Below are 277,166 nucleotides of genomic sequence, written 5' to 3'. Positions count from 1 at the left end.
CCTGCCAACCCCCCCAGCCAAGATCGCAGTTAGGGACAAAGAAAATATGAGGGTTATAATTAACAATTTTTATCAGTCCTTGGCCGAAGAACGAGCATGGGTTAAGGCATGATGAATAAATTCTGGCTAGGAAGGGGCCCCTTGCTGCCTTGCTGGTCCCTGGGGATGCCCCAGCCCCTCTGCGGGGTGCAGCATCCATCAGGGGAGGGTGATGGGAATGCACCCCATGGGAATGCACTGCACCCCTTCTCCCACAAAATAAACCCCACAGGAGCTCCCCATGGAGCAGGACAGGCTTCTGCTCGGCAGCTGCTGCAGAGACCCACAGGGGCAGCGGGTGGGGTGGGTGGCACATCGCCCACGCACATCCATTACACTGTCCCCGCGGTGTGGGGTCCCCACAGCTCCCCAGCTGCCACCTCTGCCCCCACAGGGCTTTATCTTGCTCCGTGTTGCTCCAATCCCCCAGTGTGTAACCCTGAACCCCACTAACCCATCACTTTCACAGTGCACTTCTCCTCTAATGCACCCCCCTGCAGCCCCCAATGCCTCATTCTGCACCCCTCAGTGCGGCACCCCAAATCCACCACTGCAGCACCCCCACCCCCAGAGCGCATCCCATATCCTGTGCCTGCAGCACTTCCCAGATCCCCTGACCTATCACCCCAGCCCCATTCCTTGCATGCACCTGCATGCTGCACCACCCTCAGAGCCCCTAAAGCCCTTCTGTACCCCACACTGTGTTACCCGGTACCCCTCAGGCAGTGTTCCCCAGCTGCAAACATCTGGCCTAGGACACCCTGGGGCTGGATCCAGCGAGCTCCCTCCAGGCTCAGCCCCCAGACTGCCCCAGGTTTCCATCCCCCCTCCCCGCGGTGAAGCTGATGCTGAACCCCGAGAAGCTGCACTGAGCTCCAACCCAGCCCTTCCTGGTGTAAACCTCCCGGGCTCCATCGATGGTTTTGGGGAGCAGAGGGGGTGGGGGTGCCGCACACATTCCATTTGCTGCATTCCGTTGGCCGGCACCATCCCAAGGTCTGGTGGGATGCAAATCCCAGGCTGGAGCCGGCGATCCCATCCCCATCCATCCCCAGGGCATCCCCAGTGTACAGAAAAGCAATTTAGACACTGAAAAATCCCCTTCCTGAGGCCTTCATCCCTCCTCCTCCATCAAAGATCCCAGAGATCACCCCCCTGCTGCTGCAGCACCTGGCACTAAAAAGGGGATTTGGGGTTTCTGCAGAGCTGATTATCAGGGCTATCCCCTGCCCCAGCAGCAGCTCCCTGTCTGGGTGGGATGGAAGGATGGAGGGGGGAGTCACTGGTTGGGGGGCTTTGAGGATCTCTCATCAGCCAGGATGTTCTGGCAAGGACCAGACCCGGGGTGAGAATCTGGGGATGCACAGAACGACCAGGATGTCCCTGGACAGCTCAGTCCCCATCAGGGTGAGGCTTTGAGGGAATCCAGCTGCTCCTCTGCAGGGGCAGCAGGAAGCTCCCCTCCAGCAGCAGGAACCTCTCCCCATCAGGAAGGTGAAGGCCGCGGGGATGATGGAGAGCAGGAACGGTAACAAATGAGGATTAATGAGGCTGAGGCAGCAATTAGCAGCAGCGGTGCTGACCCAGCATGGGCTGGGTGTGGGCAGGCACGGGGGTGTCCCAGCTCTGGTCCCCCCAGCCCAGAGGGATGAAGTGTCCCAGGGAGACCCCGACCTGCGGGGGGCTCGTTAGCCAAGGAAGGGCAGCCATGGGCCCAGTGGGATGAGTTATTGCTCCTTTAGGGGATGGCAAAGCCAGGTCTGAGCTGTCCGGCTGGGACAGGGATGTGGGAACCCCTCAGACCTCCACGAACGAGGAGCTGACCCTTAAACTGTGCTGCAATGTGCCAGGGCTTGGGCTTGGGTGGTCATGAATGAAAATCCCGAGCCAGTTTCAAGGTAAGACCTCTCCCACCCCAAAGCCAGCGGGAAGCCTGGGCCCTACAGAGCCTGCACAACCCTGCAGTGCAGCCCGGGGGCAAGCAGCGATCCCAGAGTACAGCTGGGATACCTGGCAGTGCCCCATCTGGATTTCCATGCCAGCAGGTGCTCTGTTTCGGGGTCAGGAGCTGGAGGGGGAGATCCCATCCCTGCTGGAGCTGTGGCACAGTGCCCAGGCATCCCTGGGCAGGCACAGCCGGGCACCCCTGGGCGGGCACAGCTGCTCCCCACAGTGCCCGGGCATCCCTGGACAGGCACAGCCACTCCCCACAGTGCCCAGGCATCCCCCACAGTGCCCGGGCATCCCTGGGCGGGCACAGCCGCTCCCCACAGTGCCCGGGCATCCCTGGGCGGGCACAGCCACTCCCCACAGTGCCCAGGCATCCCCCACAGTGCCCGGGCATCCCTGGGCAGGCACAGCCGCTCCCCAGCGCTCCCCCAGCCTCAGTGGGACACAGAGGGGACACGCTGGGCCCGAGGTTCAGCTCACAGCAGTGAGACAGGAGACTCTAATTAAGGCAAAAACATGACTTGGCTTCTAATGGTCATTTAATTAACAGAGCAATCCCGGGCAAGGGATGTGTGAAGGCACCAGACCAAAGGATCAGGGGGGAGGGAGGGGAGGGGGTGCTGGTGGGGAGATGCTGCAGGACCCTGCTGCAAAGGGACTCTGCAACAGCCCAGCGAGCTGTGGAATCCCATCCCTGCTCCCCTTCCCCAGCACAGCACCACAGCAGCTGCATCAGCAGCGCCACATCAGACCCTCAGCTCCCAGCATGGTGGAGCAGCTCCCAGGGCTTGGGGAGCACTTTCCCCCAGGATCCCCCCATGTTCCCACCCTGATCCACTGTGCTTAGGGCAGGGGCAGTCTCTGCTCCCCCAGCTCCACATTTTTCAGGGGAGGATATTCCTGCAGCTCAGGGGTGTGATGGGGTGAGGATACTCTGGTAGCAAGTGGCACCAGAGGACCTGAGCTGCTGAGACATCACCCTCTCAGGGACACGTGTTCCTGTCCCCAAACCCATGTAGGAGCTGCTGGCCAGACACCCCCACTCTCCAAGGGAAACTGAGGCACAGCATGAGAAGCAGCATCCTGGGAGAGGAAATCCATGAGCAGGGTTGAAGCTCAGCATTCCCCCAGCTCTGAGTGGGCCAGTGACAGCCACCAGACCTCACTGGGACCCCCCAGCACTGCTCCCCATCCTGCAGGTTCCAGCAGCATCTCTGGATGGGACCAGAGCTGGCAGCACCCTCCTCCCAGCAGGGCACACTCCACTCCTGGCCTCATCAGCTCTCTAATTAAAACTAACAACTTGCTGGGCTTCAGCAGCCCCAGGCTCTTCCCCAGGGATGAGGAATCCGAGGAGGGCACCCCACTGCCCAGCTCAGGATCAGCTCCTGCCTCACTGACCACAGCTGGAATCTGGGCTCCTCATCATGGAGCCCCTGGCCTCAAGGAAGAATTAACTCAGCCCCTGCCTCACGAGGGGGAGCTTGTAAAATTAAAAAAATAAAACGGATGGTGGTTTTGTAGCCAGAGCTTGCCTGTGAGAGAGGATCTGTGTTACTCACAGCAAACCCAAGTGAGGTCTGGCAGTAAATGCAGCCTTAAGGCAGCCTGTGTCCATCATCTGGGCTCCAGATTGATGGCTGCTGGTGTTCCCAAGCCAAACCATCAGCTCCTGCTGCCAGGACTCTCCCACTGGATGGACACCTGAAGGTCAGTGTGGGGAAGGGATGATCCCACCCTGCCCTGCTCGCTCCTGTGCATCTCCTCCTGCAAAGCACCCCCAGCCAACACCCAGCAGGTATTGGGGAGCTTCTCAGCAATGGCAGGGCCACCCAGAGCATTGTGACTCAGGAGATGGCAGGTTTGTCCCTACCCAGGGACACCTCCCTGCATGGGGACCACTGCTGGCACCCACCAGCACCAGGGTGCCCAGTGAGGCAGTTCAGGGATTTTCTGTGCCTTTGCCTCTAAAATCAGAACAGAACGAGGAGAAATGGGGGATGAGGGCAGTGACAGCCCACAATGCCAACACCCACATCAGAGGAGAGAAGGACCCACTGCTGGGCACTCAGAGCCCTGCCTGGCACCCAGAGGTGCTGATCCCCCAAAGCTCACTTTTTCTAGAGGGATCAGGCCCTGGCTCTGCTTTGCAGCTGCCCCAGGAAGGAAGGGCAGGAGGGAGCTGAGCTGGGGACTGGTGCCACAGCCACTGCCACCTGAAATTTGGGTACCAACAGCAAAGGGACTGATGAGCACCTTGTCCCCCTCTCCACTGTGGCTCTCTCCTTCCCACTGTCTCCCATCACTGCTGCACTGCTCTCTCATCCCACAGGAATGCTGCAGAGGCTCAGGCACCATTCACCACCAGCACTTCCTCCAGAGGGTTTTGGCTCATGCCATGTGCCACAGGCAGAAAAGGCAGCTGGGGATGCTGGACACCCCATCCTGAGCTGTGGGGACACAGCTGTGGCCAAGGCCAGCAGGGCATGTGGAACATCTCACATGGCACTGACCACTGCCACAGCCAGCCACCAGGCTCACCCCAACCCCAGCAGCTCACTCAGTCCACCCTTGGCACACAGAGCCATGAAGGGCTAAAGAAGCCTCCCAGAAACAGGTTCTAGGTGGTGGCACAGCCCAGCTCACTCCCCAGCTCTGTGATGCCACAGCAGCAGTGCCTTGCTCCGAAGGCAACACGAGAGCAGCTAAATAGGGCACCAGATGGTGATGGGCTGAGCTGCCCTGGCACTCTGGAGCCACCACAGAGCCAAGAGCTCCAAGTTCTGCCCTCCCGGGTGGGCACCATGCTGTTGACACCACGGCCACGCTGCCAGCACTCCCGGCCATGGCTCGGTGCCACGCTGATGGCTCCAGATCAGCAGGGAGGAGAGCAAAGGAGCCAGGTCAGCTGCTGGGGAAGAGCCAGGAGCGGCTCCAGGAGCAGGGCGAGACGCGGGGATCGATCCCAGACGGAGCAGGGAGGGCACGCCCCGTGTGCTCCCGGCTCAGAGCACGGCTGAACCAGCAGGCACAAGCCACCAGGGGCCATTTCCAGCGGGAGGCTCCAGGGAGATCTCCACAGCTCCCAGCCAAGCACGAGGTTGTGATGGGCTGGTGTTAGAATCCAGGAAAGCATCTCCCATCCCTGGGGAGCTCCCAGCGATGCTCATCCCCCTCCCCCTGTCAGCCTGGGCTCGGTCCCCCAGGACTGGATCCTGTGGGAGCAATGCTGGTGCTGCTTGCCCAGCCCAGGTGCAGGGCAGAGCTCTGTGTCCCCAGTGCCTCCCAGCCTTGTGGCATTTGGGGTGGCAGGGGAATGGAGGAAACACAATGATGGGATCAGCAAGGACACGGCACCACAGCAGCCCAGGGGATTTTGTTGAGGCACAAAGCCCCACCAAGGCCAGGACACAGGGCTGAGTTCCATGAAAAAACCTTGTGCAGATGGAGAAATGTCACTGGGAGAGCTGGGGCACGGCTGGGGTGGTGAGCACAGCCCCTGAACGCCACAGAGGGATCATCTGTCCCTGCCCAGCCCCTCTGGACTGCATCCCTGTGTGACTCCAAGTGTTTTGTCAGCACAGCAGCACACACTTTCAGGGCTGCACAGAAGAGCTGCTCCACCAGTGCATCCTGGAAAAGGTTTTCCAGGTCTTCCTCCCCTGGAAAAACCAAATGCAAAGCACCCTGGTTCCTGAACTGGTGTTGGTGGTCACCATCCCTTCCAAGGGTCCCCCATGGCCAGGCCCACACCACTCCACCAGGAGGTCTCTGCTGGGCCCTCCCGTGGCACAGAGCAGAGGCTGAGCTGGCACAGCCCCACACAGCACCAGGCAGGGGCTCTGCCAGGCTGCTGGCACTGGTGCCACCATGCTGCATGGGCAGAGTGGGCATCCAGGCACTAACCCAGCTCTGCCAGGCCTCAGCTCCTGGAGGAAACTCTGGGACTCCCCTGGGAACAGAGCATGACAGCAACAGAGCCCACAGGGAGCTTGTAAATCCATGCATGGCTCTGAAATTTGGGGTTATTTTCTTCCCTGAATCCTCTGCTTGAGGCTGCTGGGAGCTGTGATGCCACTTGGGGTTCCCCAGAACCAGCAGCCCTCAGTCCCAGCATGTCCCCAGAAACACCCTGTGTCCTCCAGGAGAAGGTAGGAGGCATCTCCCTGGGACAATGCTGAGCAGTTAGGGGGCTGTTTTGGTGGAATTGCTGTGGTGTGAGGCACCACATGAGGCTCACAGGAGTCAGGGATGCCTCATCCCATGCCAGCACTGCCAGAATGAATAGCAGCTGCCAGATCATCTCTGCTGAGCCCAAAGCAGCCTGGCAGACAGGCTGCCACAGACACCCCAATGCCCATGGCCTGGCCCCAGAGCAGCTCCCCAGGTCCCTGGCAGCAGGACAGACCCCCCAGGCCACCTCCAGCTCAGACAAGACTCGGGGCTTGGACTACCCCATCACATCCCACAGCCCCCACCTACACCTCATGCCACAAGCACCCACTTTGCTCCTGGTCTCCCCACATCCCCAGGGATGCACAAGCCCAGAGTCCACATCTGCTGCACCCTGCAGGGCTGGGAAAAGCTGGGGAGCATGAAACACCCCGGATTAACTAAAACACACCAGCTTTCCTTAAGATGCACAAGTAGAAGGACACCCTGTCAGTGCCACAAGTACCTTCCAGGCCAGTGGGGATGGGTTTGGTGCAACAGTCAGACAAATTCCTGTGTGGGTGAGTGGGATGTGGCTCCAGACAGCAGGAATTTGGCACAGCCCAGCACTGCCAGAGCTGGCTGCAGTCACCCCTCCCAAAGCACCAGCAGCAGTAGAACCACCCTGGGGGAACAGGGAGCTCTGCCAGACTCTGCTGACCAGCAGCGAAATTCAGGGACAACACAATTCCTACTCCAAACACCAGATCTGATGAAACATCACAACTTCCAGCAGGCAGGAAGCAATGGAGCAGGTGGTCCCACTGGAATGGGGCAGCCCCCAAACTCAGCAGGAGACACCAGGATCCCACAGCCCAGGGCTGACAGGAATGGGCCAGCACCATCCCCAGCAGCAGCAGGATTACACCAGAGTGGGGCATTCAGGTTCCAGACGCACGCTGCCTAATTTACGCTTTAATTAATAAATGGGGAATTATGCCAAGTTTATCCAATACTTTTGGACGCGTGATGTTATCAAAATCCCATTACTGATGAAGGAAGGCTTGAAGAGCAAAATTAGCTTTGGCATCTGAAACAGTTCAGTCAATGCGATAACACAATTATTAGGGCTAATAATCAAAGAGCGCTTTGGGGAGCACAGGCTCAGGCAGCAGCTGAGCTGAGGGCAGGAGCTGGGTGCTCACCCAGGAGGGAAAGGCCGAGCACAGCCAAGGGCAAAAGCTTTTTGCTGATTGCACTTCCCAGCAGCTCCAGATAACTGGCACAGGGAAGGTGCTGGTGGCCACCAGGCTGAGGAGGAGCACGGCCGGGCACAGTGCCGAGCTGCACTGCCGGGAGTAGGGAATTAAAAAATCCAGGATTTTAAACCAGTGGGCACTGGGTCCCATCTGTACACTGGGCATTGATCCTGCTGGAGGACATCACGGCTGCCAGCTCGCAGCTCTCTGCGCAGCCCGGGGAAGGAGAAATTCCAGTCGTAATGAGGAGCCGCAGTCATCCGGCTCCCAGAGCTGGGACTTTGCCAAAACCATGGTGAACTGGAGGAAGGGCCTGTGGGGGAGTGGGAGTCCCAGCTCACTTCAGTGGCCTCAGTAACCATCCCTGGGGCTTATGGAGCAGGAGGCAGCTCCCACGGGAGCAGTCAGCAGCAATTCCACAGTGGCTGTGTTTGGAAATCCCCCTGCCATGGATATATAATATATATCTATGTACATGTACATACAGGGTCTGTATGACTGGATTTGTGTGTCCTCCCTCCTCGGGCCCTGGGTGCAGAGGCAGCACACAGTGCCGCGGGTGCTGCTCAGCGCCGCTGCCACCCGGGCTCAGGCAGCCAGGGACGCGTCCTCGCCCTGCAGAATCCGGGGCATCAGGGCTCCAGGCTGGCTCCCGGCAAGCAGGGCAGGGGTGCTCACCAGGGGAGGCTGGGCAAGGTGCCAGGGGATCGGGCAAGGTCAGACCCATTCCTGCACTACACCCATAAGCAAGGAGGAGACATGGCATCACCCCGAGAGGCGCTCGGGTTTGGGGGCACGGGATGCTGTGCTGGGCTGTGCTGGGCTGTGCAGCACAGGTGACTCCCGCTGCCACTGCTGGCCTCAATGACCTTGGGTGTATCACCTCCCCCTTGATGTCTCACTCCACCTGCACACAGACCACCGCAAACCGCACTTTCTCCCACGCAAACCCTGCGGCCAAAAGCACCGCACGCAGCGCAGCGAGGCCGAAGAGCGCCGGGAATGCCCCAGGGGTGCCCCGGGGATCCGACAGCCCCGGCAGCGTGAGGCCGAGGCTCTGTGCTAGCGAGCAATAATGCAGCAGGCTGGAGACTCCTGCCGGTGGCTGCGCTGCCGCTCGGTGCGTGCAGGAGTAACCCCGCTGCAGCAGCAGCAGCTCCCGTACCAGCCAGCCTGCGCTCAGGACTGAAGTTTTGCTGCAGCAGAGGAGCAGGCGGGGAGTCCAGCAGCGCCCTGCAGCTCCACAGCGCAGGAGGCTGTGCTGTCGGACACTCTGCAGTGGGTGACACCCGCAGCACCCCGGCCGCTCTCTCTCGAGTACAGAAGAGCGCTGCGCCAAGGAGCGCCCGTGCGGAGAGAAACACAGAGGCGCTGATTCAGTTGGAGACCACAAAGCAATGGGTGACACAGACTTGTGTCCCCCCCTCTCTGTGCCACAGTCACCTTGCAACGCTGCCTGTCCCCTGCGCAATTTGCAGAGCTCCTTTGGGATCACTCTTTAAAACTAGGCTGAGGGGAGCAGCGATGTGCTGGGCACAGCAAGGGCTGCGGCACCCCAGTGTGACATCCCGAACCCCTCCTGTGCAGGGCTGCACCCTGAGGGCACCCAGCCAGCCTGGGAGTGCTGGAGGATCCCGGAGATGGTGCAGCCACGGCGGGGGAACCCAGACGGAGGGTCTGCCTGGAGCTGGCTCCGGGCCAGGCCGCTACAAAGAAGCCGTCAGTGCAGCGGGGCTTGTGCTGCCCACGCTGGGGCCACGCCGCTCCCAGCACCAGGGTGAGTTCCCCGCAATGCTGCGGGAACAGCCCCGCGCCCCCGCCACTCCAGCACCCCAAGGGCACCCACTGTGGGGCACCGCAGGGATGAGGAGCTGGAGCTTCCCGCGCGCCCAGAGGGCACCTCTGACCCGGCGGCACCGCGCGGCATCCTCGGGGCAGCCCCGCATTCCCAGGGGGTCTCACGCTTTCGGGAGGGTCCCCGCCCCTGGGCGCTCCCCGCCAGCTCCGCAGCCTCCTGCACCACTCGCCGCCCCCTCCCCATCCCTCCACGCTCCGTCCCCAGCCGCCTTCTGGGCGCAGCCCCGCACGGGCAGCTCTGGGACCCGTGTCCCGGGATGGGTTCCCGGGAAAAGCGCGGGTCCCTGCCCTGCTCCCGGCACCGGGACAATCGAGCTGCACTACCCGGTGCCCACGGCGAGTACTCCATCCCACCCCACGGGGGACGATCGCGCCTCGGGTGGCGGCGCCGGGACGGGCTCGGCGAGAGCTCGGGCAGCCCCGTCCCGCATGGTCCGCGCCGCTGCGGCACCGGGGAAACTTCGGCGGGAGTGCGGGCGGGCACTTACCGGCCGGGGCGGGAGCGGAGCGGTGCGGTCGGTGCTGTGCGGTCGGTCCGGTCCGGTCCGGGTTAGCCCGCTCGGCGTGGGCGGGCGGGAGGGGAGCGGTCGGCACGGTCGGTGCCGGGCGGGCGGCGGGACCTGCGCGGCGCTGCGGCAGCCCCGGCCCCTCCGGGCTCGCGTGCGGCGGCTCCGCGAGGCTCCTCCCGCCACCGGGAGGCCCCGCCCGCGGCCCCGCCCGCACCTCGGCCCGCCCGGCCCCCCCGGCGCGCACCGGGGCTCGAGCGGGAGCGGCACCGTCACCGGGCACCGCATGGGGCCGCCTCATACCGGGCACCGGGAAACCCCCACCGGCACCGGCACCGGGCACCGCATGGGGCCGCCTCATACCGGGCACCGGGAAACCCCCACCGGCACCGGCACCGGCACCGGGCACCGCATGGGGCCGCCTCATACCGGGCACCGGGCACCGGGAAACCCCCACCGGCACCGGCACCGGCACCGGGCACCGCATGGGGCCGCCTCATACCGGGCACCGGGCACCGGGAAACCCCCACCGGCACCGGCACCGGCACCGGGCACCGCATGGGGCCGCCTCATACCTGGCACCAGGTACCCCATTGGGTCACCTCACACTGGGCACCGGGCACCGGGACACCCCCGCCGGCATCGGCACCGGGCACCACATGGGGTCACCTCATTCCTGTCACCGGGCACCCCGTGGGGTCACCTCACACGGGGCACCGGGCACTGGGAAACCCCCACTGGGGTCACCTCACACCGGGCTCTTCACATCAGCACCGAGCACGGGCACGGGGCACAGTCACCTCGCCTCGGGGTCACCGCGCACACAGTGCTGGCACCTGGCACTGACACCAGGGACTGCCAGCAGGCACCTCACACCGGGCACTGATACCGGGCACCAGCACCAAACACTTCACGTCCATCACCTCGCACTGGTCACGCACGCTGGTCCCTCCTCACCAGTGACCTCGCCCAGATCGCCACCCGCCAGTCACCCACCACTGCCACCACTGCCACCACACGGACCTGCCAGGTCCTGCTGCGGCCACAGGACAGAGGCAGCTGTGGTGGTGGCACCTCCATCGTGCCTCTCCCCACATCCAGAGGGCTCCTGAGAACCCAGGTTTTGTTTTAGAGTCAAAACATCAGGAAAAAGTTGATGGGATACAAACGAGGATCCCGGGTGGGGAGGAGAGAGCAGTGTGGGGACAGTTTTGCCCCTGCTGTGCTGTGGGATCCCCTTCCCATCAATGGAGTCTCCAATGGGAAAAGGGAGCCCTTGGACACTCCTTACTCCCCATACATGAGCCAGGGACAGGGGCCCTGTGGGTTCACCCCAAACCACCCCAGCTGAGGGTCTGCCACCTCCATTCCAGCAGCCCCAGGTGCCAGTGTCGCAGCCAGAGCATCTGAACTACACAGGGAGGGTCTGGCTGCTCCAGGAGAGGTGGTGCCTGGAGCAGGGAGAGCATCCCGGGGTCCCTGCCCAGCTGGGAGCTGCATCGCCCAAAACCTCTGCACACCCCAGTTTTGCTGCAGCAAAACCCCCTCCCAGCCTTGCACCAGCCCCCGACAACACCACAGAGCCAGGCAGGAGCTCCCAGCGGATGCCGGGGCAGGGGAAGGGCCCTGCATGGGCCATATCCCCACTGCAGCACCCAGGGGTGCTGGTTGCTGGAACCGAACCCTGCCTGTCACTCTTGGAAAGGGAGGCTGAGTGTTCCCAAACGCTGGATCCGTCTGAAATTGAAATGTCAGCATCAGCTTCGTGTTGTCCCTCCGCATTCCCCCCACCCTCCATGGCTCGGACCGATTGCTCTGGCTCTGCGCCGTGGCAATTCCCGCAGTCACGATGTGCGGGACCCTTCTGCCGCTCCCCTGCCTCCTGTCCCGCCCGCTCTGCTGCCTGCACAGGGCTCGGAGCCAGCACAGGTCGGGGGGCACGCACTGGGCACATCTCTGCGGACGAGGGGCCGGGTGTCACCCAAACCGGTCCCACTCCGTGTCCGGGACCGCACCCAACGTAAGGAACTCGTGTGAACTCGCCCTGCGGGAGGAGCGGGAGCCGATAGGAAGAGCCCTCTCCTGGCCCTGGATCCGCCACTGCAGCCTCTTACAGCTCATCGCCATCCCGTCATTAATTAGCGGCTCCTGAAGCATCTGTCCCTGCTGCAGCATCGCTCTCCGGAGGGGAGAAAACAGATTTGGAGGCGCCGCGGGAAGAGCGGGCTCTCCCTGCCTGCTCCAGCCTCCAGCCGTGCTCTGCTGCAGGCAGAGAAACCGGATTTGCACAAGGGACACCGTCCCAGCTCTGTCCCCCTGCGCTGATGTGGCATCTGCCACCATCGTGTCCTTTCAAATGGGAGATCAGATCAGACCTGGGGAGGCAAAAGGGGCCCTGGGAATGCCCACCTACCCCGAGCCCTCCTCCCCCTGCTCACCTCAGGCAGGACTGTCTCTCCCGCCCCAGGAAAGGGACCTCTTGCTTTCCATGTCCTGAACTGCCAAGATTCCAAATCAGGAGTTTCTGCCCACCCCAGACTACAGGAGTGTGACCTCGGGAGAGAGGTCCTCAATCCCTAAAACTGCTCCCAGCATCCTGAAAACAGCCAAAACTCCAACCCAGGAGTGTTTCTACTCAGGCTCCCTTCACATTTTGCAGGCAGGAAACTACCAAGGACAGGGGAAGATGCTTTGAGGGCTTGAGCCCCTCTGCTCTGGAGACAGGCTAGGAGAGGTGGGGGACACTCAGCCTGGAGAGAAGGCCCTGGGGAGAACTTAGAGCCCCTTCCAGTCCCTCTCCCTTCCAAGAGAGCTGGAGAGGGACTTTGGACAAGGGTCTGGAGGGACAGGACAAGGGGGAACGGCTTCAAACTGCCAAAGGGCAGGGTTAGATGGGATATTGGGAAGGAATTCTTGGCTGTGAGGGAGGTGAGGCCCTGGCTCAGGCTGCCCAGAGAAGCTGTGGCCACCCCATCCCTGAAAATGCTCAAGGCCAGGGACTTGGAGCAACCTGGGATAGTGCAAGGTGTCCCTTCCACTGAGATGAGGTTTAAGGTCCCTTCCCAAACCATCACAATTCTGTGACGTGTACAACTGCCCTCCCCTCTGCCACACAGGGCCAGAGCCAAGACACAGGACCAGGAGCCGAGAGTACAGGAGATCACTTTATTGAATCCAATGGTGTTAGACAGACGACTGAGAAGAGACATGCCAGTTGGTGCGGGCAGTGTGGGCAGCAGGAGCTGACTTGGTGCAGGGCTGGATTTGTTTCTGTCTTTTCAGAATATCCTCAAGCCTTTTCCTGGCTTCCTTTTATGTTTCCTTTAAAATTTCTTTGAAGTAAAAACAACTAATCGTGGAAAGAGTCCAGATGGTGTTTGTTTGTTCCCTATGATTGTTCCCGCAGCTATATACAACGTGGGGCTGGGTCTCAACATCAGGTATAAAATGGAGCGAGTTTACAAACGTGGAGGGTGCAAGGAAAAAGCAAAAACAGACAGGCGTGAGTAGAAATCTGGACCAAAATCTTAAAGAGAAATTTAAAAAGTGCTATAAAACCCCTCGGCAGGAATACCATGCAGTTAAGAAACACAAAACCCAGTCAATTACACAGATAATCTAGAACAGGAATTTGTCCATTTCATCTTTTATTTAATTAAAAAAAGGTTGTTTGTGTTTATTAGAAAAAAGCTAAAATTGTAAGGTTCAGGCCACCAGGCAGCAGCAGCTCAAGGGGGCAGGAGGGTGAGGCAGTGGCATCACCCACCTCCAGCCCCTCAGGGGGACTCCCAGGGACCATGGGCACCTTTAGGGGCAACTTGCCCTCTGGAGGTGGCAGATATCACCTTGTGGGGTGATGGGCACCTTTGGGGACAGCAGGCACCTTTGGGGACAGCAGGCACCTTTGGGAGTGGTGGGCAGGCACCCTTGGAGGTGGCAGGAGGATGAGTTAAAGCAATCCTTGGAGCCTTTCCCTGGGGACGGAGGGGCTCAGCCCACAGCCAGCGGTTGGCCCAGACAGCTGCCAGCCTTGGGGACAGGAGGTGCTTGGTGTAAGCCAGGAGGAATGCACCAGGACCTGGCCCCTCCAGCCAGGTAACCCCAGCCAAGCCCCCCACCAGCTGATCCCGGGGGCTGCTGGCACAGCCCTTCCCCTTCCCCTGGAGATTCCTCCTGGATCACACCCCACAGGCTGCTCACCTCCAGCTGCTGGGGCTGAGGGGATGGCACAAGGGGCAGCCCCAGCCTGGGGAGGGATGGGGCAAACCTGCAGGACACAGGCCAGGGCAGGCTCAGCAGTGGGGGACGGCTACAGGTTTGGTCCAGGTTTGGGTGGCTCCTGGAGGAGTCACAAAAGAAAGCTCAGGCAAGGCTGCCCCTCCTCCCACAGGACTCCTCAGGGCACCTGGGCGCAGGGCAGCCCCCAAAGGTGCATCAGTCCCTTCCCTGCCTGGGCACCTGAGTCCCAAGGAGGGTGTGAGGGGCTGGAGGGAACGGCTGCATCCCCATTGCAGACCTCGAGCGGCTGCTGGGCCGGAGTCTCATACAATCAGAAAAGAAGTCAGCACAGCACAGTCATCACAGAGTACAAAAAAAACCCAAAACCAGGGACAAGGCGCAGGGCCGGGCCCCCCCAACCCACACAGGGCCTTCCACGACGGATCTATGTACAGCGAGTCCTCGACAGAAGAGACGGCGAACAGAAAGCCCTAACGCCCAAGCCAGCGTGGGGAGGAGATCCCGGAGATCCCCGCGGGGAGGGGCCGGGCTGGCGGGCCCGGAGGCAGCAGGAGGCTGTCGGACAGACGGACAGTGGGAGGAGTGAGCACCATGGGGCGGCGAGGCGGGACACACCGGCCGGGAGCACCGAGGGCAGAGGGGCCGGCAGCCTCCGGGGGCACTGCGGGAATGCCCGTTCCAGAGGGGTCTGAGGGGTCCCTGAAGGCCACACCAGCTGCAGCACAGGGGGCTGAGGCAGCCCAGTCCCCAGCCTGGCAGAGCTTGGGGACAGGGTGGGCTCAGGTGATCTGGCCCTGGGGTCAGCTCTCCTCATGTGTCTCTCCAGGGCCCCAGAAGGATGTGGGGGCTGAGCTGGAGGGCAGCAGGGAGGAGAGGGCCCCCAGAGCCCAAGTGGGCACAGGATGGGAGTGCAGACCTGCAGGGCATCCCACAGCCATGGCTGGGGACAGGCCAGTGAGGGTGCTGCAGGCAGCAGTCCCAGCACCTTCATTCCATCCAGCCAAGCTGGCTTTGGAGACAGAGATGCTGGAGCAGGCTGTGACAGCACTGTCCCAAGCCCCCTTTCCCCCTTCCTGCATGGCCAGAGATTAAGGCACCATGGCAGCACCGGGGCCGACCCTCTCCATGGAGTCTGGCCTTTTGACAATGCAGGATAAGGCCAGGAGGACACATGGCAGCCCCAGGTGCCCCCAGAGCACCAACACAGACCCTGGCAGGCTACAGGAAGGCACAGGGCCAGGGGGAGCAGGCAGCATGGGGAGCAACCCCAGGCTCATTGACCCACAGCCCCAGGCCTGGCAGCACCAAGGGGATGAGAGGCTGGTTGGGCCCCCCTCCACCAAGGGGATAGGGATGGCATCCAGCTGCCCAGGGATGGGGCAGCAGTAGCAGCCTCCCCATGCCCCAGTAGCTCAGGAAGGGGATGCTCTGTGGCATCCCAGCCTGGTGGGAGACACTATCCCAGTGCCCTGTGCCTTGGGGGAGGAGGGAGTTGCCGTGCGAGGGGCTGCTCTGGGAGCCTCCTGCTGCCACCTGCCTCCACACTGCCTCCAAGTCCCACCTCAGCCAACCTGTGCAGCCCCAGGAGGTGGGTTCAGGGACTGGAGATCATCCAGTAAGCACCAGTTTTGTGACAGAGGTGGTTTGAGTGGTGAAACCAACAGCTGCAAAAGAAACCAAAGGGGAAGGACACTGCTGCCAGGGAAGTAGTAGGCACCAGGCCACAGGCTCCAGGCCAGGAGAGCAAAGTACCAGAACAAAAAAAGGGATCAAAGCAAAGTCTGGACTCGGCCAAAGGAAAAGGGGAAGGGGGAAACAAAATAAAATAAGAAAAGCAGGGTTTTTGGGCTGTCCTGGTCACAGCAGCTGCAGGTGGAACAGGGAATGCACAGAGAGCAGCCAGGGCCATGCTCCCCTTGGCTGGCACGGGGTGGGAGCTCCACAGTGGAGGTTCCCGTGGCTTGGCCCAGCGGGCACAGAGGGAGCCAGAGCCCCTCGTGCCCACGTGCTCATCCTGCAGCCCCAGCTCCTCCCCAGCTGTGGCCCAGGTGGCTCCTGCAGGGTCCCTGCCCCTCGCAGGGGCCTTCCTGCAGCTCCCGGGAGCAGGGCTCAGCCTCAGGGTCACCTTGGTCCCAAAGCCCAAGAGTTTGCAATAGAGACAGAAAAAAACAAGAAGAGAAACCAGGATTCTCCTACCCCCAGGGCTGGGAGGGGAGATGGTAGCTCGTGCTCTTTCACGGATGAGCTGAGTTTCCCCAGGCTCCACCAGGACACGCCAGAGCCCTGCTCTTCTCCTCTCCACTTGCTCGCCAGCCCCACGCTCCTGGATGCCAAAGGAAAAGGAGAGCAGCCCAGCAGCAGCTCCCCTCCACCTGGGCTGGCACATCTGGGCCTCACAGAGTCGACTGCAGGTCAGGGTCCACCATGGTCTCACGGTCTGGAGACTCAATGTAGTTGGCAGCTTCCTGGAGCTTCAGCAGCATGGCCATCTGTGGGGACAGGAGCATGGCAGGAGCCCGAGGGGGACACGAGGCCCACAGGTGACTGGGGAGGCAACTTGGCCCTCTTGCCCTCCCAAACCAGCCTTGCTGGAAAGCTCCTTAGAGGGTAAAGCAAGTCCCAGAGATGCTGCAAAATCCCTCCTTTGTGCCAGGATCCAGCCTCAGGCACAGCTGGAATGCTCAAGACTCAGTGTGCCAAAGCAGCATCAGCTGGCATCACCTGTGGAGCCAGCAGCCTCTCCAGGTGACAGCTGGCATCATCTGGAGCCAGCAGCTCTCCAGGTGACACATCAGGACGTGTAGGAGCACGTGTGCCTGTCTGTGGCTCTGCATGTGGACATGATGCCTCATGGAGTGTCATGTCGTGCCCTTTCACTGGCATGTCACCATGTGTCCTGGTGTGCAGCCCACCTGCCAGTGCCACCCCCCCTCACCCACTGCTCCTCCAGGGAGCACGCAGTGTTTCTGCACCCCAGATCAGGCGTTTTACACTGAGAATTAACTGGGAAAGCAAAGCTCCGCCCTGCTCTGCCACCAGCTCCTCCCAGCCCCTCCTGCTGGCCAGCCTACCAGCGGGTCCGAGTCCAGGGAGCTGGGCGTGGTGTCCTTCACGGTGCGCTCCTCGGGCGGGGACACGGCGCTCTGGGGCCCCATGGTGGGCGGGGGCAGGTGGTACAGCTTGGACTGGTCCTGCTGCGCTGACGGCCAGGGCAGGGTGTCCCGCACCCACTCCACGGGGTCCTCCCAGGCTGCCTTCTGCCCATGCACCTGCGGCAGGGATCAAGTGGCAGCCACGCCCTCAGTACATGCCAGAGCCAGCAGGGTGGCACCCTGAGCCCCCCAGGACAGCGCCATGTGCCACAGCAGCCACAAGGTACAGGGACTGACAGAGATTTACACCCACCATCCCAGTGCCTCCCCTCTGCCCCCACCCAGGATGGCTGTATCAGTGTGTCCCTGCCCTGGTTTGTGTTCTCATGTGCCAGCAACACTGGCTACCTTGAGCCCATCTTTTGCCCCCTCCTGCAGGTAAGGGATGATGGAATTGTTCCACAGGTCGATGAACCAGGTCCGGAAATCCTCAATTCCAATAGGGCAGGACAGAAAGAAGCAGGGACCTGTGGGGGAAAGGCAGACAGTGGAAATGGGAGCTGGGTGCCCCTCCTCCAGTCACAGCACTGAGGTGGGCACACCTGGCTGGAACGGGGCCCTTGGGAACAGTGACTAGGCACCATCCACCTGTACAGCAGACAGGCAGCATCTCCCAGACAAGGAAGGGGGCTGCCAAGTTCAATCTATCCCCCAAAAGCCTGGTGAGGCATAAGGGGTTCACCTGGGAGAAGACAGCTTCTCCATGCCCAGGGAAGGGTACTGGGAGCCTTGGCTGACACCCCTAGTGACAGCTCCCAAAGGAACAAAGAGCACCCAGGGAAGAGCAATGCTTGTATGCATCACCCAGCAGCTGTAATTTGTAGGACTGGGAGACACAGGGAACACATCAACCCCCCCAGGCTCCTCTGGGAGGGTTTGGTCCCAGTCCCCAGGGATGGTTTGGTCCCAGTCCCCAGGGAGGTTTGGGTCCCAATCCCCAGAGAGGATTTGGTCCCAGAACCCAGGGAGGGTTTGGTCCAAGACCCCAGAGAGGGTTTGGTCCCAGTCCCCAGGGAGGTTTTGGTCCCAATCCCCAGAGAGGATTTGGTCCCAGTCCCCAGGGAGGGTTTGGTCCCAATCCCCAGAGAGGATTTGGTCCCAGTCCCCAGGGAGGGTTTGGTCCCAGTCCCCAGGGCTCCTCACAGCCTGGGGCAGAGGAGGAAGGTGAGGCAGGGCCGTACCGATGAGGAAGTCAGATGTGCTGTGTTTTTCCAGGAAGGTGTGCAAATGGTACCAGAGCTTGGGTACCCAGTCCAGCACCCGCAGCAGCTCCTCCTTGTTGGCGTTGATGTCCGTGTCCGACTCCAGCAGCTTCCGCCGCAGGTAGCGCACCAGGAAGCCGTTGGCCGGCTCCACATTGTTGGAGAAGGTCAGCATCCTGGGGGAGGACTCCAGTGGTCAGGGCTGGGTCTCCACACAAGCTGCCCTGCTCCCCAGCACTCCTGAGGCCCTCCTTGCATCCCCACCCTGCATTTGCCTCAGGCTGGGGAATTTCAGGTCCTTCTGGGATGGCAGGGACAGGCCTGGGGGCTCAATCTTAATCAGGGTCCTCAGCCATAGGATGTGACCACAGAAACACCCAGGTGGAAGTGATGGCTTCTGTCCCCCACAACCCCACAAGGATGATCCCCAGGGATGTACAATTCCTACCTGAAGCTGAGATGGAGGCCGTGGTTTGGGGTCATCTTCACAGGCTGGTTGGTAGTGCCAATGATATACGGACTGAGTGAGTGACAGAGAGACAAGATGAATGAGAAAAACCTCTGAGTCACCCCTGCCCAAGGCAGAGCTGATCTGGGCACAGCAGACATGTGCAGCCTCATTCCCACAGCCCAGTGACCACGGTGAGAGCAGCGGGGAGCATGTGTGTGCCATGGGGCTGCACTGGAGGGATGCAGGGGGGCTCTCACCATTTGTGGTACTTGCAGGTGAGCGCCCCGTTGACGAGCTCGCTGATGGAGCCCGCCTCGCTGAGGTCATCCAGCAGGATCACCAGCGGCACGTCCGCTGTGCCCGTCTCCCGGTCGATCTGGTTGGCCAGGTTGGACAGGTACAGCTGAAGATCCTGGAACAAACAGGTTGGGTGTCACGTGTGGGGCCATGGCATGACTGCCATGAGGACCATGGCACCAGTGCCCACAGGGACACTGCTGTGTGCCCTCACCTTGCAGGACTGCTGGTGCATGTTGAAGGTGCTGACGATGCCCTCGGTGACGTCCCGACCCGAGCGCTCCACCAGGTACTCGGCCAGGCGGTTGGTCAGGTAGGTCTTGCCGGTGCCACTGGGCCCCGAGAGGATGAGGCGGCGGTGCTTCAGCAGGAGGCTGATGTAGTGCTGCATCATGGGCTTGGGGATGAGTGTTTCGAACACCAGGCTGTCCACGCACTTCTCTTTCAAGCCTGTGGGCAGGAGAGGGCTGAGGGTCCACTCCCACCCTCTAACAGCCCCAAACAGCAGGGACATGGCACAGCCACGGAGCCCCTCTGCCACACTGACCTTTGAGCGTGACGACAACGCTGGTCAGGCCCCGGCGGCACAGTGGCAGCTCCGGCGGCTCCGTGTCCAGCACCCGCTTGATGTGGCTGATGCTGTAGCCATAGATGGACTCGGTGCTGAGCCCCAGCGTGGATGCAGGATCCATCTTAGTGATGTAATCCTACATGGAGAAGGACAGAGCTGTCAGAGAGCAGCTCCAAGAGAGCTTGGAGAGGACCTGGGCCAGGAATAGCAGGCCTGGTGGAGCAGTGTCAAAGGATGGCGCTCTAAAGAGTGCTCTTTTTGCTCCTACCTTGAAGACCTGGCAGACAGCCTCATCCAGCATCTTCCAGTCTACCTTCCCGCTCACCTTGGTCCAGCCCAAGAAGAACTCCTGCTGCTTGAGGTCCTAGGAGCCAAGGCAGAAGTGTGCAGTGCTGCAGCACCATATCTAGCCCTGGGAGGCATCTTTTCCCCTTTGTCAGGGCCATGACACGGTGACAGGTCAGGCTCCCCACAGAGCCCACACTCACCCCCTTGATGATGTGCTGGGGCGGCATGCGCACCACAATCCGCAGTGTCAGCTCATCCTTCTGGGTGCCAGCACTGACAGCATCCATGGGGGACATGTCTGGGGATGGAGCAGTGGCCAGAACTGAGCCACCAGGCCTGGCTGTGCCCAGCCAGAGGCAAATCCTGCTGTGGCCAACAGCAGAACCAGCAGCACGACAGATGCCCTGTTCACTCCAGGTGAGCAGCAGCACGTTGCCACCACACACACTCCCTATCCCAGCCCTTCCCCATCTGCCAGCAGCTCTATCACCCCTACCTGCATCCCCCGGGCTGGGGCTGAAGGCGTGACCAATGGTGAGACCCAAGGAGCGCCGTGGTGAAGAGGAGGCCGATGTGCTTGTGATGTGGCTGGGAACAGCACCTAGCACTGCTGAAGGCCCAGGGGCCACCTTGAGACGGTCATTCTCAGCCTTCAGGAGATCCACCTCCAGCTGGGGCACAACAAGGCAGGGCACAGGGTAAGGAGCTGTACAGCAGCAGCACTCTGGGGTGCAGCACAGTGGTGAGAATGCAGGGACTGAGGGCACCTTGGTACTGAGAGCAGCCAGGCTGCGGGCAGGGGTCCTCACCTGCATGTTGTGCATGGTCTCCCGCAGCTGCTCCAGCTGGTGGGCTGAGTTAAGGGCCTCCAGGCGGATGTCTGTCAGCTTCATCTCCTTCTCCCACAGCTCTGACCGCAGCTCTGACACCTCCTTCTTCTCGGGCTCGCCCTCACTGTGGGCCTGGAAGAGCCTAGGCCAAGGGAGAGACCAGGTCTCACACGTGTCTCTGGCAGGAGCCTGCTGCCCCTGCCACTGGCCCTCCCTGGCCCCACGTACTCAGCCGTGTCAATGCCCACGGAGGAGGATGTGGAGGACTTGATGGAGGGCGAGGCAGTCTCTGTGGGGCCATGCTGCAGCTTGGGGGAGGAGGGGGCTGACGAGTCTGGTGTGGCGATCTCCTCTATGTCAGAGTAGGACGAAGCCGACTTGGGGCCCTTCTTGATGCTGAAGGCCTTATTGAAGGAGCTGCGTAGCTACAGGAGAAGGAAAACTTGTTAGAGGCAGTCCAAAGTGCAGCCTCACAAGCAGAGACCTGGCCTGGTCCTGCTGTGTCTGTCCAGGACCCACAGACAGTCTGAGCTGGGACCAGTACAACCACACCCACCAGAGGCAGCACCTCCACCATGCTGGGGAAGGCTGCAGCCTGACCCCCTCTGCTGGCACTGCCAATGGATGGGGTGCACAGCCCTTTGGGCAACACTCACCCCAGCCTGGATGGCACCAGAGCCCCACAGAGTGGGACCCATGTCCTGGTCAGGATGTCTCCCAGCCCTGCTCCCCACCAGCACCTACACCAGGCTGTTCAGGCATGGCACCAACACCCTGGTCCATCCACCCCCACATTCACCCCACCACAGCCATTTCAGCAAGAGGCATTTATTTCAGGGATGTCCCTTGTTCCAGCCACTGCAGAGCCAGAGTCCTGCCCCACACCTCCCTCTGCCCCGTGGATCCTGCTGGAAGCACAGAGGGGCAGCCAGCCCTCCACAGAGCATGCAGGTGTCTCACCTGAGCATGCAGCATGCACACAGCACACACAGAGCAGTGGTGGGTGAGCAGCGGGCTGGGGCCAGGGAGGGGGATGGACACTGCACAAACTAGACCCAAACTGGGTCCCACCAGCTGGTAGGAGAGCAGCAGGACGAGCACCCTGGGCTCACAACATGTGCCCTGGACTGACAGGGCCTGCTCCAAGGGAAGGTGGGAGAAGGAAGGGATGGAGAGCACACTGGATCTGTCCCAATCCCCACAGGCACTAGCAGACTGCTCTAGGGTGTTCTCAAAACAAAAAGCATTGCATTTCAGTGTAAACAAAGTAGGTATCCAGCTCTGCTGATGGTGGGAGCAGGGAAACACTGAGACCTACATGGGTGCTGGCAGAGACAGAGCCACTTGAGACCACATCAGACAGCCCTGGAGAGGCAGAGATGGGCCCTCTAGTGCCCTCAGTGACACTGGCAGGGCTGCACCAAGGCCTCCACCCCAAAAGATGCAGTTACAGGAAGTCAGGAGAGTGCCTGCCTTCCCTAGGCAAGAAGGGGACTGTTCCCATCCATGGGGCAGGCCTTTCCTGCTGTCTATCTGTGGCAGTTCAAGCCCCTCCTTGTGGGTGCATATTTGTCCTTAACATCAAAGGAAGCAGCCAAGGTGGGCACAGCCTGGCTGGGGACCCAGGATGGCCTGTGCTGGGGTTAGTGCCAGTGGGATGGATGGGATGGGGAGTGTATGAGCACCATCCATGAAATGGAGCAAAGGCCCTGGCTGGGCATGGGTGGATTGGACAGCGTGGGACTTACCTCATACACCTGGAAAAAAAGGGTTGAGGTCAGCATAGGGGAAGAGAAACAAAACAAAGCAAGACTTAATTGCACATCCAGCTCAGAGCTGCCTGGTGCAGGGAAGGAGCTGCCCAGCCGAGGTGCCAGCCCTCCACACTGTCAGAGCCTGCGTGCGCAGGAGGGAGACATGGGGGAATACACAAGGAAGCAGGCATGCAGGGCCAGGGCTGGGAAACTCCTGAAGGGGCTGGAGAAGTCCCAGCCAACAATTCAAGACACAAATCCATGGCAGTTACACTCTCCTCACTACTGCTGTCCCCAGAGGACAAAGAACACCAACACCCCAAAGCCAAGGCAGACTGAGAGCAGCTGGTTTGCGGGGTTGACCTTGAGCAGACCCTGCCAGTGGCTCCCCAAGCCCCAGCTCTCCTGCCAGTGCCCCATCCAACCCACCCAGCTCTTCTTCTTCTTCTTCTTGGCGTCAGCGTCCTTGCTGCTGCCGATGCTGGAGTGGCTGGTGATGCTGTTGAGGCTGGAGATGCTGTCAGAGGAGTTCTGCCGCTTGATGCGCAGCTCTGGGGTCCACCAGAGAAGCAGGAGAGATTGGGAAAGGAGGGATCAGTTACCTGCAACTGTCCCAAAACCAGAGCACCCTATGGTCCCTCCTCCCTACACCCAATTCCTCCTCCCACCCAACACCTTCTGAGCTCTTGAAGCCACCTTGTAACAATGACATGGGACTACTCAGACACCACCTGGTGAGAGATGCCCAGGGCACATATCACCCTGCTGCTGTCCCAGGCCATCTCCCTGACAGCTTCTTGCACTCACACTGGGGTTTTGGGGCTACAAACAGTACTTATGGGAACAAAGTCAATAGCAGCAGGCAAAACTTGCTGTTGGCAAAGGGCCTGGCAAGGAAGTCTCCCAAGACTGACAAACAACCATTTCTCTACATGCCAGCACTGTGACCTCCCATGGTGACAGCTCTGGCTGTCCATTCCTGGTTTCAGATGGTCAAGGATGCCAGGTGGGGAAAAACTGCTGCTTGGGGCATCCTGTCTCCAGATGAACTTCCCTCAAGAGAAAGTGTGCCCTGGGGCCTGTGCCAGTCTCAGCAGGAGCATCCCAGCTCAGGAAGGGCAGCAGCATCATGCCTTACCTTTGGGGGTGACATCAGTGCCATTTAGAGCACCCTGGATCACAGCCTGGGCCTCTGAGTTCTTCTTCTTCAGGAAGTCAATGGTCTCTCGCAGGTCCAGCAGCTCTGTGTCCTGGGGCAGCAGAGTTGGGAGCCATGGAGTGCATCCCGATGGTGGAGAGCCCACCCAAGAGCATCCTTGGGGCAACCTCCCAAGTCCAGCACACACCAGCCCCAGGACACACCCACCTTCTCCTCGGCAGTCTCAGCCAGGTGCCGCAGGCGGGACGTCATGCTCACCAGGCTCTGCTCAAAGGCTGCCACCAGGTTGGCCTGGGAGAAGTGGAGAAGCAGGTGAGCCACAACATCTGGGCAAAAACCCACAGACAGGTGAGCACCCACCGCCAGGTGTGGGATGCAAAAGGCTGAAGGGAAATCAGGCCTTCCATGGGCACATCCAGCACCAGCCCTACGCCCTGCAGGGATGGAGTGGGGTGCCCCACAGGGGCTCCATGGGGACTCACGTTAGCAGACAGCTGGGACGTCAGCGTGGCCACCTTCTCCTGCGAGGACTCCAGCTCGCGGCGCAGCTTGCGGATTTGCTGTGGGGAGAGAGCGGAGATGAGAGGGGCCAGGCACTGCCCTCACTGGGGGCAGGGGCAGGCGTGAGCAAAGGGTGTGGGCTCACCTCAGACTGCATCTTCTCCTCAGCCTGGCAGCGTGAGAGCAGAGAGGGACAGACAGACAGAGGCAGGCAGTCAGGGGGGCAGCGAGGCACAGACAGGCTCAGCAGCAGGCAGAGGCATGCACAGAGCCCCCCCCAGCCCCACCCGGATCCCCCAGCCATGCACAAAGCAGCACAGCAGCACGGAGGCGGCTCTTACGGAGGAGTAGGTGGAGGACGCGCTGGAGGCCAGGGACAGCACCGATCCGTGAACTGCAACACAGGAAAACCCGAGCTTTTTTGTCAGGGTGCCCTGGAGAGCAGCACCCAGGGCTACAGGACAGGGCACACCTACTGACTGGGCTCTCAGGGGTGCCTGGGGGAGGTACAGGGTGGGATGGCAGCTGCTCAGCACTGCCCGTTTCTCTGTATGTGCTCTCCATCTGCACCCTCCTCTCTGGGGAACCCGGGGGCTCTGCTGCCCTCCCTGTCTGCTTGGATCCCCTCCTCCCCAGTGTCACAGCACCCTGGGGGCAACTGAGTACCCATGGGGGTCAGGGCAGACCCAGGGCTGATGCCAGCACAGAGTCTAACAGAGCCCTCAGCGTTGCTGTCCCTCCTCTGATGCCAAGAATGGGACACAGCCACCCATCCAACAATGCCATGGCAGCACCAGTAGGAAGGGACAAGGGTGCAGGGAGCCCCACCAACCCTGTGCAGCCTCCTCTGCCTGGGCAGGAGCACAGCACACTCTCACCATCGTCCACAGGGTCCCGGAAAGAGCCCGAGCGGATCATGCCCTTGGACTTGTCGGCCAGGGAGAGGGTGCTGCCCATCTGGGAGGTGCTGTACAGCTCGAAGGTGGAGTCGTGGGTGGGGATGCTGTTGGAGCGCGTGATCCGCGGGGCTGTGGTGGCAGTGGGGCTCACTGCAAGGAGAAAGCAGGGAGGAGGCAGTGTCAGAGCCACGCTGGGGACCTGCCATCAGGATGGGGAAGCAGGACTGGGAGCGATCCACGAGAGCTGTGATGCAGTGAGGAAGCAGGGATTGTGGTCCCAAAGCAGGGAGGGGCTGGGGAAAGCTAAAAGGCAGGTTGATGATGGGAAGACCTGGACACCAGCACCAAGGTAATCACAGGGCTGAAAAACAAATCCATTGTCCCAGCCCAACACCTGCAGGTGCAGGAGTGGAGCCTGCTGCCCCAACTTGTCTGCCTGGACCCCCCCAAACCCTCCAGGAACATTCAGGTCCTGGTCAGATAAGGGCAAGGCTTACCAGGAACATTCAGGTCCTGGTCAGATCAGGACAAGGCTTACCCCTTGCCCTGCCAGGCACCCCCAGAGGAGCAGTTATGGCCTGAGGCCCAAAGGTGGATGAGATGCCCTGAAGCAGAGATGATGGACACCCCTGGTCCCAGTCCAGCACCCGAAGCACCAGGTGCTGGTGTTGGTGGTGTCAGGGAGACAAGCAGCGCCCAGGGGAGCAGGGAGCAGGGGCAGCAGGAGGGAAGGGGCTGGCAGCGAGGGCACTGACCAATGCTGGTGAGCGGGCCCTTCCCCACCAGCGCCATGGGGAGGGCGGGGGGCGAGGGCAGCTCCTGCTGCTCGTCCGGCTCAGGCAGGCTGCTGACCGCGTGGGAGTGGCGCCGCTCCTTGGCCTCCTCCTGGGAGTGGAGCTGGTACCTGGGGAGCCGCAGACAGGCATGGTAAGATCGACCAGCACCGTCCAGATCCTGCCCACTGCACTGCAGCCCAGCTTCCCTGGCTCAGGGGCACTGGCCTGGAAAGCCTCCCCTTCCCACCCCAGCACCACACAAAAATCATTTGGGCTCTTTTACCTCAACCCCTTCTTGGGCAGTGTGTTCCTGTCGCGGTTGGCACTGGAAGGGAAGGAAATATCAGTGACATCCCTGCACAGACTAGGGAAGGAACCATGGGGATTGAATTGTAGGAACAGGGAGCTTTTCCCTAGAAATGTAGCAGGAAGAGACTCTGAAGCAGGCAAAGGACATGGCAGAACAGCAGGGAGCAATGTGTGCCCATGAAGGTGCTGCAGCAACCCACCCACCTCCTTCCAGCCATACCTGTCCAGATGTGTGAGCCGGGGGCTCCCACTCCAGCCCAGCTCTCCTGCCTCTTCTTCTTCCTCTTCTTCCTCTGTGCTGGCAGGGGGTGCAGCAGCAGGGGCGGGGGTGGTGGTGCTGCCCCCTGAAAAGGCACTGGGCAGGCTCATGGGCATCTGCAGGGATTCCATGCTGCGGTGAAGGCCGGAGAGCTTGGGGTACATCCTGCCCTCCTTGGGGACACTGAAGCCACCCATGAGCTCCAGGCCCTGGGAGAAGCTCGCTGAGTTGATGTTGAGGATGGGGGCAGGGCTGGGGCTGAAGCAGGGCGCAAGGTGCCCACCAGCCGGGTGCAGGTCCTGGAGCTTGGCAGTGTGTGGGGTGTGCAGCTCGCTGGAGGAGGGCAAGTCCAAGCTGTTGGAGTTGACCTTGTCCAAGTTGGCCAGCGAGGGAGGCTTCACGTAGGTCTTGGCAGCTGCTCTGGAGGGGGGAAATGGGTAAGGAAACAGGTGAGACTCAGGTACTGGTGCCGGGCACAGCCGTGCCAGGCACCTGCTGCCCTCAGAGGTGGAAGGACCATACCTGAGAGGTGTAGGGGGCAGCTCAGCCACCTTGGCTGCTGGCGGGAGGCTGGCCTGGGCTTTTGGGGTGCTCTCAGGTGAGCTGGCACTCTTCAGGGTGCTGCACTCAGAGTCAAGTGCCACTGCCTTGGCCTTGGCCTTCTCCTTCTCACGGTCTGTCTGGTTCACAGGGGCCGGTGTGCCACGGCCAGTGCCAACCTTGGATGGCTCCTTGAGCCGCGACACCGAGATGCCGCCCGGCTTGGTGCTCAGCAGGCTGGGGTCAATGCTGCTGCTGACCGGCCGGGCTGCGCTGCGGCCCCCGGTCACACTCATGGAGCTGGACTTGGCCGGCCGGGGCAGGCTGCGGTACTGGATGTTGGAGCGAGCCCCTGGTGCCAGGAACCCGGGCTCAGGTGCGTTGGAGACATCGAGGCTTGTCTTCCTCCCACTGACTGGCTTAACAGGGATGCCAGAGCTCTTCTGGATCTTGCCAAGAGTGGCTGAGCCCCCAGCCTGCATGACAGTGGCCGTGCCAGTGGCAGGAGCTGGTTTCTTGTAGCCAAAGGAGCTGGAGGATGAGGGACGTGTGAGCCCTGACGGCGGCTTCTTGGCGTCAGCGGTGCGGTCACGGCCGGCATCGGACGAGGAGCGCTGCAGGCCCGTGTTCTTCACCGACAGCTTGCTCTTGTCGGTGGCTTTGGTCTCTGGCTTGCCTGGTGGCAAGAAAGGACAGGTTAGTGTCCCTGGAGGCTTTGAGAACATTTGGAAGTGAACAAGCCCACACAGGATATAGGCACCAGAGATGCAGGGATGTGACAGAGAAGGGACATGCCAGACCCTTGGTGCACTCAATGGTTCCCCAGCCTGGTGTGTGGACATGAGACCATGGGGCAGGCACAGAACCCCAGATTGCCTGCAGCCCACAACACAGCCCTGCCTCCCCTTCCAGCCCACACCCAGCCCCTGGGTCTGAGCACAGCCATAGGCCATCCCATGGCCCACATGCCTGGGGAAAGCACACAAAGACAGCAACCAACCTTCTCTCCATCAAAGGAGCTGGACCCTGCCCAAACTGTTTTTTACCTGCCACTTTGAGGGTGCTCTGGGCCATGTGGGTGATGGGGGAGGTCACAGCCACTGGAGGAGTCTTGCCCTTCTTGAGGGAGCCCGGGGTGCCCAGGCTGACAGGCTTCTTCAGATCACCACCCTTGGGCCCCTCCTCTCCACCCTCTGAGGGCTCCCGCCGCCACTTGGAGGAGCCATGCTCCATCTTGAGGCTGCTGCTGTCGTAGTCCAGCTTCTTGGGTGCCTTCTCGTCGCCCTCCCCGTACCAGCTCAGGCCGCTCTCTGCCAGCGAGCGCTTCTCCGAGTCCGTGCGCAGCTGGGGGCAGAGCAAAATCAGGGGCACTCCTGGCACCCACCCCAAACCCATCCCCAGAGAACGTCAGCCAGCTGGGAGAAGGATGCAGCAGACACCCTGTGCCATCCTTGTTTCCTCTCACTGGCACCCTCCAAGCCCTGTGTCCCTTTGAGGCGTGCCAGGAAGGCTGGGACAGGTGCTGGAAAGGGTCCGGGTGCCCCTGGCACCTACCGCTATGGCTGAGTTCCTGCGCGAAGCCGTGGGGGTGGAGGGCAGGGAGTTGAGCGAGGAGCTGGCATTGAACTCCTCTGAGCTGAGGTTGTCTGAGGCATCGCTGAGGCCGCTGCTGATGGAGCTGCTCTCATCCCAGCTGTGAGGGAGAGACAGCATCAGACCCCTGCCCAGCCCAATGGGTCCCACCACCCACAGGATCTCCCTGTTCCAGGGGCTGCCGGGGCAAAATCCAGCTCCTAGTGCCCGTGACAAGGACATGGCATGCAGGCCCCATGGCTGGCTCCAGCCCAGCCTGGCATTGGCTTGTGTTCCTGTGGCACACAAGCCTCAGTGACCCTGCTTCTCCCCATTAAGGCTCTGTGGAGCTTTGGGGGGATGGAGGGACATCCACAGCTGTCAACAAGCCCCCAGCAACCTGCTCTGACCCTGGAGGCAGGTTGGGATTGCCAGAAAGGACAGGACTGCTGGAATAAACAAACCAACCACCCCGTAGCATCCATCATTCCCGGGTGATCCCCACCCACTGCACCCTACTGCCCCTCTCCAGCCCCCAGCAGCCAGAGGCAGCAAGTCTGGGATCTGCTGCTGTGCCAAGGTGGCTGCTCCATGCTGGGGCTCAGCCAAGTGTGCAGAAGCCCATCTGCAAGGCCATCAGTCAGCATCACACTGGGGCAGCAGCTGCCTGGGTGCCCCAAGGGCACAGCGGGTTCCACGGCACTGGGCTGTGCCCATGTTGATCTGGCACAGGCAGGCACAGAGCACCTTCCAGCAGGATGAGCACAGCACCTTTCAGGTCAGCAGCTGAGTAGGTCAGTGAAGCCTCGCTGCCCCCCAGGGCCTGTGAGGGGCTGGGGGAGGCAACACTGAAACAGGCTGCACAGAGAAGCTGTGACTGCCCCAACAATGAAATGTTCAAGGTCAGGTTGGATGGGGCTTGGAGCAACCTGACCTACTGAAAGGTGCCCTTGGCCATGGCAGGGAGTGGCACAAGATGAATTTTAAGGTCCCTTCCAACACACACCATGCCATGATTCTGTGACAAGCTGTAGCACAGGAGTGCAGAGCAGAGCTGGGAGCTGTAGCCAGCCCCAGTCCCTGCAAGAGAGATGCCTGTTTATCTGCACTGGGGCCACAGAGGTGCAAGTGAAGCCCAGCAAACAGCAGAGCCCCAAGAGCAGTGGCAGAGCAAAAGCAACAGCCACCAGCATCCCCATCAGATGCTCAAGGCTCAAGAAGGAGCAACAGAGGCAGCTCCAGCACCGTAAGACCTGCACTGTGTGTCCTGCTCTTTCCATAGGGGAGGAGTTCATCAGAGACTGGCCAAAGCCAGGATGGACACAGCCCCCTGTGCCCCCACAGCAGCTTCTGGGACAGAGGCAGCAGGTGCTGCTGCCCATCAAGGGATTTCAATAGGATGTGCTGTTGAGCTCCTCAGCTCCAAGCCATCATGTCTCACCACCAGCCCTATGCCTAGGGTGAGTTCCCACTGGGATGGAAATCCTGACCCCAGGGTCTCCCAGCCTGGCATCACCTGGCAGTGGGCAGTGCCAGGAGTGAGGCCAGGCTTCATAGGACTGTGTCCTATGGCAACACAGCTGAGGCCACATGTGGTGCTGGGCGTCTCAGTCTGGCTTTTGGGGCCAGACAGGGAAACCCCAAACACTCGCCCAGCCATGCATGCAACACCCCCACTGCCCTGGGCATCCAGAGAGCCACTGAGAAAGGGACAGAGGGTCAGAGGTTTGGCCAAGGCAAGAAAAGACAACCCTGTGCCAAGAAAAGACAACAAGCAAGGTCACATCCCAAAATCACTAAAACCATGGCATGAGGCTCGGGAGCCAGCTGCACACTGTGAGGGTGTCCCTGACTCTCTTATGGGCACACAGCTGGTGCACAGAGGGATCCCCCTAGCTGGTATGTGTATGTCGTAGGCAGCACAGCAAGGAAAGCCTCAACCGCAGCCCCACTGGCCCTGCAGCAAGTACAAACTCCCGGAGCATGGCTGAGCCCTGGCACCTCGACTGCCCCTCAGAACCCTCAAACGAGGGGCAGCCATATCTGACTGTCACTCCGGGGCAAAACTGACCCCCTGCTTTGTGCTCCATCCCCTCCATCTTATCCAGAGCCATTCCCAGCTCCTGCAGACGATCCCGCACCGAACCTACCCGCCAGCAGCCCCGCGGCAGCTCCCAGGAGCGGGGATGCTCAAGGGCAGCGCGTCCGTCCTGCCGCGCTCCGCGGCGCCGGCGGGCGGACGGGACCCGCTGAGGGCGGGATGGTCCCGCTGAGGGCGGGATGGTCCCGCTGAGGGCGGGATGGTCCCGCACGGCCTCGGGCATGAGCAGCCGGCCCCAGCCCGGCGCGGGGAGGCGGCTGCACCGGCAGGGAGCGGAGGATGGAGCGGGAGCGCGGCGCGGTGCGCGGGGATGCTCCGCCCCGCCCCGGCCGCACCCCGATTCGGAGCCCCGCGCTCGGCAGTCCCGGGGTCAGACCCGGCGTGCGGAGGCACCAGAGCCCCGGGAGCCCCGCGGAGGACAGGCCCGGCCGTAGTGCAGGTGCGGGGCGCGGGCCGGGGCGGAGGATGGGGGTGCCGGGGCGGAGGATGGGAAGGCAGCGGGAGCCGCCCCGATGCCCCGGTGCCGCGGTGCGGGCGCGGCCGCGCTGCCCCGAGCCCCCTTTCACACCCCCAGCGCGGCCGAGACAAAGCACCGCCCGCGGAGCGGCCCCGGGGCGCGGGGCTTTGTCTGCCGGGGCCGAGCTCGGGCCGCGCCCCCGCCCGCCGCGGTGCCCGCTCCGTGCCCGCTCCGTACCTGCTGGCGAGGCGCGGGGCGCGGCGCGGCCTCCCCGCCCGCAGCATCGTGCTGCCCGCGGCGCGGCGCGGCCCCGCCGGCCGAGAGAGAGGGGCGGGGGGCGGCGGGACCGCCCCGCTGCCCGCGCCTTAAAGCGACAGCGGCACAGGACCCCCTCCGCCGTCCATCGTGCCCCCCCCGCCCCCGCCGGGACGGCACCGGGCTCCCGGCTCCATGCCTCGCTCGCCTCAGCTCCACGACCGTGTCTCCGAATTCTGCCCCGCAGCCCACCCCCCCGAACCTGTCCCTGGTGTTCCCCAGCGTCCCCACAAATGCCCGCAGAGCCCCCAAACCACGATTCATATCCCCAAACACAGCACCAGTGATCCCCAGTCCAGCCCACAAAGTGATAACAGAGGGCATTCCTCAGCACTGGGCCTGGACTCAGTGCCCCCCAAACCACCCTGTTCTCTGTCCCAAAGGAACCTCCTCGATGTGGGTCACACTGTGGGGTGCTGGGACAGCTGATCCCAGAAACCTCAGCACTCATCCCCAGAAAGGACATCCATGCCTTCCCCGCTTTGCCTTTCATTGACCAAAACCCCAACTTTTGTCCCTTTTTTCTCTCTCTCTTCCATCACATCAAGAGCCATGCTGCAGGGTAGGGTCCTCACCGGGATGGTAGCACCAGGGACAATTTCACCAGCCCAGCCACGTAGGGCAGAGAGAGTTAACTGCAGCCTTGGCAAAACACCAGTCCCTGCAGGCTGGGAAATAAGTAATTCCTTCCTTGAAGCAACGGCAACGCCTCTTGGCTCCTTCCCCACTGTCCCATCACTCACCACACAGGGCTTGTCCCAGCCTGACATGGCAGGACAGGGGTGCCTGACCATCCCTGTCCCCAGTGACCAGCTCGTGCCCACACCCAGCAAGCCCTGGCAGGAGCTCATGGCGGGGCTGGTGGTGCAGCCAGCCCGAGGTGCGGGTACGGCGCCACGGCCGCGTGTGCCAGCGGGTGCAGCGGCACAGCCCGGCCAGCACCGCATCCCCCGGGTCCCTCCGGCCTGGCACCGTGCCCGATGCTGTCCCTTCCCTCCTCCTGCCTGCCTGCCTCAGCCCCGCCACAGCCGGCTCAGGCAGTGCTCAGAGCAGCTTCTACTGGGCACAAATCCGGGCATCCCAGGTGGCAGGGGAGCCAGCCTGGCACAGCCCAGCTCTGCAGCCCCTCAGAAAGGCAGCTACTACCGTGCCAGAGCCACGGGCCTGCTGTGAGATAATGGCAGAGAATTGCTGCTGGTCACAGCAGACCCTTAGGCACCAGCACAGGCACTGAGCCCCATACAGAGGAGTACCCCCAGCACATTTCTCAGCAGAGGATCTGGATGGTTTTGAACTCTCCTTGCTTCACGTGTCTCACACCAGCACAGACACCTGCCCATGTAGCACCCAGACCCACTGGCACCAGCCAGGGCTCCGGACACTCATGTCCCTGCCAGGCTGGTCCAGCCAGATCCCCACTGCCATCCTGAAGCCCACCCTGCATGGAAGCAAGTCCTGGTCTGCCCGGGCCCCTTCCTCCTGTGGCAGGGGAGGAAATGCAGGGTGTGCACTGAGGGGGTCCCACACATCACCAGACCACTGGCATTGAGGGGGCTCTGTGGCACTGGTGCTCCCAGGCCCAGCTCATGCTGTGACTTGAGATAGGAGCAGTGAGGAAGGCACAGGCACAGCCGGGCTTTTCACACCCTCCCCCTCTCCTCCACTTAATGGGGCAGAAAAAACAATTAGCTTCATAAATCCCGTTGAGGGGGTTGGGAGCTCCCCATGGATGTGGGCAGGGTGGGGCTCTGCATCTCCCTCACATCCACATCAGAAATCAGAGTGTAACAACACTCCCTGACTACCCTGATCTCCACAGCCCTGTAAACCCCTCTGTACCCTCCAGGATGCCCCCCACCTCCCCAGGTACCCCCTCAGAGAATTCCAGCCCTACAGAGAGTCAGGCTACCTTGACCCCAGCTGTCTCCTGCTTGCATTTTGGGTACTGTGATCTGGCACCTTTCTCTGAAGCTGCACTCAGAGGAACATGGGTCTGCAGAGTTTCGGCAGATGGGGAAACTGAGGTAGGGAAGGGGGATCTGACTTGCCTGAGCTTCCGCAGCAGAAGAGAATCAACATTACATTCTGCATTTGATTCAGGACTCCATTCTCGAGGCACTGCCTCTGGTCTCTGGCCCCCCAGAACCCTGAGGGGTGCAAAGGACTCTGCCACAGGAGCCTTGAGCGTGGTCCCTGCAAGGGGGACCAGGCTGTGCCTCCATCCCAGCTCTGCACCACCAACCTCAGTAACAGTGGGGTCTGATTTACCCGCAGCAGTGAGGCCAAGGCCACGGGGGGGTCAGCCAGCACTCACTGCCTGCTGCAGTGACATCAGCCATGGACCCCAACCACACTCCAGGCTGAGAGCTCACCTCTGGTCACCCCTCTGCTCCCCCCCAGGTGGTGGAAACCCTGGAGGAACTGTGTCCTGGTGTGGGGATCTCCGCTGGCAGTTTTGGTGACATGTGGAGCCTCACCCGGGCCACGGCGGCACCCGGGGCTGCAGAGGCCACGTGCAATGCTCAGAGAGTCCCAGGGCAGTGCCGGGGTGGGGAGCAGCGTGACTCAGCTCGGTTGTGAAATTCCTATTTTTCCTGTTGTCTGGACGAGCTGGTGACCTCGGACACCTCAGTCCAGAGTGGCCAGCTCCTCCACAGGCAGCGGGGTGGCACATGGTAAAGCCAGGTCTCGAGGTCCCCAGGTGGCATGCAGAGAGGCAGGTGGGTTTGGGTCAGATTCTCCCCAGCAGCTTTCCCCAGGGCACATGGGTGTGTGAGGTCCAACCCTGCACTTGGCTCTGCCCTGTGTCGGTATCCAGCCTCATCAGCAAGTTGCAGGGGCCAGCAGCTTCCTGCACCTTGGGCATCACTGACCCCCAGGTGCCCTGTATCCCCAAGCCTCACAACCCCAGGATTCCCTTCCCAAAACATGCCTCATGCAGACACTGTCACATCCCCAGGAACCAGGGATCAGCACTGGGTGCCTCAGCCCAAATCCCAAAGGATGGAATTGCTAGAAAGCAGCGCACAGGAAGGTGCTGATGCCCAGGGGGGCCTGGGGCCCCTTTCTGGGAGCGTCCCCTGTACCCAGCTGGCGGGAGGAACTCGCCAAGCCCAGCACACAGCACAGCCCAGCAAATATTTATACAACATTGCTCCCTGGCCAGCCAGGGTCCCACACACACGCCAGGCCACGTGCAGGGCCACAGCCATGCCCCAGGGATGTCCCTGATGAGGAATGACTTCATGGGCTCACTGGGACAGGACATGGGGTCATGCTGGACTAGCCAAAGCGGAGCAAGGGGCGTTTGAGGGAAGGGAGCAGGCTCCAGCGCCAGTCCTGCTCGGAGCAGGGGGAGGCTGCTCCCCTGCTGTTCCTGGGGAGCTGAGCCAAACATCTGCTCCCGCCTACGGGCTGTGCTGAGCCCGAGGAGATGCGAGGAAGCCGGAGCCAGGCCAGGCAGAGCACAGCGGGTGTCAGCTCCAGAGCATCCCTCCCAGGAGGATGCTGCTGGCAGCCCCCAGACCTGCTGGAGGGGACCACAGGTTCTGCAGTGCTTGGCTGTCAGCAGCACCCCCACAGTGACCTGGGACGGTGCCTGGGGTGTGCTGTGGGCCAGCAGCGTGCCCTGCACTCCCAATTCCAAAAGCTGCTGCCTCAGCTCCATTTCATGGCCACAAGAAGAGTCAGGGCAGTACCCAGCTCATGAGGGTGCAGATGCTGCCACTGCTGCGGTGGGATGCAATGCTGCCTCCCTTTCTGCCTCCGACAAACGAGATGCAAAAGGACATCCTGAAATCACAGCAGTCCCAGGGTCACACAAACATTCCCCCAGTGCTCTGTAAGCCCAAAGGAACATGCAGAGCCCTGGGGACTGGCTCCAGAGCTACACCTCCACAGCACAGCACTGCAGCACACACAGACCATCATCACTGCTCCTGCAGCCATCACAGCAGAAGATGCTGACTCAGCAGCCAGCCCCTCTAGCTCCTTCTGTACCCCATGAGCTCCTGACTGCAGCAAAGCCTTGCAGCATCCCACTCACTCCCACCGTGACACAACTGGCCCTAGGAAACACCCAGGGATGGTGCTGAGCCACTACTCAGGACACACCACATCAGGTAAGGCTCTGGGCACACACGGCACAGGGGCAGGCACACCAACACGTGGCCACACTGTGGTGGCACTGCTCAGACATGCAGGACATGGCCAGAACAAAACTAGGCCAAACCTGGCTTGCACATCCTGCTCCTCACCACTGCCTGGTTCACATGCAGGTCTGCACACAAAGGCACCCACGTTATGCAGAGATGTCCCTGGGGAAGCTCCCAGTGGAGTGACCTTGGTGGGGTGACCTCCAGAGTTCAGCAAACAACCCCAGCCTGGATGAGTGGGAAAGCATCACAGGTACGCTGTGCACTGCACCCTTCCTGGAACTGGCCACAGGGTAGGGAACAGCAAGTGGCCACTGAATACTGGCAGATGGGAACCAGAGTTGACCAAGGAAGGGAGTAAATATGTTTTAGTGTTGGAGAAACACCCCAAGACTGGGTGCACATGCCCTGCCTAGGGCCCCAAGGACAGGCAGGTCAGGGCAGGAGAGCAGCACCATCCCTTCCATCCCTTCAGTCATCCCAGACATCCTGGTGGGTGCTCCCTGTGCCAGGTCCCTGCCCTGATGCAGTGCACAAGGAGGATATAGTGACATTGGGAACAAAAGGTATGTGCTGCCAAACAGGAGGCAAAAACAAGAGCTTTCCAGACCCTGAAACCAGCAGCAGGTAGAGAGGAGTGGCAAATGTTATGCCGATGGATGCAGGCACAGCTGGGTGAGGAGCCAGGATGCCGGGGCATTTGGCTAACACAGAAATGCTGCTGGGTCTCGGGTGTCCCCAGCCAATCCCTGCTCAGACCTAACCATCCCACTCCCTCTCTGAGCTGGGCCTCAAGTCCCTCACAGCCTCCTTGGCTGGGTTCACCCCAACCTCCACCCAGCTGAATCCACCTCCATACCTTGCGGGCAGTCCCCTTGCCCCAGCCGTGTCTCACCTACCTCAGCCCTCGCTCCTTCCAGCCTGCTCCCCCGCCGAGCCACGGGCATGCCTGGGCACGTCCCACAGCCCCACACGTCTGTGTGTCCCACAGGGACGGGGATAGGGACGGGGACAGGGACAGGGACGTGTCACCGCGTCCTCCGAGCCGTCTCTGACCTACTGCCCTACAAGCGGGGCCGTGCGCCGGCGCGGAGCGGGGGACGCTGCCCCGCGGCCCGGGCTGGGGCTGCCGGCCCCATCTGCAGCAGCCGCTCCTGCCCGGTGCATTAGCTGCACCGCGAGATGGGGCCTGCGGCGGTGCCGCTTTCTAGGTCAGAGCCAGCGAGGAGGCTGGGTGAGGGGCTGCAATGGGTGAGGGGGCAGTGCTGTGTGAGGGGCTGTGTGGGTGAGGGGGGCTGTGCTGGGTGAGGGGCTGGGTGAGGGGCTTTGCATGAGGGGCTGTGATGAGTGAGGGGCTGTGCTGCGGGGCTGTGCTGCGTGAGGGGCTGTGCTGGGTGAGGGGATGTGCAGGGTGAGGGGGGCTGTGCTGGGTGAGGGGCAGTGCTGGGTGAGGGGCTTTGCATGAGGGGCTGTGTGGGTGAGGGGGGCTGTGCTGGGTGAGGGGCTGTGCTGGGTGAGGGGGGCTGTGCTGGGTGACGGGAGGCTGCATGAGGGGCTGCACTGGATGAGGGACTGCACGGGGTGAGGGGTTGTGCTGAATAAGAGGCTGTGCTGGATGACAGGAGGCTGGATGAGGGGCTGCACTGGATGAGGGGCTGCACTGGGTGAGGGGCTGTGCTGAGTGAGGGGCTGTGCTGGATACAAGGCTGTGCTGGATGATGGAGGCTGGATGAGGGGCTGCACTGGGTGAAGGGATGTGCTGGCTGAGTGGGGTCTGCATGAGGGGCTGTGCTGGACGGGTGGTCCTGGCCAGCTCCTTGTCCTATCTGGCTCTCTGGATGGAATGCTCCTCCTCTGCTTCCCGGGCTCTGAACCCAGACTGTGCAGGCTCCTGGACAGGGCACCTCAGTGTACCCCAGCACCCAGCCAAAGGCATGCTCTGGGACAGAGACCCTGCCATGCTGCCCGCTCTGGGAGATGCCCCCAGGTCCTGCTGTGGGGCCGTGGGGGATGAAGCTGTGAAGCTGTGTAGGTCACTCATTACATGTTCCCGCAACGACCCCGGTGAAATGGCTGATCCCCAGGAGATGCCCCTGAGGATAAGGGAGTCCTGTGCTGCCCTGGCTCACTTCTGCACCATTCCTTGGGGAGGGTACCCAGTGCAGAGCACCCAGTCTGTCTCTGGCATGGCAGAGAACTCCAGGCACATCCAAGAGTCTCCATGCTGGGGACTCTGCACAGGAACAGGACTGTGGCACCTGCCCATGGCCCAGCTCACCACAGCACTGACAGCCTCACCCACACCAGGGATTGTGCACTGCCAGGGCCTCACAGAGGCTCAGCCATGCAGGGATCCATCCCCAAAGCTTGCACCTTCCTGAAGGAGAAGTAAATCCTGCTCATAGCAGTGCAGGGCTGAGCTGTCCTGGGTCTCTGACCCTGCCCACACTCCCTCTGCTCTGTGACTGATGAATACAAAGTGTTGCTCCACTGCCTCTGAAGCCAAGGGCACCCCAAGGTTATCTGCCTGCATGAGCAGCACCAAGGTGAGACAAGGAGGGAGATGGGGAGCAGTGCACCCTTCATCCCCACAGCCAGCCCTGATGCAGCCTCAGCCATCCAGGGCAGCCCAAATCCACCCCGCTGCCAGTCACATCTCACAGTCCAGTGGCCAGTGGCAGAACGTGGTGACATGGGACCTCTGGCTGCCAAGCAATAGGTTAAGATCTACAGGAGGGTCCGTGTGGAACCAGCACAAGGCTCCCTCATTCACAAGCACAGAGCAGCCCCCAAGGTCAGTGCCCATGGGGAGGATGGGTCTGACACCCACGGTGCCACACACTCTCAGCCCACAGCTGGAGCAAGGCAGGGGCAGAAGCCAGCAGATAGCCAAAGGTGTGTTCCCTGCAACTGCAACAAGCACCTACAGGCCATATCTACAGAGCACTGGCCCCAGGATGGGTGTGAAACCACAGACTGTGCTCTATCCTGCACCAAACTGATGTGACTACAGCCACCCTAGGAAGGCCAAAGCAGCACTGTCAGGAGGCCAAATACCTCATCGGGCTCTGGGACGGCTCAAACGCCCAAGTTATTTATTTTCTGCTGTGCTGAAACAGGAAACCTCCAACATGTTCAAACCCTGGACCCTTGCCAAAGTCAGGGGCACCTCAACAGTGCAGCAGGAGCTGGACACATCTGGCAAGAAAACGTGAGCCCTGGGAGTGCTGGGTTGTGCCCATCTGGCAGGAGATGCCCCTGGCCCCATGGGTGGAGGGACAGGGGCTGATGGGAGTCCCAGAAGGAGGGACTCTGCTCAGCAGCACACCCTGCTCCATGTGGAGTCATCCATCAGCAATGACACCTCAGTGCCCAGTTCTCACTGGGGTGCTGAGATCTGACCCAGCCTGTCCCACCATGGACCACCAGGAGTCTCACAGGGTGTCCCCACAGTGCCTGGGTCACAGGAAGCCGCTCAGACTGACTGGTGTAAACTGAAGAGCACTTCTGAAAGCAGCAGGACTGTGGCTCAGGGCCTCTGCAGTTACAGACCATGCACTTTTCTCAGCTCCCTGCTCCAGGAACACCCAGATCAAGCTGGACACTTCCCACATGCTGGGAGAGCAGCTCATTCTCTCAGAATGCCCAAAGAAAACCCATCTGGCCCAGCACCACCAGCACTGCTAGCAGGGAAGCATCTCCTGGGATGTGGGGACATGATCCAATGCTAACCAGACTGGCTGTAACCCATGTTCCACTCCATCCGCCCCCACTGTGCCAGGTGAACAGGAGCAGGTGAAACTCCTGCAGAGCCCCAGTTTGGGCAGGACTCCCCTCACAGGCACGTACCCCGTGGTGATGTCATCGTCCTCCGTCAGCGTCTTGCCCATCAGGTCACTGTCACTCATGTACCCCGATTTCAGCTCCACGTCGTCGCTGTCCAGCGCCTCGACCAGCTCCAGGCGGGAGATGTGGCTGAGCTTGCTGGGGCTGCGCATGGGCATGGTGTGCGAGTAGTGCGCGCGCTCGCCGTGCGCGTACCAGCTGGGGGTGCCCTCGGAGCGGCACGTGCCCCCCACCGAGGGCGCGTCCCCGGCCTGCAGCCGCGGGCTGGACTGCCCGTAGCGCCACGACAGAGGGGACGAGCGGTTGGACAGGCTGGAGACGCTCCGTGCGTTGGCTTCGTCGCTGTCATAGCACGTCATCTCCAGGGAGCTGCAAGGACAGGCAGGCAGGGAGTCAGGGCAGGGCACAGGGGGCAGGGGAGATCTGTGCCCTGCCTCACCCCCCAGAACTGGGTCTGCCAGTGCTCACATACCAAAACTGCCCATTTTGAGGCAGCCAGGCAAGGCCAGAGGCTCCCAGGATTGTGGTTGCAGGGACACTGTCTGTCCTGGACCATCTCCATCCCAGACAGCAAGGGACAGTCCCCTCCTTCCCTGCCCAGTGCCACCCCAGTGTCCCACAGTCCAGGACACCATGCACACCACGGTGTTCAGTGATGCCCATGTCTCCCCAAGGACGGTGGAATAGGACATGGGATATGATGGGGGCTCTGTGCTCAAGTCAATCTACAAAAGCAACACTCTACCACAGCCCTGTCCACCCACCTCAGAGCAGGGACTGGTGACAAACACACCTGGGAAAGGGATCAGCACCATTCTGGAGACTGGCTCCAGCCCCAAAATCTGGCTGTGCTGAGCTCATCAAATAGGGAACCTTTAGTGGAAAGCCTGAACATGCTCCCCTGTGTCTGAGCTGCTTCTGCTCAGCCACTTTCCCCCCAGCACTTCAACATCTGCACCACAAGATCACACCAGACCCAGGACAGGACAAGCTGGGGTGGTGGCACCAATCCCAGAGAATGTGACAGTGGGCCATGCCAGGGAGTGGAGGCTGTGAGTGAAAGGATGCTGAGGGACAGACCTGGGACCAGTCCCTGCAGCAGCACCTCACACTGAACCCCTGCAGACTGAACCCCCAGCATCTGGGCAGGAAAGATGACCCCAAGAGAGGGCTGCTCACAAGCACAGTGCTCTGCAGCCAGCCCAGAGCCCACAAGCACTTCAGAAATGGGGAGTTCCATCACTCCCTGTGCCTCTCAGGGTGTATTTTGGGCAAACAGTGATTCTAAAACTAAATTTAGCCACGAGAAACTATTATTTCTTGGAGCAGCTCCTTGGGAACCCACAGCCCTCAAATTGGCTCCAAACACTACTATCACTAAATTATTCCCTAGCTTGGATTAAAGGTTCCTGCAGGAGCACCCAAAGCCAAACCCGGGCTGCAGCATTGAATCTAAAACAGGGAACTACATTTAAAAAAACGAGGAAGTTTGTTAAAGCAGAACTAAAAGGGTTTTTTTGTCAGCAGCACAAAGGCTGTTTGAGGATGTGCTCCCAGCAGCTCAGAGCAGATGCCAACCATGTCTCTGAGCAGGAGGAACAGGAGCTTCACCTCGAATCCTGGGTTCAGTTCTGAGCCCCTCATGACAAGAAAGACATTGAGGGGCTGGAGCATGTCCAGCAAAGGGCAACAGGGCTGGGAAAGTGTCTGGAGCACCAGGAGCAGCTGAGGGAGCTGGGGGGCTCAGCCTGGAGAAAAGAAGGCTCAGGAGGGACTTTCTGGCTCTCCACAACTCTGACAGGAGGGGGGAGCTGGGGAGGAGTTGGGCTCTGCTCCCTGGGAACAGGGACAGGAAAAGAGGAAACAGCCTCAAGTTGTGCCAGGGGAGATTTAGGTTGGATATTGGAGAAAATTTCTTTCCTGAAAGGGTGGTGAGGCACTGGCACAGGCTGCCCAGGGCAGTGGTGGAGTTACCATCCTTGGCATCCTTGGAAGTGTTTAAAAAACGTGGGGATGTGGCTCCTGGGAACATGGTGTAATGGTGAACATGGCATGCTGGGGAAATGGTTGGACTTGATGATCTTAGAAACTTTCTCCAGGTGTCCTCCAAGTGTCCTCTGAGTATCTTCAGTGACTCTGTGATTTCATGATTCTCTAAGCCCCAAGGACATTCATGCAGCCCTGCTGCCAGGAGTATTGTGACATCTTTCAGGAATAACACTGTGCTCTAACAAGGGAACAGCAAAGACTGAGCCCTCAGCCACTGGATGGAAGAACACAGTGAGGGTAACAAGAGAAATTTGAGGAATAGTTTGTGGAACGAATAAAGAGAGAGCTCAAAGCAGCTACAGGACACCAGCAATGCAGGCACATCCAGAGGACTTGCAGATGACATCTGCATTGGGCAGACTTGTAGGAAGTGTTCCCAAGAGCAGAATGAGTGGGTACGTGTGTAATTACAACGTAGCAGGGAAGAGCTGACACAGCTTTGGGAAAGGAAAATCTGGCTCACAGCCGCAGAGGAGCTCCTGGAGGGATGCAGGGAGCTGCCGAGGCTGCTCTGGGCTACTGAATAAAAAAAGCTTCCAAATAAATTCAGCTGTCGTGGGATAAGAGGGAAGAGCTTCACATGTTTAAGTCCTGCTGAAAGGGACAGAGAGGAGGGGTAGGGATCCCTGGGCTATCCATAGCCATTTTTCTCCACGGCAGGAATGCAGCTGAGGCATCCACCATGTGATATACTCACAGCTCATCAAGGAAAGGAAGTGATAGTGAACAGTCAAATCCCACCAGCAATGCTAATTTAATCACCCTTAATGTCCTCGCCCTATTTTCCTAAGACCTGAGCTGAGAAGGATTTCTGAAGGAGCTGAGTGCTGGGGTGAGGAGGGGGGTGGAGTTTGACACTTCTCATTTGATGAAAGCAAAATTAACACAACTGCAGCCCTGGCTTGGCATGAGCAGTGCTGGGCTCTGACCCAGCTCCTGCACCGAGCAAAGGGATGGCAGAGCTGTAATGGATCATTTCAGGAAATGGCCAGCTCAGAAAATATTGCCATGGCCCCATGCAAATCCCACTGCCACAGCTCTCTGCTGCTCCTGGCTTGGAAAACATCCAGGAACAGCAGCAAGGGTGAGCTGGGTCTCCAAGGTCTAGAAATTTCAGGTGATGAAGAGGGAGATCAAAGGGCTGCTTCATCATGGACAAGGCTGCTTGAGGGCTGACATGGGAAGGTCTGTAATAGTGAATGGTGGGTGAAAGGTGGGAGGAAGCTGCTGCTTTTTGTCCCTTCCAAGACAAAAAGCAGGATCGAGAGAGACCACGAGGTGGCAACACACTCCAGGAGAAGGATGTTCCCGGCAAACCCCCACACAGCCTTGCAAATCCAGAGTGAAGCAGAAACCATGCAAGATCTCAAGTGAGTGACCCAGAGGGACACAGGCAGTCCCAGACGTGTGGCAGAGCCCCCTAAACACAGACACTGTACCCTGGTTGTCCATGCAGTGCTCACCCTGTCCCCATCCCCACCATTCCCTCACTCCAGCCTGGGCAGGGCACCCCAGGGCATCCCCACCTCTGCTCCTGGGCTCTGGCTGAGAGTTCCTCCATCATCACCCTACACAGAGCAGAAAAACTAAGTCACAGATAGGGATGGAGCCTCTGGTGCAAACTGGGGTGGGTACAGGTGACATACTGACCTCTGGTGGTCCATTCAGGGTCACCTGACCACTGGGAACAGACCTCACCCCCTCTCTCTGCTCTGTCAGCTCCCCTCACTGCCAGCACTCCCCAGCCTTTACTGTCCCAGAGCACTTTAGGGGACAGGACTCTGCTGCAGCCCCACACGACACCCCACAGGTTTGGGGGCTTCTCTCCAAGCCTCCATGCACAGGGTCCCCAGGTCACAAAGCACTGGTGATTCCCTCCCACCCACATGGCCCTCACCAGGAGCAGAGCTGCTTCCCATCTGCCCCAGGAAGGACACTGACTGAAGGGGCTGGGGGGGGTCTGGTGCTGGGCCCTCACCTGTGAGACACCTGAGAGCCCCTTAGGCTGGACATGGTCTCCTCCAGGTTCTGACGCAGGTCCAGCACATTCTGCACTGTCCTCTTCCTCTGGGACTCGGGGTCTGTGGAGAGACAAAGTGAAGGCTTTAAAGGGATGGATGGATGGATGGATGGATGGATGGATGGATGGATGGATGGATGGATGGATGGATGGATGGATGGATGGATGGAGCACCCCCCTGCCCGTGGCCATGACCAACAGCCCTGGCTCTGCCCATCAGGAAGGAACAGGGCAAGTCTGGCACTAGGCTGGAGCTGCACCACCCTGAAATGCCACTCCCAAGCATGCAGCTGGAATGGTGATGTCCAGTCCAGAAAGGATGAGCTGGCAGAGACCAAGTGGGGCCACAGGACCCACATAGGTGACAGAATCAGCAGTCCTAGAATAATGTCCCCAAACCTGCCCTGCATCCCTCAGGCCCCAGGGGTGCTCCAGCTTGGGAACATGAGTGCTGGAGCAGCATCACTTGGTGTGCAGGCAATGGGGATGTCGGGGGGTGAAGGACACTGAGCCTCACTCATGAAGGAGTGGCTGCTTCTGTGCAGGGCTGGAGCAGCTGGAGCCCCCACAGGCACAGCGCAGAGCTGAGGATCCCCAAGCTCTGTCTGCCCTGGGACCTCTCCAGGTGTACACACACACCCATGCCATGGGTGTGTACACACACACACACAGAGCCATGCACACGAGCACATGCATCTGCCCACATCACAACCACTTGTGCACATGGGCAGGTATACACAGGCACCTCCACAAACACGTACATCCACCTGCACACACAAAGGTGTGCACCCTGCCCAGAGACACCCGCACAGATGAGTGAGAACACAGACACCTGCACAGAGCAGGGGTCACTCCTGGCACAGCCCCAGCAGTGCTGTGGGCTCAAGGCCATGGCTCCAGCCCCAGGTCCCTGTCCTGTGCACGTGCACCTGGGCACCAACAGCCGTGCCACTGTGGCTTTGATCCCTGATTTCAGCATTTCAGCTGCAGCCTGCCACGGATCTGCAGTGACAGCAGGCGTCAGGGACATGGGATGTGGCTCCTCCTAACGTAACGTGGCAACCAGCGCTTCAGGATTTGCAACAGCACCGGCACCATGTGAACTGCAGGGACAGGGGGATGGGGGACACTGCCAGCACACAGCCCAGGGATGGGAGATGGGGGACACTGCCAGCACACAGCCCAGTGCAGGCACAGTGGGATGGGGGACACTGCCAGCACACAGCCCAGGGATGGGAGATGGGGGACACTGCCAGCACACAGCCCAGTGCAGGGATGGGAGATGGGGGACACTGCCAGCACACAGCACAGGGATGGGAGATGGGGGACACTGCCAGCACACAGCCCAGTGCAGGGATGGGAGATGGGGGACACTGCCAGCACACAGCCCAGTGTAGGGACATGAGGATGGGAGACACCACCAGCACCCATCTCAGCAGCTCCCCACCAAGGCACAGCCACATGCCAGTGCTCGAGCAGGGCTCCTTGTGTGTTCCTTGTCCCCATCACACTCTGGCCACACCTCAGGCAGCACCCACAGGTTCTGCCCCGTCCCCAGGCTCCCCTTGCCCCCCTGCCTGGGCAGGAGCACCTCAGACCAGTGAAGCAGCCCTGATTCGTGCATGAAGGGGGTGACAGGCAGGAACAGCCCGATGAGACGGGTTCAATGAAGCAGGTTAAAGTCAGTTGTAGATGAGGTAAAAGGGCTGGTGTGCCCACAGGGCACCCAGTGTGGCCAGCCACATCAGAGCACAGGACACCCATCCCTGCATGCGTCCAATCACCCCAGTCCAGCTCCCAGAACCTGGCTCAGCAGGATACCAGTCATTATTAACTCATTATTAAATCTCCATTGAGGAGATTGGAGGAGTTAATCAAAGGCACAGAAGCTCCAAGTGCATGTTCCAATGGCACTGACCCACATCCTCAGCTTCATCCATTGCCCCCGTGGAGGAATTAATCAAAGGCACAGAAACTCCAAGTGGTCCCCAGAGCCACAGGATGGGGATGCACAGGCTGTACAGGAGAGGAATGTAGCTGAGGTGGCTGCACACAGGGAACCAGGGTGCAGGAGAGGCTTGAGAGGCCCTAAGTGCTGAAGGGTGGCACCCACCTTGCTCTGCAGCCAGGGACAAGGGGACACCATGCCTGTCTGGTGGGGAAAGAAAGGATTGTGTTGGCACCTCAAAGCTGCAAGGTCTTGCCCTCAAGTTGCCTGCAAAGATGGATTTTCAGGCTTGACACGGCAGGGCAGGAACCCGTGGCCAGGTCCCTGGCTGTCACACTGCAGTGTGTAGGGCAATGGGAGATTCGGGCCCTTGAACCTCAGGGAACAGCAATACAAAACCCACCAGTGTCCCCAGGTGGGTCTCCATGCACGAAAGGACTTGGCACCTTCAGCTCCTTCACCCTGGTCCCATTCAGTGGGTGCTGTCACCCACACCCAGCCCCTGCAGCCAGAGAAGGTGGCACACACACCCTGGCAGTGCCACATCCCTGCGTGCTGGGCCAGGACAGAGTGGGACAGGATGGAGAGTCACTGTTGTCCCCTGGCGCCGGCAGGGCTCCCACCCTGCCAGCCGGGCAGCGTGCTCCTCCCGGGCATGGCTCCCTCCCAGAGCCCCATCTGCCTCCCCCAGGACCACCCGCAGCCATTGCCCGGGCACAGAGCCAGCGCGGGCCTGGCGCTGCCTCCTCCCCGGGCGCCGCTGCCAGCGGGGCTGCTCTGGCCATGCCAGCCCCAGGAGCAGCGGGGCGAGCCTGCCTGTGTCCCCAGCTGCCCTGGCTGAGGGGCCAGCACAGGGACACCACCTCCCTGCACTGCTCTGCTGCTGGGCCACCAGTGACAATAAGCAGCATCAGGGACAGGAGTTCCAGGGCAATGACACCGACCCACATTCCCAGCTTCAACCATTGCCCCATTCGTCATCCATGCCTGGATGAGATCACCCCAGTTCTTGGGTGACAGTCCAGGTCACTCTAGACTCCAGGAAAAGCAGCAGCTCTCACCCTGGAAAGGGCCAAATTGAGACTGGAAGAGCTGCTCACCCACCTCTGGCACACACCCTGCTGCTAGCACTGAAGTGCCACCATCTGCCCCCACGGTGCTGTCCTGGTGGTGACACAGGGACTCCTGCAGCTCCCTCCTCCCCAGGGGCAGCGAGGGCCCAGGGGCTGGCTCGGAGCTCACCGAATCACCGCGTGCCAGAGTTGAGTCGAAACCGGAGCCACTGGGAGAGGCTGAAGTGTGGGAACAGCAGGAGAGCGCTGGATTCCTCCCCACATCGATTTAGCAAGCTTGTGCAGCCAGATGTTTCCAGCTGCTGGAGCATGGAGCAGCAGAGAGGGCTCAGCCCATGCCGTGGCAGGGTCAGTCAGACACTCAGCCTAGGCCAGGCTCAGTTTCCCGGCAGCCATGGCTGGGATGTGTTCTGCAGCACTCCCCACTCCTCTGGAGCTGCAGGCTCAGGGACTGATGTCTCCCTGCCTCAGCCCCAGGCTGGCCTGCACCCCCTCAGCAGATCCCACTGCTCTCACAGGCTCTGACCATCCTGCTGTTACAGAGGGAAGGCAGTGCTGCCTCTGGCCCTTTGCCTCCCGTTCTGACCATGCACAGGGCAGCCATGAGATGCAGCCACTGTCCCAGGCCCTGCACTGGGAGGTCACCAGAGCCCTTTGCCCAAATCACTTGTCCCTGTGCCAGGCTGGCTCTCATTTGCCTATACTCTCTGCTGTGCTTGAGCAACTCTCGCTCAGCTGAGAGCTCCCACTCAACACTCCTTTCTCAACTGAGCCCTTCAACATCAGCAAACATGACACAGCTCCACTTGGCACTTGAGGAAACTGAGGGAGGAAGCCTCAGCCCAGCCCCAACCACCCCCTGACCTGCAGCACTCCCTGGCATGGCTTCCAGCACTGACCACCACATTACACACACTCAGCAACCTGGCACTGTGGGCACCTGGCCCCGACCCACACAGTGCCCATCGCCCCATCTCCTGCCTGCCAAGGTGGGACAGCAGCAGATACCACCACCACAAGAAGGAGCATCTGCAGGGTGGGATACAGAGACAGCCAAGGAGGAAGAAGAGGAGGAGGAGGAAGAAGGAGAGAGCTGTGCTGGAATGGCTGGCTCAGGGCACAGCACTGTTTGCTGTGAGTCTGACTGATGGGCAGCACAGCACCACGGCTGGACAAGGCTGGGAGCTCCAGGCTGTGCTCATGTCCAGCTCTCCCTGCACCTCCCAGAGCAAGCAGCAGTAGTTCCTTTGTCCGTGTGTCGGGGTGCAGCCCCAGCCCTGCAGCCGGGTGCTGCCGACGTGGCCAAGTACATCAAGGAATGAGGAAATAATCAACTCCAAATGGCTCTGACAGCTCATTTCAAAGAAGCATGTGGCCACCAGCTCCCGCTGGGGCGAGGCAGGGCTGCATGCGTGGGACACGTGTGCCCCATGTGCCTTAGCACAGAAACTCTCGTGTGTGTGTGCGTGTGTGCGTGTGTGTGTGTGTGTGTGTGTGTGTGTGTGTGTGTGTTTGCATCATTCATGTGGGGGCCACACGGCAGCAATAGCCTGCAGAAAGATGCATTTGTGCAGGAGTATCACCTATGCCTATGACCTTGCACATGTGCCCACGTGTCCATATGCAGGCAGTGGGACAGCCGGACACGACACCAACCCTGGCACAAGGGTGCCAGGCTTGCATGGGTGCACCGTCTGCATTCAGCATGAGCATGGCACTCACATCTGTGTTTTCTTGTGCCCTGTGACCCAACTGGTCTCATTTCAGAGGATCCAACTGGGAAAGGACTCCAGTTGGCCCAGTAAAGATTTCAACAGCAAGCAGGAATTCACCAGGAAAGGCTGCGTGGTGTTCCTGAGTCATTCCGGTGGGCCCCTATTACACAGTAGCTGTAACGAATTTCCCCAGGCTGGAAAACATTTCTAACTGCTTGCTCAATTCCTTCCAGTGCATTGAAAAATCCACTAATAAACTCTGCAATAAAACCCATTCTCACGGGGCTGTGAGCCTCCTCTGGCCCTGCTGCACTCCCTGGCTCCACGAACCCTCAAGCAGACTCACACTGCTCCCTCCATCTGCCCCAGCCCCTGCTCCCAGTCCTGTTTATGAATGAATCAGCACAGGCACTGTTTTGTTGGTATTTTTCTTGAAAACCTTCCACCCTAGCACTTGGAGACCACCCGAGGGAAACCCAACAACCCAAGCCCAGTGTGACCCTCACTGAGCCCTGTGGGTTCCTCACTCACACCTTGCAGCCTGTGACTCTCACCAGCATCCAGGTGTGCCACCTGCAGTCTTCCTGAATGTAGTAAATGGCTTTATCTTGCATTATTACATCCAGCTCTGATTCCCTCTCCTGATGGCTGGGCAGGAGGATGGTCACAACCTGCAATCCTTCTCTTTGGGGCTTAACTGTCTTTTCCCCCCAACAGCTCCCAAACAGGCAGAATGAGCAGTGGAGATGGCTAACAGGGCTCTGTGGGGTGACTGCCATTCTGCAGTGTTGGCCTTGTTCTCCAGCTCAAGCCCCATCCCTGCAACTCCTACATGCTTTCACCAAGGATGTACCAAAATCAGCCCTCTCTCTCTGGAGATGTCCCAGGGCACCCAAGCTGGGCACAGCGTCTTCCACACTTGCTCAGTGCCCTGGGAAAGCACCACACTCTCCGGCAAACCTGCTGCCCCACCCAGAAGGCAGCAGGTACATTAGTACTCCTGGTTTTATTACTTTCATTGGTGTGAGCAGAGCTGGCTGCCAGCCCTGCATCCTCTGCAGCAGTGTCAGGAGAGGGTCCTGCTCCCTGATGGGCAGGGACAGGGCCAGCCAGCACCCTGGTAATGGGGGACTGGGGTACCTGGACAGCTGGCTGGTGTTCTGCTGCCCCCAGGCAGATGGATGGGGAAAGCCTGGCCACCATTCCCTGAAAGACAGCAGCAGCCCCTCAGCTGGTGGAGCTGGAGGTGCTGTTCCCCATGGACATGGAGCACAGCCTCCTGCCATCGGTGATGGTGAGGTGCAGGGGAAGCTGCAGATACCTGAGGGCCCACCTGTGACTCCAGCAAAGCAGGCTGGCCTCTGCACACGGTGCTGCTCTGCACGTGGCCCTGCAAGGCTGTGGGAGGAGGTTGGACACGGCCCAGCACGTTCTGCACTTGCCCTTGGCTGAGGGAAGAGAGGCCAGCAGCAAGTCTTGGGGGAGACAATGGGGTTCCAGCAGGCAGCACTGCGGGGGTAGCATGTGTCCTGCAGAGCCCAAGTCCTGCAGTCCCCCAAGAAACACCAGCCCCTGAGGAGCCAGAGCCAGAGAGGTGACAGGGCTCTGGTTTGGCACAGCCACCCCACGTCTCACCTGTTGGTTGACCCTTCTTCAAAATGACATGGCTCTGCAGGAGGCACCAACAGTGGCTGCAGAGGGGAGGAAACCAATTCCCTACCTGCACTCACTGACTCTATCATTGCACCCCACCACTGTAGTCATCATCTCAGCCATCATCTCCACCACCATCCCCATCACTGCCAACATCCCCACCACTGCTGGCATCATCACCACCACCATCCCCATCACCACCACCATCCCCACCACTGCCAACATCCCCATCACTGCAGGCATCGTCACCACCACCATGCCCACCACTGCAGTCATCACTGCTGCCACCATCCCCATCACCACCACCATCCCCACCACTGCCACCAGTGCAGGCAGGGGCAGCCCCACGCTGTGGGAGGGGGCCACCACCTCCCTGCTGGCAGGTGAGAGCAGACAATAAGCAGCTGTGCAGCAATGACAGGCTGGGACTGGAGCCGAATCAGCACTTTAGGGGCAATCGTGGCTGCTAAGCCTTGCAAATCACTGCTCATAACAAGGGCAGGGCTGAGAGACCTGGAGCCTGGACCCCGTCTGGCTCCAGTGAGCCAAGCTTTTAAAAGGGATTCAGACTTTCTCAGGCTAGAGCAGCCATAAATCTACTTAATTGGGTCTCTCCCATACACAAGTTTCCAAGTGAATCCACTGGAGAGATCCAGACTGGGCCTCCAGCCCATTTGTGGGTTATTCTTTCAATGGATGCTGTGCTTGGCCCCAAACCACCCCACCTGCACATCCAAACCACAGTTCCTTTTCCAGATCCAGAGCCTCTAGCTGCTCCATGTCCAGGCATTTCACCTCTGTGCTCCTCTGTGCTGATGAGCTGGGGGAGCCCAAAGTCCCATGTTTTGGGACAGACTCTGCTTCTGCACAAGGCACTACTCACCCCAGAGCCACACCTGCCTCCAGAGCTGCTCCTGAGGGCATCAGAGGAGCTGGGAGCATCCCAACACCCCTGTCCCCAGCACCACGGGTCTCCAAAATAACCCATGCAAACACTTGTGCAGCTTGGGAAGGAGGGAGATGGTAGGTTAACAGGCCAAATCCATGCTCCAAGGGATGCCCCGAGCCTCTGGCCACTGGCACTCACAGCAGCAGTCACACACAGTGACACTAACTCCCTGCTGACAGCCCCAGGGCTTTGGGAACACGGAGACAGTGTCACCAGTGGTCACTGCACCTGGGATCTGTGCTAAGCTGACAGAGGAGGGTCAGACTGGTCACGCAGCACTCCATGCCTCAGTTTGCCCTGGAGCCTGCTGCCATTCCCCTCACAGTTCTGCATTACCAAGGTGTGCTAGTGCCCTGCTGGCTCCCAACACAGCACAGCTGTGTCCAGCCTGGTTTCAGCACCCCAAACACAACACCTTTCCCACAGCCACCAGCAGATGGCCAGGGCAATGCTGCAGACCCTGAGCAAAAAAAAGCCAAAAAGTGGGGAAGAAATGGAAAAAGCCCTAATTCCCCAGGGTGAGGCAGAGCAGCACAGGCAGGCCCCAGCACAGAGGCCCCGGAGCAGCCGGCAGCAGCGGGTTCACACTCCCCACGCATCACCAGACGCAGGTTGGACATTGTGGAAATTCAAAATTCCAGATGGCTCTTTTTGGGTGGGTTTTTTTTTTTTTGCCTTGCCTCATTTCCAAGGCAACAAGACTCCCTGTCATCTGCCAGTTGCCATAGAGATTTCACCTGATTCTGCTTCAGCGGAAGAGAAAGCCGGGCTGCTCGCTGCTGCCGAGGAGCCACGAGCTGAGACCGCCTTCAAACTTACTGGGAAGAGCAGAGATAAATGGGGCTTTATATGAGGAAGGCAATGGGCTGATTCAGAGGATCAAAGGAAGGAACTGCGGGTTTCTATAGCACAAATCAGCCCTTCACTTAACTGCTTTGGTGCCCTCCAGATGTGCCCTGCATCTGGGGACGTCGCCAGCTCTCGCTCCAGGCTTTGCCTGGTGGAGGAGGGGGGATGTGGGTGCATGGGGAACCCTGCACCCCCTGCTTACACAGTATCCAGGACCAATGTGGGCACCCTGCACAGCCTGTGCAGGTGACAGCCATGTCCTAACCCCATAAGGACCCTCCCTCACCCTGTACAGCCCTTCTCCAAAGGCCCTGTGACCCAAAGAGCCAAGGGGAGGATGGGGAAATGCAGGAGCAGCTAAGGAGGAGGAGATGCCATGGGCTGTGCTCAGAATGGCTTGGCTGTCATGGACATGGGGGTCAAGCACCCCCAGGGCAGCCCCATGCAGGCAGACACAGGGTATGCTCCTCATCAGCACCAAAGCCATCCCAACAGCCCCATCACTGCTGGGATCATCCATGGAGATGGTGTGGATGTGTCCACACCCCAAGCCCAGGTGCAGCATGTGATGCAGTCATTCCTCCCAGACCCACCCTCACCCCAGGCCCCTGTGACAGCAGCCCTTGGACTCTCAGTCTTCTGCCCCAAATGAGTTGATGTGATGTCCCCCTGCCTGGGGCTCCCTGCTGTCGATGATAATGAATCCCTTGGGCACAGGAGAAGGTTCTAGGCACTGGCAGGGTGCTCATGGGTGGCAGTCACCCCTGTGTACAAGAGGCCAAGGTCCTCACACTCATCCCTCCGCTCTGGGTGCCCGGGTCTGGCTGAAAGGGCATTTATCAGGCCCCAGAGGCTCTGCCCTCCCCAGCCTGCATCCCTGCACCAGGGCCAGCAGAGAAGGGCCAGACTGGGCAGCTCTTAGCTCGAGTTGGCTCTGTTTTGTAGAACAGTCATTAGCAGAGCCAAATTTCCCATTCCCAGCCAGAATACAGGCATGCTTGGGGAAGCTTTATATTCACAGAGACAAACAACTCACATTTGCTTTTTAACTGTTGGAATTGCACCCACTGGGACAGAGTGAACAGGGAGCCTTTTGTCCCCCTTGCCTTGTGACTGAGAGCTTTGTGCAGAGCAATGCATTGCAAACATAATTCTCCCCGGCCTCAGCTGGGCTCTGGTAGACACTTGGTCTGTCTGTCCATCACCAGATCAGCCCAAGAGTCCTCATGTGTCTCCAGCAGGAATGCAAAATGTCCTCCCCAGCTTCCCTGGCAGCCTGTGGAGCTGCTCCACACTGAAAGATCAGAGACATTCAAATGGACCCAAAATCCAGCTGGTGATGGGGGTTCTTCATCTCCCAAGTACCTGGGGTGAGCAACCAGAGTGGCAGACAGCCACAGGCAGCAGAGCTGCTCTCTGGGGCTACAGCTCGCCTGGATACAAGCAAGAGCAGCTCCAAGCATGGAAAATCCCAGCATGGCACAGGCACAAAGAGCAGCTCATTGTGAGCCTCCAGAGAAGGTGCCCAGCCACTCCCCAGAGAGGGCATCTCTGGAAGCCTCCAGCTCACTGCCAAGCTCCTGAATATCGGAGCTGGCACTCACTAAGCTGTGAGCACCAGCAGTCCTCAGAGCTCTCACTCTGGAGAGGGACAAGGGAGTGCTCTCCTAGTGTGGGACATGTCCTTGAGGCACCAGCTGAATCCCCATCTCAGCTCAGCAGCACCACTCAGGGATGAGCATCCTCCACTCCAGAAGAGGGAGATCCTGGAACAGCTGCTCCCCTCCAAACATTCAGCTTCAGGAAGGGGCTCAGCATTGCAAGCACATCCTGGGCTCTCTGCAAAGCCTGGCGGATGTGCACATGAGGGTCCAGCTGACAGCAGGGTCAGACCCCAGGGTAGGTCGTCAGCCCTTGCACCAGAGGGCCCCTCAATAGCCCCGTCGAGAGAAGAGACCGGGCAGCAGGCAGAGCACCTCGGGGGGCAAACCCAGCTTAACGAGTTCCAGGCTCGTTAGTAGATCTATTGTTACCACATCCCGCGGGAGGAGGGAGATAACACAGGCTATTTTTGCTTCCATCTGGGGAATCGTTTTCCTCCAACATATACTGCCACGATGCTAATTTTTAAGGCTGATGATTAATTGATGTCAGGCTCATTATGGGGCCAGCGGATCTCTCTTCCCTGGGAGCGCCAAGGACAGAGGGAGACGTGTTTTGACAGATGTCGTTGGAGCTGCGTGTGAGTGACGTCCTAACAACAGAGGAGAACAGGAGCCATTACCATGGAAAGCCCTGGAAATGGGAAGGGAAGTGCCTGCACGCGACCCCAGCACCCCTCCTCAGCAGCCCCTAATCAGCCCTTCACGCTCTGCCCGTGGTTACCAGGGCTTTGCTCCGCAGATAAACGCTCTTTGTGCACACCCAGGGAGAACTGAATCTCCTGCCTGCGGCGAGGAGGGCTTGGCCTTTCTTCTCCCCCTCCCCAGCCTCGCAGGAGGGCCAGGTGCCAAATTCACTCTGGCACCAGAAGCAGCAGCCTGCAGGGAGCCGGAAACAAGCCTGCTACACATATGATCCCCAGGATCCCACACGGCTCAGGCTGTCCCCGCACCTGCGCCCCGGCAGCGGGGTGGGTGAGCACTGCTGGGGTGCCCAGGGATGCTGGTCATCGTACCAGGCACTGGGCAAGGCTCACCCTGAAAATCATGGCAGCATCTGCAAGAGCAGCCCAGGCAGGGCTGAAGACCAACATGCGTATCATGGATTTTGGGGTCCCTTCAGTCTGCAGCATCAGGTGATGCTCACCCCAAATCAAACCCCCCATACCCTCCCAAAGATGGAGCTGTGCATGGTGAGTGGCAGAAGGATTGCTTGAAGAGAGTGCCATGGCTCTTACAGCAACACAGTGACCTCCTGCACTCCCCAGGTCTCCCATGCCCCCTGCCCAGAAGCAGGATGAGGCACCCTGCTAACTGAGTTGGGAGCATGGGGTGATCCTGATCAGTGCAGATGGTCTCCCCTGCCTGCTGTGCCAGCTCCCCAGGGCCACCCTCACTGCAGTCAGTGGGTACAGAGCATCATGCCCTGCCACAGCCCTCAGCTTGCTCCCCTCCCCACCAACACTGCCATTACCTCTGCTGGCCTTGTTACCTGCTCCTCCAAACTTCCCTGGGAAAGGTACCTGACCCACTGCAGCCAGGAGCAGCACCAGCCCCGCATCTCTCCCCATCCTGGGGCTCCACACCCAGCACCCAGGACTGCATCCTGCTGCCCCACAACAGTGCCTCCCATCCCTGTGCCAGGGACATGCTGGGTGTGTGCTGGGGAGCTCAGCAGCAGCAGTCTCTGCATCCACACTCAGCCAAATTCGACACCAGCTCCAAAGGCTGCACAGCCAATCTGCCAGCAGTGTTATTACAAACTTGTGTTAATTGCTGCACAGTGCCTCGAGCATCCTTCACAGGGGGAGGGATGCAGATAAACTCTCTATTCTTAGCACTGATGGTTGCCCACTCCTGGTGCCGGCCCACACCATCCTCCAACTGCTTCCAGACCTGCTCCCTCTCCCAAAGCACACTCCTGGTGGGAGAGTCCCTACCACCAGGGAAAGGTTTTCTTGAGCAGCACTTGTGCTTTTCCCACTAAAGGTGATTTGCAGAGAAGGAAGGTCCTGTCTCCTTCAGGAAATCTATTTGTGCCACAGGAGGGAAGGGCATGCTTGGGGCCAGAAAGCTTTGTGGGAGCCACCACTTGGTCCTTGCCCAGGGGCTAGGGGCTGGCATGGAGGCAGCGTGCTGTACCTCCCCCACCTGCGTTAGTGAGTGAAGGGATGCTGACACACCCTACTGTTCTATGCAAAGAGCTGCTGTTCCACCTACAACTCCAGATTTTACTGGGGGCCTGGCAGTATGTGGGATGGACAGGGTGGAAAATGCTCCCAGTCAGACACCAGTGCCAATCAAAGGGATTTCAGTGTAGCCTCTGGACTTTCCCCTGTGCAGCTCCTGTGGCTGCCCTCACAATGCACCTGCCAACACCAGGGGCTGAGTGACATGTGATGACAGCAGCCATGAGCCTCCAGGCACAATGGGAGAGCAGCCACTCACCTCTGGACCCCACACACACACAGGCCCCATCCCCTGCAGGCTGCAGGATCCCTTTAAGCATGCTGAGAGCACAGGGAGTTACAGCCCCAACTTGGGCAGCTGGGATCCCCAGCCAAGCTCGAGACAATGCCATTCCCTGAGCTGTCACAGAGCCAGCGCACACCGTCCCACAGGCAGGCCCTCCTGGGAGTGCCACGCTTCAGGGATGGCGCAGAGGGGTCCCTGGCAGCACTGCAGCTGGGATTTATCTTCTCTAAGAATATCTCAGCTCCATGCAATGGCTGCCTGCACAGCACAAGCCCTCTTCGCCGTGGGAAGCAGCTCTGCAATGTGCTTTGAGCTCTTCCCCCCAAATTTGCTCTGGGGGCCTGTCCAAGCACTGACGATGCACAGCCCAGAGCCACAACTGCTGCAAGAGAACCGAGCCAACACTACAGCTTGGGGGGAAAGCATCAGCCAAAAGTCACTCAAACAAGGAAGCAATTTGTCTTATTCTGGCTGCACTCCCTTGAAAAAGCATCTCAGAGCAGGGAAATCAGGATCACGTGTGGCGCGCTGACCGAGCACCCACCGCAGCAGCAATGGGGAGCGTTCACACCAGGAGCCTGACAGATAGAACAGAATAGGGGAAAAAGGATAGAAAAAGAAATGCCATGTGACCCCTAGCTCGATCCAAGGCAGACACCACATCCAACAGTTCAGAATATGAAATACGCACAATGAGCTCCAGTGAGTAATTAATCCCTTCAGGAACACTGTAAGTGATTGCAGACAGCTTACCAAGAAAAAAAAATTGGAAAGTCATTGAAAAAATTACCACAAAGTGTTTCTTTTTCTTTTCCAGCCTGAAATACAATGAGATCTGCAAGGAGCCCTCTCTGCTCTGCACAGTGTGACAGCAGTGGATTTCCAGCAACCAGCTGGTTTTCCAACAACACTCAATCTACCTGCCAAGGTGAAAGCTGTGAGAAACCAGCCTGGCCTGACTGGTGGCTGGTCCCAGTGCTGGGCCCTGGCCTTGGTGTCAGTGGGACATGTTGGAGGGACAAGGCATGGCACAAAAAGGTGTCCATGATACCTCACAACTTCATTGGTGATTCAAACTTTCGCAGGTCAGAGCTTGGCTTATGGAGCAGGACAAGCTCTCCTGGTGATGGGATTGGGCTCCCTGGTGTGCCAACCTCCCCTCCTATCTCCACCTCTTCCCTCCATCCTTGTGCTCCCTCCTGCCTTCTTCCACTTTCTCCAGCGCTAACCAGGCAGTTCTTCAGCTGGAAGAATTTGGATTTGGACCAAATTCTGACCCATTGCACCCAAAGTCCTGCATCTGCTCAGTGCCCTGCACCACCAGGCAAGGAACCACACCTGTCCACATTCTGCCCTGTGCAAAGTGACCATGTGTGGGTGATCAACCCTGCAATCCCTGTGCACAGGCAGACAAGCATCCAGAGGCATCTGCAGGGGGGTCTGTCTCACCCACTCCTCAGTGCCCCACCTCCAGGGAGCACTGACCCCCAGCACAGCCAGGGGGAATTACAGAGCACAGCAGCTGCCTTTTACTTCCATAATTTCATGGCATTTTTCAACCAACTACTATTATTTCTACTTGTAAAACAGGAGTTTGTTAAAAAGAGTATTAGGAAAGGTATTTTCTCCTGTCAATAAAGTGACTTAAAATTTGTTGGAACTTTCAAATTAAAAACACAACCTAAACTTCCACTTGCAATCACTCTGATTTGGAAACCAGAATTTTTTCCTCATATCCTCTCCTGGGTTTTCTCCCCTCTCTCCTGTTCTCTCCTCACCATGTTTTTGTTTAAAAATTCATCAGGTCAGGGAAAAATGCCTGGGCAGGAAAAGAGGGTGGGGAAAAAAAAAAAGGCAGAAGAAACTGTAGCTTTTACAAACCTATCTCAGCACAGGGGAGAAGAAGAGCTTCCAGACTCACCTCCCTGCTCTTGGAAAGCGAGAGGCACTTGGAAGGACAAGGGAATACTGAATATTAACCAACCTCCTGCACACTCCAGCAGCAGACACAGCCTCACTGACCCTCCTCAGAGTTCTGTGATCCTCCATGGCCTAACAGCTCCTCTAGCATGGCAACCAGGGGAAGGAGGGATGGATGAGGCAGGAAAAGAACCCTGGGTGTCGGTGTGGGATGCAGCCTGCACTGACCACAAACCCCAGCTGCTGCTCCCAGCTCCTGACAGGGCTCTCACTCCACAAAGACAAGTGCCAGCTCGTGTCTGGCCACGGCACAGCTCAGAGCTGGACTCTGGCTGATGTGAGGCACACCCCACAGGGGATGCTGAGTTGGGGAAGGACTAAGATGGTGTTTGCACAGCAGCAAGGGTGCTCCCCTGGCCAGTGGTGCAGGGACACAGAATCACCACAGAACAGTTCAGGTTGGAAGGGACCTTAAAGTCCATCTCGATCTAACACCTCCTACCCAACCAGGCTCCTCCAAGCCCCATCCACCCTGACCCTGAACACTTCCAGGGCTGGCACAGCCACAGCTTCTCTGGGCAACCTGTGCCAGGGCCTGACCACACTTACAGTAATGCATTTCTTCCTAATATCCTTCCTGCATCCCTGCAGTCACTCTCACCCCAGGCAGATCCCTCTCTGCTGTTCCAGAGCTTCCCTCTTACAACATGATTTTTGAGGACAGCTGCTGCACTCTCCACACAGGATGTGTGCAGCAGCATCGGCTTACGAGTGAGCACACTGTGCCAGAGGATGAAAAGCTATATGGAAATGGAAGATCATTACCATGATCTCTGTGGAAACATCCCATCAGAGCAAGTTTTTTGTCCTCCTCCTTCTCTCTCCCCATGTGCACAAATTCTGGCACCCCATGCACCACTTGGCGTTGCCTCAGCACTGTGGGCCCAAAATGCAGGCGTCTGATTTCTAAAGCCATTGTCTGGGATGTGCTATTGAGCTGCAAAACATGGAAGGTTTGGGATGGAAAACAGGCATCTCCTGAAACACAAAAAGAAGCTGGCAACCCAGATTTTATTTGACTTTGAAGTTACAGAGAATGTCAACCAAACACAATTTGCTTTATTCCCACAAAGGGAATGAGAATCTCAGCCACAAAATAAACCCACACCTCTGCCCCTGGAAGGCAGCAATGGACAAATGGGGAATAGAGCAAAGAGAGCTCTGCTGGTCACTGCTGCAGCACAGAGCAGCTGGGCTTGGAAACACATTACCCTGTTCCACCTGGGAATGTGAGGCAGGAAAAGCTGCTTTGTAAATTTACTTTTGATTTGGAGCTCAGGGTTCATGTGCCATTACATTTAGCCAGTGCTCCTTTCTCAGTTCCAGGCAGGGAGGTTTGCAGGAACCCCCAGAGTTTCACCCATTTTGATTTTAGCACAGGGACTGTTTGCACCAGTTACCTGCTGTTCATTTTTGAGAGTGAGCAGGGTGGGAAGTGCCCAGTGGTGCAAACAGCAGCTGAGCTGAGATCAAATCCTGCCTCCAGGTTACTGTATTTTCCCCACCATAATATCTGATGAGTGACCTCTCACTGCAGATTCTGCTTTCAGAGGAGCAGCTTTAAAAGCCCAACCTCCAGGCCCGACTCTGCACAGTCCTGAAAGCATCTCACGGGCTCCAGGATGAGATTCCCTCACTCATCCCCCATGCTGCTTTATGAGTGGGGCCATTCCCCTCCCCTTGCAGAAATCAGCCACATGTTCTACATCTGGGAGCAGATGCCCATGAGCCAATAAGCTCAGCTTGGAAACCTTCACTGAAAATATCACCAGATTTCTGAGTGCTCTACAGACTGCGGCCAGATGATGGATATTAGTGCTTCAGCAGTCCTGGGACACTGTTTGGCACAGCACAGCAAAAACACAGCTAAAAGGGCTCAGGGAAATGGAAATGAGATGGCTGGAGGTGCTGCTGCTGGACAGTCTGCCCTCCTCCAGATGATCCAGCCTGTAAGGAGGGAGGGTCTTGGTCTGCTGGTGAATGAGCCCCCAAACAGCTGCTGTACTCAGCCTGGAGTGTTGAAGGACACCAGCTTTGGCCTCACAGCAATCCTTGCCACTGCTGGGGCACAGGGCAGAGCCCTGGGGAGAAAGGTGAGGGACCACGTAGGGCAGGCCCCTCACTGCCCCATCCCAGCCATGCCCATGGCACTGCTGGCACAGAGCTGAAGAGCAAGAGGCCTGGGATAGGTCCTGGACACTGCTCCTCCCCACAGGGTCAGGATACAGTCAGCTTTTGATGCATCCAACCACCACAGTAGGAGACAGGAGTCCAGACAGTGATAAATCCAGCCTCACACAACCCAGGATGAGACACCAAAATGGAATTTACCAAAGGACCTTAAACTGATGAGCTGTGAGCTCCAGGCAATGTACAGCCTGAGGCAGAGAAGATTCAGGCCTGCTCAGAGTCAGGCAAATGCTGGTACTTCCCCTTGGCCAGCAATCACACTTCTCCAGGCCAGGATGGATTTTAACCCCACTGAGCCTATGTACACATTGTCTGGGAGAGAAACCACCAGGAGCCAACAGGTGACAACTGGCACCTCTGCCCCCAGGTCCTCTCCTCATTGCCCACCCATATGTGCAATGCACAGCCTGTACCGGGTGACTCCGATTCCCTGGAAGGGTTTTGTTACATTTTTTAATGAATCTGGGGTCTGGGAGAGGCGGGATGCAGGGCAGCCACCTTTCAGCATACCCAGGGAATGGGGCAGGCCCAGAGAAAAGCCCTGGGCTGTCCCCATTGACTCTCCACAGCTGTTTCCCTCCAGCAGCCCTGCCCTGATCCAGCAGGACAGAAAGCACCAAGCCAAACAGAGCCAGACTCAATTTCCTCCCATCCTTTAGTCTGCACAAACCTCAAGCCCTGCACAGTTCAGCTGCAGTGCAAGTCCAGCTCCTCAGGATTCAGCACACGCTCCTCTGGGCTCACGGCAGCAGAAGTTTGCAGGACATCATCTGTCTGTCCTCCCTGCTGAGATGAGGAAGCTGAACTTCATTATTTCCCTTGCTTCTGCACTGCCTGTTGGGGATGTGGAGCCATCTCCTCGTCACTCCCTTGGTGCAGTGAAGGGCAATGCAAGGTGGCTGTGAAAGGCCACAGCTGGGTGCCCAGGGGTCCTGTGCCAATGGTGGCCTCATCATGCTTGGCTCCATGTTGGCCCTGCCCTGGCAGGGCTGGACTGTCCCAGTTTCCAGCCAGAATCTGTCAAATGCCTTTCCTCCTGCTTTTAAGATGAGGGGAACTTTGTTGTCTCCCCTCCCACAAAGCAGTGCTCCCACCTTGGAGCCTGCCAAAACAACCCTGCCTTAGCTGATTTCACCACTGCCAGGCTAGCCTGTGACTCTGTACCCACCCTGGCACTGCTGCCTCAGGCCTCTGAACCACCAAAGCTGGGAGAAACCTCGGGATGTGGGAGCAAGCATCCACGAGGCTGAACACGTGTGCCCTGCGGCAGCACACCGGGAAAGAGCCGGGGAGGGACGTGCTGGCCCCATGGAATGGCCCACAGCACATTTCCTGCCAGCCCCAGCTCACCTCGGGAGCTCCAGCATCCAGGGATCAATGTGAATTAGCCGCTATCTGCTCTTCCACTTGTTTGCATCAGCTTGGAAATTTAACACCAGGCCAGAGATAAAGTGAACTGGAAATACCCCTGCAGGCCTAATACTTCCAGCCCGAGGGGTTCATTCAGCTGATGGGTTTCATCATCACAGGTTCCAGCCCGAAGAGCAGGTTCCTGCATTCCCCATGCACATCCCTCCCTGCCAGTGCCTGCATCTCACATGCTGGGCTGTGAAAGGGCTGCTCTCTGTCAGATGGGTTTTACAGAGCCCAAACTGCCCCTCACCACACTCCCTGCAAGAGCTGATGATGTCCTGACGAGAAAACCCTGCCACAATTAACTAGCTGAATCTCCAGGCCAGAAAAACACCAGGGTAAACCCCTTTTAGTATCAAACTGGGCTGGCACAGCACCAAGACAAGCCCCAAGCTGCCATGTGGGAAGCTGAGACGATGACGCTGCGCATGGGCGACGGACATGTGATTTTGAGAAGTGTCTCCTCAGTGAGTTATTCTCAGTGCACAGCAGTGCTAAAGCTCACACACTATAAATAGCCAGCAACAGAGTTGTACCTGCACCACAGCTCAGAACGTGCCTCAAGCCAGCTCGTGGAACTGGGAGTGCCAGGCTGGGGCAGAGCCAGTGCCAGGGACGCTTGAGGCCCATGACAAAGCAGAGGTGTGAGCTTCAGGCAGTCTGGGCTCCCAACAGAACCAGTAAGGGCCAGGTTTGGCCATGACTGGGTGCTCTTGAAAAAGCTTCTCTGGTTACAGGGTCTCACTGCCAGCTTTGTCACTCTTGATGACACAACTTTGCATAAGATGAACAGAGGTGGGACATGCAGCTTCTCCAGACACCAAGCATGTAGGGTGGGAGCCAGCAGGGCTGACATGAGAAATAAAGGTGGTTCTACATTTCTCCAATGCTAAAGATATGGTACTACCCATCTGCCATGCTGCAGTTAGGGGGAACAGTTTTATATTGAATGGAGACTAGAGATGGACTAGAGATTAGGAAGAAATTCTTCCCTGTGAGGGTGGTGAGGTCCTGCCACAGGTTGCCCAGAGAAGCGGTGGCTGCCCCATCCCTGGAAATGTTCAAGGTCACATTCAATGGGACTTAGAGCAACTGGGCTAGTCAAAGTGTGTCCTGGCCAGTGGCAGGGATTGGAACAAGATGATCTCTAATGGTTTAACCCAGACCATCCTATGGTTCTGTAATTTCCCCTCCAGTTCCCACAGCACAGGCTGCAGCACCCACAGCACAGGCTGCAGCACCCACAGCACAGCTCTGCCCTTTTTTCTGGCTTACATGAAAACAACCAGAACCTCCAGCAGCTTCAGCAAGGATCTGATCTGATGCCATCCTTCCAGCTCACCAAGCACGAGAGGTTGTGATCCCAGAGCCGAAGCCAGCCGAGGGCGGGTGAGCCAGGGAGCTGGCGCAGTGCCCGGCGCTCCCGCTGCGTCACCTGTGGCTGCGAGTCAGGCTCCCAACCTGCCGGGGAACCACGGCTCCGAGAGCGCAGCTCAAACCCTCAATTTCAGTTCCCCACTGAAAGGCGCCTCCTGGGTCCCTCCTAGCCAGCTCACCATCCCCTCCCTGCCCACTAGGCAAGATCCAGCCTGAAGGGAAGGCAGAGCAGCCCTACCTTACATCTTCAGACACTAATTTCTGGATTTGCCAAAATCTTTCTGTAATTTCACAGGGATGCTTGAGGCCAGACCCTCACAGGTTCAGAGGAGGACTGCAAAGTGCCCTCCTCTGGATAAGCCGGACTGCTAAGAACAGAGACAACAAGGCTGACACAACACCAGAGCAATGTGGAGTGATTAAGAATCACTGATACCTATGCCAGGTGGAAAATCCTGTGCTCCCAATGTGCTGGCATGCTCACATGTTCACAGTGGTGGAGGCACATGTCCAGCTGCAGGACACATCTGCATTTCACTGGGCAGCATGGGAGCATGTGTGTGCCCAAGGTCTGCCCAGGTCCCCCCTCCAGGGAGCTCACATGCCATGCTGTGCTAGGGCCACAAGGCTCTGGAGCCACCTCCCCGATCCATGGCTGCTCCCAGGAGCGGGGAAGATGTCCTGACCAAACATGCTGAGCTTCTGCTCAGCTTCCCTGTGTGGATTCCAGCAGGTCCTTCAGTGGGAGATGAATCTCAGTCCTCCTCCTGAAGTAATAAAAAATACATTATGCCCTCAATTGAACAAGACAAATACCAGCACAAGGAATGAGAGAAATGCTGGCGTGAAACAAAATGTGGAAGAACTGGATTAGAGGAAGGACCAGCAAATCAGTGGGCACTGGGCACCTCAGTGTTACACCCACCCTGACACAAGCACATCTCCATTTGCACAGCTTCTAATCTCAGCTCTGCAATGCAGCATCCCCTGACTTCCCAGCTTCACGGCTGCAGCATCCCTGCCTTCCCAGCTCCCCTCCTGCTCAGCTCCGTGCTCCGAGCTGCAATGCAGCAGCCTGGGCAAGCCCTGCTCTCCCTTTTGCCCCTCCACCCCACCACGAGGCAACACTGAGCCTCGCAGCCGAGCTGTGAGCCTCACACATCCTCTACCCTCCCAAGCTCACTGCTTTCCAGGCAGGGAACTGGCAACCCCTTCCCTGGCTCCCCCGGGAGAGCTGCTCGGTGTGTCTGGAGGAGGACGTGACTCTGCAGGGTGGGGGATATGGCAGAACAGCACCATTATCTGCTCCCCTGTGTCCCCACAGCTCTGCAGGAGACACAGCCAAGGTGTGAAGCCTGGAGAGGACAAGGACTAAGATACCACAGAGGGATGCAGCCATCCTCACTCCACCCAGGGTGTTGATCCAGGCTCAGCAGCTTCACCATTGCCACCAGTACCAGGAACACTGCACACACAGAGCCCAGGACACCACTGTCACAGGTACCAGGAACAGCACACACATGGCCATGGGACACTGCTATCACAGGTACCAGGAACAGCACACACCCAGAGCTCACTGCACAGCTGTCACTGAAACAGCCCAGGACACCACTGTCACTGATACCAGGAACACTGCACACACAGAGCCCAGGACACCACTGTCACTGATACCAGGAACACTGCACACATGGCCATGGGACACCACTGTCACCAGTACCAGGAACAGCACACACCCAGAGCTCAGGACACCACTGTCACTGGTACCAGGAACACCACACACACACAGCCCAGGACACTGCAGTCACCAGGACTAGGAACACCACACATGCACATTGTGTGCAGGACACTGACTGTATGTTCAGGACACCAAAAGCCACAAGCACAGTGCCACAAAACACACTCTAGACCAGACAAGTGACTGATTCAGAGGATGTGCCAGTGGGTCCACCTGACAGCACACAGCCAGGCAATCCTGATCCCAAGACTGCAGCCCTACAGCAAACTGCCCTGTCACAGCCACAGCTGAGCCAGGGAGGCCAGGAGGCACATGCTGGCCATGGCAAACAGGCTGGCACTGGCATCACTCACAGCTTACACACCTCAGAGGGTGTGCAGGCTCTGATTCTGTGCTGAGCTGGAACAAATCCTCCCCCATGCAATGGGCACAAGCATCAGCCAAGGGCTGCCCTCAGATGCTCAAGTGAGAGTGGGCAGGGGGGTCTGCAGGTAGAAGGGACCAGGGACATTGTTTGCTGGCACCATGAGAAGCTGCACAGGAAGATGAAGAGCTGGGAAGCAAAATGGACATTGATGGTGGGGGGGAATTGTGACAAGGGAGTGCTGTGGGCACAGAGATACATGCCACAGCATGAGCAGCCAAATACACAAAATAGGGAACAGAGGCATGTGGAGGATGGTCTCCAGAAGGACCCAGAACTGCCCACGATTCTCCAAGTGCCCCTCACACAGAAGCAAGCTGCTCATGAGGCACCAGGACCAGGCAGGAGCCATGGGTGAACTGGGTCCATCCCAGCAGCACTCAGCAGTCACACCCATGGGATTGTAAAGCCTTGAGGAGGCATCACCCAGGTCCCACTGTGGTCATATCCCATCAGCAGATCCCAAATAGCACTTCCAGAATTTCCACAATTTTCTATTTATTTGCATATTTTCTTTTTAGCCATGTTGGATTTGGGGGCGAGATATAGGCAGTCACTGTGAAAGCCCCATTTGATCAGGGATTTTCAGGCTCTTTGGGGAGAACTTTCTTTCAGTAGTGCATCCACAAATATGTTTGTTTTCAAGTGTTTGCTCTGCTACCTTTCCGTAGGAAATTTTGAAAGACAAATCTGGATTTATTTTTTTCTCAGCCCCTTTTCCACACTGCCATAATCACTGGGAACAGAGCACATCCCAAACAGCTTCAGCAGAAGCTCTGGGGCGGCCCTTGGATCCCATTTCCAGATCTTCTCCCCAGTCACTGCAGCCATCTCAGCTGGAGAAAGCAGACATCTACTACTTGCTGTCAGCTCCTGAGAGCAGGCTGGAAGTAGCAATACAACTGTGTAGCACTCCCCTTCCTCCTCACTATTACCCTAAAGGCAGGAGTCCAGCTCTGTGGGCAAAGGGAAATCAATCCCCATCCCAATGACCTCGTCACTCAGATGTTGTCACACAGGGACCTTAAGAGAGGAATATCATTAGTGGTATCAGGACAGCCGCACTTTACGAGGCAATAACCCGCTCTCATTGCTGTGAAGAGCTACTTGGTCTCTGACCTCCTCATGGTCTCCTGCCAGGGAGCCTGGCTACTGCTGCCCAGTGCTGCCAGGGGCACATTAGTGCTTAATTAAACCAGCAGGAACAACGTGGGGCAGAGGGAGGAATGCCATGGGGCGGAAGTGCTTCCTTGATCCCACCTTGTGTGTTTCCCAGCAAGGATAGCAATCAAAAAGGAGTAACTTGGCTCCCATCTCCACCAGGGTCAGGAATGTCCTTGCATGGGACATGTCAGATGCCAGTCCTTTCTGCACTGTGGTTCACTTTTTAAACCAGAGTCAGATGCAACACACAGCTCCCGCCTGTCACAGAGCCCATCTGCCCATTCCAGCCCTTGGCTCTCCTCCCCACCACTGAGGGGCTGCTGGCACCCAGTGCCCACCCAGCACCAGCCTGAGCACAGCGGGCTCTGTCCTGCCTGGGTGTTGGCACCACAAAGCTACAACTCCCCATGGCTATGTACTGCCCAGCAAGGACACCCCTGCTGGGGAAGGGCAGCATGGCCCACTTGGGGGCTGCAGGACTGAGATGGTTATAGCTGCAACTGAAGAGTTTGGCAGGGCTTCAGACTCCTGCAGAGAGCATTTCGGGGAACACCATCTCCACTGGGACCTCACGTGTGTCCACCTGGGTTCTGGTCCACACAACACTGACCACTTATTTGTTGATGCGAATTAGCAGCCACTTAAGAGGCACCACATCCAGCAAGAGATGGACAAGGAAATGGCTGCAGAAAGCAGCTGCAGCATCTCAGAGGTGCCCTGGGGAGCTCTAGGTAAGTGTAACCATCACACCGGGCACCACAGGCACAGCCTGTACAAAAAAGCCCCTGCACCTGATGAGCCCAGTCCATCACACGTGGACACGAGCAGGGTGAGCTCTGCACAGCCAGCTCTTCCACCACGCTGGCCATGTGCCCTCTGTCCCCTTCATCCTGTGGCTGGGCACTGGTGTAATTAGCAGCCCCAGCTGCCAGGCAGTTTTGATGAGAAGCCTCAGCCTTTGGTTGATGCAAAACGTGTAATTTGGATGATGGAAATAGCCTCTACAAAGCACATGTGATTGCTGTGCACCCGTGACCTCTCCTGGCTTGCGCAGGCTGCTCTTTAAACGTGGTTCAGCTACAAAGGCTTCCGTGGCATCAAACACATGAGGCAGAGGCAGTGACTGAATGAGAGGTAACATTTGGCCATGACTCAATAAACTGTATTTTTGGCCAAGAGGCTGGGGAATGCTTCTGGCAGGAGAAGCGTGAGGCAGAGATGAGAATTCAGGTGTGGAGACTGAACACACAAGGTCCCTGGAAGCCACTGTGGCTGGCAGGGCCAGGAGCTCATGGGCTTCTCAACACAGGTCAGCAGTTCAAGGACAACCATGTATATCTGCAGAGGCTGGAAGTCCCCGCAATTTCCTCTCTCTTCCCAGCACAAACCAAGCTTGTGGCTCTTCCCATGCCACTCTGGATAGGGTGTCCTTCAGCAGACATTGCCAAACAGCTCAGGCTGATGTTTTGCTTGCCAAAGGGACTGATGAAAACAGCAAAGACCCTCCTTTCCTCCCTCCAAAGCATCTCCTGTAGCAACCAGGAGAAAGCCCCTCTCCTGGTGCTCCTCACCAACCCTGGCAGGGTGTGAAGCCCACTCTCCTGAATCCAGCTCTCCTGGGATCCCATTCCCTCTGGGTCCATCTCCACCACAGGAACCACCTTTTCCTGGGGAAGTCAGGTTGTGGAAGGCACCATCACCATTGGGGAAGACTTCATCTGCCTGGATTGAAAGCAAAGGGGTCTGGAGGCTCAGCGTGTGTCTACACAACCTCGAGTTGTGGTTGTGCCAGCACCACTGTCACACAGCTCCCTCCTCTCATCATCCCAGGCTCCTGGTGGCATCCCCACCACACAGGCTGGCATGGGTGTGCCAGGTCATGGCTGGCTTGGCTAAGTAGGTGTGATTCAACATCACAACTCCCACAAATGTGGCAAGTACAACCCCATAGAAGGGGAGTTTCAGCAGGGTGAAGCTCCTGCTCTGTCCACCCCAGATGCTCTCCCCATCCAACTCTGGACACAGCCCTCAATCCCCCCTGCAGGAAGCCTGCCAGTCCAAATGTCTTGGAAAATTATTGGCAATACACAAAGGACAGATCTGGCAGAGTTTGGGCCTCACAGACCAGCTGACCAAGCCTTCAGATGGTAAGTGCAGTCCAAAAGGATGTTCAACACCTCCCAAGGTCAAAGTCAGCCCTGACTGATGCAGGTGGAGGTTTGGCAACACCCCAGAAACCAAATCAGTTGCTGGGGGCACTTCCACAACCATGATCTTCCTCAGCGTGTGCACAAGATCCTTCTTGGATCTCTGGTACTCCAGAGTACCACAAACTGGGAGTCACTCCCACGTGGGCCAGTCCCACAAGGATTTCTCTTGGGAATGCTGAGGAAACTCCCACCTAAGAGCAGAGCATCATGGGGGGACACTGAGATTCCCCTAGGCATCCCAAATCAGTGAGTGGCAGTCTGTTAGTCCCCTAAGTGACAAATCCCCCTGCAATCCTGCCCGGCTCCCATGGCATCTGGTGCTACCACAGCATTAGGCCTGAGGATGGATGGCTGTACACCCAGCTGTGGGACCACTGGGGCAGCCTGAGCCTCCACAACCAGCCTGACCTCCTGCATCCCCCCTGCTTATCCCCACAGCCTGCCTGCCCAGGCCCAGAGCTCACCCTGTGGCTTCCATTTGTGAGCCCTGGGATGCCCCAGCATGAGGGCAGACCCTGCCAAGGACAGCACTGCTGCTGGCCCTGTGGCTGGGGGCCAAGGGCAATGCTCTGGGAGGCTCCATGCCTCTGTGCCAGCACACACTGGTGCACACTGTGCCAGAGCCCTGCTGGAGCTGGGGCTGTGACACCCGAAAGGCTCCTGAAGCAGCCAGGGGTATGCAGGGAAGTGGAATCTGCAAATGTGGCTTTCCAGGTGCCTGGCTCCAGCACACACTCCAGCTCCACATCTCCAAACCACCTCCCTCAGGCCCCAGCCACAGCAAATCTCTCCCCTTTCTCTTCATCACACAGCAAGGACAAGGCATCTCAAGCCAGCTCAAGCACCAGAGAAACTCCCGACCCCCTAAAAAGAGGTCCAGGCAGGGAACTTGAAGGGACTGGACACACCAGTCCTGCCTGTACTGCTGCTCCCCCACCACCACCAAGCACCAGGGCTTTCCAGCCAGCCAGCTTGAGCACCATGAGCACCATGATGGCCGTGCACAGCTCCCTTGCCACCCTCTCATGCCAGTTTGCACGGCTCCCTTGCCACCTTCTCATGCCAGTTTGCCAAACCAAGCACAGCTCTTCAGAGCCACAAGCCCCCACAGTCATTGCCCAGCCAAGACCCCAGGCACTGCTGGGGGATGCAGGGGAGATGAGGTGTCAGTGGGAAACAGAGGGCTGCCGAGGCAGCCACAATTCCTAGAGACCAGCATGCAGCACCAGAGAATGGCAAGGGCTGGGCTCACCTGCACCGAGACCCAGCACTGCAGCCCATGATGGGGCACTGGGTCCCCAGGTCAGGGGCACAGCCAGCTCTGGGCCAGTGCTCGTTGTTCTCATGGAAACCCACTGTGCACACAATGCACACAGCAAGCCAGGGATCAAACCCACAGGGATAGCAAAGCAGGTTTCAGGCAGCCACAGCCCAAAATCAGCTCACACAAACCCTGCAGGAGCATCCTTGGAGACCCTCCTCTGCCGGAGACCCAGACCTCAGTGGAGCTCTGGATCTGCCCAAAATGGAGCAGCGGCATGAACCCCTCGCACAGCACCTCCAGCAGCAGCTTCCCAAGGTCACCCCCAGGGCGAGCCACGCTGATGGTGGGGAGCAGCTGTGGCACCCGGCTGTGCAGCCTCCATCGTGTTTGGTGGGTGTTGAGACAAGGGATGGCCGACAAGACACGTGGGGGAGGACAAGCTCCACCACCACCTGCCACTGCTCCTTGTGAGGAGGAACTGCCTTTCCTCCAAGCAAGAGGCAGCTGACAGCACCTTCCCTCAAGCATGCCTTGGACATGCACTGAGGGCTGGAGCCCCTCTGCTCTCAAGACAGGCTGGGAGACCTGGGGATGTTCAGCCTGGAGAAAGCTCTGGGGGGACCTTAAAGCCCTTTCAGTGCCCAAAGGGGCTCCAGGAGAGCTGGAGCGGAACTTCAGGACAAGGGGGAATGGCTTTCCACTGGCAGAGGGCAGGCGTAAATGGGATATTGGGAAGAAATTCTCCCTGTGAGGGTGGGAAGGCTCTGGCACAGGGTCCCCAGAGAAGCAGTGGTTGTGCCATCCCCAGCAGTGGCCAGGGCCAGGTTGGACAGGGCTGGGAACAACCAGGGCTAGTGGAAGGTGTCCTTGCCCATGGCAGGGAGTGGAACAGGATGAGCTTTGATGTCTCTTCCAACCCAAACCATTCTGTGATTCTAAGTGACTGGGGACACCGAGGCTGATAACTCCTTTCCCCTCAGCCTCCCTTCACTTCAAGACCCTGAGGTCGCCCTCAGCGGGTCCTCACGGAGTGCCAGGAGCCCAAATGCCTCCAGCTGCCACCTCTGGCCATTCCCATCTCGACGTCGAGCCCGGCGGTCGCGCCGGCCGCACTCACCCAGCATTTGGCTGAAGAGCAGCTGCTCCAGGTCGCCCAGCACCGTCACCACCAGCTCTGGGTCCACCTTCAGGTACGGCTTCTCCTCGGTGCCCGCCGCCACCGCCGGCGCCTTGCCGCCCAGCAACTCGTCATCGCACTTGCCGCCGCCGCCGCCCGCCTCGGGGGCCTTGCTGAGGGGCTTCACCTCGGCGTAGGGCCCGCGGGGGATGCGGCTCGGCTTCCCGGCGGGCGGCGGCTTGGCCGGGCCGGCGGGGCGCGGCGACAGCAGCGAGTGCTCGGAGCGGGACAGGCTCCGCGACATGGCGGGCGCGTCCCGCCCGCGGGGGCCGCCGCGCCCGCCGCCCCCCGCCGCCGCCGCCCCCGGCGCTGCCGCCTTGGCCATGTCGTCGCTCCAGCGAGGCTCATAGAGCTGCCGCTTCTTCTCGGCGTCGGTGAGGAAGGCGAGGTTGGTGAGCGACTTCTGCTTGCGCAGGTTGGAGCCGGCCGGCAGCCGCCCCTCGGCGCTGCTCGCCTTGAAGACGCGCAGCTCCGCGCCCCGCGGCCCCGCGGGCGCCGCCGCCGCCGCCTTCGCCCGCTTCGGCATCACGGTGCTGCCGTCGGGGCCCCGCCGAAAGCCGCGCTCCTCCTCGCCCAGCTCCACGTCGGGAAGGCTCTTGAGGTTGCTCCCCAGCATCCCCGCGCTGCAACCATTTAACCCGCCAGGCGCTGCTGCTGTTGCTGCGGCACCGAGGACACACCGAGCGAGACAGAGGGAGAGGCGCCGTCAGCGCCCGTCCCACCGGCCGGGGCGGAGCGGGGAGGGGATGGCGCGGGCGCGGGCGGGGAGCTGGGTTGCGGGGAGAGGGGGGCGAGCGGCACGGCCCCACCTCGCCGCTCCACCGCCGGCAGGACACTGCGAACCAGCGGAATGTCAGGGGCGAACAAAAAGGGCCCGCCCTCCTCTGGCGCGGCCAGGGGGCGGGGCGCGGCGCGCGCGCCCGAGGGGGGCAGGGAGGGAAGGGGGCGCGCGCGGCGGGGCGGGGCCGGGCGGGGGCGCGTGCGGCGGGCTCGGGGCGGAGGGAGCGCGCGGGACCCCGGGAGCGCGCTCGGGGCGGCGTGAGGGGCGAGCGCGGGACCGGCCATGGCCCCGCGACCACGGCCCCTCACAGGCAGGGACGTGCTGGGGGCTCGGTGGGAGGCGGATGAAGCCAGCGCGGGGGCCCCACGCCCCAGCACCCTGCGCTGAAGGGACCCCCACACTCCTGTCCCGCCCGCCACGGACCCCACACCCACCTAGACACTGCGCACCCATTCCCAGGGGGGCCAAAACATCCCCGTTTCTCCCCAGATTGTGCAGCAAGAGCCCAGGGTGGCATCAGGAATCCCGGGAGGGACACTATGGCTCCCAAACCCAGCAGGGCCTCTCCACTGATCCTAGGGAATTAAAGGCGGGGGGCAGGAGGGGAGTGGGATCTGGTTATCATCATTTTTCATTAATTACCCGTCCCTTGGGAGGGGTGAATTAAGTCTATTTGGTGACCTCACGCGGGCTGCCATGGCAACCGCCGGGAAATATTGCATTAGACCCCATCACTGCTGCCGAGATAAGGCCGGGAGCAGCGGGGGTGGTGCGAGCCCCCAGCCCACCCCGGCCTGGCGATCCCGGGCTCGGTCAATGGTAGTGCTGAAGAGTCCCAAAATAACTCCACCCGGTTGGGACAGTAAAGGGTGCCCCAAAATAGGGTGATTTGCACTAAGAGGTGCTGCTGGGGCAGGATGGGTGCACAGGCTGCACCCCAAAGACACTCGGGGTTCGGGCAGGGCTGTTGGCTGCAGGGCCTGTTGTTGGGGGCAGATCTGCGGGTGTTGTGTCGTTTTGGGGCTGCTGAGGTGATTCTTGGGCTCTCCCAATGTCCCCTGTTCCCTCTGGGCCCATCCGAGCCGTGGGAGGTGCCGCGGGCAGGGGAAGCTGGAGCAGGCACGGAGGGAGGGAAAGGATCCGGCCCCTTCCCCGGGGCCGAACCCGCTCGGCTTTGTCCCAAAAGCTCCCCAAGGAGCAGGGCAGCTGCGCTGAGCGCATGCCAGCCCTGCTCGCTCCCTCCTGCTTCCTCCTGGAACACCCTCCCGCTTCCCGCTGCCTTCAGCACTTTCCAAATCGGGGCTCAACGCTGTTATTCTCTGATTGAAGTACTGGGACCCCAGGTCAGAGTCGGGCTCTGCCAGGAGCTACCGTGGATCTGACCGACTTCTGTCCCTACAAATCACCCGCTGAAGCTCCCGGCTCTTTTTCCCCTTCTCTGCACATCTCTGGAGCATCCCGCCATCCTTCGCTGCCGCTGCCCTGGCAACCGCCGCCCCAGCATCCTCCCTGGACCCGCCTCCCCAAAATCTCCCCCAAAGCAAGCGCCAGAGGGGACCGGGGTGGCCTCGGCATTGCAGCGAGGAGTTGGGATTCAGCCCTCGAGAAAGGGGTGACCCGGTGGTGGGTGTGGGCAGCCCCCGGTCCCTCCGCGCCGCTCCTTGGAAATGGGTCATTCCTGGAGCTCGCCGGGAAACTGCGGAGGGAAAGGAGCCAGCAGGGGTGATGTCCTGGCACCGTCCCCAGAGGGGTCAGTCCCCTGTGCTCCTCACAGTGTAGGGATTTGGCCACGGAGGTCACCTGATGCAGGAACTGCAGACGAGCCTTTCCCAGGGGAGTTGGGGCACCTCCAGTGTGAGGATTCCCCCACACCCCACTGCCCTCCAGCCCTGGCTCCTCCCGTTCAGCACAAGCCTCTGTCCCCTGGCACTGTCACGGGAGCCCCCCAGCAGGACACCCCCACTGCTGACCAACCCCTCTGGACTCACTCAGGCCTCTGGGCTTGGGGTCAGATCCCTTCTCAGGACTGGAGCACTCATCACCCGGGGACGTGGCCCTCTCATGCTCCCGGTCCTCTTGCAGCCTGTGGGCAGAGGGGGTAAGGGTGGGTGATCAGGGACACTGGCCCCAGGAGATGAGAACCTGGAGCTATAGGCTCTGCCGTGGTCTGGGAACACTGGTCTCATGGCAAGGGGTCCCAGGGCACCCTATTCCCCAATGAGTCCATCCCCTGCCCCACATCAATCTCCCATGGGGTGCCCCAGCACCCCAAATCCAGTGGGAACCTCCTTTTGGCACAGAGCCCCCTGACCCAACCCCACCATTTCCCATGGCCACCCCTGCTGGGCTTGCCTGCCTCCCCCTGTCCCCATGTCCCTCCCAGCCCCATGTCCCAAGGCACCCCCAGCCCCCTGTCCCCATGTCCCCCACAGCCCCCTGTCCCCATGTCCCCCACAGCCCCCTGTCCCCATGCCCCCCACAGCCCCACGTCCCAAGGCACCCCCATCCCGTGCCCCCCATCCCCAGGGACTCACCGGTACTGGAAGGGTGCCACAGTGGCAGTGATGGGGTGGCTGTGTGGGGGCCCTGAGGAGAAAGTGATGGCCCCTGACCCAAACACAGGGCCCCTCCCCTGTGAGCCACCATGAGACTCATCCTCTGTCCCTGCTGGGGCTGCTCCCCTGCCCTTCCCAGGGGACCCTCCCAGCCGCCCCCCACCCCTGCCCTGTGCCAGGGGGGCTTTGCACAGCTCAGTGAGCTCCCCCACCCTGCCTGCCCCTCTCCTCCCACTGCCCACTGCCTCTGGCCATTTCCCAGGGGACACCAGGGATCTTGACAGGGCTTTCTGCCCTCCCTGAGCAGGGACACCGGGGCTTCCCTCCCTGCCCTCGGCCAGCTCATGGCCAGCAGCTTTGCCAGTGGCTTTGGGCTTGTGAGTCTTGGGACTGGGGGCTGGCAGCTTCCCTGGCCGAGGGGACGGAGCCCTGTGGAGGACAGGGGACCCTGGGGTGCTCAGAGGGGCTGTGGGGTGCAGTTTGCCATGGGCTATGGCACGGGGCACTGGGATGGCAGACTGGAAGTGGCTGCGGCCGGTGGAGTTGACATTGGCTGTCCCCTTCATCCTGGTGAGGCAGCTGCTGGCAAGGCTGTGGAGGAAGAGGAGGATTTGTTACAGTCCAGCACAGAGGGGGCACCCACAGCCCCTCAGCTGCACCAGATCTCGGTCTTTGTTCCCGCTGGCCATGGGTGCTCATTGTCCCCATCCTGGGAGAAGGCCACTGCACCCCACACCCCACAGTGAGGACACACACGATGTCCCCTGACAGGGATCACAGGACCAGGGCCTATGTGATGTCCTCCCCCTAGGGAGGCTGTGCAGCTCCACCCCTGTGTCCCCAGGTCCCTGCAGCAAGGACATTTGGGCACAGACCCTCACCAGTTAGGGCTGCACCACAGGCACTCAAAACTCTTTCCTGGTCCCTAAAACCACCTCCCAATCAACCAAGACCACCTCCCAGACACCTGAGGCCATCTCCTGCCCACCTAAAACCATCTTCTGGTCATCTAAGACCAACTCCTTGTCACCTGAAACAATCTCCTGTCACCCAAGAGCACCTCCTGCTCTTCTAGGCAGGAGGACCAGCTCTGTGACCCCATCTATTGGTGTCTGAGTCCCATCCCCACACTGGAGTGTCCTCCTCAGCCCTGATGTCCCCCCACATGGTGCCACCTGCCACATCTCTCCATGCTCCTGCTCTCATCTTGCTTGCCCCATGGTGACTTTCATGTCACCCCTCAGAAAATGCCCTATGTCCCCCCTCCCCTTGTTTTTCTCCATGTGATAAGGGTGTGGTCTCATGCCACCCAAAACACCCACAAGCAGGGCCATCCTTGCCACCACCACTGACAGGGATGTCACAGCACAGTCCCAGTGAGGGGAGAAGCTCATCACTCCTCATGCCCACAGGATTTGCCCAGGCAGGCAGAGCAGAGCTCAGCAAGGAAACCAGCCAGAAACAATTTCCCAGGTGAGCTCCATCTCACCTGCAGCTCTTCAGGAAAAAATATCAAAACTCAAAGAAAAAGGTTCTCTCCAGAGGAAGAAATGATCTCTAGAAAGATGTGGAGCTGTGGTACCTCAGACACCAGGTGCCACAAATCTCCCAGGACACACATTCCCACAGGTTGCTCCAGCATGGTTGCACTCAGCCTCCTTGAAGGAAAACCTCTGAGGAGGAGAAGCTTTTTGGGGTCCCAGAGCATTCTGTGGGGACCATCAGCTCCAGGCTGGCCACCCATGGTAAGGGTTCCTCTACCTGTGTGGGTGCAGTGAGTGCATTGGAGGATGTGCTGGAGCCCACTGAGGCTGTTCCTGGTGGGCTGGGGAATGCACCTTCCAGGTACCCCCCCCCTTCCCCCACACACACACCTCCTCTTTCAAACCACCCAGCCAGGACAGAGCTTCTCCAGAGCTGCAGAGCAGCTGGGGGTGCAGGGAGAGGGCTCCTTCAACCTGCTGGGAACAGCAGCTCAGCCTCAGCCCTGCATCCACTGCATTCCCCAGCAGAGGGTATTACATGAACAAAGTCCAAAAATGTCCCAAACTGTCCTGTTCTGCCTCTTCCCCATCCTGAGCTGCCCTGCACCCTGCTCCCCGCAGGCTTCTGGGGCTCTGCAAGGACCAAACCATGCCCCACATTCTCCCCACCCTGGGATGACCATGTCCCTGCCACAGGCAGCACTGAAATTCCCTTTTCCCAGACCCACATGAGCTGGATCATTTGATCATGGAGCTGTGGGTCACGGGGAGAAGGGCTGATGCAGCAGATGAGATCAAAGAATTACAGCGCCAATTCCAGCGCCAGCTGGGAGCTGCAGAGCTCCTTCCAAGGCAATTTTGATTAAGGGGCAGAGGAACCTGACACACACAGCCCTGGGCTTGCTCTCCCTGAAGCCTCTGAAACACTGGCATGTTGCAGAGGATGTCTCCCCACATCCTGGCTGAGCTGTCTCTGGCCCTGAGCCGCAGCAGAGCTGGGGGAGGCAGTGCTGGGACAGGCACGGGGGGCTCTGGAACCCCCAGATCCATCCTCGAGTCACTGTGGGAGGTGTGATGGAGCACAGGGCTCTGCACTCCTGTGGGCACACAGACCCAGCTCAGGGGACAGCCACAGCCCCAGGGTGTGCTGGCCCCATTCTGCACCCAGGGGTGCTGCAACGTGGGCAACAGGAGCCAGGCAGGGCTGTCCCTGTGCCAGCAGGATTTCCCAAACCTACAAAGGTCACTCCTGGGAGTGTGGAGAGGCCAGGGCTCAGCACCCAGCTGGACACCAGCTCAATTTTGGGGGCTTGATGTTCCCAAACCAGCTGTGAAATCAGCAGAGAGCAGCTCCCCTCTGTCCCCCCCCCCGTCTGTTCCCAGGCTGTGCCACACAACTCACACCTACCAACCCAAATTCTACACTTTTTCCCCCTCTCTTTCCCCTCTAAGGCAGCCTCTGCCTCAAGAGTGCTGTGTCTGGGGACAGCAGTTCACAGCCTTGAGCTGCAAAGCATCTTGTGCAAACACAAAATTGACCTTCACAGAACAGTTTGGGCTGGAAGGGACCTTACAGACATCATCTCATTCCAACCCCATGCCAAGGCAAGGACACCTTCCACTAGCCCAGGTTGCTCCAAGCCCTGTCCAACCTGTCCTTGGACACTTCCAAGGATAAGGGAACCTTCCTTCCCATAGGTGCAAGGATGATGAAACCAGCAGTTGCAATTACCCATTTCACCCTGAGGTCCCTCACACAAACACCTGCAGCCCAGTAGCTGGCTCTGGTGGGTTTTCTCCTAACACAGAGGAAGATCATTTGCCCCTCACTCTGTAAAATCTGTCCCAAGCTCATCCTCAACCAACTCAGAGGCAAAATTTTTATCTAAATTTATGCTGTGACTTTACCTTCTCCAGCACCCAGTGAGCACCACCAGCATGCAGCACTTCTCCAGCCCTGCCTGCTCCCTGGGCATGTGGCATCATGGCTGTAACCAGGTTTTGTAGATTTCTTTTCCACTCTGGATTTCTCTCTTGTGGACACAACTTCCATTTCTCCCCCTCTGAGCCCACCAGCGATGCCACAGCTGCAGCAGAAGCCAAAGCTGCCGCGCTGGCCACAAGAAAATCAATCCTTCTCTTGTGCTCACAGAGCTGAGGCTTCTCAGGAGATGCCAATGCCTGCTGGGAGCCGGGCTCAGAGCACTCCTTTTCCCACCACACACACCTCAGGTGCCTCCAAGGATTCCACTGTGCGTGGTTCAGCACTACTGACCCCTCCCCAGGCTTCCTGGGGGGTGGCGAGGGATGATGTGGATGTGGCCCCGCTCCCCCAGCCGGTGACACCACCTGGACCCTCATGCTGGCGTCCCACACCCGGGGATGCCATCAAAGGGATGAACCAAAGCAGCTCCTGCCAAGCCCCTGTTGCCCCCAGCAGCTCCAGGAGGAGCCACCCTTTGCCCAGAAGCCCCTTTCACATCCAGCACCAACCACCATGAACCAAAACCATTCCTGGGAAAGATTCAGTCTGTCCTTGTTCCCAAGGAATTCTTCCTTTGCCTCCAGACTGATTTTACCCTATCCAGGACTGGGTGTCCCTGGCACATGCCCCATGATGGTGGCAGGGGAGCAGACAGGCACCCATCATGCTGTGTCACCCTATGTCACGCTGTGTCATGCTGTGTCACGCTGTGTCACACTGGCATCCTGCTGCCTCTGCCTGGCTAAAGCAGGTCATGGCCTGACCCAGATAGACTCAGCAGCTCCTTTGCAATTAGCTCAAAAAGGAAACAACTTTCTCCTTCAGCCCAGGAACAGCTCTCAGGAACAGGCTGCTGCTCCCCCTCTGGGTAACGTGAGCCCTGAGAACTTGCACCTGATTTAATATGGGGACTTCCAGCTGCTGGGTGAGGTTTTGGCCCAATCACTTCCCTGGGTACCAGTTTGGGATCACTGGGTCCCGTGGTAGTGGAAAGCAGCAGGCACACACGAGGTGTTTCAGCACAAGGGGATATTCTGGAGCAGCCACAGCAGTGCTGTGGGCAGCAGAGCTGTGCCTGGGCATCAGGGCAGAGCCTCCTGGGCAGCCAGAGCTGTTTGTCTCCCAGCCAAGCAGAGGATACTCATTCCAGGTGTCCCCAGAACTCAGGTCTGGAGGTGAACTTGAGTTTTTAACCCCAGAGGTGAGGTGGATTTTATCCCTTTGGACAATGCCATATGCAGAGTTACGAGTGTTCACATTGAAGGAAAGCCTTGGCTGAGCTATGTCCTTCATCCCAGGAGAGACACAAGCCAGCACATCCCTGAAGGCATCTCCTTCAAAGAGGCATCTGTTGTGCCCGGAGCTTGAACTACTTCCTCAGCCTCGTGTCCAAATCCATCTCATACGTGTGATTTTAGCAGCCAGAAATGAACAGGGACCTGGAGCCTGATCTCCTTTCATGTCCCCATTTCCATGACCTAGAGGGGTCACTGAAGCATTCCCAGCACTGAAGCAGATCTGCTTTGGAGCCATCCATCACCTGAGCCGAGCTGGGAACAGCCTCCAGCCCTGCAGGGGCTACAATGAGTGGCTGAACCCCTGGCCCCACCTCTGTGCCTTGGAGGGGTCCAGCCACAGGGGTCCCATGTTTCCAAGAGAACAGTGAATGGCTCTGCAAGCATTTTGTTCTTTATTTTGTAGCATTTTGGGGTGACTTTTATAAATGAGGTAAAATTTGCTTGTCTCCTATCACAGCTTAGATCCCTGTCAGGGATGACATGCTGTCCCATATCCCAGGATAAATCTGGCAGGAGTCTGAGCATGGACACTGAGTGACAGAAAATGTGTTCACCCCTTCAGCCTCTGCTGGCACCTTGCTGCTGTTCTGTGCCTGTTTCCCCACCCTGACACAGCCTCTGGAAGGGGTAAGAGAGCTGAAACCAGGCTGGTGAATAGGAAAGAGGGAGGATGGATCCTTTCCTGTGTGTGCTGGGATGCAGAACAGCTCTGTAAATTGGGAATCATCCTTGAGACACCCTTGGGACTGGCAGCACAGGAACACCAGGGGCTGCAGCACTGTGCCAAGTGTCCCCACAGAGATGCTCAGGGGCTTCAAAGCATCCTTCCTTTTTATGGGTGAGGGTGGAGGGGGCAGCCCAGGGGTGAACCCCAGGGTGTGAGAGACAGGAGGAGCTGGGCCCCTGCCAAGGACAGGTCCTGGTGCTGTGAAACAGCTGCCCCCAAAGGCTGCTGCCTGCACCTTGCAGCCCTGTGCAGCATCCAGCCTCGAGCTGCCATCAGGGATGGCCATGCTCCAGCACAGCCTTCTCCCTGGCACGCTCGGCAAGGGCGACAAAGAAAAGGCTCCTTGTGACACAAGGAACATAAAACTTTCCAAAGAGAAACAGAGGGAGCCGGGGCAGAAAGGGCCCTTCAGAGGAGAACAAGCTGCCGATTCAGACACCAGGCCCAGCCCTCCAGCCCCCGTGCCCCGGGCAGGACCTGGCCTGCCCACCAGCCGGTGTCACTGCCTGGAACACTGCCACCACCCGTGTCACCGGGGCACCAGGCTGGGTCCTTCCCCAGGGAGGTGCCACTGCTCCCCTCTCCTGCCCCTCCGGAGGGCAATGTCGGGCTGGGTGCAGGCAGGTGCTTCTCCTGGGGGCAGGCAGGTAGAACTGGAGGGCAGCCAGAGCCAGCTCTGCCTGTCCTGGATGTCTGTTCCCCCTAGCACGATGCTGGGAGCTCTGGGAGATGGGGAGGGCAGGCACTGAAGGACAGAAATCAGCTGTTGTCCAAGCAGAGATCAGAGAGAAATCACAGAATTGTCATGTTGGAAAAGCCCTCCAAGATCATCAAGTCCAGCTGCTAACCCAGCACTGCCACACCCATCACTAAACCACGTCCCCAAGTGCCACATCCACACGTTCTTGGAACACTTTCAGAGATGCCCAGCCCGTAGCCACAACACTAATCCCTGCCTAAGCCCCTCAGCAGCAATCCCATTAGGCATTTAACCCATTTCAATAAAACCGGCTCTGAGCAAAGCCGAGCTCTAGGCTGGACCTGCTGAGGCAGCCGCTGTCACCGAGCCGCGGGTACCCAGGAGAGCGAGCCCTGCTCGGGCTGAGCCGTGCCCGGCACAAATCCTGGGTGGATGGGCTGGGACTGGGGCTGGGGCAGAGCCTGGGGGCTGTGCGGGGTCTGTGCAAGGGCTGTGGGAGGATCTGGGACGGTGGGGACGGTGTGAAAGGCTGGGCAAGGGTCGTCCATGCCCAAGGCTTCTCCCCGGGGCTATCCCGGCCACACAGTGCCCGGTTCGCCTCGGCCCCTGCGTGTTCCCCCAGCCCGTGCCCACCCCGGTCTGTCACAGCCCTGGCTCCTCCTGGGCCGGTGGGCGTGGGCAGTGCCCGGCGGGGGCAGCGGGGACATCCCGGGCCCGGCGCTGCGGCCGTTCAGGAGCCGCCGGTGCTGGACAGCTCCGCCCGGGGCACCGCCCCCCGGTACCGCCCCCGGGCCGGTGTCACCTCCACCCGCGATCGCATCCCGAGCCGGTGTCACCCTCCCCTCCGCCGGCTGCCACCCCCTGAGCAGATGTCACCCTTTCCCCCGAACCGGCCTCACTCTCCTCGGTCCGGTACCGCCTCCCCAGCCGGTGCAGCTCCCCCGGGACGAGCGTCTCGTCCTCGAGCCCGTGTCCCCTCCCCAACCCGGTGCCCACCGGGCCGGCAGTGCCCGCACCGCCTGTGGCCGGTGGTGCCACACGGGCCACTGTCGGTGGTGTCACTGTCCCCCTCGGGCCACACCACCAGCCGGGGGCCGGCAGAGGGGGGCCCCAGGGAGCAGCCCAGCGCCGGAGGCCCCCGGCCCGGCCCCTCGGCTGCCTGTCTGGGACGGAGCCATCTGTCCGGTGCCTGGTGCCATCTGTCCCCAGCAGCGCTGCCTGTTATGTCCTGGTGTCCCCAACACCCACAGGGAAAAGGGTTGGGCTGTCTCTCCATGGGCTGTCCGTCCATGAGGTCACACCTCACTGAACCCTCTCCAGATGCCCCTGCAGTGTCACCTGGGAAGGTCTGGGTTGTGCCCAAGGCTCTCCCACTCTCCTCGGCCCCCCGCTCTTCCCGCGCTGTGTGGCAAGCAGAGCCATAAGCCCTCGGTAGCCCTGCAGGTGCCTCCTCCAGCACAGGAGCCACCATGGACACCACAGAGCCTGGGGTCCCTCTGGCATCCAGCACCGCAGCCAAAATACAACATCTCCTATTGCACATCCTGAGGGCTTCAAAACCTTCCCAACACCACCCCAAAACCTTCCAGAGCCTCAGTGCTGCCATGGGGCCAAGGGGCTCCCAGTGCTGGATCAAGACCCGGGCCAGGAGCCGTCCCACAGCTCTGGTGACATTCAGCTAAACTTGTCTGGGCCAAAACTCCACGGAACCAGTTGCATCCTTTATTCAGCCCTGGGTTCCTGCAGCATCCCACACCTGGCCCTTTGCTCCTGAGAATTTTGAGCAAGACCAGATGTCACAGTGTCTGTGTTTGCCACCGCTATATGGAAACGGCCCCCCCCAGTCCTCGACCCATGAATCCTGGAAGGGCCTGATGGATTTTGGCTTGGCTGCTGGGCTGGCAGGGAGAGGCAGCTGCACAGGAGGGCTGCAAAACACATTAGCTCAGCAGATGCTGTCACCTTTGCAGGCATATGTGAGCTCTGGGTGGTCAGGATGGTCGAGGGGGCAGCTGGGCTTGTCCCCCCCATCCTGGCACTGGCAATGCATACCCAGCACCCCCAGTGTCCCTGCTGAGACCCTCAATGCCTGTCTGCTCCTTTCAACACTTGGCTCTCTCAACACACAACAGGCAGAGCAGAGTCGTGGGTGTACCCAAAAAGGCACTTTTCCCCCCCTAAAGCAGGTTAAGGATTTAAAAATGCCACTGGGAACATGGGACAGTTATCTCTGGGGACACAGCAACAGGGTGTGCCAGCCAAGTGGGAGATTAAGCCCCAAGAGCAGAGACACAGGGCTGAGGATGTGCCATCATCACAGCCGAGCTCCACATTGGGGTGGTTTTAGATGCTGAACCTACTTTGGGTGAAGAACTGAGTGAATGAAAGTGAACCCATGGATCTGACTCCAAACTGAGCCCCTCAATCCCTGCCCCAGTATGGGCTATTCCCATCACAGACCATTCCTCCCATGAGCTAAACTGCCCTGTCTGGTCTTACCTGGCCAAGTGAGTCAGATCTCCCTTGATCTGTCCTGTAATAAATGAAGTCACTCTCACAGCCTGGACTCTTCTGTGGGGTTTGTCCCGAGAGCCCCACACACCCACTGGCACCAAAGGGGTTTCCCTCGGGATAACCAGGAATTTGCAATGGAAAGCAAAAGCCACAGGGAGCCCTTAATGGGATGAGTGGATTTTCCAGTAAGCTGATAAATCCTCAGTGACTGCTGGCAAACACCTCCCTGCTGGCTCCGGGTGTGTGTGTGTGTGTGTGTGTGTGTGTGTGTGTGTGTGTGTGTGTTGCAACAGTCACCACTCCAGAGGGATCCACATCCCCAGGGTTTATCACAACCACTCCAAGCGTGTTCATGATGCCAACATCCCAAGGGAGTTGAGCACTGTCATTTAATAGATGAGGCTGGAAGAGGTTGGCAGGGGCTGGCAATGCCTGACCCCAATACCCCTCACCAGCCCAGCACAGCTCTAGTTCTGTGACCCTCTTACACGTAAAATTAAATCTCCTCCCTCCAAAGGATGCAGCCAACAGAGTCAGCATGAGGCTGTCACATCTGAAAGTTGCCTGAGTTTCCCAGAGGGGAGCCCAAGCATCCCTCAAGCATCCCTTCAGCATCCCTCAATGTCCCTTTGCCATCCCTCAATGTCCCTTTGGCATCCTCCCTGCCCGTGCGAGGATGGCCGCACTGCACATCCTCGGTACGGACGGCCCGGCAGGGAGCGAGGAGGGGCTGCCGAGGCCAGAGGGGCGAGGAGGGAAGGCGGGGGAGCAGGGATGGAGGAGAACCGTGACTGAGCGCCCTGCCCTGCCCAGGGGGAGTTTCCGCTGCCGGAGGCGGCGCCGCCCGGCCGCGTCCGCACGGGCCTCGGATGCGGTGTGCGGATGGGAGCGGAGAATGAGCACGAACCCAGCTCCCCCAGCTCCCCCAGCTCCCCCAGCTCCCACCTCCGCTCCTCCATGGGAGCAGGGATCCAGGGAACTCAGGCAAACAGTGGGATGCGTTAACTCGAGCCCCGGCTCCCGCTCCCAACCCGCAGCACAGCCGAGACCTCCGGAGCCCCATTCCCCTCTCCGGAGCCCCATTCCCCCCTCCGGAGCCCCATTCCCCGCTCCGGGGGCGGTAAGAGGATGCCAGGACAGCATCCCACTGCCCCAGCCGGCCCTGGGCACGTTGTCCCCGCCTGTTCCCTCCGCATGCTCCGCTCCGCAGTGCCGGCAGGGTGGCAGCAGGGCAGGGGCAGGGTGGCACCGACACCGGCTGCTGGAAGGGAAGGGAACTGCTCGTGGAAGGGAACTTGCAGGATGTGATCCCACAGTGAAACTCAGGGCAGCCCGGCACCGAGATGGGGTGACCCAGAGTCCCCCATAAAAGTCCCGAGGGCAGCGGTGGTGCCACAGGTGATTTGGGGCCGGGATGGGGCCAGACAAGCTCAGAGCAGCGCAGGGGGACCAAGTCCCACATCCAGACACGGCCTCACCCCAGCTCCCACCTCGCCAGGACCCCGGGGACAGAGCAGAGCTGCAAACCCTCCCTGGGCCGCTCATCCAGGACCTCTCCCCACCCTGGTTAATGGAAATCCTGCTCCCCCAGTTATTGTCACTTCCTGTGATGGTGGTCGTGGGTGCCACATGCCAGAGCAACCTCCAGCCCCTCTCCCAATGAGTGTCTCCTGATCCAGGCACTCAATCCACAGCAGTGCCCAGGGTCCATAGCACTGCCCAGACCCTGCAGCACAACTCAGCAAAGCTCATTACAGTCACTTGCTAATGAGCAAGACTCAGGCTGTGCCAGCACCAGGGAAGCCACCAGAGCCTGCTGGGACAGGTTGGTGGCTGATCTGTCACCTGGAGCATTCGAGGAGTTCCCGAGGTGTTGGCAATGTGCCACCTGCCTGCAGCCTGTGCCTCAGTTTCACCATGCACTGCCACCAGCCTCGTCACCACCAGTGCCACTGACTGCCCCAGCAGGTCCTGGCTCCCTGCAGAGCATTCCTGGGACTGGCACTCCTTGGTTAGGGCTTAGGGACCGATCCTGCCCAGCCAGGACAGGCCAGTGACATGAGATGAGACATCTTGGGGACACACAGGGCAGAGGCACTGTGGTCCCAGCTGCTCCCTCCCTGTCGCTGCTGTTTTTCCCACTGCATGGGGCACAAAAGGCTGTGGAAGGACAGAGGATGCTGTACCTGTCTTGACTGCCACTAAATGAATGGTGAGGGGACACTGTCACCCATTTGCCAGCAGCAAAGTGAAGGGGGGTCACAGGGTGGTGGGGACAAATGCTGAAGACTTCCATGCAATACTCATGTCCCAATTCCATCCTGGTATCCCCATTCCAGACTGATGTCCCCAGCCCAGGTTGGTGACCAGGCACTTTGTGGTGGAACATTCCAGACCTCCCCAGGGAGCACAGGCAGCTGAGGGGACATGGGCAGTGGGCAGGAGTGGCTCTGCACAGGACAGACATTCTGCTCACACAGTGCCCCTCCCAGCTGCACACGGATCCTGCTCCAGCCAGAAAGGAGGAACATGTCCCCAGGGTTCTCACCTGGTGGCTGCCCCAGTTGGTGGCACTGGGGACAGGACAGGGTGCCCAGCCTGGTGGCACCACGTCCTATCCCCACAGCGGTGCCAGCCGGCACCGAGCTCCTGCCACCAGCCCGGCCAGGGCCCAGGGGCTGCAGTGGCCCCACTGAGGTCAGGGGTCCCACTGGCCATGGGATCAGGGCCTGCACCCCAAAATCCAGCCTGAGGGGGTCCCCTGATCCCCCTGTCCGTGTCCCAGGCCCCACACCCCGCTGCAGGGCTGGCCCCGCTCCCATCCGCAGCCGGAAACACCTTTTTCCTGCATGGGGGGGCAGCAGGAAAAAACCTCGTGTCCTGGCAGGTTATTTACATCCTGCTGCCAGTAGGGCCAGCCTGATTCCCTCCACGTCCCCACATGCACCCCAAGCTCTGCTCCAGCCCTGTCAGCCTCATCCCTGTCCCCATCCTATTCTTGTCCTCACCCCCATCTCATCCCATCCTGTCCCCATCTCCACCCCACCCCTATCCTTATCCCATCTCCAACACATCTCATCTCATATCTCATCATCACACCTCATATCTCATCTCATCCCCACCCCTTCCCTATCCCCATCCCTGCCCCCATTCTAATCTTATTTCCCATCCCAGTTCTCATCCCCATCCTTTCTTCACCCCCATTACTCCCCTCAATGCCACGCGCTTACCAACACAGCCAGACTGGAGACCCCCTTTACTGGAAGGAGGATCCCAAATCTTGCTTTGGGGATACCATTCTCTTCCCAGTGAGCATCAGACCTGTCCCAGAGTCCCCATCCCCACCTGTCTCCCCTCTCCCGTGCTGGGATGTGTGATATGTCCACGTCCCAGGAGCCTTCTGTCTCATCCAGTCCTAGGAAAATGTCGGGGGGAAACTGAGGCACGGGGCAGGCGGGGCTGGCAGTGCCCGAGGCCAGGGGGGCACTGCGGGGCATGTGCGGGATGACAGCCCCCGCTGCCTCATCCATCCCCGGGCTCGGAGCCCCCGCTCCCCCGGCACGGGCACTTACTCAGCGCCGCCGAATGACTCAGCCGGGATCCGGCCGGGCCAGCCGGGATTTCCTGACTCAGCTCCCCCGGCTGTGAAACTGGGGGGGTCCAGCCCCTCCTTCCAACAGCACCGACACCAACACACGCTGCTGCGGGGAGCAGGGAGCTCCCCATCCTGTCACCCCCTCGGGAGCACACGGACCTTTTCCGGCACCGGGGAAAGGCACGGCAGCCGTGGCAAAGCCTCGGGGAGCACAGGCAGCGCCCCAAAACCCCACGGGCCAGCCCTGCCCGCACGGGGTCTCGCCCGCTCCGGGCAGTGGCGGCTGTGCAGCAGCGGGCCTGGCATCCCGGCACACCCAGATCCCTGGCTCCCCTCCCAGTTGTTTTTTTCCTAGGTGAAATCCGGGAAAAGAGTCCTCCCGGCACTCGGCGGGGCTTCACCCCTTCCCTCCACAGGGTGACGGCACCTCCGTGCCTCAAGGGGCACGGTCTGGGATGAAGTCATCCCAAAGTTTTCCCTCTGTCCTGTGCGATCCCGGTTTGGCTGAACACTCCCGGCTCCCAGGAGTGTGGGGATGGCTGCTTCACCCCAGTGCTGGAGGATCCCCACGGGAAGCACCCATCGATGCCTACAGCCCAGAAACACCTTCCCATGCCAAAAATGAGGGCAGACACCATGACCTGCCAGCACCGACCTGCTCTGCCCGTGGAAAGGAGATGTGGGGCAGCAGGACACACATTTTTACAGTCCCCGTGCTTCCGTTTCCCCCGTCACCCTTTGCTGGCCATTTTGTGCTCCCCAGGACTGAACTGGGGAGGCACCACAGCGTTCTCCTGCAGTCCCCCTCTGCCGGGGACAGGAATTGGGGGTGTCCAGGGGACACCGAAGGCACTGGGACACGGGGATTTGCCAGCCCGGTCACGCTGCAGCTCCCACTGCTGAAACAGGGTCTCTGTGGAGAGGTGGGGACATCGTGGGGCACAGGAGAGGGGACGCGGGGGCTGTCCCGAGTGTCACGCTGTGCCACCCCGACAGCTCCCCGGTCCCTGCCAGCATCCCTCGTGTCACCGCTGTTCCCCGCAGCATGACCCCATCACCTCAGCAGGGTGTTTCCCATCATGTGCCGCCCTCACCGTGGCCAGCCAGTCCCCGATGGGGTGTCCCCATCACCCCCGCTGTCCCCGCAGGATGACCCAGCCGCTGTGTCCCCGACCGTCACCGCCAGTCCCGTCGGGGTGTTCCGCACCAGAGCCGGTCTCCCCCGGGCTGTCCCTGCCTTCCGGGGCCGCGCAGGGTGTCCCCACACCCGCGCTCCCACCGGGGTGTCCCGAGTGTCCCCGCTGCCCGGGGAAGTGCCCCACTCCCAGCCCGTGCCCCGCTCACCGCTCGCTGCCCCGGCCCGCAGCGCCCGCAGCCGCCGGTGGCGGAGTGACAGCGGCGGGGACCCGCGCGGGCCGGGCCGGGCCGGGCCGGGGGAGGAGTCGCGCAGGCCCGGGCCCGGCCCCGCCGCTCCGGCCGCCCGCCGTGCCCGCCCCGGCCCCCGGTCCCCGTTCCCGATCCCCGGCCCGCAGGGGCAGGTGCGGGGCAGCCCGTGCCCCGCTCGCTCCCTGGGGACGGTCCCGCCCGGTCCCCGCCGCCGCCGGTGCCGCTCCGCTGCCGAGACGCGGCGCCTGGAACCGGCAGCAGAGCCTGAGCCGGGGAAACCCCATGGACCCCCCCGGTCCCGCCCGGAACATCCCCTCCTCGGATTTCTCATGGATCCCACGCGGCTGCCGGGATCCCGTGGATCCCCCACGGATCCCCCACGGATCCCTCTCGACTCTCCCCGGATGTTCCCACGAGCCCCCCCGGTGGGTCATCCCTCCATCCCTTCCCCATGGATCCTGACACTGTCCCCCCCAAGCACGCTCCGGATCCCCCATGGACCCCCCCGGCGAATTTCTTATGGATCCCGGCCCCTTCCACCCCCACCCTCCTCTTCCCCGGATCCCCCGCCATGGATTTTCCCTCTGTCCCTCCCCGATGCCCTCGCTGGATCTCGCCCCACCTGATCCCCAGCTCTGGATCTCCTCCTCATGGATCCTGACCTCCTCTGGGTCCCCCTATATTTCCCCGTATCCCACATGGATCCCCCACCCCGGGACACACCTGCCTGCACTTGCTCTTCCCCCAGATCTGTATCTATATCTCTATCCTTCCTCGAGGTCCCCCAGGATCTTCTCACAGACCCCTGTGCTGGGTCCTCCCTTCCCATCCTCTCTCCATGGAGCCCAACACGAACCCTGCAAAGGATCCCATTTTGGATCCCTACAGACCCCCCTGTCCAGGGGTGCCCTGCCGGGAATTCCCTTGATCCATGGATTCCCAACCTCTCAATTTTGCTGCCCCCCGCACCTCCATGGATCCCCACCCATAGATCCTCCTAGATTTCTTGCCCCAACGAATTCCTCCCATCCCAATTTCCCCCAGATGTCGCTCGATTCTGCCCAACCCATAGATTCCCCCCTTCTCCTGAATTCTCTCTGGAACGCCCATAGGTCCCTCACAGATCCCCCTACATCCCTGTAGCATGGATCTCACCCCACGTCCCCTCCATCCCCCCTCATGGATCCCCCACCCATGCATCCACCCTATAGATGTCCCTCCAATTCCCACCCATGGATCCCCAATGGATCCCATCCACCTATACCCCACCCATAGATTTCTCTTCATCCCCCAGCCATGGAATCCCAAGGGAATCTCCCTATGAGTCCCCTCCAATTTCCACCCATGGATCTCTGATGGATTCCACCATGGGTCCCCTCCAATTCCCACCCATGGATCCCCGATGGATCCCACCCATAGATTTCTCTCCATCCCCCATTCGTGGAGCCCCGAGGGAACTCCCCAGGGGTCCCCTCCATCCCCCACCCATGGATGGGTCTCCTCCATCCCCCACCCATGGATCCCCCCTGGCTCCCCTCCATCCCCGCTCCACGGATTCCCCCTGGGTCCCCCCGGCTCCCCTCCATCCGCCTCCATGGATTCCCCGCCCCTCCATTCCCCGCCCCCGCCCCGCCCCCGGCCCCGCCCCGCTCCCGCCCCCGCTCCCGCCCCCGGCCCCGCCCCCGCGCCCCTCAGGCGGCCCCGCCCCGGCGCGGTCGCGGTCCCGGCGCGGCGATGGCGGCCCCGGCTCCGGACGTGGCCGCGGTGCGGGCCCGGGCCCCGGTGCGGGACGCGGCCTCCGCCAGCAGCGCGGGCCCGTGGTCGCTGCGGCACCTGCACCTGGACCTGCGCGTGTCCTTCGCGGCCGCGGGCGCGGGGCGGCTGCAGGGGCGGGCGCGGCTGGAGCTGCGCTGCGAGCAGGACGGCGCGGGCGGCGCGGAGCTGCGGCTGGACGCGCACCCCGCTCTGGCCGTGAGCCGCGCCGCGCTCCTGCCGCCGCCGGGCGGGCCCGGGGACGCGGCCGGGCAGGCGCTGCCCGTGGAGAGCCGGCCCTTCACCAGCTACGGCAGCGCCCTGCACATCACCCTGCCCCAGGCCCCCCGTGCCGGGCAGCTGCTCACCCTCGTCATCGACTACGAGGCGGGCGAGGGGCCCGGGGTGAGCGCGGGGACACCGGGGACACCGAGGGGGCGGGAGGACAGCGGGGACACCGCGCCTGGGATGAGCAGGGGGACACCGGGGAACACCGGGCTCGGGGTGAGCAGGGGGACACCGGGGAACACCGAGCCCGGGGTCGGGAGGGGAACACCGGGCCCGGGATGAGCAGGGTGGGACGAGGAGATACCGAGCCCAACAGGTGATGTGTTGGATGGAAGGGACGCCGAGCCCCGTGGGACACCCAGGCCCACAGAGACCGGGAGAACACTGGGTGTGGACTGGGGGCCGCCAGACCTGAGGGGAGCTGGGGGATGGTCCAGGGGACACCAGGCCTGGTGTGGGCAGAGCACCCCTGGGTGAGGAGCCCCTTCCCAGCTCCCTCCACAGGGAGCAGCCGTGGTCGAGCCACCCCTCACTGGGCTCTTGGTGCCCCCCAGGTGTGCTGGCTGTCCCCTGAGCAGACGGCAGGGAAGCAGAAGCCCTACATGTACACCCAGGGCCAGGCTGTGCTCAACAGGTCCTTCTTCCCCTGCTTCGACACCCCCTCAGTCAAGTTCACCTATTCAGCCACCGTGAAGGTAAGTGGAGCCCCAGGAGCTGCCCCAGCCCTTCCCTGACACCCAGCAGCAGCAAAACCCTCCATGAGTGCAAAGTTTGCTGGGGAAGAAAGTCCAAAGGAAGCCATGGAGATGATCCAAGGGCTGGAACACCTCTGCTGTGAAGCTAGGCTGGGAGAGCTGGGATTTCAGCCTCCTGCGAGCCAGGCTGTTCACCTGCAGAAGAGAAGGCTCTGAGGAGACCCAAGAGCCCCTTCCTGGGCCTAAAGGGGCTCCAGGAGAGCTGCAGAGGGACTTGGGACAAGGATCTAAGTTCCAGGACAAGGGGGAATGGCTCCCACTGCCAGAGGGCAGGGGTGGGTGGGATAATGGGAAGGAATTCTTGGCTGTGAGGATGGTGAAGCCCTGGCACAGGGTGCCCAGAGCAGCTGTGGCTGCCCCTGGATCCCTGGAAGTGTCCGTGGCCAGGTTGGATGGAGTTTGGGACAGCCTGGGATAGTGAAGGTGTCCCTGCCATGGCAGGGGTGAGACAAGATGATCTTTAATGTCCCTTCCAGCTTAAACTGTCTGAGCTGTGGGGTTCCTTGCAGGGAATGTGCCAAAGTCCTGGGGCGTCACAGCAGGGACACTGCTTCAAACCCTCCTCCTCAGGCCCCAGCTGTGAAATCACTCACCTGTACTTGGGCTGTTTTTCTCTTAGATGCCCTTTTGGATGGAGACAAGCAGCCCCAGGGCGCTGCTGCCTCTCCCCAGGTGCAGTGCTGGTGCCCAGGAGTGGGTGCATGTGCTGGCCTGGCTGTGCTGCCCTGGCATCTGTAGCAGGAGGGGCTGAGTTTGGGGAAGCAGCTGAAGGAGGGTGGTGGTGCTGGGCCATGCTGAGTCCTGGTGGCAGTTCTGGGGCTGCCAGACTTCCAGGAGAGAGCAGCTGCTGTTTCCCAAAGATGGCACTAAATCCAGATTCCCCCCTTGTCTGTGTGGGCATGTGGTGACACTGGCACGGGGCTGCCATGCGTGCCATCCTGCTGCGGGCAAGGGGAATGCCTCATGGTGTGACACCATCCATGCCAATGGCGTGTGGTGGCATCAGCTGCTGATGCCAGGATTGATTTATTTTGCTGTCCCAGGGCAGAGCCCCTCTGGCGCCACAGGGTGAGCGTGGGGCCGTTGCTGAGCTCTGGTGTGAGCTCTGTACCAAGGTGTGAGCTCTGTATCCCTGTGCACCATGGACTCACCCCCTGCTTGGGCTGGGGCACACTGCATCAGTGTTCCTGGGCTCAGCCCAGGCTGGTGGATTTGCCATGGGTTCTACACTGGCTTGGAAACAGGAAAAATGAGTTGTTGTGCAAGAACTGGGAGGGGAGTCAGCAGCTGAGGGATCTGCATCCTCTGCCCTTTCACACCTGCAGCTCCAGCATTTCCTTATCTCCTGCTGGCTCCAGGGGCACCTGGGGCAGCTCCAGCTACTCCAGCACGGCAGGGATGCAGCTGGGATCCTGAGTGGGAGCTTGGGGTGTTCCTGCTCTGCTCCCCAAAGCCTGCAGTGCCCCTGGCCCCAGCACCTTCAGGCTGGGACACATTTGCCATCAGACACTGTGGTGTCCCAGCTGGCTTAGCTGGCCTGCCACTGTGTGTGCTGTGAATCTCATGGGTGGCTCTGTCCCCATGGTCAGGTCCCCGAGGGCTTCACGGCTGTGATGAGTGCCACGAGCTGGGAGAAGCAGAAGGACAACACCTTTGTGTTCAAGATGTCCCAGCCAATCCCCTCCTACCTGATTGCTCTGGTTGTTGGGGACATCGTGTCTGCTGATGTTGGCCCAAGGTAAGGGGCTCAGGAGGGCTCCAGAGCTGTGGCAGCTGCACACTGAAGCTCCTGTGGCAGCCACTTTCTGCTTCTCCCTGCTCCACGGGGCCCTGGAGAGCAGACAGTGGCCATGAGCATGGCACAGTCAGTCCCTGTCTGTGTCACCAGATGGGATGAGGGTCCTTCTCAAACTGGAGTGTCAAAAGGAGCCTTGATGCTGTGTCCCCTCACCTTCAGGAGGGTCCCTGCACATGAATGAAGGCAGTGGGTCCCATGCACAAAGAATCCCACATTTCCTCACAGGCTGGTGCTTTCTTGAGTTCTTGGCTGCCACTGCAGCCATATAAAAGCCCTTTGACATTCAGACAAGGAAAGAAAGCACAGCAATTTGCACTATTGGCATCTTTAGATGCCTTTATCAGCAGGGTTTTGTTTTCTTTGGAATAAACCTGTGCAGTTTCTGTCTGATGAAGCAACAAGGTGAAAGTTCCCTAATGGTTAAACTTCCTCTTCTCTGCACTTGGCAGGAGCCGTGTCTGGGCCGAGCCCTGCCTGATCGAGGCTGCCAAGAAGGAATACGATGGGGTGATTGAGGAGTTCCTGGTGGTTGGAGAGAAACTCTTTGGACCTTATGTTTGGGGCAGGTATGGCTGGAAGGTTTCTGAAGCACCTGGTTCCTCGGGGACAGGGAGAGAGTTTCCTTCTGTCCCCAGCCCTGTTTTCAGGAGGAGTAGGGTCTGAGCCCGGCCTTCCCTTCCCTGGCAGGTATGACATCCTGTTCATGCCGCCCTCCTTCCCCTTTGGTGGCATGGAGAACCCCTGCCTGACCTTTGTCACGCCGTGCCTGCTGGCCGGGGACCGCTCCTTGGCGGACGTCATCATCCACGAGATCTCCCACAGCTGGTTTGGCAACCTGGTCACCAACGCCTCGTGGGGAGAGTTCTGGCTCAACGAGGGCTTCACCATGTACGCCCAGAGGCGCATCTCCACCGAGGTCTACGGTGCGTGGCCCTGCCCGGGGGGGTGCTGAGCCCTGGGGGTCTGGGCTCTGCCCCACAGCTCAGGGCATCCCTCCGAGTGCCCCTGGGGATGGAGCCCACGCTGCATCTCAGAACAGGTGAAGGGCAGCAGCTGCGAGGCCCTGTAGGGTTTGTAAACTGAAAAGGAGTAGGTTTAGATTAGATATTGGGAGTTTGGGGAGGCACTGGCACAGGTGGCCCAGAGAAGCTTTGGCTGCCCCATCCCTGGAAGTGCCCAAGGCCAGGTTGGAAGGAGCTTGGAGCCACCTGGTCTAGTGGAAGGTGTTCCACCCATGGCAGAGGGTGGAACAAGATGATCTTTAATGTCTGTGATTTCTGGTAGCCTTTGCTCTGAGATGGACAGTTCCCTGCAACCCCTGCCAGGAATGTGGGCACTGTGTCCTTGCCTCACCTTCCTCATCCTCCTGCAGCTTCCATGTGGAGCTCACACCAGCTGTCCTGAGCTCCCCCTTGGACACACAGTCCTGTCCAGAACCTTGTGCTCTCCCAGCACAATTTGCTGTATCCACATGAATTTAAGTGTCTCAAAAAATCTCTCACTGCCTGGGGCTGGGTTGCCCCATGCCCCCTGCAGCTCTGCCATCCCAGCTCCTCATGTGTGGGTTCCTGCTGTCCCAGCTCGTGCACTGATGCTGTTCCTCTCCCGCTGCAGCGCCCGCTGTGCCCGCAGTGCGCAGGGGTCTGCCCGGGCTCCCCGAACGCCTCCGCTTGTCTCTGCCCAGGTTTGCCCTACACCTGCCTGGAGGCTGCCACGGGAAGGGCCCTCCTGCGCCAGCACATGGACGCCACGGGGGAGGACCATCCCCTCAACAAGCTGCGGGTGGTGATCGAGCCAGGTCTGTGAGCCTGGGCGTCCCTGGGCGTCCCTGGGTGTCCCTGGGCTCTGAGGGAGTGAGACAAGGACAGGTGGGCTGGGGGCCAGCCTGTTCCATGGCTGGCAGCAATACCAGCACGGGTGATGGGACCTGGTGGCTGCAGGAGGGATGGGATAGGCTGCACCCAGCACGGATGGGGGAATCTTGGTGCTTGTGAGGGCTGTGTTGTTTTGCAGCTGGGCAGAGGATTTCTGACTGTTTTGCCTTTTTCTAGGTATCAATCCAGATGACACATACAATGAAACACCCTATGAGAAGGGGTACTGCTTCGTTAGCTACTTGGCCCATCTTGTGGGCAACCAGAGCAAGTTTGATGCCTTCCTCCAGGTGGGTGTAAGCTGCAAAGTCAAAATGCCACAAAAGAGGCCAGGGCACAGCAGGAGCCTGGGAAGGACGGGCTGAGAGGGTGGCTGGGGAGAGGAAGAAGAGGTGGGGAATGGGAATGTGAATAGGGGAATAAGATGAAGGCAGAGCCTCGCCTTGTGCTTGCAGCAGGTGCTGGGAATTTTGAGGGGTATCCCTGGGGATGCAGGGGCTGGGAGCCCCTGGAGGGAACACGGGCTGGAAGGGGTTTCCCCATGAGGTGGAGCACACAGAGGCCTGGGCAGCACTGCTGGGTGACAGAGTCTGGCATCAGCCCCATCTGTCCCCACAGGCCTACGTGAACCGGTTCAAGTTCCAGAGCATCACTGCGGACGACACCCTCGGGTTCTTCCTGGAGTACTTCCCAGAGCTGAAGGAGAAAGGCGTGGACTCCATCCCAGGTCAGCACAGCACCATCCTGGCCAGGGAACAGGGGCTGCCACTTCTCAGCCCCACTCCTGTGGGTGTCAGAGCAGCCCATGTCCCCCAGAGCCTTTGCACATTGTGTGTTTTACTGGAGATGCTGCTGCTGCCAGCCTGGCTCTGTCAGAGCAGGCACGGGTGGCACTGGCCAGCTGGGATCAGGCCCAGGCTTGGCCATGTGCCAGCTCAGCCTGATTTTTTTCCATTCAAACCCAGTCCTTGCTCTGCACTTGGGTGCTGTTTCATGGGGTGTCTGTGACTCAGCCTGGTGAGTCAGGTGAGCACTGGGATCAGGCCCAGCCAGCACTCTGGGCTTGGCTCAGCCTTGCTGGAGATCCAGGCTTGGCAGGAGCTGGAGCTGCTGGTGCTGGGCTGATACCCACAAGCACACCCTGAGCCCATGTGTCTGATGGCCTCACCTCTTTAGTTTGTGGTGGTCACCATCCTCGGGCAGGTTTGGTGGCACTGGGGGAAGGTGGGGGGCTCTGGGCAGCAGCAGCTGGTGTGGGCTCAGGGCTCTGTTCCCAGCTCTCCCTCCTGCCCTGCTGCAGGGTTTGAGTTTGACCGCTGGCTGAACACGCCGGGCTGGCCGCCCTACCTGCCTGACCTGTCCCCGGGGCAGCAGCTGATGAGGCCGGCGGAGGAGCTGGCAGAGCTCTGGGCAGCCGACAGCTTGAACATGGAGGCCATTGAAGCCGTGGACATCATGGGCTGGAGGACATACCAGCTGGTCTATTTCCTGGATCAGATCCTGCAGAAGTCCCCCCTGCCTGAAGGTGAGTGCCAGGGCACTGCCAGGGCTCTGGTGCCCAGAGGAGACACAGGGTGATGTGCCCAAGTCCATGCAGAGGGCACACTGGGGGGACACTCTGGTGTGTGGCCATCAGCTCCTGTCCAACTGCTCTGAGTCCTGGTTCCAGGGAAGCGTCAGTTGATGTGGTGGAGGATGCCAGGGGAAGCCTGTCCCTGGATTTATGGGGACATGTGCAGTCCTGCTGTCCCCATGCTGGCTCTGCTGGGCTGTGTCCCCATGTCACTGCAACTCTCCTTGCCCTCTTTGCTGACGAATCTCCCCCTACTTTGTGCTGGCACTCCAAGGCACCAGCACATGGCCCCGCAGGGCTGCCCAGCCTGGTACACCCAACAAGGGCACCGTCCTGCCCAGGGCCAGCAAGAGCCTGGGGTGCTCCAGAGCTGGGGCTGGGGGCACTTGGGCAGGGGCCAGGGCTGGGAGGATCCCAGAGAATTCACAGCACAGCTGGGATGCACTGACAGGGTTCACTGGGAGCTGGGTCAGAGCTCCCTGGGGGATGGTGACTGCTCCCCTCTCACAGGAAATGTGAAAAGGCTGAGCAAGATGTACCCCAAGATCTCCAAGGCCCAGAACGCTGAGCTGCGGCTGCGCTGGTGCCAGATTGTCCTCAAGAACAACCTGGAGGCTGAGTACAGCAAAGTCAAGGACTTCCTGCACAGCCAGGTTTGTCCCTGGGCACTGGTGGTAGTGCCCAGCAGCATGCCAGTGGGAGAGATGGGCATGGGGTACAAAGCCTTCAGTGCCAGAGAGACAGGGGCTGGCTCTCACTTTTGATAGTCCCACAGGATGGTTTGGGTTGGAAGGGACCTTAAAGTTCATCTTATTCCACCCCACTCCATGGGCAGAGACACCTCCCACTAGACCAGGTTGCTCCAAGCTGCATCCCACCTAGCCTTGGATACTTCCAGAGCTGTGCCAGGGCCCCACCACCCTCACAGGGAAGAATTCCTTCCCAATATCCCATCTAACCCTGCCCTCTGGCAGTGGGAAGCCATTTCCTCTTGTCCTGTCACTCCGAAGTCCCTTTCCAGCTCTCTTGGCACTGGAAGGGGCTCTAGGGTTTCCCTGGAGCCTTCTCTTCTCCAGGTGAACATCCCCAGCTCTCCCAGCCTGGCCCCAGAGCAGAGGGGCTCCAGCCCTGGAGCAGCTCCATGGACTCCTCTGGACCTGCTCTGTCCATGTGTGCCTTGTGCTGGAGACTCCAGAGCTGGATGCAGTGCTCCAGTGTTGGGGTGTTATGAGAGGGCAGAATTTCCCCCTCACCTGCTGCTGGGGATGGGCCCAGGACACAGCTGGCTTTCCAGGCTGGGAGAGCACATGGCCAGGTCACACCCAATTTGTCACCCAGGTCCTTCTCTGAAGGGCTGCTCTCCATCCCTCCATCCATCCTGTCCTGACCCGGTGCAGGACTCTGCACTTGGCCTTGTTGAGCTTCTCAGGGTCTGCTCCTTCTCCAAGGTTCAGGTGCCCTCCCCTCTCCAGGTGCTGCGGTGCCAAGGGCTGCCCACGGCAGCATTCCCACCCTGTGCCATTTGCTGTGAGCTCAGTGCCTCTCCAAGAGCAGGGCCAGGGGACAGGGGCCCGGGGGTGTCCCCGCCGTGCCGGGGCGGTGCCGGGGCGGGGCTGTCACTGCGCTGTCCCCGCAGGGCAAGCAGAAGTACACGCTGCCGCTCTACCGCGCCATGTGGGGCGGCTCGGAGGCCGCGCGGGCCCTGGCCATGGAGACCTTCTCTGCCACGGCCCCGCAGCTCCACGTCAACGTGCAGAACTACGTCAAGAAGATCCTGGGCCTGGCCGAGGCCTGAGGCAGCCCGGGCTCTGCCCTCCGCCGGTGCTCCTGCTGGCAGGACCTCAGTGCCTCCCTCTCACGTTTCCTTATTAAAATGTGGGATTTTTTCTCAGTGTTCTTCCTGTTCCTGTTCCCAGTGAGCCGCGGGCCACCTCAGAGTGACTCCCTGCCCTATTGCCAGCCCTGCTCTGGGTGCTGCTGGCATCTCCTGCTGCTGGCACGGGAGGGATGGGCTTGGCCTCAGTGCCTGCAGGGCTGCAGCAGCTCCTGGCCCTGTCCCACACTGCTCCTTGCTGGGCTCCTGCCCAGCTGCCACAGGTGTGACAATGGGGACATGGGGAGCTGCTGCAGTGTGGCAAAGCTGGGAGCTCCTGGCGCCGGTGCCCTGAGCTCCCTGCTGCTCCAGAGGAGCTGGGGATTGCTTCTCTGCCTTGCTTTTTGCCACCACGCTGGGGCTCACCCTGGGTTGGAGAAAGGGGTGCTCCTGCTCTCCCAAGGGCTTTAAAGAGCCAGTGGGGCCTGCATGTGGCAGAGACTGTTGGAATAAGACAGAGCTGGACAGCCACAGTGTTCTTTATTCCTTATCAAATTCAGGGATGTGACTGCACAAATTCCAGTACAGAACTGCCCAAGGCTGCAGGAGCATCAGTAACCCGAGAGCCTGCTGGCCCTACTGATAACAAGGTGATGATAACAAGAGCACCTAACTGCCCTGGGAAGCTCATGTGTACCCCACAGTCTGTGTGTGTGGCCCCTACAACACCTCCCATCCTGTGATCTCCCAGGAAACTCGGGGTGTCCTCTCAGCTGCAGTCCTGGCACTTGCACAACAGCAGCCCAGAGGCCAATCCCAATGGGCTACAAGTGTTCACAGTAAATGTGACCCAGCACTGTGGTCCCTACAGCAGTGACTGAGCCCAGAGCCCCCTCAAAGCCCCCACAGTGCCTGCTCAGAGGGTGCAGAGGTTGTGCATTTCCTCACAAGTGGGCTCAGGATTTACACAGGGCTGGTTATGGCAGGTTCAGCCTGACAGAATGAGGTTTCCCTGGGCAGTGGGTGTCCTCTAGTGGATCAGCATTACTGGAAATAGACTGTAGTGTTGTTACAAGTTGCAGTGCAGAACCTCTCTAGCTGCCAGCCTGGTTTCCCAGGGAACACAGAGCCTGTCAGGACAATTATCATGACCTCTGGTAAGGGACTCCACTATCTATGAGGCATCTGGAAACAATCCCTGTGGATTAGAAGGTGCCCTTGGCTCTCAGAAGCAGCTGTCACCTCTGGTGTGACTCACCTGAGCAGGCCACCAGGGAGACAGAGGGGTGGTCCCTAGAGCAGTTCCCTTGGATCAAACCTGAGATGTGCTCCCCGTTGCCCAGACTGCAATGCTCCTGGCACGTGCAGGTGTGCCAGGCTGTGGGATGCTGATGAGGAGATCACAACTGCTGCTCCAGGAACACTTCAGTGAATGAAGATCATGGCTGCACAGGTGGAGTGTGAGGGCTGGGGGCTGCAAGTCTCCTCAGGGATCCTGCACCACTCCAGCTCCAGACAAGCAGAGAGCAGCCCCTGCAGCTGGAGCAGGACAAGGTTTTGATTCCCAGCTTGTCACTCCCAAGGGCTCTGGGCAGGGCTGGGACAGTTCCACCACCAGACACTTCACCAACACCATCCAGCTGTGAGGAGAGGTGGGAAACATCCAGCACAGAGCTGGGGGCTGCAAGGGGAGGGAACAGCAGCTGCTCCTGCAGGGGCTGGAAATGGCATTCTGCCTTCATTCACCTTCCTGCAAAGGCAAGGGCTCACAGAGACACTTCAATATAAAATTAGTAACAAGATGTAACACACTTATTTTTAACAATGTGACCTTCATCAAGCACAGAACGTTTTTTGCTTAATTTTTTTCCAGAATGAAATCCAAGTCAATCATGAAATGCCAGGAGAAGATACTAATTCTTTATTAATAAATAAATTTAGAAAGGCTTAGCAAGACAGGATTAATGGATTTGGTGGTCAGAGAGGACTGCTGTAATCTTCCAGTCTGACCTGCTGCAGAGCATAGGTTTGGATTCCTGCAGCCCACCAATCCAGGCAGTTGCACAGGGGCTTATCTGTTAATCCACACCATGGAGTCTCTGAAAAGTCACTACATTCTGGTCCAAGGGCCAGTCTCCCTGTGAACACCACGTGCTCTTGTTCCCAGTTTCATTCTGACTTCCCCTCACAGCCCTTGGGCTGGGTCAGCTGAAGCTCTTTAAATAGTATTCTTTAAATATTGTATTTCAAAGGATTAGTGGATCTTACTCATGACTGCTTGATTTTACAGTATGAAAGTAATAATGGGCTTGATTATGAATTCAGTAACTCCCCAAACTATGTGGAATTAATTCATGCCTGAAATGATTTCAAGTCTACATTTGAGTAACAAATGTAACAAAGTCCAAGTGCTGCACAAAGGTACAAACCCAGCAAATCCAGAGAGCACCTCAGCTGTCCCTGCTCCTCCAGGGCTGCTGTAGTGTGCAGACACTGAGCTGCTCCATACACAGCAGTAAACCAGAGCCAGCTCTAAAGTGCCAGTGTTTTTCAGGAACAAATGAGAAGGTGGTTTCCCAAGGCATGTCATATGTCTGCACTCAGCTCTGCACACTGCTTGTCTGAGATGTGGGTAGCTAAGGAATCTATGATGTCAAGGAGGAGGAGCTGACTGAGCGAGCGGAGATTTGGCAACTTGGAGACCTTCAAGGAAAACAAAACAGAAAAAACAGGAAGAAATTAAAACCCTCCCCAAATCACAGCTCATGTTATTACCCTTTTACCCTTGGCACCCCACAGCAAGTCCAGCTGGGCACAGATGGTGCAAGAGATCCCAGCTGTGGGGCTGGGCTGCAGGGAACAAACCACAGGGCTCCAGTCAGGGCTTAGAACCAAATTCAGACTGCTGGGAGTGGGGAGCAGCAGGAACCTGGCCCAGAGCTGCCCTGTGGGTACTGACAGCCCCACTGCTACAAACACTGACTGAGCACTCTCCTAAGAGAGCCTGAGCTCTGAGATCTGTGGTTTTGCACTGAAAATATGACTCAGGGCTTGATCCCTTTGCTGCTGTGCTCCTGAGGAAAAGCTCTTCTCAGTATCCATCCTGGTTCTGCTGGCATTCTTCCTGCAGTCAAAGCAGGTCACAGGAGCACTTGCCAACAAAAACCTCCACCACATCAGATAGATGAGAATCTACAGCAAACTTTATGCTTTTGGACTGTTCAGAAGCTCAACTGTTTGCAAAAAGGAGCTCTCCACATTCCTTCCTTGTCCTCAGCCTCATGGTAAGGAGCCAGCAATGCCTCTGTCCCGAGGCACTGACACAGAGCCAGCTGCAGGCAGGCTGTGCCCCAGCACTCACCCTCCTCACCTGAGCTGACATTATCACCTCACCCTGGGAGCTGCACTGGGGTAAAGAGTAAAGATGTCCTGAGCAACCTTTGAGGGCCAGGAGGGAAATGGCTGAGGGTGCTCTCAGAAGAGCTCAGGATGTGCTTGTAGCAATATCCCAGTCTAAGATCTGCCAGAGACCCCCTGAGCACTGGTGGGATGTGCCCCCACCCAAGGCACACACTGCAGAACAGATCAGGGTGTCACTGCAAACACAGCACAACAGCAGGTTTATTAGGGCTTTTGCACAACACTGACACACAAGAGCCTGAAAACACATTGCCCAAAGCAGGGAACCTCTGGGAACAGCTCTGCAGAAATGCTCCTGCTGTGGGGAAAACTCCTCAACAGTCCAAATCCAGAACAGCATTAAGTAACTGGAAGAACAGGAGATGCCTGAGCTCCAGTGACCCACAGGGCTTGTGCCTGAGAACAAATCCCCCTCAGAGCCCAGGGCTGGCCCAGGAGCAAGCAGAGAGTGTCTGTGCCCAGCCACACTGAGTCACCCAGCCCAGGCCAAGAATCACACACTGAGGCCTCTCAGGCCCAGGGAAAACATTGCATAATTGGGATTTCTCTGTGCACATCTGCTTGACAGTCTTCCAGCCACGTTTTGATGAACACTGTTCTAGCAGTCAACAGTTTAAATACAAAACATTTCCCCACATCCTGGTGAGGAAGTACAGCTGAGGAACGCCCTCCAGCTCCCCTTGCTGCCTTCCAGAGTTGTAATGTCCATTTCCCCCTGTGCATTCTGGGCAGAACCACAGCTCTTTGTCTTCCTGTGGCCTCCACTGGGAAGTGATACTGTGATATTTCAGCCCTCAGTGGCTGCAAGGCACTGACCCCAACCCCAGGGATGTGTTGTCCATGTCCTGTCCTGTCCTGCCCAGTGGGACCATTCCCCACCCCTGCTGAACTGGGCTGCTCCACAGGACTCAGGGGGCCAGAGGAAAACAGGATGAATGAAGGCAGGGGATGCAACCTCACGCTGTGGACTCTCCTCTGGGAGTGATTTCTGGATGCTGGCTCCACTCTCAATGCTTTTTATGCAATTTCAGTTATTTCTGAATGTAAAATGTGTCATGCTCCAGCAACTTTGGCATTTAATGAAGAGCCTGAACACCATCCTGTCTCCTCTCCAGACACTAATGGGACATAGCAGTGCTCTTCTTCCCCAAGAGGATTGTGAGTTTAAATATACAAAGCAGAGAGAGCTACTTGAATATTAACTAGGGAATTATTATCAGTATGTGTGTAGCATCCAGAAATCCCAATTCCTGTGATTTATCTACCTATTTCAGCAATGCTAATGAGCTGAGCAATGAACTGATGACATGCTGGGGAACTCTCATGGAGGGATCACATCTCAAAGGAACAATTAAATGACAATATCCTTATTCTCTCAAGTGAGGACAGGAGTATCAGCACATTGGGCTCTTGACCTTTCCTGCCACGAATGCATAATCCCATCAAAACAGACCCAGAGAATTTTTAAGATTGGAAAGGACCTCTAAGACCATAGAGTCCAACTGTTGAACATGGAAATCACAGAGAGCCCAGCCAGGACATAGTAATTTGTTTTAGAGCACATGACAACAAAACATGTATGACAGAGAATACTTCAAGGGGAGTGTGAGGAGCACACTGGTAAATGCTAGTGAGGGAGAGATTGTGCCCTCAATATACAACAAGCTTACCCTGCTTTGCATGGCACAAAATTAACAGTTGGAATAATTTGGAATGGAAGCAATTTTGGCTAACTTCTGCTTGGAAGGGCTTCACATTTCTAGACTAGCTTGTTCTACTCTTTAATTTACTTTGGAGTGAGCAACGTGCCTAGCAGTCCTGTCAGTGAGTGTCAGGAACAGGCAGCCAGCTCTCAGCTGTCTCACAAGAGGAAGAATTAAACTGATTTCTTTATGAACATGTCTTTAACCAGGGCAGTGACAGAGGACAGCAGCTCTCCAAAGCCACAGAAAAGATGCAACCAACCTTGGTGAACTGGTGAACAATGATGTGCAGGCAGTGCCTCTTCATGTCCAGGGCCTGGGTCTTGTCAGCTGCCTCTAAAATCTAGAGCAGGAGCAAAAATGTGATTTCCTTTCTGCACAGCTCAGGTGCACAAACAGTCCTGACCCAGAGCAGTAACTCCTCTTATCTAGGGAACATCTCCACTTTGCATTACAAACGGAATATTTTCTGAACTATTCAAAATTAAGCCTTGGATTTAAAATGTATGGACTCCTCAAGAGTTAATCAGCAGGACTTGCTTCTGCTTGTGCTGCAGAGGTTCAGGCTGCCTGCCTGGGAGCCAGCATTGGCTTTCTTACCACAAAATATCTTTTGTCAGCTCAAACTCCACTGCAAAATCCTGTCAGTATCACTGATAAAACAAGACTCAAGTCTGTCACCTGCAGACCACCCTTTGTCCTGGAACAAATGTCTGCCAAAAAGGGTTTACAGTTAAGTGCTGAGCACGTGGTCATCTTAAGAAGACCTTTAGGGACACAGTTCTGTAACAGGGGATGAGAGCTCAGGAGGAGCCAGGTGAGCAGCACCTGCTGAACCCTGCAGCACAGGAACAGAGGTGCCACAGTACAGGTAAGGGACAATGCTGGGCTCCCACACGTGTCATCACACAGGGCCACTGCCCCTGGAAGGGCCTGGGCAGCCTCAGTGACCTGGCACTGGGGGTACCCACCTGACCAGCCCCCTTTTCCTCTAAGTGACTAACTGAAGGGCTTGGGGACAATTACCTGGAGCACATTCTCCACTGTGACATTCATTTCCAGGTTCTGCTTACAGTAGGCCTGGAGCCTGTTGTTGTAGAAGCCATAATAGTAAGGGGCTGCAAAGAGGTATCTGTTCATTGCATTGAGGAATAAACCAGAAAGGGAAGGTGAGAGCACTGATGGCAAACAAAGCCCTGTGGGGATGGGAGTGCAGAGCCTGCTGGTGCCCCCCAACAGACCCTCCCAAAAGGAAGGTGACCTGCTGGGCATGCACTCAGACACATCCCCCAACTCCTTGGAATGCAAGGATACAGGGAGTCCTCAGGAGGCATGTTCACTTCTCCATAGTAGATGTATCTAAGCATGGACTCAAATGCTTGCTTGCTGGGAACCATTTCACCTATGGAAATGTTCACTTGCCCATCTTCTGGCATGAATGAACGGAACATGGCTTCAAAGTAACTGCAAAGGGAAATAAAACTGATAGAACACATTCTGCAGACAGATGGTTTAACCCAGTATTGTTCAAAGGCTGCTATTCAGAACTGCAGCTTCCAAAGCAACAAATTCAAGTGACAACCTGGGCAAAAACACTGCTCATTTATTTTTTCATGTATGTCTGCCAGTGAAACTCCAAATATAATCCCCCTAATTACCATCAGAACTACCTGAAATTTGTCTGTTTCTTGAAAATTAGGACACATGGTGCTTTGATTTTTTCTCTAATTTGCATAAGAGCCAGCAGAGAGCTTAAAGCATTATGAATTTCCTTGGTATCTACAGGCTGCCAATCATCAGGGCTGTTTTAAGAGCTGTGAAATGCTTCTGGTAAAATACCACAGTAAGTAATACTGAATATTGTTAGGGCTTTTTTCTGGGAAAAATGGTGATGGTATTTGAAATAAAAATTTTATATGAACACTTAATGTCTGGTGGAACATAAGGTGCAGGTCCACAGAACACACAAGTGCAGGACAAATCCACTTCACCCATGCCCTGAGGAGGGAGAACAGTCCCACCATCAGCAGGGTGGACTCCTTTCTCTGCATAAAGCATGAGAACACTCTAGACTCTGTCATGCACCATTTTTCATTATGTTTATTCATAATCAGTCTTAAATATCAGAAAGTGAGAAAGAAAATCAAGTTCCACATGATAAAATAGGAATTGTTCACTGTCAGAAGGCTCCTTCTGACCTCAGTGGACATCTGTTGCTTTCCACTTCACTGAAACCACCTCATGTTTTCCACCCTTTTTCCCTTCCTGTGATTTTACAGATGCTTTGTCTTGCAGTGCAGCTTCTCACACACCCTCTGCAGAATCTCTGCAGTTCTAATTTCTCCCTATCTTTCCCTGCTGGGTATCAAATGGAAAAAAAAAAAATTAATCACTGCTGCTTAAAGGCTTATTACACTCATTGAGCAAAGCTGCATCTTAACACTTCATGCAGATTTAAGTTCCTCCCTGTGTTGTGAACCAAGGCAGCTGAGCCCAGGCTGCCCAGCCCTGCCCTGTCCTGCACACACACCCTTGGTGCAGGGCTCACCTGGAGCGAGCTGCCAGGATGGCTTTGTGGGCTGGCCGGGGGTGCCCGTCCAGCAGCAGGATGATATCACAGAATTCAGTCCCTGCTCCTTCCAGGTAAGCCTTCATGTCCTGAATTAAAGATGTTCCTGAAATGAAACATCATGAAATGAAGACATGATAGTTCCAGCTGACCAGGTACTAACCAGCTAACACATGGCCAAGCCACAGCTCCAGCCCCTCTTTCCTTTGGGACTCTCACTGTGAATTTGAGTCAGTCCTGCCTCACAATCTTGGAGCAAAATGAGCTTCATCCTTCCCCACCACAGCTGATTCCCCACTGCCCCTCCCAGAACCAAACCTGTCAGCTCTGCTTTCTGCACTGACAGCAAACTGCAGCTGTGGCCACACTGACAGATGCTCTCTATAGATATGAAAGCCGATTTTCCCCCTCCCTTTGCACTATTTCCAACCACAAGGAATATAACATTTTGTGTCTTAATGAAAAATCTTCCCAAATCAGCAACAAAGGCTTCTTTTATCCAATATTTTAATCAACCTTTGTAAATACACAACTGAGAAATAGAGCACATCCAAGTCTGCTCCATACTCACTCATATTTTCAAAGTTCATCTTTCAGTTTTTAATATTTGGGTCTCTCACACCATTCCAGCTCTGGATACAGAACTGGCTGTGCCACCTTCCCAGCCAGTGCACCTCACCCCCCTGGGATAAATGCCAGACAAAGCCTTTGTGCTTGACCTTCCAGGACAAGCTTCCTTCTCTTTCTCTTCAGTTCCCAGTTATTTTTGTGAAGCACTGCACACCAACACTGCCAATGCCTCTGAACTTTGTGGCCTTAGAAAATTTCATTATTACATTCCTTGTGTTGTGTGTCAGGAATGTTGAGTAAGACTAGTCCCAAATCAGCTCCTGATGAATTTCACAATAAAGCTGTAAATCATGTCTTTCTCTTCTCCTCCATATCTCCTGTTCATTTCACACGGGCACACAGAGCAGTGCCTCATTCACAAGATCCTCCTCCCTCCTCCTGGTGAACACCTTCAAGCAGCCAGTTTCCCTGCTCAGCTCTATCACCCTTCAGCCACTTACGGTGACTGTCCACGGCCTTTTTTTGGATCATTCTTTACACCCTTCTGCTCCTTCTCTCGTGTCTCTGAACAGGATCAGGATGGTTTATTGCAAGAACACAATCCCATGTACATTGATGGGACACGGTTTAGACTGAACCTCACTGGGAACAGAACTGTTGTGCTCTCAGGAGAGAGCCTGAGCACTTATCCCAACTGGGAACTGCTGGGCTGCAGGGGCTGCTTCCCACACACCTCCCCAGGCTGAAGAAGCCATGAGCAAAGCCACAGCAGCAGCTGGAGTGAGCCCATGAGGCTGTTGGGAGGTTACCTATGTCCAGTGGCTGGTCAGAGTGGGTTCGGACAGGAGGCTGCTGCTTCCTCCGCACAATCTCCACGATCAGGGATGAAGAAAGATGCTCAAACTCCTTCATCATTATGACTTGATTAAAATGGGATTCCTTCACCACAAAGTTCAGGCAGTGTTCCTTAAAAATACACCAATATTAATTAAGAAATTGATGGTTTATTGTTTGAAGTCATCTTAGAGCATCCCATAAATCTTACATGTTGCATATGCCATCAACCATCCTTCCCTTTGAACCTCCACAGGGATCCTGCAGCTGGAATTATCCAACAGTGACATCCTCATCCTTCCTAAAAGACCTTTTAGGCTCCTCCTTGAACAGAAAATTCAGGACAATTCTAAGCATCTAGAAAAATTTGACTAGAAATATTAACAGGGAAGAGATTAACTGCCCATTGAGCTGTTCCAAAGCTTTCTAAAACAGGAATCTCAGGAGATACTGAAAACTTCACGGAGATAATGAAGATTGGTTGCTACCTCATAATAACTTTTAACATAATTAGATGCCAAAATTTAATTAAAAGGGTGAAGAGATCTTAACTCTTGACACTCTCCATCAAGGGTCCAAAGAGCTTACAGGATTCATTGTATGGGTTTTGCCTGAACCTTTTCCATAAAAGGAAAGGTTCATAAAGGCATAAAGGTCCATAAAGGTCCATAAAAGCAGCAAAGAGTTCAAGAGCTCCAGAAGGCTCTTGTGTAATAAACTTCTTACAAAAATCAGTGTGGTGAAAAGGTAACAAATGAACCAGACCTAATGCTAAACAGTTAGAGACCAAAAAAGGGCACTTTATTTCCCAGTATGAACCAAAGCTTCCCCTCATTCCACTTTTATAAGCAATAAATACAATCTACACCAGCTCACCATAAGGTGGGTACAAGTTCACCCAAAGAATCATTACTACTGCCTGTTTCTGGCAGTTTATTCCACCTGGGATCCAAATGTACCTGTCAGGACTCACCTGTGAAACATTTTAAACCATGACTGGGATTCCAGAAAGGACAGCTTTCTACAGAAGACCCACCCATGAGGACTAATGAGCACCTGAGCAGACAGGATGCCAGCTCAGGGTGATCCTGCCCAACTGGAGCCATGTGCAAGAGCTTCTGTCACTCCAGAGGTGGCCAGGGCAGGTGGGGGCACCAGATCCACCAATGCTTGAGCTTCTGGGCAGCTGATGGCACCAAAGGCTGTGTCAGCATTTACAGAGTGCTGCTGGCCCTGCTGCTTCCTCCTGGAGGCATTTCCTCTCCCAAATCCAGAGCACACACAGTGTGAGGAAGTGCTGCACACTGCTTTCTGCAGCCTCTGTGCTTGCAGCCACCAGCAATGCAGTCACTGCTGTGCACAGGCTGAACATCCTCAGCAAGCACTGCACAGCCCTGCTCTGCCTCTGGGACTGGGGGCAGGAGCTGCTTCCCTGCAGGCTCAGCAGAGCTGGCTCTGGGCACTGCTCTGGGTCAGCACAGCCAGCACCTCTTGGCCTGCAGCCAGGGGTCAGCTCCACCCTGATTGTCACCCAGCACCCCAAAGCCTCTCACCCACCACAGCAACAGAATCACTGGCACATTTTGTTTTTCAGTGCAAAGGCCTGAGAACAGAGTTTAGTTTTTCATTCTAGGAAATGAAAGAACCTATCTGCAGTGTCAGTATATGTAACACAGCAAGAGCAGGAAATGCACTGGTTCCATCTTGCTGCAGCAAGAGTGAACTGATGAGGAGCCAAAGTCACTCTGCCCTTGACATTCTACAAAGCAGATATGCAAAAATACTGAGCATGTATTGAAAAAGCCTACATAATATCACAAGCCACTGTAGGACGCCCCATGCTAAATATACTCAAGCAACTGTAATTAAAGGAATGATGAATTTGCAAAAGCTGATACCTTTGGCCAAATGTTAATTACATAATTTCCTTTTTTTAAATGTCTTATCAGTTACTTTGTATGCAGAATGTGATTACCTTTAGCTGATCCAGCTGAAGCTTGTTAGCATTCTCACACACAATGAGCACATTCTGCAGATCCACAGATGCTTCAATGTACTGAAGGCAGAGCTGTTCCAGCCGAGAGAGCTTGAAGTTTAAGGCCAGCTTGTACACATCCATAATGAGTAACACATCCTGCACATGACCTGAAATTGCAAGAAGGAAAACTGCTGGAGGGCCCACAAAACAGAGATGAACCCTTCTGAAAGTATTTTTTAAATCACCTGGAGCAATTGGAATAGCAAAACAGGCACTGGCTGGAGTATTTTTATAGAGAAAAGAATTCCATTCCTGGTTAGATAAAATCTGAATCAATACTAGAAGATGAGGTTCAAATTTGAAGCATGCAAAAGATCAAGATTTTGTGACAATCTGGATCACAATTTTTTGAAACCCTCCAAAGCAAGTGAAGTGATTCTCTAAAATCCCTGTCAAGGCCCAGAGCTTGCAGCCCAATGACTCACAGTGCCCAGCTGCCAACAGCCCTGCCAGAGTCCTTGGGGTTTACACAGGATTAACAATCAGCTCCCTGATTCTGACAGACCCTGATGAAGGTACTCTGTGCTTTCACTCCATGCTTCAGCCTGCACAGACCTGGTCTAGAGGGGCTAAAGTGAGAGAGGGCAGAGGAGACCCTTATAGGCACTGCAATGGGGCTACTGGGACACCAACTCAAGGAATAATCCCCCATGGCCTTTGCTTTCCTCACAGGAGATCTCTGCCCATCTGCCCTAACTACTTTTTAATAGAGAAAAGCCCTCTCACATGTCACGTGCCTTCCCTGTGGCTAATTGGAAAATCCCATTTGATGAGCATGCCCAATTCCATTAGCTCAGCCTCGGGATGGCTCCCCAGGGTGCTGCTCTCTGAGCTCAGAGGAGCTGCTAGGAATACAAATGGGCAGGGCAGGGCCCATGGAGGATCCCAGCAGAAGGGGGAGCACCAGGGAGAGCCCCTCATGGGCTGGGGAAGAGGGGCAGGCTGCCTGGGAAGCCTGTAACAATGGAAGAGCTCAGGGGTCCAAGCCTTCCCTTGGCCTGAGGCTGTCTCAAGGTTCTGAGATCAGTGAATGGCTGGGAGCAGGATCTGGCAACGTCAGCAGAATCCAGGAGCAGTTCCCTCACCCCCAGCCAGTGGGATCATTCTCAGACAGGCCTCCTCACAGGGAGAGCCTTGGACCAAATGGACATGTATCACTTTTTTCCTGAGAATTATCTTTGCAGAAAGCAAAGCTCTCAGAGTGAAGCTGAAGCAAAATTCAGTGCTAGGACGGCTGTACCTCTCTGTACTTCACCAGCCCCCATGGCTGCAGCTTCCCCAGCCCCAGAAGCTGGAGCTCCTGCTGTATCCAGTTGTATCCATCCCCTCTCCCATTGCCCACAGCCCTCACCACTCACACAGCCAGGAGCTGGATTCCCTGTGTGGAAGCTGTGAGATCTCTGGCTGTTAATTCCTCACTCACAAGCATTTTTAACTCCTAGAACTTCAATGAATGCACGAAAAGGATTTTTTCCTTTCTTGAGGCATTACTTCAGATTGGATTTTTAACAGGTGATAAATACTGGCTTGCACACCTTTCTGTGTGGGCTCAGTTTAAAATGGATCAAAACAGTATCAGAAAAAGGAAATTAGCCAAGCCAGGATAAGATACATGGTCCTTCCAAGCAGGATGCTGTGATGTTCAAAATACCACAATATTTTTGTTTGTTAGGGTTTTTTACACCTTTTGGAATGATCAATAACTTGTTCTTCCTTGATATTTGAAAAGAATTAGGAGGAAAAAAAGCATAGTTAGTACTCTCTGATAAAAATCTGCTTTTTGTTTAATCTCAGGTTAGTAATGAAGTGCTCAGCAAGGACTGATCACCTGCAAATGCTGCATCCTGCTGTTTCTGAACACATCTGGCCCCTCCCCTCCCCAGTGCAGTGTTAGCTCCCCCTGCTCCCTACCTTTGCGGGGGTACTTGATCTTATCAGTGTACAGGAACTGCATGAGCACCTCGAAGGGCTGCGCCTCGGCCTCTCGGATGGGCACCTCCAGCAGCGGCTGCAGCCGGCACAGCTTGACATTGCCACCAATGCCATCCTTCTGGCACGTGCTGTGTCCCTCCTCTTCTATGTCCTGCTTTGATTTCTAGTGAAACAGAAAAACCACCCAAACATGGCACAAGCCTGTGCCAGTTCACACAAGTTACCACCAAACCAGAGGATCCTTCTTACTCCACATTCTCCAAGAGTCAGGATCTCTTTAGCTTCAGGATTATCTTGGAGATAACAAGGAATTCATGTCTTAGACTTACTGTTCCATATCCTGGGACACACATGGATGAGCATACAAGGAAGTTCCTGGATACAGGTCAGAAGCAGGACATCAGAGCAAGGGAGGAATGAACTGCACTGAATTCACATTTCTGCCCCACTCTGTGAAGGAGGGACAGGTGGGAGTAGATTCCACAAATCCTGCCCTGCAAAGGCACAGCACAAAGTGCTGCACAAAAGTATTTTAAAGCACTCTGTTACTTCAAGTTTCACTTTGACAGCCTTTTCCCACAGCCTTTCCAGTGGCAAAACAATTAACTGGGAGGCAGTGAGGCATCCACATCTTACTGCAGATTGTGTGCTACTACCTCCCCAAAAGCCATTAAATGTTTGCTGCTGAAAAGATGGAAGTAGTCAAAATTAAATGACAATGATTAGAAGGCACCAGACTTTCACCTCTGGAAAAAGTAAAAAATACAAAAGTTAAGGGAAGAGAGGCAGCTGAAACCCTTAGCATTGCCTCTTCCCTCTAATCTGTCTGATCTTGTGGGCCATCCCCATGACACAGCTCTACCACCCCCACAGAGAAGGGTACACACGCCTCTCTGGGGCATTCCACAAGATTAGACCTCAGACAGCTACAAGAGCTTCCAAGAACCACACTGTCAAATCCAGATAACTGGATTAACTCTGGCTCCTCCATGTTACACTCCTGATACACATCCAGTAGTCTTAGTTAATACTAATGATCTTTATTTTACTTGCTCAAGAGCCCCTTAGCATCAGACACTGCTCCTGTCCTCCAGCTGTCTCAACAGATATTACTTTTCTCCTGACAACCTTATTCCCAAACCTGGGCACAATAAGCCTTACCTTGCTACAAGGCTACTTTTCCAAAACACTCACCTGTTTCACCCTCTCCCTGGCCTGCATGATTTTCTTTTTCAGCCACTTGCAGCGAGCGGTGACGATGGCAGTGTGCCCTCGGACTCGCTCCTCCTTCTGCCAAAGGCAAAGGCAGAAATCACATTCAGCTTCTAAATCACATGGTGATGGCAGATGGCAGAAGTCACAGAAACCTGGGCTGAACCCCAGGTTATGATACATTTCAAGTTAAAGGCAGCCTTACATCTGCTCTGCACATGCAGATGAAATTCAACGCCCATTTCCCCAAAGGCTGATGGCAAACACCATTTGGGAAAGAGCCTGGGTCACATCCACTGAGTGGAAGCTGCTGTGTCACTTATACTGCTTTTTATTCTTACATCTGATCTTCTGTTTAATTTTCCCTTTTCAAAATAACAGTATGGTTTTTGCTATTGTTTGCCATAATTTATTTCACCTGTTGTTGAGGATCTGTTCTCCAAGCTTTGCAAAGCTTTTTCTGACTTTTCCTTTTTGCAAAAGGAATGCAGGTAAATTCAAATTTCTCATGTTTATTTTCAGGAAACCTGTTCTCTGTTAAATGTTTTAACTGTTTGCATTACTAGAGAACCATTCCCCTGTACTGTTTTTTCTCATTCTCTTTTATTTCAGTAATTAAAAATGGCTCTTGAAATGATATTGGGTTTGCAAAACACTGACCTGCCTTCCTAGGAGGCAACTGGGACCTGGGAGTGCAGAGGTCATTGGTAAATTTTCATATTGCAACTCTGTATAAAATGCTTTGATAAATTCAGGTTAAGTCAGTGACAGATCTTCTAAGTTAAAAAGTTTCTTCTCCATTGCAGCTTTAAAAATTTATCTGGATCAGTGTACCTTAATAAACCAGGCAGACAGTTCACCAGTGATTCATTCCCAGGGTTTCTGGCACAACCACTGCACAATTTGCTTTTTCCCAGCAAACACACCACACACACAGTAACACCCCCATTGGCACCTCTCCAATAAATTCTACTCACCTCTCCCAAAACAAACTCCAAGTCACTGAACTGTCTGTTTTCCCACAGCCTTCCATAGTCTTCATGGAGAGTGCATTTAGGGTAACAAGAAAACTAAAAAAATAAAACCCCACAGAAGACAGAATTAATTTCAGTGGCTACATAAACTTCAAATCTCACATCACTTGGAAGCAGAGGAGCCTGAGGTCAGATCCCCTCAGGGTCTGCAGCTTCCTCACAAGGGGCAGTGGAGGGACAGCTTCAACCTCTGCTCAATCTGAGCAGGGACAGGACCAAGGAAAGGCTGGAGCTGTGTCAGGGGAGATTTAGGCTGGATCTCAGGAAAGGTTCTTCCCCCAGAGGGTGCTGGCACTGCCCAGGCTCCCCAGGGAATGGGCACAGCCCCGAGGCTGCCAGAGCTCCAGGAGTGTTTGGGCAGCGCTGCCAGGGATGCCCAGGGTGGGACTTGGGGGTGTCTGTGCAGGGCAGGGCCTGGACTGGATGGTCCTTGTGGGTCCTTCCAGCTCAGGACATTCCTGATTCTATGATTCTATAACCAGAAGGGCCAAGGTTACATCTACAATCACTGGATTTTGTTCCTAACTCAGCCTCAGTGTAGCACATAAAGTAGAATGTCACAAGCAAACCAAACACATGCAAGGGCTTCCCCCAGGGTGAGGTTAAGGACAAATAACACAGTGTAACACTGAAGAATGGTGCCTCATCACAACTTTCATATATGAGGATTTGGAGGCTGGGAGTCTCACCTGCTCTCAGGACTTGTCTGAGGGTGCCATGCAATCAAAATAGACTCGACTGTATGTGGGATTTAATCTAGTGTGAGTATCCTGAAATTAAAAATTTCAATTCCCATAGCTATGTCAGATGGGAATGGGAGAGCTGCATGGAGATAAAAGCACAATACAAAACTGCCCCAGAGCCCTGAACAGGACAGCACATGAAGAGGAACAGCCAATTTTAATGAAATAATATTTCAAATTCCATCTGCTACACTTTTCAATGATTTGTCAAAATTGTCATGATCTCTGTACGACTTCAGAAGGCACTAGAGCGCTTGACCTTACCAAAATATCTGTCCAAATAACATTTCTCAAAAGATTTTAAAGACAGACATTGACCTTTGAAAGCTGAATCTGAAATACAGAGGCTGCCTGCAAGAAGGACATGGACTAAATGCCATGGAGCTCATGGTGAGCTAAACCACACTCCACAAACAGGACTCATGGAATTGGTGTGGAAGTGAGTAAGTTTATCAGCAAATTACCTGGAACCTGTACATCTCTCCACTTCTGATGTTATTGTCCACTGTGCCACCAAAGATGTACATAGCATCTGAGATAACCGCTGCTGCATGGAAGAGTCTCCCACTGGGTAACTGGGGAGAGAAAATAGGGAATAAGCAGAAAGAAAAGGACAAAAAAGGCAAGGTAATAAATAAAAGCCTATTCTTCTGCCAAGAAAAGGATCTGCTATTAACAGATCAACAGTGAAAAGGGAAAATCACAGAATATCTGAATTGGAAGGAACACACAGGGATTGTCGAGTCCAACTGTTAAAGTGCTTGGGGATTGAACCTGCAACCTTGGCATTACAAGGACAAACCAATGCAGCCCAGGGTCACACACACACACAAACAGACACACACGAACAGACACACGCACACACACACACTCACACACACATTCACACATGCACTCAGACACACTGACATGCACATTCACACACACCCACATGCACACTCACACACACTCACACAGGCTCATAGTTACACACACACTCAGACATGCACACACAGAAGCACACTCAGACACTCACACACACACACACACACACACACTCACACACTTGCATCCTATGACTGACATTTGCTGTTTCCTAGCGTGTCTAGAACATATTGTCCAGTCACATTTAAGAACTGCATTCACTGCACTTCTAACCACAGTGGTACCTCCACAGGTCTAACTATCATGGCAGTTACAAAATGTATCATTTACAAATGACATTAAAGCCAATGTCATTTTCCACATAAACCCCACACATACTTCTAGAAATAAGCAGATTCTGCAAATGTGAGCACTGTGCTTATTCCAAATGGTGTCAGCTTATTCCAAATGCTGTCAGAACTTGAAAGGTGAGTGATCATCTACCTCAGCAGGACTGACCCCAGGCCTGTGAGTGCCCACCTCCCCTACAGCTTGAAGGGCTGAACCATCTGGCTAAGGCCCCAGGAATGCCCAGTGCTGAACAGGAGCCCAAGGCTGGCGCTGTTGGCAGAGCTGGCACCTCAGAGCCACAGCTCTGCTCTCCATCCTGCCACCTCCACAGAAAGAAAAGCCCCCCACACTGCAGCTATTTATAGGGCTGAGGGATCACACCATCCCTGCAACAAACCCTACCTCAGAGCTGCAGCTTTGGGTGATTTTTGAAGAGTCACTACAAGCCAAAGCCACCATGACCCTCCTGCAGAACACAGACTGCAGCATTTTTACTCATTTCTTCTGAGGCTACACAAAGGTGTGTGAACACATCAGCATATCTCACTGAGAGCTCACAGAAAGCCTTCAAGTGGTGAGAGAAACTTCTTTTTTTTCCTCTAGTTTGATCAGGCTTTTCGTCTTCCAGGCAGTAAATCTCATTAAATCTTTGCCTACAAAATAAAAAGCCCTCTGGTATAAGAAATCTTGGCTTCTTGTACATATTTATAGACACCACTCAAGTAAAGTCAAACATGAAACAAGATTATGTTTATCTGGAGAGGCAGATTTTCCAGGAAAGCATGCTGACTGGCAGTTCCCATTCCCACCAACTCACCCCTCTCACCACAGTATCACACAAGAGCCTCATTTAGCCTGTTACTCACCACACTTTCCATGACTTGTTCTTCTCCTCAAACTACAGCTTTTAAGGAGACAATCCCCCAGTCAGTAACTAGGACATGGGTATTTTTCTCAGATGTACAAACCACAGGCTTGCTCACCTGAAAAGGCACATTTGCCTGTGCCAGTTTAACAAACCCTCTGGATTCCTCTGGATAAACAAGGTGCCTTCTGTATCCAGCATGTTTCATGGATACTTTATCAAGGAAACTGCAGAGTTAGCTCTAATAAATACTGTGATGGGTTATGGAATAACACTGATCTGTCAGTACATTCCTGCCTGGACCCAGTTCCATACCTCTCTGAAAGAGGATGAGATTACTGTCAAATATCATCTATTTTCTATGGCCTCTGCTTGTTCTTAGCAATAATCTCATTAACCAAATAAGATGTACTGATTGAAATAATCAACCATATTACAATGGGTTAAAAATACATCTGTCACCCTCATCAACTGGAGCTCCAACCTCATCCCAAAGTAACCAGTTTGCTTGCCAAGACCCATTCCCACACAGCTAGGCAGGCTGGTGTTAGCTGTACTGTAACATCTTCCTCACAACTAACTGCAACCAAAACCAAACAAAAAGAACTGTTCTAGCAGAGCTCAAATGCAGCCCACCTGCTTTACTTATTCACGTAATTTTCCACTTTTTTTAAAAATAAATAGTATTTTAGTATTGCTTTTAATTGAAACAATTCTCAAAATTCTCTAGTATTTAGTTTTTTAAGATGCCATTGAATTTAACAACCACTTTTTTTTTTTTTAATCAAAAAGCCTTACATCTTTGAAACAACTGGTGCCAGAAAGCAAACATGAACCACCTGACTATTTAACTAAGTAAGATGTACTTGCCAGTCACATCATATTCAACTCCAACAATCTCTATGGAATGCTGTAATGATGATTTTTCTTTTGTAATGGTTGGTTCTGGCCAAGGAACCAGAGCTCTGCAGTTACTAATAACTTAAGTAATCAAACAACTTTACTTTCTAAATACACAGACCACATTTTTAAAGACAGAAATGTTAAACATGGAATGACAGCTTGGAACAGAAAAGGCCATGTCCAGTTCTCAAAACATTGTGCAGCTGAGAGTTTCAGGGTGTTTGTTTTACTGAATCAGAGCAGAATTCAGGCCAGCAGAAACCCCCACGTGGAGATGACAACGTTGCAAGTGACATTTTGGTGCCACCTGCATGGGGAACAATGCTCAGCCCTCCCAGGAACAAGGGTTTGGCCACAGCAGCTTTGTTCCAGAGCAAGGAAGGAAAGCTGGGCCCTCAAGAAAAGATTCAGGAGGAAAGACAGGTTAACAGAGCTCAGGAGCACAAACAGCTGTTGAGACATTCTGGTCCCCATCCTCATCCACCAACACCAGACACCCAGAACCTACCCTTATCTTGGATTTTTCACTGGCAGATCTCCCAGGCTGCCAAATCCAGCTGCTGAATACACTCAGCCCAGGTAGAATTTGTAAGAAACAGCTACAAAATACCTTCTACTTTGCTAGCCAGGATGCTCAGAAAGGATGAGAGGAAATGGCTCAAATTGCAGCAGGGAGGTTTAGGTTGGATATTAGAAAACATTTTCTGCTTAAAGGCATTAGCACAGGCTGCTCAGGGCAGTGACAGAGTTACCATCCCTGGAAGTGCTCAAAAGGTGCATGGCACTTGGGGATATGGATCAGAGGTGAATGTGGCAGTGCTGGATGAATGACTGGACTTGATTATCTTGAAGGTCTTTTCCAACCCTACCAGTTCTGTAATTCTATGACTCTAATTTCATCTGCTGGCACAAGTCCAGATGGTCCTGTGTGAATCCAAAGGGATTTGTCTTTCTCATTCCTGTTACATACAGGAATGCTAAAAATCACAGACAAAGAGGCACTGCCAATCTGACTGTATTTGTCAGCTCTAGATCCTGTACTTACCTCTCCATCCATGTGATCTCCTTACTTTATTAACACTGCCTGACAGAAGAAATTCTGGATTCAATCCTGACAATTCCAATGATGGGGGCTGGCACATCACCCTGTTTCATCTGCTGGAGTGGTTTCTGTATTTAAGGTTAATGAGATTTGCATCTGAGGATCTTCACAAGCTGGAATCTTTGCTTTCAAAAGCAGAGCTCATTGGTCACCTTTGCTTCCCTTTCAGTACACCCTTCCACACTGCAGGCATGATTCAAGCCATCATTTTCAAAATAAAAGTATTTCACAAGTCTTTTTTCCTCTCATTTCTTGTGCTCAGACTCACACTGTAGCCTGTCCAGACAGCACAAATGGAGTTTGTCCTGTGCTGCTCATCAGGCTTCTAATTTGACTCCCAAAGCTGTGTATTAAAGTTGCCTCTCCCTGTGCCAGAGCACCCAGCAATCATTCAAATAGGTGAGATTACATCTCTGAGCATCACCTCTGGGCCTGAGCACATATACTTTAAAATAAACTCAGTAATACCTGTGCAAACCCCTTCATAAACTCATTGATTTACATTTTGATCTCACCAGGAATACATTCAGCTTAGCTTGAAGTCCTTAATAAATTAAGTTGAAGCAATGTAAAGTCAAATTAAATAGTGAAAGAAGTAAAATGAATCATTTCCACTCAGGGGTCAATAGTAGCCTGCTCTGTGCAATTTAGAACTTGCACATGCAGAGCCAAGGCTTAAATGGTTCTTGGATTACGGCTTAAGTTAAATAGCTCATGAGAAATTGCAAAGGGGAAAAAAAGGAGTGGAGAAGAAAAGGCATATATGAAAGTGGAACTTCTCTCTCCTATAATAGGTTTAATTTCCATTTTTAAAGTATTTTTCACTTTCAAGTGTTTCTTTATTTACCTCTGAGTCTGCTGTAGGTCTTTGTTTTACTGTTGCTATGCTGAAATCTCAACCAAATACATCCCAAGGTTATTTTAAACCCCATTCTCTCGAGGGCACAGTGGGAGCTTGCTCTGGGGCAGAAACCCTCTCAGACACTGCTGGGTAGGACACCTGGTTACAAGGTTTGAAAACAAAAGTGTGTAAAAGTATAAATGGAAAGCATGAGAGACTGGACATGGGGCAGCAGTCCTCTGCAGCTGAAGCTCCAGAAGATCATCCCTGTGTACCCAGAACATTCAGGGTCAGTCCAGAGAAAGCTCTCTGGTCCTGTTTGGAGCCCACCACTGTGATTGAACCATTAACATTTTAGCTGTGTGGTTTCCTCAATGTTTGTGCAATGACAGAGACACACAGCAATGAAATCTTTTGCATTAGCTGCTTTTGTCTGCCCTCTTCCTCCCAATGGCTCTTCACAAATCACAGAATCTGAGACTGGCTCAGGCTGGAAGGGACCTTAAAGCTCACCTTGTTCCACCCCCTGCCATGGACAGAGACACTTTCCCAGTCCAGGCTGCTCCAAGCCCTGTCCAGCCTGGCTATGGACACTTCCAGGGATGAGGATGAGGAGCTGAGGGGTTTGCTCACAGGCAAAACACAGATCACAAGCTAAGATGGTGAAGAGGGAAGATCCATCAGCTATTCCCAAGTCTAAGACAGCCTTCCCACATTTTGTCTTGATGAAAAAACAGGCCAGATGGATCACCCCAAAGTGACAACCTGTGTTTTATGTCAAAGCTGACTGACACACTGGAAGAGGATGAAGTAAAGCCCTTTCTCAGCTGGCAGATTGGGAGCACACACAGAGCCATGGCTCGCTCAGCTCTTCTGGACAGCCAGCAGAACTGGGTCAGGGACAAAATTCAACCTCCTTGTAGTGAGATTCACTCTCTTGGCTGTGAGGAATGCATTAACTATGCTATTATTGCAGGCTGTGACTGCTTGTGCTGTTGCAGTGCTTATCTTCTCTCTCTGACTCCTTTCTCAGAACATTTTAATGTGCTTCAGTGCTTTTGGTGAAATTTCAACATTATGGGCAATACTAGGACATTGCTAAAATCAAATCCTCTGCAACTGTTTAAAGGTTCTCCTTTCTTACTCTCAGCTCCTCAGAAGCCCTCTTATATTTACAGAATAGATTTATAACTGTGTAAATGTTAATTTTCCTCACACTCAGCTATGAATGAGCAGGTATTATGGAAGGAAATTGTTGCACTGAACTCAAAAGGCAGTAATGGTGAGCTCAGATTTCTTTCCCAACCCAGGAACATCAATGAGCTTCTCTATCCTTCAGTATCATTAAAAGCTCAAAGCCAAAATGAAATAAGACCTAAAGCCATCAACAAACCAACCTGCTGAACCAACATAAACTAAGAGGTAAAAGAATTATCTATTTTTCTCTGAAAGTGGAAGAAAACCAAGCTACAAAAGGTCCAAATGAGCTGTCACCACTGGGAGATTGGGAGCTGTTGATACCTGTTTTCACACTGTTACACCAGGCAACAGCATCAAACTCAAACAGATGGACAGACAGAGCTTTGGATTGTCTTTAGGTTCAAGGAGGTTTAAGGATTTAAAATGTTTTCCCATGCTGGGTGCAGACAATCTCTGCTTTCAGACAAAACTGGAACAGACACATGTTAGAGTGAACTTCAAGACATGCAGCTCTACAAATGAAGGGAAGCAGGGAAATGCTGAAGGATTTTACTGAACCTTTCCATAGGCTGTTGTTCCTTTATTGGGCATTTCCTTGGGCTGTCATTCCTTTCAGATTATGGCAACAGAGTCATTCAGTTTATCACTGCAGGTACTCAAGAGTAACCAAAGTTTCTAACCTTAGAAGTACCTTATTAATTTAAAAAATCTGGCCTGGTGTGAACTTTGGAAACACAGCTAACCATGAGCCAGGCAACTACACTGCTGTCCCAAGAAAGTTATAGAGAAACTCTTCCTGGAAGCTACTTGTACCATATGAAAGAGGTGACTGGTACCAGTCAGCAAGGAGTTACCAAGGGCAAATTTTTCCTGACTAACCTGATCACTCCCTTCAAAATGCTTCATGGGTTATAGGAGGGCACTGCATTCTCAGCAAGTCTATGCTTGATAGCCAATTGTCTGGAGCAGTTGAAATGCTGGAGGCTGATATTCCAAAGGACTTAGCCAGGCTGGAAAATGGGCTAATGGGCACCTCAGGAGGTTCTGCCAAGCCCTGTCCCCAGGAGAGTCATTCCTTGCAATGGTACAGGCTGGGGAATGGCTGTCCAGAACACAGATGTGGTGGACAGGGAGCTGCAGAGGTTCAGCAGCATCCTCTGGCAGCACAGCCAGCAGCCTCTCAGCTGCTCCAGCAGGCCCAGGGATGGGACTTGTCCACCTCTACTCACCCTTTGTAATCCCCAGCTGAAGCACTCTGGGATCCCCAGTACAGAGAGGCATTGACCTATGTAAGTCCAGAGGAGGGACACCAACATCAGGGTTGTGATCAAGGGCTGGAGCACAGGATGATGAGAGGAGAGAAGGCAAAGGAGGCACCTTCCTGCAGGGAACTCAGAGCTGCTCTTCAGAGCTGCCCAATGGGAAGAGAGGAGCCAGCAGACTCAAATCAGCACAGGAAGCTCTTTCTTAGTGTGAGAGGAAAATGTCTTTGATCATGAGAGTGGACAAGTACTAGGAGATGGCTTCCCATGATAGTGGGAAGCCAGGAGAAGCTGCTGGATATCTAAGCCGGGAGATACCCTGGGATGGGATGGGATGGGATGGGATGGACAATGCCCTGAGCAGCCTTCCTCAACCAGACCTGCTCTGAGCATGAGGTTGGATTCAAAACCTTGGAAGTCCTTCCAATCCACTTGCTTTTGTGATTCTAAGACTTCATCCTGTTGTTTAACATGTTGCAGGGCTGGGAGCTCAGCTGTGCTCTTGTTACAACAGAAATTTAATTTACATCCAAGATGGAAACTTAGCTTTTACTTTTCCTCTTTGGTGGTACAGACAAAAAAACAGGGAATAAAAGCTCCATCCCAGACACACAGAATGAACCTCTTCAAAGGCTATTTCCATTCCTTTGCCCCACACAGGGTCAACAATACTTATTCTGTTTCTGAGAGAAAAAAATTCCAGCCTGTTCTTAGAGATTTCTTCTGGTAGACTACTCAAGACATCTCATGAAATCTTAAACACTACACTAATGCCAGAAAGCCAAAAATATTTTGTCTGCAGTTTATTTATTGAGATTGTCATAACTACATAGTCAACATAAATGGATCTATTGCAGCTTAAGAATGATGAAAAGCAGAGGATCACCTCTGTAAGCATCACTTCCTAATATGGAGCCATTAATACAGAAAGAGACTGTCAGGGATTGAAGAAAGAAGATAGAAAGAAACCTACAACTTAGCAAAAGCACAGAATCACAGGATGGTTTGGGTGGGAAGGGACCTTAAAGCTCATCTTGTTCCAATCCCTGCATGGCAGGGACCCCTTCCACTGTCCCAGGTTGCTCCAAGCCCTGTCCAGCCTGGCCTTGGGCACTTCCAGGGATCCAGGGGCAGCCACAGCTGCTCTGGGCACCTGTGCCAGGGCCTGCCCACCCCACAGCCAAAAATTCCTTCCCAGTATCCCATCTAACCCTGACCTCTGGCAGTGGGAAACCATTCCCTCCTTGTGTTGTCCCTCCAGGTCTTTGTCCAAAGTCCTTCTCCAGCTCTCCTGGAGCCCCTTTAGGCACTGGAAGGGGCTCTAAGTTCTTCCCAAAGCTTTCTCTTCTCCAGGTGAGCACCCCCAGCTCTCCCAGAGGGGCTCCAGCCCTCAGAGCAGCTCCGTGGCCTCCTCTGGGCTCTCTCCAGCAGCTCCAGCTCCTTCCTGTGCTGGGCCCCAGGGCTGGGGCAGCTCTGCAGGTGGGGCCTCACCTGAGCAGGGCACAGGGGCAGAATCCCCCCTGCCCTGCTGCCCCCTGGGGGATCAGCCCAGCACAGGGGGGTCTGGGTTAAATCAACACACACAGAAGAAAAGTCATAATAACAAAAGCTTGTACCATTATCAGCTGTGGTTATGATAAGTGACAGGGGATGCAACAGAGACATCCTTTGCAATTGTGCTCTACACTGAGGATGAGCTTTTTCCATCTGGCATTCACTGGAGAGCACAGAATGGAAACAGGAAGGTAAATCTATTGACAATGACATCCAAACATGTGGCAGCATAACCACAAAGGTCAGGGTATGAGGCTGCCTGTAATTTATTTACAGCTGTGATAATAGTAAATGTTATTTCCTTTAAAATTGTTTTAGTACATATCAGTTGCAAATTTAAAGAGCAATGTTAATGTATAATTCATCAGAGGGGATGAGGCAGTTTGAAGAACAAGGCAAACTCCAGCCAAATCCAATGAACACACCACAAAAGATCCTATATTGAAATCTGACAACAGCTGACAGAAATCCAGTGACCAACCATTTGCTTCTCTTTGGCATGTGGCATGCATTCAAAAATCCAATAACCACAATAGCACTTTTGGGATCTTAGTTTGACTTCCTGGATACACCAACCTACCAAACTTCTGTGAAGAGGTACTGAAATTTAAATTGTTTTGAGGAAAACATTCTTTTTAAAAGATATCAAATCCTGGTTTAAGTGTAATGAAGACTTTACAAAAAAACCCCAAAAAACAGATAAAATGTTCCAGTAAATAATTACTTTCATTCTTTAGAATTTGTAAACATTTATTTTCCTTTCTTTTTCAGTCTGGATATTTCTAGTTTCAAACTGAAGTGGCTGGATCTTGTTTTATCTTTCACTGACAGATTAAAAACCCTCTGTTCCCCAGGTAAGCCAGGGAAGATTTAATTTCCTACACCTGAAAGAGACTTCAATTCATAGTTGGTCACACTGGGCTTCCCATCTTCAATCATTCTTCTCTGAACATCCTCCCTGTTTGCAAACACAACGTGGGGAGATATTATACTGGATATATACACAAGGATCATGTATTTATGTTACTTAATGGCACTACACTGTGTGTAGAATGAAGAATATCACAGCACTTGCAGCCATTTCAGACCACCAGGAGCTCTCTCAGCTCCCCACAAGAACTGGGAATTTAAGTGATTGTTTTCAGGGATGCTGTAAGGGAAACCATGGAGCCCAGACCACACACTCTGTTCATAAATGTATCCTACAGCCAAACTGAAACATGGACTGTTTGCACCCACCTTAAGAAGAAATCAAATCCCTGAGTGGACTGTTATTATAACCAGTAATTGGCAAAATTCTGGACAATTAGCAAATATTGGAGGAAAGCTGTGATTTTCTGTTGTCTTTCAAGGTTGGTGGCATAAGTTTATCCAGAATAACTGCTCCTCAATCAAAAAGCATATTTCAACTCCTTCTGTTACTCAATTTTATACCACCTTAATGCAGGTCACATTAAATCTGTCTTGTTACAATTCCTCACCAGTGAGTGAGTTACAGAAATATTCCTTCTGCCTATCATCCACATCATTTGCATTTTGCTTTCTCTGGGAGAATACTGTAAAAGGATGTAATAAAGAACATCCCTCAGAAAGGATATGAACACAGAACTGACAAACAGAAGTGGAGCTGTACAATAGTATTACCTACAGGTACCCTGATGTGCAGATTCTTATAAACACAAACATTTTCAAGATGTCTCTCTCCAGTTCACTGAGCACAGACCTGCAAAGGGCACTGGTATGAAGCTCCTACATTTTTAAAAAAGGATGCAAGCCTGAGCACTGCACATTATTTATAAACACCTAAAGTATCAGTCTTCCCTCTGGATTGTGAAATGCTCAGTTTTATCTCTCCCAGCAGAACATGATACCTTGATAACCACCCTGCCCACGTGTGAGGCAGATCCTGTTAGGGGGCTCACTGCAGGAATTGGGGCATTGTGCACACAGCAACGTGTTTCTCTTGCCTGAAGGTACCTCAAGGGGTGTAACTAATCCCTGCACAGGGGACTGGGGCAGACTCATCCCCAGGAGGATGACTAAGTAAGTCCTTCTAATCTTCCTCAGCTGCCCACAAACCACGTCACTGTAATCTGTCTGAAAAACCTCCAAAACTGAGCCTCCAAGTAAGCCCAAGAAGGTTACCAGCACATTAACCTCCCTTTTGGCTTATTAAAAGAAAAATTAAGGGCTTTGAAAATTGGAGATTTTTACTGCTCTTGGCTTTGAAAGCCCTAATTGTGAGACTGAAATGTTTCCCAGAACAAGTTTTAGAGATTTCCCTCATAACTTCAGGAGAGATGGATGACTTGCCAGTCCCTGCAGCCACAGGGAGATGATGGAACTGTGAGGAGGGAGAATTTTCTTCTTCCTGACATAACACCCTGCCTCTATGAAGGCAGGGGCTGCTCCAAACATCACCTTGGATTCTGTGGGCTGTGCTCCCTGCCAGACCCAGAGCTCCTGTCATTCCCTGCAGAACACTCCTCTCTGTAGCACAAGCCATGACTGCCACGTGCACGTGTTTGTCACCTGTGCAACACAGGGCACTTTTCCTCTTACTGCCTGCTGATTTTTTATGCTGCTCCAACCTTCTTCAGAAAGTAAAAGATATTTTGAGTTTAATAGAAAAACTTGAGGAAACAAAAAAATCTATTTCTTGTTTTTGACATCCTTCAGTAGCCCTGTAGAAAGAAAATCCAGCATGCCAGGAAGCCTTGGCAGTGTATGCAGGCAGGCAAGGACTCAGACAAGACATTCCTGTGCCTGCCTTAGAAAAGGAGAACCTGCAGCTGTGAAGATCATCTCAGCAAGGATGGGGAATAGCTCTGTGTGCTCTGTACAATATGTATGTACATGTATTATATATAGCTTTGAGGAGCTACAGACTGCAATTGTGTAGCTCAGCAAGGATGTCCTGTTATCCACTCTGGAAACATCCTAAAGCATAAAATGGCAGCTCCTGGTTTATTTTTGAAGTACTGACTTGCTCCATCTCAGTCTGCCCTCTTCTTCTCAATAAGCCATTTCCCATCCTCCATCCCACAGTGAGGCACTACCAGGAATTCTGAGCACTCTGGGCAGATAACTACAACAGGTCCATTGCCAGATCTATTCCCAGGTTTGTTCTCCCTGTTTTCTCAAAATGCAGAAAATGCCAGACTGTCTCAGGGCACCTACAGCACCTGACACACAATTGCTGTCCGTGGTCAGGAAGTGTCTCTAGGATCTTCCTAGTACTCACTCCACTTTGCTGTAATTATTGCCCAAACTGTGCCCCCTTTTTCCAGAAAACAATCCCAAGATTCTTCAGCCTTGTGTGACTTGTCACCTTCTGTGTCAGCCATAACAGGGTAGCACAGGACATACAAGTTCCACCTGACACCTGTTCCTGCTACTGGCACTAACAGGTCTGAAAAGTCCAAATCACTCCCTGATCACCCTGAGAAGCTCCTCAGGGCAGCCTAAGTTCAGAGAACAAGACTGGAATGGCAGTAATGACTCTCCTTCAGCATAAGCAATCTCTTCTGTAATCTCTTTTGCCAAGCACTGTAACAATCACCACTGAATTTATAGCTTAATCAGCACCAAACCTTATTTTGGACTCCAGAAGCTTTAGTCACTCCATGCTAAACATCCAAAAGAAGAAAGAATTAAGGATATGCATCACATGACCATAAGTAAGAAAGTAACCTCACCACAGTGAGGTGGTCAAGCAATGTTGTAATGCAGCATTTCTAAGATCATACCACATAATACAGAGCAAGCAGAGCAAATCCTACTATCCATCAAGTGGAAAGGAAAAAACTCAACTCTAAAAGTCAAGGTAGGTCATTCTGCTGCACAATAACAGAGGTCACTGTCACTTCACACACAGCAGAAACCCTCAAGTGCTGAGACAGCATTGCACTTATTGACTTCTACTTTGTTTCAAATTAACATGAGTAATTTTATTCACAGAGATGGATAAAAAAGGAAAATCCAAGTTCAGAGCGTCCAGGGAACAGGATGGTATTAGAGATTCATTGCTACCTTTAGAAGTCTTTGCCGAAAGCTCATGGAAACTTTAAGAAAATTATTCTGAGAAATTACCTAGTTATGACTCCAGAAGACACAAAACAATTTAAAACTTACTTAAAACACCAAAAGTCTGCAGTTAATCAGTCTTTCAGGAAAATTTACTATCATGTGTTTCAACATCACCAGTTTCACCTCCCATTTCTACCAAATCAGCTTCTAGATGCTGTACCAGAGAAAGAAACTACAAAATACAACATGGGAAACATGGACAACTAACCTGGGATTACAGACAGATGAAGAAAAGAGCTTTGAAATCTGAAATGAAATTTAGCAGGGGATAACTCAGGGAATAATGCTGGTTTACAACACTGCCAGGAGCAGGTCTGCTTCTGGAAGCAATAAGCAACTGTGTCCCAAAGAACCAATGCCTGCTGAAGCCTCACTTGTCAAATGATAACAGTGGCAGGAACAGAACAGGTTCTACAGTCCTGAAGGCAACTGTGGCTTTAAAAAGTTGAAGAAGCAGCTTTATTAATTTCATGTGACAATAAATCAGCTTTGTAAAGCATTAAATAGGTTGCTGTGAAATCCTTTGGTCAAATAACAGTTCCCAAGGAGGCCCAAGTGCATGGTTAATTTTGAGCTCTGTGTGTGGGGGATTCTCCAGCTCATCCAGGGCTGTGTCTGCAAACACAAACCCACCAAACTCCCCACACAGCTCTGGGGCTGAGCCCTGTCACACCTGTGCTGCTAAATCAGTAACTCTGCACCTGATCCCAATGCCTGCAACACTCAGTGTCTGAGGTGCAACCTCAGGCTGTGCAGTTGTGTGCAGAGCACACACACACACAGACAGACACACAGACAGACAGACAGACACACACACACAGACACACACACACACAGCATCTCCTCCTGCAGAGCAGCTCATACCCTACACCCACTGTGACCTCAGCTGCAGTGCCTTAACATGGTTTAAGGTAAAATCTAGTCACATTATTAAACACAATGAGTGCTGCTGCTCCAAAGCCAGGCATTACACACACTGGTATGGGCTTCAGGGAACAACTGCTTGTGCATTCTGGGATGAAATGATCCTCACTTACATGACCTGAAATATGCACTGAAACCAGGTGAGCCCTTGGCACTTCTGCCTGGAATACAAGGTGATCCCAGACAGGATCTGTGAGTGTGCTTTGAGAAAAAACCAGACATTTTATCACACAACCACTGCCTTGCATGAGTGGCAAGTAGCAAAAGAAACAGATTGATATGTTCATCTTTCTTTCTTTTAAATATTGTCTCATTTGGAGTGTTTCCTTGGCACTTGGTGGTCTACAGCCTTTTGATGTCCATGTAAAAATAGACATTTTTAAATTTGTATCTCTTATTAATGAAAGTATGTTAAAACAGCCCTTTCTGAGCCTCCATATTACTATTTGCCAGCCACACCTCTATGTATAATCGGAATTTATAAGATTTTATGCACATGGGCACTACAGTGTCCTTCAAATCAAACCTTGTCTAGTTGTGAATTCTGCTTCAAGAGGATCACACAGCCAACCAAAGAACCACTGGTACACACTGAATTAATTGTCCAGCTTTTGACTGAACAAATGATTGAAATGCATATCAAAGTGTTTCATGGTATTTCTTTAAAACGTGTTAAGAGAAGTTTTAGATGTGTCAACACTGACTAATTTTTAAGCACTGCTACCCACAATATTTGAGCTGATTAACCATCAGTGGGAAGGAGTTGTTACTATTCAGCTAAAACCCAACGCTCTTGTCAAAAAGCATCCATGGCAAAGATGAGTCAAAAAAAGAAGGAGCACAAAGGAAAAACCACAAGCTGAAGGTTTTACCTCACTGTCTGGGCTGGGCTGGATGACCTCCCATGTCTGGGAGTCCACATCATAGCAGTGCAGCTCGTTGGGCAGGGTGTTGTCAGCAGCACCGCCGAACACGTAGAGGTGCCGGTCGAAGGCCACCATGGTGTGCCCGTAGCGGCGCTGGGGCGGGGGCGGCGAGCCCCGCAGCAGGTGCTCCGTGGGGATGCGGGTCCAGCTGCCACACAAACAGCAAACACGGGGTTTTTTACAATGCTTTAAATTTTCTAACTCTGTGCTTTGTTGTTGGGGAAGATGAAACAGGAAAGCCTTATAAATATGATTGCCTATAAGGGAGATTGAAATGAAAGCAAGCTCTGAGATCCCTCAGTTACTGAACTACTGGAAAACAATGGTGTGGCCAGCTGAAGGTAATTCCCTTTTGATGGAACAACACCCTCTGCCTACAGACAGTCCAAGGGGCAGAGCAGACCCTGCCAGCCTGGCAGAAGGGTCCAAAGAAGAGTTTTTAGAGTTTAAAATGTAACACAGTATGGTAATGTCATGATTCTTATAGGCTGTATGTAAATGCATACAGCCCAGTACAAGATTTGTATCTTGTCCTATGTCCAGTCGGCTGTCTGTCTCTGCCCAGACATGCATAGGATGGCTCTGGGGCAGCCCACACTTCAAAGGATGAGTCTGGACTCTTCAGATTTTCAGTCTTCAGATTGTTTATTGTTTCTTATCTACAGAATTTTCTTTCTGCCCAACAGAGGTCTGACCAGCAAAGCAGCCAAGGGCACTCTGCCCTCCTACTGGGCATTAGTCTCTTTTTATACTAAAAACTACGTACATCATATTTACCTTTATTTCCCAATGCCTTTCACCCATATTAGCAAGTGCACCTTCACCATGGACCAATCCCAAGGCGCCAACATCACCATAGAAAATGGATGACAAGAAGAAGAAAGAAGAAGGACAAGACATGCCCCGATCCCTCCATCTTGTCTCCATAACCTCCCTGTACCAAAACCTTAAAATCTATATTTCACCCTGTAAATACATCATTCTTGCACCATTAATTCCCAAGTGATTCTCATGTCCTCAAAAAGGTGGCACATCCCTAGAGGGATTGAAGTCAAGCCACCTGGCGCTCCTGGCAACATTCCAGGATTTCCGAGCCCCCCAAGGGTTCTCTCGGTAACTCTGGACATCCAGAGTGACGTGCTGAGTTCCCACAGTATGAGATTGGTTAGTGAGAATTCGAATATTCAGCACAGAAGAAGATTTATTGCATTGTAATGGGAACCTCACTCTCTTACCATTCTATGCTCTTATGCTTTTACTCCTTACCCTCTCATCCTCTCTCCCCCTCTCTTCTCTCAGTCTTGCTCCAGCTGTGGCTGGCAGCTCCCAGCAGGGCCCTTCACCCAGGCCCTTTGCAATAACCACAAGTTCCTGACCTGGCTTCAGAAATCTCTCATCTCTGTCCGTCCCCACTGTCCCACCCCCGTCACTCCTACACTTCATCACCAGGACACAGAGTGTTCTCCCTCACTGCCCTCAAGTATTACATTGCACAACTCAGGCAGTCAAGGATTATGTGGATTTTGCACGACTTAACTGTCTACACTTACATCTTTTCCTTGAATTCAAACTGGAAGAGATTATTGGTAATCTTTGCTCCACTCTGGCCAGAGAAAACAAACATCTTGTCTTTGCAAACAGCCACGGGAAAATTACAGCAGGAAGGAGGAATTTCACCGCTTTGTTCAATCTGAAAGGTAATTAAGTTCAGAATGAGAAATGTATTGTTACAGTGCACAACTCCACGTGCTGAGGATGCTGCAGGCCATGCTCACACAGGTGCAGCCAGGGTGAGCACATGGCATGGGCCCTGTAAATCTGGTAATCAACAGGTAATCAACTCCTGCTGTGCTTACATGTCTGATTTTCCCTGGATAAAAAGATTGGGAGGCCATGTTTTGAAAGCTCTCAGTACTGCAAGGATCAGGACTTTGGTCAGCTGGCCAGCAAAGCTCCCAGTCTGTGTCAGTGCCCTGAGTGGGAATGCAGTGGTCACAGTGGGAATGCAGTCCCAGCACAGCAAATCCCCCATGGGAAGTCCAAGTCCAGTTCACAGATTCACAAGCAAAAAAATCACCCTTTCATACACATTTGGTTTTCCAAATACCCAAACCAAATCAAATTTGAACTGCTTCTTTTCAGTGTGGATCAAAAACACATTCTGGAGAAAGAGCAGTGCAGTCTAGCATGGGAAATTTTAAATAATTATGCATTAAAACCAAAAAAGAGAATTTTATGTGTTAGTTGAAATTAAGGCTTCTTACCTCTTCCCAGCAGGTCAGCTCTCTGTCCTGCAGGCCTATTGTCCACATGTCATTTAATCTGTGCCATAACACAAAAAATGCTTGATTTGAAACAATTCATTTTTTGCAACAGTGTTGAAAGGGCAGAAATCCTATTTCATCAACATTCCTCCTGCACAGGAAGAGACTCCTACTTCCACTGATAGAAAAACAATTCTTAAAATCCCTTTGTTCTATACCTAAATCTTACAGCCCCACCCCAGCTTGCTTTAGCATCTTTCTAGTTACAAGTACCCTGCAGTTAACAGCTACAGTCTGGAGCTTAAGGATTTGAGCTATCTAATCTTCAGGATTTTTACAAAATACCCTTTTTTACCCTGATCATCCCTGTTAACTACTGAGACTGACCACAACAATTATTGACATGGCTGAATCCTTCCTTAAATACAGAAGAGGACAAAGCAGGTAACCTGACACATCTCTGTGCTGTTCCCAGAACGAATTACTCACAATAATTACAGATGTTTCCTTTGTTCAAATGTGCCTGGAGGCTCAAGTTCCATAAAAAGACAATTTTTTAAAGTGATTTGACATATTTAACATAAATTAGATAGCTCCTCTCACCTACTCCTTCCTTACAGCTACTCAAGGCCTGGGGGGACTCCCTAAGCTGGCACTGAAAAATCCCACAGTCATGCATCCTATGCCAATTCCTCCTCCAGAGATAACAAAGACATCCCATCTGAATTCCTGGTTATCAGCAGTTCTCCTGGAGACTTTGTGGAGCTGGACACAAAGCTTCAGCTGTTTCTGAAGATTCTTCTCAAAAGAGGAGGCAATTCAGCTCCTCATTTGTGAAAATCTCTGTTCTCTCATGATGCAAATATTGTATATCAACATAAATTACTCCTCAAGTTCATCATAACAGAAAAAAATGGCATGTCCAGAATTGACTGTTTCCTAACAGACCAACAGCAAATGCAAGGAGCCACTGTGAGACCAAGCACCAGGCTCCCTCTCACATCTCAGCACCACTCCTTTACAGTCTTCCCCCACACAAAATCCATTCTCCCTTCAACCCAAATATTACATATTTCCAGAGATTTCTGAGAAAAAACTGACACATTGCTCTTAGTTGTGTCAGATGATTTCACAGCAAATCCAGGCTCTGCTCTCTAAGTATTCAGCAACATCAGCTGGCCTGTGCTGGGGATCTTTCAAGAAATGTGCATTTGCCAAATTCCAAAGATCATTTTGTAGCCTTACAAACAAGCATGCTGTCAAATTACACATCCACAGCCACTCTGAGTAACCAGATCTTGAGGCTTTAAGCACACACTCATGTGAACATGAACCAGTGAACTGCAAAAGGCAATGCTCAACAACAGACTGGGTTTGCAAAGCTCCAGCTGAGTGTTTAAATCTCTTGGAACGTGGAAATGTCTCTACAAAGGTGGAAACTGAGGGGCTGGGATTTCCCAAGAGCAGTCAAGGAGAGGGTGACAGTGCCCCATACCGTGCATTGCCATCATATCCAGCAAAGATCCACAGCTTGTCACTGTACACTGTTGCACCATGAGCTGACCTGGCCACTGGCAACCTGCAAGGAAGAAAATGCACACAACAATCTGCAGAAGGATCTAAGAGCTAAAATGCACATGTGAAAAGAAGAAGAAAGTCCCCTACACAAAATTGTTTCTGCCATGTGCCCTCCAAACACTGAGTGAGCCTCTGAAGGCATGTATTAGTTTTCACTCTGCTGTCTTTAATGGAGACAAACTGCCTTAATGCAGACAGGAAAAAAAAAAAGAAAAAAATCCCAACTAATTCCTTGTCAGGACCCAAATACTCTCAGAGTATTTTGCATAAAGTAGTTAATAATGGGAAAATTCATAGCACCACTGGTAGAGCAAGGTGGCAATCAATTCTGGCTCTGAACATCCCACACGTGTTCCCACAACTAAGCAGGAGAAACACAGAAATGACACCAGGACAGAGCTCAGGATGCTCATTTGGGATCACTCAGGCTTGTTCCCAAGATGTAGTTCCCACAATGAAAGATCAAACTTAGGATTCCTCTTCCACAATCTTTGTTGTTTTAACTAAATCAGCCAGGTTGAACAAACCTGTGATGCCACGAGGCATCTGTTGGCTTGTCTGAGGTCACTGTGTACCATGAACACTAACTCTGGGGAACAACAAGCAAAATGTGAGTTTGTAAACTAAGTAAGAATTGCTCTCCAAAATGTCCCAAGTTACCAGAATTAACCAGAGAGAGAAATGACTAATACAGTCTCTGTTCAGAAACATAACGTGCTCATCAGAGGTGAGCAACAGTAACACAAGAATGGATGGGACATTCCTCATCCCTCTCCACAAATCAAAATAACAAATGTTCAAATGTTCCCTTCCCTCTACCAACTGAAACCAGCATTCCAGAAGCTTTAGTAGTATATGAGACTGCAGGTAAAGACACCACACAACCCTTACTGGAGAGTGGTAAACACAGAAATGTTTGGGGCAGAAAGAGACCTTAAAACCCATCCAGTGCCATCCCCTGCCATGGCAGGGACACCTTCCACTTGCCCAGGTTACTCCAAGCCCCATCTAACCTGGCCTTGGACACTGCCAGGGATGGGGCAGCCACAGCTGCTCTGGGCACCCTGTGCCAGGGCCTCACCAACCACACAGCCAAGACTTCCCTCCCAATATCCCATCTAACCCTGCTCTGCCAGTATGAGGCCATTCCCTCTTATCCTCTTCAGGCCTTTGTAAAAAACACTAAGAATTGGATCACAATCACTGTCAGAGATGGCATTCTGAAATGTGCACAGAGCCAACTTTAGGAATGTGTTAGTGATTTTGATTTTCCTTGAACACTGAATCTCAGGAGCCCTTTTCTTCATAAGGGATCCACAATTTACAAGCTAACCTTGAAACTGAAACAATTCAGAAAAAAAACCCCAGCTCCCTATGCTCCCATTCCTTCTGTCATGGACCTGAAACATGAAGAGGGGATTTTGGACAAATTTCTATTATAGTGCATTCTGGAAAGAGGCCTTCCAAAAAAACTCCTGTAGAACCAAAAATGTTAATTGAGAAAGCAGAGCAGCAGTCATGCTGCAGCCCTAACATCAGCACTGTACCTAGGTCTGACTGTGCCATGTGAAATGATGCCAAGCTACCCTCACTCCCCCCAAGCATGAGACAATGATACCAGATCTTACCTTCCCTCAGTCTTCCACTCTGTCCACTGCCCGGTTGCAAACTTATACTCAAAGAGGTCATTTTTATTCTTCAGGTTAGAATTGGAATAGATATCTCCAGTATAACCACCTGGACAACAAGAATTCCATTAGACTCCCAGGCTATGGAGCACACACGCTCCCAGGCACTGCATTAGGAGAAATTTTAGATTGCATAAAATGTTTGGCTAATGGACTACTACAGAAGGAGACTTCTCTTTCACTCCTTCTCCTAAAAAATCATTATGGTAATGAGCTTCAAGTTGTCTTTAAACAAAACAGTGCCATCTTTCCAAACTAAAGTTGAAATCACAGCCATGAAAAATACTGGATTTGCTACTGAATGAGATCTTTGACACCTCCTAAAGATCTCTGACTCTTTTTCCAAACCAGTACAGCAGCACATCCCCCACTTGCAGTACAACCTGCTGCTGCCTTACCAAAAACAAACATGCTGCTCCCGTAGACCACGGCCGAGTGGTGGTACCGTGGTGCCGGCGGTGTCCCCGTCGTGAAAGCCCTGCACGGGTTACAACAGCACCAGTCAAACACTCTGGTTATACCTTGGGCACCCAGAGCTACTGTGCAGACTCAGAAAAGAAACAACTGTTAGAAGTTATTCTTTTGCTCGAGTGTTTCCCTGGTTTTGGATAGTTGATTGCACTAAGATTTTATGGAACAACAATATAGTGTAGATGGTTACAAACATGCTGCTGCTGAAATCTATTTGGCAGAGCTGGAAAGTGAGACACAGGTGAGATAAGACAGAGCGCCTACTGCAGAGCAAAGGAGCCAAGAAAGGTGTGAGGAGCCCTGGCACCTTCCCTGGCCCGAGGGGTGCAGCACACTCAGTCCCTCTGCACTCCCACAGGCTGCAGGAACAGAGGTGACCCTGGTCCTCTCCCTCCCTCGGGCAGGATCCATAAGCCCGACAGCCCAGCACACAGCAGGCTGGCAGGGAGCAGCTGTGACAGCGCTGAGCGGAGGTGACACTTCCTCTCGTACTCAGGTGGTGCCACAAACTTCTACACCCAGCCCGAGGTGCTGACAGAAGCTGCGGCATGTCCCGGCCCTGCCAGCGACCAGGGATGGCGAGGGGCTGCACTGCCCACCTGCACCACGAGCAGTCCTTCACATCGAAGCGCAGGAGATCGTTCAGCATCGTCTTCCTGCGGGGAGGGACGGGAGAAGCGGCTGAGCCAGGCCGGGGGTCGGACAGGGGCGGCCATGGACCCTCAGCCCTGCTCCCCTCACACCCTCACACCCATGTCCCCTTACATCCATCTCCCCTCTCACCTACCTCACCTCACACCCCCTTCCCCTCACACTCACCTCCCCTCACACCCCGTTCCCTTCTCACCCATCTCCCCTCACGCCTCCTTCCCCTCACACCCATCTCCGTTCGCATCCCGTACCCCTCACACCCATCTCCCCTCACCCCATCTCCCCTCACCCCATCTCCCCTCACCCCATCTCCCGTCATACCCACCTCCCCTCTCACCCCGTTCCCCTCATACCCACCTCCCCTCACACCTATCTCCCCTCAACCCCTGCGTTCCCGGCTCCCCTTACCCGTTGTCCCCGCCGAACACGTAGATCGCATCCCGATAAGCCACCACAGTGTGTTTGCTGCGCCTGCGGGCGGCACGGACAGGTCAGCGGCGCCGGGAGCCCCCCTCCAACCATCCCGTCCGCTCCCTAGCTCACCGGGCCCCCACGAACTCGTCGCAGGGTGGGAGGCGGCGCCAGCGGTGCACGGTCTCGAACGGCCCGAAGTTGAGGGTGAGGTACTCGACGCTGTCCGAGCAGCTGTGGTCGAAGTCCACGCTCGGGGCCACCTTCGAGCGCCCCGCGCCACCCGCCGGGGCCGCGGCCGCCGCCATGGCCCACGCCTGCCCTCTTGGACTACAACTCCCAGCGTGCCCCGCCAAGCGCGCCCGCTTTCCGGCGCGCCTGCGGTCCAGCCGTCAGACCACAACTCCCGGCGTGCATCGCGCCCGGGGTGCCGGCCTTACAGCCGCTAAGCCCTGGACTACAGCTCCCAGCATGCACCGCTAGAGGGGCGGGGGCCCGAACGCCGCTGGGGAGCCCGAGGTGCCGCGTTCGAGGCTGGGCGGGGACCGAGCTCGGGCCGAGCCGGTACCGGCGCTGCCCGGGTAAAGACGGGGAAGCCAGGCGGGATGCTACATTACTAGGGTTTATTTGTTCATTCAAAAACAGAACAATACTGATGAATATGCATAAAGTCTCATTCCAGGGTCTGAGCTGAGCTGGTCAAACGCGGTCCGTGGGGCCGGAGCTTCGGGAGTGAACGTGGCCAGTTAGTTCATCCCCACAGAGTCCTGAGGGGGATACGCGTGCCAGGCACCACGGCAGCGATGGATGTGCCCTCGGCTGTGCAGTCCCCCACAGCCCATCCTTTGCTTTTCCTTAGTTTATGTTTCCTAACATGGTGCCAGTCACCTCTGTGACCATTAGTTTAGTTTCTTCACAACAGCAGAGAACACAAGTGGTGCTGCACCTCAAAACCAGAGCTCAGATGCTGCTTTGAAGTCCAGCAGTTTCCATGCTGAGCAATCACTGTGTGACTGGTCAGAGGTTTTTGGCACAATTCCTGCAGCAAACACAATCCTTGTATAAAGACACACCACAGAGCGAGCCTTCAGAATTTTATTAGGAAGATGACAGTGGTTAAGCTGAAAAGCAACGAAGTCATGAGCACCAGCAGGACTTTGCTGAGGTCCCTCAAACCATCTCCCTTGTGCACTCTTAGATCCTCTCCAGCCTCTTCCTAGGGATTCCTTCAAGCAGTATTTCTTGCCCAGACTCCCTGCACACGGTGAGGGTGCTGGCAATGCTGCTGCACAACCACACCATCCCTGTGCCAGTCCTGCCCCTCGGGCTGGTCCCAGGCTCCAGTTGCCATGCAGCAGCACCATGCCCAGCCAGCTCAGGCTGCATCTGAGCTGAGGATGAATCAGGGAGAGTGCAGAGCACCAGTTCAAGCCAAGAGGAACAACCTTCCCGCTTCCCAAGCAATCTGTAAGGGATACATAGCCTTTTTTCTGTCCATCTGTGCTGTGGGAAACTCAGGTAAGAAAATCTCTACACATAAGAGACAATGTCACTTATCACCCCATCCTTCCCTTCTCACACTCCTTGAAAAAGCACTGATAACTGCAAATCAAAGCTGGTTTTACTCAAACCACAGATGAGCTCCAGCAGGAACATGGCACTGACCCATCCATCTTTCGGCACTTACAATGACACAGACACCTTTAGATGTTTCAGTTCAGTGCCAGTACTAATGTCAGCCTCATTTTTCATGGATTATTTGCATGTGCAAATGTTCATGCATATTTTCATGGATTAAATGCACCCTCTGACGTGGCTAAAGCCCCCCTGAGGCACAGGATTCCAGCTCCCACTGGAGCACACACAAACCCAAGCAGCCCCTCCTCTGTGGGCCCAGGCTAAGCAGCCTTCAGTTCAGTGTGCTGACTGCTCCTGACACCCTGAACACACCTCGGTGCTTGCAGATGTTTGGCATTCACTTTTGTCCAAGTATGGATGCCTGGGTTTGTGCCTTCTTCTTGGTCGGTTTTCAAAGCTGCACTGTTAGGTTTAACCTGTTGGCCCTTTCAGTGGAAGCTGAGAGACAAAGGCCTCAGAACAAAACTCCTACTGGACTGTATGACAGGAGGGCCAGGGCACCCCTTTTGTTACACGTTCTTATAGACCAGAGAATCCCCAGGGAAGAAAGACACTGAGACTCAATGGCATGGGAAGAGCTTATACCTTATTAGACATATAAAAATCAGGCTTCAAACTCTGCTTCTCATAGTTAGTTAGGCACTCAAAAAATTGAGAATGGCTCAGAGGAGTCTGCAGGGGATGGGGTTTCCTCCCTGGCTCTGCCCACTCTCACGCACAACCTGAGACAAGTGAGAGACAGAAGGAGTCCAGGTTATGGGGGTTTTGATACAGTGTCAAAGCAAATGATTCCACAAAGGAACAGCAAGTGCCTTTCTTAAAAGGAAACTGTAATGGCTCAGCCCATTTTAAGCAGCAGATACAGACAGCACAGGACTCCCTTTCTGTCCAGGTGGCTCCCATGAAACACCCAAACATCCTCAGGCAGCACATACAGAAAGTGTCCTAAGGAGAAATATGTCTTTATAAAAAGTGACTTCAGGAAACAAGAACAAGTTCCTTTTAAATCTGTTTTATAAGAAGGATACCAATGTACATTTTAATAGTTTTATTTCATTTTCCCCAAAAGGGAACCAAAGGCAGAGAGGTGTTGTGAGATACATCACACTGTTCTCATGGGGAAATCAATTTGCAAATGTTATTTTACCACTCTATAAAAATACACACAGGAGTGTGAAAAAAGCAAAGTAGTTCAGAGTGGCTGTCATGGAGCAAATCTGTTAAATACAATCAGTTCTTTTTTTTCCCCTAAAAACTGTGGCTCCTTGTGTTCCAGAAAACCAGTCTTTCATAGCCACATGCCACAGGAACAGAAATGTAAGTGATGGCTTCCTCTGAGCATGTGCACACACAAGTGTTAGTGAAGAACTGCTCCCATGGGAGATGTGAGCAGCAGAGCCCCATCCACACCAGGAAAGAAGAAACGCACTCAGGTTCATTGTCTCAGCTTCCCTCCAAACTCCTGTGAACTGGCTCCATCCCATCCAGGCAGCTCTGAAAAGAGTCTGTGGTTCTATAAAAGAAGTCACGTTGTAGGATCAAGATATTTACCCTGTGTTTCGTGAGGAGGAACAACAGCCAAGAGGAACAACCCTCCCACTTCTCAGGCAATCCGTAAGTGGCCCGGGTCCTTTCTCTGTCCAGCTGTGCTGTGGGAAACTAAAAGTGCCTCTTCACAGGTAGAGACATTTCCTTTTAAAAATATTAAGGACACATTATTTTTTATCGTTAAGAACTTCCTGGAAAGTTACTGTGGAAAATGAAAGTGCTCCTGTGGTGAGACCCATGTGCAATGTCCTTGCTGCTTTCTCAGGATTCCTCTCCTTACATCCTTAGATGTGCGTTAAGATGAGGCTCAAAACAAGGAGGACACTGTCGATCTGGAACAAGGCAGGCAGACACTGGAAAATGTTTTATGTCCTATCATAAAACGTGGTATTAGCCAAAAATAACCTATTGTTCAGATCTGGCAGGTGTGGTCTCTGGAGTGGCTCTATATCCCGATGGCCTGCAGCACTCGCTTCTCGTTGTCGTTGAGGTGGTCAGAGAACATGGCATAGCAGGGCTGCTGTGCAAACTGGCACAGGAAATCGGTGAGATAGGCCTGGGAGGGACAGAAACAGCCTGTCAGCACCACCCTCCTGGGAAATCCTGCTGCTTCCACCTGGCAGGACACACAGCCCAACATGCACCAAGTAACACCCCAGGATTGGAGGGAACAGAAAGGAGCGTGCAGGAGGAGGACTGGAATCAGAGGGAAAGGTTGGAGCAGAGAAAAAGGGTGGGAGCAGATGGAAGGGCCCATCAACAGCTGCAGGTGTTGGGAAAAGCAGGAGCAAAGGGTAACACAGGGGCTGACTGGGTGGGAGCATCTCCAAGTGGAGTATAAAATTCTGTCACATTCACTCTCCAACCTACTCCTGACTTTTGCCTGTAGCTGTGAAGCTCACAGGTACAAAAGTCTCATCTCCCTCTGTTCAAAGAGTTTTGTTCATTCACATTTCCACGTGAATGGAAATAATATAATATAATATAATATAATATAATATAATATAATATAATATAATATAATATAATATAATATAATATAATATAATATAATATAATATAATATAATATAATATAATATAATATAATATAATATAACTACTACTACTATTGATGAAAAATAGCTCCAGAAGTTCTTAGGACACCTGGCCCTTTCCAAAGTAATTTCAATTAACAGAGTGCCTTCTGTTAGTAACTGCTGTTTCCAGTGTTAACATATTTGTTAAAGTACAACATTTAAAAAATTAAAGTTTATAGAGAATGATTGGATTCTGATAAAATCCCTCATTCTAGAGCATCACCTGGAGATCTATTTGGTAAAGAGGGTCCTTTAATGCATCTGGATCATCCTCTTCATCATCTTCATAGTAATCTTCATCTGTCAGAGGCAAATCAGCAGGTTTTAACATCAAAAAGAGCAGACTATTCCAGGAAATTTTCTATTAAGCTACTGAAACCCAAGGATCCAAAAGTAAATAGTTTCAGCACTGCTGGGAAAAAGAAAATTTATCCAGAATATTCTCCTTTAGGTGATGTGATAAAAACCACTGAAGCCCAGAACCAGGGTCAGCAGAGGCTTGAGGAACACACAGGTGAGCCAAGCACACATGAGAGGTTTGGGAATTCCAGGCACCAGGATCTTAGTCCCACGTGAGGGTGACACTTTGCCAGTTCTGAGCTAATGTGAGCAGCATCCCTCACTGTTTCCCTGTAGAGTTCTCCCTTCTGAGGCCACAAGAACCTGAGGGATGATGCACCCACTCATCTCTTTATGCAGCACTTGCTCCTCAAGGCCTCTCCACAAACGAACTCACCCACCCTAGGACAGCACCATGCTGAGGTCACACCTACACCTTGAGCAACAATTCTCTCTTTAGAAGAAATACCTGCAGGAACCTCTTAGGTGTGCAGCCTGTACAGGATGTGAACTCCCAGGTGATGTTATTTATAATGCTGCAATCTAATCCCCATGTTGCTCAAAGCCATGGCTTCTCCAGAAAGTCCTAATTCACAATCCAGAGCAGAATTCCTTCCCCATGCCTGAGGAATTTGTTCTGCTGCTGGCAAGGGAATAAAACCTTGACTAGGATGTTACCTACTTGATTATTGCTTTGAAGAAGGACTTTCAAGCTGTTACTCACCATATTTGTTTGTGGAAAGAATATCTGACAAGAACTGTCCTGCTAAGCCTTCATCTTCATCCTCATCTTCCTCCTGATCCTCCCACATATCATTTGAATCATCTGTTTAGAAAAAAAAGTTCTAAAAATGATCCAGATTCAAGAGGTCCAAGAGGTCTGTGATCACTCTATAGGGGACTGGAGTTTGTAGGCAAACACAACTCTGCCTGTGTGGGTGGATGAACAGAAACACCTACAATCCTCCTTATCCTTTTGGAATGATTCCAGAGCTGGAACCAAGCAAAAGGCAACACCAAGAACAGATATTTGAAGTAGGAAGAAAGGCAAACCAGATACACCATGAAAGGGTAATTTTATTTGCACATGGTCAGATCCCATCTTCCAAACTAGCCCAAAAGAATTTTTAGGTCTAAGGATACACAACACTGACTTATCTTATTCTCCCATTTTATTTATTTTTACCTGGAAGAGATTGGTAGCACTTAAATACAGCACAGGGAAGGAAGAGATATTGTCCTAATGATGAACTGCACAACAAAACAAGAGATCTGGAGAGGGACTTTGACAAAAGGAATGGCTTCCCACTGCCAGAGGGCAGGGTTAGATGGGATATTGGTAAGGAATTTTTGGCTGTGAGGGTGGCAGGCCCTGACACAGGTGCCCAGAGCAGCTGTGGCTGCCCCTGGATCCCTGGGAGTGTCCAAGGCCAGGCTGGACAGGGATTGGAGCAACCTGGGACAGTGGAAGGGGTCCGTGACCATAGCAGGGAGTAGAACAGGATGAGCTTTAAGGTCCTTTCCAACCCAAACCATCCTGGGATTCTGTGATTCTATGAGCTTATCCTCTGGACCACTATTCAAACCTTTGTGACATTAAATCATGTACCTGTAACTACAAAGTCCCTATACCAGAAATTCTTCTCAAGAGAAGATCAAGTAGCTTTAAGCCATGCAAAGAGTAAAAGCAAACCCAGTATTTTACCTTGGCTCCAATCTGCAGTTGACTGTCTAGATGCATTTGCTTCCATGGCATTAGAGAGTTCATTTATTATTAATTTTAAGATTTTTACTAACAAAGGAATGTTTGTCCAGCGCTCAGGATCTGTAAGAGAAAAAAATACACATATTCATATTGCTTTTAGTTAAAAGTTATAAAACAGGCCCTTATTTGTTGAGGTGGGGTTTTTTTATTAGGGAGGTTGGGAGAGAAAACCAACTGACAAAAAAACCCCAAAGCTTCTTTCCATACACCCTCAGAGCTACATTCCCAAAGATCTCAATGCAGTATCAACCTTGCACATTCTAAGTGAGGAGGAGGCAGGGGGAGAATCTTCACAGCTGGATGAAAGTGTGACTCTACTCCTGCAGGTGCTTAATAGAGTCAGCTGGAGCCAACCTTCTTTCTTTCCTGAAGTCCCTTTGCACACCCACCAATGCTTTCATGTAAATGAGCAATGCATGCTCCCAGGCATGGCTCTGCCCTTCTGAGGCACTGTAAGCTCCAACTTTTCCTTACTAGTGTTCCTGCAGGGCTTAACTATTCCACAGGGCAGCCAGACAGTGTATTTGCCCTTAACTACAAAAGTAAAGATCCTATCAAATAAAAAATCTGAGAGCATTAGTTTTAGCTCTCACTAATGCTAGTATTAATCCTTGTTTAACTCAAATGCTGGCAGTTGCCATTTTTCTCTCTGACCTTCGTTGGTTTGGTTTTTTAAGCCAAGAATAATCAGGTAGCAAGTGATTTGTGACCACCACCCACCTCTTAAAATCCCTAGTGCTTGCCCCATTCATCTCCTTAGCTGTCACCTTAGTCCTTCAGTGCATCACTGCAGATCCCAGGCCTGTGGCAGCTCAAGGAGCACTGAGTGCCTGGAGAGGCTCCCAGTTTGGGTCTGTACAGCCTCCACATCCCATCCACCACTGGGCACAAGGAGCTCTAGCACAGCAAGTGGCACAGCCAAGGTCTGACTGATGGCTGAGCAGCCCCTGAGTGTCCTCCTTCCCTGGAAATACTCAGGAAATACTGCCCAAGGTTCTGCACTAATTTAAAAGATTAATCTCAACAGCAACCTCCAGTCAAAGACCTTGGGTTTAACCTATTAAAAATAAGAAAAGTATTAAGCGGAGACTGGTCAAGTTTCCTTAAAAGAAATCTCTAACTTGTTGAATCACTGTTTTTTGTGAAAATGTCTCATTGAAAAAAACACCCCTTTGTTTTAAATCTCTGCATGCACTAAAGACACTTTTCTCTCAGAGAAGCTACCAGGCATCCAGAAATATCAATTCTGTCTCATGATGCAAAACAGCAGTGAAGAACTCCCCATCCCATAATTGCCTCATCCAGTTATATTAAATCAGACGTCAGGAGCCCTCCAAACCAGTCTCCGGCAGAATTAAGGTAAATAGATACAGGTAAACAAACATCTTAAGCACATGATGTATGAATGCACTAAAAACCAACACATGCCTTCTGCAGGAACTATCTCCCACAGCTCTGTGTGATCTGCCAGACCTATTTAAGGCCTTTCATAGCATCTACTTACAGAAAAAACATTCTGTTAAACACAGCAAAATGATCACTCACTTTTGGCCGACTTGGATCGTGTCCGAATTCCCTCATCCATATTAAATATTTCTTCTCCCTTCACCCTGATATCCTGGAGTCTCTTGTCATCTGTGTTGATGCCATACTGCAGGAGTTTGCACAGTGCTACAGAGCTGGGAGCAGAGAACAGGAAAATTAGAGATCAGAATTGCCCTGAACTGTCTGGCTTTCACAGCCCCTCTCTAACAGGGAACACACCCAGAGCAGAAACCCCGATGCTCTCTCTTCTCCATCTCTGCCAAGAACAAGCATGACAGAATTTCCCCATGTCTCCTGTTTTATGTCAGCATCTGAAACTGGACTCAGCTCCTGACCTGCACAAGGAGCAAGCTGGGCACTGCTCAAGCATTGGATTTAGCACCATCAGCAGTACAGACATCCATCCACACACACATTAAAGGTTTCTCCAGGTCAGAAGGGCCACCAGGTTCAAGTGCCCCTGCAGCACCATGTGCACACGAGGATGGAAGTAAGAGAACAGGAGTGGCAGCAAAGCAGTAATTTGGCTGATCTGTAGCAATGATCTGCCCCCTTTCCCCAGTCTCGATGCTGATTTTCACTTCTGGTCCTTCATGGCTCTGCCACACTCAGACCTTCCAGCTTGCTCCTCCCCTTTACATGTTCTTTCCATCTCTGATCTCACATTTCTACTCCACACTTCAAACCTTTTCCAGCTCCACACTGTTTTCAAGCACACTGAGGATGATGCTGACTACAGGTCAAGGCTGACAATCTCTGCTTGGCACCCCCAAATCTCTCTCTCCTGGCTCCACGAATCTCAAACTGAAGTTTTGGAGTTCTGTGGAACTCTTTTTGTGCTTTCACTTCTCACCCTCTCTCTCTGTCCCACACTATGGCTCTGACTTCTGCTGGTTTGGACCCAGGTCTTACCTGCTGCCCCAAGCTGCCCAAAGTTTTCCCATCATTTCATCAAAACCCCACAGCCACTTCTTCAACCTGCACCCAGTGGCTGGGACTGTGCACACAGGAGATGTCCTTCTACCAACTGCTTCTACTTCTGTGCACACAGGAGGTGTCAGCTGCCTTCAGGGTCCTTCTACTAACCCTGAACAAGAGGCTCCTCAGGGCAGGCCCTGCTGTTCCTCAGGACACAAAAACTCCAAGCATTTACTAATATGGTAAATGTCACCACAACCAACCAAATCCAAGTGTTTAATACAGTGTGGAGCCCTGTTACATCACCTGTACACAAGCATTTCTCATTTTGGACAACACAACTCTAAGCAATCACCTTTAACCTTGTTCTCCTGGTCATACTTGGCTTTTCCCTGTGCCATAAGCCTCAAGAGATCCTGCAGACAGGCCTGCACTGTCAAAATGGGGATAAACCACCAGGCTTAGGGATGAAACCAACAGAATGTGAGCAAAAAGAGCACTGGAAACCCAAATCTGCTCCTTGTCCTTCGGGATTATTACTAACTTCCATTTTGAACCTGCATTTTCCCATTATTTATTTCACAGGCTATTTGACAGTCCATAACAATGACATAACAACACACACTAATAAGTGATTTAACAGCTGGTGAGACCCCTAAGAGTGGTCTGTGAGGCTTCATGATTCCAGAAAAATCTAATACAGCAGCTGTGACAAAATTTAAATGAACACAGAGCATCCCATGCTTTGGAATACAGCACTCAGCCTCCAGCAGAACACAAACATGCTCCCACAGCAAAAGGGAGAGAATACTGTTGCAATTGGCTTCTTGATCAACTTTTAACTAGATCAATAAATCCAGAAGAAATCACCAGATTCTCTTAGGAAATACTTCACAACACTCCAGAACTCTACAAAGGCAATGCCATGTGTGGAAGCTCTTCTCATCTCATTCACAGAAATTCAATCCCAAAAGCAGCCCCGTGTTTGCAGGACCTATCCCCTTCCCCCTCCTGTCTGTTCCATCACAGGAGCAGCAGGAGCACTGCTGGGGAAGCTCAGAGCTTGCTCCAGTAACCCCAGCTCTGCTGAGCACCACTGGCAGTGCAGGGAGTTCTGCCCAATGCTGGCACACCCTGCTGCCAGCTGAGCCAGCACTCACAGGCAGAGGGATGAGGCACTACCAGGAATCTCTGTGGCTCCCACCTGACTTTGCCTTCATACTGCCCATAGAAGAGGTGCTGCCTGCTCATCCACTCAGCCATCACAAACTCCAGGGCAGGCTTGCCAGTGGGGCCAGGCAGGCTGCACAGGAATTCCAGGAGGGGCTCCAGTTGTGAGTGAACCAAGTGGGCAAACACCATGATCAGGGACTGCAGGAGGAGAAAGGCAATGTTAGCTGTACATAATTTAATAGCTGCAAATGTTTTATCAAATATTTAAGGAGCTGGAGTGAAGCTGTGCTTGCTGAAGGAAGCTGAAGCTCCCTGCAGGAGTGAAGGCTGTGCTTACCAACCCCAGGAGGAAGGGAAAGTACACCCAGCTGCAAAGCACTGTGCTACAAATGCAGGAAATAAACACCAGCACATCATCACTCAGCGGCACCTTCCCAATTTTGAATACATTTTGAACATGATTTTAGGGAAAGAACTACAACTTCTGAAAAGGTTTCATTACAACATGAAGTTTTAGACTCCTAAAGATCAGAACTCATTTCCTGTGTATGTCTAAATGTCACTTTCCCATCTTGAAGGCATCTCTGTAGCCCTCCTCAGGAAAAAGCTGCCCATCTCCAGAGGACCATGTTCCAGGCTAACACAGGGAAGAGATCCAGCATTGCAAAATGCCTGGCTACAAGGGCTGCATGGGACTGCTTCAGATTTAAACTTCTGTATCTTTTAAATCCAAAACCAAGCAAAGTGAGAGCCATTCCAAACAATTATCATCAGTATACCCAGGGGTAAAAAATCTTAAAGCAGGTGAGATCTGCTGACATTGAAATGGCCATTGTGGCACCACATGCCAGCTTGAAAAATGCACTTTCAAAAATCAGAGAAATAAGATAAAATGGTTAGAGCAGAGTGAAGATCAGCTGAGTGCTGCACTGGGGGCAGAGATGGGATCTTGCTCAGCAGTGCCAGCAAAATGTCCTCCCCCAGCTGCTACCAAGGAACCAGGGCAGTCAGCATGAGCTGCTCTACATTGAGGGCACAGGCAAAAAAAGACAGGAGAGAGAATGAAGACCACTGGGAAAAAAAATCACTCCAGAAAACTGTGTCACTACAAGTAGGTCAAGGCTAGAAGAGATGGTGATGCTCTTTAGTGGGCTCACTCAGGCCAACTATGTCTCCCATCCACCAAAAGCTCATCTTGTCTCAAGTCCCAGGCATTTATCCTTGGAACACAGAACAAATCCACTCAAAAACACATGCTGCCTTTGCCAAGATGTTCCTACTGAGGCAACTCCTATCTCTCCAAAAAAGGCTTCCAAGTACAAGGGCATGAGGGACTACTGAAGGTGCATTACAGCTTATCCAGGAGAATCTTGCTTACCCTGTAACCTGACAAAAAAAATTTTGGACCTGAGGAACAGCATGGAGCTGTGTCCCAGGAGGGTCAGGCTGGGTATCAGGAAAAGTTTCTTCTCCCAAAGGGTGGTCAGCACTGAACAGACTCCCCAGGGAATGATCATGCCCACAAGGCTGCCAGAGCTCAAGGAATGTTAGGACAGAGTGAGATTGTTGGGGTGTCCTGTGCAGGGCCAGGAGCTGGACTTAATGATTCTTTTGGGTCCCTTGTAACTCAGGAGATTCCATGATTCTCTGATCAGAGTAGGCATAACAGGATACACAGACCCACCAATTGTATGAGCCATAAATAACAGGCAATAAATGAAAGGAAATGGTGACAGTTTCTTCTCCCGGTGCTTCTCCTCACTCTCCGGGGAGCCAAACCTGCTCACCTGCATCACACTGAGCGTCTCTGCTTGCTGCATTTTACTCAGGATGGCTCTCAGGATCTGGTCCAGATTCTCTCCCAGCTCACTCCCGGCTTTTGAAATTAAAGTGGAGACCAGCCTGCCCACAAAGGCAGCGGTGAACTCCGAGGTGCGTGGGTCCAGGAGCTGGCTCACCACCTGCATGACGTACCAGAGCCCGTTGTGGCCCTGCTCGTCGTGCCACTGCGCGATCTGCTCCAGCGCCACCGACACGTACGCGCGCAGGCACTCGCCGCCGTTCTAGGGACACAATGGGCAAGGGGTTGGGGAAATGAAACAGGAAAGCCTTATAAATATGATTGCCTGGCAAAAGATTTTGAGAATATGGAAACTATGAGCAAGATTGAAATGAAAGCAAGCTTTGAGATCCCTCAGTTACTGAACAACAGGAAAACAATGGTGTGGCCAGCTGAAGGTGATCCCCTTTTGATGGAACAACACCCTCTGCTTGCAGACAGGCCCAAGGGTCAGAGCAGACCCTACAGCTTGGCAGAAGGGGCCCAAAGAGGAGTTTTTAGGGTTTAAAATGTAACACAGTGTGGTAATGTAATGATTCCTATAGGCTGTATGTAAATGCTATAGGATTTGTATCTTGTACTAGATTGGTTAGTGAGAATGAGAATATTCAAGACAGAAGAAGATTCATGGTATTGTAATGGGAACTTCACTCTCCTTACCCTTTTACTCCCTTACTCTCTTACCCTCTCATAATACTTTATGGTAATGTAATGATTATTATAGGCTGTATGGAGATGCTATAGGATTTGTATCTTGTACTAGATTGGTTAGTGAGAATCAGAATATTCAATACAGAAGAAGATTTATGGAATTCTAACAGGAACCTCACTCTCTTACCCTTTTACTCCCTTACTCCCTTACCCTCTCATGCTCTCTCTCCCTCTCTTCTCTCAGTCCTGCTCCAGCTGTGGCTGGCATCTCCAGGTATGTTCCTGCACCCAGGCCCTTGGCAATAACCCACAAGTTCCCAGCCCTGGCTGCAGAGATCTCTCATCTCCATCCATCCCCACCATCCTACCCCCTGGCACTCCTACATAAGGGAGTGGGCATGTGGCATTCACACACTCTTTGAATATAACTCTCTCTCTCCCAGGATTTTTCCTGGAGAAGTACAGAGAGAAGAAGAGAAAGCAATTCTTATCTCTACTTGCTGCTCCTGTTGTTTTTGCACGTGGAATGTGTTAGGAAGATTGTTTACGTGAAGGGATTTGTCAATTGGATTCTGCTGAGGGTTTCCTTGGCCAATTGGGTCAAAGCTGTGTCCTGCATGTCTCAGACAGTCATGGGTTTTTCTTTAGTATTCTTTAGTGTCTTTTGTATAGTATCGTTTTAGTATCTCTTTAGTATAATTATAATATAGTATTAATATAATATAGTATTGTTTTAATAAAGCAATTGTTCAGCCCTCTGAATCATGGAGTCATTCCCAGATGTTGGGGTCACCCTGCATTCAATATGGGCAGGCAGGGGAGACATGCCCTTCACCATCCCAGAACCTCCCTGAACTACAATGAAAACAAGGGGAAAACTGCTGGCACCTGGTAAGATTCACAGGTAAGTTCTACAGACTCCAGCTCACTCACACATACACTACTCCTCACTGCCCAATCAGCAGCAATCAAGATAACTAATAAATATTAACAATAAATACAACAACAACCTCAAGTAGCTGCAGTTGTGTGCCAATCTCGCTACCTAAAGAAATTCAAAAAGTTTTTAACAAGTGAGAGGTGAAGACAGAGAAGTGTGACATGAACAAAACACAACTGCAGCTAAGCTGCAGTCCTTTTGAATTCTTCTTAGCACAAAGATCCAGCAAAGCAACCAATGTGCAGGTCTACAATTTCTCCCTGTTGGTCTCTCACCTATTCTCACTGGTTTGTTGTTTAGGCAAAGACCACATTGCCATGGTCTGTATTCACATGGCAAAGAGCAGCTGCCACTATGGAACTCCTTACATAAGGAATGAAACCACCCTTGTTACTCATTTGCCAGTTAGAAGCTGGAATGAAAAGGCTCCCTGCACTTCTAGCCTCTGATGCTTTTTCCTTCTTGCCAGATCCTCCAAAGACACCAGGCCATAGCCAATCCTGCCTGCAAGCACAGCTCAGCTGATGCTGGAGATCATTCCCTGCTTTCCCTCCATCCCACACCTGGCTCAATCAAAAAGAAGTTTGCCTTCCCCTTCTCCCATAAATGAGTACAGCAGAAAGCTGCTAGATTACGAGGGCTAGGAGGATTTTTGCTGTCCTGTGCCTGTGAATATTCCTGAAGATAGCCCCTGCCATTACCAGGTGTGATAAATGTTATTGGGGACAGAAAATCATTACAGGATTGTTCGGTTTTGGGAGATTTTTTTTGTGTTGTTGGGCTTTGGTTGGTAGGTTTTTTTAACATGCTCCAGTGCACTAAAACAGAAAAACCATCCAGGCTGCTGCCTTTCTACTGTAGTTCTCCACATTCAGGAATGATCAGGAGAAGTCACTGCAGGCCCTGAACAACAGGACTTTCATGGTAAACTGGAGGTGGCAGAGGCTCTGAGGGGCTGCTGATACAGCAACTGGCAAGCACAGCCTGGCCTTCCTCAAAGGCTGTGTCACCTCCCTTGGGCTGGTACAGCCCTGCAATCCTCCCCAAGTGTCACCAGCCTCCCCCTCCCCACAGCAGTACCTGCATTGTAGCGTTGTCATCTGTGTTCAGGCTGCACTGTGCCACTGCAGGGAATGCCTGGCAGATGAGGAGCTGGGACAGAGGGGGCTTTGTATTCCTCACAACTGTGGTCAGTATATCAATAGAGGTCTGAAAGGAAAGCACAAACTGTCACAGCAGCAGCCACAGAACTTGAAGTCAGCACTACCCACCCCTGCTGCAAACATCAAAGGTGTGAACTGCAGGGATGTGGCCACTGCTGCAACCACATCCTGAACTCACAGCCTAGAATCATTTTTAAATGCAAGAACCCTGGAGTCACACACCCAAGCATCACTGCTGTGAGCTGCAGAAGTTCCCAGGACAGTTCCCAAATTAAGAGCAGTGTCACCACTCAAACAGGGCAAACAGATGCATGCTAATCAGAACAGCCAGAGAACTGCTCCAGCTGACTTGTTCCATTTTGATGATATTGATTGAAATTTATCTTAATTACCCATAAGCAATTGTTACAGTCACACCAATTAAGAGATTATATGCATATTGATGCAGATATTTATGGATTTAATTCCACACAACCAATCTACACAGTCAGTGCTCCATCTTTTATTAAGGCACCTGTATAATTTATCTCAAATTCATACATATGTGATGCATAAATCAGAAAAAGCCTTAGGAAGAAATGCAAGGAACAGTTGGTGTACTCTGCTGGGAGAAGAGGCTGCTCCTGCTGAAAGATGGCAATGTCACAGCAAAATGACTGGGGATGACTGATACTGTGGAGACTGGAAGAAGGCCAGAGGAGCAGTTTAAAGCAAACTTTTGGAAGCATCCTCCTGCACCTGCAGTTTGCCTCCTCCACAGAGAAACCTCCCCCAGTGACTGAAGCCATTGCTCCAGAGCATGCCCACAGCAGCCTTTCTGCCCTTTGCAGGGCAGCCAGCCCAGTGTTACAGAACAGGAACAGCTCCAGCCCAGGCCATGCCCCAGTGATGCACTTACTGCACACAGCCCTGCTGGGATCTTGTCAGCTGGGGCCTGCATGATGCTGACAAGGGTTGGGATCAGCCTCATCTGCATTGGACCCTGGCAGGCTTCTATTTGAGCTAGCTCCTTAAAAATATCCTGGGCAAGAGAAGCAACAACAGGATCTGGAGAGAGAAAGCATCATTTACTAAAACACAGACACATCTCAATCTTTGCCACCACTATTTTGGCTGGGCAAGGCAGCAAGTTTCCCCTCTACCACAGGAATCAGTGTTCATTCAATGACCACTGATTAAGTTTTCAGCAGCAGGATTCAACAGCAAAACCAAGTGTGCTTAGGGATGTAAGTGGATGCATACCATTACTGTACTTGAGGAATATTGCAATGGTGAAGGGGCAGATCTTGTTCTCCATGCTGGCTGTAAATGCTGCATCCACTGTGCACACAATGCACAGTGTCTCCATCACCAGGTTCAGCACCTCGGAGCTGAACTGAGTTGCCAAGTGGATCAGGCCATCCAGAATGCTGGGGAGGAAAGGCTGCAACACGTGGGTGCTCTCAGAGATCTTCAGCTGGTCACAGTAGCTAGATGAGAAATTTGTGATACAAAAATACATTCCTAATTTATTGAAGTAACTTAAATATATTCTATTCTGGATAATACAAAAAGGGTTGTTCCATCCTGTCCATTGTTATTCCTTAAGTTCAATCCTCTAGGACTTCTCTCCTTCAGTCCTCTACTGCTTGACCTCCCCAGGAGCTCAGCAGGAAGGAGGAGGAAAGCTCTCACCAGAATTCTTCCCTCCACATTGCACACAAAGCAGAGTTGAGCTGAGTGATGTTAGAGGCTTCTACTGCCCCTCAGTGACAGATCTTTTCTAAGAACTGCCCATTGATGGAGAAAAGGAAAAAAGTCCAGGACAGACACTGCTTACAAAGTGTTTTGCTACCATGTTCTACAAGTGAGCTGGGGTGTGATAAAGCGATTTCAGGAATTACTAAGTCATAAATCTCTGACTTTATTTATTCATTAACAATTCAGTGCAAATAAGACAAAGTGCTCTGTTTGGAAGTGGTGAACAGTTAGGTTTTAGCAGATTTTTTAGTGACTGTTTTTTTTGATTTTACACTAATGTTCATCAAGTACAGCAAAGCTTCCTTCTGACAAAAATGGGGTAAGAAAATCAAACCCCAAACACTCCTTATGGCTGTGATTGGCTCCATAGGCCTGGATGATGTCAGTCACCTTTATGGCCAAACAGGAATAATCTGGGTTTCATCCCTGTGCTTTCCAACACTACCTAGTGCTGCTCCTCCCTGTGACCATATCCATCACAACACTTTACTGCAGCCAACCCTGAATCTCAATTCCACATTCCTCATTAGAGTTATTCTATTTTGAACCTGTTTGCTTACACTTTTTAAGCCGACATCTATTTCATTCAAAGCAAAACCTCCCACAGCCCAGACAGAAATGTTATTTTAACAAACCAGTTTATCAGTGTGATTTACACCCCTGTCCCAGGGTTTGCTTACCCCCAGATGGCTCTGACTGCAGAGATCCTGACAGAGGGGGGCTGGGTTTCGTGCAGCCCACTGACAGTGGCCTGCAGGAACTGCTGGATGAGCTCTGGGGACATGGCCACGGTGAAACGGCTGGCAGCCCACAGGGCCCGGCCCAGGAGGAAAGGAGACACTGCAGCAACACAAAATACCTCTGTTGTTTCAGAATGAGCTTTATGAGTTTAAAATCATAAAGCTGCTTCCATCCATTATTTACAGTCTTGTCATCCCAATAGGAAAACACTGAAATGTGACACACAGGACAAGTGTGCAGACATACAAAGAATTTTTGCTCACGGTTTATTTTCTTAGTTATTTCAAAGAATAATTTTTCATTTATTAAAAAGCCTCCTCCCTTAAACTATTTACACTTGAATTTGTTCATCACTGAACAACAGTAAAGGAAGAGAACAGAGGCTTTGCCACCAATTCCCATTTATCCAGCTCAATATTCTGTCCCCAGCAGAAGAAAGCAGCATCTTAGGGAGAAGCATTGGAATAAAAGAGCTCATACCCAGGGACCTCTCATAGATTACATTACTAGTCTACAGCCATCACCCTGCAGTTACAGAATGGAATTCTGTGGTTCACCAGCACCACAGAAGCAGTGGACATTCATTATCCACTCACCTGCTTGCACTCACTAAGGTATGATATATCTTTATCACACTTATTCCTGCTGCCTTTTCAGACTATAATCTCCTTACCTATCTAGGCTGGCCTCAAAGTGATGATGCTCTCTGTTCCTCAGCATCTTTACTGCCATTATTTATGCTCCTGCAAGTACTAATTTTAAGATGAGGACATAAAACACTCTGTGCAAGCTGTACAGCAAGAGAAGAGCTTTGTTTTTTAAGTCAGTATCATAAAACACAACATTTCTTTGTACCATTACTGACCATTAAATGGATATCCTTGGAGAGCCATCAACACACTGACTGTGGGAGCCCTTCTAAAGCACAGCAGCTCATTTACAACCCAGTGCCATACATGTAAATGAATGTAAATATATGTAAATTGCTGAGGTGGTTTCTTACATGCATTGCACACTATGCACTTTGCACACTAGTTCTTCACCCAATGTTAACACAAAGAGAACAAAAAACCCTTCTTTGTAAGGGGTTAAATAAGTGTTTCTTTGATGAAAAAGGAACCCAGGAATCAGTTGTTTCTACCCTGACAACTCAATGTGGACTCATCAATGATGCTCACATTAATGCCTTAAACTTCTAAAATTTTAATTTGCAAGGACTTTGAGGTCTGACTTTCAACAATTCCTCTGATTTTCTTGCACACTGATGTAAGATAACACAGAGAGCAAAATCCTGCTGAGTTCTCAGAAACAGAATCCCATTTAGCCAGGAGCATTATTGGAATTCATGTGCTACAACTAGTGTCAGCCTCAGCAGAAAACAAATGGGATGACATGGTGCAGCAGGAATTCTGAAGGCAGTTAAACAGTGCTGGTGCCTTTCCCAGGAACAGACAAAAGACATCAGAACAGCAATTTTCCACCCAGCTCCTCCAGCCTCATGCATCCAGCCAACAATCAAATCCAGCTGAAAGCACAGTCCCACATATAAAGGACTTAGAGTAGAACTGGGAGCACCTGGGAACTCACAAGATTTATTTTTTTCACATGAGCAGATGCACAATTGCATTTCCCAATCCCTCATGCACACATCAACCTGATTGATTCATCAGACTCCCAGCAGTTACTCCTAGGGATGCATGCAGGGTCCCACATACCTGAAAGGTTGAGGTCTGCCAGGACCACATTTGTCAGGAAGCCATGCATATCAAAGTGTATTCTCCCATTCTTCACACTGTCTGTAATTATAGACTTGACTGAGCCCAGGGCCAGCATACAGGCTTCATGTATTTTCCACCTGCAAAACAGTTCAGACGCCTTAAGACTTTTCCTGTCATCAGTCAAGAAATAAATACATATTCTGAAGTGAAGTCACAAGTCATTTTCTGGTCTAAGCTACGACAACTATTTCCTTGATCCCAAAAGAGAATTTAAAAAAGCCCCTAAAGAGATTAACATTCACAAACTGCAAGATGGGGGCTTGGAAACTCCCTCAGGATGGGCAGCATTCTCAGTCCCTCCCTAAAATATTGGTGGAATAGTTTTTACTTGTACCAATTTTGTCCTCATAATAAAAAAGAACCTCTTCCATGAAAGCTTGTGTCCCAGCCATGCCTTCATAATTTTTGTCCAGAAGCACTGGGATACCCAGTACATTAAAGGTTTGAGAACATCTTATTTTGCATTAACATTTTGTTAATTATGATGATATAGAACTCTGTGCAAACACACTTCTCCTTGGTTATATTTGTGAAGCCAACCTACTTTACAATTAGGGAACCTAATGTCTGATTGTGCAGCCATTCCATTGCTGCTCATTATCAGAGGAGCTCCTCTGACACTAATTCAAAATAAACACAACCACTGAACCAATGCCCTGTAAAACCAGGAGAGAATCTCTGTGGACCAGCAGCCAGGTACTCCTGCAGTGGAGTTTTCTTCTTCTATCCCCAAATAGCATTAAAAACTGCAACTCTGAAGTTCTAAAATTGAACACATATATCTGCATACAGCACCACTTGACATCAAGTAAAAAAAAAATTAACATATATCTATATGTGTTTTATATATATATATATATATATATATATATATATATATATATATATATGTGTGTGTGTGTGTGTGTTTTTATATATATATATATATATATATTTAACATATATATATTCCTGAAAATTTATATACATATACATATACATATACATATACATATATTCCTGAAAATTTTATCCCAATTACTGAGCAGGAAGTATTGCAAATTTCTCTTCTGATTTTCTATAAGTAATAATCATTTCCCATGAGATGTTTTAAGGAACATCAAGCTCTGAAGGGAGGGAGCCTTGGCACAGATAACTTGTGCTAGGAACTGCCCAAAGTCCTACACATGAAGATTTCACCATCTGGCTCAAGAACTGCTGTACTTTCTTTTTCTTCTTCTAATCAGAGCTCTCCAGCCCCATCCTTGCTCTTCAGTTGCATTGTCACAAATGAAATGTGATTAAATCATGGTGCACCCAGTGCTGCAAATGAGGTCAGCACCCATCCCAGCGCTGTCCCCTCCCCAGCCAGCGCTGTCCCCTCCCCTCCCCGCCCCAGTGCCATCCCCTCCCCGGCCCAGCCCCTCACCAGTGCTCAGCCCCGCTGTTTTTAGCCTGCTCAGCTTCCTGCAAATGCCTCGTAGCTGCTGCAGCCAGAGCAGTTGCACTTTCGTTCTGGAAATCAGCAGCCACAGCCTGTGCACAAGGAAATGGGAACACTCATTTGTATGGACTGTTAAAAGTTGGCCTTTTCTCTAAATGCCCTTCCTGAGGGCAGGTTTGATACTTGTTATTACTACTGCAGTATCTAAATGTGGGATATGTTTCATACCAGCAGGAGATCCTGAGCAGCAATTCTCACTGTGTAGGAAAATGTGTCATCATCTTCATCCTCCACAAACTGCTGTGGATTGGCAGTCCAAACCTTAATCTAGAGGAGACAAAAAGGACAGGACAGCTGAGAATTCAGGACACCATCAGTGAAAGGCAGCTTTTCTGTTCTCTGCAACCTGTTTTGGAAAACTACTTTCAGAATTTTTCTCTGCCATAAGAAGTCTTCATCCTCAACTGATTTTTCTTCTATTCCATTGGAGAAACCTTTGAACAGAAGAAACTTTCTGTTCTGAGCTCATCTTGCTCTTCTGGCCCTCATTTGAGATCAGAGTTTGACAGAACTAATGACTGACCTGGAAGCAATGCTGCAGCTTTATTTTTAGATGAGGAATGGGAGTAGCAGATAAATCTTTTAACAGAGTGCTTGTCTTTATGCATGCCTACCTAAACTAAAAGATGATGGTTGTGACACTTGAGAGGCCAGGAGCTATGCAGAATTTCAGTACAAATTATTTCACCCTGCTAGCACAATATTTTGGCTCTCACAGAAAGCTGTTTATTCCTTTCAGCATGAAAATCCTCATTTTCACAGCACATGGAAGAATGAAGGAAGAAAGCCTGAAAGAGCTGAGATTGTTCAGCCTGGAGAAGATTCCTAGAGGACCTTATAAGTGCCTTAAAAATAAAGCCCTTTTACCAGAGCCCCAGGACAAGGGCAAGATGGTAGGTTTGGATTACAGAAGGAACTCCTAACTAAGGGGGTGCTGAGACACTGGGTATGTTGCCCAGAGAAGTTGTGAATGTCCCATCACTGAAAGTGTCCAAGGCCAGTCTGGATGGGGCTTGGAGCAACCTGGGATGGTGGAAGGTGTCCCTGCTCCTGGCAGGGGGTGGAACAGGATGGGCTTTAAAGTCCCTTCTGACCCAAACCCTTCTGTGATCTGTGATTTTCTGTCCACCTTGTACCATTCTGGAACCTCTAAGTGCTGCCACAGCAAAGTGATGGAACAGTCTGTTAGATTACAGCAGCTTCCACACACTGAAACTCTTCCCAGGACACTTGCTGGTTTAAATATCTCATTTCCTTTGTTTCCTACACAACACAAACATGCCCACCTGCTCCTCTGTGATCTGCATGTAAAGCAGGATGTAATAGATCAGGTCTGGCAGAGCCTTCTTCACTGTGCTCTTAAATTTGTTGTTTTCCAACAAAGCATGTACAAATTCAAATATGCTGAACACCAGATTTTCAAAGCCCAGAACTTCACCTGAACAAAGTGGGAAAAACAAAAAAGAACATGACTGAATATGCCAACAAACAAAAAGGTACAAATGGACGTGAAAATAATTACAAACTGTTAGCTTCTCTGAGCAGATATTTATTCCTTCTCCTGGACTAGCAAGTGCATCAGCAGCCCCAGGAGGATTTCAGACCTCATCACTTTCTGCTCTCTTCCCACCACACACCTCTCATTAAAATTTATCAAGCTCAACCTAAAACCTATTTGATTTTCTTTTGTCCCACTACTTTTACCTCAAAATTGTTGCCAATCTCACTCCTTGAGCCATTAGAAAACTTTATTGTGTGCCTTCATTGAACACAATCCCAAGTAATTTGCAAAGAAGTGATGGACACCATTCTAACATGGTAAATGCACCTTTAGCACCATCTCCCATGGTGTTTCAGTTACTGTTTTGACAGCAATATTTAGGTAACTACATTCCTCTTCAAATAGTAAAAGTGAAGTGCAAGTTCTTACCATCAGAATCCACAGGATCCTCCACTTCTTCTGTGTAATTTACTTCTGTTCTCACATAAGTGGATGGAGTTAAGGAAATGCTTTTTTCTAAAGAACAACATCTATTTTGGAATTAGTCTGTTCCTGTCTTAAAATTGCTGATAACTTGGGAAGTTTTCATTCTTTTAAAAGCCTTTGATTTTGTGTAGAGTCCTGTACTTCAGGACACACAGACAACGTCCCCAGGAGCTCCTGGCTTTGTGCACTGCCCAAGTTCAAAGACCACTTTCCACAGACCACTCACACATCACTTCAGCACATCTTTGTTATTATTTGATTAACTTAGATCAAACTCACCAAGGTAACCTAAAATTTCATTTATGTTAACTTTGCCAGAACAGAACCACCCAGACTCATTCTTTCCAGGGGATGTGAGCCAATTCAACACCTCACTGCTGCCCAAGGGTGAGGAACCACCCCATGTTCCCACATCCTACCTTAGGTTTGCTCTGCTCCCTACCAAGCTTCTCCACAAGCACCAGCCCTGGAAAATGACAGAAAACTAACCTGGGGGTAAAAAGGAAGGAGTTTTCTTTGTGGATGGTGAACTGAAGATCCAACAAGTACCAGAGCACACACAAGGCAAGGAAGAACAAGACTCTCCCTTTTGCAAACAAAAGCCCATTTTGTTTGCCCACACCAACAGGACTGTAGTAGGAGTCAGGACAGGAGAGGGAGAAATACACCATCAGAAATCCTACAAACAGCTCCTTGTATTTTCACAGATTCACAAAATTATTTGGGTGGGAAGGGATCTTAAAGGCCATGTAGCTCCAATCCCCCTGCCATAAGCAGGGACACCTTCCACTGTATTTAAACAGGGGTCTGAAAAAACAATATGGAGAGATTTGAGTTGTTAGTTTTCGAGTACAGGGCAATGCACCCACAGACCACTCTGACACAGCTGGGTGTGCAGTGAGCACTGACTGAAAATTCAAATGGTAAATCAGCTTCTGCAGCAAGTGCAATCAGTCATTAGCTCTGCTGCAGCAAGGGCAACAGCTGGTTCTCCCTCGCCTGAAGTATTTACACTGTGACCAGCACCTTTTTAAGAGGACAATTTTTACCAAAAAGTACCAGAAACAATGCAGAGCTCATGGCAGTTCTACAGGGCACATGCATATCAGCACACATTTAAGCAAAAAGAAACTTAATGGAGCCTCCAGAAGTAACAGAAAGATCCTGTTTTGTCTGGCAGGGCAGAGCACTCCATGAATTGTCCTGCTCAGTCAGGTCATTACTGAGTTGGCCTCATTTGATTCCAGGTAAGCACATTCACTAGCAAGGATATAAAGCAGCACTTTCTGTCAGGGTGTTCCAGACGATGGGCAGGATCTGCTGCATTGATGAAATCATGTGCTTTGGGTAGTTTTTCACAAGTGCTGTCACAGCCTGGAACCAAAAAGAATATCAGTCAAAAGTGAAACTGGGAAAGCCATCAACACACTCAAATCACAGGCTGCTGTTCCATTAACAACTGAGATCATCCAAAGGCTTCCTGTCACCGAGGTCACCTCTCACTCCTGAGCACACAATCCTTCTCTTGCTCACTCACCAACACACTTCTCTTGGTGTTTCCTCTCTGGCAGGGAAGCAAAGGGATAACACGATGTGGCATCAGGAGTGAAGACAATGCCACAATGCAGTGGTAAGACAATGACTCAAATCCAAAGCACATCAGTATCTGGATACAATTATCCTGGAAGTGTTTGTCCCAGAAAAAGAACTCTAGTGTAATGTAAATCCAGACTACTGCCCACTTTCCACACTTCTACTCATGCGAGCAACACATCCATTGCACATCCAGGGAGCAGCTGGAGGAGCAAACACCCACCCAGTTCAATTCCCTTCCCATTTTGGCTGTGCCAGCCCAGCACAGGGGCTGCTCTGGGAGCAGCTCAGCAGCTCCACAGGAGATTGTGCCTGGACTTTCATGAAGCTGATCATCCTGACTTAGGGGAGCCCTTCCACTGACACTTGCCAAAAGCCTTTTGGGACCTTCCAGGAGTGAGAGAGCTCTCAGTACCCCCTCTCCTCCCCAGGGGCACAGCTCCAGCTGTGTTACACTTGTTCCAGAACAGTGTACAGCCCCTCACAAACTGCCTGAGAGGTGGCTGCTCCCAGACACACAGGTGTCAGTTTGTTTGTGCTCACCCAATACAAATCACTCTGTGCAGTTGGTTTGTTTGCAGCACTGGGTACATTAATAGAAACAAAAAAAATAGTAATTCACCTTCCAGAAAAACAAGAGCAATCTAATATCAGCATTGGAGATGAGCAGGCATCAGGAATAACCCAGTTATGTGGGTTTGGGAATGAGTCTGGCAGGTGCTGGAAGGAAGCATTACAGAAAATAATGCTGAAATCTCCACGGAAAAAATTATGCAGGTGCTGGCAAAGGATGTGAATCTGATCCTCAGGACTGCTGCAAACACCCTGCCTAGGGCCACAGGAGCATCCAAACACACTTGTTCCATATGCCACTCCATATGAACCCTGGGTAAATGTTTCCAAGCTCTACACCCAACCAGCTCTGCAGAAAGCACTGCTGGAGTGCTAAGGGAGCTCCCCAATGGCTCTGCAGTTGGAACAACAGAAAGCTGCATTTGCAAGGTCACCACAGCCCTGCACAGCAAGTCATTAAAACACAGAGCACTCTCCTGTCAGATGTTGCATTTCAACCCCTGGCCCCTCATTCTGCCAATTCCCACTGCTTGTCTGAACTCAGAGAACAGCTTCACAGATCCCCTGCCAATCCCCACGTATTGCTCCACCACCTATTAATCCTTCAAGAAACCCTTTATCCTTCTCTCTTCAGAGCACTGCTCCTTCAAGTCACTCTACCAAAGCCTTTTATTGCTTCTCTTCCTGACTGCATCTTTAAACAGAGAAGAAATCCCCACATTTTTGGATAAAAAGCTTAAAATACACACTAGAGAGCATGCTAAAGCTGACTGTCAGTCAAAGTTCAGAAGCAGCAGGTGAAGTACCTTGTTCATAAAATTGGGAAGTTTGTCCCAAGACACAGATCCCAGCTCATCTTCCATCCAAGAACAAAGAGGTTATGATTAATTATTTTTTCTAGCTAGTTATTTGTTCCAGTGTCAGGAAAAATGTAAGCATAACTTCTCTGACCCACAGGTGTTGAACAGCTTCTAAGCACAAATGAAGAAGCACAACAGCAAGACTGCAAGATGCTTTGATTGTTGATTAATTGGTGTTCCTGATATATTACCACACACTAAGTACACCATTGTATTCCAATTTGTATTCCATTATTGTGAAATTTGCCTTAAATCTGTCACCTGACATGTTTAATCAGTCTGTTTCTCTCAAAACAATCAACAGTAGCATGTTCAACACTGGAATTAGGATTCAAGAATTGCACAGTTGCAGCTCATTCATCCTTAGAGACCCCAATTTAATTCATGCTGAACTATCAAACACAACAATAAATTACCCCATGGCTATTTCCTTCTAGTCCTCACACTTGGTATTTCTGTTGTGGCAAAACTTCTCATCTCCTCCAAGGATAAAAGGCCCTGATTTTCTGCTGATAACTGCTTAAAAGCTTGTAACTATTCTGGGAACAACTTGGGGCACATTAACCATCAGTGGCTCCCCATGATGTGATCCAAACCTTTCACTCCCCTAACCAGGATAAATGTCCCAATTAATCAGGCAGAGGTGCACACTGCAATAGCATTCATTCCTTACACCTTCTGCCACTGTCCTGCAGAACACTCTGACATGGACAGCACAGCAGTTTAGGTCAGGACTGCCTCTGACTTCCATCAAAAACTCCATGAGCCTTGGAGCACAAAGCTCTCAAGTGACAGGGAAGGGAAAAAAAAGTTTTCCTATCATTTGCTGCACAGCACTTCATTAAGGAAAAGAAAATGGAATTGAGTTTGCATCTGGTTGAAAATGTGCTATAAAAAAGTCTCAATTCCCTCTTCCATTGCATCAGCTTTTCAAGGGGTTCCTGTAATGACTTCATCTGTAGAGCTGGTTTAAATAATCCCCTAAGGTTTCTTACTTCTGCATTACAATGACTATAAAATCCACTTCTCTGGAAGTGAAGGCAATTCACCTGAATCCTTTTTTCCTCAGAAAATTGCTATCATCAGCTTAGAAACTTGAAGTTACAAAACCATGAACTGCCTCAAGTCAACAGCCAGACCACTCATCTCTTCAAAAAGAGCCCCCTACAAAGCCCTTGTGAGCAGGAGATCTCCTGAATTTTCTGTTTAAATGCACATTCATTCTCTGCTGCCATCAATGCCACCCAATACACAGCAGTGTATCCAGATCCAAATCCTCCTGTGCTGCAGAGGCCACAGGCAGAGCCCCTCACACAGCTGAGGAGCAGAGCAACAACAAGGTGACATTTCCTCAGAGACTTCCCCAGCCTGTCACCTTGTTCAAGAACCTCCTGGTGGGACCAGTGCTGACACACATGCAAAGAGCCCAATGCCAGCAAGCACTTACTTAAATAACAGAAAAGGCTGCAGAATGCATGGATGTAATGAGAACAGAACCGGCCTGGCCTGGTTTAGACTGAAGCCATCAGTTACAACTGCTTTCTGTGGAGGCTGAAAAATACCACTACTCATTAACAATCCAAATGTGAGTATCTGGAGTAAGGGATCCAAATATTCTTGAGCTGCAGCCTGTTCAAATTAAGACGATACCCTGCAGTGCTCCTTTCATGTTGCTGTTCCTATAAATCACTGCCCCAGAAATCCCAGTGCACAGAAAGGAAAAAAAAACCCACAAGAGACATTCTCTCAACAAAAACTGCCAACATCCTTCCCCAAACTGCTTTCCAGTAGTGCTGCACAGCAAGAACAGCTCAGCTGTTGGAGTACAAGACATGCAGCCCTCACTGAGAAGCCACAGGATACCCAGACCAGTACTGCTGCCTTGAACTGAGACAAGTTCCACAGGACAGAGCTCAGGAGCTGCTGCTGTTTGTGTAACACAACAGCACCTCCCAGCAGGTATTTTCATTACTTCAGTCTTGGAATGTTGGGGGACACAAGACAGATGAGGGACTTTGGACTGGTTAACATAAGAAATTTGATAACAGGATGCCTTGGCAAAAGCAAATGGAACTTTGAAAATTGGACCTGGATTGCAAGAAGATGAAATCAAACAAGTTTACCAGAAAAAGAAAATCCCATTAAACTCTGCAAGCAAGAGATGTTGCTATATGCATAAGTTTGTGTTTGTGATTTTAACCTAATCATTGTAGTACACATTACTAGTCTCCCTGAAATAGTATATAAGTGTTTGTATCCCACAATAAAATGGGGTTCTGATCACTGAGTCAGTCTCCCTGTCTCTCTCCATCGCCGACACTTCAGCACAAAGCTGGTCACCCTGACTTTTGACACTTATTTAAGTAATTTCCTTATTGCTTTCTTCATGGAACTCAATGAGCCTCAGTGCCCATCCTCAGAAACCTGTACACTGACCTGAGTGCTGCTCACCCCAGCACACAGGCAGGGAAATGAAAGATTTGGATTTGGTCCTGCAACTGATGCTTTTGGCTCTTTGCTCTCCCATGCTGCAGGCACACACCCGACAGCTCCAGTGCTTTGTGAGCTCTTACAGGGGTCTGCACTGTCCCTGTCCCCATGCACACAGAGCTCTCCAACACAATCTCCTCTCTACAGGAAACCAGGACAGTACAAGGACTTTCCATCTCTCTTTCCCAGAGATCATTTAGCATTAAAGAGCAGGCAAGTTCCAGAAAAGCACCTGCACTTAATAAGCTTTTACAACTTATTGCAGAATTCTACAACTACAGATTATGATGTCCAGGACATATCCAAGATACATCAGATCAGCAAATGACAGAGACAGATGGTCCTATGGACCAGATTCCTGTGGATCATTTTACAGACAGATCTTCATGGATCTCATCATAGGTATCTTCAGTACAGGTGAACAACTTGTTTCACTGTTGATGGTGCTGGGAGGCAAAAGCCTTCACTGTTCATCCCATGAGCACACTGGGAGATTTGCCACTTGAGCTTGTTTTCCAGCACATCTGTGTGTTGGTATTCAGATCTTTCTCCACTTAACCAGCCCTAAGTGACTCACCTTTAAAACCTCCATCTTAAACCCACTGTCCGATGTTGGTCCATCAGGCATCTGCAGGGCCTGGACAAAGGCTTCTGTGAACTGCTGCACCACGGGGAAAATCAGGACCTTGGCAGCACCCTGGTTACAGACAATGCAAGCACAGCTGAATATCAGATACAGAACCCCCACATCTGACAGGTAAAGCACTAGAAGCGGCAGCAAATGCACTTTGCTGGTAAAAAATAGAAGAGAAACTCATGGCTACTGCAGAATATCGCAAAGTCACATGAAAGCTGCTTCAAACATCACTTGGGCTCTCTCTTTAGGTAAGGAACTAAGCTCAGCTGAATCCCACTCTTCAGAACCCCACAGCACAGGCTCCCACAAAACACACACACATCCAACTTATCACTTTGGAGTCTCAGGAGAGATCCAGACAATCCAGTCTGGAAAGCCCCAGGAGCAGTGCTCACCCCATCATTTCATTTGATGAGCTGAATCCTGCCCCCCAGCACCCCCAGGCTTCAAAACCAACCTGGGGTGGCTCCATCACACACACAATCACCCCAAACTCTGTGGCTGGCATTTATCTCCCTGCAGAGCCTCCATCCCCCAAACCAAACAAGCTGAGTATCAACAGCTGGCCTGAAGATTAACAGGATGATTCTTCCTAGGAAAATGCAGCAAGTATTTTTCCAGATGTCAGAGCACTCCATAATCAGTCCTTGGCAGAGCAAGTAATACAGGGCCAAAATAATTTTATTGAGATTATTCCTCATAAATCCAGAGCCAGGACACGGAAGTCCTATGTTTAAATCAATTAGGAAATGCCATTTATAAAAAGATTCCAATTTTTTTTTTAAATAAAATTTCAAAGGTTCAAATTTCATAGAAAAGGTTTAGTATTCAATGTAACGGACACTTTCAGCCCTTCTCCAGAATAAGACAGAGGAGTTACTACTATCTCTTAGATACTGGTATCAGCTGCATGATACAGTGCATGAATAACCTCCTCATGGCAGTACAGATACAATGTAATTATCAGAACTTTCCAAAAGTCTGCACTGGGTTGCTAGCTCCCTGTGCAAACAGGGAGGGAACAGCCACTAGATTGAGAGTCACCCTTCCTTATCCTCACACCCCAAAAAGTTAAAAATAACCATTTATTGTCTGGGAGTGCTGGAAAAGCCACCTGTCAAAGGCCTTTTACAATGCAGATGTGCTCAGTTAGAGCCAGACAGCAGACTCACATCTAAAGCTGCTTGACTGCTGTGTTTGTTTCTTAACAGCTATTCTTCCAAAACTGGGCTGGGTTTGGCTTCCCCCACCCCTTCAGAAACAAGGCCAAGGCACCTCCTGAAGCACAGGGTGAAGCTCCAGGAGCTTGGAACCAAAGCTTTGCCCAAGGGTCCCTCGTTACCCAAGGCCTGGCAGGTGACTGGGACAGGGCTCAGCTGAAGGCTGGAAGCCAAGTTACAGATTTATAAACAAAGAGATGATACTCCATCTCCTCCCCATGCTGACTCCCCATTCCCTGAGCTCTTACAAGCATGTCTGTTGATAAACCATAAATTAACCTTAATTATGGAAACCAAGTCCCACTATCAAGGCATGCATGTAAAGCAGGGAGTCAGCTACTTTACATGTATTAAATTACAGCCTCTTCCCCCAAATTCCCGCTGACACAATATGTAATTTTCCAGTGTTTCATTTCCATATTAACAACTATTTAGAACCTCACTCAGTTTGAATTCAAAGCATCTTGTATGTCAAGTTAAATTCTTGCCTTTTCCAGCTCCTCCATGTTACAGATCATGTGGGCACACGTGGTAAATATCTCCACTGCACGTGACCTCGTGCGAATCCCATACACCTGGACAGAAGTTAAACATCAGGAACACAACATTCTTCTTACACAAAATACTTCCTTTAATTATATTTTAATTGTATTTCATTTTTGCTTTAGATTTACTCTCTTATTTTATTATTGGCTTCAACTCTTCTGTTAAAACATTAGCTGCCATCAACTATCATATCATCAAGAAAATTCTTTAAGTCTAACTCATACTGCTGTATGACTTAACCATTAAATCTGAAGTTTCTCTGTTCCAAGAAACATTCCCGCTAATTTAATAATGGGAATTATTTCCCACCAATGGGAATTCATTTCCCACCAATACCAACCCCACTGTGAAGATCCTACCTCTGCCATTGTGAAAATTTTGTACATCTCTGGAAGAATAACTGGAGCTACAAGTGGCATCTGTATGTCTGTCACTTCTCGGGTAAATTCTAAAAAAAGGAAAAAGAAGAGAAGTTCTTATAAGAAATGCAATCTTATAAGAATCCAAATCTTATAAGAAATCCAATCCAAAAAATGTTTCTAGGGAACACCAACAACAGAACTATTGGGAAAAATTAAGAGAATTGAAACATGCTGATTTGCACTTCACTAGACTAGGGTCATCTGATCTACCTGAGGCAATCCTCAAAGGCAAGCAGAAAATATCACACTAAAAAGTGCAGGTATCTGGAGAGCAGGGTGTTACAGTCCAAGTCCCTTCTGAGCTCCAACCTGCAGCACAGCACCTCCTTCCCCAGCTCTCATGACACCTGCTGAGCACAATTCCACAGCCAGCAACAGGCACCGGGGGAAGAGAGGAAGACAATCCCAACTTCTTCAATTTGGATGAAACATGACACAATACTGGCACAAGGAAAAGCCCGAAGAGCTCCCTAGAGCAGCCCTGCCCAGGCACAGCAGCCACAGACCTGTGAGCACCCTCATGGCTCCGTGCACTGCGTTGACATCGCCGCTGACCAGCATCTCCATGAGCAGGTTGAAGAGCTCGGGCCAGGCCTCGGGCCAGTCCCAGTGCGCGATGGCTGACACGGCGTAGGCCACGCTCGAGCGCACTTTGCTGATGGACTCGCGCAGCCCGCTGGGCAGCAGCTCCCTGATTGCCACTTTGGCCTGGGGAAACAACAGCATTCACAACAGAGCCACAGCACAATCTAATTTTAAAAATCTAGACCTATGGCTGCGTCCTGATATTGATTCAATACAAAATGAATCATCGTGGAAAATTCATCAAAATGAATTTTCATTTTACAAAATGAATAACCGATTATTATTCTCAACTAACCACAAAGATATTGGGACCCTTATAACTATAATTTTTGGTGCATGAGCTGGAATAGTAGGTACTGCCCTAAGCCTCCTCACCTGAGCAGAACTAGGCCCACCTGGAGCCCTTCTAGGAGACAGCCAAGTCTACAATGTAGTTGTCACAGCCCATGCTTTCGTAATAATTTTCTTCATAGTTATACCAATTATAATTGGAGGGTTCAGAAACTGACTAGTTCCTCTAATAACTGGAGCCCCAGACATAGCATTCCCACAACAACATAAGCTTCTGACTACTCCTCCATCCTTCCTTCTCCTCCCAGCATCTTCCACAGTTGAAGCAGGTGTTGGCACAGGCTGAACAGTGCACCCTCCACTGGCCAGCAACCTAGCTCACACTGGAGCCTCAGTCGACCTCGTAATCTTCTCCCTACACCTAGCTGGTATCTCTTCAATCCTAGAAGCAATCAACTTCATTACAACAGCAATCAATACAAAACCTCCTGTCCTCTCACAATACCAACCCCCCTATTCACCTGATCAGTCCTAATTACCGCAGTACTCCAGACAAAACCACTCTTGCACACTACACCCTGTAATTTTTTAGAGAAAACTTCATGGTGTGTTTTAACATAGCATCATCTCACACACAGCATCAGACAAGCACAGAGTAAACAGCACACAGCTGCAACTACACAGGATGTACAGATCTACATGGAAAACATCCAGAGTTAGCTGAGATAAATCCCAGCTCCAGTGTCAGGGACTGTGTTTGCTTACTTTGGAAGATTTCAGTAAACAAGAACTGTCAGCCAGCCCTGAAGGGACAGGAAAAAACAAAAGCCACTTCTGGGACATAATTCAAGCAATTATCTCTGGGTGGGATGAATCATATTCTAGATATGAAAGATGCTCCAGTCAACAGTCAGAGTGGAAAGGGCTGGAATCTCTGGCCATCTTAGCTGTTAAATACTCCTGCTGAGCAGATTCTCAATGAAACACAGCAGCTTTAAACTAAAATTTGTCATGGGAAAATAAGTCCCAGGATGTACAACAAAAGATTTAGCAAATCTCCAAAAAAAGACTGCCAGAACCAGTATTGGTGAAACTTAGGAAGCAGCTTTTCTTCTAGTCTTGTTCTGAGAGTAACAGGAGCATTGTGGCTGAACTTTCCCTACAGGAAGCAGCCCAAGCTTCTCAAGCCCAGTTGTTTTAGGCGACTAAAAACAGATTTTTGAAGTGCAAATTGTCAAAAAACCATCACTGAAGCCATTAATCCTCAAAATACACATGGGTGCTGGTACTTCTTTAAGTGTCTAAAGAATTCATATTCTTGATGGATAAACCAGATAATGTAAAACCAAGTCTTACCCTTTCTGTGGTCTCTGGAGGTCTAAACTTGTCAGACTGAGAGCACCAGTGAGTTTCCACATACTGCTTGAGAATAACGGATGCCAGCTGTGGCAGGAGAGAGGTCAGCAATCAGGGACACATCCTGGAACCATTGCAAGGATCACCCCTGACCCATTTGCTCAGCCTCCTGTCCCATCACGCTTCTTTTAGAGGGGCAGCAGGACTTGCCAAAAATGTTAAAAATCCATGAAATGGACCACAGAGTTACTGCAGTAAAAAGAACTGCTGGGCATCCACTGAGCAGCAATGGCCTGCACAGCACTGACCCAAGGCAGCAGCTCTAGAAAGGCACAAGACTCAGGTCACAAAGTAACTAAAGAAATATAGAACCAAAACTTCCTTTCCAAGGAGGAAAACACCTCCAGAAAAAGTTTCTGCAAAGAGAAGCCACACTTCTGCTAGCTGATGTCTACACCCACCTCCTAAGCTGTGTCCATTTCCAGTACAGTATTGTCTCAGCACCAGGTTTATTAAGTAAAAAAAATAATTCAACAAATGTTAAAGTATAACACCAGAATAATGTTGAAAGAAAGACTCAGAATGCTATTTCAAATATTTCACCTGAAAGCATGGAAGACTATTTTAAAAACTAAGGAAATTTCCATCTAAATTCTTTCTGCAGTTCCAGGAAAACTCACCTGCCGGATGGCCAGAGCTCCCTGAGGGTCCACAGTCAGTTCTGCCAAATGAACACCAAATTCTGCAAGGAAAAAAACCAAATATTGGTATTGTAACTTTTATTGCCACACAGCAAAAGTCATCAAGGTTTTTGGAAAAGGACATCATACCAATTGAGTGACTCATATGCAAGAAGGAAAAGGCAATTCCAAAGCACAGCTACTCAAATAAATCATAAGCATTAATTCTCCCCTGTGCTCTCCACAAAAATTTCATTTATTGTCTTGGCATCTTATTTTCTTTTTTCATGGGCAAAAATTTTTGCAATGCGGGCTAATAACTAGCAAATTATTTAAATGCATATATAAAAGTCTTATCTATAATGTAAAATCACTACTCAAGTTTCTACAGGAGAGATGCATGGAAAAAATGCAGGATGGAGTAAGGCAGCAGCAGAAGGGCAGGCAGCAGTGCCTCTGTGGACACCCTGGGTTCATCCACAGGGATGTGCAGGCATCACTTCAGCTGTGCCAGTGCTACCCCACCAATGCCCAGGACACACCAACACCTTCCTGAGCAATCCCTGCCTGGGACAGCAACACCAGCACTGCCTGGACAGCCCCCAGGGCTGTGGGACCTTGTCCTGCAAAGAATCTGTCCAGAGAAAGTCAGAGCTTCTTGTGGCTTCTTGCCAGGCAAAGGCAAAATTCAAACACTTGGAACAATCCTGTTGATGCTGAGCACAGGAAATAAAAGCTTGGAAGAGCAGCTGTTCTGATATGGTAAATCCATACAACTCAATAAATTTGCTTAAAATTGCAGTTTTAAGTTACAGGCAGCTGCTAACTGGCCTAAATACTTCATTTAATTTCACTAGTCTGCTTAAGAAACACATTTGTGATGTTTCAGTTCTTAGAAGCTGTGGAGCAGCAGTTATGCCCTGGGGTCCTGTCAGCACACCCTGCCTCCTGCAGACAGGCTAAACGTGCTGACAGCACCCCTGACAAACACAGAATGAAAATTCTTCTAAAAGGAGTTCTATGACTTCCCTCAGCAGCACATCTGAGGGCTTCACAAATGCCTGAGTGTCTCCTAATACCCACCTCACTGCTAAGAGGCTTTTCTGGGTTGGGAGATAATTGCCTCTCACTTTCCACAGCACACACTGAACATACCCAGTTCCCTTACCCTTCCTTCATAGATCATGCATTTAAAGAAGAGGAAAATAACCCTCTTATCCCAGCTGTGAAAGCAGGGAGCCTCATTCCAAGAAGTACTTAACATAATACTTCTCTTAACTGAAGCAGTCATTATTCTGTGTGCTGTCTGTGATTTCCATGATCAAGTGTGGCATTGCATTTCAGCCCCATCTTTAAAGGGTAAGTTGGAAGGGTATAAGGAGTATAAATGGAAAGCTAAAAAGGGCAGAAATAGATATAAAGGAAATCAGAGTAAGTGCAACTGCTTCACACAGCTACAACTCAGTATATTAGTTCACAATCCTGAATTTGTTTACATATATGCATTTGATGTATTCTCTCTGCATACACTGGAAAGTTGGAATGGAAGGATCATCCAGTCCAGCTCTGTTGAATGGCTTACACCCTATGGAGAGGAGCAGTGTCTGCACACAGTCCTCCAAATTATGTGGTAAGGAGGTTTGATGGCAGCAGGGGGAGGTTTAATCATGGCCTGTGATTTACAATATTTAGTTTCTCCATTTTCCAACACCTTAGTTCTGCTCCCCAGGCAGACTGCAGTGCCATTACTGGGACACCAGAGCCACTCACAGCTGCAGTGACCCAGAGTTCTGTCCTGCAAACCCCTTAGGTCTGACAATAACCACTGACACCCCCCCCCACACACACAGGCTTTCAGCCTGATGTCCTGCTTAAAAATATGACAAAACTGCATCTTCTTAACTGAGAAATTACCATTGTGGCAAATTCCTATCAGGAATCCTGATGAATTCAGAGCACTCACACCCAGCACTTGTTTAAGGAATAAGCCAGCTCTCCTGTCAAACCAAAATCAGAGGGATTTATCAAGAACAGATCACATAAAACAGTACTAGCTGTGTAGCAGCTATTTATCCTATTGTTACAGACAGTGACAAGCTGTTTAAAGAGCTGCTCCAAGAATATTTCCAGGGACTGACATTACACTGATCCTTGTACAGCTCACTGGCTCCTCTTTTCTCAAAGGATGGTTTATTATTGGGATCTTTCCCAGTTGGCTGGAAATATCATGGGTAAATGCAGTTCAAATGGACCCTGACAGGCGATTCCTCCACTTATATTTTGTAAATTTGAGATATCAGAAAGACCAAGTCTTCTCCCCAAGATAAAGTCTGTAAACCTCAAAGATTAGAAGCTTTTAATGAAGCTTTATTTAAGTGCTCTGGCATAGACAGCACTTGGCAAACACATTTTCTACTGGCTCTGCTTCTCCTCCTCATTAACCGCTATATTAATAAAATCAAACCCTCCTCCTCTATCTACCACGTAACCAGTTTATGTAACCTCTTCACCCTCAACATTTTTGCCAAACAAAGCCACATGAAACCAAAAATTACTTGTAAGCAAGCAGGAAGGAATAAATGAGCAGAAGTTTCTAGTGAATCTTTGCACCTTGAAAGGGGTCAGCACTGACCAAGTCCAGCTCAGCATGGACGTGCTCAGGAGCTGCTAGAGGTCCCTGTGGTTGTCTCTGCTGAGGGCAGAGACAGGGTGAGCTGGAGAAAGGACTGTGGGGCAGTCTGGTGAATCCAGGTATCCCATGGCCACTGACACTCCAAACTAAAGCAACACTTGGTCTGCAGAGCCTGGATCTCACCACCACCATCACAGCAGCACCAGAAACTGAGTTCCCTTTACTCAATACTTGCCCACCTTTGTGCATCCTGGTCCTCAGCCACACAGGCACAGATGTTTTCCACAGGACTGGCTTTCAGTAACATCATCATAAAGAAACTTGTGTTGAAAGGGACCTTGAGAGGTCACCCAGTCCAATCTCCTGCTCAAAGCAGGGCCAGCCACGAGATCAGACCAGCACAGAATGAAATGAGGACCTGCAGACAGACAGGAGGAAACACCAAGCAAGAATCTAATGCTGAGCCAGAGTTCTGACACTCTACACATGTGCTGCCTTGAGGAACTTCTTCATCCTCCATCATGATGCTCAAGAACTGCTACAAAAGCATTCCTTTTGTTAGCCACCTCTAAAACTGCATTCATATTTTCCTCATTTCTCAGCAAAAGACAGAAAGATTGAGGTCACTCTTCTCCAGAAGCTGAGCTGGTTTTAAGTATGTCCTTTGAAACCCTTCTTCACAACTTCTCTCTACAAACATACCTGCAGCATTTCACAGAGCAAACACCAGGGTGGTGTTTGATACTGACAGGCAGCATCATATGTTGCAATGTGGCCACTTCTTGTTTCAACTTCCCTGCTACAAATCAGTTCAATGTTAAAGTTTACTCCACCAAGAATTCAGCTCAAGACACCCACAGGATTCACTCATCTCTGCCCATCACTCACTCTACCACAACTGAAGCTACAGCCACAAAAGCACCACAAAACCACATGTTGTGGTCATGTCTTCATATTCTCTAGAATCTCTCCTTCCAAACAATGCTTGGGTTTATGGACTCACATAAATCATGGACTCACAGAGTACCTGAGGCCACACTGCAATCCCTCCTGAGCCATATTAGAGCAGATCTGCTGGGAAGGAGCTGACCACAAGCAGGAACGTGCTGAACCAGGGAAGCACAAGTGATGCAATGTGTTCTGTGCCATTATGGTACCTGTAGGTGCTCTGGTACAAACTGACACAAACTGTATCATGAAAACACCATCAGGGAATCAACAAGTTCTAAAGCATCAAACTGAATGTGCTGAGCCACCTGCTCTGGAAGAAGAGATGGTGAAAGAACATTTACAAGACCCATAAAGCAAATCTCCCATTCTGAAATCACACCAAATCAAAGCACTGGTTATCTCCTGGACAGGACTGGTCTCAAACAAGATGGACAAGAGGGTCAGCATGCCCAGACTGACACAGGAGTCATTCTGCCAGGGTCAGCACCATCTTCACAGCCACCTGCACATCTCAGCTTCTGGCAGCAAAAAACCTTGTAAAGGACTGAGCTGAAGGTGCCTTTTCACACAGGGGGTGTCACAACATAAGCCATGCTGAAGATGGCCTTATGATGCCTTTCTACCTGCAAAAAGGACACACAGAAACCCATAAAACAGGCAAAATAAAGGCAATTCTCCAGCCTGAAGACATTCATCTCTCACCACCACATTTCCAGAGCACAAGAGTTCAGAAACTAAATACTGTCATCATAAAGCATCAAACTTGGAATCTAACCCGGCAAGCAGAGAACAGTGTTTTCCAGCTGTCTGAGAAGCTGCCATTCAACCTCCTTACCCACATAATTTAGAGAGGGTGTAAGCCATTCAACAGAGTTGGACTGGATGACCCTTGTGGGTCATTCCAACTCAGAAGTCTGTGATTCCCAGCAGTCTGAGCCCTCCTGCTGGACCTGAACTCCTCAGAGTTCCTGCTCTGGCATTCCTGCAGATCACCTGGGCTCCACACATGCTCTCCAATACAGTAAGACCCAAAGGAAGAGACCATTTTTCCACCCTGGGTAACTATCCTCAGGTGATATGACACTGGCAGTAGTGCACACCATCAGGGTGGTGTGTGATGCACCTGGATGGACCAGATAAAGGGAACAGAAGCACCACTTCACCAGCAACACTCTGATTCCACAGTGGAGCCACACTCACAGCAGCAGCTCTCATTTCTCTGCCTTCCCCCTGCAGTCTCAGCATTGCTTTTATTTTATTTATGTTCCACTAAAATCTAGAACCAGCAAAGGTCACCAGGTGAGCTCTCCTCTTTCCAGAGACAACAGTGATGCACCTCCCATCCCCAATCTGCCACGTGGTGCCTGCTTCCTCAGCAGACAGAAGATGCAGAAGCAGGTGAGAGACTGAGCTGCTGAGGACATCAGGCAGCTGCCAAAGGGTGACATGGTGGGAAGAAACTGCTCCCATGTCCTTAATCAGAGGAGACATCCCACATTCCTCCAGAGCAGGTGCATGGAGTCAGGACAGTCCCCTTGAGCAGTTCAGCCTGTTCCAGAGGCTTTGGCTGTGCACTGCTACTCACTGCCAGCCTGCTGCAGGGAGCTCAGCTGCATCCTCCAGACTCACCATCCTCACCTGGCTGAAACCTGCCTGGAAGAGAGAGCAGCACACACCACACAGGAGAGCCAACAGCAGCATTGGCCCAACCACATCATACAACCCAAGGCATGAGCAGCTTAGGAAAAGAGGTGGGGGCAGAGCAGTGCTGCCCCAACACCCCCAAGGGAATGCTGGCATTAGGAACCTCCTGAAGTGGATGTTACATCCAACCACTGTGTTCAGTGGTTCTGGAGGAGTTTGTTCCTCCACAAATGTTAAATCATTTTAAAACTATTTCTACTTCTAACATCCAGCAACAATGAATTCCACAGTTTGCACACTGCAGCAACAGCCTAACTCTGCCTGTTTCAGATCCATTTCCCCTGACAGCCCAGGATATTCCATGATTCTGTGATCTCAGCTTCATGAAAAGTCACAAACAATCCCTCCTCACTCACCTTCTCCGTAGCTTATTATTTCAGGGCCTCTATCTCTGCTAACCCTTTCCCAGGCAGAAAAGCCAATGAATTATGTCTTTGAAAACAGAAGCTTTTCCACATTTCTGTGAGTGTCTGTGCTGCCTTTCTGCTGCCCTGCTTGGTCCCTGCAGGAGCAGCAGGCAGTAATGCATGCAGCACTGGCTGTGGAAGCATGAGGAATTTCTGATGGCTTTGTTCTCTGTTCCCTCCTTAACGGTCCATTTGGCTCATTGGAGCATGACAGGGCAGTGATTGGGTGTTTTCAGGGACCTCTCCACACACACAATGGGATTTCTTTTCCCAGGACAATGGTTAGGACCGCCCATAACTTTTTAGGGCATTATCTGGACTGGCTCCCCTTCCCCCAGCACTGCTCTGCTGCCCAACCCTGACCAGCTACACCTTCTGTGGCTGCACTCACCCCACCTTGTGAAATCATCTTGTAATTTGTGCCACTGATTCTCACTCTGGCCAGACTGAGCAGCACTATCAGCAACTTTGTCCACACCATTTACAGATGTGCTGAGCAGCTCAGCCTCTCCTGGACTCCTGACCCTGCCCGTCAGGAGCTCAGTTTCTGCAAAAAAAGTTTCAGCAAGTGAACTTTCTAAGAGCTTTGTGGGAGTCCCAGGATTCCTTCAAACGATTCTTCTGCCACAACAATTTCATGTGTCTGTCTCTTCTCATTCCAGCTGCTGAATTTTAACCATAACAGACAATGCAAAACCCACTCCACTCCCCTGTGCCAGGCCCTGCTGCTCTTCACCTTGGAGCCCTCACTTGAGGCTGTCCCATGTTTACCAGTAAGTACGAAGCTGGTCCCTAAGTGGCAGGTTTTACAGCCCAACATTTGCACAGTAATTAAATGTTTGAGTCCCTCTAAACTCTGGGAGATCCATTCTTTAGCACTGGTAAATGGAACTGCTCCTACTCAGGCTTCAATCTGATGTGGATTCCCTGATGTGTCTCCTGTAGAGGCTCCTCAATGTTGCAAGTCAACATCAGCACAAGGAATTTGGCTCCTCTGCAGTCCTTCTGTACTGAATGTACCTTCCCAAGTCAGTCACTGGCTTTGAACACCTCTGAAACCTTTTCTGCTTCTGCAACATTTGAAAGCATTTTAAGTTTTTATGACTTTAACTAGTTCCTCAATCTCTTTTTGCCCTACTTTCCTTTGCTTTGCATTAAAAGTGCCAACACTTGTACTCTTTCCTATTTCTTCATTTCTATTTCAGCATCTTCAAGCTGCTTAATGATAAATTTTTTGGTCTTTTAAAGAACTTGTGACACCCATGATCTACATTTCTCTACCTCAGTAATATGGTGCTGGGACACACCAGATTCCTGCAGCTCCTCCTCTGGTTTTTGCAAGCCTCTCCATGCCAAAGACAGCACAGAAAGGGGAATATGGCTTATTCCTCCCATGCTGCTTGACTAGTACAAGAGAGCAGGAATCAAAGGTGTGCAAAATAATTAAATATTTAATTTAATTTAAAATAATTAAACCTTGGGAGGTTTCCAGTCAAACCCCCATGATCAAAGCAGAATCTGCAGCATAAGATCAGGGTGCTCAGATTTTCTAGGCAGGTCTTGGAGATACTCAAGGATGGAAACAACACAGCTTTTACAGACAATCTGCTTAAAAATTCCTTATATCCAGTTGCAACCTCTTGTTTTGGGTTTGTGCCCATTTATCCCTCATCCTCTCCCACCTCTCAGTTCCTGACAATCTCCTCATAGTTACCAGAAGCTGCTGTCAGACCCACTCCCCAAACCCTCCTGCTTCCCCAGGTGAAAACCCCTCAACCCCAGCATCGCCCCATGCAGTGAGCGCTGCAATTCCCCCACCCTTTGCTGCCCTCAGCCCCTCTGCTGCTGTGGCTCATCCTGGGGCTGGCAGCAAAACCCCCCAGGAAGCCCAGGAGTGGTGTAAGAGCCCTGGGTGGAGAGGGCTGAGCCCTGCCTGGCCCTGCTCACAGCCCGGGGGCAGGTGGGCTCAGGGCTCTCTGCTGGCCCTGCCCAGCTCAGCAGGCACTGGCATTTCCTGGCCAGGCAGAGCTTGACCCACATCCCAGAAGTGCCTTCTCCTGTCACAGAGCACAACGTGCTGTCTGTCTGTCTGTCCTTGCTGAACTCCTCTGGCTCTGCTCCTGCAGGGCCCTCAGGACACCAACTCCCTCCCTCCAGTTTGGTGCCACCTGCAAGCTGCTCGTGCAGTGTCCTGCAGCCTCCTGCAGGACTTGAACAGATTTGTAAAAGCATGATAAAATAGAAGGGTAGATGACTCCATTCCTCTTACCCTAACATCCACTACATGCAATTCTCCAATCCTGAGCTCTCAAAGGCACTTCAGGGACATCCATTGCCTAGAACCCTCAGAAAACATTCTTCTCTGGGAATCTGTCACCCAAATAACTGTGGAAAGGTTCACACTCTTTGGGGAGAAGCTGCCACTGAAGTAGTGGCTGTTCCATGGTCAGTGAAGCTCCCAGAACTTGCAGATTTGTGCTGCTGCAATGGCATCAAACCACTCCGTGAAACTCCAAGAGCTGTGGGGACAACACACAGAATTCCTGCTAATGCCAGGAAGAGCCAAGCTGAGTGTGGTACAAGCACTTTAAGGGAACAAACAACAAAAAAATTTTGTTGTACAACAACAAAATTTTATCAAACAATCTGCCTGCCTTCACTCCCAGAGGAGCAAAATCACAACACCACTCTTGACCCTGTCTCACCCTTACACCTTCCCTCTTTGCACCACAAACTGCCTCTGGTAACACTTCTGAGCTTCACAAAACACTTCACAAAACACCTTCAGAGCAGTGCAATCAGACTAAAGGGAAGGCAAAACTTCCAGGAGGGTCCACAGACAACCAGCCCATGAAGCTGCCAGGCCACAGGCAAAACTTCAGGCCTGGGGTTGCAGTGCTGCACTCTCCAGCTCCTGTCACAGCAGATCATCTGCAAATCTTCCCTTGATTTCTACAAACTCCAGTGATTTGGGCTGAAGCAAAATAAAATGTTGGCATTAATAGGTTTTTAACTGTATCTTCCACACAGAAAAAGCAGCCAGTGCATGAACTGACCTAGTGCCACCATAAAAAGGCCAAAAGAGTAATGGAATGATTAGAGACACTGCTTGAACTTGGGGTGTTTGCTCATTTAGAATCTCTCTTTCCAAAGCCATAGGTCAGTTGCTATCCAGCTCCACTGTCCTCAGCTTTCAGACAGACAGTGGAGCTCTGTCACTGGAGTTTCACACTGGGTGAGGGCACAGCTACATCCTGGCCACCCCCAGCCTCAAACACCACATGTACAGATGACAACCTGCAGGACATGGGCACACACCAGGACACACACCCAGAGGTGAAGGAGATCCCTGTGGGAGCAGGGCAGGGTCTGCAGATGGAAGGGCTCTTCATGATCCTCCTGTGACAATCCTGGGGGCTCCAGCTGAGGTGGACCAGGGTAGCCAGAGCCACAGCCCTGCTGCTTGACCAAGGTACCCAGAGCCACAGCCTGCAGGGCCCGCCCTGGTGAGCTCAGAGCGCTCCTTGGTGCCCAGGTCTCACACAGCAGCCCAGATCACCCAGGGCAGAGCCCGGCTGCCCCCGTGCCCAGGGCAGAGCACCGTGCCCAGGACAGAGCACCGTGCCCCGCTGCATTGGGCCCAGCCCATCCCCGCGGCCCCGAGCCCTGCTGCAGGCAGGGGCTGCTCCGGAGAGAGACACGGGGCTGCTGGAGCGGGTCTAGTGAGGCCACAAGGATGATGAGGGGTCTGGAGCATCCCTCTGGTGAGCAGAGCCTCTGGAGCTGGGCTTGTTTAGTCTAGAGCAGACTGAGAGGGAAATCTCAGCAATCCACACAAGCACCTCCACCTTGGCGGGTGCCAAGAGCTTGGTGCCAGACTCTTCTCAGCAGTGCCCAGCGACAGGACAAGGAGCAATGGCCATAAACTAAACCACAAGAAGTTCTATCTCAACACGAGGAAGAACTTTACATTGAGGGAGGCAGAGCATGGAACAGCTCCCCAGGGAGGTCGCTCTGTGCGGACATTCCGAACCCCCCGGGACGTGTCCCTGTGTCACCTGCTCCAGGTGACCCTGCCTGGGCAGGGGCTTGGCCTGAATGATCTCCAAAGGTCCCTCTCAACCCCAAATGTTCTGAGATTCCGGGAGAGACATGGGGCACACACCGACAGCCGGCAGGAAAGCAGCCGCGGCCGCCTCCTCCCGCCGGCTCCAGCGACGGGGCTGGAAGTGTCGGCCGAGGCCAGGGCGCAGCCATGAGGCGCCGGTACCGGGAATGGCTGGGGCGGCGGCCTGGGGTCCCCCCATCCCCTCAGCGCGGCCCTCACTCACCCTCCGTCACCTCCAGCACCTTCACCTGCTCCTCAGCAGCGGCTCGCACCGCCTGCACCGGGCACAGGATCCCCGTCAGCGTCTCCACCAGCGCCTCCTTCAGCCCCTGCGCCACCGGCCCGGCTCCGGGCCCGCCGCCGCCTCCCGCCATCGCCGCCCCCTCCGCGGGCCGCGCGCGCCAAACGCACCGCGCGCCGGGGGGAGGGGCCGGGCCCGAGCCCGCGCACTGCGCCCCCTGGCGGCGCGGCGGACCCGGGCATGGCGGGGCGGGGATGGCGGCGGGCTCGGGAGGGGCCGGGAATGCCGAGAGCCCGGGCAGGAGAAGCTGGGAATGCCGGACCCGGGAAGGAAGGGCCGGGAATGCCGAGAGCCCGGGCAGGAGGGGCCGGGAATGGCTGACCCGGGAAGGAAGGGCTGGGAATGCCGAGCCCGGACAGGAGGGGCCGGGAATGCCGAGAGCCCGGGCAGGAGGGGCCGGGAATGGCTGACCCGGGAAGGAAGGGCTGGGAATGCCGAGCCCGGACAGGAGGGGCCGGGAATGCCGAGAGCCCGGGCAGGAGAAGCTGGGAATGCCGGACCCGGGCAGGACGGGCGGGACAGGGGACCCTGCGGGGCCAGGGCAGCGCTCCCCTGGCACAAAGCTCCCGGCTGGGCTCAGGCCGGGCAGGGCTGGGCACGGTCAGAGCCCTCACGGCCCTGAGGCAGCTCAGGAGGGCCCGAACGGAGGGGCTGGCAGGAGAACTCTCGTTGCAGGAGAACTCTCGTTGCATGGAAAGGAGGGACCTGCGGAAACCTGCCCAGAAAATGTAACCCCCAGGCAGCACCCTGCACACCCCGTGGAGCGGACAGCAGGATCAACGTGCTGGAGCCAGGATTGCTGATTGATTGATGATTGATTGATGGATTGATTTCTCTCTCTTTCTCTCTAATTAATCTCCTCCTTTCTCTCTTCCCTTTCCTCCTACCCCCCTATCCAAACCCCATTGCCATGGGTTAATAGAGTAGATCAGGGAATAACAGAGCAATTTCTATGACAAGTGTGTAATTTACTAATAAAGCTTTGATTTTTGGTGGACTGATTTTTGTCCTATTCCAGCAGGAGCATCCAGGGCTCGTGGCTGCTCTGTCCCCCATAAGGGTGGGATGCCACAGGGGGAGCAGGGACCGAGGCAGTGCCCAGGGTCCTATGGAGCCCCCAGAGCAGGGACTGCCCCGGGGTGCAGGCACCAGGCACAGGGAGGAAACACCTCACAACCTCTCTTCCAGCACACAGATGTGGTGAACACCCAGTGTAAGCCTTGAAGAGCCCACCTGTGTTCTCTGCAGCTGTTTATTGAGGAAGTATAAGCAATTTTACAAAGCATTTACAGGTATTAAAAAGCAGTGTTGACCCATACACAAAAGTGGGTTTCTTACCTGTGGGTGGTGATGGAGTTGTGTTTTGGGATGGGGATAGCAGTTCCCACACACTAGGAAACACACTGTGAGGTTTTCTGTAACCAGCAATGGTTTGGTCACTGAGTTCCCAGGAGTGTGACAGTGATTTGTCTACAGACACATTCAGTGTTGGGGATGAGCCTGGCAGCCACATTCAGTGAATCACAGAATCACTCAGATTGGAAAAGCCCCCCAGGATCATCCTTGTCACCAGCCCAGAGCACTGAGTGCTGTGTCCAGTCATCCCCTGGACACCTCCAGGTACAGGACTCCAACAGGAGCCCCTGGCAATGTTTCATCAGCCTCTCTGCCCAACAAGCCCTGAGCTGCTGCAGATGCACTTTGCACTCAGACCATCTCCATCCTGGGGGAAATCCTCTTTCCACTGAGAGCCTATCAACATCCCACTCCTGGTGAGGGCAGCTCTCCTTGCCCGCAGCTCCTCCTGTTTCAAAGCTCTGGAGTTTATCAAGTGAGCACCTGGTCACTGATATGCTGCCACCAGCAGAATTTGGGATTCACTCTTGTTCTTGTGCTGTCTAATAACAAATGTTCAAGGCCAGGATGGGACTTGGAACAATCTTATCTAGTGGAAAGTGTCCTTTCCAACAGCCCAGGGTGGAACAAGATGGGCTTTAAGGTCCCTTCCAACCCCAGCCAGTCTGGGATTCTGCAAATCCACCCATGTAACTTTTGCAACCTGGATTGAATATTTTCTGTAAAAGCAGAAGGAGCAGCTTGGGATCCTACACAAACCCAAGCCTGGGCTCAGCTCCCTGCAGGCTCAGTGTCCTGCTGCCCCCATCCTGCAGCCCCACAGCTCCAGCCCTGCCCCTCTGCCAGCTCACATCAGCACCAGAACCCACAGGGCAGAACCCACGTGCCCAGCACCAGCCCCCAGCCCCCCAGGAGTCCCCTCCTCACCCTCCTGCCTGCTCTCCAGGCCTGGGCAGCTCCTGCAAGGGCAGCTTCACATCAGCAAAGACAGCAGAGGGGACACCAAGTGCCTCTGGAAGCTCCTGTGTGCTCACCTGAGACACAGCCTGGGCAGCTGTGGTGAGAGCAATCAATTCCCATCTCACACAAACTTCCCAAGAATGAAGTCAGATTTCCTTCTGCAGAAGTTGGGCTGCTGGGCCAACTTCTTTCCCCCCAGATAAACAGGAGCAGGGGCCATACCCCAGACAAGACCTGCTCTCCCTGGCACTGCACAGAGAGGCCACTCCCAACCAGAGGCATGGCCACAACCAGGACAGGCTGGGACTTTTGTAGCAGAGAAGGGCACATTTTTCTCTAGCAAGAGAAGGGCACATTTCAGCCACACTGCCCCACCCAGACTGGGCCCTGCCCTGAGCAACCAGGGAGCTCCTGCCCTTCCTCTGTCCTTGCTGGCCCCAGAGAGGTCTTTGCAAGGGGAATGTTTGATTTTTCTCTCTTGTTCTTCCCAATCCAAAATGCTGCTTCTGCTGGAGGAATAAATACCTATTTTTACGTGTGACTTCTGCAAGCTCAGGGTCATCACTCCTCTCTGCACTGTGTCAGGATTTCAGCTTAATGGAAAACATAAGTGAGCTGCTGCTGCACCACAATCAGTGATGCAGGAGCTCCAGGTCTCTGCTCCCAGGAAACAAGGGATAGGACAAGGAGCAGCAGCCTTGAGTTGCTCCAGGGGAGGTTCAGGTTGGATATAAGGGAAAATTTCTTCCCAAAAGGGTGCTCAGGCCCTGCACAGCTGCCCAGGGCAGTGTTCAGAGGATGTGTGGATGTGGCCCTGGGGACAGGGTTTTGTGGTGAACATGGCAGAGCTGGGGGAATGGTTGGATTTGATGCTCTAGGAGGGCTTTTCCAGCCCTGTTGAGTCTGTGGTTCTCTGATCCCATCCCAGCAGGCTCTCACTGCCTCTCAGTGCCAGCACCAAATCTGACACATCTCTGCAAGAATCTGTTAGGAAGGAACAAACATGATCACAATGGCATCAGTTTCCTCTGCCTTACAAACACATTTCAATAAAAGAGGATGAGGTTTAGTGAGAGGAGGGGTATCCCAGAGCAATGCCAGCTTAGCCTGAGCTCCTTTCAGCTGAAGTGATGCATAACCACCCTGAATGTGCCAACTCATCCTTCTGTATTTGTAGAAACTCCATTTCTTTGGATCTTCCAGGCCTTTCCAGGTTTGAATTCCCACAGGTTTCTGCAGGGATCCCTCATGCAAAGTCAGCACTCAGCTTGCTGGTCTAATACAAGCTTGGTCTCCAAGCCAACCCCAGTGCTGTCATCCCTTCTTTGGGAGGACACTTCCCTCACCACAAAAAGACATTCTTGGCATGCAGAGGTGTTTTATGGTGAACTCCCTGTTTCTGCCTTTGCTGTTTCAGCTCAAAGCACAGCTCTGAGCTCCCCCTGCAGCTCCATCCCCAGGAAGGCCCCACAGGAAGGTGGCATGGGACTATTGGAACAAGCAAAAATCCCCCAAGAAATATCAGGGCAGCACATGGAGCAGGAAAGGATCAGCTGGGTTAGAAGGTGCTAGCCCAGCCTGTCCCCTGCTTGGTTAAAATCTAACTCCAGACAGTAACAAAAACATGAAATGCCAAAATCCCAACAGACACCAAAGCAGCCCAAACACTTGACTCTCACTCTCCAATATTGGTTTTATCTTCAATAAAGCCTGGATGATGGAGAGACTGTTCAAGTGAATTCCATGTGCTTTAGGCAGAGGGCTGCTGCTTTTACTTTACATGTTTAGAAGCTCAGCTCTCACAGATTTCAATGAACAAGCACACACACACACACCCTTTTACATATATATAAATAAATATATTAAAAAAAAATATATATCTATATATAGAGATATAAAAATCTGTATTTTAGTATTGTTTAATCAGTATTATGAATAAACAAACAGCTAAATTCCTTTAAAACACTACTGTAAGCAGTATTTTAGAACTTGAAAAACTGAGATGCACAAGGAGCCTTTGCGAAGCTGCACCTCTGAATTTATTTCTTCACTATTTCTTTTATTTCTTTTCAACCACCTTGCAGCAAACCTTCCTCTAAAGAAGTGGAACTTTGGACCTGGCAGTCTATCACATGTTCACGTGGGCTTTTCTTTTTGTCATAAAAGACAAAAATTTGTTCCTTCTACCCAAGGCCTTTGGGTAGAAAATATTTGTTCCTTCTACCCAAGGCCTTTTTCCTTGATCCCAGATTTTCCTTTTACTCCCTGATCCCAGTCTTGTCTGGCTCTAAGAGCAGCTGAGAGTTGAACCTGCAGCTTCATTCTTCTCCTGTGGCGGTTTTATGTCCTCCTCCAGACAGACTTTTATCTCCATTGATGCTCTTGGTGAGGAGCTGTTTCCTCACAGACTGAGGTGCTCACATCCTCAAGGAGAGCTCTCAGTATGAGATTTGTTCCCTTCTAAATGAGGTGTATTGCCATTTGTCAGGGCTGTACTTCAGCCACTCTCAGAACAGCACACTCACTTCTGGATTCACAGAAGAGCTGTCTCAGCTCCTTATGTTGCTGTGTGTGCATTCTAGAGATGATTCCTTCCTGAATCCCGTGTGACACGTGCAGTTGTGTCTTACAGACTTATCTCCTGCAGCCAAAGCATCCTGCCCTGGCAGGGTCCTGGCAGCTGAACCCCTGCTGGAAGTCCCAGTTCCCTGAGCTGCACTGACCCTGGAGCAGCCCAAGCACTCAGCAAGTGCTCCTCAATGTTGGTTTTATCTTCCATAAAGCCTGGGTGATGGAGAGTCTTCGAGTGAATTCTGTGTTCTGTAAGGATAAGCTCATGGAATCACAGAATCCCAGGCTAGTTTGGGTTGGAAGGGACCTTAAAGCTCATCCTGTTCCACCCCCTGCCATGGTAGGAACACTTTCCACTGTCCCAGGCTGCTCCAAGCCCTGTCCAGCCTGGCCTTGGACACTTGCAGGGATCCAGGGGCAGCCACAGCTGCTCTGGGCTCTGTGCCAGGGCCTGCCCACCCTCACAGTCAAGAATTCCTTCCCAATATCCCATCCATCCCTGCCCTCTGGCAGTGGGAAGCCATTCCCCCTTGTCCTGTCCTTCCATCCCTTGTCCAAAGTCCCTCTCCAAGTTTCCTGGAGCCCCTTTGGGCACTGGAAGGGGCTCTGAGGTCTCTCCAGTCTTCTCTGCTCCAGGTGAACACCCCCAGCCCTCCCTGGGGTGTTGGAGCATCTCAGCAGCACCTGAATGGGTGGAATCAAAGCCCTGGGCCTTCCTTGGGTGAGTCACAGGTGCTGTGTGAGCACCCTGGGCTGCTCTGATGCTCCTGGGGTATCACACAACACAGGAACATCCCATAGACTAAAGGTGGCACAACAGGTACAATCTCAGGGTCTGGGCACACGGCACAGGCAGGATTTACACCTGAGTTTTCAGTCTGAAATCTACAGTAGGGTTACTTAATTTCATTTTTGTCCTGTTTTATGATTAAACAAATGGAGAAACCATAGATTATTCTTATTAAATAAAGAGTTAGGACTTGAGCAATCCAGGGAGGTTTGATGTATTTGGTTGCTACATTAGAAAAATAAATTAAATAAAGAAAAGCAGCAGAATGAGGTGAGAGAGACCTGTTTCCTGTTCTCTCTTAGTCTTTGGAAATCTGGGGTGCACAAAAGGAGAGGTGAAAGGGGCAGCTCATCCTCCCAGACTCTGAGCATGTTCTGCCCTTGTCACCCTCCCTGAGGATGAGGAATGTGCAAAGGGCACACAGCAGAGCCCACCCCAAAGTGAACAAATCTCTCTTGTTTTGTTTCACAGAAGTCAAACCCCAATTTCATCAAGTCTGAGCATCCACATGGGGATGAAAGCCAAGGGTGGGTCTGTGGCATGGCAAGCACTGTCACCTCTTCCAGCCTCCAGCCACTGTCCAGGGGCCACAGCTCCAGCAGGAAATGAGAGAAATGAGACACAAATCCTGCAGCAGTCCTGGGCTGCAGGCACAGCCACCCATGGACTGGGGGCTCCATTTCTTGAAAAATTTCAAGCAACAATGTGGTCATTTCCAAAAAGTTGCACTCCAATTCTACTCAGTCAATAATCCTGATAATAAATGCTGCTGTTGGGACTCCAGAAGTCTCCTCTGACCCCCCAAGCCCCCAAACAGACAATGGCTGGTCCTGTATGGAATTACCATGCTGAACTCAACTGCATCCCATTTCCTATGGCACTTTTTGATAAACAGCCATTTCTTCAATGGAAAAAATAAAGGGGACACAGAGAAACATCTGTAATGATTCAGCTGCATCAGACACTGTGCCAGCTCCATTTCCAGCTCCAGTCTGTCTGTCTGTCCCCTCTGAAAGGAAGTTATTACAGAGCAGTGTTTTTCCCCAGCATTGCACAAAAATTCTTCCAAGCAAAAAGAGGAAAAAAACCCCAATTTCTCATCCTTTTGGTAGTTAAATAAAAAGGACCAGTTATACCATGGTGTAAGGTTTTCTGTGTTGCTGTTTTGGTGGCCTGGAAAGGCCCAGGGATGGCCTTGGAGAGCCGACGCTTCAAAGGACGAGGAGAGACTTCTGATCTTGTCTCGGTCTTGGTGTTTATTAATTGTTTATCTAAAAGATTTTCTTTCAGCCCGACAGAGGTCTGCACAGCAAGTCAGCCATGGGCACGCTCCCGAAGCCCCAGGGCGGTCACTTATCTTTATACCCTAAGTTACGTGTACAATATTTATCATTTCTCCCCAATACCTTCTACCCTTATTAACCGGTGCACTTCTAGTAACGACCAATCCCAAAGTGCCACCACCACCACAGAAGATGGAGGCCAAGAAGAAGAAGAAGAAGGACAGGACACACCCCAATTCCTCCATCTTACTTCTTTAGACCCCCCTGTACCAAAATCCTAAACCCTGTGTTTTACACTTTAACTAACTTATCCCTTCACCATTCACCCAGTGAATTCCTCCCAGTCCTCATACAGGTCTCATCTCCTGTGTAGGATCAAAATCCTGCCACCAGACACTTCTGGCAACATTCCAGGATTCCCGAGCCCCCCAAGGGTGGTCTCGGCCTCTCTGCACCTCCATCCTGAGGTGCTGAGATCCCACACATGGAAGCATAGACACAACTCCTGTACACAGGCTCAAGGCTCTCCCTTACCTCAGCACTTTCAGATAGATCACTTGAGCCAGGCTGAAGATTCTTTTAACAGTCAAAAATTAATGTTAAAAAAAAACCCCTAACCAAACCCCTGTGGGACCAAATTCCTGCACAGTTCTGCTCCACCCACAGACCCTCCCTGTCACCGTCAGCCACAGATGCCCCAAGGCTCTGCCCTACCCCAGTGACTCTGTGCACTGCTGCCCATGGGAAAAGAGGTAAAACCAGCAGGAAAAAAACTTACCAGCAAATTCCTCCTGGTGATGAGGGGAGGGAACACCAAGCCCACCATGGTTCTGCTGAGGAGAAGCTGTCCTGGAGAGTGCTGTGCCCAGGACAAAGATCTGCAGCCCTCCTGTCTCCAGGGGCTCCTGCAGTTCCACCTCTGGCAGGCCTTGGAGCCACATCCCTGCCAGGGGGCCCTCCCAGCTGTGTCCTGCAGCAGTGGCTGCTCCCCAAGGGGTTTTGGGGCAGCCCCCTGTGGGCCTGGACACCCAAAGCTGTGCTGCTCAGAGCCCCAGAATCCTCTGGCAGCCACATCTGCAGTGCCCCAGCTACAGGCCCTGAACAGCCTTTGGGAGAAGCATAAATCTCCTTATTCCTCAGGCTTCTGGGCTAAATGCAGGTGGGAGCAGCTGAAGGGATCCACCCAGAGGCAGAGCAGAGCTTGCCGTGGCCACAGCCTGGGCAGTGAGGGAAGGTCTCTGCTTTCCTGCAGCTGGGCAGGGCTGGCAGGAGAAGCTGCCCCACATGTGAATCCTCCATTCCTGCCCCTGCCAAGTCCCAAATTGTGCCTTCAATTCTTCACACATTCAACCTGCAAATAATTTCAGCTTTGGAAAAGCTTTGCAAAAATCTTGGAAAAGCTTTTTTTTTTTCTTTTTGTTGTAACATTTTGACCTCCCTCCTCCTTCCAAATCTGAACAGACAAGAATCATCACAGCTTCTGCATTGCTTCTTTGGAAGGTGATTATTTCTTGTCTAAGAGAACCCAGCAATGCAGTGTGGATTCAGAGGGAAATAAAACTGCATTTCAAACTCTCTAAAAACACCAACATTTAATTTTATAACATAACCAGGGGTTTATTCCACAATATAAACTGCAACATTTGATACAAGCTACCCAAAAAAGGAGAAAGCCAAAATACAGCTGTGGCAATTACTTTACAGATTTTTTTTCCTGTCTTCTACATCACAGGGCCCTCAGTGACACTAGGATCTAACATTTGCTGTCTGTACATCAACCAATGCTAGAAGCAACACGCTGTTCAGTTGTCATTCCAGTCACTGAAACCAGACATAGAAGTTATTGCTCAGATAAATAAACCTAGTCTACGAAAAACGAAGTGGAAAAAAACTAAAGTCTCCAAAGAGTTAACAGAGTAAACAGGGATTTCCTCAAAAGAGGATTATTGGAAAATTCATGGTGCAGGGGGTTTTTTTGTTTGTTTGTTTTTGCACCCAAACCAAGCTGAATTAAATATGTCTGTAAATCCCAGAGGTAACTGAATGCTGTACAATAAAGGTGCATTTGTCAAATGCCTTCCCAATCGGTGGAAACCCCTGCAAGCAGTCAGCATCTCAAACCTCAACAACCACAAACAGATTAAGGGAAAATACAAAAGTGTCAAAAATTGTTCTGAGTTTTGGAAAATGATCCCATAAGGATATGTAGCACCATTTGCAATCTGGTTCTTAAACCAGCCCCTGTGGCTTAACTGGAAAACTGGGAACCTTCTTTACTCGAGTCCTGAAGGGTTTCTGGGGTTCACTTGCGGCCCTGGGCGTCCTGGCCGGCGCAGCTGGCACAGATGTAATCCTCCTTCTCTGCCATCTCGGGGGAGATGCCCACACACACCTGGTGGAACCACTGGTTGCAGCTGCCATCACACTGGACCCAGTCGACCTGGTGAAGAGCAGACACAGGGGTCAGAGCAGGGCCAGGCCAGGTGTCCCACACTCCTGGGTCATCCTGGGGCTCCTGGTCTATTGGAAATGTCTGATGCACAGCTGGTGCTGGACATTCACTGTGCTCCCTGCTCCCCCAGGCTGTGGGCAGGGCACACCCTCCCTTATCTCCCCACTGCTTTCCCACCTATCACAGACTCAGCATCCCTCTTCTCCATTTCCAGCATGGATGGGCCTGAGCAGAGCCCCAGGCACTGCCCCCATGACAGAGCCCATCCACACTTGGATCCCAAGAGCAGCCAGGACAGAGTGTCTGCATGTCTGTCAGCCCCCTCCCATGGTGTGCAGATGTTCTGATGTGACACAGCTGCCCCAGGGCAGGTGAGGTCAGTCCTGCTCATCCCAGCTGCACAGACACCGGGTTAGCCAGGGCCTCTCACAGCCAGGACACAGTGTCTGCATGTCTGTCTGCTCCCTCTCATGGTGTGTAGAGGTTCGGATGTCCCATGGGTGTCCCAGGGCAGGTGGGGTCAGTCCTGCCCATCCCAGCTGCACAGACACCAGCCCTGGGTTAGCCAGGGCCTCTCACAGCCAGGACACAGTGTCTGCACAGCCCCACCTGCCCCCTCCCATGGTGTGCAGATGTTCTGATGTCACACAGCTGCCCCAGGGCAGGTGGGGTTGGTTCTGCCCATCCCAGCTGCACAGACACCAGCCCTGGGTTAGCCAGGGCCTCTCACCCCCCTCATGAACAGCTTTTCTGCAGTCAAACAGTCCCAGGGCAGCTCCCTGCCCCAGACCCCAGCCCTGGGAACACCACGGTGAGTCTGCCCCTCCTGACCTCATCCCCCTCGGGCTGGAGGCAGTTCACAGCTGGGCAGATGGCATCCTCATCCTCAGAGTCCTCCTGCTCTGAGAAGGACGTGTCTGAGGGCAGCAGGTGGCTGTCACTGCAACGCTGCAGCTCCAGGAGCCGCTCCCGCTCTCGCTCCAGTTTGTTACTGCACAGATCCTTTGAGTGACTCAGTTTCAGTTTCTTCTTTTTGGGTGTTCTCATCTTTTTTACTCTCGCTCTCTTCTCACCACAGAAGGTCTCTCTCTCGAAACGCCGCTTCAGCTTTCTCTCCATGTAACTCATGCCGTCCTTCTTCCCTCGGCAACACTCGCTCTGTGGGAAGGACATTTGGCAGGGTTGGAAGCGTGCAGCTAACACCCATTATCCTGTTATTTCACACCCTGACTTTAGGAACAGGTTTAAGCACAAGTGCAATGTTTGACAATGTTGCACTTTCAGTATTATGAGATGTGCAAGAGAAGCCAAGGGCAGGGTCAGGCACCAGGGACAGAACTCAGAGAGAAAACCATGCTCATTTCCTGCCTCTGAGCCCACAGCTTCCACAGCAGCTGCCCTGGAAAGCCTCCACACAGGACAAGAGTCAAGTGTTCAAGGCCAGGATGGGACTTGGAGTGGAAGGTGCCCCTGCCCATGGCAAGGGGTGGAACAAAAAGAGCTTTAAGGTCCCTTCCAACCCAAGCCAGTCTGGGATTCTGCAATTCTGTGAAGTCAGGACAGATGTACATCAAGTACAGGGACTGACCATAAACACAGATCTAAATTTCAAAAATGTATTAGGCCACAAATTGTATTCAATATTTTGTAACTAATTTATTACTGACTTCTTGACTCCTTTTGTACAAGGAAAATGTATTTTCATGGAAGTGAAATGAAAAAAAGCCCAGTAAAGCCCAAGGGCTGAGGCAGAGCCTCCCCCAGGGTGCCCCAGCTCAGGGCTGCTGTTGGACACTTGCCTTGTCTCCTGTGGCTGTGCTGGGTGACCTCTGCTCTGGCTGCAGGGCTGGGCTCTGCTTTGTGAACAGGGCCTGGTAGAGCTCCTGGATCTCGGGCAGAGAAACCTGCAGCAGCTGGGCTTCCATCATCAGCTCGTCCAGCTCGGTGCTAACCACTAGTGTGAAACACAAGGAGACACAGCAGGAATTCTTCAGTGACAACAACTGCACACATAATGAAAAATCTCAACAAAATCACAACAAAAAAAAAGGTTAAATACTTTAAAGACTTTAAATCTGCAACTGCATGGGTTAGTTCTTATCTGCTCCCTCTCAACTGCTCATTTTTAACAGCAGGGTTAAAAGGAAAGACAAAGGCTTGCACAGAAGCTCCTGCACTGTGGCTCAGCACCCTGCCATGCTCCCATTCCCTGCTGGTTCAAGGATAAGGCATTGCCATCATTCCTGGCAAATTCTCCTACTTTGGGAGCTGCAGGAGTGTGACAATCTCCCCTCACTACCCAACAAGTGGGTAACATGAACAGACTGAGTGAGGCCTGTACAGGGAGCCAAGACAGGAGACGAAGGAAGGCTGAGGATAAGCCTGATACAAGGTCCTGCTCCATGGTCACTGCCCTCTGCTGCTACTGGCTCCAAGCTCCAAAGCTCATGCAGGGCTCTGAAACAGTCTCAGCTGGAGAGGCAAAAATCTTTGTATAAATAACAGCTTATTAATACACTACAACAAAAATATGAAAAATAAACCTGGTGACAGAAAGAACTGCCTTGTTTGGTGTGAACTGTAACATTCCACTGAAATGGCTTTTCTAGCACTGGTATGGACTGAGCTGCACAGACATGAAGGTAAGTCTAGACTTGTGTCCCTGGAGCATTATGCATGAAGAGGGAAGAAATGATAATTAATTTCTGTCACAGTCATAAAATGATGCAATTCACAGCTTGTCTCTTAGTCCAACCCACTGAGTCTGAGGTGAGGATGGCCCAGAGCCTGTGCTGAGCAGAGCAGCCCCATGGGGGGCTGGGGCAGCCCCAGACCCTGACAGCTGCACAGTTGTGCTGCAGCAAAGCTCACATGGACTCGTGTCCTGTGCATTCAGTATCCCATGGCCTCCAGCACCACATCCCTGCTGCTCCCATCCACCTCCTACACTTCCAGTGGCTTCTCCTCTTTCCTTCCCCCTTCCTGGGGCACAGCACGGGGGAGCTGTTCTGGTGGGAAGGGGTCAGCTCTCCTGATTCCTCATCCCATTGTGCCACACCTTTTCATCACACATGGGAAATTTCTGTCCTTGAGCAATGCACCCCTCTGCTAAAGCTGGGCACTGAGCTCCAAAGTTGCTGAGGAGATGGAGAAACAACCACCAGGGCTATGCAGTCACAGGCCTGCTCAGCCACTTCCTGGGGACCAGGACACCCTCCCTGTCCCACCAAACATGGGGGAAAAAAGGAAGGGGCAGGGGGAAACCTCCCAAACCAAAGTGAAGATTACAAACCATGAAGTGGGATGCAGTGCTGTCCTGTAGAGAATGGAGAATGCAAATACATGGTTCTGTTATCCCAGTCATGAGGCATGGAGAATGACATTGCCCCAATTGTCTGTGACACCTAGAAAACAAAACACAGATAGTTTCACTAAACATGGAGTTTGAAACGCAGAATAACCGTGATAGGATCAACATTTGTTTCTCTTACAGCTACTGAAATCTTGTATCTACTCCAAAAGACTGCAGGGACACACCAACAGCAAACCCTGCACCTCCTGAACCCTGCCAGGGGCATCTCACCAGGAACCTTCCACAACACCCTCAGCCACACTAACCCAAGTGCCTCAGCCCCTTGCAGAACAAGGCTCTCCTCAATCCCCACTGCTGCTCTCAAGGGAATTTTCAAACTCACCCACATTCCTCACTTTGGCCAGTGTCAAAGCAGCCCAGCTCCAGTGGTTACTGAAGAGCTCCTTGTGTGGAAGTGAGTGCTGAATTAGCCCAGATGACAGGGAGAACAGAACTGGGACAGGACAGGACAGCCATGGTGAGAACTGGATTCACCAGAAAACCACCTCAAACCCATGGAGGCTGAAGTTTCAGCTCACACCTGCCCCAAGGTACACTGGGGCCTGGCTCAGGAGGGCCTGGCTCAGGCACACTGAGGGACCCAGGCAGGGGAAGCTGGTCAGAAGCTCTTCCACTGAGCTTCCCAGGGACCTCTGACTAGGGAAATGTTGTCACAAGGACCTGGACAAGCTCAGTCAGAAATAATCTGATTTGGAAGGTTTACTGACTTATGGTCCAGACCCCCCAGAAATGGCTACACTGCTCTAGGTGGGAGGAACCTCACAGCTCCACACTGAGCTAACACCATCAGGCAAATAAAATGAAACTGTTTCAATTTCTGGCCGAAACATCAACTTCTGTTTCCAAAATCGTGGCCAGTTCTTTTCAGCTACACTAGCTGACTTAGCAAAATGATACTTTCAGACCTAAATGACTCGGAAGAAAATCTCTTAAATACCTAAAGACATTTTAATTTCTAGATCTTGACTTGCCTGTTTGAAAAATTTGGTCCACTAGCCACTGGCACAGCTGGGTGAATGAGAAGCAGCTGCAACACCCTGTCAGGTGTGGCATGGTTTGTGCTTTAATGTAAGTGAACATGAAAACAGAAACACAGCCTAACTGTAGCAGGACTGGACTAGCTAAATTAAGGTGTTTCAAAATGTAAAACCAACAGAGTAGATTCCATTTTGGGGTGTTTCATGTTCTTCATATAGCACAGAACTTTGATCTCTGCTATTTTTCTGCATTTGTTATTCTCAGGAAACTTCTTTACCTCTTTTCCTTCTTTATGTCTGCTTTTTGCTGTAAGATCTTCACTGAAAAAAGACCAAGTCCCTCACTGCCCCACCTGAAACAGCTGCTGTGGCTGAACCCAGCAATATGAGCAGGATATTCAGCTTGGGAGGTCTAGAGGAAGTGAGGAGAGGCAGCAAAGAATGAAGACACTTTGTTGAAAACAGCTTTGCCTGAGAGCCAAGCTGGTAATTCACAGGGCAGTTTGTGCCTCTGTCAGTAATTCTCAACACTTATTTGAATACTTGTAGGAGCAGAATATAAAGACCGACTGATTAGTAGGTGTCACAGTGTTCACAGGGGTCTGAGGATGAGGGAAGAGATGAGGAACTGATTTCCACATTTCAGAAGGCTGATTTATTATTTTATGATATATATTATATTAAAACTATACTACAAAGAATAGAAGAAATGATTTCATCAGAAGACTAGCTAAGAATAGAAAAAAAAAGGAATGAATAACAAAGGCTTGTGTCTCAGACAGAGTCTGAGCCAGCTGACTGTGATTTACCATTAATTAGAAATAACTCTATGAGACCAATCACAGATGCACCTGTTGCATTCCACAGCAGCAGATAATCATTGTTTACATTTTGTTCCTGAGGCCTCTCAGCTTCTCAGGAGAAAAAATCCTAAGGAAAGGATTTTTCAGAAAATATCATGGCTACAAATATGCACTCCAGAAACAATAACTCAGCAGCTCTGTCATTAGTGGTGCCACAGCAGAACACAAGAGCTAGAAGAGGAGAGGGGAAAATCAGGCTCTTTGGGAGTTGTCGTTCCTGGACTCCAGCAGAAGGGAGCAGGAAGCTGCTGCTGGGGCACACACACATCCTGGCTGAGGGGCACAGCAGGACCCAGCTCCGATTCTGGGTTTTGTAAAGCAGGAACAAATCCTCTGCCTTGTGGGGATTTGTAGGGAGCTCCAGCAGACCCAAACCCAGAGCAGCACCACCCCCTGTCCTCACTGACCCCATGCTCCCAGTGCCAAAGCCCAGCCCAGCCTCACCTTGTTTGTCTCCGGCAGCTGTCCTGCCGAGCCTTGCCACCTGCTGTACAGTAATCCTGAGCCAACTTTGTCCTGGATGCGTTTTAGATTCCCTGAATACAACATTTGTTGTGCTCTGTGCTGCCAGTTCACAGTTCTCTCGATCATGTAGCGCAGGGCGTCGCCCTCGGGCAGCCGCACGCGGATGCGCTGCAGGGACGCCAGCAGCGGCAGGATCCTCTCCAGCGGCGGCTTCTCGGAGCGCCGGCACTGCGGGCACAGCCACACGCGCGGCCCCGGCGCGGCGCCGGGCACGGGCACGCAGCCCGTGTGGAAGAAACCCCTGCAGAGCTCACACTGGATCATGGGAGCAGCCGGCTCCTTCTGGCACAGACACACCTTGAGCTCGGCGTCCTCCTCGCTCGCCAGCACCTTCAGCTCGTTGGCTGCTCGCAGGGCACGCAGCGCCTCCATCTCCCTCAGCCGCGCCTCTCCCAGCGTGGCCATCTGAAAGGGAGGCAAAGGATGGATGTGGAAAACCAGGGCAGACAGGGAATATTTCTCTGACCCCCAGGGGAGTGTTGCAGCCTGAATTGCTGCTGGTAAAGTCCAAAGTAAAGATGCAAAAAGGGCCTTTGCACAATATCTATAGATGTTTAACTCAGCCTCGCGGTGAGATGTTCAGGTCCCAGCCACACATCCATTTAGGGTCCAGCCTTCTCCCCTCCGGGGACTGACCTTGGTCTCGGGGCAGGATAAAGGTGAGGGGCAATCAGGGAAACGGGAGGGAGTGGCTCAGGAACACCTCTGTTCAGACATAGGAACAGGGGAAGGAGTCAATAGGGTGTAACTTAGGAGCTGCCCCCCCCAGGGCCTCCACAACGGAGCACTGACTTTGACCCTCATCCATGGAGGAAGTTTCTTAGACTTCAGGATAGACTAGAATTCCCTAAAGTGTGAAATACATTATAGAGAGTAGTGTAGGTATATCACTTGGTGAGAAATTGAGGTTTTGGGATTTTTAGTGTGTTGTGGATGCAAGCAAGATGGAGGGCACAGGGTGTCCTCCTGGGTTTCTTCTTCATGCTTCTTTGTCCTTCTTCATGGGTTTGGGTGGCATTTTGTAACTGTGCAGAAAAGTGTGCACTGCAGGCTCTGTGGGATCAGTTATTTGGTTAAAAGGGAAAATAATCTAGGTGTCAGTTCTTAATTGGACAGTTTAGTCTTAAAAGACCTTGTAACAAGAGATTGTTGGCCATTTTGTGCCTTCTAATGAAAAGCTGCAGAACTCACAGCAGTGAAACTGTTTTACTGATAAGAAATAATGAACACCTGAGTCCAAACATGAACTACTGTCCCAAGTGCCTTCAATCCAGAGTCAGAGAAACTGATGACCAGTACCCCAGCAACTGGGACCCCCACAGATGGCATCTCCAAGGGAGCACTGCTTGTTACAAACAGGGTGCCCCTGCTCCATCACCCTGCACACACACCAGTCTCCAGGGCTTTAAATGATGGAATGAAGCAAGGATGGGGATGTGCAGTGGGGCAGCAAATGGGACTGGAGGGGCAGCACTGGGAACGTGCTGTGGTGCGACTTCAATTCCCTTCCATTTTCTCATGAGGCCCTGAGAGAAAAAGCTTAACCCTTCATAAAAAAATAGCTCCTAACCCCTTCTCTCTTCCAAGTTTTTGTGTTTTGTACTACAAAACCACGGTCTGCCTCAAGCAGCTGAAATCCTGAAAAGTGCAAGTATGGATTATAGACACTGCTCTGGGAATGTCTCTCAGCTGTCTGACTCTGGATACTCAGAAAAGCTTCCTGGGCAGTTTGCACAAATGCAAATGTACCTCTCACCCTCACTTTGCACATGCTGAACAGTGCTCAGGGCCATGCCCTGACCTACAAACTAGCTCTGGGGATTGTGAAAAGCAGACAAAGCTCAGGTGTACCCTGGATGTGCTGTTTACCCTCTCTGCAAATGCTCATGATCCTTTTTTCAGGAATCTTTAGCACTAGATCCTATAAAACCAGCAATGTATTTCAGTTTCATAAAAGCTGTGCAAACCAGCTGCAACTAATTAATTCTATGCATTTTATAATGTATATGAACACACTGAGAAGGGTTTATAGATATATACAAAGTGGTTATTTGTCACACCATAGCTTTCAGGCATAATTCCTGGACTAAAATCAGCTCTGGAAAAGTTAAGATAGCTGTGTCCATGCTGGGCAGACATGGGACTGGGACACAGCACATTCTGATGTGCACACAGGTGCTGAGCTGGGTTGGGGTGTGGGAAGGTTCTGGCTCCCCTCGTGTGTCAGAAGCAAACCCTGCCACACTGAATGACCTCTCCCTCTCCTGGGTGCAGTCCCTGGGGTGCCCTGGGTCTCCTTGGCCAGGGGTCCTGGAGTCACCAAGGGCTTAGTGTGACCCAGGGCCCAGCCTGTCCCCACAGGGCCACAACAGGGACAATGCTCCAGCTCTGGGGGTCAGACGAGAGATGCCAACACCAAAGCACTGAAAGTACATATTTCAAGGAGTTGCCATAGGTTAAAACTTAAATGTCCCACATTAAATGACATTCAAGCCCCACCCAATGAGCCCCTACTGTACAAGACATCATTACCTGGCCCAGGCAGAGGCCCTGCACTAGATCTGCTGCAATGAAGCCCTTCCCCATCAGCAACTGAGTCTGGCCCACCCAGAGCAATGTTTTAGGGCCTCCATAACTCATGAGGTTTTCTTTAATTATTTAGAATGTTTGTTTTAATTATAAATGGTGCTGGATTATTGTGTTCTTTGAAAGGATCAGACTTGGCCAAACCCTATCCCATTTTTAATAAGCTTTAGGTATGGTAGGGGAAAACAGGTCTCCATTTTTTGTTTTCCTGTGCTTTGTTCAGCTACAGGCATTGCCTAGCAAACGGTGAGGCTGCCTAATGCACAAAGCAACACATGTTGTTTCCACTGAAAGCAATTTTGGGAAGCCTGAAGCAAACACAGCAAAGTGCAGTTCAGAAATCCTGCAGAGCAGCACAGCAAAAACAGGGTGGAAGCCACACTCCTGCACAGGAGGCAAACAGAAAGAAGGATTCAAGGAACTCAGAAGAGATTCCAGTTAGGAGAGATGTGAGCACTTACTGCAGATGCAGTGTCCTTGCTTTCAGAGAGTGCCCGCTCCAGGTCACTCAGTGTCTCCAGCTTAGTGCCTTTCTTCTTGCCACTTGGCACTGGCTCCTTCAGCTTCTTCTGCTTCCTCTTCAGACTGAGCATCCCAATGTCACACCAGGGACACAACACCTGAGGGACAGAACAGCAGTGTCCCACATGCAGCAGTGTTACACCTGCACTGTTTCTAATGCACCTCCCTGCCTGGATGCAGCCACAGGCCCCTACTGAGAACTAGGGTTCCTGTAGTTATTCCATTAAAGATCTGAGGGATTAGGATGAGGTTATCTGGAAGGCAGGGAGAGCTGGAAAGTTCAAACTTCAGTTTTGTAAAATGCCCAGACCCAAACAACCCTTGTGTTTCACCCAGACTGCTGGGAGAGAGAGAGAGAGGGAGGGAGAGGGAGGGAGACAAAAAGCTGAACAGCCTCCATGGGACTGAAACTGCAAACCCTGGGAAAGAGCAGAGATTCCAGAGGTTGCCCTGCATTCCTGTCTGGCCCAATAGGAGGGGGCTCAGAGAGCCTCAGTGCTGGGCAGAGTGTACATTGCTCATGGACTGCAGGTGTGACACAGCCACAGCTCCAGAGGGGCAGCAAACACAGCCCCAGCCTTGCCCTGGCACACCTGAACCTGAGGAGGATGGAGCAGGTAGGAACCTGCTCACCTGCAGCTCGGTCTGATGCACTGGAGTTAATCCAGTGCCACAGATTTGTCAGTATTCCCACATTCATATGGAAAACATTAGACACTGGCACTGCCTGCTCTTGTTAGCCACTGATTAAGAAGAATAGAGAAAACATAGCTAAATCTTAAGCATTTTAGAAGTTTAAAACTATTATTAGAGCTATAGGACACTAACAAAAGTTCTTATTAAAACAGTTTGTGTAATCCTAAAGCAATTCTGCAAATATACTTAATATTTACTGCTCCCTCCTGGCACACACTGAGGGAGCAGCAAATGCACATGCATGACTGAACTGATCCCCACCCAGGCCTCACCTCCAGAAGGGAATATGGAGAGTTCTCACACAGGAAGGTGTTTGCTGCACACTCCTTCCACGCCTGCACTTCAGCCACCAGGGCCTCCAGCCTGGGCAGGTGCTCCAGGTGCACGGGGAGGGAGCGGCCCCTCGAGACGAGCTCCACCAGCATGTCCAGCACGGGCACACGGCCCCCAGCCTGCCAGGGGGAAAAGAGGAGATGCTGGATGCACCCAGCACCCAGCACTGCCCAGGTCACAGCAGCCACCCAAGGAGTTCAGGGCAGAGTTGTAAAAATTAATTTAATGCTGAGACAGCTCAGTGACTGGCACTATCAGCCCAACATTTGTGCTGCTTGTGCACTTAGTCATTGACTACCAGACAAAACTAACAACACATTTGGGGGCTGGGATGTGACCAAGTGATCCTTTAAAAAGATAACAGAACAAAATCAGACTGCCAACAATATAAGAAGTCTCCCAGTCTCACAGTGCATTCACAGCAGAAAATCAAAATAATTCTGAAATTATAAAATTATACAGTTATTAACATTGAAAAAAGACCTCCAAGATCGATTTCAGCAATTAACACAGCACTGCCAAAGCCACCATTTGTCCCCAAGTGTCACGTCCACACACATTTAAATCCCTCCAGAGATGATGACTCTACCCTGGGCAGGCTGTGCCAGGGCCTGATTACTCCTTCCAGCGAAGAAACTTTCCCCAACATCCAACCTGAACCTCCTCAGGTGCAATTTGAGGCAGTTTCCTCTCACCCTGTCCCTTGTTCCCTGGGAGGAAACTCTTGATTCCCTGGCTCCAGCCTCCTTTCAGGTACTGCAGGGAGCTCCAGCACCAGAAGACAATTTAACCCAGGCTGTGCCAGGCCAAGAATGAGACTCACCCCCAGTATCCCATGTGCCACTTGAGAACAAGCTCTGGCCATTCCCTTGGCACCCCACACCTCAGGCAATGCAGGCACCACACACCCAGAGGTAAAGCAGCACAATTCAGTAATTCCAGAGGTAATTACTAGAACAGGCAGTTGATTTAGGACTGGAGAAATATTCACCAAAACAGCCCCAACACCTGTAGCAACTTCAAAGTCCTGATGCCAAGAACTTCCTGCAAGTCACAGTGACTGCAGGCATTTAACAAAACCTTCACAGAACCAAAGCAGAAATTTTTGGTGCAGACAGAACTGGTTTTCCACATTCAAGAGGCAGAATTTCAGAGTCCAGACCAAGAGATTAGCAAGTGCCAAGAAAAAAAAAAAAAAAAAAAACTCAAATTCTTTCAAGACAGCCCTCAAATGAAAGTTAGTATTACATGAATTTTATTCCTTAAAAATATTTAAATCCAAGAAAATTAGTTTTTTAAATAAGAGCTCAAATTAAATTTTTATTGAAAGCTGAATTTAGGCCAGACAGGCCTGAAAATACCCCTAAGTTAAATTAGAGCTCACTTTATAGAAAAAACAAAAAAAACAACAACAACAAAAAACAAACAAACAAAAAAAAACCCAAACAAACAAAAAAAAAAAAAAAACAACAAAAAACCCCCAAAACAAACAAAAAACCCCAGGACAAATGAAAATATTGGGCAATTTATACCAAAATGTGAAATCAGGGCTATCCCAGTGCCACTCTGGGCAGTCCCACTGACCCCTGGCTTGAGCACTTGCAAGGCTGAGCCAGGAACTACTTCTGTAGCACCACTCTGTACCTCAGTGCAGCACAAAAATGTGATTAACAAGGAGTTGTTACTGAGCAACTCAGAAACAGTGACCTTAATGTGAAGTTCCATAATGCAGCAACTTTTTAACTTTCAATTCTTGCTAATAGCTGTTTTATAGATTTTATTGCAGGCAGTTAGTTGCAAAGGTGAAGGAATACAGACCAGAAACAGAAGCAAGAATCAGGGCAGTGGGTGTAGCTGCTCCATGGCTGAGGTAACCAATGATGTCCCAGACTGGGAGCTCAGAGTGACACCAGAGCCCAGGAGCACACAGGGGGTGGGGTGGCTCTGGTGACATGAGCAGGGTCACTGTCCCTGCCCAGCAGCCGGGCTCACGTACCTGCAGAGCCTCCACCTCCTGCAGCCAGTCCTTGGCCTTCTGCACTGCATCCTTCAGTGCTGCTCCGTTTGGGAGGTAGGCTGGGATCTCCTCCAGCTCCTTCACTGCTGCTGCCAGGCTGCTCAGGGACTGCCGGGGCCTGGGGGAGCACAACAGCCCAGATGGGAGATGCTGCTTACAGGGGGGCTCTTCCACTCACCTGGGTTGTTAAATCAGAGGGCCACACCAACTGATGATGTTACTGATGATGTTCAGTACTGGCTGCACCCAGCAGAGCTGGGGTGTCAGGAGCATGGGGGTTTAGAAATGTGTGTTTGCTTACTCTGGCCTCCAACTAGAAATATTCTCACATTTGGACTTAAAGAAGATGTACCTTTTATTAACTTTTGGATGACAGACATCCACCAGACCATCCACAGACCAGCACCAACTGAGAGATTATGCATTCAAAGGTTAAAACCCTGAAGTGAGCTTTTCTGTATTTCCCAGTTTGATTCTGAGGTTTTAGAAAGGTACAAACACTACACAGCTCCCTATAGAATGTTGAACCCAAGCTTAGTCATTAATGTGCTATTTAAGCTGTCTTAAAACACTGGTTAGTAGTGGGTAAGAAATGTTCCAATACTTCAGGTATGACAAAATTAAAAAAAGAAAGGAATCCTGAGGGAAGAAACCTGGCACATAATTCGTGTCACATTCCTCATTTTAATACACTGTGCTCTCCCCTGTTTTACTTTATAAATTAGAAGGTAAAAACCACAAGAAAATTTTTTCTTAGTAAGAATATATTTGGCTTATTTCCTTCTTCCCTGCACCAATTAATCTGGAAAAATCTCCTCCTTGTTAGGGAGAAATAGTCCTACATGGACTCTATGGACTATGAAATTTTACCTGCTGGTGATACCTATCTGACCTTGGTCTGAACACGTGTTCTCCAGCCTGAAACTGGGGAGGGGAGAAGGTGGAAAAGAAGGAAGAGGCATCTTAAACCCCTTTCCTGAGTGTCCTGGTTTGATAACCTTTTTTGGCATTGTGGTAGCATCAAACCATGACACTGTGGCACAAGGAGAATTTACACAAGATTGAGCAACACAAACACTGTGAGGCAACTCTGACACCTGAAACTGCTCCATCCCTCATGTCCCTCCTCCAGCCCTGTCCCTTCTGGCTGGCACAAACTTTGCCTTCATCATACTGGATGAACAAAGCGGGGAGCCCCTCCAGGAGTCAGGGCACTTCCATCTGAAACAACTCATGGAACTACAAAATGTCACACCAAGATTTAGCTCTACCTGGCCTTTATCAGGTTCCTGGCTTTGTCATCCCAGTGCTCGGACACGGTGAGGAGCTCCTGCAGCTTGGCCATGGCCTTCTCCACAGCGGGGTAGGGCGCGAGCCCCACGCCAGAGTCGATGAGGCGCCTCATGTCATCCAGGGTGAGGGAGCTGTGCTCGGAGCAGGCCAGCTGCACGTCCTCCAGCCAGCGCGCCTGCTCCAGCCGCGCCCGCAGCTCCGGCAGCTGCGGCAGCTCCACGTCAAAGTCAAAGCTGACGTCCAGCAGCTCCTGCAGCTCCGCAGCGCTGGGCATCTCTTCAGAAAGGAGCTTTTGGCTTTGCTGTTGGAAAGCTTCCACACGGTCAAGGAGATCCTGAAATACACAAATGCAGCAATGAATCAGATGAAAGTTCTCTGCCAAGTCGCTTGACCGTGGAAGCGCAGGGTTAACAATGGGAGTACAGGCTCCTGGCAAACCCCCTGCTGCAATGCCACGGTGCACATGGCAAATTATCCAGATGGATGTCTCCTTTTCCTACATTTCTCCTCCCAAGATGTATAAGTTTTTTGCTCCTGAAACTTTCCTTAATTATGAAGGATTTAAGAGTTTTCATTGTGATAGTCTAATGTTATAGTGTTGCTTTTTTTTTGTTTTTGGTACAAGGTGGTGTACCCTGTGCCATCTGATCACACTGGCAGCAGACCCCCCCCTATTCACTGTCTCCTCATCCACTAGTAACCCTAACACACTCCTATAGCAAGCCCCACCACCACAACCAACCCCATCCCAAGGCCATAACCAACAACATCCCAGCTGGCCCAGGCTTCTGGGTAAGGATGTGCTACCAATGACACTGAATAAACAAACACTACCAACATCCCCCCTAAATAAACCATAACAAGCACCAAAGACACAAAGGAAACCCCCAAGTTTACCAGCCAGCCACACCCTGAAACTGCTACAACCAGCCCCAGCACCCCATAATAAGGGGAGGGGTTAGATGTAATTAATAACTTATATTAAACCTTATGTGCCAGAGAAAGGAGGTGTGGAAACATTAGAAAAAGTACCAGGAGCTTTTTGTAAATGGCACATGGCAAGTTATCCTGAGGGCTGAAACACTACAATAGTGTCTTCAACACACAGTGTGGCCACCACTTCCCCATGTGTAGCATGGCCACAAGCTTGGGTACCCCAGAACAAAGCAATCCCAGTGACAGGGTGCCAGAAAGAGGGCTCCAAAGAACAGAAAGGATGCAAAGGGAAATTAAGAACTCCATGGGTGTTGCTGACTGGCTTTGTTTTGGAATGGTCCAGGCAGCTGAGGAACAGCAAGGTGAGGAACATGAAACAAAACACTGGGAAGGGCACAGAATTTCTGAAGTTCATTTCTGCTGGACTGGCTGTTGAGCTGCACCCCACAGTCCCAGCGAGCCACAGGCATTTTACTCTCATGCAGGGCAACACCTTCTCTCTCTCCATGCACTCAGCAGCTCATTACCCCAAAAGGTATTTCTGTGACTGTTTGCACTTCCTTCAGGATAAAGGACAGTCATCCAGAGCAATCCCACAGTGAAGACTGGGATTATTCTGTATGAAGCAACCTGCCCAGTACTCCCAGTGCTGCCTGAAATGCTGTTCCTGCAGGAAATTCTTCCCTCACAGCTGACACCTTGGCATTTTGCCAGAGAGCCTGTTTCCCAGGGTGGGCAACCTCCCCCAGCATGGAATCAAACATTTTTTAGAGATAGACTGAATTGTGAACCCATCTCCAGTAATGTTGGTCATTGATATTAACAGCCTAATTTGCACAATGACATATAATTGAGGCTTGTTGAGGATGACACAAAGGAACACTCGGACCATATGTGTTTGTTATTCCCCTGTTCAGGAATGCCAGATGGAGAGGAACTGTTTGCATGTCTGGCATTTCCAAATTTCTGCTTTTCAACCAGCAAGAAAACTTCACAGCTTCAGTGCTACAAACAAATAACTGTAAATAGGACTGCATCAAATCTGATCCACACACTGCAGGGCAGATAAAGCTTCCAAAGCAGCAGTCAAAGCTGAGTAGAACTGGTTTGTTCCCATTCATTTCCATGGCACCATCTGGTGTCTCAGTGTTGGGTGGATACTTGAGGGACAGTTCAAGAAGTAGACATGGCCTCTCCTGGTTTCAAGTGTCACAAATATGCAAAGCTCTTCTCCTTTAAGACAGGAATTGCAGCTGCACAGAATTTTTTTTAATTACCCCTCAGTGTGATATGGAACATTTGGGCAAATTCTGAAACAAGATCTTGAATTACTTTCAGTTTGCCTGAGGGCTCATCATTTGGGGTGCACAGAACCAGCACGGCTGGTGGTGGTGGGATTCAAAGTGCTCTGACTCCAGGCAGCAGCAGGTTCTCTGCTAGAGAGAGGATTTGGCCAGCCTGGGCTGGGTTTGGCTGGAGTTATCTGTGAGGTTTCCTGGAATGTGGTTAGAGAGCACAAAGAGGGATCTAATTACAAAACTGAGAAAGCTGATTCTGGATTAACAAAGCAGGAAAGTGGAAAGGATGACAGAGCTGTCCCTCAGAGCACTGGGGAGTTTGAATGTTCTCAGATTAACCTGGCTTTACTCGTTACAGCAGAGCAGGTAACTGACCCCAAACTTTTAACTGTAGTTACCCAGGTCATTCTGCTCCTTCTCCTACAATCCTTCACAAACATGAATGGTTTGATTTGCCTGTGCATAATATCCTCTTATCAGACCTTATCATAAGCAGAGCATGAGCCCGGGATCTCTGTCCCCAGGGGGATAGAGTGCCAGAAGCCAGCTCGCTTAGACCAAGAAGCCGCAGTTCAAACCCCCAGCAAGCAGGGTGATATTCAGCTCTTACAGTGATTAACCAGCTCATAAGATTTCAGCTTGCTGCTGGGTAAGTTTGCCCTTGGCTGGAGGCTTCAGAAGACAGAGAGGAGAAGGAAGAAGACGCCGGCTATTCCACGAGTATGGCTTTATTTGGGGAGTCCGTGAAGGGTCTCAGCTCTTCTTCTTCTAAGTTAGTAGGGATACAGTATGCTACTTTTATAGCCTTGGCCAGAATCCAGGCTTGACCAATGGCAAAGGGTTAGAGGGACCAAAAAGTGACCAACAGGTAAGGGTTACAGGCTTTTTCCTTAAAAGGGTATAAAGATTGGTTCTGAGTCAGGGGCTCAGGAACTTCTCTGCTGCTGTGTCAGCATTCCTATTGTTAAATTCTCCATGGCGCCTTTGATAAGGAGAATTTGAGCCTGTGAGCTTTATTACATATGCAGTATAAAACTCTGCTGACCACAAACAGCAGCTGGTCAGAGCTCCTTTCTTCAGCATCCCATGTGCACGAGTCACCCCAGCCTGCAGTGCCCAGTATTAACTCTTGGAGCAAACAGTGAGATGGGAGATGAATGCAGTGCAAACCCATCACTCTGTGAATGCTCCTGCTCCCCTCCCAAGGCTTCCCCAGTTACCTTCAGCAGTGGTGTCTGGCTGAGGACACAGGGCAGGGCGTAGAGCTGCCTCACGAAGAGCCGCAGCTCGTTCACCGTCAGCTGGTTCTGGCACTTCCCTCCCCCGGAGCGGTACCTGCAACGACACATTCAGCCCTCAGCTCATCATTGAACAGAAAAATAAACCCCAGAAATCAACTCTGAGGCCAGGCTGGACAGGGCTTGGAGCAACCTGGTCCAGTGGAAGGTGTCCCTGCAGGGAGTGGAACAAGATGAGCTTTAAGGTCCCTTCCCACACAAACCATTCTGTGATTTATTGATTCCCTGACATCTGCTTATGATTTCATGTCAGCCAGGCCTTCTTCAGGAACAGCAGAATATTCACAAGCATCCAAGCAGCCCAGGGCTCACACACGTGGGAAACCTCAGTCTGCCACTGTAGAACGAGCTATTGTTGAAACACTCATATCAAACAGGATTCTGGAACAACGACTCAGCCTTGGAAGGGCACTGGTTATTATGGAATAAAATTAAGCTTTTTTTTCCAGAACACAAAGCAACTGTGGATAAACTCTTCAGTTATGTTGCAGTAGCTGTTGTAGTCAGCTCTGCCCATATCCACACCAAAAGAGAATAAATCCCAATTCTGAATGGGTTTTATATTGACAGGTTGTGTAGGCACTTCTGAAAAATCCTCTCTACACTGAAATCAGCATTTTTATTTTTATCTAAAAGCTTTGTAGCAAATGAGTGGCTTATAAGTGTTAACAAATGGCCCAATATTAAAAGCCTCTCTAAACTCAAGCCAGTATTAATGAGGTCTGAGAACCCTGAACAGAAAAGGAAAGAGATCCCTTACAATGCTGGCTCCAGTTGAATCCACAGTGTGTTATTTATACAAAAGAGGAGAACAGCCCAGCAGGATATGCCAGCATGACTGGAATGTGAACTCTATAAAATAAATTTTCATTTACCATTCTGTGTTAAAAATAGGTATTTTTAACGGATACACAGAATCACATTGAGAGTTCCAAACCCCACAGTCAGCTGAACAATAAAATGAATTCAAATTCAGGTACAACGCAGGTTTCTTTACAGGCTGCTTTGTTCTACTGGTTTTTGAGTAAGCTCCACAGTGTCTTCCAAGGAAAAGCACAAGTTTTTAAATACATAAATATTTATATACATATACATACACATATCTAAATGGCAAAGCTGTCACAAGATGTTTTTGAAAACCAGAAATTACATGAGCCTAAGAAAAACCATTGACAGAAGCCAAACCCTTGTTCATCCAGGGTTAATAATCACAAAGGTCTCCAAGCACAAATCCTCAGAGACTCTAAGGAACAAAACACGCTTCAGGAGACCTAGAGAAGGAAGGGGATAGACAGGAAAAACATGGCAGCAGGGCAGGAACACTGCTGCCTTCCAGTGCCAGGAGAACAAGGGCCACACTGTGCTCCAGCCCCATTCAGATGCTCACAGAACATCTCCAAGCCTGCATCTGGAGTGTTTAACCCCCAGCACCAAGAGAACCAGAGGAAACAGGGATGTACAGCCCATTTGCATCCCTTCAGGTACTGCAGAGGAGCTGGTGAGCAGGAGTCACAGGATTTACTAGGATTTACCTCCTGTCCTGGTCTTCTCCCCATGAACCGCTGTGTTTACTGCACTGGAGAAGATCCCCCAGTGTCACTGACTGCTGTGACTGACAGGGACAACCTTCCTACAGGAAACAAGTCTCCTTCATGACTCTTCCAAACTCGGGATCAGACCAAAATGCTCAGTCCACAACAGAAAGCTTGCCAAAAGCACAAATCAAATTTTAGGCAGAATCCAGAATCCAACACCCGGCACTGGGTGTGATGGAGGTTGTCAAGCAGATGTGACCTCCAGGCATATGAATCTGCATGTGATGTAACATGTATTAAGATTTTAAGAAGGTAATTATCTTTATATTTTCCTTCAAAAGTTGTGAGCATTCCCCACTTCAACCTTGTGAGAAAAAAAATAATCAAGTAACACAGGTTTTAAAACAATTAAAAATTATGATGAAACTGGACTTTTCCCAGAAACATGCCAAAAAAGATTCAACAAGAAATTGTGAGAGAAGGACAAAACCTCTTCTAGAGCAAATAAGAATCTCAATGCAAGCACTGCCTCAACACTGTGTACAGCAGCAGGACAGGGTCAATTACTTGTCACAGTCTGGGATGCTGCAGGAGCTAGCAGGCCCAGCTGTGAGGAAGGCCGAGAGCCTCTCATGGTGACAAAAGAACAGATCTAGTCAAGGAGATGAAAATAAGAATTGCTCCCAGCTCTTCTCAGTCCAAACGAAGTCAGGGACATAGTCAGTGCAGGAGGGACCCATCTGGCACAGAGGAGCAGGGAAGGGCCTGGCTGCTGCTCCCAGTTCAGCACTGGGAGCCCTGAACAAGCACCAGGGATGGGAGAACACAGGCTGGGGATGCCAGATGGCTCAGCACCAAATGAAGGAGGAGATCAGAAGTGGACAAGTCCTTTGATGATGGTGCCTAAAATCTCTAGGTTGGAGGTTCCCTATCTGGCAGAAGTCATGCCTGTGGGAATGCCAAATTTCTCATTCCTTGTTGCAGTATTTTCACGTTGCTGTGACAGAGGCTTCATCCTCCTGTGTGTGCAGGACAGCAAAAGTGAATTTTTATCAAGTTGCTACTACAAAGGCTTACAGAGGGAACAGCAGGAAAGAAAACAAGAATCATGTCTAAGTGTGACAGCAATATTCAGCTACAGACAGTGTAACAGAACATTCTGCCCCCCAGTCCTTCCAAGCCTTCAAGGTACTGCAAGAGCACAGGAGTGAGGAGCTCTGACCCCTGCTGAGGCAGGTGACATGCAGGAACCACAGGTGCACTTCTACCAGCACAAAAGGCAACTGCTCCAATAAACACCACGTTGCTCAAAGCAGCAAAAATGGATGAAAATTCTCCAAATGGGACAAATGACAATCAAATTTTTCTGAAGTACATCACACTTAAGATTGGTGGACATGAATCATACTGTTCTCCACATACATAAACCAAACATTTTCTTAGAAATCACCATCCTGCAAGGCTCAGTGTGCTCATGGTGAGTCTGAGTGCCCTGATCAATGGCTTTAAGTTGAAGGAGGGCAGGGATAGATGGGATATTGGGAAGGAATTGTTCCCTGTGAGGGTGGTGAGAACCTGGCACAGGTTGCCCAGAGAAGCTGCAGCTGCCCCATCCCTGGAAGTGGCCAAGGTCAGGTTAGACAGGGTTTGGAGCAACCTGGGATAGTGGAAGGTGTCCCTGCCCATGGCAGGGGGCTGGAATGAGATGAGCTTTAAGGTCCCTTCCAACCCACACCAGTCTGGGATCTATGGGTGAAGAATGACTCAACAGAAGATGGTAATTAGTGAATCCTGAGAGAAAGGCTCTTCATCAATGCAGGCACAACTAGACTTGTGCAATGAAGAGAACCAGCCTTAGCCTTCTGTTCTGGCTCTTTTCAGCTCATTTCAGACATGGAGTGCCAGCAGGACCAGATAGGTAGTTCACAAAGAACACTGCCTCACTTCAAATCCCTTGAGCAAATGACCTGTCTGAAAGATTTAAGGTAAAAAGCAGGTATTTTTTCAGACCTCTCGTACAACATTCCCACTAGCAGCAGCTCAGGGAGTTAAGGCACTTTGTTTTTCCACAACACAGAGAGTAATGAATACAACAACACCTGCCTGTGGACAGATTACAGTGCCCACAGCACAAAGACAAGGGGACTGTATCTTGCTGAGTGTTACTTTGTCAGACATACCACACCATTCTTTCTTTTCAGGGAACATTGGAATGAATTTACAAACTGTCAAACACAGAGGAAGAAGAGATTTGAAAACTCAGGATGTTTAACTTATTACATATAGTAAAGCTGAACCTTCATGTCAAAGATGGCTCTGCTCTGCTGAGGAGACAAAGATTCTTTTAATTTTTAAATCTTGCAGAGCATTACCACCCATCACTGGCCACTGACATCCATCTCTGGTGGCCCAATTTTGCTGCAGACATGGAGTGGCACTTACCTGGTCTGTCTCTTGCCATTCAACAGCTGCTGGGCCACCGAGGCACATTTGTCTGCATCCTGTGTCACCAGCCGGAGGTGTCGCAGCAGGTCATTGTCTGGGAACTTTTTCATTTCTGATTCTTCTATCAAAGCCTTGAAACTGATGAGACCTGTTGGGAAAGATATTAAGTTAAGAAGTCTCCCTTTGTGAGGGATTTTCCATGGTAAGGCTTAGAAACAAAACACATTAAATTTATTTCTATTTCTACTTCAGTTACACTTTATGTCAAAATGATTTATGGTCTTGTCACACAGAGACAGCTTAGCATCATTTCTGGGACTGTAACAGCTAAAATATTTACTTAAAAACACAAAGTGATAAATTATTTCTTTTGATTATTGCATACGAAAAAAGTTACTACAGTTTGGAAACTAAACACTGAAAAAACAGTCCTTTTAAATGATGTGCTACAGGCAGTAGGTAAAATCCTCACTTTTTTTGTTGTTGATCTTTGCCTCCAGGGCCTCGTTGACGTTGGAAGCCCACTCGTTGTAGGACTCGGCGCGCATCTTGAGCGCGTTCATCATCGGGTACAGCTCCTCCAGGGTGTAGCGGTACCTGCGGGCAGCACACGACTCAAACCCCCCGCAACACCGCGGCTGCACGAGGGCACAACGAGGGCACCAGCACAAGGACCCAGGCTGGGTGGCGCTCAGAGCAGCCTGGACTGCTGGAAGGTGCCCCTGCCCATGGCATGGATGGCATGAGATGAGCTTTAAGGTCCCTTCCAGACCAAATCGTTTGGTAATTCTAAAGTGTGTTGGTCAGTACAATACAGAAATAAGTTTCTGTGCACTCAGGGTTATACAATTAAGACCTTACAACCACACCATGTTCCTTTTGAGATAATTCCAATGTTGTAATTGCTTCAAAAAGCAATTTCTATGGGAGAATTAAGGAGTTTGGACACTGTCTTAAAGCAAGCCACATTCATGTAGGACAAACGATGTACTAAAGAGCACAGCAAAGTTAACAACAGGAAGGAAAGCTCCAAAAAGCAAAACAATACTCCTTGGCAAGGACTGGATCTAAGGGACAATGACCTGGTTGCTATAAATAAAAATGCAAACTAACTTCGCCAGCAATTTTTGCCATTATAGAGGAAGAAGAGCTGAATGCTGAAGAGGCTTTGTGTGCAAGCACAAAACAGTCCCATTGTTGTGGGAGCACTGGATTTGCAAAGGACTGAAACAGAAACAGAGCAGCCCCACTGGCAGCAGAGATTATCAAATCACAGTACCTACACACACAATACTATCTCCAGATCATGGTGTTAGTTACTACCTCAAGCTTACCCCAGTTTGTATTTGTAGGTGGGACAGGAGCAGAGGTCCTCAATGTGGTACAAGCACACCAACAACCCAGGTTTGCAGGGACAATAAACTGCTGACATGAAGCAAGTGGTTTTACACTTCAGGCACTGTCGCTCATCATCAGGGAACAGCTCAAACGTCACCCTCTCCGAGTCAGTCACTCCCTGCAAGAGTGTCACATCAAAGCCTAATGAAGACGTGACTGTTCCAAAGGGGAGGCTATTTCAAGCTAAAACATCAAAAGGTGAATTTTTCAAAAGAATAATGAAGTTTAGATATAACATATTCAACCCAGGTAGGCAGAAATCTTGGTTAATGAAAAAATCAGCTTTTCTGACCAAATGACTGGAAGTACAATTACCACCTTTAAAGTGACATTCTGAACAACATTAAAGGGCAGGTACTAAAATAAGGTGCATGATCAATGATTCTTTACCCAGGTGCTCCTCTGAAATCCACAACTTAGGAAGGGATTAAGTACCTCTAAGCTTCTGACACCCCAGTACGAGAACCAGCATGTTCTCACATCACTGTTTCAACTGTTACTGCATTTATTATAATGAGTTCCATCCCTCCAAGTGCTCAAGCCCAGGTTGGATAGGGCTGGCAACAACCTGGTCTAGTGGAAAGTGTTCCTGCCCATGGCAGGGGATGGAAGGAGATAACCAGTGAAATCCCTTCCAACCCAAGCCATCATTTCCTACAACTCACCAGTTTATCAACCTTCTCACGCAACCTCTTCTCCTCTTCAATCATAATAGCCATGTCTTTCTGGACTGTAGATGCCACCACAACGTCCAGGACATCTGCTTTGGAAGCCATTTTACAGATCATCTCGTCGTGGGAGAAGACGCAGTAGCGGTTGAGCAGCCGGTAATGCTCCACACACTGCCGGCCCAGGGGCAGCTGTGGGGCAGACACAGGGTGCACTTGGGACAGGAGATCAAGGGAATCCCTCTGCATGCTACTACCCAGAAACTGCCCCCAGACAAATCCTTCAGCAACAACATTCACACTTCAGTGTAAAACTAGAGAAATCAAGATCGCGAGTTGTGCGCACCAGGAATGCTTATAGTTCTTTCCCAGTGTGAGCTGAAGGAGATGCCCCCTCTTGCAGAGGTTGTAATTAAAGGCTACTAAATCACTAAACCACAGTGGGCTCAGCAAGATCCAAGGTAAAAATGCACTGAGGCCAAGGAAGCATCAAAAGGACAAGTACATAAGCCTGGCCTATACCCACCACTCGAGGGATGCCCCATCCCACACAGGTGCAGGGCACCCTGGGCCTTTCCCCTGCTGACAGGAATTGTACTGCAGCATGAGAAACTGCTGGCTCAGGGAGCACTGATGTCCCTGACTGGCTGCAGGCACAGCACACAGCTCATCCTGAGCTGGGCAGGTCACTCAGCTCTGTTTTAGGAGCAGGCAAACAGGGATGCTCAGAGTACAATGAGGTTACGTGCTGGGTCCAGTGTGAAACTCATGGAAGGGCAAGAGGAAAAACCAAACCAAACCAACTAACATATAAGCACAGTCAAGTGCAGAAAGCTTTCTTGGAATATTAGTCATCTTTCTCTTCTAATTAATGTTTTTTACATCTAGCAATGTTTTAGTTGGGCTACACTTACAAATAGCCAAGACCTTTTTGGGGGAAAAAAAAATCACAAGAGAAGTAATTTGAAATATCAGAAGCTTAGAAGAACCTTTGTGAGATCAGACAGCACTGTGTATCTGAGTCACTTTCTATCAAGGTAAAATTACTTGTAACTTAGGAGCAACTGTCCTCCATTTGTGTTTATTTTTAAAAAGACAAAGATCTTACTCAATAACTCTAACCTAATAACTGTAATGTGTGCCCATCTCTGCCAGTTCTGAGAGCTGAGTGAAGCTCACTAGGAATGATGCACTGCTCTGTAAACCTTCTATCTGAACTTCAGAACTTTTTGCTCTCTTCCCATTAAGGTGTCTTTCCCTAAAAACCTAGAGCACCTCTGCTACCTAAGAGGATGCTCTCACATGAGATGCAATTCTTATTTTTTCCCCTACAAGAGGACTATCAATGTCTTTAACTTTTAGTAATGTGCTACATGTATTATCTAATTTTATCACAGAAGCTAAAGCAGAAAAGATGTCCAAGTTGGATTTGGTTTCCAGCTGCAGAAAGCACTTAGAGAATTCCCAGTGCAATAAACTAGGAAATTTTATCATTCCAGCTTTTGATTTGAGACGGAATTTGGGGACACAAAAATGAGCAACACTGGCGCATTTCATACTCCAGGCATGCACAGAACTGTGCCTTCCTCCTGCTGCAAAAGTTACATCAGCCCTGACACGTAATTCCAAACTAAATCTTCAGAACCAGAGGCAGCCTGCAGCTCAGTGCATGACAAACCTTCAGCAAACACAGTAACAGGCTCCTTCTGATCTGTGGCCTAGATTTGTGCCTCAGCAATAAATCAGAGCTATAGAGCAGCTAGGAACAGCTTTGGAACTGCTCACTTAGGGAAAAACTGGTTTGGAACATACCCAGTCCACGGTGCAGAAGTTCACAGCTTCAGCAAAGTTGAAGCCCTGGTTGAAGCCACTGTGGTAAGCTCTGGGAAAGGTGATAACAAACTCTCCTGCACACTGGTTGGTTCTGTACACCTGGAGGGACAGACAGGCCAGGGTCAGCTCACACCCAAACACAGATGGGGAGGAGAACATGGATTTCCAACTCGCAGTAACTTCTGTGAGGACTTCCCAGAGTTTAAATCACAAGCCCAACAATTACAACTGGCAGCTGATAAAGTGTCACATAAAACCATGGAAAGCCTGGGTTCCACTCAGCCACACCCCACTCTGAACAGGTCTAGGTTGGCTGCCTGGGCCTTGTGCTCCTCACACCTCAGGGTTAGGGTCAACACAGATCCAGCTCTCTCCAATGTGCAGCTGAAGGGGAAGAGAAATTGGGAACCTTAACATTCATATTATTGTTCATCTAAGACTGTTGGGGCCACACAGTCAGCATGAAAGCAGGCAAGTCATCCTGCATTCTTCCATTTTGTAGGCTACCATAGGAGACAAACAATTTTGCTACTTTTTCCAGATTTTCTTTAAAGTCCCAAGGTCAGCCCATCAAAAGCCAATTAAGTTGTAAAGGGACATAATTCCCATGAATAATCTAGTATGGAATAAGATGAAATCGGATGAAAAAATGTTTTTTAAATACCTAAGGACTTATCCAGGAAAAATAAGAGCATGTGGATGACAAAATAAAGGAAGAATGAGGTTTGGGGCCTTGACAGAAACTCTATGCCAAAAAAACTGTGTCTGATTGAACAGACATACAAGAGCTCCTGCCATTGTTCCAAAGGTAAAGCCTAAACCTTTCAGCTGAGACACAGAAATAGAAATATCCAAGATAGATCTCCAGAGAAGAGTCTGCCAGTTGACTCCAAAGGCAACAATTCCATTGCCCATCTGTTCACAGTGGCACATTTTAGTGGATAAGGAAGATGCAACACACATGGAAACCACCACACCACCTCTGTAATAAAAGTGGCTTCAATTATCAGCTTTAAGTAGAGTTCCAATCAAAGAGGGTTGGTTGGGGGAGTAGCACAGGAGTCTGACACATACAGGCACCCCGTGGGCCATCAAAGTGTTCGGGTTCATTATGGTGACAAGTTGGTGCAAGAGATCTGGCTGGGACTCAAATAGCTCTGGAGCAAGTTTCTTCATTACATCCTCCAGCTGCTCAGCTGCGTACCCTGGGGCTCCATACCACGTTTTAGGCTCCCCCCTGCAAGATTATTAAAAAAAGTTAAATATAAGCAAACTTTAAGTTACATTTTTAGTCTTCTGCTTTAAAATACACCATGTCAAAGGAAGGGCATATCACCAGGAAGGAATGCAAAGGTGCTGTACATTCCTGAATCTTCACATTTTACACAGGTCCCTCTTCTCCAGACCTGTTTTTAACTGCCTACACTTCTGAGCAGGTACTTCAAATATTGTGGGGGAGGGAGAAAAAGTCTGAAGAAGTCCTCAGTGAAATTCTGCTGATTCCAGCACAACTTCAAAACATAAGCTGCCTGTCTTTTCTCATGAACACAAACTCCCTCTTGGGTCCAACAACCAAAGCCAGTTCTTTCTGTCTTATGTACAGCTGCCACAAAAGCAACACATAGGAAGTAGAAATTAAACTTCCAAATTATGCAAGACTTCAAGGAAAAAAAAATCCATATCCAGAGTAGAAACAAAGAACTTTCAGCACTCGATGCAAGCCAGCTGAGAGAATTAAGGGGATGCAGATGTGTTCCAGCAGATACTGTTACAAGCTTACACTGACACTGGCTCACTGCAGCACTGAGACAAAAACGCCTCCAGGGCCTTAGAAAGAATGAACTTAGAAAAGGTATTTAGAAAGGAAAACAGACAAATCACCTTATTCCAAGACTTCTGAAGAGTTGGCAGACTAAAACTGACCCAACAGTCAGTTCCATCAATCATGAAGTAATTGGGAGGATTCCGAAATATAAAAGTGAAGTGTGAATCCAGAAGTCTACCTCTCATCCCTAGGAGTTCATTCCTGTACTTACACAGCCCCTGTGTCAGGGGAAGAGGAGAGCCAGCAGGATGGACTGTGGAAGGGCAGCTACACACAGGGAGTTACACACAAGGAGTTGTTACAGAGTATTAAATGACTTTGTAGCCTTGGGCCTGGCCACCATTCTGGGACAACTCTGCAGCCTTGGGCCTGGCCATCATCCTGGGACAAGGAGTCCAGGAAAACCAACCACAGATGCAACTAAAATCCATTCTGTGTCTGGACTGGGCTAGTCAAGAGTTCTGCTCCCTGACATATACCAGCACTGAGGAATGGGTAACACAACAGATATGAACTGTGTAAACTTGAAGCAAGATATTGGAACTGGGGGTCTCTGGACTCAGGGGAACAAGTTACAGACAGTTCTAATGCAGGTGTTGAGGTGCCAGCAGCCTGAGGGAGCAGCAGTGGAGGTCACAGGTTTTTTTGCTCTGCTTCCTGACTGCTCCACATCCTCGCCTGTACAAATACTAGAAGCAATGATGGCAATTCTTCCTCTGTCCAGGACTGACAACTTATTTATTGCCAAGCATCTTTAGAGCAAAGGTTTGGGGTTGTTTTTTTCCCTTTTACCATTTCTAGAACCAACACAGAATTCAGAGTTCTGTAGGATTACTACTGTCTCCAACCCTAGGAGAGCTCTGCTGCTGCAGCCTGGGTCCCTTGGGGTTAGCTGCTCACAACACTGCACCAGGCAGGACACAGGCCCCTCCAAGGCACATGGGAATGTTGAAGATGGACATGCCATCCCTAGGACTCTCCCAAGAACCAGTCCTGCTTTTTGGAGTCTTTGATTCACAGTTTGGAGCACTGTCTCTGCAGAAGCAGGTTGTTCAGACTGCTCTGGCCAAGAACAGCTTTAACTTTAAATGCACATTGCCCTCCAATGCAGATTTAAACCCCTGCATGGAAGGGGAATGAAGGATATCTGCAAATGAAAGGACATCAATGACTTTTCAGATGGAGGATAAATAAATTAAAAGCAGGTCAAGTAACTTTTTATGTCTGGATGTATCTCGTGTATGCACAAGAACTCATATGCACTGCCACACCTTCCTGGCCATCTGCAGACAACAATGCAATTGGGGGCACACTATGGAGGACATTCTATGAACAGTGAGGGAAATGCTCCTAGAAGGAATGAAATCTGTGCTGCAATCTCCTCTTCCACCCACAGTTTTCAGTCTGACTGAAGACTCAGACAAAGAGGGAAAAAAAAAGCAGTAACACATAACAAGATAGATTGTTTTTACCATGTAATACTGTCACTCCTTTGCTTATTTTCACTCAAACATTTGTTTTTTTAACAGTAAGCACCATGAAAACAAGTGAATTAAGTCACTGGCTCTTGGGCTGCACTGCAGAAGCTGCTATTTCGAGGAGCAGCAACTGAATAATCAAGCAAAAAAAGGACCCACTGAACAGCAGCTGGCATTGGTTTTACCATTCTGCTTGAATACTCGTATGAACTAGGAAAGAGAAAGAGCTTGACAGGTTTCAGGAAGAGTGACAAGCATAATCCAGACTCTAGAAAAGCTGTTGTAAGGTGAGAAGTTCAAGGAGTTCAGTCTATTTAGAATATCAAAGAGATGGTAAAGATCTGTCCTGATTACAGCTGACAAGTGTTGGCTTGATGAGAGGATTTATGACAGCATGATCCATCCAACAGACAAAACCTGCCGGAACTGAGTTGCTAAGCTGAAGTTGGATGATTGTTAAAAGAAAACTCGCATGGTTTTTAGTTTATATTGAATATAATAAAACATTTGATGGAGTATCTGCTGCATCTTTCATGGATTTTTTAAAACTGGGAATGGATGTCTCTTTCCAAAACATGACCTCTTGTCCAAAAGTAAATCAATGTAGGAATTACACTGTCAGATTTGACCCTGCTGCAACAGGACAGCAGGTTACTCTGGCTGAGCTCTGCAAATCTGCTTTTAGTCCACTAATTAAGGAGAATAGGGAAGGAAAGGGAGACTGTTTCCTAGTCTGGGTTTATTCCTCAAACTCACCAATGCAGATAGTTAATGGAATAGCTCCAATGGTCTTCTATATGCCAACAAAATGATGAAAAGCACATTCCTACGTACAGCCAGGGCAGTTTCATCCCACAGATGTCTGCAGTGATGTGAGCAAGCACAGACTGCTCCATCACAGGCATGTTGTTTAAATTCCAGCCACTATCAAGGTATTCCTGAAAATGGAGCAGAACAGTCACAGGTTTATACAACAGGAGGAGAAAGCCCAAGAAAATAAATCTACTCAAGAGCAATGGAAGAGAAGCACTTTTCCCAACTGAGGAATATAAGAAACAAGTCAATGACTCAAAGACTAAAGCCTCCATTGTCTTTGCCTCTTTCACAATCCTGACCTGCCCTGTTTTGTTAAAATGACACCTTTTTAATTTGGTTTTATTTGGTTTGGAAGTTATTTATTAACTACTAGAATAAACCTATGGCTTTGAATGGCTGATTACAGCAAATTTTATTTATTCAAAATCCCAGTGTAGCTCTGCTCTTAAATACTCTGCCAGATACACAAAACTCTTTGCAACCCAGTTCAATTATTGTGCTTTAAACCAAGAAGAGCTATCCCATGAAAAACTGCAATAAAAACACCCACAGTGAACTCAAAGACCTACCTCTTCTTCTGGTCTAACTTTAAACTTCCCACCTCTAACAGGGAAGCCACTGCCAAACTCCTTTGAAGCAATGTCAGCTCCGTACTCCACTGTCACATCCTCTTCAATGGTACTGACAAGTCTCCAAAATTCTTTTTCAACCAGCTCAGTGGGGACCATCTAGGTATGAGAACAAAAGGGAGTATGTTTGAGGAATCAGTAGATGAGGAGCACGTGCATCAAAGCTGTCTCAGGGAGGAACCTCCATTAGCTTGAAGCTTTTCTCCATTTTAAAATTGTTTCAACAAGAGAAAAACAACTGCAGCAGAGATGTGGCTCCAGGAGATGCTGCTGCCCTGTTCTCTCAGGAGTGCCTGACAGTCACTGTTCTCTTGCCTACAGACACTTCTTCTAAAGTGGGAAAAGACCAAATAAAAACACAAGCAGCTGGTGGAACAAGAAACCACGAACCAGCAATAACTAGGATTTGCTGATGTAAATGAGAACCTCTGATTTGGGATTTCATTCCATTCAAAACCAGAATCCCTCCTTTCCTCACTCCCTAGATTTACCTAATTTAGCTAACCACACAAATGAACTGTACACAAGACGAGGATGAAGCAGGAACATACATGTACTGGCATGTTAAAATAGTCTGACTTGAAGGCATCGGCCATTTCCCCGAACGTGCGCAGGGTGTAGTCTCGTGCTGCTTGCTCAAACCCAAAGGCTTCCTGAGGCTTGTTACACTCCTGCAAGGGAAAAGGAAATTGGTTCTGTAACCCATTCACACAACACTGTGCTCAGATTTACACAAATGGGCTCCTGTAACAGCTTCTGAGTGGTAAGAAGGAAGGACACCACTGAAATGAAAACACTTCCAAAAGGCAGAGACAGAAGGAGAAACTCTGCTTGGTTCACCAAATTACAAAATTTATTTGTAAATCTGCATAAACATCAATGAATTAATATGCCTAATTTCTCCTTACTCTAGTAGAGCTAAGCAGGATAAGATCCATAAATGATCACACTGAAGCACCAAGTGAGACTCCAATTATAAGTACAGAGAAAAGGTGTCAGTTAAAATCCAAAATGTTCTTCAAAGACATACCAATTTTTGGCTCAAAACAATAAGTGTCAGCTTTGCAATATGAAGCATTCCCAGTCTTCATTTTAGCTTTACCTCTATCACCTTATTTGCACAACCTTAAACAGCAATACATTGTATTTTCTATTCCTGATCAGTTTAAAAAAACCCACAAAATACAAATTAGCCTTTGGCTTTACTGCAGTGATTTGTCAGATTACCTGAGCCAGACACTGGGGACACCTCCAGTCCCCTTTGGGAACATCATGGAGGGGTGGAATTAAACAGAAGGTGTGGTAACTGTCATCACAGCCATCGCACAGCAGGAGTCTGTCCTCATCGTTCCCACTGCCACACAGGAGACACACATACAGATCCACCTGCAACACAGAATCCCACAGGAGCAATGGGAGAGCTGAAGGTAACTCAGGGTGAAAGCAGTTTGGTAACTCCCATCTGTGACACTCCCCAAAGCTTATCCTTACTTTATCTCTGCAATGGAAATGAGACAAACACACCCTGAATATTCTTTTAGAAGTTTAAATACCTCCCTCTGTAATTAAACAAGAACTGCAAGCCCTTCCATGCATTTTTTTTCCCCAAGTGCCAGGACAGCTCAGATCAGCAGTATTGTGGCCTTGGCAGGTGCAGCCCAACACCTGGGGCTGGGCAGGAATAACCCAACATCTGCTGGGGCTCGCAAACCCAGCATGGGCTTTTCCATGTGCAGCCTCAGGTGTTTCATTCCCCTCTGAGACCAATTGCCTTGGAAAACAGAAATCTGGAGAAAGGAGTTCCTGTTGCTGGGGATGTTCCTTATTTTCCTCAGAGAAGCCTCCAACCTCCCAGAGGAGCTTTGGGTAGGGGGGCAGCTCTTAATTCTGACAGAGCAGCTCCCAAGCCCTAAGGAACAGGCACAAGCACTCCAGCCTGGGATGGGCTCTCTGCTGCCTGTCCTACACCCAACTCTCACCAGCAGTAGCCTGGAAGGCTCTTCCCAAACACAGAACAGAGTCAAGAGGACAGACAGAACCTCTTGCCTTAAGTTGTTAAAAAAAAAAAAAAAAAAAAAAAAAAAGAAGCAGCATCTCCTGTTCTTCCCCACAAGCTTCTTTTTCATTTGGGGGTGAGGGAGTCAGGGTTCTGGTATTTGCACCCTTCATTCTCAGGTACCAGCTACAGGTGTGGATTGAATGGGAACAGGTTTGGTTTTAGGAGGGACCTAACTTGTGGCATGGGCAGAAAGAATCTCAGCATTATCTTCTCAGAAGTGAGACAACTACCACTGCCTTCAGGAGGGGGTTTTGGGGGATAGCTGGTGGCATGTGGAGAGCTGGGGGTTTTTTTAAGATACATTTGAACAACAAAGCTTCCAATTTAGTGCTGAAATTGTGGAATTAGGAGCAGGTCTGTGAAGTGCCATGTGCCACAGCCTGCACAGAGCTCTCCTGAGGTTGCAGAGCTGTGGGGAGGGATCAGCTCACACAATCACTTCCACTGCACTATGCTTTCAAAATGCTTATTTTGAGACTGTACTTTGGAGACAGAAAACAAGTTACTTTAGTTATAGATAATGAAACTTAACCATCCTGCCATTCCCAGCTCTGTGAAGCTCTGGCACTGTTGATATTCCAGCAGGCACAAACACTGCTGTGCTTCAGCTGGGGCTCCAGGAAGCAGCCAGGAGTCTTCCATGTGACAAAGTGACAGCAGGCTTTACTACACACCCTAGAGAAATCCAGAAATGCCTGCAAAAGCTGCAGGAAGGCAGGGGGTACTCACAGCATTGGTGGGTTTTTTAGATCTGGCTTTGGATTTGTCCTTCTCTAGCTCGCCAGAAAGTTCTTTCTTCTCAGGGAGCTTCACCACACTGCGCATTTCCTTGTCTGGGCAAAGGAAAAAAAATGAGAGTATTGCAAAATGTTTCAATGCTTAGCATTCTTTGTTATTATTTGTTTTATTTATTGCTTGTTAGACTGCATCACACCAAGGTGTTTGCTGAATTGTTATCCCCCACACTTGGTTCAGTCAGCACAGGGCAAGACTCGAACTCCTGCAATGCCTCCAGAAGTCAGTGTTATCCAAAAATCCCAGCACACCCCCACAAGCCAGCACTGGCTATCACAGCCCACAGTTTTTCAGTATATGCCATTTTAATTCATTTTAATTGAATTATGAGCAGGTTTATCAGCTAAGGTTTTCTTTCCACGTGGTGTTGAAGAATGTTGTCAAGAGCTCTTTCCTTCTGCTCTTGGGGGAGGGAGGCTAGTGCTTAGAGACTCCTTGAAGAAAAAAAATTCAAATTACAAAACACCATAATCTAAACAAATTATTGAAAAAAAGATTCTGAAGGAACAAATGAGATTGACAGATTGCTCAGGTAATTTCAATTATTGAGTAATTGTAAACAGTTCTTGTATTTATTTGGCTAAATTATTTATCAACAAGCTTATTCTTGTGTTTGATGGCATTAAATAGTGTCTCAGTCTCAAATAATTATTTCTTAAGGAGAGAATAGACTCAGGACTGCTGATAGCAGCAATTTAATCATATTATAGGAACTTTATCATTAAGCTCAAAACAGACTACCTTTTGCTTTCATTAGTTAAATTTCCAGATTTTAAGTCCAAATTCCTTCCAAAAAATGTCGGATATCTGATACATTCTTAAAAGAGTTTCTTCTATTTAAAGCTCATGGACTGATGTTATTTAAAATACAAAACAAAAACATTGCTCCAATCTTATTTCTGATTGTTCCAGAAGAGACACCCAAGTTCAAAGAAGTGTAAGTCTTTTTCAAATGAAAACATCATCTTCAAGAAAACTCAACCACTTACAAGAAACCCCCCCAAAATACTTAAATCCATAAAATAACTTTTTATCAAAAAATCCTATTTTAAAATTAACTGAAAGTTGGTTTCTTTTATAAAATACTTTGAACAGTTCCAAATGCTAATTTTAGTTCTGGTCTTAAAACACATTTGTGCAAAATAACAGAAACTGCATTTCTGCTGTGTTTCACTCACCACCTTCACTCTTTGGAGGGGCACAGCCCATTCTGCGTCTCAGATTGTGAGTTCTGGCTTCTGGAGGGTCAGTCTCACTTTTAACATTGGTTGCCTTTAAAAAGGAAAAAAAAAAACAAAACAAGGAAAAACCCCTAAGTAACATCCTTAGCTGGAAGACTCTGGTTTGCCACTTGTGTTTGGGAAGATGCTCAGTGCCAGCTGATCTGGCTGCTTGCCCAAGCACAGAGAGATGAGTTTGGAATCTCCAGCTGGCTCTGGGAAAGGTTGGCTCTGTGAGTCCCAACTAAACATTTCCTAAAGTCCTTTCCAATTCAAACCATGTGGATTGCATTGGTGTGAGACACAAACACCTCTCTGAAGTATCACAAAAGTTCAAGACTTGTAACCTGCCTTGTTCCAGTGAGAGTCAGAGAGACACTATGGGGACTTCAATTAAACTCAGAGAACCATTTGATACTTACAAACCACTAAATCTAAACTGACACCTGGAGTTCTGAAATACTTGTCTTCAATTATTTACAAGTAGTTCAGAGAGAAATGATGCAGAGAACAACATGGAAGATTGGAAAGTAAATCCTCCAAAATATCCATGCCAATAATGATACCAGGATTTGGGTTTGCTTTCAGTGGGACCCATTAAGAAGCAAAGCACAAGGAACTCAGTGCTTTCACAGATTTTCTTGTACTCCTAAGGAGCAGAACATGCTCCAGTCTTCAAAGCAGGGACCTTTGTTGGTACATCTTGGAACTTTCACCACAGAATAATGCTCTTCCATTTAATGCTTACATTTCTTCCCTGAAATTTTGAGATGGTGGAAGAACAATTCTCAAATCCCTCAGCGTTACAAGAGGTTTCTCCAACACTCTAAGGAAATGAGGTCATGCAACAAGTCACTCAGCCATTCTCTGAAGCCCAGAAGATGGGATGTGTGTGTCAGGTCTAAGGCAGAACTGGACACAGCCCCTATGTACTCTATGGGGTGGGAACTGATGTTCAATCTAGGGGGTTTTGCTTTTTGATTTTTACAGAGCTGGTTTTGACAATATTTCCTAATCACTTTTCATGTTCTCTTTGCCCAAATATCTCCATCAGACCACTCAGAGGTCACACTGCTTAAGAAATGCACCAAGACAAGTTGTTCATTGTGTGCAGCAGTTCTGCCTCAGGGCCAGCATGCCCTGAGCCTCAAGTGCAGGGATAGACACCCAGTTTCTGCAGCTTCAGCTCCTCTGAGCTGTGCCTTTTGTGCTTCAGCTGATACTGATCTTCACAAGAGCAGCTCTTGGTCTGGCCTGAGCCTTTTATCACATCAGGTCATCTCACTTTCACCTCCCCTGCATTGTTGTGGTCTTTCACACTGAACTGCTCTACATCAAGCACTTAAAGCCTTTGCATTTCAAAGCCAGCCTAGACAGTCATTGCCCTTTTCCTTTCTCATTATGAACATTTTCTCCTGACTGTTTACTCACCAGGTAGGAAAGGGCAAGGGAAAACTGTGGGTGTCTCAAAACTGTGGGTGTCTCACAACTGAAAACATCAAACTGGCAAACATCAGAATGAATTTAAGACTCACAGTTTAAGACATTGACAAATAGTTGTGTATTGCATTAGAGCAAAAAATTGAGATATGAACCAAACATTTCTCTTTTGCAACCAGGTCAGTGCAAATGCAAACTGCTTGGAACTCTAATGCTGAATAAAATGGATTTAATCACCTTCTCTGACTGCATTGATATGGAACAGCTAAATTCACATTAACAAATCTTAATTTCAGGAAATTACTGTCTTAAAACACTACAGCTCCTGGCTAAGCCAGCCAGTCCCTGTTGCTCAATTCAGCCTTAGCGCTGTGTGTTCCAGTTATGTTCTTAATTATGGATCTTCTTTCCACAAAAATGAGGTACACAACATCAGTGGTGCTTGGGGCAAGAGCTGAGAGGGCAGCCTTGTCTGTTGGCTTAGGATGTGTAGTTGGTTTCCCACAAAATGACAAAAATGTGCTCTGTCAGTGCCATCTGAGACCACTGCCAGAGAAACAGCTGGAATTTTAGTGTATATTTGTCCTGCTGTCAATTCCTAAGGGATCCATGAGAACAAGAATCCTTCAACCACAGGCAGATACTTCAAATGGAAAGTTTCAGCCCAAACTACTCAAGTCTGCTCAGAATTATAAATCCACTTGTAACCAGGTATTTGAGTGGAAAAGCTTTAGAAACCCTTAATTGTATCTCATTAACCAAGCATAATTACAGGCAGAATTTGCAACAGCTATGCTGTGCTATTAGCACTAATAAAGACCAAGACCAGAACAATGGGAGTCTGAAACAAACTGTGACCTTCCTAACTCATGATGTCACCACTAATCAGACCCTCTCCTGGGAATATCCTCCCCTACTCTTCATCTGCTCAAACAAAAGAAATAGGAACTCTCTGGAGATAGGACCATCAGGCTGGAAAGGCTGGAGCCAAAGTATTGCTGTTTTCCAGCAACAAAGGAGACACATGATCTCCTAAAATATGTCTTCACAGAAGATACTGAGATATAACCAATACATTTCATGCTTATCCAAACAAACACTGCTTCTCAGAGATGTGTAAGATCATAGAAAACCACACTGACTTCATGGTATGCATTTTTTCCTTATATTGCAAGGGTAAATTAACACAAATTTATAGAACTCATGAGTGAAAAATGAATTATAACAATGCTGATGTTATAACCAAAATCTTCCCCACTCTAATAGCTGGCTTCAACTCATGAGATATGTACAGAAACCTCCTGGTACATTTGGAGAACAAGGAGAAGGAACAACAGATCAAAGCTGCTTCACTTCCAGGATTTGTCACCTGTACTTTAATCTAAGAGCCCCACAGTATCTATATCATGCTGAAAGCATAACCCTACTGTACAGCCTTACCAACAGTCCCCACAGCAGAGCCTCCCAGAACACCAAACCTCAGTTATACACTGGGTAAAGTACCAGACAATTCTTACCCATTATTTACGATTTCTGTTATAGATGGAAAATGAGATGATTGGCTCTCACAATTAAGGGATGATTATTGTGTGACTATTAAGAAAAGCTTTAGTGATGTATAGTTATGTTATTGTAATTTACATGTCCTCTGTTCTCCCCATAGTTCCCTTTCTCCCCCTGTATTGCTGCCATCAGACAGCCTAGATTATCTAGGACAGGTACAAAGAAGCTGCACAGGTGTCCCTTACCTGGGGCAGTTGGGAATGGAAAAGCTTGGTGCTTAGGGGGTGCAGCATGGCAACACCTGACCCCCAATCCAGTTACAAGAAAGCAGTCTGCACTGATAAATGGCAAAGAGCTGACTGACAAACTCTGAGAGGGGCCAGGGCTGGCTGATGCAACCCCCAGGGGTATAAAAGCCTGAGCATCCATCTTGAAGATGAACCGGCCACGTGGTACTCACGAGGGGCAGTTTCCAGCGCTGCGACTTTTTTCTTATGTTGTATTTTTGTTAAGGTTTAATAAACCTTTTTAAACTTTCAAAGTGAGCAGTTGTTTCTCACCATTTCTGAACGTTTAGGTAGCCCTGACACAGTGAAGCAGCTGTTCCTAGACACAAACACACACACACACACAGTGCCCTGCTCAGGGTCCTTCTGCCCCAGCTCACACACACACACACACACAGTGCCCTCAGTCCCCAGCTCACCTGTTCCTAGGCACACACACACACTGCCCTGCTCAGGGTCCCTCTGCCCCAGTTCACCTGTTCCTAGGCACACACACACACACTCACACACACACACACACAGAGTGCCCTGCTCAGGGTCCCTCTGTCCCAGCTCACAGACACACACACAGACACACACACACAGTCCTGCTCAGGGTCCCTCTGTCCCAGCTCACCTGTTCCTAGGCACACACTCACACACTCACACAGGGTCCCTCTGTCCCAGCTCACCTGTTCCTAGGCACACACTCACACAGGGTCTCTCTGTCCCAGCTCACCTGTTCCTAGGCACACACACACTCACACAGGGTCTCTCTGCCCCAGCTCACCTGTTCCTAGGCACACACTCACACACTCACACAGGGTCCCTCTGTCCCAGCTCACCTGTTCCTAGGCACACACACACTCACACAGGGTCCCTCTGCCCCAGCTCACCTCGGGGGTCAGGCGCTTGGCGCGCCGGGCGGGCGGGCAGCTCTCCGAGGGTGGCACCGACTGTCGCTGTGGGATGTCGTGGGGCTTGTACTCCTTGTCCTTCGTGTCACTGCTCAGATCTGGCTTCTGCAAGCACTAAAGAGACAATTTGATTACTTTGTTTCTGCCTCTCCTTGCAATACAAACAGTGTAGAACAATTTCCTGGCTCATGGAAAGAACATAGACAGGGCCCTAATAATTCCTGTGCTGGGTTAATAAACAGCATGTATGACAATGGAACATTACTTATCTGAACAAGGCACAACATCACTTTTTCTCATCAGTTTAAGGGCTGCAATAGCCATAATAATGGATCTTAAATAAAGCTGAAGTCATCCTTTAAGTGTTAATGAGCACCAAACATTTCTGTGTGGAATACCAAGCCCAACTCTTCTGGGAGATGGGGCTTTGCAGACTGGGTCACCAGCACTCTGCAACTGCTGAAGTGTCCTAAGGTTGAGTGGCTGTCATGCCAACATACAGAGCAATATAAAAGTAAATTACAACCTATCAAACATCCCTGTCCTAACTGAAATACAGCTCTGTACTATGCACATTGCAGGAGCTCCCCTCTTTCCATGTTTTGGAGAGGACAACTGCTGCTTAAATTAAGGGCAGAAGGGAAAATATTCAAGAACAGTTTTAGTTCTTTCAAGCTGCTGAATGAACACACTTAATTGCTGAAAACTGTGCATACCTCTGGCAAGAAACAGAATAATTAGTGACAATTCCCCATTTGTCAAGCCACACAACACTCAGTAACTGCAGACAAAATGTAACAGTTTTTAATGAGTAAACAACAAATCCTACAGACAGAAAAATCTCATGTTGCCAGGAAGTAATTCATGAAATTGCTGGATCTACACTTCCCCAGTTCTGTTAGTCTATTCCCATCACAAGCATTTTCTCAGCAAGAGAGAGCAGTAAAGCACAGAGAGACCACTGCAGTGGTGTGAGGATGATGATGCCCTATAGACAGCACAGAAAACAGACTTTCAGAAACAAATTACAGCCAGGAGGGGGGAGGGAAAAGGAGGAAAAAGTGTTATTTTAGAAGCGAAGTCTATGCTAAAAAACTAAGTATTTAACAAAAAAGGAGTATCAGTCAAGGGTGGCAGGATGTCATTAACCATCACCCACAGACAGCCTGTGACCAAAGAAACCTCCAGAGCTGCTGCTTGTTTCAGACTGCCTCCAGTGTTAGACTTTGTAAACTCTAGATTTATATTCTGAAAGCAAATGGCTGACTTAACTTCAGCATTAAATGCACAGTGCCACTCAGCTTTGGAGCTCGTGCACACAACCAGTGAGTCCTGGCTGATGCTCAAAGGTTGGGTCTGGAGCCCCAGAGCACTGCAGCTGCCTCTCCACAAGAGCCTTAAAGCTCCCACTGGAACCAAAACCACAGGATTGCAGAGGGTTTAGGTTGGAAGGGACCCTAAAGATCACCTTGTCCCATGGGCAGGGACACTTTCACTAGAAAAGGCTGAGACCCATCCAACCCGGCCTTAAATGCTTCCATGGATGAGGCATCTACCAAAGATGAAAGAAGATGATGTGACATCAATATCAGTGGAAGATAGCAAAAAAACCCCAATTTCTCAGAACAGAAAATGGACAAGCAGAAAGAGCAAATGGGTAGGAAAAGGTTGAAAATGAGAGAAGAGAAAATAACGTCTATAAAATCTGGGTCCTTGAATCATTCAGTTCCTCATGTGAAAACCAAAATTATCAGAAAAAAAGAGTTTCTACTGCTTCTGATAATAGAGGACATATGGTCCTTGAAAACAAAGATCTAGAAGGCAGGCAAACAGCTTTTCCTAAACAAAAGTGTAAGAAAACCTTGAAAACCAACAGATTGTGCCTCACTTCAGTGCAGTGCCCAAACAAACCCAAAACAAAAAAAAACTAAAACAAAACCAACCAAACAAAACCACACACAAACAAAAAAAAAAAAAGCCCAAAAACCCAAAACATCCCCCAAAAATCCAAACTAAAAAAAACCCAAACCCCAGCAATAACAAAAAAAAACCCAAAAAGCCAACAAAAACCCCACCCACAATACCTTGAAAAAATAAAAAAATCCCAAACAAACAAAAAAAACCCCCAAACCCCACAAAAAAAAAAAAAGAAAAAGAGCATTCACTGTTCCTTGAAAAACAGCACAAGACATTTCCTAAATAATGATCTTTCACCACCTATTTAAGCACAAACACTTCCCAGTGCCTCTCTAACCCGAGGCAAAGGCAGTGGTAAGGAATGGCTGTTAATCACAGTACCAGCTGGACCAAGAGAACACCTGGAATTGTTAAATTCTAAGGATGAGAACTCCTCTGTCCCTCCTTTACCCCTACACTGACAATCAACTGGCTCCAACCAAGGACATAGCTGCCATCTCTGCAGTCCTTTCCTTGTCCCAACCAGGCTTTGGTGAGGTTGTGCTTCCATCAACCATTCCCCAGAAGCTCATCCCACACACTCTGACCATGATCTCCTTAGATTCCAACAAGATGGTTGCACACACAAACCTTGAACCCTCAGCAGTGACAGGGAGCAAGTGAAAACCCCTCAGCTGAAGCCACAAAGCAGCAGCTCCTTTAGCAGACAAAGGACAGTGCAGGAATGGTCACAAGGCCTTCAGGAAGTCAAAAGATTGGGGGGGAGAGGGATACAATTAATGTCCTCTAGGTTCAGACATTTATCAGTAGTAATTAAGTCAGTCAGGCTCCCTGTACTTGTAGGACACAACTGGTTTACCTCTGTTACACATCCATGGAGGGTAAACCCCACCAAGCTCCAGAGGTGCTCATTGCTCTCCAGGAACAATGAAGATGCCAGAGAAATGTCTGTTGTTTTGGGTTTTTCTTAAGTTTTTCTAAGCTTTTTAATGTTTATAATCTTGTAACAAAATTTCTCACACACTTTATGTAAATAACTTATTGCTTTGTATTTTTTTATGGAGGAGAAGAAATTTAATAAACTGTTTGTTCACTGTCATTGGAGAGGTAGCACTGTCATCCTCTAATCTATTGTCACTTTTAGAGATCTATAAATGTTAGAGTCAGAAATTAAACTTCCCTCTTTTGTAACTTGGATAGTTGTGTGTCTGTGTTGTTTCACTTTGTATCCTATAGTGACAAAATGTCTTACACTGAAATATCTCTATCAGGGGCACACACATATAAATCTTGGGAAGTATGAAGCTCACTAAAGCCTTAGTTTGGAAAAGAGACCAGATGCACAACTACTGAGTCAACTGGATTCACTGAAAAACAGAAGTAAGACCACCTTGAAGGCCCCAAAATGTAGCTGCACTTTAAATCCTGAAATATCTGGGCAATGCACCACAGAAGGTGCACCTGACAGAAGATCCTGGACACCTCAGTTCATGCAGGGGACACTTGTCCCTCTAGGCATTCAGTGTGACTCCCTGGGATGCCACTCAGTTACTACAGCTGGGAATGAGAGGTACAGGTGGCAGGAGCCAGTACCAACAGGTTCACTGCAACTACTCTGGAGACACCCAAGGCCTGTCTAGTCCAATTTCAAAATAAAGAGGAAAACAAATACCCCCTGTGGAGAGCTGCTTTGGGTATTACAAACTGGCTGGTTTAAGGAATTTTTGCTGTTGGACTGAACATGAGCTTTAATGAAAACATGCTATTCCAGTCTATTCCCCTCTGAACAGCTCCAGAGAGTTTCATTATTTCAGCATGTAGATAGAAATATCTCCAGCTGGAATATCTGTCAAAATAACTCCTGAAGCCACTTTAACATGTATTGAAACCACACAAACAGATAATGCTATACACAGATCTAGAGGAGATTAAAGTTATGGCATAGTCATTAGTGGAAACTACATAATTTCATATTTTTGGCTTTTGCAGGAAAGAAAGCAATGACTATTTCAAGTATTACCAAATAAAGAAAAAAAAAAATCAAAAGACTCAGTGAATACAAGCAGTAATCTTGTCTGGATGAGCACCAGAGCTGCATGAAGAGCTTCTCTCAACAGGCTGTTAAAGGAGGAAGCACATCTCCAACTGACAGCTGTCACATTGAACAGCCACAGCTTCTCCAAAAACACAGCTCAGGTGCTTACATTACCACTGAACAGACACACAGTAACAAACACCTACACAAGAAGCATCTGGGTAAGCACCACTTAATAAAAACATGTGAAAGGAAGCCAAAAAGAATCTCATTTGACATGATACTCAAAAAACGTATTGTAAAACAAACTCACTTGAAAGACAACACTGTCAGGAAAAAAAAATCAAATTAGAGGGAAAAGTGAGCTAAACTCAGCTTATTTCTGTGAAAATTCTCTCAGGTCATTAAAAAAATCTGTGTCTGCCACATATAGGAGGGGAATATTTTAACTGCCTGGGGAGGGGAGGAGCTAAAAAATAAGTTAACCTTCCATGCATCACTTGTCTAGAACTGCCTCCACACGGGTTTGGACAGATGTCAAGTGCTCATTGCAAGGCAGAGCTTGAAAAGTCATTTGAAATGAAGCACATCCTCACCTAAAGAAGAAAAGCCTCTTCTAAAAGAGTTAAACACTGAGCAAACCATGAAGTGAGTGTTAACTGTGTGACAGACACTCTCAGGAAATTTCTATTCCCAGGATACTATGGTACCATATTCACTGTTTTACAATTTAAATGAGATCTTTCCCTGTGCAATGGCACCTCAAAAATATGGCAGCAAAGAAAGGTGTAACAAACACACAGGCTCAATAAAAACCCAAAAAGAAATCTCAGTTTTCAGACCTAATATAAATGCCAAGTTTTCAATTAAATGCCTTTAGAAAATTATGCTGCTTTCCATTACTTAACATGAATGTTTGAGGGAAGCCAAATAATTTTTGATCCAGCAGTTTCCTTAGCATGAAGATTTTCATCTTCAACTCTATTTTGTTCTTATCCTGTTTGCAAAAGACCCCTTTTTCTGAAGAGCCAGCAGAATTTAGCTGTTCTTCACTGAGAAGTAATTGTCACTACCTACAGAAAAAGTCTAATTCTAACCTCTCTGGAGTTACATGAAATCCCTTCCTCATTTTGGTAGCTTTGTGTAAAGGCCTGTGTTGATTTCTGTACACAGAGATATTGCTTGTAACAGGATTAGGGCATTTATTGCTTAAAAAAGGTCAGCACTCCTGTCTTTGAAAGATCATCACGGAAAGAGCATTTCAAAGAAATAAAAACGGATGTTGGCAACTGCAACCAATTTTGGTTTTCCAAATAAATGACTGCTGCTCTAAAAGATCAGACCTATTCCTCATTAGAGATTATGTGGCCTCCACTCTCAATCAACCCTGAATTATGGTTTAATGGCCAAATCAAAGATTGATGACTAGGAAGGATGAAGATTTAAGCTTGAAAAATATCCCAGGTCACGCTGTTAGCATCACTACAGCAGCCAGGAAGCCTTCTGCAACTTTTCCCCCTTAGTGAACGTGCCACAACCTTGCCATGGCTTGGCACAGTCCCTGAGTCACTCTAGGCATGTGCCCACTCAGGCCCACAAGTTGTGGCAAGAGAGATGGATCTGGAATGCTCCATGGATGCAGCAGTACTTGGCCTTACAGAAATCATTACAGGAACATCCCTTATCATGAGGTTTTGGTAAACTTAAAGACAGAATACCAACAGATACTGCTGGAAACAGGAGTCAGAGGCTACCTGGGAGGACTAATGCTAAAAACTTCACTTCTAATGAAAAGTTTGCCTGTGGCTTCCTGAACTGCTGAGCACAGCATCTGGTCCCCTGCATGACACCAGGCACAAAATGCAGCTTCACAAACATTCCAGAAACCAAGAGAACCCTCCCAGAGTGGCTGCTACATGAACTGAGCAGTTGGTTTCAGCAGAGCTTACCAAGAGACTCGCCCCTGACTGGAACAAGTTGTAGGGGTAGAGAATTCGCTCGTAATGCGCGCGGATGTGCGAGCCCACGGCTTTGCCAGGAGCAAAGCCCATCCTTGTGGCTATTTTGGTCCATTTTCTCTCCTTGCAAACCACATCAAATCCTCCTTGCTCTGCAACTAGCTAAAAAGTGAAAATAAAATAGTCACATATTTAATGGTAAAACTACCAGTGTTCAAAGAAAAAGGCAGGACAACATTCCAATGGACATTTTAAACAACAAATATATAGATTTAAAAAACCACACTTGACATTGAAGTTGTTTTAAGGCAATAGCTGGAATATGTAACATATAACCTGTAATATATTACTGTAATTCAGGAATTACAAACCTGTTGAATTTACAAAGAAGTCAGCAGCTGTGTTCCATGTGCACTCAGGCTACTCTGAGAATTTATTTGGCTGCAATTTGTCACTTTGTATCCCAACACAACTTTCTAGCACAGGACACTCAGTTCTTTTCATTGGAACAAGTGCTATAAAATAAACTCAAAATTTCCCAATAAAAACTGCCCTAAACATTAAAAAAGGAGAAAGAATGTATCCTATTGGAGAGTCCCATCTCTTACTATCAGTATACGTGAACCTCTCCACAAGTTTAATGAATTTCATCCTAAAAGTAATTTGATTTTTTTTTCTTCCATATTTCTAATTAATTTTTTTTCCTCTCACTTTTGTCATTGTTCAGGAACTTTCTCCAATTAAGCCTAAGATAATTCTTGACCAGTATACCTAAGCTCAGTTTTAATGAAGAGCTGTAAATTAAAGGTGATCTCCTAGCCCACAGGAAAACTTCCATGTTAATGTGTTACTTACAGTGTTTCCCTGATAATGTATTCTTACTCTTACTGTCCCATTAGCTATGTTAGCTTAAACAAAGCAATACTTTTTCAGCTTAGATATACTCCAAAACCTCCCCTGACCCACTGTGAGACCCCCCCAGGAACTGAGGTAACACAGCAGCTCTTCAGGATAGTTTTTCCATAATGGTCTTACTCTGTTAAGCTGAAATAAATCCAAGATCTTCCTCTCCACATGTGGAATTTTCAGTGTGCATCCTTGAAGCTCCCAAAACTTTGCAATCTGGTCCAGAAAATTCAGCTTTACACGAGTTTGAGCCTGAAAGCAACCAACCAAACAAGTGAACTGCATGCTAAAAGCAATGTAGGTTTTGTATAAGGTTTACAGCACTGCAGCTGAAGCTGCTTGTCCAGCTTTGCCCTCTGCAAGAGTCATTTTGCATTTTTCCCTCTCATTATTTGAAGAAAAATAAATTCCATGCAGATACCATTGATGGGATTTGTATCTTTCCTTGAGTCACTTTTTGTTACCTTTTACTGCACTGAGAAAAGTACTTTGGGAGAACAGCCAAACAGTCAGTTATTACTGTTAAAGGCTCCCTAAACCAGCTGCATTGTCAGGATTTATTGCATTTACTACATTAATAATTGCAATAGTTTATTACTATTTGGTTGATTTGCAATAAGTAAAAAATGAATCAGGTTTGGGGTATTTTTAATTTTTGAAGTTTTTTTCTATTATCCCTTCTCACTCACAACTGCATTTGTTTCACTTTTAAAGATACAAATGGGTCAGGGCAGGGAAAGTCTGGCTGGTTGCACAGCAATTACCACAGTTAGATCACTGCACTGCTGCTATGTAAGAGCAGTAACTTAAATTTTGACATATTTTATTTTCAGCACATTCTCTAATTTAAGGTAAAAACTAGCCATATCTGTACAGTTTAGCTTGTCTGCAAACTCCAGGGAGCTCTGAACAGCTTGTGGTCACACAAATCACCCCCTTAGCATTCCAAGCCAGCAGCTGAGCCCCTCCCCAGCACTTCACACAGCCACTTCAGGGCTTTAAAAACTAAGAATCAGGAGAATAATCAGGCATAGAGTCACCATTATCCCAAATGGTACCAGCACTGAGCCAACCAGAACTCCTCACACTCCCCTTTAGTGTCAATTCACTGAAGCAGTGAATGAAAGTGCTTGTGAACAGCAAATTTCCACAAACTGAATCCAGATTTTGCAATTGTTTCTTCCAAAAGGCTGGCTATTTTTAAAGCACTCCAAGTGTTTCATCTCTTTTCCTTTTGAAAGATGCTGTATGAGTACAAAATACAGACACAGATCTATGGCCCTGGACAGTTTAACTACTCTGAAGCACCTGTGTGGAAAAGACCTAAATTATGTTCCTTTAATGAGCATTAACATTACTTTTATGCCTGGAATGTTTCTAACCAGGTTCTCAAACAGATGAATTTCCGTGCTAATTAAAAATTGCTGTTTGTGGTCCAAAGTGCTGTCAGCTCATGGCCAACTCTGGCAAACATCACCTCCCAAAAACACACAGACACATTTGGGAGCAGAAGTACTGCCCAGCTTTCCAGTTTACCTCCAGTTCATTGAGCCTCTGGATCCTTGGTGTGAAGTGAAGCTTGTCCACATCGCACGCGAATGGAGGCTGCCAGTCCTGGAAAACAGAAGGGTTCCATCAAAAGAGCAAGAAAAGGAAAGGAGTTTCTGCGACAGTCAAAAGCCAGGGGAGCCCAAAGCATGAAGAGGCCCCCGTGGCCTCCAGAGCCTCCTCAGCCCCACCAGAACTTGGTGCAGAGGGGGCTCAGCAGTCACAGCCCAACCTGTCAGGGAGCCAGGGCTGTGCTGACACCCAAATCCCCTCACCAGGAACAAGTCAGCAGCAAGGTGAGATACCTGGAGCGAGTGCCATTGTCTGCCCCTCAGAACACACCACTGTGCCTCAAAACCAGATAATGGAACCACAAAATCAGTTACATTTTGGAACTGAAGACCTGTCCTGTGTTGTAAGCCTCCACAGAACCATGGAATCTTTAAGGCTGGAAAAGCCCTTTAAGATCATTGGGTCCAGCTTTTAACCCAGCACCACCACCACGATCACCCCTCACCCATGTCCCCAAGTGCCACATCCACACATCTTTCCAACACTTCCAGGGATGGTGACTCCACCACTGCTCTGGGCAAACAACCTGTGCCAATGCTTGACAATTTCCTTGGCTGCAAACATTCAGGAAGAGCTGGAATATGACCAATTTTAAAAAAGATTGTTATTACTATTGTTATTACTATTACTGCAACTGAAGTGTTATTTATAAACACAACTATAAAGCTGTTTTATCTTTTAGATCTCTGACAACTACTGCACACTCTTGGTTTGCCAATACACAACTTCACAAAACTAAATTAGATTTGATTTAAACTTGACAGGAATTTATTACATATAAAGGTATCTTATTATCACTAATTACAGAATGAAGATAATGCACAAGTGAGCTACTGGCAATGGAGCTTTGCTTCAGGAAAACAAAAACCTTTCTTCAGCATTGGGTGACTGAGGCAACTGAAGTAAGACCAGCATCATAAACACAGTATTTTTTTATTTTAGATTCACAGACAACATGAAAATTGGAGTTGAAACCAATCATACATTATTTCCAAAGCAATTATCTTACAAACAAACAAGGAGCAAGATTCACCAAGAGTGTGGAGAAGCTGAAGAGCAAAGAGAGCCACCAATCCATACATTTTACCAAGCTTGCATTGATTAATGCAGAACTCAAAATTGGCAATAGAAGTTTTCTGATCCTGCAAGGCACTTGCAGCACATCACAACTTGACAACTCCAATTGGAATTAACATTTGAATTGGAAATTAGACAATGGTAGGGGGTCAGGATGACAAATTATCCACAGAATACTCAATCCTTGACCAGTGGGATACCTGTCTTGATTATTTTCCTACTTTTAACCACAAAACTGCCTGGTGCCCAAAGACGGGTTCTTGAGAAACTCGATAACACTAACCCTACTTTGACTGCCTATTTATGCCAGAAAACCAAATGCAATGAAACCACCAAGTCTGAGGAAGAGAACTGACATTATTTTCTAATATCCTGTTGTCTGATGAGTCATTTAGAGCCCTCAAGCTGTAAGATGAGAAGTACAACTGGGAACAACTGGGCAGGATTTGAAGTATTGTACTTCAACAGGACAAATCTGACTCTCAAGCTGAACCAACTGGTTACATCATGAGTCACAACTCCAGAGTGGGCTCTGTACCAAACACAGGGAGACAGGAGACAGGCACCAAGACCAGGAGGGGACACAGTGGCAATGACACACAGGACCCTTGAGACACTGGGGAGTGAATGAAACTGCCCAGGGGAGAACTGTAGGGAGCTTTGCTTAGGCTGAGAGTAAATGAAACCAAGAGGGCTGTGCTGCCTCTGGCTTTGCTAAGCAGTAAGCCAAGGCTGTTCCCATATGGACTCTGCATTACTCCAAACCAGACCCTCTAACAAGGCTCTGCAAGGGACAAGAACCAGGAGTAAGAGGAACAGGGGCAAGAATTCAGCTCATGTAGGCAATGATACCACATCTGAAACTGTCATCAGTCTAGGCTGCACTTCAGGGCCACCACCTGCAGTTACTGCATTGGCAACAGCAAGGGAAGCCAAGGAAGGGAGGGCACAGCGCAGGAGACTTCTGGTCAGGCCACATGTCTGCTGGGACAGGTGCTGCTCTGGGCAGGGCCCAGAGGAAAGCCTGCATGCCACTGGGCACAACAGGAGGAACAGGATCTACCTGCTCCTACAGGCTCTGGCTCAAGCTCAGACTAAAAAATCCAGCTCCAAGGGTGCCTAGGGCAGACACAGACCCAATCCAAGCCAGACAGCACAGAGCAGGCCAGTCCCCTCTGCTTATGGAAGCAAATGAGGAAGTTTATGTGCATGATCTTACAGAAACACCTTGTTCACAGCTTGGCACCAGAAACATCCTGCTCCAGAATGAGCTGATTATCTCCATGATCTCCATGTGTCTATTTATTACTGACTGATGCATGTTTGGGGACAGCCTTTCCTGTTTGGCCAAAGACACTGCCTCTGGCAAAGCACCAGTCACCTACTGTGTTGGAAGAGTAACATGACTCCAGACAACACAAGCTGCCACAACAGGCATTTCCTACTCCTGCAGCTCTGAAGTTACCAATGACTGAATGACCAACACACACCAAGACGCCCTGATGGCACGTCAGCTGCTTCTCAAAGACAAGCTTTGGGAGCTCCATTTATTCAACAGCACTTTCAGAAGGTGACTTTTCAGCCCATCAGGCAGATGGGGTCATCAGCCAGAATCAAACATTTAACAGCCTTAAAAGTGTTTAATTTTCAGCAAGGAGAAAGTCATTGCAAGAGCTTCTGCTGGGTGATGGTAAATTCGGTTAATGAAAGGCAACACAGGATTTGACTCCAGCTTCTGAGGTTTTTAAGCAGGTATCATAGAATATGCTGAGTTGCAAGGGACCACCAAGTCTATCAGGATCATCACATCCAGTTCCTGACCCTGCACAGACACCCCAACAATCCCACCCAGTGCCTGGGAGTGTTGTCCAAACACTTGCTGGACTCGGACAGGCTCGGAGCTGTGCCCATTTCCTGGGGAGTCTGTTCAGTGCCCCAGCACCCTCTGGGGAAGAACCTTTTCCTGACATCCAACCTAAACATCTCCCAGCTCAGCTCCAGCCATTCCTGTGAGTCCTGTCACTTGTCATGAGAGGGAAGAAGAGATCAGTGCCTGTCCCTCTGCTGCCCCTCATGAGGACATTGAAGACCCCAGTGAGGTCTCCCCTCTAGGCTGAACAAACCAAGTGCCCTCAGCTGCCCCTCATGAGGCTTCCCCTCCAGACCCTTCACCATTGTCATGGCCCTCCTTAGGATGCTCTCCAATGGTTTAATGTCTTTTTTATATTGTGGTGCTCAAAACTACACCAAGGACTTGAGGTGAGGCCACAGTAGTGCAGGTAGAGCTGAGGGAAACAACACCATACATAATATTTCACATTAGATTACCATAAAACCACTCCTGGCTTTACAAACACACTACAGCACAGCCCACTGCACACAAACTCTGTCAGATGGCACTGCTGCAGACCCACAGCCATTCATCATCTGGAGAACTGACAGCAGGTATAGCAGACAGTCCATCCTGACTGTCACTGAGCCATTTAAAGTCACAACAAGTTTATTTTGGAGCATCCAAACTACTCAAGGTTGATATAACAAATAAGGCTAATATCTATCTTTCTCTATTCCACAGTATGGCAAGCTCCTCAAGTCCTAAACAAGATACTTTCAACTCTTCTTTAATAAGTGTATTATTTACTCAACAAAAATCTTGGACACATTTTGAAGCAAAAGTTAGCAAGCCAAATGCGATGCTCGCTTGCAGGCCCATGAAAAGACATTTCTGTGAGACAGAAATGCCTTTATGCACTTGGAAAGGCAGCAGCACCACGAGAGGGAGCTTTGTTGTGCAGGATTCACTTGCCAAGCTGCAGAGCCACATGAGCAGCTTTGCTGGGGAAGAGACCAGCCCCCACCCCCAGCTCTCCAGGCTCTCCTCCCTAAAGCTCCTGCCTGGGAATCAGTAAGGAACTGGTTTGGATTCCCCTGTTTTAAAATATGAATTTTAAAAGTGTAAGTAGTTCAATCTGAAGTGTCTTCCAACAGTCATGCTGAGCATTAAGATTAAGTATATACAGAGATAAAGAAGACATTAATTTCCTAAAAAAATTAGTTCTTACTCCACCAGGACTCTACATTTGAATTACTCTATTGTGTTCTCTTATCCATCCCTGACTGTTATAACCCTACAAGGGACAAACAAAATCCTGTGCCCACCTTGGCCTGCAATTGTTATAAACCTGTCCTCAAATCCAGGCAAAAATGAGATTGACTTCAAAATTCCAAACTCTTCTACAAACTTGAGGGACAAATCCAGCCATGCAGAAGGCACGCTCTAAGGATCACATTAATATTTCAAATAGTAACGTGAACTACAAATGGTCAGCAGAATTATTTCTGTGATTTCCATATTCCAGCTCCCAACTGAGCAGTTCCAGGGATGTCAGGCTTCAGAGCACTGCATTTCAGCTGGCAAACCTGCACCTCACCCAAACTCACTAATTAAAATTTAACCACCCCCACCCCTATGAATTCAAGTGAACAAGAAATTACCAACCTCCCTGCTAAGCTGTTCTACAAGTTGGTTGGCTTCAGCTTTTCTTCCTCCCTTATCCTCATGTCCTTTATAACCAAATCCCTCGTCTGCTGGCTGCCAAAGCAGCTATTCCTGAATCCCTCCCAGAAGAAATGCTTCAAGACATTTTTCAATAAACAAATACCTTTTTCCTTCTCTTTACACAACCAGCTTTCCAGTCCTGCAAATAAAAGGGTTTTTTTTCCTTGGGCTTTTTTCTGAAGTCTCTTATATTTTTTCAACACCTTTTGAAAACTGCAAGTAACATTTTACTTGCAGTCTCTCCCATGTCAGACACAAAAAAAAGACAGCTCTTTCATTATTTTGCTAGACAGCAACTCATAGTAAGATCCAAAGGAATATCTTAGCAATTCTTGCCAGAGAAACACATTCATTCAGTAAACTGCAGCAACTCCCCCCTTCCTGGGATGCCCACCCTGTGAGCCTGACCTACATTCTTTGTTCCCACATCTATGATCTTGCCTTGGCAAAGGTGTTCCATGATTGCTGCCTTGGAGAGGAAAGGAGCACACTCAGTGACTCAGGAGGTCCCTTTCAGCCTCCTGGTTTTATGCCTGCATTAAAAACACACTCGGAGCTCAGATGGCAGAATGCACACAAACCCATTATCACCCGGCAGTGGGTCAGCCACAAAGCTCCTGTCTAACGGGAACTAATCCCTCTGTGACCCTGTTAAAGGCTGACATCCGTTGGAAACTCCAATCAGCAACAAACCCAGTTTGTGATGAACAGTCCTTCCTTGGCCATTTTAAATGGTGCAGATTTTTTCATCAAACCCCCTGAATTCCTCCTTGCCAGTAAGGGACCCTGGGTGCACTAACCCACCTCATGTGCAGAACTCTCCAAAAAGGAGCCTGGTAGGGTATTTCTTATTTGAGACAAAATTGGGCTCTGTTATGTATTGCAGACTAGCAAGGGAGAACAGGCCCAACCACAGCTCCTTCCCATCTGAGAACCACAGCCAATGAAAATGAGTGTACAGTGGTAATCATCCCCCTAGATCCCAGTGTTTCTGTGCCAGCTCCACACCTGGACAGAAATAAAGGCTCAGGTAAGCTGGAGATGATTCTTAAATGTCAGGGCCAGCTGCTCCTTGGGACCCAAAGGCAGAGGAGACAGAAAATACATGCAGGGTTTGAACCTATAAACACAACAGGCAGCCAGGCTCACGCACAGGAGATGCCAGGCTCCTCTCCATGGAGGCACCTGCATGCAAGGAACAGACACACCACCAGTGTTCCAGCAGCACTGCAGGTACAGCTGGGGATGGATGGGGTCCATCAGCAAATCCCAGACCCCTGATTCACCTCAGAGCACTGACCAAGACCCTGAAACAGAGCATCCATCAGGCTGGGGCTAGACCCAGCTGTGGGTGTGTGAGGGCACCAGACCCCAAGAGCTGCAGCCACCTCCCCTCAAGGCACAGGACTACCCATGTGTGGAGATCACACCTTTGCTCTGATCCCCAGTACATTCCCAGAGTGTGTGACCAGCAGGGACAGCGCACTCTGCTCCTCAGGCTGTCCCTTACAGCCCTTGCAATGAGTCCAAACCCTCTTCAGAGCTCTAACTGGCAGCTTTCAAACCTTGATTTCACTGCCAATGTAACTCAGATTAGGAAAAGACCTGAATTCCACACCCATCCAGAACAGCTATGGGCAACTCCACCAGCCTCAGTCACAAGCAGCTGCAGAGCCTCAGCTGCCCAGGGATTCCCTGCAGCTCCACCATCCACTGCCCTGGCCCTCCACAACATCCTCCCCTTCCAGCTGCTCAGATTCACCGTCCAGGTAAAGCACCTGCTCCAGGAACACCTTTCACTCAGGCACTCCTAAGGGCAGCAGGCTGCAAGATCCCACAAGTTCTTTTTGATTTCTAAAAGCACTCAGCCTTGTCTCTGGACATGGACACAGCATTGTCCCCCAGCACATCTCAGACCCAACCCAATCATCTGGGATGGAGAGGAAGCACATCCTGATGGATACACAGCATGGTTTGCTTCCATCCACTGACAGCTTTTGTTTCATTGCTGGGCAAGGGAGCCATGTTTAGTTTTAAACTCCATTTTCAGCTATTAGCTATCTTAAGTTAGATAGAATTTCTGTCATTTTTTGTTTATGTTATTCTTGCCCTATATGGAAAGTTCTGGACTAAACTGTTTCACCTTAAATTTTCAATGAGCCGAAGAGTGTGTGTTGAAAATCCCTCACTGAAAAAAACTGAGGCAAGGAAAGGAAACTCTCATTGTTTTTTAAGCCTACCCCAATGTTTCAGTGTTTCTGAAGAGCAGAAACCACTCATCGTGACCACAGCAGCCTTGTGCATGGCCACTGCCATTAGTAAAATAAATAATAAACTAAAAATAATTATTCTTTTGCATATTTTCTTGCTAATTAGAGATCAGTAAATAACCTACTCTGAATTTACCTGATTCCACAACACAACCCCTGTGATGAATATGACAAGTTCCTCATTTAAAGCCAACATTTCCTAACGACCTTTGGTAGCAGATCTACTTTTCTTCACATGAACTGACACCAGGGGAACAGGAACCTCAGCACTAAAATATCTCTTCCCCTCCCAAAACCTCATTCATTCTTGATCCCAAAAGCAGCAGGTCTACCACTTTCCACCCTCCACTGTCCCCTTCCAGCTGATCCTCTCTCAGTCAGAAATGCCCTGTTTGCTGACCCACCTGAGCCTGGCCCCTGCTCAGCAGGACTGACAGACGTGGCAACACCTGTGGTTTCTCCCACTGAAGCTCACTTACATGTTGTAATTGAGTTATCTCTGTGTTTTCTTTCTGATAAAATCAACTGACTGAGCCTCTGTGTATTATCAAATCTGAAGGATCATAACCATCAACTTCCTGTTTCAAAGTATCACAATTCTCTGCATTAATTCCTGTTTTAGTGGGGTTTTTTTTACGGCTCCAGGACTAGATTGTCAGAACCTTCAGTCAAGCTGCTCCAAAACTGAACTGGTTTTTTGTTTTGTGTTTTCTTTTTCTCCATAAAAATGAAAATCAATCAAGCAACCAGCTGAATGAGAAGCCTAAACAGACCTTAAGAGGTCTAAACAACATTTAAATCAATGTTGCTCCTCAAAACATGTCCCAGGAGGAGGAGGAGGTCCATTTCTCCCAAGCCCTGAGCCTTTAGGTTTCACCACTCAGGCTCTGTTAAGGTTGAATATTTCAAAATTCATTATTTCATGTGCTGAACTTTTCTGATGCATCTCTGTGTCCTCTCCAGTTGTCAATTTTTTAAAAATCCTCCAATGAGTGCGAGATTCTGAATGCAGAATTTTCTACTCTCGTGCTGTCACAGAGGTAAAATCCCCCCATTTCTCTCAGAGAAACTCCAGAGCTCCCATTCCACCATTACACTGCTCCCCACAGGGATCCACAGCTATTTTTCTATATTCCTTCCTCCTCTAAGATGCTCTATGCTCCTTTGTTCCAAAGGTAAACCTCCCCATTGAGTCCTACTTAAGTGATTACTGTTTCATAATATCCACTGTTTATTGGGCAACTGGGATCCCTCTAAAGCCACCACCATAACTCCATTCACCATCACAGTTTTTGCTCTTCTAGACCTGTAAAAAAAATTACATACCCTTGGCTTGAGGTTATGAGACACCATTAGAAAGGGATCCTTCATTACAAACAACCATTAGTAGTTGAAATAATTTGTGATTTGGTGTATTAACTTTGCACAATAGTAATTTCTGTAATTAGAATACTGATCACAAGTTCTAGATCTCAGACAACAACAACACACAAATACATGGAATCATGGAAAAAAATTAAAATAATTTGACCACATCAGTGTCCATACAATTGTATTCCACACTATCACCCTCCAAGTTCCTATCCAGGACTATTCCAGACATTCTTCCACTCTGGAGCTAGAGGGAGTCAACTCTTGCACCCACAAAGAACTTAAACCACTAAGGAAATTAATTTTCCCCATTCTCAAGTTCACCAGTATTCCAGGATTTACTGAAAACTGACAGTCAATAATTTCAATAACTCCAGTGTCAATTCCTTCAAATTTCCAGCTCTGCTAATACAGACTTTCTGATCTTTAAGTGCTTGGTTTAAGTTACTTGGAAGCCTTAACAGTACTTCTCCATATTCACATTATTTAAAGCAATGAAATTTAGCCTGGATGTTCTCAATTTTCATGCTTGGCCTTGGGAAAGTGATGATGTTTCTAGTACAATGTACAATTCTGAGTATTTTGAAAAGCATTTATATGTTAAGTAAGGCTTAAGTAATCATTATTTATTATTTCTTCACAGCAGCAAAGCAACGATGCAACAAAGTGAAGGAAGAGCCCATCTTCAAGAAAGGCTTGGAGCATTTGATACCACTCCCACTCCACACATTAACTCTTGAAGCTCAGCTTCACTTTTGTGAGACTGTTTGCTTCCATTAATTGCTATTAACTACCTACCTTGAAGAACAACTCCATTCTCAAGCAGTTCTTCATTTCACTCCCCTATATGCCCTCACTGATTTGCAGAGCTATCACAAGTTTCTAGAATATAAGTCCATCACTTGACATGCCAAGTTTTGGAGTAAACTTATTCCAAACTATCTGATACTGTTTAAATGGAGAAATGCTAATGAAAGATGGTTTTGGTTAATTGAAGAAAATTTTAACTCCAAAATGGCACATGATGGACTGCAAGCAAGTACCCCACCCACTTTCCTGCATCCAGCTGCCCCTTCCCCTGCAGATCCGCAGCAGACTCAAATTTAAATCTCCACTTTATGCAGCTCATTAACTACCAGGAACAACCCCATCCAAGCACTCTGCTGCCAATGGGACTCTCTACTCACAGCCCACACTGCTGACAAAAAGCCACAGAGAGCAGTGCCAGTGAGCTGGTTATGGCTGCACCCTCCACCAGCCGCTGCAGCATCTTAGAATCCCCAAATGAGAGCAAAACTCAGTCATTGGTGATGGCTGGAACAAACTGCAATGAAGAGGAAGAAAACTCCTTTTGAGCACTCAACTGGAAACTGCCATGCAGAAATTGCACCTCCTGTTATATTCCTGGATGTTCTTTCATCTTGTGAACATGCAGTGATCACCCAGAATCCTGTCTTCTGCACGTCAGCCACCTCGATATCTCCTCACTAAACAGGTCACTGTCCTCCAAAGCTGCTACACAAGAAGCCACTGCAGTTGTGGTTTTCTCTGGGCCCACCTGGTTCCCAGGTAATGCCAGCAGAAAGGGACCAGAGAAAGCCCTGCTGCTGGTCCTTCCAAGCCCAGGCAGCTCTCCTATGCATGCTCAGCTGCTGGAGCATCAAAGCCAGCTCTGGTGCAAGGACTTGTTCAAAAATAAGTGGGGAAGCTACAGCTGGGCACCAGCAGCCTCACACAACATTACTCCATACTGCTACTCATATATAGACACACAAATTCATCTGCTGATAACAATACAGCAGAGTTTAGGCTAAAATAATGCCAGCCCAACATCAAATTTCCAATCCTCTCTCGGCACAGATCCTGCCAGTTCATGGTGCTGCCTACCTGCTTCCCGGCACGTAACCAGACTGCGCACGCCGGCAGGAGATTCCCTGGGATGAGGAGGATTCCAAAGGCCAGCCATCACCAAACAAGGCATCCAGCTGGCCACACACACTGCTGTGCACAGGGCAGGGCAGGCTCTAGCTCACGGAATTACAGACCCCTCGATTACACCAAAAAGAACAATAACTGAATATTCACTGCGGCTCCTGCTCGCAGGGGGAAGGCCAGGAACTACGTCAACTTAAAGGGTTTTCTGGTCGCTTTGGAAGAGCTCCCTCTATGCTCCAGGCCGCTGAACCAAGCACGCACTTCACAAGTCATCCCAGGCATTATCCAGGGAAGATAAAGCCATGGGAGCTCAGCTCTCCCAAAGCCAGGCTCCACAGAACCACCCGTGCTCAGCCCTCAGCGGCTCCAACTATTTTCATCCTGCTTCTAAATATGCTCAAAGAGCTGATCCCACGGCCAGGCAGGCACAGCACCTGGTGTAATATGTGCTGCAATACCTGCCCCTTGAGGAAGAGGAGAGCAGCTGAAAACGCAGTTGCAGTGAGTAATTCAGTCCTTTGGAGGGCTGGTGATTTATGATCTCCAACAGATAACCTCCTACAAGCAGCTTGCTGATAAGGTTTTGGCTTTTTACACAAGCAGCCAAGAAAGATGGGATTTTTTAGATGAGATGTTTTTAAAACAAAAAGACATCCCCCTCAAAAACATCCAAACAGAAAAATAACCCTCTCAAGAAACCCAACCAAACAAAAAAAGCAGTTCTGGTCGCAGTTGCTGAAACATTGTTGGCAACTTGGCAACTTAAAACCTCAAAACATCTACTAAAAAGTACTACACAGATCTTCAGTGGTGACTCTGTAACAAAAACCATCTTACCCCCTTAACTCTGAGCATCTGGCTGCCCTGCATGAAAAGAAACCCTGGCACATTCTACCAGGACACAAATTCAAGAGCTCTCTTCACACAGCAATCGGGGATTATTCCTCCAAAGAGCTGGAACACCTTCCTTCCTCTCCAGCAACATTCACATTGTTCACTCTGCCACCTCAGACACTAACTCAGCAAGTTATTACTATTTTAATTCAGAAGGAAAAGAATGGACACAAGAGGAGTCCCAGCAACAACCAAAACACAAAAGTAAGGAGTGTGTGTTTCTGAACATTATTTCTTTGAAGTCAAAGTCTCACTCGCAAAACTTCAGCCTACAAACTGTTCAGTCAGCTTCCCCCCTTGCTGGAGGAGATGTAAGCTCAGTGCCTGTTTAACATTTTAGTTGTTGCCGTCATGTTAACTGCCTTACCTGGCTGCACCAGCCCAAGACTCACACCACGCTCCACTGAGGGGAAGAGCAATTCACTCAAAATAAAGATTATTCACACATTGTTTAATTAGATTTTTACTTCCAGAAGCCCCTCTCCTCACCAGTGTGGGTGTTCATTCCTTTAAACAAACTAAGAATTCTGACTCCACAAAACTGTGGTTCTAAGATCGTCACAGCATTTCTTAGTAAATTGAGTCGACGAACAAGGGGAAATCAGAATTCATACCCCAATTTTGAGCTTGCTACACCATCGGTTGAGATGATGATGATGAAGATGAAGGCTTACTACTTCTTCCCACTGTGGATTGCATTCTAAAATGGTGGCCATGTCTGTCTAGGCTTCAGCTCGCACAGCCACCAGCCAAACTCACGGCTGCGGAGTTTGGTCTTGTCCAACTTGAGGAACAGTTCCCTGCGCTAGAAGTGAGCCGAGGCCGGGGAGGCCGCGGCGGGGCCGGGGGCTGCGGGGAGCGGGTCCCCCCGGCCCCACACGGCCACAATGCCAACATGGAGGGCAGCACCCCGGGACCTCCTCCGGGGTTCGGTGGGGCCGCTCCGGGCGCGAGGCCCCGGCCAACCCCGGGAGCCGGGGAGAGGCCGGGCCTGGCCGGGGCAACTGCCCCCCGCCCCCGCTCCCTTCACGGCCGCTCTGGCGACTCCCCCACCGGGAGCTCCGACACTTAGGAGCCACTTCGCGGGGGAAGCGGCCGCTTCCTTCGCTCCCCTCAGCCCCAGCCCAGTGAAACTTCTGAGGGGCGGCCTCGCCTGCCCGGGGTCACCTGCGCGGCCGCGGGCCGGGGGGAGCCGGGCCGGGCCCCACACAAAGGCCGCTCCCGGCGGCGCCATGCGGGCACTCACCGGCGGCGGCCGCACCTTGCAGATGCCGGTCTGCTCGGCGATGGGCCGGATCTTGTGGATGAAGGCGAAGGGGTCGGCGAACTCCTCCCAGCTGGGCTCGAAGACGGGGCACTCGGGCGGGGGCAGGAACTCGGCCATGGCCCGGCCGGGGCGGCCGCTCCGCTCCGCGCTCCGAACAATCTCCGGAGCCGCCGCGCTCCGTGCGCGTCCGCGGGGGGGCCGGGGCTGGGAAAAGAGTCCGCCCGGCCCGGGCAGGGGAGGGGGCGCGGCTGCCCCGCCCCGCCCGCGCCTTTGTGCGGGGGCCCGGGGCCGGACCGGGGAGGGCCCGTTGGGGGCGGGGGGAGCAGGCAGCGGCGGCTCCTCTGGAGCGCGGCCTGCCCCGCGCGGCGCCGACCCCTCGTCCGCTACCGGGCACCGGCGGAGAGCGAGGCCCAGAGAGCGCCGCTCACCGCGGCCGCCCGCTGGGGTTCCGTCCCCGTGCCCCCCGCCCCGCCGGGCCGCAGCCTCGCGCCCCCCGCTCCCGCCGCCTTTGTGCGCGGCCCCTGGCCCCGGGCGCGCTGCGGCCGCTCCCCCCAGCACCGCTGGTTCGGGGAGGCCCCGGGCCGCGCTCCCCGCCCGCCGCGCCCCCCGCGGCCCGGCCGCGCCCCCCGCGGCCCGGCCGCTCCGTCCCGCCCCCCCGCGCGGGGCCGCCGGCGCTGTGTTTACATGCGCGGAGGGATCCGCACAGCTGACAGCGGACCGCAGCCGGCGCTACTTTTTTTAAAGAGCCTCTCCGCGCGCCGCCATTGGCTGAGCACGGGTCGCGTCACGCGCGGGGCGGGGCCGTCCGCCTCCGCGCGGCCGCATTGTCTGCCCCGGCCGCGGAGCCCCCGCGGCCCCGGCCCGGCCCCTTTGTTCGGGGGGAGCCGGGCCATTGTCCTGCCCGCCGGCCCCGAGCAGCGCGGGGGGAAGGAGCGCTCCCGTTCCCGAGGGAGCGCCGCGAGGTTCCCCCCCCGCGGCTCGGCGGTTACCGGGGCTCCCCCCGCCGGGGGTCCCACACTGGGCGGTCCCGGCCCCGGCAGCGGGGCTGGGGGGCGGTGCCGGGCGGGGGAGGGGCGGCCCCGCCGCAGCAGGCGCCGCACGTAGCGCACGTGCGCGGGGGGGCGGCCCCGCTCCCGGCCCGGCCCCCCGGCCCGGCACCGCCCCCCGGCACGGACCCCCGGCCTGGCATCGCCCCCGGGCCCCAGGGACCCCCGGTAGCGACTCCCGCACCGCCGGGGCTTCCACGGCCCCTGAAGGCACAAAGTCACCCTCGATACTTCAGGTCACCGGTCCAGAGCGCAGCCAACAGCGGTGCTGTCACATCCGACAATGAAACCAACAATTGCAACTTTTGAGATGCGCACACAATGCTCAGGGTGTCATTTCTTGTAAAACTTCACTTACCGGCTTCAAATTTCACTAAAACTCAGAAAAGCGTCCCCTGTTAACAGCCGTGGCTGGAGAAGTAACACCGAATTGCAGAGCAGGGTTCGGGCAGCAAGGCCCCGAGCTCGCCCCGCTGCACGCTGCCGCAGCAGGGATGGATGCTCATGGAATCGGCTCCATGTCACACCGTGCTCCCACCGCACGGAACACCTGCCCCGGGAGAGGGGATGAGGAGGAAGCTGTCAGCTCTCTGCTCTGCTAGTCACGGTTACACTGAATCAAAAATTTGTACGAAGTGCTCAGGGCTAGTTTAGGACAAACATAATTCTTTTCCTCACTTAAAAATGGAGAGAAAAAAGCAAGCGGACACAGCTTTTGTTAAGCATTTGTGCAGGCGGTGTCACAGGGAGAGATCCTCCCCTCTGAGCTGCCCTGGGGGCCTGCAGAGGAGCAGGACCCGCACCTGGGGACTGTCCCTGCCAAGGGCACAGGACAAGGCACTACCTCCGAGCCTGGCAGCACAGACTGCTCTCCATCCCACCCCGGGCTCAGGGGCCGTGCTGGGCCAGCGCCGATGCCGAGCCGAGCCCGAGTCAGCACCCGGCCCCAGGCAGCACAGCAGCGGCAGCAGCGCTGAGCTCTGACAGTCCCACCCTGGCAGGGACACTGTGACAGTCCCACCCTGGCAGGAACAGGGTGACAGTCCCACCCTGGCAGGGACAGGGTGACAGTCCCATCCTAGCAGGGACACTGTGACAGTCCCACCCTGGCAGGGACACTGTGACAGTCCCATCCTAGCAGGGACACTGTGACAGTCCCACCCTGGCAGGGACACTGTGACAGTCCCATCCTGGCAGGGACACTGTGACAGTCCCACCCTGGCAGGGACACGGTGACAGTCCCACCCTGGCAGGAACACGGTGACAGTCCCACCCCGGCAGGGACAGGGTGGGCCTGGAGTCACCCCCAGATGCAGCTCCAGGAGCCCAGGCAGGCTCAGCTTCTGGGAGCCCTGCAGAGTCCTCAGCCAGCAGGAACATCTCCAGTTTCCAGGAGGCTCCTGTCCTTTCCTTCCCCCAGTTTGACCTACATCTGATGGAAGTCACTATACCCCTCTCCTTGTACAAAAACAAGATCAGGTTTAGCAGGGAGCTTTACCCATAAATGTGAAATGCACCATACCTGTTTGTACTTTCATTTACACCAAGAGACCTCATGGTACAAATCACCAAATATCATCACCTGTAGAGAAAACAAAGCAGGTTCATCACCTTCCAACAGCTGATCTGCAGCACATCCCAAACTTGAGGGGCTCTGGCACAGCAGAACACTACCTTTGAAACTTTGGGTCTGAGTGTCCCTGAGGGGCAGGGATGTTTGATCAACAGTGGATTATGGTGTTCCACAAATAAATCCATTTCTGCAATGATTCCCTGAGGACTCCTTTCATCAGAGCTGAAGGACCACATTCAGCAGGACTGTTTCTGCTACTTCTGTCACATCTAAAGGCCTCCCATGGGGCTGTGATGAAAAAACACTCAGACACAGGAGTTTTACTTGAGTAACTCTGATGGAGGAGAAAAAGCACTTGGTGCAAAGATCTGAAGATGGGCAAAGCAGGGAGATCAAAGGATGACCCAGGGATAAAAAACAGGTGCCTTGAAGGGAGGGCAAAGTGGCTCAGGGGTGGGTAAGATGGAGATTTAAGGTAAGCAGGAAGCCCTGTAGGGTCTGTGCATCCCATCAAGCATCTTACTTGTCTTTCCTGCTAACCTTGCTACTGCTAATGAAAACACTTCATCACCACAAATGTGTACTTTTGCACGTTGCCTTCTCTGCATCTTCCCTCTGCTGTGACATCTGCAGTATTTGTTCTGTTCAGGGGATTAGTGTGGCACAGCACTGTCTGGCTTAGAAACCCAATTCCCCAAGTGTTAGAGGCACAAGCTGCAGGAATAAAAAGCTGATTTCCCTCGGCTGGAATGAGAGTGCAGACATTCCTTCTTCCATGGTTCAGTTGACTGCCATTAATTAACCTTTTATTAGATGGGCTTTCTCCAAGCCTGTTCCATTTATGCCCTGTGAGCAGAATTCCCCCATTTGCTGCAGCTCAGTGTTAACCCAGGAGCAGCTGCAGGACTGGCAGAGACCAAGCAGGGACAGTGAGAAATCAGGGAACAGGGCTCCAACACACAGTGCAAAGGCCATGCAAAGGGGTTAGCCCAAGGTGAGGAGTGCCAAGGCTTCCAACTGAAGCCAAGCATTCTTCACCACATCAGGGATTTATTCTTGGCAGCTCCTCCATCCTTGCCCAGCTGTGAGCTGCAAACAGAGTATCTGTCCAGAACATTCACAGCTGAGTGTCCCTTTGCAGGCTGCTGCAGCACAGCTCACTCACACACCATCTGATTACTGGAGTCCCATCAGCCTGGAGGAATATTTAGCAAATCTTTTGTGTTTTCTTGGATGGGCACCATACCCTGAATTTCCCTACTAGTGCAAACTCCCCTTCAATCTCCTGCACCAGCCATCACCTGCCTGGAGCACTCTGTTCACACAGCCTAGGCTGACCTGTTTGCTTTTATGTATCTGACTCAGACACTGCAAGGAAGATCACAGAATCCCAGACTGGTTTGGGTTGGGAAGGACTTCAAAGCTTATCTTGTTCCACACTCTGCCATGGGGGCAGGACACCTTCCACTATCTCAGGTTGCTCCAAGCCCTGTCCTACCTGGCCATGGACACTTCAGGGATGGGGCAGCCACAGCTGCTCTGGGCCAGGGCCTCAGCACCCTCACAGGGAGGAATTCCTTCCCAATATTCCATCTAACCCTGCCCTTTGGCAGTGTGAAGCCATTCCCTTGTAAATGATCTCTCTTCATCCTTCCTGTACGCTCTCTTCAGGTACTGGAAGGCTTCAATTAGGTCACCCCAAAGCTTCTCTTCCCCATGCTGAACAATCCCAATTTTCTCAGCCTTTCTTCACAGGAGAGCTGCTCCATCCCTCTGATCAGCTTCATGGGCTCCTCTGGACTCACTCCAGCAGCATCACCTCCTTCCTGTGCAGGGGACCCCAGAGATAGATGCAACTCTGCAGTTGGTGTCTCATGAGAGCAGAGTACAGATAATCAGGTTAATTTTTCCACTTCTGTGTACTTGCCCCTGCCATTCTAGACCAGCTCTCCTCTTCAGACAAAGGTTGGCTACCAGACCCTTGACACAACACTTTCCATCCCAGTTTGGGTCTGTTTGGTTTAATTCTGTGTCACAGCAAGAGCTGCCACTGCAGCCCTGGTGCCATCAGCCTGGCACAACAGGAACACTGAGAGGAGCAGCTTTAGGAAACACCTGGACTTCTCAGAAGATATCTGCTCTTGGGACACTGGAACAGCCAAGCAAACAGCTGCCAGAGGCTCTGCAATGAACAACACTCAGGGAAATATGGTAACACTCCAGAATAACCCAGAAGTGAGCTGGAGATCCTGCCCAGGGGGTGCACTGCCATGTCCAGGCACCAGCAGCACCACTTGGGAGTTGAAACTCCACTGAAGCCAAAGCCCTCATTTCATCAGCACAGTCTGGCCTAATTAAAGCTCTGCATGTTTAGAGGAGTACAGGGCAGGGAGAGATGTGCTGAGCTTCTCTGCTCTTTAAGAAAATAGGTTCCTGGGAACAAACAGATTTAGTAAGCAGAATCTCTGACAGATCAAACCAAACCAGTTTTCCTGGGCAAACCAACAGCCTGCACAAACTTGCAACACAGTCCAAGTGTCATCATCAAGGCTTGAGAAGGGTTTTACATTTTCCAGCTGCTCCCAGAGATGGTGATGCACAGCAGTCCTTGAGAAACAGGGCTGCTAGTGACAAGGCACTGTGATCTTGGGATCCTGGTCAGAATTATGGAGTATTCTGAATACACTGGGCTCTGGCATTTACAGCACAGCTCCCAGCTCAGACACTGCACTGGCTCTTGCTCTGATGCCAGGCCAGATCATCTGTCTCACACTGTGTCCTAGGTGAGGCTCAGCAGCAGCACCCAGATGGGGAATTAGGGACTGCTGGCAACTTTTACTACAACAGAACCATTGGTTTTAATCTAGAGATGCTCTGGTATGTCTCTGCCTTTCCTCCAGAAGCTGCCCCTCTCTGCACTGCTCCCTGTGATCCCTTCTGCACTCTGGGGCAGCCAAAGAGCCTCAGCAGCTCTGAACTCCTCAGGCTGGAGCTGTGAGCACAGGAAACCCTGCTGAGGGGCCTGCAGAGGGGGCAGGCAGGAAACCTGAGCCTGGGCTGTGGGCTGGAACAGAGTGGCCGAGGACTGAAGTCCCCCAGCTGCACACAGGTCCAGTGGGGACTGTCAGCAGCCAGGTAAGAACAGCTGGTGAGCATGTGGAGCCAATATGGAAGCTCCCCTGCAGTTGTGCAACTGCCTTCAGCATTACTTTTATTAATAAAATTCTGTAAGTCCCTTACCCTATCATTAACTGCTATTAAAGCTGAGTAAAGCCTTACTCCAAATCCTTGCCCAGACTACCCTAAGAACAAGGATAAGCAAACCACAGCTGTTGGAAGTGCTGGAAAGGCAGAGCTGAGGTGCTGTTTCACACGCCTCACCTTGCTCTCAGGCACTCACTGACTCACACTCAAGAAATTTGGGCTGCACCTTCCTGTGCTCCAGCAGTGTGGGACACAGCCTGCTCCCAGGCAGGACGTGCAGCAGGTGGGATTCTCATGCTGGGGAGGCTGGAAAGGGACCCGGCACCAGTGTAGCACTGACAGGCAGTGAGGGTGAGGCTTTGAAGTTCTTTATCTTAAGACAGGTGCCTAAAATAGGTCAGAGTAACCTCACCCAACCCCCCCTGCTGCTCTGCACCGCCTGTTCAGGGAGCCTTGGGGTGACTGCTCAGCCCCAGGCCTCAGTGCTTGAGAAAGTGAAGCCCTGGCAACAACAGAGCAAGTTGGGAAACACACTTTGCCACAATGTATAAAACCACAAAAGCCTATCTTTTTTCTCAGAAAAAAACACTGAGACATGAAAATCCAGCCCCTTGATGCAGTGAAAGAAAGTACCATCAGTGCTGGTCCCCCAGGAGGATCTGGACTCAGCTGTGGCTTCTGCCAGGGCAAGCAGCAGCAGCAGAACCCCCCCAGAGCTCAGCAGAGTGCCCTGTGCCAGCCCTGCACAGCCCTCTGTCACTGTGTGTGCCACCTCAGATGAACCCCTGTCCCTCCCACGGTGCTGTGACACCCCCAGGCCCAGGCAAGGAGAGAAGCTGGTTCTGCAGAAAATGTTTAATTAGCAATTCTTGTTCCTAGTCAGGCTTCCTGCCTCTGCTGCAGCCAAAATCCCCCTGGGTTACCCAGACTCGCTCTCAGACACACCAGGGGTGGCATTACCAAGGCACTGAGGACACTTCATTGACTTGGGCAATGGCACAGGATTCAGGGATCCTTGCACTCAGGGACCTGCATTCCAGAGGGATTTCCACTCTCAAACTCTCCCACCAAGCTACTAGCCAGGTTTCAATCAGCAAGTTCAACACACAAAGCCATCTAAGCACCTGTGGATCACTTAAAATACACTAAAAATGTCCAGTCCAAGGCTGAACAGACAAGTTTGTTAAAACTTAATCAAGTCTGTTAAAACCCAAGTTAAAACCTGGGTTTTAAACCACTCTTTCACTGATAAAGAGCCATGTAAAACTGCTCCTAAAAAGGATTTAAAGGTGCAGAAATAGTTGCAGATCACTTGAGTACAATGGAAAATGTGCAAGAGCTACATGAATTAAGGCAGAGAAGACATTTCAGTCAGTGCTGATGGCAAAGATGACAATGTCAGCAAAGCAAAGGTGGCAAAAACCCACATGAATCATACCAAGGAAGACTGATAATGAGTATGGGAGATGGCACACAGGTTCAAAGAAGCTGGGGAACCAGCAGGCATTCAAAGGGCAAAGAGTGGCATTAATCTGCAATGGAAAGAATTTAGGAGCTTTACAGTCAAAAATTAGGCCTCCAAAAGCAGAGTTCTGAGGGAGCTTCACAAAGGAATCTTAGCTTACTGTCTTCATACCTGGAACTACACACATCTGAGGAAAGTGATGTAAAAAATTCAAGGTCTCCAACAGACCTTAGAGCATCTTTCACAAGGAAATACAAGACTAAACAAGAAAAGCCTTTAGTGACCACAAGTACAACACTAAGGGTTACTCTTCATCTGCCAGCACCCACAATTAGCAAAGAATAAAGAGGTGTATCAGCACACAGGTGCTTCAGAGAAGTGCCTGCACTGATCATGTATGAGTGTTTAATACAACCAGCCCAAAGCAGTATGGGGTCAAGCTGCCCCCCTCAGCCTCACCAGGCAGATCCAACACATGCAGATACTCAGCAGACATGAAGTACTTGCAGGCAGTGACAGTAACAAAGCCAGTGCACATATGCTCTAATAGACAGAGCTGGAGCCAGAACACTCTGCCAGGATCTGCAACAGCAGTGAACAAGCAAAGAAACAGGCACAGAATTTGAAAACACAGAGAGGAAGATAAACACTAAACACAGCAACAAGTAAAACAAGAAACAGGAGTACTGTGCATGGAAGTGCCAGTAACTTGCTGGAATGCTGAGGGAAGTGAGGAAGAGGAGCCCCCATCTCTGGGTGCCATATGTTCATATGATCACAGCAAGGCATTAACAGCAGATTCAAAGGCATTTGTGGACAATGGCAGAAACTGTTCTATAGCACACTGAGACGTGACTGGGACACTTCCATGCACACATGGGCTCTGCCTTCCACATAAACACATCACAGGAGTTGGGAAGAAAAAAGGCAGAAACCATTCTGTCCCCCTTAGCAGGGAGCAGAGTCTGTGGTTCCACAGCAGCTGCAGCTAAGCCCTGGTACCCCAGTTCCCTGCTCCAGCACCCAGCTGATCCTACACTGAGTTTGGGGGAGCAAAGGAAAACTGGGCCCTTCTTGCAGGATGAGATTTATTTAACACAAAGCTCAGCGCCAAGGGCAGTGTAAGAGTGAAAACATGATTGCATGTGTGAGACAACAAGGACAGTGATAGCCAGCAGGTAAGATATAAAATACACATATATATATGTGTGTGTATATACATTATATATATATATATAAAACATATATGTATAATATATATACACACATATACTTCTTTTTATCCCATTTAACACAAAGCTCAGTGCCAAATGCAATGTAAGAGTGAAAACATGATTGCATGTGTGAGACAACAGGGACAGTGATAGCCAGCAGGTAAGATAAAATACACATATATATGTGTGTGTATATATATAATATATATAACATATACATATACTTTTTTTATCCCATTTAATACAAAGCTCAGTGCCAAGGGCAGTGTAAGAGTGAAAACATGATTGCATGTGTGAGACAACAAGGACAGTGATAGCCAGCAGGTAAGATATAAAATACACATATATATATGTGTGTGTGTATATATAATGCATACATATATAAGAAAAGTAACTCAGCATAGGGCATTGCTGTGGCAGCTTGTGCAGAATTACACAGAATAAAGTCCTGAACTGCTGGAAGACAGCACCAGGCTCAATGTGGGATATCACAATCTCTTGAGAACACTGCACACCAGCAGCAGCACCCAAGGCAGGTTCCACAACAGGGTTTGGAAATAACTGAAAAGCCACAAAGATCCCCACTCTCAGCAGAACAAGTGAAGTGCAGCTTTTGCAAGTGGTGGTGAGGTAAGAGCATGAAATGCATTTGACAGTTGCAGCCACAGAGCTCTAAGAAAAGGAAAAGCAACACAAAGATGCTGAAGGTCTTTGCAGCCTTCTTGAAGAACATTGCTTTGAATTCCTCCCTAATTTGGAGTTCTGCAACAAGTCCCTCACAGCAGCCACCTCTGAAACAGGAACTGGAACACTGACAGCCAGTAACCTCAGGGGTTCTTGTCTAGGAGAAAGGACAGATGAAAACTGCAGGGCAAAAATCACAGAAACATTGAGACTGGACAAAACCAGAGTCCAACTATTCCCCCAGCACTGCCATGTTCACCACTAAACCATGTCTCAAGTGCCACATCCACAAGTTTTTTGAAAAAAACTTTTCAAAATGATGTGGTGGAGTCATCATCACTACCAGGGATGGTGACTCCACCACTGTCCTGGGCAGCCTGTGCCAGTGCTTGACCTCCCTTTTGGGAGGACATTTTCCCTAACATTTAATCTCAATCTCCCCAGTGACACTCGAGGCTGTTTCCTCCTGTCCTGTGCCTGTCCCCTGAGAGCAGAGCCTGACCCCACCCTGGCTGTCCCCTCCTGTCAGGAGCTGTGCAGAGCCACAAGGGCCCCCCAAGCCTCCTTCTCTCCAGGCTGAGCCCCTTCCCAGCTCCTTCTGAGCTCAGTCTCAGGAAGTTTGAGCCATTTCAGACAGGAATTTGTCCCAGTTTAAGCCTTCTGAAGTCAAACACAAGTTCTGGACTTGACAACAACAGGCACTTGCTGCCTGGTGTGTATGGAGCAGAGACAGGTCTGCAGATAGAGCCCAGCAAAGCCTCTCACCACTTCAATCCAGAACTATTTAGAGATGAAAGAGCTGCAGCTTAGGAGGAAGCCACAAACAGGCCCTCAGCACAGGGTGATGGCAGCTCAACATCTCCCATCACCTCCCGAGGGGAGCAGGGCTGCAGGGGCAGAAATGCCTCAGGCAACACATCTGGGGCAGCCCTTCTGGAGCCCTGATCAGACCCACATGCACACAAACCCAAGTCATCTGGAACATTCTTTTCAACTTCTCTCAACATCTGATCTCCAGTCCCAACCCTATAAAATGAATTTCAATATTCCTGCCTGTGATCAGGACGTGCTTGCCACTTTTTTTAAACCCTTGTTCCTCCCTCAGCTTTGCAGCTGATGTATCAAAATCACAGCTGCACATATTGAGCCAAAATTGAGAGACCACTCACACATTTACTCATGTCACACAGAAGCCTGGAATAGTTCTTAGAGCCAAGATGAGCACATCCAGTGGGCTGCAATGCTTCATTTTAAAGGGACTCAGATCCACCTTTTTTTTCTCATAAAGAGTAATTCACTTAAGGTTTCCCAAGTCTCTCTGAATTTCTAATTAACTGTTCAGCATTAGAAAAAAGTAATTCCTAAATGTTTCCAGAATGTTTTCTGGATCTTCAAGCTTAGTGTTTACAGCTATTGTTTTCTAGCAAACATTTGAAAAGAAGGATTTAAGTTTTTGTGCCCAAGTACCCAAAGTTCCTGACACAGACCAGGGAAAACAAAATAATGCTACAGAAAAAGTGGGAAACCTGCTCCTGAAAGTTGGCTGGAAGTTTGAGAAAACAAGGTAGTATGTCAACATCTCAGAGTATCTTTAGACAACTCAACACATTTTATATCACATGAAGCTGGCCATGCAAAGGAGGGTCTGCAGAACGCCAAGGAACGGGGACATGACAGCAGAAAGATGGAGACCAGGGTTTAACTGGCTCAATCCACTGAAAGGCTCCACACACAGCACCACTCCTCATGTGACTCTTGCCATTTTTATTTTTAATTTAATATCCTGGTATTCTCAGCATCTTGTCAGCCAACACCTACAAAACCTTCAGAGCAATGTAATTTTCCCCATTTCATCATGCTCTCATTCCTCTCCCCATTAACAGCCAGTTGAGACTCCACATCTTTAATCTACTTGCCCAACTTTTAGGGGAAATCTGTAGATCAAAGTCTCTGCACAGCCTGAACTTACACTGCTAGTCCTTTTAGTTCAAACCCAGATAGAGCCAAGTGATTAATCATTATCACCTCCCCAACACACACAGAAACCCTACAGCCCTTCCAGGGACTCCTGCAATATGATGGAAAATTGTTCTTCAGCTCTTTACTGCTGAATTTACTTATAAGCCCAGTCCTTGTTTTTGGACTTCAGAAGAAAACACTTTTTTATTTGAAGTAATTCCTTATAAACATGACAAAACAGGCACGATCAGGAGTCACCTCATTCAGGATCTTTTTCCTGACAGAAGCCTCTGTGTTTTCCCAGCCAGAGCAGCTCACAGCTCCTATCCAGGATACGGCATCGCCACATTTAGTACCAGGCTCATTTTTCTTCATAAACTTTTTGGAATTATAAAATAAATGCGACTTCAAAGGTACTTCTGTGAGGGTGGGGAGGCCCTGGGTCCCAGAGAAGCTGTGACTGCCTCATGCCTGAAGTGCCCAAGGCCAGGCTGGATGGGGCTTGGAGCACCCTGGGCTAGTGAAAGGTGTCTCTGCCCATGGCAGAGGGTGGAGTGAGATGAGCTTTAAGGTCCCTTTCTTTTTGTTGCCACAAAACTTCAGCAAAGCCAGTGAAAAGCCCACCCCCTGCACAGAAATAGCTCTGCACTATAAATAGTGACCATGGCAGCTTTGTTTCCGTGCAGCATCTCCTACACACAGGAAACCATGGCCTGCTGCAAAGGTTTATCTGGCAGAGCAGAGGCACTGGGCACATGGCAGCACTGCTGCAGCTCTCAAGCTCTCTGACAGAGCTCACAGGGACTGCACTGCAAAGTAGAGTCACTACAGAACCATGCCAGCCTGGCTTCTCTTGGGGAATCTGGAGAATTCCAACAGAAATGCCAGCAGGCCTAGCAAGGCTGAAGGCCTGGGACAAAACACCAAAAATTGTGCAAAGATGCTCCTGTAAGCAGGCATAAAGTAATGGAATGAGTGAATGGGTGAACCTTGCCTATTTGACAGAATTTTAAGTATGTGAGACACAAAAGTTCTTTCTGATATTAACCGAGATCAGTTTGTCTGTAGTAAGGAGGTAGAGGCACGTGTAGCTGTGGGCTTATGTTACCTCTTTCATCATACAATTACACTGTGGCATACTTACTACAGAAATCAGAAATGTACATAATTATATATAAAATATAGATATTAGCACATTAAAGGGGACTCAGATTGCTTTTTCAGAGAGGAGAGTGGGTGGAAATCAAATTCTGCTGCATTGCATTCTCCTGGAACAGCACCAGAACTATCCTAGAACAGATCTCACAGATAACACCAGAATTTACCACAAAGTTCACAGTGACCGCCATGGCTCCAACTCATTTCCTCCTCCTCCTCCACCTCATGACTCACACAAGTTTTTCTGTCAGGTGAGAGCTATTAATTGCCAATCTCAATACTGGAGAAAGCTGTGTCACCACACAGGTAAAGATATATTTAGTTACCACTAGATAATGCCTGCACTTCTGCCAGTGCAAACAGGCACATGACTGTGCAAAGCACAAGTATGGGCATTTCTTATCAAACAAAACAACAATTAAAGTACAGAATTGGAGAAAGGCTTTCAGAGTGCCAAGCAAGCAATTTCCTTAAAGTGACAGCTAACATCAACCTCTGCAAGTTTCAGAAGTTCACTCTTACACTCAAATTTTAATTCAGTGCAAGTTCTCCTCTACATTTCAGGAAGCAGATGAGCCACACATTTGCTAATCCAACCATAGAGTCAGTAATTAGAACATTTTTAAGGGTTTCTGCAGCTCACTGAAGCAAGAGCAGTTTTAGCAGGATTTTCCTGCTGTAATTGGCTTCATATCTGAGAAAAACCCTATCTTATCTTAGCTCAGCATGCACATGCCTACACAGAGAGCAGCTGCCCACTAGCTAAAGCAACAGGGTTTCTTAATACTAATATGATGAAGCTTCAAGTATGATGTAGGCTGAAAATGTATAATGTGTTTTCAGCAGCAGTCCCATTGCTACCAGGTGCCAGAGCATCTCTTGTGAAACCTTCCACCCATCATGTTGCAGATTACATCTTCTCTAAGTAACATTCCATGTTACTTTTAAAAATTAAAAGCATAATGCTTCTCATGTAATGCCTACAGAGAATGCCATTCCCAGGTTTTCAGAGCTCAGCATTCCATGTGCACCAGGATTTTACATGGCTGAGTGCCCTGCACAGCCTCAGCAATGAACACACCTCAAACAGACACACCATGAGCCAACTCCCACTGCAGAGGAAGTGGCCTCTACACAAGTAATCCACAATGCAGTAAAAACCAGACACTATTTGCAGGAGAGAGTAGGCCAGGCTTCAATGAAACCAAATTCCTCACAGAAAAGCCAAATCACTGCTAAAAGATCCCACTAAAGGCCAGTTCAGAAACCCACAATTCCAACACAATTAACTTCCAAAGGAAATGATGGTGCTGCACTTGTGGCACAGAGCACTCCCCATGATCTGCTGGCAATACAGGATGTTTGGGGTGAAAACCTGACCCTTGCATGGCACCAAACAGCCCTGTGCACGTTTCTCTCTGGGAACTGCCATCCCATTAAAACCTGAATGATTGCCAACATGGAGTCCTTCTGACTGGAATGAATTGTGTCTGTCCCTGGGCCCCACCAAACACATTTGCTTAATCAACCAGTAAGCAGGAAAATATGTTAATCAACAGGACTTCAAATTCATGACAGTTATGTCTACCCTGGAACATAAAACCACAAGGAAAAACAAATGAGAAACTCACTGAAACACTGGCCACACTAGCTGTGCTGAATGGCAGGAGGTGTGATTGCCACACATCCTGCACAGCAGCAGGGCTGGCTGTCTGACACAACCACGGAGGTGATAAAGCACTAAGACTGCTCTCCCCATCCTTGTAAAACTGGTAACTTCCAGCTGCAAATCAGATTGACTCAACACAATGGCTAAAAAAAAAATACAGTGATCCAGAAAAAGAGGAGCCAAAGCAATTCCTGGTCAGCTCTCACAGACCAGGATTGTTCTGGGACCTTCTATCAAGAGCAGCAGCCTGTTACTCTAAATTACAGGTGACACCCCCACCTAGAACAAGTGCAGACAACTGGGACCAGGAAAAGGGCCCCATTTTGTGAGGGATGTCAGATACTGCAGCATTACCTGAGCACTGAAGCTTCCATGCAGAAAGGAGTTCAGGATCTTGCATAATTCAGCTGAGACTCCTGCCAAGCAGGTGTGCATATCTGCAACCAACAGATTTCAAGGCTTGCCTGAATCATGCTCTGCTATTAAATCAGAAGGAATATGAGTAAGTTTGAAATTGGATGGGGAAAATTCTCCAGCCCAAATCTCATCTTTGAGTCAGGCTTTGGTATCCTGTAATCACATTCAGTATTCAATCATCAGATTTAACTATTCCACCTTTGGCATTGCTGCGGGGGAGACTGCTCAGTCATCCAGCTCTACAACAATGCAGTTATTTGGTTTGTGCTTCACTGTGTGCCCAGGCCCCCACTCAGTCGATGCAGAAGGTTTCAGACAGAGGCTGCTCACATCTGAAGATAAACCTGATTAGCCAAATCCTCTCCTGTTCCATCAGCTTACACAGAAGGATGTTCATATCTGAAGCCATGGAATAATTACTTCTGCAAAAGACTTAGTTTTAGGGAAAACTAAGATGTTTAACTTTGGCCAGTTAACCCAGAGATTTTTCTCCAGACAGCTTCAGGAGGGACTGCAGTTCCTTCTGTGGGAGGGCACAGCAACACGAGGGCAACCATTGCTCAGGCTCTGGCTACAGTGGCAGGTCCACCATGCTATGGCACACCCCTCCAGGACATCTCCTCCCCATCCAGGTTACTGCATCTCTAAGTCATGGCCCTCTCTAAGAACAGGAGACAGCTAACCCAAACAGCCTTCAGCTTTGAAGGTCTTGCATCTTTTATGGGTAACACAGCTCCTTTTGCCTCTTGTGACACCAGCTCTAGAGTCTTGGAAAATATATACCTAACACCTTCCAGGAAAAGCTCCAGCTCATTCTAATCTCATGTTCTGGGCACTAATAGCTTTTCACATAGCAATGCTTAAAGGACAAGAGCTGACTGAACCATAGCATGGTTATTTTATTCAGCTACCTTCTTCAGAAAGGAATTCTATCTCCTGGACTGCTGACTGCATGTAGTTAATGAGTGTACATAGTGTTTGGACACTACCAAAGTTCTTGATTAAAGAAGTTTATTCCAATCAGTTGACATCATTTACATTGCTACTAAAGAGGCAGTAAAATGGCAAAGACTTGCAATTCACTTTTGGATTTAATATTCTTCTCCTTCATCTTCTCCATCCATCGAGTCTGTGCCCACTTCTTCATAATCCTTCTCAAGTGCAGCCAAATCTTCCCGAGCCTCTGAGAACTCCCCCTCCTCCATCCCTTCTCCAACATACCAGTGAACAAAGGCACGTTTGGCATACATCAGGTCAAACTTGTGGTCCAGGCGAGCCCAGGCCTCGGCAATGGCCGTGGTATTGCTCAGCATGCAGACTGCCCGCTGCACTTTGGCCAGGTCACCCCCAGGAACCACTGTGGGGGGCTGGTAATTGATGCCAACCTACAGGAGAGGTGGAAGAGACATGAGTTTCTCAGTGGTGTTTGACAGTGACAATAATCAAAGTCAGACAACAGGAGTTGATTAAAATGTGTGACTCACAAAACAGCCCTGGCATGAGAACCTAAATCTCCACATCTCAGAATACAAACCAGGTACCTACAGAACAGCTCAGAGCAAACACACTCCATTGTGGAAACACACCAGAGTTTTCCCCACCTGTCACAGACATCTTTTTATAAAAATCCTTTATTTAAGATTTTTCTCCCTTCTGAGAAGCTGTAGCCTCAGCAACAAAATGTAAACAATGGTTATCTGCTGTGGAATGCAACAGGTGGATCTGTGATTGGTCTCAGGAGGATGTTTGGATTTACTGACCACTCACGGCAGAGCTGGGTCTCACTCTGCTGAGACACAGCTCTTTGTTATTCATTCATTTTCTATTCTTAGCTTAGCTAGCCTTCTGAGAACTTTCCTTCTATTCTTTTAGTATAGTCATAATGTGATATATATCATAAAATAATAAATCAAGCCTTCTAAACATGAGGTCAACATTCTCACCTCTCTCTTCATCCTGCAACCCTTGTGACCACTGTGACACCCACCTAGGCTGAGAGAGAAGACATCCCCCATGGTGCTGTGCAGCACTGTTGCCAATCTACATTAGATTGTTTCCCCCAGTGGCCAGTTGACCCTGCCCACCCCAACTGTTCATCCCCCATTTCCCCTACACATTGCTGCCCTTTGCCCTGCCCTTTGCCTTCAGGTCACTGGTCACTGACCCCACACAAAGCCTGTGCACAGCACATGGTTGTGTCTTTGTCCCTGATTCCTCGGCATGGTGGATGCAATAAACCTTCACTGGAATACACCATACAAAGACCCTTCCTGTCTTCCCTCTGCTGAGCTATTTGTGGGGTGTGTGTGTGCATGGACTTGGAATGGCTGCTCTTGTGGCCTTACTCTGAGCAGCTTCTGAAGGAGACACTTTGAAGAAGAGTAGTCAGAAGCTGATGTTGTTTCTTCATGGGAATGCTATGCCTGAGGCTCCAATTATTAGAGGAACTAGCCAGTTTAGAAACCCTTTGATTATTATTGGTATAACTATGAACAAAATTATTACTGGCAGCATTTCCACCACCCTGCCCCATTGCCACAAAACAGCACCCACCACCCAGGACAGTGAATGAGAAACCTAAGAAATCATGGTGGAACCGAAACTTGCCTTAAATCCAGTGGGACACCAGTCCACAAACTGGATGGTGCGCTTGGTCTTGATGGCAGCAATGGCAGCGTTGACGTCCTTGGGCACCACGTCCCCGCGGTACAGCATGCAGCACGCCATGTACTTGCCGTGCCGAGGGTCACACTTCACCATCTGGTTGGAGGGCTCGAAGCAGGCGTTGGTGATCTCAGCCACGGAGAGCTGCTCGTGGTACGCCTTCTCTGCTGAAATGATCGGGGAGTAGGTCACCAGCGGGAAGTGGATGCGAGGGTAAGGCACCAGGTTAGTCTGGAACTCGGTAAGATCCACGTTTAAGGCACCGTCGAACCTAAGGGAGGCAGTAATGGAAGACACTATCTGACCGATGAGGCGGTTCAGGTTGGTGTAGGTTGGGCGTTCAATGTCCAGGTTCCTACGGCAAATGTCATAAATGGCCTCATTGTCAACCATGAAGGCACAGTCAGAGTGCTCCAGCGTGGTGTGGGTGGTCAGGATGGAGTTGTAGGGCTCCACAACAGCTGTCGAGACCTGAGGTGCAGGGTAGATGGCGAATTCCAGCTTGGATTTTTTCCCATAGTCAACTGAGAGGCGCTCCATCAGCAGAGAGGTGAAACCAGACCCAGTTCCTCCCCCAAAGCTGTGGAAAATCAGGAAGCCCTGCAAGCCAGTGCACTGATCTGACTGAAAGAGAAAATACAGGTGTTCAAGACATTGTGTGCTATAAGAATCCCCAATCAAGGTCAAGAAAGACAGCACTGAATTCTGGCACATACCAACTGTTCAAGCTTCAGAAATACAGAATTTATCCATCAAGAGTCAAGAAGGTGTCCCAGGATAAGCAATATTCTTGGCTGGTTTAAACCCTCTATGTATTGGATGATGACCACTTCATAATCGCTAGCTTAAAATTCCTTCTATCCCCAATTCTCAGCTGAGGCCATTAACAATGAGCAAGAAAACAGGAATATTCAAAGACCTACACACTATCTATCCCTTACAGTTACTTGGCATTCTCTAACTGCACAAAAATGGAGCAATCCCCCATCCCAGAGCTACTGTAGCAATGCTGCACGAGTGCCAAGTGTGTATCTCCGCGGGGGGAAGTGAGCTGTCACAGCCCATTATAGTGCCAGTCCCATTCACCCCACTCAGGAGACAAAACCAGACAGCCCTGTCCTCACAAAGAGGTGCCACATGATGCTCAGCTCCCAGGACTAACAGGGACTGCCAACAGCTTGTACAAAGAAATCATGACTGTTTTTCAGGTCAAAGTAAAGCCTGCTGCAAATTTATCATTGCTTTAATTAGAGACTGTGGCAGTCAAGCGTTGAGAATAATTCCAGTTGTAATCTGCAAAAGGTGAACTTTACACCAAGACTCAGTTATAATTCCATATCAAAGCACCTGGAATTTGTGCAATGAGAATTACCACCTTTGTGACACAGATTGGGCAATGGACATGCTTAGCAGCCCTAAATAGGGAACTTGAACTTCCTAAACTGCTCCCTTCATAAGTTTGCCACACGACTGAAGAACTGGGGAAGCTGAAACATCCCAACTTACTGAGATTGATTCCTTTTCTACTGTTATTACCATAAAATTAATCCAGAAATCATAATAGCAGGAAATGCAAACAATAGTCCAAACCACAGAAACAAGCACTCTTATTTAAAATTCCTTGAAAGAGCCACAGCCAGACACCAATCCTTCCCCAGCAGGAACTATGCAAATCATAATTTTTGGTTCTGACTTTCTAAACATGAAACTATAGATGAAGTTTTAGGTGCCTCATCAGCATTTTAGGCCACTTGAAAGCCATATCTGACAGCAGAAACCCAGCCATTCTCAGCTGGCTAAGAACAAAAGCAGATGCACACTAAGTCCACAGATTCTCATACCACAAAGAAATGAAAGCACAGTTGATGTATTTGATAACCTCATTTCCAAACCCTGTAAAACAGATGTTTCAGAGCCTGCAGTGGAGCCTTACCAGCTTCCTGATGCGCTCTAGAACCAGATCAATGATCTCCTTCCCCACTGTGTAGTGACCTCGAGCATAGTTGTTTGCAGCATCTTCTTTGCCAGATATCAGCTGCTCAGGATGGAAGAGCTGTCGGTATGTCCCATTCCTAACTTCATCTGGGGAGAGACAAGATACATATTATTATATAACATAGAAATATTTCAAGCAAATGTTCTATATAGAGCAGCTTTTTCAAACTTCTAGGGGTGTCCAGAATAATGTATTTAAACCTTTAGAGATAAAAAGCAAATACCAATCAGTAGGTGCCTTCCCACAGCATAAATGATGAATAACTAAGAAAAATTAAGTTATTGCTTAGGAAACTGCTCTATTTTACACCAAAGTTTAGAATTCTGACCTGTCAGAGCAAAATTAAAATCTGGACTATAGAAGAAGCATTTTTCCAGTTTAAGACAACTTAAGGCCCATTTTGCAGCCAGTAGCCGAAATCCCATTTTTCCCCTTCACTTCCCAATCCCTCCAGGATTCTGCTTGACCCCAGTTTCTGTGGGCAAGCAGAGCCAACTCTGCTTACATGTCCCTTTCTCTTCACTGTGCTTTGTGCCAAAGGTGGAGAAGGGTTCAAAAGAGATGGAGATGCTCTTAGAGCAATTATCTGAACACTGAGCTGTAAGCTGCAGCACACACATCCCCCAGCAGTTTTTGGAGACTGATTAAGAGCCACTAGCTCCCAGAAATATGCACTAACACCCAGCAGGCTGAAGCTCTGTCCTACCAGAAAGGTACAAAGACACTCAGCAGAGCTTTGTCTCTGGTTTAACTCAAACCACTCTTGTGTGCTATTGCAGTATTGCATTCTTTAATTTAAATCAGGTGGACAGCAGAGAGCCTTATTAACTACAGCTGAAGTTGCCTGCTTGCATGTATTCATTAATCTGAAATAGAACAAGCAAGACAAAGAAAAGTAAAACTTAAGACATAAAAAAAAGTTAGCATTTAACCACTTTAGGCTGAGCAACTCCCACTCCAGTCTGCAATCCAACAGTCTAAAGTATTTCTAAGACTGCATCAAAATAAAAACAATTTGGAAAAGTTTACCACCCAAATACCCATGTGTCTAAGACTTCCTATAATACTTCTCCACATTACAAGAGACAAATACGGGTAATAAGGGAAAAATATAGAACCAAAATAAAATGGTTCTTTATCCTATGCAGACAGGGGTAGCACAAGCCAGGATGGTCCTTGGGAAGTAACAAAACTTGTGGAGTTCAGAGGATCAGCCACAAAAGTGTGCCTGGAACAAAGGACTTGGGTGAGGGGACAGCTAAACCAGCTTGCCCCAGACATTTTATCCTCCACGTTTTCAAGTCTAGCTGGGGTAGACTGTTAAAGACACTTGTATTGAATTCCCAGATGTCACTGGCCTATTTTGTGCTGGAAAGTTTGATGGTATTTTCCCACCACATTCACAGAGGTGGTGCATATCCACCATCCTGCTGCTTTGTGCAAGGCCAGCACTGATGTGGAAGGACAGAAACCCCTGTGCACACATGGCAGCTGCATGCACAAAGATGGTTTTTCATAAATTCAGTGCACAGGGACTTGCTGCATGAATGGGGACTCATGAGCCCTGCCCAGGGAACTGGGGCAGTAATTTCCACATTAGCCAGGGAGGAGTAACAGCCATTTCCCAGAAAGACACAGGATGTAACTTTTAACAAAAAGCCCAAACTTTGCCTGTTATCCATCTCCCCACACTACACCTGCATCACCAACAAGCACTGGAACACTCACTACTTTTTAGCATTTGTTCCAAGACTCACCAGCTCCTCTGCCCTGTTTTGCCACCTGTCTCATCTCAAATCTGAGCTGTTCCTGGTTGCTCAGAGCCACCACCTGGCCAGAGCAGAGGAGGCAACAGCCACAGAGCTCAAAAAAGCATAAAGCCAGACCTGCAACACTCCTGGGAATATCAGTGCATGGCCAAGGGTGCCTGGGCTCATTTCAAAGTTATAGCCCAGCACTCCCATCCTTAAACAGCCACACAGCTTCTGCTCCCCTGAGAGGTTCATCTGCTGTGTTAGCCACAAGAAGGAGTCTGGTGTGTTACTGAACAGAAGTTACAGAACAGCCATGGCTTGGGTACAGAGGAGTGGCCAGTCACACATTTCCCCAACTCTTCATTGCAGAAAGATAAAACACAGCAGCTGCATAAGCACAGGCAACACAGACCTCTGCTATAACAGAACCAAATCACTACTTGAGGCAAGATAGCCAAAAACCAGCTCCAGAACAATTACTTCTGGCACACTCTGGTGAGAGGAAAACCAGGATTGCTAACACAAGGGATGAAGGTCTTGTGAAACCAGGAGCTCACATTGAGCTGACAGTGCATCTACTGCCCCAGGATGGAGGACTGGTCAGTAGGTGATGCATGGGATCACACCTGAACACCATGAGATGGTGTTGCCAGAGCTTGGAAGAGAACACATTTTCAAGAGAAGACTGTTTCTCAAAGATAAGGCACCAGGAAGCTGAAGTGCATGTTCAGAAATCTCTGAATTTAGGCCAGCTATGGGGACTCATTTCTGCAAGCACTGTTCAGCTTCCACAGATTGCTTTGGGAAACTACAGCAATCATTCCTGTGTGCAATAAGGAATCTTCCTAATGACATCTATTGTGTCTCTTAAAGAGGTTCTACTGACTGCAGCACACATCATGCCATACTGTTCCAAGGGGCTGTAACTGCTCCTTGCACAGCAAAACCATGAAATGTGTTCATGAGACCCATTTAACTCCACAGCCTGGCAGAAGTTATGCTGAAATTCCTGAAAGCTCCACAGAGCACTTTTGCCAGTCTCAATGAAAATAAAGCCAAGTATTTTCCATCACTGAAGGTGTAGGCAAGCTTCATGCACTAAAAATTTAAAGCCCAAAGCATTTTTCAGGACTAGAGGAATGGATCCCTCAGCCAAAACCAATAGTGTAAAGTATTGATGTGGCAATAACATGTGGCAATGCTCTCCAGTGCCTTGTGAAATACAAGGCTGTGCTTTGTCTCAGGTACATACAGGCAATGTGTGTATTTGTGATTGTGAAATGGGTGGAAACCAACAATGGGACAGTTATAAAGGTGAATTCTAATAATAACTGAGGAAAGTAAAGCATGGAGGAAGGTCTTTGAACCAGTCTTTTGTTTGCAATTAACCTTTATAAGTCTTAAGAATTAAAGCATTAAGGATGTTGCTCTTTGACAGGAACTTTCTGCTTGTAGTTAAGCCTTAAAGAGCTCTGCAATAATAACCTTTTCAAGTATGATTTTAGAATATTGCTTGTATCCTTGAAACTATAGCTTTGGAATATATATAAAGGAAATATGCTTATCTCACACCTTAATAAAACAGAGAAAAGCAGCTTGAGAAAGGAAGATGAACATCAGCCCAAGGATTTATGGTTTCAACCAAGGGAAGCTGGACATCACTGTTATGAGACTTATAGTCTTTGCAATTAAAAGGTGGACCCTCATCTGGGGGGCTGGACCTCACCAGATGGGATTCTGCTTCCTTCTTTCAGAAACCAGACCAGCACCATCTGGGGATGCTCCTTTTGGGATACATCCTGAGAAAAACTAAATCACAATAGGTATAGAATTGTAACGTAAAAATTGGGAATAGAAACTGCTGATGAGTAAAAATTGGAATAGAAACTGCTGAGAAAGCTGATGAGTATCCCTATAAATACCTGCAACCCTCAACTATTGGTGTGCAGCTGGAGGGAAAACTTCCCCCCAGTGCTGGATTGATCATACTTTACCATATCAATTAATAAATTGCTTGCTGCTTGAACATTGGCCTAGCCAAGCTTCTCATGAATAACACCTTGCAGTGTCAGTGTTACCTATGACTGCAGGCTCGAGGTCCACAAAGACAGCCCGCGGGACGTGTTTCCCCGCCCCCGTCTCGCTGAAGAAGGTGTTGAAGGAGTCGTCCCCGCCGCCGATGCTCTTGTCGCTGGGCATGTTCCCGTCGGGCTGGATGCCGTGCTCCAGGCAGTAGAGCTCCCAGCACGCATTGCCGATCTGCACGCCCGCCTGCCCCACGTGGATGGAGATGCACTCGCGCTGCGGGACAGGGACAGAACGCACGGCTCAGCACAAACACAACTGCCCTTGTTCAGCACGCCCGGGGGGACTGCCAGCCCGCAAAGCCGTTTAAACATTGGCCTTATTGTCTCGGGGTTGGGGGCATTTGGCACAACACACAACAGGACACAAAAGCCCCTTTGAGGCATCATCAGCTCCGCCCAGAAAAACCCTTTTGGACATTATCATTTTTACAAACTCATTCCTCTTTGTTATTTTTCAATCAGACAGGAAGAGTCTGATCAACTCTTTCAAGTTCTTCAGCCAATTTCTCTCTTCATACCAAACCCAATATTTAGAAAAGCTGATGATCACACCTCTCGTTGGCCTAAGTGTCCAGAACAGCAACACCCAGAGCCCAGAAGCAACAAAATCCTCCCAGGACCCGGAAGCACCTCGTTTAATGTACACAAAACCAAAAAAATATTCTCCAGACCCCTTGAGGAAACTTTGTCACTCAGTAGGAAAGGCTTTGCCTAACAAACCCCTTCACAACCATCCATAAATACAGACTCATCAGGCCTCAAACCACGCTGCTGTACACAAGGTACTGAACTACTCAACAGCAGATAAAACTACCTCATGAAAGCCATGTAGAAAATAGTTAATGGCAGCAAAATTATCTGTTCCTACCCATTTATGAATTCCCAAATTCCCTCTAATGTCCAGAGTTTCAAACCAATTTCTTTAATATCGCAGTACAGGACTTCAAATGATAAAAGACAAACCCTCTCCAAATTCTGGTCCATCTGTGGCATTTTATATTCAACATCTAGTTTTGAATCTCAGTAAAGGACATTCTAGAAAAGCCTACATAGATTCCAGTTTAATGTGACCATTACCCAAAACTCTGTTCAGACCCCATGACTGGATGGGACAATTTGGTTCCCTGGAATTCCAGGACAAGCAGGAGTACTTTCAGGCACAAGTACAGGCCAGGCAGAGAATGGGCAGAGAGCAGCCCTGGGGAGAAGGACATGGGGTGCTGGTGGATCAGAAGGACATGGGGGTGCTGGTGGATCAGAAGGACATGGGGGTGCTGGTGGATCAGAAGGACATGGGGGTGCTGGTGGATCAGAAGGACATGGGGTGTTGGTGGATCAGAAGGACATGGGGGTGCTGGTGGATCAGAAGGACATGGGGTGTTGGTGGATCAGAAGCTCAGCCCCAGCCCCGTGCTCTGGCCCCCCAGACCCCCCTGTGCTGGGCTGATCCCCCAGGGGGCAGCAGGGCAGGGGGGATTCTGCCCCTGTGCCCTGCTCAGGTGAGGCCCCACCTGCAGAGCTGCCCCAGCCCTGGGGCCCAGCACAGGAAGGAGCTGGAGCTGCTGGAGAGAGCCCAGAGGAGGCCACGGAGCCGCCCCAAGGCCTGGAGCCCCTCTGGGAGAGCTGGGGATGCTCATCTGGAGAAGAGAAGGTTCCAGGAAGACTTTAAAGCCTCTTCCGGTGCCTAAAAGAGCTCGAGAGGGACTTTGCACAAATGGAAATGGCCTTAAAATGCAGGATGATAGGGTTAGACTAGACATTAGGATGAAATTCTTCCCTGTGAGGGTGGCACAGGCTGCCCAGAGAAGCTGTGGCTGCCCCATCCCTGGAAGTGTCCAAGACAAAGCTGGACACTTGAAGCAACCTGGTCTGGTGGAAGAGATGAAACTGGATGGTCTTTAAGGTCCCTTCTGACACAAACCAGTCTGTGATTCTATGACCTGGAACTGCCTATTCCACATCCAGAGTCAATGCAGAAAAGCAGCACAGTCCTTTCAAACTCATTGGGAACCCCATTAAATTAAAAATTGTATTTGTCAAAAAAAAAAAAAAAAAAAAAAAGAATCACCTGTTCTCAAGCACAGCACTGAACTGTTTTAAGCTCCCATCCATCCAAGCTGTACATTCAGGTGCCCAGCCCACATCCTCTCTGCAAGCAGCATCACTCGGAGCTGCTGCCACCCTTCTCCCCTCCAAAGCCATTACAGCATCACCCTCCAGGCTGAGGCATTGAGCTGGGCCAGTGCTACATGGCAGAGAACACACAGCCAACCTGCACAGTGTACAAGAGGTGACAGGAAAGCTGACAGCAGTGCCACAGAGAGCAGACATGGCAATGACTCAGGGAACATCCTTTGGGAGAGCAGGACAGCCTGAAACTTCTCTGTAGGGACAGAACAGAGACCACCACATCAGCCTGGATCCTTACCTGGCTGAGGTTCTACCAGTGACCTAAGCCTTGCTGGAGAAACCCCCAAGCAGCTGGAAGAGGTCACTAAGGTGTGTAAGGACTACACCACACCAGAGATGCAGGGGGTAAAGAGAAGGGTATGTGGAGCAGCTGAGGCCATTGGCTTGGGTAGCCAGAGAAGAGGGGAGATTTGGTCATGGTCTAGAGTTCCCCACAAGAGGAGACTCTTTGGTGACCAGTGACAGGACCCCAGGGAAGCTGTGCCAGGGCAGGTTTGCCTGGATATGAGGAAAACATCCTTCCCCCAGAGGGTGACCAGACAATGGAACAGGCTCCCCAGGTCACAACCCCAGGGCTGACAGAGCTCAACACAAAGAGGGGGACTCCTGGGGGTGTCCTGAGCAGGGCCAGGAGCTGCACTCAGTGGCCTTTGTGTGTCCCTTCCAGCTCTGAATGCACAGCTTGGCACCACAGCCACAGAGCAGGTGCTACATGAAACGTGGCATGTTTACTTGGACAAAATACAAAGTTCAACACATGGGACAATGACTCCCTCCACAAACAGCAGTAACTGAGGGGGAGCCCTGCTGCAAAGATCCTGGAGGCTCCCACACAAACCAGCCTGAATGTCCCACGAGTGCTCTTGTCCTCAGAAGGGCAAGCCATGAGCCAGGGAACAAAAGGAGACACGTGGGGAGCACAGAAGAAGGCTCCCTCTGCTCTGCAGGTGGCTCCAGGGCAGATTCTCAGAGGTTGATGCAAGGCTCAGGTTTGTGTCAGGAAAAGCCTCCCCAGTGGAATGGTGCGGCCCTGGAACAGATCACTGCAGAAGTGGGAGGGGATTTCCATCCTTGGAGGCTTTCAAAACTTGGCTAGACAAGGTCAGTGATAAAGCCTGGCCTGGTGCTACTGTGAGTCCTGCTTTGAGAGGTCTTTCACCTGCTTTCCTACAACTCTACTAAGGACTTTTAAGTAGTATGTGGCTATTCAATGAAGCACAAACCTCTGTCAGACACTAACAGATTCTCTGCCCATTTTTTGCTGCATGGCCTTTTCACAGAACCAATAATACTGAAGAACGAGGCTCCAATTTTATTCCAAGAGCACCAGCTCCACGCTGGAATGACAGGCAAGAGAACTGCCACACTCATTATAGCTCAGGGCCTTCACACATCACTGATGAGCTTCAGAACAAGGATTAAATGTATACAGACAGTGCTGGTAAATGCTGTATTCAAGCCACTACAGAATCCTCTTATTTACTTAACTAACACTCAATGCTTTCCCCACACTTATATACATTATCTGCAGGCACACAGTTTCAGGCAGAATTTCTCCAGCCCAGTCTCTGCTTCCTTTCCCTACAGGATGTGCTCCAGGTGAAGGGCACTGCCCTGTCCTGTCACTGCCCTTCCAGCAGCTGCAGTCTCAGCCCCTTGCTGCCCTCACTGCTGGGCTGCAGCCCCCCAGCTCCCCCACAGCACTGCTGGATCAGGCTCTGGGTCCCTGCACTCCCCAGCACGGTGCCCAAGGTGCAGCTGTACCTGCGTGAGGCTGATGGAAAGCCAAGCTTCCTGAGAATGGCTGTGCCAGCTCAGACCAAACTTAGCAGCACACCACATGGAGAAACGCTGTCTCCTTGGGATGGGACTCCACGGAACCTGCATCCTTTGCAGAGACCAGGGGCTGCATTCGTATTCTTGATTTGACTTCATTTGAAAACCGTGACAATAAACAACCCCCGAGAGAAGGGTAACAGCAAGAACCTCAACACATCCCACCAACACTCTAACTTCCAATAATTTTCAGCTCAACAAGTATTTGCCACACATTCACATGCCTCCAGCAGCAGTCTTGCTACATTTGTAAATCCACGTAACCTTCTGACAATCTCTTTTCAGAGATGTAGGAAGGCAACACCCCCGCGGGGAAGAGCCGAACGCCCATCCCAGCCTCCAGCAGCGCTGCCCAGCTCAGCACCTGTGGGATACCCCAGCCCCGCCACACCGCTCAGACTGCCCTTCAAGGTGACTCAACCTATCAGCTCATTCTCGCCAGCCCGTCTCACAAAGTCCTTCAGGAACTCTGCCCATGAGCCCAGCCCCCGGACAGCCGCGGGGCAGGAGCGGGGGAGCGGCACCTCGGCACCTCCCAGGCCGGTGGGCCGGGCTCCTCCTTCCCTCCCTGCGGCCCCGCGGGTCGCGCGGAGCTGCCCCGGCCCCACACGCCGCGGGAACCCGGCGGCTCCGCATGGACAGACGGCCCCAGGGGCTGACGGTGCCCGGGACGGAGCTGCAGCCCCTGAGGGTCCCGGGGGCCGCCATGTTCTCGGCGAGCCCGCCACCATTTTAGGACGAGACGGCGGGAGCGACAGGGCGCGGGACAAGACACGGCTCGGGGCAGCGAGACCCACTGCCCCCACGGCTCGGCGGGGCCGTCCCGCCGCCCATCCCGTCCCCCTCCCCTTACCGTTGCAGCTCATGGAGCTGCACCGGGCTACCCCTGGCCCGCCAGGCCCTCGCCCCACTCACCATGGCTCAGGAGCGCCGGGACAGACGCGCAACGTGTCTGGGCAGCACCGCAACAGCGGCGGCTCTTACCGGGCACACCTTTTATAAAGTGAGGGGCGGGGCGTTCGGCTCCCTGCGCTGTGCTCATTGGCGTGGCATGCGCTCACCTGTAGACCATTGGGTGATAGAAATGTCTGTCACCACCCTGCGCGAACTATTGGCTGATTCGTAACAAAGGGCGGGGAGGGGGCGGGGTTTAGTCTTCCCGCCAACGAAGGCCGGCACCTTCCCTCTCAGGCTCCGCTTCAGGCCGGGGATCGCTCTGCCCCGGGCCGGGGATCGCTCTGTTCGGAGCCAGCGGCTGAAGGGCGGGGGGCTCAGCACTGCCCACCCCTGGCTATTGGCCAAGGGCTCCGAACTCAGCCTGGGGAGCCCAGAGTCAGGGGCTGCTGCCCTGGGAAGGGGCCCTGAGGGACCAAAGGCCGCTCACGCCCTTGCACCCACGGGGTCCTGGGTGAGAGCTCCCCCTGTCCCGGCTCCGCGCACTGAGCCCGGGGAAAGGTAGCAGTGAAACGCCCGGGCAAAGCGGGGACTAAAGCATGGACACCCCGGGATCTGCTGGGGGACAGCCCCAAGCCCCACATCTGCCCCGTGGGCACCCACAGGGCCCGTCCTCCAGGCGCTCTGGGTGCTGTCTCTGGGCTGAAAAAGAAAAATCCCTGTCCCAGGAGGGTGGAGGCAGCTCCACTGCAGTCACAGGGACAGCAGGGCCAGTGCCAAGTGCCGCTAGTGGGATGGAGAGTCACAGAATGGAAAGGACTCAAAGCTCAAGGGCCAGATCTGGAGACCCACATAGGTTCATCATTAGGTCTGGAATTTAAATGCCCCAGTTGAAGTTGGATAGTAAGTGGAAAGCATAAACCCCCTGTGGTATGTCCTAAGGGTTATATTAACAGAAATATTCCCGCAATTGCCAAACTCACTCCCTGGGTAAAAGCAGCTGCTCTGTGTGCAGGTCTGATATTTGATACCTGGAGTTCCATCCATCCTTCAGGGCCTCAGCACCAGCATCGGTTTCAGGAAATTCCTTCTTCCTGCACTGAGCTGAGTTTTTGCAGCAGGGGAGGGACGTGAAACAGTTTTGAACAATAACAAAGTAGGTGATTTTTCCTCTTCCTGTACGGATCTCCAGCCCTGCAAGCAGCCTGGATAAAGGTGGTACTTTTAGCAGGAGTGTGGTGGAATTGTGCCAGGCTGGATCTTTACATGGAGGGAAGGGATGAACTGATCCCCAGGGCAGGGAACTGACACCTGCTGAGGATGCTGCTCCTGCTGTTATCAACCACATTGTGATCATCTGAGCCCAAGGCATGGAATGAAACCTGTGTGGGTGTGCCCTGAAAGGAAAGAAGGGCAGAAGCACTCTGGAAAGCAAGGACCACAGGATTGAGAGAGGGTCAGAGGTGGAAGAAGGGGAAAAACCCACAAATAACACTGATATAATTGTTTTTCCAAAGAAGGATACCTAGTGTAATGTGTGACTGAAAAACAAGTGGGCTATAAGAAAGCACTAAACTGTGTTTAGGGAATTTGGCTGATGTATTAAGTTTTAGCTTTCATATTTTCCACATTCTGTACTGCATTAGTATTTAGATCTAAATTTCATATAGAGTGTCAGTGAGTTCTCACAGTTTAGTTAGACAAAACAAGGACACCGCTGCAGCTTCAGGCCCTAAAAGTGTAAACAACAGGGAATTGGGGAAAGCAAACTGGGAGAATGGGACTCCATAACCTGGAGCTGGAATTGGACAATGAACCCCAATATGGAAATGAACCAAAATTTATAAAAGTGTGAGAACTCATGGTTTGCCAGCTGTCTTGGTTGTACACTCAGCAGGGTCCTTGTACTGCACAAGGTGTATCCTTTGAAGGCCTTTTTAATAAATATCTCCTTTATTCCTTTAACACTGTCTAGCTCTGTTCTGGGTGGCCTCTCAAAGCATCATGGCCATCCCCACACCAGAGTGGGGTGTGATCACACAAATGGGTACCTGTGAGCTGGGTGATGGGATACCAAGGGCAAACATACACCAAGGTGTGCAATGTGATTTTAAAGATAAGTCTTCTCTTTCATGTTTTGATCCTCAGCAAGCCCAAATTCTTTGCTTAGTGCTTTCAAGCTGGTATATATTTGAAGAATCCAATCAATATTAAACTGCTAATAATCCCCAAACTGTGCTCCAAGAGACCTGAAAGAACTTCTCTTCCTGTTCTTTTTTCTCATTTGTTTTA

The 277,166-nt window shown here is 51.2% G+C and overlaps 6 protein-coding genes across 6 annotated transcripts; 1 reads left to right on the top strand and 5 right to left on the bottom strand.

The window, feature by feature from the left end:
* Positions 1–12,908: 12,908 nt before the first annotated feature.
* NAV1 (neuron navigator 1) lies at positions 12,909–74,663 on the bottom strand. Its single transcript, XM_059488021.1, has 32 exons — positions 74,077–74,663; positions 73,531–73,625; positions 70,702–71,421; positions 43,463–43,565; positions 39,439–39,804; positions 28,545–28,683; positions 28,037–28,334; positions 26,973–27,666; positions 26,412–26,870; positions 26,166–26,207; positions 25,862–26,010; positions 25,086–25,256; positions 24,549–24,601; positions 24,353–24,376; positions 24,189–24,266; positions 23,914–23,997; positions 23,686–23,797; positions 22,977–23,098; positions 22,542–22,550; positions 21,022–21,218; positions 20,773–20,935; positions 20,460–20,634; positions 20,164–20,261; positions 19,944–20,039; positions 19,652–19,811; positions 19,319–19,554; positions 19,065–19,219; positions 18,805–18,876; positions 18,336–18,532; positions 17,503–17,621; positions 17,074–17,271; positions 12,909–16,491 (listed from the first exon to the last, which is right to left on the bottom strand). Exons 1-32 carry the CDS (start codon positions 74,661–74,663, stop codon positions 16,396–16,398), a joined length of 6,267 nt encoding a protein of 2,088 aa, XP_059344004.1. The 3' UTR covers positions 12,909–16,395.
* Positions 74,664–89,519: 14,856 nt separating this feature from the next.
* On the top strand, positions 89,520–97,711 carry RNPEP (arginyl aminopeptidase). Its single transcript, XM_059487875.1, has 11 exons — positions 89,520–89,942; positions 90,380–90,520; positions 92,170–92,318; positions 92,828–92,944; positions 93,066–93,301; positions 94,063–94,176; positions 94,430–94,542; positions 94,871–94,979; positions 95,553–95,777; positions 96,336–96,478; positions 97,462–97,711. Exons 1-11 carry the CDS (start codon positions 89,520–89,522, stop codon positions 97,618–97,620), a joined length of 1,929 nt encoding a protein of 642 aa, XP_059343858.1. The 3' UTR covers positions 97,621–97,711.
* An 887-nt stretch (positions 97,712–98,598) lies between these two features.
* LZTR1 (leucine zipper like post translational regulator 1) lies at positions 98,599–135,932 on the bottom strand. Its single transcript, XM_059488068.1, has 20 exons — positions 135,749–135,932; positions 135,614–135,676; positions 135,154–135,210; positions 134,482–134,561; positions 134,024–134,132; positions 132,313–132,396; positions 130,818–130,875; positions 130,104–130,243; positions 128,500–128,701; positions 114,158–114,268; positions 112,894–112,986; positions 111,899–111,994; positions 110,684–110,867; positions 108,710–108,879; positions 106,710–106,866; positions 105,310–105,436; positions 104,076–104,225; positions 103,788–103,893; positions 103,024–103,104; positions 98,599–100,341 (listed from the first exon to the last, which is right to left on the bottom strand). The coding sequence occupies exons 1-20, from the start codon at positions 135,922–135,924 to the stop codon at positions 100,225–100,227; spliced, it is 2,361 nt and encodes a 786-aa protein (XP_059344051.1). The 5' UTR covers positions 135,925–135,932; the 3' UTR covers positions 98,599–100,224.
* Positions 135,933–138,063: 2,131 nt separating this feature from the next.
* On the bottom strand, positions 138,064–179,375 carry IPO9 (importin 9). Its single transcript, XM_059488074.1, has 24 exons — positions 179,222–179,375; positions 169,197–169,258; positions 168,517–168,603; positions 166,791–166,992; positions 166,222–166,310; positions 165,805–165,891; positions 164,037–164,156; positions 159,217–159,317; positions 157,887–157,945; positions 157,243–157,394; positions 156,125–156,223; positions 155,882–155,988; positions 154,411–154,550; positions 152,635–152,794; positions 151,457–151,683; positions 151,113–151,261; positions 150,132–150,260; positions 147,408–147,683; positions 145,652–145,818; positions 143,530–143,663; positions 141,925–142,044; positions 140,944–141,045; positions 140,104–140,180; positions 138,064–139,358 (listed from the first exon to the last, which is right to left on the bottom strand). The coding sequence occupies exons 1-24, from the start codon at positions 179,370–179,372 to the stop codon at positions 139,248–139,250; spliced, it is 3,108 nt and encodes a 1,035-aa protein (XP_059344057.1). The 5' UTR covers positions 179,373–179,375; the 3' UTR covers positions 138,064–139,247.
* Positions 179,376–187,850: 8,475 nt separating this feature from the next.
* Positions 187,851–247,238, bottom strand: KDM5B (lysine demethylase 5B). The gene is made up of 27 exons (XM_059487938.1): positions 247,044–247,238; positions 234,608–234,685; positions 233,201–233,323; positions 232,157–232,327; positions 226,235–226,369; positions 222,088–222,181; positions 220,844–220,947; positions 219,283–219,441; positions 218,607–218,726; positions 217,996–218,154; positions 217,367–217,548; positions 214,382–214,544; positions 213,287–213,406; positions 211,472–211,666; positions 210,743–210,924; positions 209,881–210,005; positions 209,406–209,556; positions 205,351–205,465; positions 201,875–202,230; positions 200,583–200,721; positions 198,526–198,705; positions 197,497–197,655; positions 194,369–194,854; positions 192,004–192,115; positions 190,511–190,665; positions 189,543–189,869; positions 187,851–188,699 (listed from the first exon to the last, which is right to left on the bottom strand). Exons 1-27 carry the CDS (start codon positions 247,179–247,181, stop codon positions 188,562–188,564), a joined length of 4,566 nt encoding a protein of 1,521 aa, XP_059343921.1. The 5' UTR covers positions 247,182–247,238; the 3' UTR covers positions 187,851–188,561.
* A 15,209-nt stretch (positions 247,239–262,447) lies between these two features.
* On the bottom strand, positions 262,448–274,944 carry LOC132083402 (tubulin alpha-8 chain). Its single transcript, XM_059488069.1, has 5 exons — positions 274,896–274,944; positions 269,946–270,168; positions 266,051–266,199; positions 264,061–264,741; positions 262,448–262,838 (listed from the first exon to the last, which is right to left on the bottom strand). Exons 1-5 carry the CDS (start codon positions 274,896–274,898, stop codon positions 262,545–262,547), a joined length of 1,350 nt encoding a protein of 449 aa, XP_059344052.1. The 5' UTR covers positions 274,899–274,944; the 3' UTR covers positions 262,448–262,544.
* Between the last annotated feature and the right edge of the window lie 2,222 nt (positions 274,945–277,166).

This window comes from Ammospiza nelsoni, chromosome 23 (genome assembly GCF_027579445.1).
Source record: "Ammospiza nelsoni isolate bAmmNel1 chromosome 23, bAmmNel1.pri, whole genome shotgun sequence".
Classification (NCBI taxonomy): domain Eukaryota; kingdom Metazoa; phylum Chordata; class Aves; order Passeriformes; family Passerellidae; genus Ammospiza; species Ammospiza nelsoni.
The sequence above is the reverse complement of the archived record's forward strand: the minus strand, read 5'-3'. Positions and strand labels throughout refer to the sequence as shown.

Excerpts from the sequence above, each read along its gene's own strand:
- NAV1 (XM_059488021.1), bottom strand. The coding sequence starts at position 74,663 with ATGAAGGGGACAGCCAATGTCAACTCCACCGGCCGCAGCCACTTCCAG. Across the intron at positions 26,208-26,411 it reads CGGCTCACACATCTGGACAG|TGCCAACCGCGACAGGAACA; the intron begins GTATGGCTGGAA and ends CTTCCCTTCCAG. Across the intron at positions 20,635-20,772 it reads AGACCATGCACAACATGCAG|CTGGAGGTGGATCTCCTGAA; the intron begins GTGAGGACCCCT and ends GTTGTGCCCCAG.
- RNPEP (XM_059487875.1), top strand. The coding sequence starts at position 89,520 with ATGGCGGCCCCGGCTCCGGACGTGGCCGCGGTGCGGGCCCGGGCCCCG. Across the intron at positions 93,302-94,062 it reads CATCTCCACCGAGGTCTACG|GTTTGCCCTACACCTGCCTG; the intron begins GTGCGTGGCCCT and ends GTCTCTGCCCAG. Across the intron at positions 94,177-94,429 it reads GCGGGTGGTGATCGAGCCAG|GTATCAATCCAGATGACACA; the intron begins GTCTGTGAGCCT and ends GCCTTTTTCTAG.
- LZTR1 (XM_059488068.1), bottom strand. The coding sequence starts at position 135,924 with ATGGCGGCGGCCGCGGCCCCGGCGGGTGGCGCGGGGCGCTCGAAGGTG. Across the intron at positions 130,876-132,312 it reads GGATATGATGGCAATGCACG|ATTAAATGACATGTGGACAA; the intron begins GTATGGGGCACT and ends GTTATGGCACAG. Across the intron at positions 108,880-110,683 it reads GATCAAGTACCCCCGCAAAG|GTCATGTGCAGGATGTGTTA; the intron begins GTAGGGAGCAGG and ends TTGCAATTTCAG.
- IPO9 (XM_059488074.1), bottom strand. The coding sequence starts at position 179,372 with ATGGCGGGAGGCGGCGGCGGGCCCGGAGCCGGGCCGGTGGCGCAGGGG. Across the intron at positions 156,224-157,242 it reads TGCAGATCACAGAGGAGCAG|ATTAAGGTTTGGACTGCCAA; the intron begins GTGGGCATGTTT and ends TGTCTCCTCTAG. Across the intron at positions 142,045-143,529 it reads ACGATCCAAGTCGGCCAAAA|ATCCTGAGCGCTGGACAAAC; the intron begins GTGAGTGATCAT and ends TTTCTCTTACAG.
- KDM5B (XM_059487938.1), bottom strand. The coding sequence starts at position 247,181 with ATGGCCGAGTTCCTGCCCCCGCCCGAGTGCCCCGTCTTCGAGCCCAGC. Across the intron at positions 210,006-210,742 it reads ACCTACAAATACAAACTGGG|GTACCGCTACACCCTGGAGG; the intron begins GTAAGCTTGAGG and ends TGCTGCCCGCAG. Across the intron at positions 205,466-209,405 it reads AATGGCAAGAGACAGACCAG|GTACCGCTCCGGGGGAGGGA; the intron begins GTAAGTGCCACT and ends GTGTCGTTGCAG.
- LOC132083402 (XM_059488069.1), bottom strand. Across the intron at positions 266,200-269,945 it reads CCTCGAGCCTGCAGTCATAG|ATGAAGTTAGGAATGGGACA; the intron begins GTAACACTGACA and ends GTCTCTCCCCAG. Across the intron at positions 262,839-264,060 it reads GGTGTCCCACTGGATTTAAG|GTTGGCATCAATTACCAGCC; the intron begins GCAAGTTTCGGT and ends CCTCTCCTGTAG.